The following is a 288358-nucleotide window of genomic DNA, read 5'->3' as shown; positions in this document are numbered from 1 at the left end:
CTTGGTTCCTGCCCTTTACAGGTTGCTTCAAGCAGAGTCATGGAGGGGCAGGTGTAAGCTGCAGCCTCCCTGTGCTGGCTGCTACCCACAGCACTGCCTGTACCCATATTCTCATCTCATCTGGGTGGCAGACAGGATGAGATAGGCTGGCCACAGGGTGGTTTGAGTGGCTGAGAGTGAGTGGCTGCTTCACTGCCTGAAACGTACAAAGAACAACCAATAGTACACGTTCAGTTTTATCTAAAAAGACATCCGCCAGGAAATGCCTGTGAAGGGTGAGAAAGTCACTGGCAATGCAGAGCCTAGCTGGCCGATTGTCTAAGCCCAACCTGAGGAAAGGACTCCCAGTGTAGGGTTGTGGGCTTTAAACTGAAAAGCCTTGCTTCTTCTGTGATGGGCTTTGGGGTCCTAGCCTGGCAGCTGGTGATCCTTTCCTCTGCCTCCTGACTTGTGCTTGTCAGTCTGGGACTAGTACCTCTCCACTTTTTCTTGGCCCCACTGCATGTCACCCCTGCTATGCAGCCACCTCCTAAGGTTTCTGCCATGGGGAAACTGTGCTGGTGTCCACTCCTCATCCTGGCTGTCAACTGAAAGGCCACTGTGAGTTCACTTCCTGAGGGCCCTGCTGGAGCTGAGATAACCAACACAGTGGCCAGAGTCCCACACTTTAGTTTCTGCAAGGCCGGACAGGGAAATGCAGGCTTTCTTATTTGTTACGTCTGCTCTGGCCCTTTGTCAAACTGATATTTTTGTCACCCCTGTGACCCTGGAACAAATCATAAGAAACACAGCAGGAAAAGTAAAAAGTTTTGACTGCAGAGATTGGGGGTTGGGGTGTATGTAGTAATATTTTCACACATTAGCTTTTCAAGTATTGTTTAAAAGACAGCTTGGCTTATAAAACAGATTTAAAAGCCTGAATGTGTGGAGTGCTCTTAAGAGGAAAAGGTGGAATAAAATTATATTTTACATATGATTTACCTTTATAATATTTTTAAACATATAACTGGAAGGAAATAAACTAAAAGATTAGGGGAGTCATTTGGGGCCCAGAGAGTCCCTATCCCCTCTTTTCTCTTTCCTTATCCCTTCCATCCTGCATCAGTCTCTTCCTCCCTCCCACCTCACATCCCTCCATCACTCTCTAACTCCCTCCCACCTCACATCCCTCCCTTCCATCTTGAATCCCTCCATCACTTTCCTCCTTCTTTCTTTCATTCTGGATAGTGTCTATTATTTTGTCATGAGAAAAAAATATAAAATTTACAAATAAATTAGGCATGGTGTCTCATGCCTGTATTGCTAGCACTTGGAAGACTGAGGTGGAAGCCTGGCCATACCAAGACCCTATCTCAGATGATCAAACGATAAGTAACACATTGAAGTTTAGTTACTACGTTAGGTGCTTTTAGACTTCAGAACTCTTAGGTAGTTTATTCATTCAGTTTCAGGAGCCAAGCATAAGATTCCATGATATGGTGCTTTGTTATCACTTTATTATTTCAAACTCTTATAAATAACCCCAGCATTGGAGAATGACAAAACATGGTGGCCTTTCCTCTCTTGAAACCAGCTTGAAGCACCTGGAGCAGGTGCCTCACAAAGACAGGAACCATTTGCACGAGTGAAATTGCCTCTCTCCTGACCCAGGGCTGCATGGGGTTGTTCTTGAGTCTGGTGCTAATGCTAATTATACAGAGAGTTGTGCAAGAAGCAGTACTTGGAGAAGGGCTGTGATGGCAGCCTGCACACTGTGATCCCAATAAGATATGGCCCACTCACTGGGGAGCCTGCACCCCTGCCATGTGCCTCAGCTGCACTTCTGTGGCCAGGGCTTATGGAGACTCCAGAGAACAGGGAGTAGATGGGACATCACACATCTAGATTCAGTACACTGGGATCAAAACACTCAGGATGGATATCAAACCGCACACTCACAGACATGCTATTCTGGCACAGCTGAGCCCCATTGCATCCCAGTCTATCAGCATAGGCTGTCACTAAAATGCTGGGGCTTTTCAGCTGTGGGCTAACTCAGAAGAGGTAGGAATTAACAAACAGATCTTTCATTCACATATGGAAGAGGGTGGGGTCACCTGTCCTGACTACCATCCTTCTCTTTCACTCTTCAAGAAACCTAGAATATATTCACCCACCCAACAGCTTCCCAGGGCATCGTGTGTCATGGCAGACTGCTTGCCTAGCATGCACACAGCTCTGGGTTCAATTCCAGCAAAAACTATGACAAATTTGCAGTATGGTAAATCATGCCATGTGACTACTATAATGAAAGCATTTTCTTTTCTCTTTTCTAAAAACAATTATTGTGTATGTTTTGTGTGTGTGTGTGTGTGTGTGTGTGTGTGTGTGTGTGTGTGTGTGTACAAATGTCATGGCACATGTGTACAGGTCAGAGGACAATTTGTAGGACTTGTTTCTTTATTCCATCATGTAGGTCCCAGGGATTGAACTAGGGTCAGTCAAGGAAAGTAGTAAATGCTTTTAACCACTGGGCCATCTAATAGCCTGAATGCATTCTCTTAGAAATACGATCCCAGCCAGGTGTGGTGGCACACATCTTTAATCTCAGCACTCAAGGAGGCAAAGGCAGGTGGATTTCTGTGAGTTTGAGGCCAGCCTTGTCTACAAGGCAAGTCCAGGATAGCCAAGGCTACACAAAGACACCTTATCGTGAAAAAAATACAATCTCAAATTCAGAATCTTAATCATCACCATTGTAGTTTGATGAGGAATCATTTTGTTCTTTAAAGAAAATTATAGAAGTCTCCCTCACTTTAGCAGAAGGCCTAATCTCCAAAGGCTGTGGCCAGAGGCCCAGCCCATTTCAAACACCTCTGTTTGGGCTAATGGAAGCTCTGAATTGTGTGGTATGACGGAGGCTTTTGCTCTTACTGTCATCTGCTGGAAGGGTCTTCCACCAATCTCTGTACATCTCCCTCTTACATCTCCACTCTTGGTTCTGACAGTTCCTCATTGTGAGGACTTCAGTGAGTGTCATCCTTTCCCTGACACCCTCCCTCCCTCCATCTCTCACCCAGATTCACTTCTGTCCAGTGCTTCCTGCTGCTTGAAATTATAGGACAGCTGTTTACTGTCTTGAGCAGTGGAGTGGATGTGAGTGCATACAGGCGTGCGCGCGCATACACACACACACACACACACACACACACACACACACAGGGTTGGTGGTAGAGAATATTAAATAAGGCATAGGGACATGAAAGTTTCTACGATGCTGGTGATGTAGGGCCCAAAATCCATAATTTCTAAATCCATGGACCTTCTGAGTTCCACTCTCTTGCTGGAGGGACCCTGGGAGGCCGGGAGATAGCATGCAGGGGCTCTGTCTACCTAGCGATGGTCAGGCTATCCCCTGCTGTTGTTAGGGCCCGATTCTCATGGCTGGACTGTGTGGCATTATCTAGGGCTGGGATCTAAACTACAGGGGGACAGAAACACAGAGAGATGTGCCTGCTCTTTAGAAAGACTTTGTGTGGGGTGTGTGTGTGTGTGTGTGTGTGTGTGTGTGTGTGTGTGTGTGTGTGTGTGTGTGTGTGTTACTGACTCACTCACTCTCTGTTGTGCATGGTTTGGCACAAATCTTTTATGTTCTCAGGTAATTTTTCCAAGTGGTCAAAGGGCAACCACTGGCCAATTAGGAACCTCCCTTTTCTCCATAGAAAGCTCAAAAGACTGAGTAAACCAGATTCTCCCATAAAAACTTATGTGAATTGCATTCATTTATTCTACTTTGTCAAGGAAATAAGGCTGACCCTTAAAGGTTTGCAACAACTGAACTGTGCATGCCACTAAACACTACAATAATACTAGTGTGTACTTGGTGAATAGCCACTACCCACCAGGGTCACCTGTGGTTTCTTTCCCACAGTAGCTTTAACAGGGAGCTGGACAAATGACTCATCTGGAAAAGCACAGGCCGGAAAGCACAAAGACACGAGTTTATTGTCCAGATAAAAAGCCAGGCAGAGCTGTATGTTTGCAAGTCCAGCTTTGGTGGCCAAAATGGGAGGAGCCCTGGACCTTGCTGGCCAATCATTCAGACCAATCCTTTAGCTCCAGGATCAGCAAAAGACCTTGTCTCAAAACCTGAAGTGGAGTGTGATTGAAGAAAACACCAACATCAACTTTTGGCCTACACATGCACACACATAGACACACATGCACATAGACAAGTACACACACACACACACACACACACATACACACACACACACACACACACACACACCACTAAACATCTCCCACGAAAGCTTTGCTGGTGCAGCAGGAGTACTCAGGAACAACTTCTGAAAGCAGCTGGGCCATTCTGAAAAGCAGGGCCACTACCTTGTTAAAGAAGATATTTGAATACCCCAAGCCTGAGACTGTTACAGCAATGATGCTTCTATTTAAAACAGTGCTATCCATTATAATCTAAGAAATCTGAGACTAACTTAACAGATATGGAAGCCACATTGCCTGAAGATATTAAAATCTTCCAAAACACACTAAGGAAGCAGGCTCTCAGGGTCTAATTCTGCTGCCTTACCTGCCAAAGTAATCATCTGATCTGAGATCCACTCATCTGATTTAAGTTCCACTCAGCTGACCTGAGATTCACTCATCTGATCTGAGATCCACTCAGCTGACCTGAGATCCACTCATATAATCTGATAGCCTTCCCAGATCAAAAACCTTCTAGTTTCTCAGGTCCACCCGCAGTGTACAGGGATCCTGGTATCTGGGTCCTGTGCCCCAGCATAGTTGGGATACATCAGTCCACTGAGTCACATTCCTGGGATCCACACCATGCTCTGAGTAATCACATAGGCAGCAACACTTGGCCCACTGTGTGTTCTCTGGAACTTAGTCCTTGGAAGTTCCCATGGAATTACTTGGACTCCAGAGATGTGGCCACAGTTATTTGATCTAATGCAAGCAATTTCTGAGAAATAAATTAAGAAGAGCCCTACTGTGGAGACAGCCACATGCTTGCAGTATGCCAAAGGGCCACAATCGGCTTCACGGAGACCACTGTGTGAGGGGACTTCAGCCTTGAACTACAGGATTGAGCACAAAAAGCGAGACAGCACTTGGGACACATGTCATTGACATTAACCTGCAGCCAAACACTGACATGCTTCACAGGAAAAGAGGGGTTGTGGTGCCTGGCCAGGGCCTGGGCTGGTGCCAGGGCATCCCGGAGGATCATGGAAGGGAATGAGGTGACTTCATGTTTCTCTACTTTACTTCTCTCTGGGCTTCAGTGATTTCCCTTCCTTTAGGGAACACCCCCAGTGAGCTGCCTTCGCCTTGATGGTACAGAAGTGGTTTCCCAGATGCCTGAGTGGGTGCGAGACTGAAGCACACTCCCACTGAGACCTACTTCTGGTCAAACTTCAAGTCTGTCCTTTCCTTTGCAGATGATAAGCTGCCCTGCCAAGTCCAGGCTGTGTAGTGGGAAAACCAGAAGTTCTCCTGTTTTGAGTTTTCCATCTGCTTTCATTTCTCAGGAAGCCTGGATATTTGAATCAACCTGTGAGTCTAAGTAAAACAAAGCATTGGTTAGTGGGTGGGAAAGATTGCTTGGTGGCTGAAGGCCCTTGCCGTACAGGCCCACAAGTAATGAGTTTCATTACTGGAGCTCACATGATAAAAGACGATAGCTTTTACCTGCAGGTTATCCTTTGACCTGTATGGCATACTTTGTGTGTGCCCAACCCATGTAAAAAAATCTTTTAAATAAAAATACAGAAAAGAAAAAAGAAGCATTGCTTAGAGGGTAAAAGAGGGATCTGGGGAGATACCCCAGCTGATAAAAAAAAAAAAAAAAAGCATGTGCTCTGCAAGTGTGTGGACTACAGTTCAGATCCCCAGAACCCTTGAGCTGTGAGGTAGGTGTGTTGGCCTCCTGGAATCCCAGAAGCTGGGAGTAAGATATAGGAGATCCTGAAGCAAGCTGGTGAGCTAGGCGAGCCATGCCAGCGTGTTCTGGGGTCACCTCAGAGACCCTGCCTCTGTGAATACTGTGGAGAGCCAATGATAAAGTGTTAGTCTCAAGCTTCCATATACATTCTTCTGTCCACGCGTATGAAAACACAAACACATATGCCAAAAGCCCTCTTTTAGAATGAAGAGACAGCTTCTGTGGGTTTTCCACAAATGTCTGCAGAGCAGGAGAGAAGCAGCCTTCTTGCATGTGCCTCTATCTTAAATATTTCCATCATGTTTCTAGGGTAGCCGATTTTGTATCTTGCATTAGGGTCTTTGATTCCCTTTGAACTGACTTTTTTTTTTGTCCAGGATGAGAGAGGTGGATCTAGATTCAGTCTTCTGTGTGGGTGTCTGGTTTCCCTGGAACAAATGGTTTCAGGGGCAAACAAGAAATTCTAGAAGGAAGGCCTGTCTGGGGAAGGAGGAAGATAGAATGGGCCAGAGCCTAGCTAGGAATTCTGGGGAGGAATTATCTTTGAGGAAATTATCTACAGAGCTTAGAGCAAATCAAATGCCAGCAAATGATGGTGAAGAATCAAGCCTATGGATTTCATTGCTGGGCATATGAGGGGGACAGAATCATTGCCATTTCACCACAGGATCATCACCTGTCACCTCTTCTGCTGATGTTTCTCTGGTGTGTCACAAGTGCTGGCCTGTGAGCTAGTAGGCCTTGCATTGCCTTGCCATCTGTTCATATCCGACAGAGAATAATCTGAATGCTACACTTTGCCCCTGTGAGTCCTTCCATGGGGACAGAGAAAGAGCAGAGACTGCATCCCTCAGAGCAGAGGTTCCAGTCCTTTTATTACCCGAATTTGCACTGGACCATCTAAGATATGGGGCATGAAGCAGGCCTTGAAAGCCCATCTGTAAGAAAATTACAGACATAAGAGGATATCTGTAACACCTGCAGACAGACACAAAAGCTTCTGATGTCACCAAGGGCATCCTCAATCTGTGCGGAACTTAACAGCATCACCAGTGTCTACAGATTTCAGAGACAGCCTAGAACAGCAGTTCTCAACCTGTTGGCCATTAACCCTTTTAGGGGTCACATATGAGATATGCTGCATATGGAATATTTATATTACAATTCATCACAGTGGCAAAATTACAGTTCTGAAGTAGCAACAAAATAATTTTATGGTCAGGAGTCACCACAACATGAGAAACTGTATTAAGAGTTACAGTGCTATGAAAGTTGAGACCCTCTGTCCTAGAACATGTTCAACAGCCAGTAAAGAGGAGTATAGCACCTCTGTTAACTCTAGGTGAAACTGCTTTTTGCAGAAAGCCCTATAGGAAGTTATTTTTTTAAGTTCTTTGAATTTGGTGATGGCTTAAGAACTTCCCAGGGAAGGCACTGCCATGGCAGGTGAGCATGCTTCTGTCCTTGGGGTGACAGTGTCCTCTTCACCTCTCGGTTCTTCAAGTTGGCAGTTCTCTCCTAGGGAAAGTATGCTTGCCTGGTGTGTTTTTAAGTGTTTATACCTGGATTTGATTCTCTCATCTGGAAGGAGCATTCTCCTGGCATGAGTGAGCAGAGGCCATGGCTTCTGAACTCCACACAGCAAGACAGACATGATACAGACATTGCAGTTCGGGTATGGGACTGTTCCGCACATGCTTGTGGCTTTGAACATATAGCCTCCAGGTTAAAGTGCTCTGTAGGGAGGTTGTGGATCTCTTGAGGCTAGGGAAATGGCTGATGAGGGTGTGGCACTGTGCCAGGCCTTTAAGAGTTACATCCCAGTTCCACTGCCAGCCTGAATCCTCTGTTTCCTGATCCACCAAGACGTGAGCAAGCTAAACAGCAACCTTCTACCACCACGGACAGGAAGTGGATAAGCCTGTATTTCCTTCCCTCGTCACCCTGGACAGGGCTGTCTGACCTTCTATACCTTCTCTCACCACAATAGGCAAATCCCCCTGAGCCTCTGCGAATTCCCTTCATGAAGTCCCCTGGAACTCTAAGCCAAAATAAATTCTTTCCTTAGGATGTTTCTGCAAGGTAGTCTGTCATAGTAGTGATGGAAGTAACGCATACATGCACAGACACACACACACACACACACACACACACACACACGTACACACAGACATACATATGCATGAGCACACACACATGTACACACAGACACATATGTACACACAGATTTACAGACATACAAAGCACACCACAAACACACACACACACACACAAACACACAGAGGGAGAGACAGAGAGAGAGAGAGAGAGACAGAGACAGAGACAAAGACAGAGAGGAAGAAGCTTCTTACCCAGGCTGTCAAAAGTACTTAAATGTAGAAATCATGGTTCCAGTGAATTGAGGGGAAGCTTTATCCAAAACCTCAAGATGACGCTGGCCCTTACTTTGTATGAGTCACCACAGAATGTGCCATAATTACGAGGAAACACACCCTGTTCACCTCACCACAGAAACCAAACCCCATAGAAGAAACCATGTGTACTTCACCCAGAACTCCATCCCTGCACTGCTGTGGGACTGGCATACAATGGACCCTCAATAAATATGTACTGAGTGCGTGAATCAAGAAGTTCACATACAGACCCTCAGCTGTTACAGAGTTCTAGTTGCAAGAATCTCTGACGCCTGCTGGGTGGTCTTGGGTTTCTTGAATATTTCAAGTCAAGAATATGATTGTTTATGAAAGGGCAGCAGAGCTGATACTAAACTCCTCTCTTTATACACTTCTAGTACATGGTCTGGCTGTAATATTTCTGCATTTGTGCTCTTACTCCCTGAGGGAACTTGGCCATCGTGCAGCGTGCTTTATGTACGTGCTGTGTGTGTGAGCCCAGAACCATCATCATTAATCAGTTCCTGGTAGAATTATCTTTGCCCAGCTCCTCTGATGGCATTTCCTCTGTGATGTCACAGGTGATGAAATCTGTCCTGACTTTGCAAACAGTACATAGGTTCCAGTCATGACTCATGTCCCTAATCTAAGGTGAAGCTTTTGGTCAAGACTTGATCAATGTCTGTGACTCGCAATTGGGCTTCCTGTCTGTTGTGATTTGAAGATGAAATGTCACCTATAGCCTCATGTGTTTGGACACATGGTCCCTAGCTGGTGATGCTGTTTGGGAAGGTTGGGGAGCCTTTAGAAGATAGAGTCTCACGGAAGAAAATGGCTCACTGGGGGCAGGCTTCAAGCCTCTTGAGCCCACTCCTATTTCTAGTTCACTCTAATTCCTGAGTGCTGCTATAATGTGACCAACCAGCATCCTGCTTGTGATGGACTCTCCTGGTCCTGAAAGTGAAATAGATAGATAGACATATATAGATGGATAGATAGATAGATAGATAGATAGATAGATAGATAGATAGATAGATGATAGATGATGTATACTCGCTCCCTTAAGTTAATTTTATCACAATATTTTATCATAGGAACATTTTTCCAGAGCTGCTTGACACTAACTATCCTAGTGAAGGCTATAAAAAGATCTGCTGGGATGGTTCAGGGAAACCCTCTACTTTCTAAGGAGATGAAGAGGCAAAGAAGTACCAAGCACCTTCTTTCTCCTGTTTAGAAACAAGTCAGCTAACTGCCTGCTCAGGACAAACTTGGAACAGAGAGAGGTAGACATATTTCTCCACCTGCAGCTGGGTGTAGGCGTGTCAGCTGGTCTACACTTCTGTCTTAGCAGCTAGCCTTTCTCCATGCTAGCCCAACCCAGCATGACCTGGGCTCACTGGCCCCAGAAATACAGAGGAAACAAAAGAACCTATATCAGCAAAGCCCATGGCCTTGGTAGATACACTGTGGAATCCAGTTTTACTCTGGGGGGCGAGGGGTGGGGAGAACAACACAGAGAGATGCCAGTACTCACAATTTAATGGGGGAAAAAACAGTCAACCCTCTACGACGCAGTGTGTTCCTGGCTCCTTTCCACTCACATTTTGCAGGCATGTGTTTTCTTTTGGGTAGTAAAGTGTGGGATACAAAATGAGTGCTCCAGATGTGGTTTTCAAAGGCCCCATATGTAAGGGCAGCCATATGGCTAATGTGCACGCCTGTGTGGACACGTGTTGCATGACTTCTACCAGTTGCTCCTCTTTCCTCTGTGTGGGTCAGAAGTGGGCCATGTGGCATTGCTCTGAGTTTGTCCAGTCCAGCAGAACACCCTTCCTATTTACTATTCTTTTTCTTTTAATTTTGAGACAGAGTTTTTCTGTGTGTAGCCCTGGCTGTCTTGGAACTCACATTATAGACCAGGCTGGCCTCAAACTCACAGAGATCCACCTGCCTCTGCCTCCCAAGTGCTGGGATTAAAGGTGTGCACCACCATGCCCACCTCTATTCTTGATCAATGTTTCCCCCATTGGAACATTTGTCATTTTCTCCCTGTTGCCTTTATAATGCATTGCTATGAAGGTCAAGGTGATAGAACCAGGAAGAGTAGACCAATGTCATTTCCTCCCCTGACTTTGCCTCTTTACCTCCAACAGTTACCTCTATACTTCATATAGCAGAGAGTGTCATCCACAGAGGATTTAAAGGGTTTCATGCCCGCTGTCAAAAACAACACTGCTCTGGATGTAATCAAGGACAGGTTTTTACAGTTCACAATCTCAGGGATCACATTGGGATCAGGTATCCTGCAAAAGAGTGTGGAGTTAGGAAACATCCTTATGGAGTATTTTAATTCAAGAAAAGTGTATTCTGAAGAGGAATTTTTCCAAATTATTTTCCTCAGAATGTAGTTACTTTCGCCATGTAAGTTCTTCCAGTGTAGCTGTTGGCACATCTCTGATACAGGTATGCATAGCATCTTCCCAGGAAGTGCGCCACTTGCTTCCCATCAGGCAGCCAATGAAAGGGCCTGGACAAAAAAAGGACCACAGACTAATGACTGAAAGTCATTGCAAACCTGTGGCCAAGTTTGAAAACTTTTATTTGGAACACACACACACACACACACACACACACACACACACACACACACACACTCATGCACGCACAAGCAGCTGAAAGAAAAGGCAAGTGAGTCTCAGAAAAATGAATAGTGTGAACAAGGCTGAGACAGAAGCGTGGCAGGAAGTCGAGAGTGGCAGTCCTGCCATGGTCATCTCTAAACGCATGGCATGTGCACCAAAGAAAGGTTGCTGGAAGCCCTTTGCAGTCAGATTTAGGAATATGGCAGCTTACCTCAGAACCTCCTTCTAACCACTTTGGGTCACCTTTCAGAACTGAGGGCCTAAAGGGCACAGAAGTGATTAGGCCATTTATTTCTCATTTTTCACAATTCTGTTTGAAATAAGGTAAAAATAAAACTAATGAAGAATTTTTAAAACTATTTCCAGAATAGTCAAAGACCGTGAATGAAAAGATTTGGATATACTCTACATATGCGTGCGTGCGTGCGTGCGTGTGTGTGTGTGTGTGTGTGTGTGTGTGTGTGTGTGTGTGTGTAGTATGGTGTATTATACAGTTGTCTTAGGGTTTCTATTGCTGTGATGAGACACCATGACCACAGCAACTCTCATAAAGGATGTTTAATTGGGCTGGCTTACAGTTGCAGAGGTTTAGCCAATTATCATCATGGCAAGAAGCATGGGGACATGCAGGCAGACATGGTGCTGGAGGATGAGATGAGAGGTCTACATCTTGATCCGTAGGCAGCAAAGAGACACTGTGTGCCACACTGGGCATAGATTGAGCATAGGAGACCTCCACAGTGACACACTTCCTCCCACAAGGCCATACCTATTCCAACAAGGCCAAACCTCCTAATCGTGCCACTTCCTATGGATCAAGCATTCAAACACATGAGTCTATGGGAGCCATGCCTATTCAAACCACCATAGTAATATCTACATCACATATAAATATTCTAAGAATAACTAGTTGCTAAGTGATGTTTATATCTGTGAGATCTTGAATTGATTGGTCAGTTAAAATCAAGTGACATCAAAATGTATCTGGCACACTCAGTGATGTAGCAGAAGCCAGGGGCTTTCTTTGGAAACTGCAGTCAGAGATGGTGCACTTGGGTGCTTTCTCAGTTTTATATCAGGTGATGACTTTTCCAGTTCAAATAACAATTCAAATTCCAGTTTAAATAAACAATTTGGAAACTTTGACAATTTGAAAACTGGGGAAGTGGTCCCCCTCAGTCACAGACATAGGGGAGGGGAGTAGGGTGAAAGCAGGAGGGAAGGAGGAACGGGAGGATACAGGGATGGGATAACAATTGAGATGTAACATGAATAAATTAATAAAAAAATAATTAAATTAAATTAAAAAAAAAAAAGATTGGAAGCGTAAAGACCAGGTTGGCCAGCTCCACACTGCATGGATTCTTTTATAAACAGCCTTGGTCTGCAAAGTTTTACTGCTAGTAGATTGAAAAAAAAATAGTCATGGGTTTTTGTTTGTTTGCTTGTTTGCCATTTCTTTTGAAGCTCATGTAAGCCTAAACCACTCTATATGACAAGAAAAGCTTTGGGGAATCGAATCCTAATCCCAGCATGTTTTTCTTGTTCATTTCAACCTTTCATATGCGTGTGGGAGCCGAGCAGAGGGGAAAGCTGGTAGGGCTCAAGCTCCACTTGTCACGCACACCCTCTGAGAAGGCCGTGGCATGTTTGTGCTCGTAAGCTAAAGCATGCATTTCTGCTTAAGCATCTTCTTTCTTTTCTCCTTTACGCGTGTGTGTTTGGTTTACAGGCTCTGTTTTATGATGGGCACCCAGCTGTGCTGAAGCACCTGTGTGTTCTGGCGTCTTAGGTTAGCCCTGACTCACCCTTTTTAAGCCCCAACGCAATAGCATGAACACCAGTGCCTAAGTAACAAAACTTACCGAAGCTATTTACTCAGGGCCGTAGGAACCAAATTTAACTTAATGGGGGTGGAGGCGTTGTATGGTGAGGGTTTTTTTTTCTGGTGGGGTGGGGGAGAGTTGTCCAGAATCATCAACAGGTGAGCCTGCTAAGTGGCAATCATAGTACCTTATATTTCCCCTATGGCCATCACCCAATAAGCATTATATCAGCAAATACAGATATATTGCAAAGAGGTCAACAGAAGACTAAATTTGAATGGACTTACAATGGTTTTTTCCATCTCTGAAGCTGAAGAGAGGTATGTGTTTGTTTCTCTGAAGGTGACAGTTTGTGGAGTGAAATGTACCTTATTCGGCTTTTGCTGAATAAGAAGCACTTTAATTACTCGTTCATTAAAAACCCCTGCGTGGCCTATACTTCTCCAAGCCTGTGGTTGGACTTAATGGCCTGGAGAGTTAAGTTAGGCCTGATTGACTGGGCTCAGTGGGGCCTACAAAGCCATTCAGTTCAGCTATGGGAAAGCTGGGTAGACCAGGGCCAGCAGCTGAGAATTCTCCCGTGGGCTCTGTGGCTGTTCCTCCTTCAAACGCAGTTCTACTCTTTTCTGTTTACTTTCTCTGTCTCCTCTACATTCCTCTCAGGGAATTTCTTAATCTGGATCACATTAGAGCATCCTAAGGTCAGGGTCTTTAACGAGATCGCCTGGATTTTCTTGTGACCAGTAGTAAAGAAAGCCCACATTTCTTCTGAAAGGGGTTTAGCAGTCTTGAAGGTTGTTGTATTTGTTCCTTTACGGCCATTAGTCCCAAATGCCTTCAGGAAGGAGCTACTGTCCAAACAGACTAATTTATTAATTAATTAGATAGTCCGATGATTAAATATTGATAGCTAAATGCATTAGCATTTTTATTGAATTCACTGCTTTTGATTTCTATTCTGTTTCCTGTATGCCTCTGATGAGCTAATCCCCAACAATGCTGTCCTTGGAAACTTCCTTCTGTGGCTGATGTGGGACGCCACTCATAACTCTGTCCCTGCAGGGCGCACCCTGGGTGTTCCTCCCCTGTTCATCAGGAAGCTCAGAGTGACTGATGGCTGCTTTCATCCACACAGGATGTTTTGACCCAGTTGTTCAGATAAGGCTGCAAAGTGAAGTATGCTGGCATTGTGAAGGGGACATGGCCCAGGGGTCTAGGTCCGCGAGCATCATTCTTCTCTCGCCAAGCAATAAATGCTACAATCTGAGTTAAGCATCCAGAAGGAACCTGTGGAGAGCAAGGCTGAGGCCAACGCCTGCCCCCACGGAGCTATCTTTAAGTCTGTCAAAGAGCTGTTGAAACAAGCCAAGGTCCCTGCTCTCCTAGTTTTCTGAGGAGACAGCATTGGATGCATGGGTTTAGGGGAAGGGAGAAGTTTAACACTGCCATGGCTGAGGAAAGAACAGGTTGATGAGGATTTGGGGTGCACACATTGGATAACCAGATGGTGAAATTGCTACCAGGGGGCTACCCTGGGACTTCCCCCCAGGAAATCAAAGCTGCTGATATATAGAGCTTACATGAACAATTAGATATGTCCAGGGATGGAGTGGTCTCTGTTGAGCGTGATGAGATCACCAATGTGGATCCCATTGGAAGCATGGGCAAGAGGTTCTGAACGGAGAGCAGGATGCAAGTCCAGAGACCTAAGTGAAGAGGTGGTGCCACTCCATGCCTCCCATGGCACATTTGGCCAGCAACCTTGAACATGAATAGGGGTGGGTGTTCTCGTGGTCTTATGTCCCATCTCAGTGCCACACAATGAAAGACACCTCATGACAATGTCCTAGGAAAGTCGCCCCCTGACACTCCTGGTTCTCCCCTACCTAATTTATTACTGTTCCCTACGAACTCTACTTTTTTTTTTTTTTTCATGCTAAACCTTTCCAAGTGGGACAAAGATGTCCATGTTAACAGGCAAAGCTCAGTGGGAAGGTACTATGATGACCTAAACTTCAGGGTTGCATATTTTATAAAGCCAGATAAAGACGGGAAGCTCATGATCTCTGAAACTATGCCCTTTGCTTTTTATGAAGAAAAGAATCCACACAATCCAGAGAAGAGTTAACTCCTCCACATTCACACATGGTCACTGGAAGCCTGTAAGACCCATGAGAAAGCCCCGGCCTGGGATTCTTCCATCACTGGAAAGTCAGGGAAGGCTCACACATGTTCACGCTCTTCAGCCTGAACCACTGTCAACTATTCCCAATCTCTTCCCAGGGTCATGGCAAACCCTCTGAATGAAAAGCACCAGCTGCATTCTAATCCACACAGCCAGTCTATAGCCCCATCATAATTGCCCGGGGCTCAGGGGCTAAGGACCTAGTCACACACCTGACACAGTGGGGTGAGTTCCTAATAAAGTTCCAAAGTTCAAATCTCACCCCAGGATTTTGAAATGTTACCCTATGTGACATCTCTGAGACTGAGTTTCCCCCTAGGAGAAATGAGATTGGAGAGCAGCTTTGATACAGGTAAAAGCTAAGTATATCTCTGATGATGAGTAAGATTTTCAAACCCTAAATAGCTGAGCACATTTCTAAGACAGCGAATTCCCCTGATTCTACTGCAGACTTCTGTCTAAACTACATTTGGTATTTCCTAAGTGTGTGTGTGTGTGTGTGTGTGTGTGTGTGTGTGTGTGTGTGTGTGTGTGTGTGTGTACCCATATATACAGCGTAGATACACTATGAATATTTAGTCTATTTCTGAAAGTTCTATTGCATATCCTACAAATCAGGTGATTTAGTGTACAGTCTCTAGAACTTGTGCCTTCCCAGGAACCTGGTACATAGAAGTGCAGTTTAGGACTTTCTCATCATATCCTGTCAATAGAAAGTGCTTGAAGCTATGTTGCCAAAATGTGAACAGTGTGCCCAAAAATGCATCCCCATCCTGACGCTTCTTTGTATTAGCAATAGAAATAGATGTTTAAATTGTAAGATTAGTAGAAATGACTAAAACTATAAATATTTTGACCTTCTTTCTACTAAATAAAATTTTGAGTATTTTCTGAAATCTTATTTTCTGTAAGAATTATGGAGTGGGTAAAAAGAATTATGGTGAGAATTGTGTGTTTGGAAGGAGGCTATTGAAGAGCCAGTTCTGCTCATTTCGCTATTTGCTTCACTTAGTGGCTTCTTTCAAGAATCCTTTAAGCTGTGTGGGCCTTTGAGCAGCTTTAAGCAGAACTCTAGCTCTACAGTAATTGGTGAGCCTGCCTGCAGGAGCAGGAGTGAACCTTGCTGTAGTCAAAGAGCCAAGGAAGAAACAAGAAACGAATCCTTTGCCTTGGGTAAACTGCATATAGCTTATGATACCACTTAGAAACCAAAGTAGAACAGCAAAGTCAGTGTCAATGACTGTGAATATACTCAGAAGATGCTCCACCATACCACAAGGACATTTGCTCACCTATGTTCATAGCAGCCTTATTCATGATAACCAGAATCTGGAAACAACGTAGATGTCCGTCACTTGAAGAATAGATAAAAAATACTGTGGTACATTTACACAATGGAATACTACTCAGCTATTAACAACAAGGAAATCTTGAAATTTGCATGTAAATGGTTAGAGTTAGAAATGATCATCTTGAGTGAGGTAACACAGACCCAGAAAGATATGCATGGTTTATACTCACTTATAAGTAGATATTGGACATATAATACAGGATAACCATACTATAATCTATAGACCTAAAGAGGTTAAGTAACAAGCAGGACCCTTATTCAGACGGGCAAATAGAACAGACACCAGAAGTGTTTGAAGAGAGGGAATAGGATGAGAGCTGACTATAAAGGTCCTCTGAAAGACTCCACCCAGCAGGGGATTGAAGCAGATGCTGAGACTCACAGCCAAACTTTGGGGCAGAGTGCAGGGTGACATAGGCAAAAGTTGGGGGATAGAAGGACCTGAAGGGGACAGGCACTCCACAAGAAGAACAACAGAGCCAACAAATATGGGCCCAGGGAGCCCTGCAGAGACTCATGCACCAACCATGGACCATGCAGGGAGAGGACCTAGACCTCCCTGCTCAGATGTAGTCCATAGGCAGCACAGTCTCCTTGTGGTTACCGTAATATGTACAGTAGGGACTACCTCTGGCATGGATGCTGGTGCCTGCTCATTGATCAATTCCCACTGGCGAGGAGGCCTTGCCAGCCCACAGAGGAAAGGGATGCAGGCAGTCCTGATGAGACTTGATAGGCTGGGGTCAGATGATAGGGGAGGAAGGCTCCCCCTTTTTGAGGACTAGGGGAGAAGAAGAAGGAATAAGGGTGGGACTGGGAGGAGACAAGGGAGGAGGCTATAATCAGGCTGTAAAGTGAATGAAATACAAATAAAAAAGTAAAAACAAAAATATAACCCAGTAACGTTGACTGTTAGCAAAGGTTAATCCTTTTCCCTAGACTGAAAATACTCAAGACCCTTCAATTATTTTCTTCTTCTTGAGTTTGTACACATCAGTGGTTCCTCAACTTACTCCTGCATCAAGGCCAATTGGAGGGCTGCTCAAAGTGCAGCAGGTTGCTTTCCCATCCCAGGGCTCCCAAAGGGGTCAGTCTGAGAGGGGACTCAAGAACTTGCATTCCTGGCAGGTTCCCAGGGTGACACTCAGGCTGCTGTTCTTGGGGACAACATGTGGGGGGACTGCTACTGAAGACTCCTTGGGTTACATCTTCTTCTAGATCTCTGGCTTATATAACACAGACCTTGTTAATGTTTGTGTCACCAAGAACTGACATTCCCTTTTTTCCACCGTCACGGTGTCTTTTCACATCCCACACCTTCCCCGATCCACTGCCCTTTCATTCCAGAAGTGGAAGCGGACAAGGCCAAGAAGACAAGGAAGGATGGAACAGGCTCTTGGTGACTCCAGCTGACAATCTGCCCTACCTGGTAATTCCTGTCCTCAGCACATTCCCGGGGTGAATTAGCTGTCTCCCTTTTCCTTTCCTTTGTGTGAAGCCATGCAGAACTGTCCCTCCTGATTGAGCAAGGCCTCGTTGGCAGACTGTCTGAGGCCTGCCAGCAGATGACTGCTGTGTGAGTTGATAGTATAGCCACAATCCAGGGTGGAGCATTGTCACTCGAGTCGGAAAATTCTGAAGTCAGCCTCAGTTCAGCCTCCTACCTACAGAGTTATGCCCAGGACGTAAGTATGCTTGGCGCATGTGAGTTAAGTAGCTCGACAGGCAGGCTTACCTTTGAGGCTCTAAGTTAGAACATGTTTCCTCCCTCCTATCTGAGATCCAGTAATCAATGTCCTCACATGGGATATTTTCAAATCAAAAGCCTCAATTTTTCTACAAAGGAAAAACAAAATCCAGACCAAGGCTTTAAAAGAACAAGTTACTCGTGTTTATATCTGCAACTGGAGGTTGGTGTTGTCGTTAAGTAATAAAACTCAAACGCAGCGGCTTAAACTACCAGCCTATGATTGGTTGGCTTGTGTCTGTGATTTGCTTGGTTCTTGGTAGGGCTTTTCTGTGTGCAGGGTCCATGCCGTGGCTCAGCAGTGAGGGGAGTCTAGTTCAGAACTGACTCCATTAACTTTGGAGCTGTCGGTGCTGCAGTTGTTTGTGGCCTCGGTCTCGCTCCACGTGGTCTCTCCTCATGGTGATGCTGGGCTTCTGAGGGCAGCTTGAGCCTGATACCCGCCTTTACCCAGCTTGTAACAGCAGACAGTACAGAAGCCCCCTAAGGTTTGAGGGTGGCACTTCCCAGCCTTGGTTCCATCACACTCTGTGATTAGGTAAGTTAAGGGAGGGGCTATACTCAACAGGAGATAACCACACTTAGGAGACAGCCTGAGTGAGGGCTGGTTCAGCATGTATGAGCATTTACTTCAGAAGTATAATGACCCCAGCTTCCACCTGAAAGCCATGCAGGTGTCAGGGGCTGCCAGATCTCCTAGTACTTAGGAAGCAGAGGCAGGGACTCACTGACAAACTGGCTAGCTAGAGTAATAGATTCAACAAGTTTCAGGTTCAGTGTGAGACCCTGTCTCAGTAAATACACAGCAACCAAGAAAGACACTGGCATCGACATCTGGCTTTCAGATGTGTGTGTGTTCACACATGCAAGCATACATACAACCTACATACATATACACGCAAAGAGAGAGAGAACGTAGCCTGGGGGTTTGTGTGGGCCTGTGATCCTGGTGCTGGGAAAGCTAAGGCAGGAGGATCAGCAGTTCAGTCTGGCTACACTGTAAAACATTTCTCAGAAAAACAACAACTGCACACTGGGCCCATGCTCACTGCTCTTCAAGGCTGAAGCATGATCCCTTCCCTCTATGATGATGGAATCCCAGAAGTGGGAAAAGTCAGCATCTGGAGCACCTTTTCCTCCATTTTTCCTAGCATGGCAGCCATGAACGTGTGCTCTGTCTTGTTCTGCATTTCTTGAGTTTTATGGTGTTGGGGAAGAGGTCTGGGACACCCTTTTGTCTCTATAGAAATGAGATACAGAGATATGACACTCTGGCTGTGGAGTATACAGAAACTTAATGCAGCTGGCACTGGGTCGCACCTGCAATAGTGTCTGGCATGCGTGAACAGCACCCTGTGCGTTGCTGTCTATAGGCCTGGTGGAAGAGGGACTGTTGGAGGAATCCATAGACATTGTTGCATGGTCAAGCAGGAGAAATCTGCCTCCCAGTGTTGGGCCCCCTGTCACCATGTTGATGATTTTTCCTTTGTTCTGTCCCAAGGCCCTTCATGTCTGAGGTAATCTGATGCACTGCTCCACGTCTTCACCACTTTATCACAGTGCGACACTTGAAGGAAAGCCACTTAGGGGTTTAACAGGAATTCCTTTGGTTGGAGGGCATGCTTGGCCCTCCCTACCTGTGTTTGACCACCACTCTTAGCCACTCATCCTCCACCCATCAGATGATAAGTCCCAGTCAGGAGGGCCACTTGGGAGCCAGCATGACATTTATAATGAAACATGACCAGCCCTTGTCAGACCTCAAGATAACACAGCTCTTCTTGGAACTTTTAAGCGGCGAAATGGTTTTGATCTGAGTCACAGTTATGTCTTTTCTGGTCACACTTAACATAGATGAGAGGGAAGGGACCTCTCCAGCATTCTCTATGATTGACAGGTACATTCTGAGGCTGTCAAAAGAAGAATTTTTGGAAAATTCAGAATCTTCTAGACCAGTCTCTTCATTTCTTTAAAAAACAAAACAAAACAAAACAACACTTTAAAGCCATGCATCTAAAGAACTTAGCCAAGGAAAAGAAGAGAACAAAAGCTAATATTCAAGAAAACTATAAAAGGGGGACATTCAAACATTGCCTTTTAACATGATTATATATTTTTAATATTTTATTAATTTATTCATATTACATCTCAATTGTTAGCTCATCCCTTGTATCCTCCTATTCCTCCCTCCTTCCTGCTTTCCCCCCTACTCCCCTCCTCTATGTCTGTGACTGAGGGGGATCTCCTCCCCCTGTATATGTTCATAGGATATCAAGTCTCTTCTTGGTAGCCTGTTGTCCTTCCTCTGAGTGCCACAGGCCTCCCCATCAAGGAGACTTGGTCAAAAATGGGGCACCAGAGTTCGTGTGAAAGTCAGTCATTACTCTCCACGCAACTATGGAGAATGTCCTGTCCACTGGCTATATCTGGGTAGGGGTTCGAAGTTTACTGAACATATTGTCCTTGACTGGTGCCATAGTTTGAACAGGACCCCTGGGCCCAGATCCGCCCATTATAATGTTCTTGTAGGTTTCTAGGACCCTCTGGATCCTTCTATTTCCCTGTTCTCCCATGCTTCTCTCACCTAATGTCCCAATAGGATGTCCTCCCCTCTGTCACACTTTCCTGCTAAGTGAAGACTTTCGTGGGACATGCCCCTTGGGCTAGTGTTTCGATATAAGTGAGTATATACCATTTGACTCTTTTTGCTTCTGGGTGAACTCACTCATTATGATAATTTCTAGTAACATGATTATATTTTATTCTCACTGTTTTATTTGGTTGAATGCATGCTGTTCTCAGCTGTATTTTTATTGTACATGTTTGCAGGCTGCAGAGAGACATCTCAGTACAAGTGCACAGCACATGCATGGATGATATCAGGTAGTTGCCATGTCTGTGGTCGGACACGTTGCATTTATTTGTCCCAACAGCATGCAGACTCTTCTCCGTTCATCATTTACAGATGGTCTTAGATCATTTGACCTTTTTATTGTCGAGCAGAGTTGCTTATATAATTGAGAAGCAAACTGCTTCTCATGTCACTAATCAAAAACACTTCTACCATTCTCTCTCTTAACCTCTTCGCTGTGTTCTTTCCTTTGCTTCCTTTGCTTTCCATCCTGGCCTACTCCCATTTGTCAGTTATTTGAGCTTGTTGCTTGTACTCTTGGGGTTATAGCCCAAAATTCTTTTAAAAAAACATCAATGTTAACTATTGGGCATCAGGTGGACATCTGTATCACACACCCCCACAAGAGTCAGAGATCATCTCAGAAGAAAGAGTAGACAGACTGTAAGAAGGAGAATGTGAGGTGAACTGGAGCTAAACAGCATTCTCTGGGCATCACAGTGCCATGCATGCCGGAGCTCACAGCAGTCATGGCTGCCTGTGCTAGACCTGCAGAAGATTAAGCCAGTCAGCCTTCTAGCATGGAGTTAGAAGAGGTTCACAAACCCCTGACTGAGGGGCTGTGTAAAATTGAGTGCTTCTCAGTGGGGGAGAGTGTATGAGATAGTCTTGTGTCAACTTGACACAAGCTGAAGTCATCTGAGAGGAGGGACCCTCAATGAAGAAAATGCCTCCATAAGACCAGGCTGTAGGCAAATCTGTAGGACAATGTTTTAAATAGTGTTTGATGAGGGAGAGCCCAGTGCATTGTGGGTGGTGCTACTCCTGGGCTGCTGCTCCTGGGGTCTATAAAAAACCAGGCTGAACAAGCCAATGGGCAGCACCCCTCATGGGCCCAGCATCAGCTTCAGGTTCCTGGTTCCTGGCCTGCTTGAGTTCCTGTCCTAGCTATCTTCAAAGATGAACTACAATGTGGAAGTGTTACGGGGGGGAATGTGGAGTAAGGGGGGCTGAGAGGGAGGGAGAGAGAGCAAGAGAAAGGTAGTAAAGGGGGCATGAAGTTGGAAGGCAATGAGAAAATAGAAGTAGATCCAGAAGTTGGGAGGAGGAATAGAAAGTGAATATGATCAAAATACATTTTATGAATTTCTGAAATTATATACACTTATATACAATATCATGTCTATATGTATAAAGGCCAGTGTCCTCAAATTATGATGAAGGATATATACACATTTATATTATATCACACAGACACACACGCGCACGCACACAGACACACACACACACACACACACACACACACACACACACACACACACACACACATCAATATGTCCTCAAGCCTTTCCCTATGTCAGGGTTTCAGGTTTTGATTTAGATCTTTGACTCAGTTTGAGATGATTTTTACATATGAAGAGATAGAGGCCTAGTTTTCATTTTCTTGTGCATATGGACTTAGTTTCCCCCTAGTCATTTATTGATGAGGCTGCCATTTCTCCAGTGTGTAACCTTGCTGCCTTTATAAAAAAAAAAAATCCATTGGCCATAGTTACATGGAGTTTTTTACTGGGTTCTCTGCTGTGTTCTGTTTTTCTGCCAACACCATGCTGTTTTAGTTGTTATAACTTAATAGTATGTTTTGAGAGCAGGAACTGTAAATTATCCAGATATTTTGCTTCTGCTTGGGGTTGCTGAGATCACTCTGTTTCTTTGTAGTTTCATTTAAACTTGGACATTGTTTTCTATTTCTGAGGAATGCAACTGATATTTTGTTAGAAAGTACACTGACTCAATACATTGTTTTGATTGTTATAGGCGTTTTAACAATGTTGATTCTTTCTAGCCATTAACTTGTATGCTCTTTTATTTCTTTTCATGATTTATTACAATTTTTATTATAGAAATAATTTAATTTCTTGGTTAAATTGATTTCTAGGCTTTATTTTTGAAACCACTGTAAAAATTATGGCTTTCTTGACTTGTCTCTTAAATGTTTTGTTATTCACATGTCAAAGAAAAACTAGTGATTTTCATAGTTGGGTTTACATGTTATAACCAGAATTTAATCAGTCTCAATAATTTCTAGTGGCAATTTTAGGCATCTGTCTAGAAGCAGGTATAGTTTGACCTTTTCCTTTCTCATTCCAGCAACTTCTGCATTTTTCTTGCCTTCCTGTGTGGTCTCAGGCTTCCCTTAGTCGGCTAGGTGAGGATGGGAACAGCGGTGGTGGTCCTTTGTTGCTAATCTTAGAGGCACTGACTGTTTTCCCTCTGCAGCATGATGGAGGCTGTTTCTGTTGCACACAGCCATGCTGTGCTCAGATTTTCTTTCTATAGCACTCTTTGATGTTGTTTATGGGACACTGGACTTTATCAACTTCTGTATCTACTGAGGTGATTTTATTGTTTTACCTCTCACTTCTTATTTACCAATCTGTACATACTGACCTATCATTGCACACCTGAGTAAATGACACTTGATTATGTGTGTTCATCTTATGTGTTATTAAAGACAATTTTCTAATACTGTGTTGAGAGCATTTATACCCATATTACTCAGGGACATAGGCATGGATGTTCCATGCGTTCGTGTGTGTGTGTGTGTGTGTGTGTGTGTGTGTGTGTGTGTGTGTGTGTGTGTGTGTGTGTGATTCTAGACTGACAGAATGAATTTAGAAGGACTCTACTTTGCCCAATGCTTGGAAATAGAGAAGAATTTGCATTACAATTGGTAAGATTTGTCAATGAAGCCACCTGATTTCTGCTTTTTCCTATTTGGAGACTTTGTTTCCAGTTGAGTCTATTTAGATTTTCTTTTTCCCTGCCCCTTCCTGCCGCCGCCCCTCCCTGCTGCACACCCCCCACCTGCCCCCAGCTTCAATTTGGTAGCTGTGTCCATCTAGAAATTAGCCCAATTCTTCTAGCGTTTCTGGTATGTTAGCTCATGCTGTTGGTTTAATCCCTTGTGATCCTGCCTATGTTATACATGATCCTGCATCTCTCCTCTCTGTGTTTCTGGTATCAGTTGTGACATCTCCATTTTAATCTGATTTTATTAGTTTCTTTTTCTCTTATGTCATCTAGTTAGTTAAAAGTTTGACAATTGTATCTCTTACAAAAATTCATTTCTTGGGGAATTTTTTTTAAATTATTATTTCCTTTATTTATGCTCTGGTCTTTTTTCCCTTCTACTAACTTTGGACTTGGCTTATTCTTGCTTTCTTGTCCCATGGGTTTACCATTAATATGTTGACGTTCAATGTCTATGAATAACTGAGCTGAATCTGTAGATGGCTGTTGAAGAATGGCCATTTCTACAACGTTAGTCTTGCCAGTACATAAGTGTGGGGCATCTTTCCACCTTCTGGTGTCTTCACTTTGGTGGTTTGTTTTGTTTTGTTTTGTTTTTCAGTGCCTCACAGTTTTCACTCCATGAATCTTCACTTTTTTTTTTTTATTACTAGATTTAGTTTGTGTTTGAGTCTACTGTGAATGCCATTGTTTCCCTGATTTCTTTCTCAGTTTGTCTTGTAATTTGTAAAAGGGAAGATACTGATTTTGTGTGTTCATTTTATATTCTGCTAGTTTGTTTAATGTGTTTATCAGTTGTAGAAGTTTCCTGGTGGAGTTTTATTTTCCATATAGAATCACATCATCTGCAAGTAAAGATGCTTTAATTTCTTCCTTACCTGTGTGTATTTCCTTTATCTTCTTTACTTTTCTTCCTGTTCTAGGTAAGGCTTGACATATTCTGCTGAATATGGGAGGGGGGGGCGGGAGAGGATGGACGCTCTTGTCTGTTCTTAGTAGAAACACTTTGAGTTTTTCTTCCTCTAGGATGATGTTGGATGTGGGCTTTCTATATGTTGATTGCTTTGCTATGTTGAGGTATGTCCTTGGAAGCCGGTTTGTCCAGGACTTTTTATCATGAATGGATGTTGGATTTTTGTCAAGATCTTTTCAGAATCTAGTTTAGTTTAATGATGTGGTCTGATTGTCTTTATTAATTTATATATTCTGAGCCATTCCGCTATCTCTGCCATGAAGTTGACTCGACTGCAGTGCATGATCTTCTTGAAGTATTCTTGACTTGGCTTTGTAAGTGTTTCACTGAGACAGCATATATGTTCATCAGAGACCTTTTTTTTTTTTTTTTTTTTTGGTTGACCATTGCCTGGCTTGGGTATCAGGGTAATATTGAGTTCATAAAGGGAATTCAGAAATGTTCCTTTCTTTATATTTTGCAGAATAGTTTGAGGAATATTGGTTTTAGTTCTTTGAAGGTCTGGTACAACTTTGCACTGAGTGCATAAGGTTCTGGCTTTAGTTGGGAGATGTTACTTACTACTTCTATCGTACTAAGCTTTATGGATCTATGTAAATTAATTACTTCATCTTGACTTAACATTAGTAGGTTGCATATGTATTACATATTTTTTTCTTTTAGAATTTCCAATTTAGTAGAATATACATTTTATATGTGTTTGTTATTATGTCTCTGAATTTCTTCAGTGTCTCTTGTAATCCTTTTTCTTTCTTTCTTTCTTTCTTTCTTTCTTTGTTTCTTTCTTTCTTTCCTTTTTGTTGTTTATTGTTTTCTGTTTGTTTGCTTGGTGTGTGTGTGTGTGTGTTTCCCTGTGTAGCCATTGAACTCAGAAATCTACTTGCCTCTGCCTCCCAAGTGCTGGGATTAAAGCCCTGAGCCTCACTTTTAATTTCTAATTGTATTCATTTTAGTCACATCTCCTTCTTTCTTTTGGTTAGTTTGGGTAAGATTTTTCACCTTGTCAATCTTTTGGAAGTAGCAACTCTGTTTCATTGATTAAGGAAGGGAGTGTTTTTTGCTTATTTGTTTGCTTTTTATTAATTTTGGCCCTGGTTTTGATTATTTTTTCCATTTACTTTTTGGGGTATTGATTTCTCTTGCTTTTCTGAGGCCTTGTCAAGTTATTAATTTAATATTTCTTCAAATTTCTGACATATATAATAATAATTTTTCCATTCATATCTGCTTGCCCACATATTTGGACACATTGTTATTTTATTTTCATTCAATTCTAGGGATTTGTAATTTTGTTCTTTATTTCCTCCTTCACCCAGCTTTGATTGAGCACTGTGTGTTGAACATCTATGAAGTTATATGCACTCTTGGTCTGCTGCTGCTGCTGAGCTTTAACCCATGCTGGTCAGAGACAATCAGGACTGGATTTCAGTTTTCCATTTTTCTTTCCTTCTTTCCATTCTCTCTCTCCTTCTTTCCCTCTTTTTCCTTCTCTTGTCTTTTTGATACAGGATCTGGATATACAGCCTGCGTTGATCTTGAACTCACAACCCTGCTCCCCTCACCTCTATGTTTTTAGTTTTTCAATGTTTGCATCTATCAATAAGTACTCCTTTTAGGGCTACCTTTGCAAAATCCCAGAAGTTATGATGTTATATTTTCACTTTTGTTTGTTTTAATTTCTTGCAATATTGTTATTGAGTGCTTGCTCACCAAAGAGAATCATTTGATTTCTAGTTGTTTGTATAATTTCTGAGGTTCCTCCTATTGTCCTTTAGTGGCCTTTAGGTTGTATCTGTACCAGGTACATGTTGTGATTTCAGTTTTAATTTGATGAGACTCACTCTGTAGAGTTCTGTCCACTCTGTCCAATACAGTGTTCCACAACCTAATGTCTGTTGGATGAAGATTTTCTAACTGTGTGTGAGGCCCACTTGACCTCTTGGAATGTTTAGACTGATTTGGTGTGGGTTAGATGGATGATCGGTTTCTCTGTGTAGCCTTGGCTGTCCCAAACTTGCTTTGTAGACCAGGCTGGCACCAAACTCACCTCTCTGCCTCCTCAAATTCTGTGATTACATGTGTGTGCCACAGTGCCTGACAATCTCTTTATTTTTAAAAGTGGGCCATTTTAAGTTCCAAGCTACGGTCATATAAAAGTCTACCTGTTAGATCAAATAAGATGTTTATATAGCTTGGTGCTCCAACATTAAAAGTAGATGTATTTAAATTGTCCTTCTTGTTGGACCAATCCCATTAGTAGTAGTAGCAGCAGTAGTAGTAGTAGTAGTAACCTTTATGTCTTTTTATCTAACACTTCTTTTGGTATGGTTTTGTTTTCCTTGTTTTGAGACTGGGTCTCATTTAGGGAATTCTGGCCATGGACCACTAATCCTCCCATCTCACGCTCTCGAGTTCTGGGATGACAGGTGTATGCCCCCAAACCCAGTGTTCATTCTTTTCACAGTTTCCAAGTCTGCCTTTTCTAGTGAACGTGCAGCTGCTCCTGTACACTTGGCTTTAACTTGTATAGTGCATGTATCCTCCTCTGTCCCTGCATGCCCAGCCTTTATAAGAGTATTTCATATGGTGGTCTATCTGATTTTTTTTTCCTCTTTCTCCTCCTCCTCTTCTTCCTCATCATTTTCTCTTTGGAGATAGTCTCTCTACATGGCCCAAGAGAGCCTTAAACTCTCAGTTCTTCCAGCTCAGCTTCTCAAGAGTGGGCTTTGCTGATGGACAGAAACATGGCTGCCTTCCACCGCTCCTCTTATAAGCCAGGCAGACACTCCCCTGACAGTTCTTGCACTGCTTTTCATGTAGATACCAGGAAGACCACTCCCCAACTTCCTTTACCTTGTTACTCAAATGCTGCCTTTATTTGGAGCCTTTGATTAGTTTTCTTTTCCTGTCATAAAATACCTGACAAACCATCTTAAGAAAGAAAGGATTTGTTTGGGCTTACCATTGGAGGAGAAGTCCATCGAGGCAGGGAAGGTGCATCTGCAGCAGCTCAAGGCAGATGGCCCTATTGTATCTTCAGCCAGGAAGCAGACGGTCATAAGTCCTGATTCTCAGCTTATTTTTTCCTTTTCCTGTGATCTTGAACTCCAGCCCGTGGAAGGGTAATGTTTCCCTGCTCTTTAGTAACATCCTTTGGGGACACCTTTAAGACACACACACACACACACACACACACACACACACACACACACACACACGGCTGCTTTTATAGCTATTCTAAATCCAGTCAATGTGACAGACAGGATTAATCATCACAGTCTAGAATTGCCAGTTCTGTTTAAAAGTGCAGTTCTCATTGGGAAAGATGGAGCAGAAAGAATGTAAGAACTGGGGGAGCTGAGAGTTTGCTGTGAGACTGCGTCTCCTAGAAGCTACATCCATACATGACTATGTAATCATGAACAAGGACAACACAGGCCTCAACCCTACAGAAAGAACTTCGGGCAACTAAGAAACTAAGTGAGTGGAATAGTCTTCCCCACAGAAGGGCCCATTAACTGGCTATCCAATTCCAAAGGTCAGCCCTGAAAACATACTTGTATGTAACAGTATACAGACTGAGCAGGGTGTGTGTGTGTGTGTGTGTGTGTGTGTGTGTGTGTGTATGAAATAACAATTAGTGGAAAAGAGGTTATGAATTTGAAAGAGAGCAAAGAGGGGTAAATGAGAGGGTTCGGACAGAGGAAAGGGAAGGACAAAATGATGTAATTATGTTACAATCTCAAAATAAAAAGAAATGAAATTATGGTTCTCCCATAGGAATACTGTGGATTTGGTTGTTTCATGTTGCTCGCTGTCTTTTAGCATCTTTCATAATTTATCTACTGTTTTTGTGTTGATGGCTTTTTTATTGGAATTTGTTATTGAAACTATTCTGTGAGAATATAAAATCTAAAAGGGAAATTTCCTGCTTGTTTTACTTACTGCTATGTCCTAAGTGGCCAGGATAGTATCTAGTGTCTACTGGTCACTCAAAAAATACTTGTTAGTATGTGACTAAGTGAACAGATGGGGAAATCAAGGTCACTTCAAAGTCAAGAGGCAGGAAGTAGTTTCTAGCAGTCTCGGCTCACAGCTTCCAAGGAAGTCCATGATACACACGTACAAATTAGAGCAAAATGTTGCTCTCACTCTCTGGAGGCTTAACTGCACCCTAAAACCCATCCCAGAATCCAAAAACAAGGACCTGTGCCCTATGCACATAGAGCAACGAGAGGCATGGGTGGGGCCCGATTGTGTTTCCTTCTGGCGTGGAAGGTGATAGAAAGCTTGAGGAGCCATGCCAGCTCAGATGCCTGCATTTAGCTCTCGTTCAGTGTGAAACTTAGCCATCAATTCACCTCTGTCTTCATTCATTCTCTAATAAGTAAAACTAATAAATTTCTCTATGAAGCCCCTTTTCCTTTAAATGATATAAATATTTAATCACCGTGACAATTAAAGTGCACATATGCTCCTGGTAAAACTTCAGGTTTGCCAAGCTCCATGCTACGTTTCAGAACGGGTATCAGCTGCTGTTCTGCGGTGTTGGAATTGTGCTCCTGTTTGATTCTGTGTACTCTACGTTTCCGGTTTGAAAGTGTCCACCCATCCCTCACCTTGTTTCAGCAATTATTAGTTACTCTTATAGAAGACCGTTTCCACCACTCTGAGGCCCTCCAATTTCTTCTATCTGTTACAGCACAGAAAGTAAAACGATCTTGGCTTCTTGTGCCTTGCCCAGAATATCCCGTGCACCATAAAATGGAAATAAATTCTCCATCTCTCCCACCCCCGCCCTGAGTATAAGCAGTATCTTTAGTCACACTTGCTGGCAGTGACCCACTCTGAAGCCTAAGGGAAGGGAACCAAAGGGAGGACTCTGGACACAGCAGAGTTGGGACAGTTTACCTCTGTTCCACAATGTCATGTTGTAGCCACAGCTGACAATGCCCAAAGACCACCGTGGACTTGACAGCAGAACAAAACCACGTGGAGGATTCTTGGCTTTCATGTCTGAGTACACAGCACACCAGGGTGATGCAGAGGCGGGGGCTGTGGACAGGGCCTCACTCTCCATCCACTTTGCCCTTCCTTAGAGCATGGATGTCTCAAGTAGTCAGACTTTGTATTTGTTTTAATTGCATTTTTATGTACTCATTTCATGTAGATGTGTGTATGTGTCTGTGTGTGTGCGTGTCTGTGTGTGTCTGTGTGTGAAAGAGAAGGTAAAATATACAACGGGTGGAACTCACCAGGCTTGAACTCAGGTATGGCAGCAAGACACTGAGCCATCTCAACCAGCCCCTTATATGGTAGCGTCGGTACACCTGTCCCAGAGAACAAGGTGGAGGCAGCCATGGCTCTTCATGACTTAACTTAAGAAATGGTGTGGCATTATGTCTGCTATGCCCAAACACCTGAGCTGTGCTACATTCAAGGGAGGAGAGAGGCCTCCCACCTCGCTCCAGAAGGAAATCTAAGAACAGTCTGGGCTGTTGCTCTTGTTAATACTTCAACCTACCTGAAGAGCAAGCAGCTGAGTTCCTCCAAGGATATGGCCTCCCCACATTGTAAACAGCTATTTCTACAAGAGCTACAGGAGTTGCATGAGAGGCCATTGAGCCTGATTTTAGTAAGAAAGAGGGGCAGGACATACGGAAACCAAGCTTGCTGCCATCCTTCCTCCCCAGCTCCAGGCAGCTGGAGGAGGGATGCATTAACACCCTCCTGAGCATGTAGGATGGATTATTTACCACAGACTTCCTCCCCACAGGTGTGAGAAACAACTCGACTCACATTTATTTGATGTATGAAGGACTAGGCTAGGACTTCACATCCATTTTCTTTAATACTTGCTACAGCCTTGTAATACGGATGTTGTTATTTCTGTTTTACAAATGAAAAGTGTAGCTCAAAGCCATTAAGCACCATGACACATTTGCAAGGCTAATAAATACTAGGAACAAGATTTGAGCCTACTGCTGATTATCTCGCAGCACCATGGTCCCCCTCTACAAAGTGGCTCTCTGCCCTCTAGCTCTCGATATTACTATTTTCTTAGAAAAATGGGAGCTAAGGAAACTAGATCAAATGGTAGCTGCATAAAAATTGCAATTAAGTGTTAATTGCTTGGAAACGATGATCGGGTTAATGGAGGCCGGCTCTGTTTAGAATAACCTCAGCATCTCCGGATGTAGCGCCATGATTCTCAGAAAACTGAGAGAACTAGAACTTTGAAAATGGGAGTGGGAGGGGCCTTTAAGTTGGGCAACTAACAATAAAGAAATAACTTGCAGGGTACAGTTTACATGCAGCTTAAATGCCCCTTCCCACACATTCCCTTTGAGAAGTGATGGTCCAAATTAACTTATTTTTCCAGCTGCCTCTGCTGGGTCTCTGTGAGTGTAGATAAACTTACTCTTGGATGGAGATTATAGGTTCTTCCAGTAGGCTTGAGGGACATCATTTCCTATGCACCAACCTTGCATTTTATCTTCCTACGTGAGCCAAAAAATAATAAGGAGGATAGTATTAGCTCAAACTTAGCGACGATTATAGAGACAGGCAGAAGGTCAGAAAGAAATGTAGGTGATAAGCTCCCCACAAAGATGAGCTTGCCCTGGAAGCTGCACCCCAGAAGATGACTTATCGCAGAAAATGAGTTCATGAAGATGGGCCCCTTCTAACAGAAGATCGCCCCTAGATGAGGTGCCATTGAGGAAGAGCTGCTTGTAGGAGCTTCCCTGGAAGAAGGGCTCCTCTCCCAATGGGACTGGATAGCCAGGTGTGCTTCCTGCAATTAAAATGACGTTTGCCAGTGTTTTCCCTGGGCTGAATGCTGTGTGAGTGCCCACTGCCCTTCTTCTGGAAGGAATGGGCTGTTAGGAAGAGAGAACTTGCTGTCCCCTCAGCAGCACTGATCCTCCTCAAAACTGTGTACCTGACTGTGAGACAACATAGTGGTAACAGAGGTGCAGACCGTCATGGTTCTGCAGATACAGCCTTAAAGCCCAGAAGCCAATAGCCACCTCCCACAGCACAGGTGGAAATGTGTATCTATGTCAATGACTTCTTTGCATCAGTTGTCACACTGGGTTGTACTGCTGTATGCATGCCGGTGCAGGATGCTCACATCCACCTCCAGTGTCATCTTACTAAGTTGTAAACAGCCTAGATGGTCAATTTTTAGAGGAGGGATCATTAAAAAGGCCCCCAGGGAGAATAGAGCACTCACTGTGCTCTGTTTTGTGTATATGATGTCCCTTGACAGCCCTCATGTTGAAGGCTTGGTCCTCAGACCTGACATCCCTAAGAGCTGGGATCTAGTGAGGTATGTTGGGTCACTAAGGGTGCCCTTGGGAGTTGTGGTAAGTGGGGCTCTGATCCCTTGCTTATATGTGTCTTGGACATGATGTGATGCTTTTGCCATACAAGACTGCTGAGATGTGTTATCTCTGCCACAGCCCAAACACAGCAGAGCCATTCATTATTAACTGGCAGTTCCAAAACTGTGAGCCAAAATAACCTTTGTCCCCTTACAAGGCACATACGTCTTTTTATAATGATAATTGTATGTATAAGTTAGAGTGAGTAAAAATCTAGCACATATTATACATACATGTAGAGTATATCCATATGTGTGCTTATGTACTTATTTATATACATGGATATGTACATATATATAAGCACACATAAAAACTATGTTTTCCAAGATTTACTTTTTTACCCTTTTCTATTAATATCTTTTATTTTTACATATATATTTATATTATTATACATACATAAAATAAACTAAATAGAGCAAGAAGAACCACGAAACAACCAGGAATTATATTGATGTTACATTCATAGTGTTTTAGCTGCTTATATTTGGCAACCCTAAGGAAAACATTTTTCCTACCTTGGTGAATCTAAAATTCTGAATGTAAATCAATGTCTGTCATATCTCATCTTTAACTATCTATATCTTTCTTTTATGAAGACCAGATAGTTTAGTCTTACAATTAAGCTTAGTAGGTTAGGATGTTTTTAGATCAAGATAGATGTTTTAAGTTAGTAAAGATGAGATATGATAGATATTGATCTTCATTCAGAAATTTAGACCCAACAAGATAGGAAAGTTGTTTACTTCAAGTTTGCCAAATACAAATAGCCAAATCACTCTGAATATAACAATTATGTAATTCCTGATTGTCTCATGGTTCTTCCTGCTGTATGTGGTTTATTTTATTCATGTGTAATAATATAAATCTAAGACTTACTTTTATAGATAAGATATGTCTTGAAAAATACAAGTCAAGCCTGTGAGATGGGGAACAGGATAGAAGTATTAAAATGTCACTTTAGAAGATTTAGAGGATTATTATCTATAATCTTTTCAAATAAGACTATTGCATTTGTGAAATGCTTTATAATTAATAGAAATTATCAAAGTGTAGGGAATTATAAAGCATCAAGAGTGTAAGAAAAGCTTTATTTTAAGAAGCAGCTATAACTACAAGCTGTGGGAGGGAAGGGAACACAGTGGCCCTGACAGGGCCTTAAGGCAGACCTAGAAAACAGAAAGGTCAGTGAGGTCTTCAAATGGCATGTGACACTACTCCCGGGGAGGTGGCATATGACACTATTCCTGGAGAGGCATAAACTGACTTACCTCAGGGAACTGATGACAGGCCAAAGTATGTATATCCTCAAAGCACAGCTTTGTGAACCATGCATTTTATTGGGGTTGGTTAGAGGAATATGGGTAAGAGGTTACTTACAGGAGCAGAATAAAGACAGCTGCATGGGTGACAGTTCACAGAGCTGGGAACTTGAAACACACTGCATAGCCTGCAGGCAGCACAGCTGTGCCTTTGCCAGGTAGTGGTGTTGCTCTAACCTCCCCTGGGCAGCTAGTCTCCAGATGCTTCCTCCAGGCTATTTGACTGCTCTCCCAGGGCCTCTTCCAGGCAGCTCACCTGGTATGTATGAGAGGGACGCTAAGCAATCTCTGTTGCTTTTACGTGGCTGATCAGTTTCAGTGACTTCTGATGGCTATTTTGAACTGCTTACTTCCTGTCTTAATGAGCTTGCATGCAGAATGCAGTCTCAGAGAAAAATTCATACATAACAAATGGGAGGAGGAGACCCCCTGCCCTAAAGAGATTAAAAGGGATAGAGGCTAGAGCCAACAAAAACCTCCTGAGATGTCCAGACAGGGCACATGGAAAGCACAAGCAATCCAGTATGGTCCAGCTAAGCTTGCTGGTGGCAAATCTGGCCAGAGAGTAGGAGGACGAAGCTATTGCAGACTGAAGAACAGGGAGAAAGGAGAGACCGTGGCCAACGGAAGCGTGAGGCATGAATCTGGGAGGTCATGTTAGCTTTCTGTGGTTGGCATGACAAGTTACCCCTGAGTCAGTGTTCTGAAGCAACAGGATGGCACCCTCTCACAGTTCTGGGGAAAGAAAGCCCCAAATCTAGATCCTCTATCTAGATCCTCTAGGACAGAGTCTGCCTTCTTCCACTTGTGGTACTAGAATACCACAAGCTATGTCCTTTATGAAGAACAACTTGCTTTTCCTGTTTCTGGAAGTTGGGAAGCCCAAATTGAAGGCTACTGGCAGTTCGCACAGTCTAGGGAGGGCAGTTCTGTGCTTCTACCATGGTGTCTTGAAGTTGTCACTGCCTATGGAAGTGGATGCCGTGTCCTCATGAGAGGGTCAAGGGCAAGCTGGCCTCTTTCACCAGGGCTCTAATCCCATCCAGAAGACACCCTGATGTTTAATCTCTTGGTAAAGTCCTGTATGAAAGCTACATCTTCAAAGGGACGCACTGAACCATAGCACTCTCTTTGCTTTACAGCTTTTGGAGTCACCAGGGTGCAAGTGTTACAGCTCTGGGGGGAAAGGTTTTCCCTGTGCAAATGTTGCCATTCTGAAAGGGAAAGGTTCTTGACAGTCACACGGCACACCAAACCTCGCACAAGAGATTTATTGGGAAAGACACAAAAAGGTGTCTGCCTCTGGCTAAGAGAGAAGCAGTAAAAAAACTGAGTGGAAGGCTGGCTTCTATAGAGTTTCTTGGCAGGGGAGGTGTTTTCCAGGGTGGGGATTGGTGAGATTTCAAGTCTTGAGATTGGAGCGAGCATAGGGATTGGTAGGGATTTGAGTTCAAGGACTGGTACATTTTCAGACCCCAAAAGTGAGCTTTCACTTTTTACTTTACACAGGAACCTCTGTAATCGTTTTTCCTGCACAAGGGTATCTTGGCAACTGGGAGCCAAGGTATACCACAAAGTCACACCATGCAAAAAATCCACACACAAGAGATTTATTGGGGAGAAACACAGAGTAGTAGCTGGCTCTGACTGGGAAGAGAGACAGTAGGCAGGCTGGAGAGAGTGGTCTAGCTTTTATAGGGTCTTTGGAGCAAGCCCAGTCAGCGAATGAAAAAGTACTGCATTTTCCATTTGATTGGCTGTTAACCCTGAAACATTGTTTGGCCCTTAACACTGAGTCACAGGATTTCCAAGTCTCAGAGCTCAGGGTAGGCCAGGAGCAGGTGATTTTTGCATGACCTGTTACCCTATACCCTGTTTTCTTCCTCTCTCTCTCTCTCTCTCTCTCTCTCTCTCTCTCTCTCTCTCTCTCTCTCTCTCTCTCTCTCCCTCCCTCCCTCCCTTCCTCCCTCCCTCCCATGAATCTCACCAGGTATCTTCCCATTCAGGATTAATTCTGAATTGATAATCTCATCTAAATTCTGGGTTCTAGATTAACTTAATCAGAAAAGACCACAGATCCACAGAATCTAGAATTTAGCATGTAGAATCTGGGGTTGAGGACACTGCTCAATCTAACACAGCACTGATAGAATCAATCATACGCAAAGAAATACTAACAGATTTAATTTCTTGGAGATAGTTCTAGCAAGTTAGTTAAATAAGCCTGAGAGCCTCTCAAGAACTCAGGAGCAAAGCACTTTTCATAATTGGTTACTTATTGAATTAATAAACATGAATGAATTTGCAGGCCAGGAAAAAGACCATAACCATTGAGAGAGGAGATGAAGTCTGACCCCGTGGAAGATGTTCAGTGAAATTTGAACAATTTGGACAGAGCTGTTCTTGTATACAGGAATTCTTTATTAGGCTACTCAAAAGCACACAAAGCCAGCCAAGCCTAACTGGACAAACATAAACAACTCATTCCCCAAATATTTATAGAGCATTTGTGAGTAAAGTTTGAAATGGTCCCCAGCTCCCACAAGTTAACAATCAGCATGTCAATGCTGCAAAAACATGAAAGAAAATAGAGTAGTAAATGCAAAAAGGAAAGAAAACCCAGCAAGTGAAAGAAATCAGAGTAGGGATGATGTGCTCTGGTTGAGAGGCCAGGGAAGGTGGCAGTAACAGGATGCACTGGCTCTGTGACTTAGCACAGTCCGGCCATGGCACTGCTGGTCTCTTGGAAAAACTTCCCCTTCTGGAGGGCAGTGAAAACAGAGAAGAAGAATATGCAATAAAGACCCAGGAGTCTTCACTTATGGCCAAATGGACAATGGTAGAAAGTTTGGGGCTTAAATGCAGATGATGCGGGAGGATCCCAAAGGAGAGCAGAACATGACTCAATTTCTATTTAACTTATATTTATCACTTCTGATACTGTTGATATATTCCTTGTTTTGGGAACTATCCTATGTGTGAAACGATGTTTGTGCTGTCCCTGACCTCTACCTGTTTGATGACAGTGGTACCAGTTCTCCACAATTGTGTCACCTGGTGATGCCTTGGGTACAAAATCACCTGAGATGTGAACCATAGGTGTGGATCTGCCAGCAAGGTTGATCAAGCAAGTTATAAAGGAAGGGAAGGGGAAAGCTATGGTCTATGCCAGGCAAGAAAAGGAGGCAATTTTCTGTCCCAGAGTGGCTGGACTGGGGAGATGTGGAATGTGTTGGGACTAGACTCACAGGATGGAGTCGTGGCTAAGAAAGATGGGAATCAAATGTGGTGAGCAGTGGAGAAAACTTAGAGAGGCGCAAGGCAGGGTGGGTGGAGGCCAGAATAAAAAAGGAAAGCCATGTGAACTACCCTGGAGGTGTGTGTCTGAAAACCAATCAGAATTCAAAGGAAGATACTCTGCCACATAAGGAAGTTAGACTTAAGGAGGGTAGTCAGGACTAAGGATAGAAGTTTTGGAGTGTTTGTTGTTTAAGTAGCATTTAAAGTTGTAGTTCAGGTGAGATTTCAGACTAACAAGCCAACAGACAGACAGACAGACAATAAATGGATAAAGAGGATCTGGAAGTCAATGGGGGACATTGTGCTGTTTATAGCAGACCTCAGAGGACATGGAAAGTCCAGAAGAGTGAGTACTGAGAAATAAGAGATAGGACACAGTTCAGATCAGACCCCTGAACTTCTGAGGTGATTTTATTGAGCCAGAAAACAAGAAATGACTCCAATGAGGCAGGAAGAAGGAAGCCTTGAGGCCAGGTTTGGCTAAGGAAAGACAGTTCATTTTTAAAAGGAGGGCGATGATGAATTGTTGAGATTATTTTTATAAAATTGTGTTTGTTTCTCTTGGTTTCACTCTTAACCCAACTATCCACAAATAACTGAGACTCTTATATAATACACTCTTCACAACACAGTCTTGAGCAGTTAAGTCTACTCCTAGCCCTCTGTTTTATTTTGTCTTTACTCCCAGAAATACTTGCACTATGTAGTTTTCCCCAGATCTAGCTCCTTCCTCCTGATCTTTCTTGGACCTCTACCCATGGCTGAATCCCCTGATTCATCTCCTAACTTCTCCTCCCCTGACTGGCAGGAAGTCCAGCCTTATTCTCTCCCTTGCTCATTGATAGACTGTAAGCTGCTTTATTGACATATCAGGGGGCACAATTGGGGAGGAAAATTTACACAATATTTAGACAGGAAATCAGAAGTTAAACTATGCAATAACTTTATGCCCACAATGTATGATGATAAACAATATGTTCTTTCTGAGAGATCCTGAATGCCTTCTACTCAGCTGGTTGTTTTATGTATGAAGTTCAGTGTGCAGGTCATGCACCCAACACTCTACAGAACTTAGAGAATTAATTGCTTCATAATTTGGTATCTCCATTTGGGGTGTTCTTCTCCTTTGATAATGGAAAGAAAGCTATAAACTGGCCTCCTATATGTCAGGGAATTAACTACTTCTGGTCCCTTCCAACCTTGTAAGCCAGTGATTGGTAGGACACCCATCAGCAACTTCTACTGTTTCCAGAGAAAGAAGCTTTTGTCCTGAAATGACATTCAGCCTTTGATGATGAACAACTAGTAGGCAGGAACACCACACACACACACACACACACACACACACACGGCTTCAGATGAGAAGCCAGAGCCATCCCCTCCAAGAGAGTCCATGTGCGAGCCACTCTGTGATGAATTACCCAAAGGGAACAAAGTGAGGGGCTCATGGCATCCCATGAAAACTTTATACTTTGAGCCACCACCAGCCAAAGTCTCAGTTAAGCTGGAATCCTCCTTATTCTCCAAGAGGAGTCATAAGGAGGGTGAGTAGGCAAGGTAGAAGGATTGGGGTTCACTGCTGCATGCAGCAGCCAGGGAAATGGTCAGGTATTAACAGCTTTTCTCATTACTATGATAAGATATCTGACAGGAAGCACTTTAGGAAAGGGAAGAGTTAGTTTGGCTCATAGCTTGAGCCACCATGGTGGGGAAGTCAGGATGATAAAAGGTACAAGGCCACTGATGTGTAGTCCAGGATCAGAGTGGGGACTGGCTTTGATGGCTCATAGGGGAAAGGGGAATGACTCAGAAGCCTGACACCTGACTTCAACGCTGGAAGTCCTATAAAGATAGAAGGAGAGAACAAAGTCGGCAGTGTTGTCCTCTGACTTCCACACATAATCTGTGACAGACATGCACCTGCCTGTGTGTGCATGCACAGGTGCACACTCACAAATAAAAAAAATGACTATTTTTCAAAAGAAACAGAGAGTAAGCGAAGCTTGTGCTCAGGTCTTTCTCCCATTGCTTAGCTGCTTAGTCTGGGTACCCAGCCTGTAGACCAGGGTGGCTCTTCCTGTCTCGGCTAACCTAATCTAGATAATCCGTCTCAGACAAGCCCAGAGTTCCGCTCCTGATGTGGTTCTAAGTCCTATAAAGTTGGCAGTCATGGTTAGTCATCACAGTCAGCTCCAGGGAGCAGAACCCTGCTCAGAGACCATGCCCAGCAAAGGACAGAGCATGAAGACCAGACAGTCTCAGGGGAGGGTGTTGTACCATGTAAGTTCCCAGTGGGGAAAAGGGAAATGTTGAAGGAAGGCGAAAAGTGGTTATACGGCATTTGCTCAACCAATCTGGAAACAACCTAGATGTCCCTCAACTGAAGAATGGATAAAGAAACTGTGGTACATTTACACAATGGAATACTACTCAGCTATTAAAAACAAGGAAATCTTGAAATTTGCAGGAAAACAGATGGAACTGATCTCCTGACCCAGACCCAGAAAGGCATGCATGGTATATACTCACTTACGAGTGGATTTTAGCCCAACATAGAAGTCCTCTGAAAGACTCCACCCAGCAGGGGTTAGGGACAGATACTTTGACTCACAGCCAGACTCTGGGCAGAGCACTGAAAGTTGTGTGGAAGTTGTGGGAGGGAATGGAAGGACCCAGAAAGGTCAGGAGCTCCACAGGGAGACCATCAGGGCTGGCAGATCTGGACTCAAGGGAGTCTGCACAAACTGATGCACCAGCCATGGACAATGCATGCAGAGAACCTAGACCCCCTGTTCAGATCCAACCAATGAACAGCTCATTCTCCAAGGTTCGGGGGAGCAGGGACTGCCTCTGACGTGAACTCTTGTGCCTGCAATTTGATCACTGCCCCTTGGTGGAGTGGCTTTGAGGGCACACAGAGGAAGGGGATGCAGGCTATCTGAGACCTGAGACCTGATAGGCTGTGATCAGATCATGGGGGAGGAGCCCCACCCCCATCAGAGGTCTAGGGGAGGGGAATAGGGCGGAAGAGGGAGGGAAGGTGGGAATGGGGAAGATAAGAGCTAGAGGTTAACAATTGTGATGTAATGTGAATAAATTAAGAGAGAGAGAGAGAGAGAGAGAGAGAGAGAGAGAGAGAGAGAGGAAAGGAGGGAGGGAGGAGAAAGAAACTAGGGGGGAAAGTGGTTATAGAGTTCTGCAAGATTAAGAGATTGAGAAGCCATTCTGGTACTAGGAACAACAGACCTTCACTGACATGCCTAGACCCCAAAGCTCAAAGGAAGTTAGTGCATGCAGAGTGTTTCAGGGAGAGGAATCCCCAACGGAAACTGTGGCCTTCCGTGGCTTAACACTATCCGCCAGCTGCCCAAACCTGGAAAAGGACTGAGAGAATAAACAGCTCCCCACTTCAGCCTCTCTCTCTCCTGAGCTCTAAGGTTAAATGTTAGCCCCTGGGACAGATGAAGAGCACAAACTAGGCCCGGGGGTTGGAGGGGCACCGGTAACAACAGATGTGGAGTTCTCCACAGGCCCCTAGTGGGATGGATTCTGCTCCACAGAGTGCATAGCATTCTGCCCAAGTATTCAGAACAGTAGCTACACCGAGTTTCGGGTCTAATCTAAACATTGCCTACAGGAGAGCTACAGGATCATATCCAGAAAAACATGGAGGGTTCTGACATCATTTTATGCATCTTTGGTTTTACCTGGTGTTTTCTCTGAAGCCCACAACTTTTTATATAATGTAGGATGCTTATCTGATTATCTGTCAAGCTGATAATGGCCTTCATTGAAAACTCAGCAGAGAGAAGTAAACCATATTGCCAGAAAAGAGTAGATATAAATCACTACCCTTTGCTGGCCACAAAGACTATATATAGTATAGGAGATCTGCTGGGTAGAAAATAGAACCTAAGGGGTTACACTCCATCAATGTTCCCTCTTGTGAAGACTCATAACCTTCAAAGAAGGTCAGAAACAGAGGACCCCACATGTATGAAGTAGCCAATGCTATCTCATTTCTATCACTCTGTCACTGCAGACAAATTACCACATGATGATAGTCCATTTGTGACTTAAAGTAGAGGGTTCTGGAGATATTATCACAGCCATGGATTCTTACCTGTGTAGAATCCCTGTGCTGGGTGTGATTGCTTTAAGATTCATCTGCTCCAGTCACTGTTTTTGCTATAAAGAGAAACCATGACCAAGGCAACTCTTACAAGAGAAACGAGTTAATTAGGGCTTGCTTACTGTCTTAGTTAGGGTTTCTGTGCTGCAATGAAACACTGTGACCAAAATGGAAGTTGAAGAGAAAGGGGTTTATTTGGTTTACACTTCCAAATTGCTGTTCATCACTGAATAAAGTCAGATCAGGAACTCAAGCAGATCAGAATCCTGGAGGCAGAAGCTGATGCAGAGGCTATGGAGGAGTGTTGCTTACTGGCTTGCTCACCATGGTTTGCTTAGCCTGCTTTCTTATAGAACCCAGGACCATCAGCCCAGGGATGGCACCAACCACAATGGGCTGAGCCCCCCCCCCCCCCCCCGCCTCTCATTCATCAATAGTTGAGAAAATGCCCTACAGCTGGATCTCATGGAAGCATTTCCTCAACTGAGGCTCCTTCCTTTCTGATGACTCTGTCTTGGGTCAAGTTGACATAAAAGCAGCCAGTACACTTACAGTTTAGAGGTTAGCCCCTTATCATCAAGGCAAGGAGCATAGTGGGAGGCATGGGAGGCATGGTGCGAGAGTAGCTGACAGCTATATCTTAATCTGCAGGCAGAGATCATGAATGGGTCTGGCAAGGGGTTTTAAAACCTCAAAAGCAGTGACACATTTCCTTCAGCAAGGCCACACCTTCTAATCCTTCTAATTCAACCAAACTGTTCCATTTCCTGATGACTAAGAATTCAAAATAAAAGCCTACAAGGGCCATTCTTAATCAAACCACCACACCATCTTACTAAGAGATAACACAGGAACATGGGGATGGACTGTGTCAAGCAGGGAGCCCTTGCTCTGAGGACTGTTTGTGGAGTGAATCGCCCTGTTACCACTCTGATGGATAAATAAACTAAATATGACTCATGCATATGACATAAATAATGCATGTGAAATAAATAATTGGCTTGAGACTAGCTTGGACCCTTCCTGGGCCTGGATTTCTTGTCTCTTCACTAACAGTTGCTCATGTATTGAGGGAATCCATGTATCGCCTCTTCCGAACCCTCCTTTGAATACATGCAGGTATTTCCTGAGAGCTGTGAACCATGAACAGAGAATGAGCTGTAGTTGGCTGCAATCAACCTAGTCATTTTTTTTTTTTTTTTATGAAAAGGAATGATTAAAAGCTAGACTTCTGAAGCCAGCCTCCCAGGATCCCAGTCTTCCCTTATCCTTTTTGAGTTACACAGCCTTGAAGGCTGGTGAGCCTCCCAATGGTTTAATTTTCCCAGCTATGAAGTGAGGATAATGTTACATATAGCCCTTCAGGATTAATGAGGAATAAATGAGCTAATCTGTGTAGAGCTCTTACAGCCACACCTGGCCCACAGGGAGAGCTCTGTAAACCTTAGCTCATAGAGGATTGGTTTGCTGCAGGTGTAATGTCGTATTGTGTCTGTTAAGCAAATCCCCCAGTGGAGCTATGGATTGCTAGTGTAGAACTAGCTACACAACTTGGGACTTTGCCCTCTCCTTCTTGGGTATCCTATTATTTTGCTCCCTCCTCAGAGCTCATTACCAACTTCCCAGGGAAATGCCTAATGCCTGATACATGGTAGGGACCCCATTAGTGTTTGTGGAGTTGGTCTAATCGATCACACTCTACCAGTTTCTCTCACAGTGCCATCTGGTATGAACGTGTGGCTCAGTAAAACAAGACTTTCTGTAATTACCAGGCTTTAAGGCCAGGAACATCCCCACTTGGTGTGGTTTTAGAATCTGCTCCAGGCCACAGAAACTGAGTTCCTCCTATGGGAGCCAACAGTGATCTATCTGTTTCCAGCACTTGATTTGATGTAGAAGCATACTTTTACAGACAGATGTATTAAATGTACCTCTCCATAAATTTCCCTGTCTCTGTGACTGCTGTGGAGGGCAGGAAACCAACACACCCTCTCTTTCCACCTGACTTAATGGACTGGACCCTTGCACTTTTCTCCCACAAACACACGCATGCATACAATATACATGGACACTTAGACACATACATAATACATGCACATTTATATACACATAGCCCCGTCCCTCATACACATCATGTAGTACATTGACTAAAAAAAGAAAATAAGAAAAAAAACAACCAAAGCAATTGTTATCATGGTGATAAGACTCCTGATCTAAGCAAGCTGTGTTTCCTTATGGTATACTGGGAAGGGTCTAGGTGCCTGGAGGTCTGAGGTTGGTGTTGGACGTCTCCTCTATCGCTCTCCACTATGTGTGTCTAGAAACGAGCTCTCACCGAACTTGGAGCTGGCCATTTTGGTTAGTCTGGCTAGCCAGATTATTCCAAAGAGTCTTCATCTTCACTTCCTGCTTGCCCACCTGTAGTCTCAGACCTCCAGCAACACACATACGCATGCCTGTGCACCCTCAAATATATTGCATCCATACATATGCAACATGTACACACACACACACACACACACACACACACACACACACACACACACAAAGTTTTAGAATCTAAACTTAACCCAGAATACCTATTTTCAAAGAGCAAATGCTTAGGCCCGGCCAAGCAGCTTATCATCAGCCAAGGAGCACCCACAAGTATTTCATATCTAGGAATCTTAGATTTTTTTTCCACATTGCTGCCCACAACTTTTTCAGTCACAGGTTTTTTTTTTTTTTTTTTTTTTAATCCAAAAACTTTGTTGAGCACAAATACATGAGTGCTGGAGTGTGGCAGTATAGGTTTAAGAAGAACGCAAGCTCTAATCCTATCAGGCACCAGTGTGACATGTGCCCATCCACAGAAGACACTACTGCAAAGCTCTGGATCTTAGCAATGACAATTAAATCAAGTTTTATCTGAAGTTGCAAACTCATTCTGCTGCCGTAGCACGAGGTTTCAGCACGAAGGCATGAGAGCCTGTGCAGATGGCTGGCAGAGAGGCCATTTACAGAAGCACTTTAGGGAACAGATGGAGCTCTCAGCGGCCTGTGGGTGGATTTATCACACCGTAGCCATGAGGGGGAGTGGCTCCCTTCTACCTGGTGGGCAGTTCAAGTGGATGACACTCTGCTTATGAATCACAAGACCTTTTTTTCTCAATGAAATTGTTGCCTTCGCCCAGTGCCCATGTGCCAGATCATTAATTTATCGTGGTTTGGTACAGAGAAGAAATCTGTTTTACTTAAGCTTTGTAACAGGCACTTGGCAATAAGAAGGGGCAAAGCTTGAAAAAGAACTTACATCAAATATTCATGGCTCTCTCTCTCTCTCTCTCTCTCTCTCTCTCTCTCTCACTCACTCTCTCTCTCTCTCTCTCTCTCTCTCTCTCTCTCTCTCTCTCTGTCTCTCTCTCACACACACACACACACACACACACACACACACACACACGATTTTCGCTTTTGATCTCCAACTTTGGATCTTAGTATATGTTGATGTCTGCCCCTCTCCCAGCATACCTGTCCCCAAATGCTTCAAGGGCAGGCCATGAGAGAACTCAAGGAAAATACATAAAGACCATAGCTTCAGTAAGCCTGGCCTCATGGAGAATGTCAAGGTCTCTCGTCTGTAAAATACTGATAAGGATGCGTCGCTCAGTTCCTCATAAAGCAAGGCTTCAGTAGTTCCTAAAGAAGCTCTCAGACAAGAGAGCAGCTCAAGGAAAAAGCCCACATGGAATATCAACAAAAGAAATCAATGAGAGAGATGCTGAAGCCGATGCACTGACTGGACACTATCTCTGGGTGGTGGTGACCTCCCTAATTATTTAAGATCACTTGTAAAATTGATTTTATGTAAACTCAGCGACACCGCAGCAGCCAGCTTCGTGCAGGAGATGTAAGTTCTTGGAGATTTATTGGCCTGTCATTCACTGGTGTTGCTTTACTACCACTTAATGGTCTGTTTAGATTGTCGTGGTGTGTTTAAACGCCCCACTGTCAGCACCAAGCACCACCCGGTGACAGGTAGCAGCCAACACGATAAGAAAAAAAAAAAAAGCGGGGACCCCATGCCAGGGCAGATGGGGCAAGGGCTCATTCATTACTTTCCAGTCAGGTGCCTCGCTTCCTTGGGAGCTAGAGTGGGACGTGAGGAGCCTGATTCTGTCCTAACGGTTCCTGAGCACAGGAATATTAAAAGCAGCTAAACTGAAGCCTATGCTTACCTTCCAGTGGTATGACCCTGCTGATGTGACCATGGGCCTTCAGATGATGACGTACGAACACAGTTGCACACCTGCCCGCTTGCTGAATTTCCTGGAAAAGATAAAGGGCAAAATGTGCTGTCCCAGGAACTGAATGACCCAGCAGCCTCTGCAGCCCCCCGTGTGCTAGGTTTTCAGCATGCTGCCTCAGAAAGCACAAAGGGAGGGCTATTTGAATCGGAGTGGCTTCAGAGGGGAGGGGAAGGGACATAGTCACAGTCACTCCTCTCTAGGAGCTGATACCCTGAAAGAGGAGGTAGCATGTTTCATGGTCCAAGATAATGCTATGACCATTATAAAATCCCCTGAATCAAGATTGGTCTCCTTGCTAATGGCCTGTCTAATTTAGCAGCGCTGCTTGCTTGCTTTATGGAGACAAGATTTCACCTTAACTCAGAATGGCCTGAAACTTGCTGTGTGGCTCAGGCTGGCCTCAGACTTGCAGTGATCCTCCTGTTTCAGCTTTCTGAAAACTGGGGTTAACTAACGACCGTGACTACCTTAAATTCCACAGTATTGTGATATGGCCTCAAACATAGCTGCCCCCCCCCCCCCGCCGGACTGAAGGACAGATTCCCAAAGGACACAGGGAAAGGCACTTTTTTGGTTAGATGAACAGAAAATTAACAACGAGCCAGGTGAGAACTACCTTAAGGCTGTTAATGGTCATGAGTGTCCTCAGTCTCAATACTAGGACACTGATTTTGAGGCCAGCCCAGGCTCCAGAAAAAGACCCTTTCTCAAAAACAAAGACCTGTGTACTATGCGGAAAGAGAACACGTTTTTGAAAGCATATCACTATTCAGCCCTTCCTTTCTTATCCCAGAACAGCAGCAATATAAAGAAAGGCCTCTAAGTACTGAGATGGGGGTGAGGGGGAGGTGGGTGCCTCTACCCACCACCTGCATACACACACCATTCGTGCCCCCTTCAGTGAACAGACCACTTCCAGCAAGGTCGCACGAGAGCCGACACGTCCCTGCTCCTCCCAACACTGTACCCCTTTGGTGAACCCAGTTCTTAATCTAAAACAGAACACTCGGAGTCCCAGGCCCCATGGCTGGCCTCCAGGATGACCCCGACTCAGTCCCAGGGCAAAGCAAGCAGCCTCTGCCAGGCTGAGTTCCTTGCAGGCCGGCGAGCTCAGGAATGCTGCTATGTGGCGATTTCCCTGACCTTGCTGCTGTCACAATGAATCCTTCCTTCCTCCCAAGCTGCTCCCCTGTCGTTTCTCTCCAAGATTTATCCCACATGCCAACCTTTAGTGGAACTTCTTTTCCTTAAGAAAAAATAAACAACCAAGCTGGAGCTGAGTGGCCAGCCCTGGGACAAAACCAAATGGCATTTCCTGTATTTTGGAAGATCGCAAAGTTTCCTGAAGACAAAGAACAATATGAACATAGCTCACAAGTAGTAATAAGAAAATCCGTGCCCTAAATTCAATTAAGAACATCTTATGGTGCCTCCTCTTAGCGAGTTTTATCTTAGATTTCGCGTTCCTGTTTTCTTAGTATATATACTAGAGTTTGCCTTTTTTCTCATCCCTGTTCAGTATATAGGATTTTTCCTCCTTATAATCTTCATTTTTCTTGTTTGCTACCTGGACCTTTTCATTTTTTTGTTTTTCCTTCTTCCTACTGCTTTATTATTTTCTGTTTCCTGTTTATTTATCTTCCTTTTCTCAGGGTTCCTTCTCTCGCTGTTTTTCTATGCGTTATGTCTTTCCACCTCCCTTGTAAAATTATAATTATTGACCCATTAAAACCTCCCAGGAGGGCAAGGTCCAGGCAGATGGGAAGCTGTATGCACTGTCACTATGCTGGGCCAGCTGACCCAAGACTAGTGTCCAGCAGCCTACCGGCGTCACACTTAGGGGAGGACACTCCACCTTAAAGGAGTGTAGTCACGCTCCCGGAGTGAGGCTAAGACTGGAATGAAAAGGGCTGTGTATAGAGGCAGTGTGGTTTGGTGGCACTGTCCACTATGCCTAGACCTTCAGAAGGTTGCTTCCTGAGCTCTGTAACAGTTGTGATGATAACATACTCCAACTCTCAAATGGTGGTTGTGAGGATTCCGAGAGTTAGAGTGTGTAAATCCGAGTTCTTAGAACAGTGCAAGCTATGTGTCTTGCAACTGTTTCTTCACATGTATGAGGTACTTAAGCTGGTACCAGGCTTGATAGAGTAGGAACTTTGAGATGTGCCTTCCCCTCACACATGTTCACTTAGGGTCAGGGCATGGAGAAGTCCTGAAACAGGAACCCTCAATGGTTCATTCTGGGGCCAGAAATACAGGCATCTTCTAAGAACCATTTAGCAGCACATGCTGTCAAGCCTACCCTAACACACCTCATCCCTCAGTGCCCACCCTAACACACCTCATCCCTCAGTGCCCACCCTAACATACCTCATCCCTCAGTGCCCACCCCTAACACACCTCATCCCTCAGTGCCCACCCTAATATCCATCTCACTATGGGATTAGAAACTCAGAAGTGGGACTGGGGAGTGTTGACTTTTAACAAGCCCTTCATCTTATTCTGTCAACGCCAAAGTTTGAGAACTGCCCTCGCATAGTAGATGTTCTATCTACTCAATCTACTATGCAGTGTCATATGTAGCCAAGGCTAGCCTCAAACTTACTATGAAGCTATGGAGGGCCTTAAACCATCACTCCTTCCTCCCCCTTCTGGGTTCTGGGTTCTGACATCTCCTACATAATAGCAAGTGGGGCTGCTTCCCCTCATGTGTGTCTTCCCAATAACACACAGGGGCTTTGTGTGCTGCAAGTCCCTTGAAATAAGCTGTTGGGAAAAAATTGGTACTATGCCAATAAGGATTGTTAGAGTTATCACTTTTCTTTCCTATGGTGGCAAGTCACTTCTTGGAGACCAAAAGGTGTAACTCCAAAGTGATGCAGTAGATGAGTGCAAATCACATCAGAGCTGAGAGAGAGGTGGGGGAGGGGAGGGGTGGAGGGAGGGAGGTGGGGAGAGAGATCATGAGGTCATTTTCACGACACAAGCACGTGATTAAAGGGTCCAGGTACAGAGATAAGTATTAGTGCTTTTTACCTCTCAGAATAATCAAGCCACAGCATGCTAAGAAGAGACTAACAACTCAGCCCTGAATGAGGCATTTTTATAAACTCATTACCACCTTCACCAAAGCTGAGTTAGCTTCCAAGAAGAGGAGGCAAGCAGAATGGAAGAGCTGCAGGGTTGGGGTACTGTGACCACTGTCATCTGGACATGGCATGACCACTGCACTCAAGAACTCACAGTAGCTGTGTTACCCACAACACCTACACAAATCAAGTTAGCCAAAGTCCTCACGGCTTGCGGAGGTGACTCCAGGCCTCAAGCATAACTTAAGAGCTATCGGCAGGTTTTAGCTGTTGGGGAAGAAAAAAATATCTTTCTTCTTTGAGGGTATAGGTACTGGAAGGTTTCTATGTTTCACTGGCTGCCACGCACCGGTTCAGCTGTAGGCAACAGTAATTGGACTTAGAAAGTTATCAAAAGGTGATAGCATCTGGAGCCTAGCAGTTAAGAACATATGTTGCTTTTTCAGAAGACCCAAGTGCAGAACCCATGTGTTGGGTGGCTCACAACTGCCTAGAACTCCAGTTTCAGGGGATTCAATACACATATACATATAATTATAAATAAAAATATTGAAATAACAAACTATCTTCAATGGGCTGAAGGGATGGGTCAGCATTAAGAACACTTGCAGCTCTTGCATAGGACCCGGGTTCAATTCCCAGCACCCACATGGTGGCCCACAACTGTCTGTTCTAGGGGATCTGATCCCCTCTCCTGGCTTCTGTGGGAACCAAGGGATCACATATAAACACTCGTATACATAAAATAAAAATGCAATAAAAATTTAAAATAAGAAGTTAGTAAACGGAGGTATTGGGGAGAGTTGAAGGAGAAAATGAGGGCGGTGAATATGACCATATTTTATTGTATATATGTATGAAATTCTCAAAGAGAAAAAAGATCAAGAAAAAAAGTATTCGAAAAATAGCCAGTCCACATAGCAATCAATACATGTACAACACTAAATGACCTAGCTTTAGTACACAGATACTACATCAGAAGTATATTCACAGAACAGTAGTTGCAAACAATTGCTGTTGTGTCCTCTTGCCTGTGTGCCCCTGGTGCCCTCGTATGAGGCTTTTCATGGGGCCCACCTATAGGTTCTCTGATTGCTGTCTCTTTGGGGACTCTCTGATCCATGTCAACAGCAATGTGGACTGAGTTTCCTCAATGCATTTAACAAGCAACGTCTGTGTGATATGTGTCCATATGCCATAGGCTTGCCGACCTTGTGGCTCTCCTGGAGTTACTTCGGACATAGACATGACTGCACAGATCATACCCATGATCCTCCTGAAAGGGGAGCTTCTCCACCCACCAGAAATTCTAAAGCGCCTTGTCATATCACCTGCATAAAAAAAAAAACAAAACAAACAAACAAAAAAAAAAAAAACAAACTCTGAGACTCATGTATTACAAAAAGTTCCTTCAGAGCCTGGAGGGTACAGTTCATGGTGGAGTGGCCTCATGGCCTTGGGATGCTGGCAAGAGAGCACACCATGGTGAGAATACACAGTAGAGCCAGACCACTTACCTTATGGCTGGGAAGCAAAAAAGGAAGGGGAAGGTACCCTCTAAGCCCCTTCAAGGATGCACTCCCTAGCCCAAGTCTTTACCTAGGCTCCACCTTCTTAAAGTTCCCTCAAGTCTTGACTGGGGGTGAAGCCCCTGGTACAGGGGCCTTTGAGGGAAACCTAAGGTGCCACAACATCTGGAAACTCCAAAAGTGCTGGGACATAGCCTCCCATAGCTGCACAGCCAACATAATAGGTTCTCTGGTTATCCCACAAAAAGCCAGTCCAGTTGTGAACACTCTGTTGTGGGATCCCCACCTCTCTGTCTCTCTCTATCACTTTATCTCTGTCTCCACCTCTGTCTGTCTCTCATATATGTATATACACACACACATATATATGTGTATATATGCATATATATCATAGTCACACATAATGGTGTATATTGTGTGTGTGTGTGTGTGTGTGTGTAAAGAAAGAGAGACAGAGACAGAGACAGACAGGCAGGCAGAGAGAGAGAGAGAGAGAGAGAGAGAGAGAGAGAGAGAGAGAGAGAGAAGACAGACAGACAGAAAGACAGAGAGACAGAGACAGAGAGAAAGAGACAGAGAGAGACAGATAAAGACAGAGACAGAAAAACACCAGCAGCCCTACAAGTGGGTGAGCAAACAAACTTTAGCCCCTGTCATTCCTGTTGCCCTCCAGAGTGAGGTAGGGACTAATTTACAGACTAACAAAAACGTCCCTTATGGCAAGAGGGCCATATGTTAAGAATGTACACACTGGACTCTCAGCTTCTGTCTTTAAACACGAAGAGTGTGAATGGTGCAGGCCTTCATTGTCTGACAGGCTGTTGGGCCTGCCCCGTAGCTACCTCATCCTCTAAAGCTGCAGAAGGCCAACTCTCTCTATAATCACGCCCACGTGACAACTGGCAGCCTTTTCTGTAGCATAAAGCTGACATGCCTCCTCTCTCTAGCATGTTCTTTGTTGCGAGCCCGCCGTGGCAGGAGGTGGGCTGACATGAGATATATTTGGCGCTATTGACTTGTAGCTTCTTCACCTGTCTCTGTTCGCTCCAGAAAAGAACCATTTGGAATGGCTTAGCCTTTTTTTTTTTCAGGACACAGAACAGCTAGCCAAATTCTGCTCACCCATAAAATTTAAAGTACAAAAGTCAGTCGGTGTGTCCAGCTATGTCTGCGTCTTTGCTACACTTGCAGCCTGTTGATAAATCCTGCTAGGGAAGTCAGGAGGTATCATGGAGGCAGGAGGAAGGAAGCTAGAAACGGAAGTTTGGCCAGAAAAGTGAAATTGGGGGTGGGGTGGAGGGGTGGGGAACAGCTGCTCACCAGTGAGAGACCAAGAATATCAGGCAGGAAGTGAGAGGGGGCAGTGGTGTAGATCATCTTGGAGAGAGACCATCCTGGCGGCAAACAAGGACACCAGGCAGTTTTAAGACGCACATAGTAGCCCTTAGAGGGCTGTTTCCTGGCTGTGTGGCAGAGGCTGGGCCCTTGAGGGCTGTGCAAGCCCTACCTGGCATACAGTGAAGACATCCTGGGCAGAGCCCTTCCACCAAGGCCCTCCTTGAGTCAGCCTGCAAATTTGTCTACTGGATTTAGAATTCAAAAATGGAAGCCATTTCCCAAGGGTCCTTTGGAGAGGAGCAGCCATGCTTTGAGCTCTTTCTGTAACTATCTTCCTGGGAGCCTTCAGAACTCTCCCCTGGGCTGTCGTCATATCCCTGGGCTAATGAGTCCTCACTGCACACAATGTGCAAGGTGCTGCATTTGTCTGAGATAAAAGGGCTGTAAAATGGCTGCCATTCACTGGCTTTGTGGCTGTCAGGTCTGGGCTCTCACTCTATGTGCAAGCAATTCTTCCTCTAGGTGCGGCTTCCTGTTGACGTTACTACCAGCAGCAGGCAACAGGGTTGCTGTGATTGCTCTTTCCTTCTCCTGCTAGCAACAACTAAAGGCCAAGTGGCCCTGGGCCTTGTACGCTCAGGAGTATGACAGGCGTTCTGCAAGTCCTTTAGATAAAGGACCAGCTGACATTCAAGGAAGACCTGAGTGGAGGAAACAGGATGACTCACGAGCAAGGAGGAATTCTGCTTCCTGTACAGTTTTAGAAACTGGCCTCATTTCAAGATCACCTGGGTGCACAGCGCCCGTCTGCTGAGTTTCAATTACAAAACAGTGGAGCTCGAGCAAGGAGACTACTTCTACTTCCACTCTGTTTGCAACATCTCGGTCTGGTCCCAAGAGTGGTCCTCTTCTCATCTGGAGCATCTGAAACATCTCCCCAGAGCAGACAGGAACAGGTACACCTCAGGTGGCTACCCATCACTCCTCCGCTACAGGAGCACCTAGGATTTGAAGGCTGCCCACCCTCCGAGGGCCTGATAGGGTCCCAGCGGCTTGCCCTCAGCCTGCCCCTGTCTCTGGGTCTTTTGATCACCCACAGGATGAAATCTTACTTCAGCAACATCTTTATTCACCGCCCTCCAAATGATGCCCCCTTCCTTCCTGGCAAAGGAGTCTTTGTGTGTTGTATGTCAAAATAATTAAGGCGACTCCCAGGAGCCACACCCTGCCCTGCATGGCCTTTCAGGAATGGAAAATGGGTGCTAAATGTGCAACCTAGATTGGTGAAACGAAAATCTATAGGGAAATACCCTAAAGACTCCCATCCCCGGGGACTCGTCCATTGCCCATTTAGTTTTGGATTCCATCCTGTTGCTAGTTCCATCAGGAACGGGTAAGGGTGAAAGTTAGAGAACTGGAAAGGCCATATTAGCTTCTTAAGTTTTACATATATGTTGGTTTTTGACAGTGAAATACTATAATTAACCCAGACTATTTTCCTTAGATTTAACTTTTTGCTGATGTTCAATAATATTACAGAAAAGCTGATTCCTAATTATTACATAGGGCATTGCATAAATTTCTTCCTAATTAAAAAGCCTCTAAATTCTAAATAATCAATTTACAAAGACATATGGTTTTGAAAAATTAGGCATTTAATTTCTAAAGATTTATTAGTAATTTGTACCACAGCTAATTAATTATGGTTATAATACTATTGCAGTCACAGTAGAGCTTGATGTAATGATATGATTGTAAATTCATTTTGATATGTCTTCTTTAATGTCACAGCATTACAATATACTTAGCTCTCCAGCCTATTCCTAATTATCCTTGAAAGCATTAGTTTAATGAGAGATAAGAGAGCTTGATAAGTATACCTTCAGAATTTATTTGAAAAACTACTTTCAACATGAAACAAACAAATTGATTTTTCCCTGGCAAAATGAAATTTGTAGTTGGTAATAAATTAGACAGAAAAACCTTAAAATTAAATAGTGTGCAGTATAGGAATTCCCATTAGCTCTGGTGACAATTCAGAAAGCTTCTCATGAGAAAGTAATTTAACTACATGAAGGAAAGCTGATGAAACCGACTGAGACTCAGACAACAGTGGCTTCTGCATGTTCACAGTATATGGGAAAGGGGTGTGTGTGTGTGTGTGTGTGTGTGTGTGTGTGTGTGTGTGTGTGTGTGTTTATCCCTTTTGTTGGTGAATTTGCAGTCGTTTTTTAAATCTAGAATTCTTTTAGACCATAACCAGATTTTTGTTTGAAGTTGAAGGGAGGACTTTTTTTTATAAACTTAGGAACAGATGTTTTTCATTGACTAGAGACACATGGTCCTTCTGAAATTTCTAGGGACAGAAAACTATTTTAAGAAGGTTAAATAATATCCTAGGACCTTATGTCACTCAGAGTTCAGCCTGCCTCCCGTACACACATCTCCACACTCAGACACTCCAGAATGGGACATGGCTATGTCCTGATGGAATCCAGGCATCTGAGGCACTGGGTAGCCTATCAGGTCACTAGCTACCCTGCATTTGCAGTTCTAGGTGGGGCTTTGGGAGATGGTTCAAGTCATGAGGGTAAGGCCCTCACTAATGGGATTAGCATCTTGTTAAAGAGGTCTCTAAGAAGAAATTCTCAGTCAGGAAAAACCCTGCCACCAAGCATGAGGACCAGAGATTAAATCTCCAGAACCCATGTAAAGGCCAAGGACAACAGCATATGTCAAAAAATCCACACTAACAAAGAACAGCATCTCTGGAGGTCATTGGCCTCAAAGCCTGGATGAGTCAATAAGATCCATGTTCCGTGGGAGAGCTTGTCTCAAAAGTGTAAAGTGGAAAACAATTGAGGAAGACACCTGAAATAGACCTTTGGCCTACACACACACACACACACACACACACACACACACACACACACACACGCACACGCACTCACAAAACATGTTATTTGTACAACTTAGTAGACTCTTGTGCTGAAAAGCTTTCCTTTAATATATACATCTTAAAATGTTGGGTTTTTATAAAACCCTGAAGTGTTAAAATACTTATCCTCATTGACAAAAATTAAGCTGAAGACACACACTAAAACTGTGGATTTGAAAATTGTAGACTCTTAGGAGAAATTTGTTTGCATTTGTGTGCCCATGTGCTGTTCCTGGCACAGGCTCACTCCAGGCCACAGCTTCTAGACTGGTCCATCACCGTTAAGTACACGAGCCACATCACTACCACATAACTCCCATTATTATTGACAAAAGTTACACTACTACACCAAGGGGAAAGGAAGGCCACAATCGGGCTTTTAAAAAGCTATTTCATAGATAAGCCTTCACAAAGACAGACGGGGTCACTAAGGCAGAACAAGGAAAGATGTGCCCAACTTTACAAGCTATTGGCACTGTTAATCATATTTTGAAATATTGCTGGCATATATCTTGGAAAATACAACACCGCTGCCATATTTCCGGTGGGAGAGGTGATGGTTTTAATGCTGAGATGCACTGATAATTTCAATCCCTTTCCTCCCCCATATGGGAAGTAGATCGCACAGTCATGTGGCCTCCAGAAGCTCAAATCCTAAAGTACAGCACTGTAAATTCCATGACAGAGGCATCAAAGAGTCTCATAAGTAAGCAGCCACCCAATGTCTGCGCACATGTGCACATATGAGCGTGCATATTCGTCTAACACTATCTATAGTTGTATGCATTGACTTTGCATGAAATGTTATAAGCTTGCTTTAAGTAAAAGTTTAAATAACAGGGAAGGGCTGTCAAATAATCAGGCTTCTGTTTATACTTCTCAGTTAACAATTTACAGTTGTTTATTTAATGAGTTGGATCCCTCAGCTGGAACTTGAGTTACAGGTGATTATGAGCCACCCAACATCGGGGCTGGAAACTGGAGTCGGGTCCCCTGCAAATGCAGCAAGTGATCTTAACTACTTAACTATCTTTCCAGGCCCTTCAACTATTGTTGTTGTTGTTGTTGTTGTTATTATTATTATTATTATTATTATTATTATTATTATTATTATCTTTTTAATTTTAGTGCAAGCTTCATGCTGTCTCCCAGCCCATCTTTGAATTCTCTAGATATCCTGGGTTGATCTTAAGATCACCATCCTCCAGGCTTAGCCTCCCAGGTACTAGGTTACAGACATGCTCCACTACACCCAGGCAATTCCAGTTTTTAAACATGGCATAGCAAATTTCAGAGCTATACAGATTGCTAGATTAGAGGGTATTTCCACACTTCTTTGCTGTAACCCCCCCCCCCCCACTTCTCTGACATGGCCAGGACTCCAGCATGTCTTTGCATCTTACAGGAAGGAGTGTAAATCTGGTATCCTGTCCACTGTGCCCTTAGCTACGTGTGGCCACAACAAAATGTGGCCTTGATCTACTTCCCAGTGGACAATTCCTTACATCATATCCCTTTGGCCTTGCAGCACGAGGGCTTTATAGGTAGGTATAAACACAGACCTGATCCAGAAGGACAGACTTTCTCATTGTAACCCAAGCTTCACTGTGAGATTTTTACCAAGACCTGCCTGCCTGGCCCCTGGGAATAATTATTTTTCCCTTGACTTCAGTTAAAGCTTTGGCAACTGTGAAAAAATATGTTGAATACTCTCCACTTACACATTACTAAAAATAGTTTTGTTTTCTTCCATATAGAAATGTACCTACTTATAACGTCCTGTCTCCTAGACTCCCTTGCAGCTAGGGGCAGCCAGATGTACAGTATGAGCTACATTGGTGTGAAGAAAGTCACTGGATAGCTTCTGGGAGAACTGCTTAAGTTGAAAGGATGGAAATGGGAAAGAAGAAAGGAGATGACAGAGAATGATAAGAGAAGGGGAGGGGTTCTAGAACATGCCCAAAAGTCATCCATAACCTATACTTACCTAAAACAACATGATTAACGTACTCAAGATATAAATTGTTAGTTGGAAAACATTACCAGAAAATGAAACACTGTTTTTAAAAACAGAAGTCAAAATCCTAGAACTTTAATGTTCTCCCAAGATCCAAGATGTAAGTTTGATAGCAGGAAAGACCCAGATAAAGAATAAATTAAAGAACTCTAAGAGAGGCCAGGTCAACAGATCGGGCTCAGAAAGGCAAGAAAGTAAGGAGTTAAGAAGAGTAAAGAAACTCAAGGAGAAAAACATCAGCATTCATATTTGGATTTCCACAGGAGGATCATCAAAGAGGAGATGCCATAAACCATGAGGTTGATGCCCCAGTAAAGTCATAGCACAGAACTGGACCTCCAAGCCCAGTGATAGGGGCGTGGCTCCAGGCCAGTTCCTCCAGCACTGATGGTTGGCTCTGCTCTGGCCTGCGACCCTTGCCTCTGTGAGTGAGGGTGGACAGTGTGGCTGGTGCTGAACTTCACCTCACCTTCCTGTTTAGACCAGGGTAATCCCAGCAGATGAGGCCAGGGCCGTGACCCTGGCTTAATGTCAGAACCAGAACCGAAATGAAAATTTCAGTCCTGTGATTTAATGTTTTTAATTTGTTCTGAAATGAGAAGAGACTGTGTCCCAAACCATGTGACCATCCTAATGACTTTTTCAGCCTTCTTATAAGTCCGAAAGGTGCCTGGGAAGTCGTGCAGGCTGCTTTGAATGCTGGGAGCAGCCTTGGTGCTTCCATTTCTTTTTCTGAGAAGTCAAGCATGGTCTGTCTCTATTAAAACAGAAAGACGGACTTTTTACAGACTGCGTGTTGTTTTGAGAAAGAAAGGAAAGGGAGAGGGAGGGAAAGAAAGAGGTGAACTTCTCTTTTCCAGGAGCTTATGCCTGGAAGAAGCAGCTCACAGATTTTACTGCATATTTCAGGATTTCTTTTTCCTGGACACGCTCCACCTGGCCTCACAGAGGCTGCTGAGAAGTGGGAGGGGCCCAGGGTCAGAATGTGGAGATTCTGCTGCAAATTGCTAGCACCTCAACAGCTCGATTTAGATCTGAAGAAAGAGGGAGGCGTGGTATTTGTCAACATGTCATTGGTGTCTTGGATTGCTGGCTCTGTTTCCAGTGGTTTCTATTAGCTCACACTTTCCAAGGCCCCCCTCTCCTGATGAGATGTCCTGGAGCTTTCTTTCCACACTTTGGAGGGGCTGCCCTGCGGCTTACATTCCAGGAAGGCTGAAAACAGCTATGCACTCAGGGTAGAAAGCTGCCCACGGGGACTCGTCTCCTCTAGTCCGTGCACCCACCCAGGCTCTCAAGAGTCTGTGCGCATTAGAGAGATCACAGCTGACCCAACTGCCTGCGTTTTTATTAAAGGAGCATGGCTGTTCTGGGGGAGGGGCATACGGACTTAGATCAGGGTAGAATTTAAAATCCTGCAAGCTCTCTCCTGTTTATTTTTCTCTGGAAAGTGAAGAGGAACCTGAGTGGGTGCTTAAGCTTTTGAGCACCTGCCACTTCCAAGTTCCCCAGGATGCAGAATGGGAGAGGGTGGCAGGCAGACCCAAGAATAGCTGCTTTGATTTTCAAATGTCACTAACAGAGAAAAGCTCACACCCTAGTCCCGTAGCAGTGTGAACAGCTTCAGTTTGCCCTTCCAAGGTGGACTTCCATGTCCTTTTTCCACACCCACTCCAGTTGGTGCCAGCGTCTCAGCGAACGTATTTGCTTACTGCATTCTTTTCAGGAATCCAGATGGTTCTATGCCCAGCCAGCACTTACTCTACATTTCTCCTATCTATGGAAAAGAAAATTGATTCTCTGGGTATCTGAGGAAGTGGGGGATACCAAGAACACAGGCCTTGGTCCCTGCAGGCCAACTGGAGGGCAATTAGCATTGTTTAAATCTGCAATGTTGACTAAGGGCCATTTATCTGAGATCAGGCCTCTAACATTTTAGCTGTCCAAGCCAAACCTGCAACCTGCATCCAGTGAAACCCACAAAGGTCACTGAAAACTTTTCTCTTTTGAGGTACAAGACCATCAGTGGATCTCCCGTGTCAGACATTTAAGATAATTCTGTAGCCACATAAGCCTAGTTGGTCAGGGGTGGTGATGCGTAAGAAGGCTATTATCCCAAAGATCCCCTGCCCTCTTCAGACCTCTCTGTGGGTTCTGAAGAGGTTCACATCCTCCCACGTGGGCCAGACCTGCCACAGTAGACACTTCCATGTGCCAGTGCCATACGAAGGTGCTGTGAGCCACCAGTTGTGTGTGACTGCTGAAAGGTTCCATTCCTTCCCATTACTGTGCGCATCCCATTACTCAGCTATGACATGTGACTGATGCTGTGGACATGTTTCTGTCTTTGTAGAAAGTTACTGCAGACTGTGCTGTTAGCCAAGACATCCAGAGAATTCAGAAGCATTGCTAGTGATGGCTCACTCGGCAGCATGCTAGCTGACTTGGCTAAGGAGGGAGCTTTGGAGAGGCTAGAAGCTGAGGAGAAAGGCAAGTAGTCTCCGAGGGGTGTCCTGAGCCACCGGTGGCCACAGCTGAGGATGCCTGGTATTGCTGGTAGGGGTGCTCATGACTCTTCCTGGGTCCAGTCAGAAGCAAATCCTCTTCTGAGTGCGAAGGGCACTCACTCTGAGGCAGTAGCCTGATCTCACCTGGGAGCTCATGAGTCAGTGGAGCTGCACGACAAAGAATCACACTGTGCCTTCAACCACAGAAGTGTATCACCGCCCTCCAGAGACCAGAGGTCCTAGGAGCCAGAGGGTTGTTTCCTCTGAGCTCTCTCTGCATGGCTTTGCAGCAGTCTATCATCGTCAGGGCTCTCCTCATATGACTGGGCCCCCAGACGTGAATAAGCACCCTCTTCTTGTGAGACCTAGTGTCTCCCCCTTTAACTTACTCTCCTATTGGAAGATCTTGTGACCAAATTCAGGTTATTTGGAGACAGGAGCTCAGAACTCTGACCTGGGAATGCCTCAGAGTTCAAGCCACACAACACTGAACAGGGGGACTGTGGCACCCTGTCCACTGCTGCCAGGTGCCTTGTTCAGTGCCTGGACTGAGCATAGTGATCACGGCTTATTGACTCCTCTGCTTCCTGGCTTCTGGAGTAGGGCCATGTTTCACAGCTGTATCTACAGTGCTACCTGGGGTAGGCCCATGTTTCACATCTGTATACTGAATTTCTACCTGAACTAGCTGTATCTGCATTTCTACCTGGAGTGGGGCCGCGTTTCACAGCTGTATGCTTCATTTCTACCTGGGGTGGGGCCGCGTTTCACAGCTGTATGCTTCATTTCTACGTCACATGGTGGTTTGTGAATTACTGACTTGCCATACCACAGTTTCCAGGCTATTCCATGAGAGTTACTGTGTGCTTCTCTACTTCCTGTGGTGGTTCTATGCCTGTGGCCCCATTTTTGAGGTGAACTTCAACAGACCCTAGTTTCCCATCACCTGCTCCAGGCCTTGCTGACCAATGTGCAGATCAAAAGAATTTATAGCCAGACAGGTTTGAATGTAGATTCTGTGTGGCCACTCCTCACTGGGGCTTTTGGCTTGTTAACTGCAGCTTGGTTTCTTCATCTATACTATGGGAGCACTAACAATTGCCTTGAATAGTGCAGGGGAGAGATTTCATAATATATAAAAGGACACAAGATTCTGTGGAATATGGATTCTCAGTCAAAAGCACGGTCAGTGTTCTCACCCCCACCTTTACGTTGGAGACCCTTTATATACCGTTGAGGACACTGACCTACACTCTGGCTGTGGTCGCTTGCCTTTTGTGGTGTAACTCAGTTCCATTTATACAACATCTCTTTTATATTGTTATGTGTACACACACACACGCGCGCACACACACACACACACACACACACACACACACACACACACACACACACACTGATATAGAGAGTGTCAGAGTCCCACTCCTTTCCTTCCACCTTCTCATGCCAAAGAGTACTTGCTGTGAGATTGCAGTTCTCCACCTGAAGTATTTAACCCCTGAACAATTAATTGCATATCCTTGGTCCTGATGCAATAGAGGTTGGAAGCATCAGAAAAATGAGCAGCCCCCTACAATGATAGATAGAAAGTAGGTATGTTGTTTCTTTAAGAGAATGACTGTTAAGAGCATTCTGCACTGTCTCCTCTAATCTGCCCAGGAGTGAGTCCAACTGCTCGTGGCAGTGACTTTCCATAGCATGTCCTGTGTCGACTTCTAGCCCTATTACCTCATCCTTCACTCCCCTACTACAGCTTCCTGGGATCTCCACACAGCTCTCATTCCAAACCTCATTTCAGCATCTGCCTCTGGGAACTCAACCCTAGACACAAATGTGTGTTGCCTTTCTTCAGCTACATGGAACTGGCTGTTTCTCCCATGGTTTCCCATTGAGCCTAGTCGTAGGCTGTGAACACCAGGACACAGGACACAGTGGCCACAAGGAAGCTTTTGTTCTGCTTCATTGTTGTCTCCCGTGCCACCAAAGGCTTGTTCCAGGAAGACCTGCCAGGCTCCACAGAGATGGTAAATCAAGCTACAACAGAAGAAATGCCACCATAGCATTTAGGAAAGGACAGCAACTGATATTGCTAAGTGCTCAGGTAGGAAAAGTGTCGGCAAAGCAGGTTCTTTCTGGTTCCATCTGGCGACCTGAGACCCCGTGGTCACAGCAGCCTATGTCCATTGCTATGGGTTCTTTACTCAATACCACAGGAAAAAAATGTGTAACTCAGAAATATCTTCCACTGACATTACAAAAAAAAAATGATTTCACCTAGGTCTCCCCACTCTCCCGGGAGAGCATCCAACTGACTTTGCTCTGTCGCTGAGCATCTGTCATTGAGGCTTGTGCTCGGTGTCCATGCTCAGCCCCGACTCCATATGCATCATCTGCTGGGGCTGCACATTTTCCTGGCTGCTGGCCACTGCAAACTTTCTGTATATCTGACCACATTCATCACAGACTCAAACCTTCAGTCAAAAGGGTGTTAGCGCTGCAGCACTGGAGAGTTAGTCTTCTCTGAGCAGCTGGAGATTTAGAATTAATGGAGAATATGAAACACTACAGCGCCATCCCTGCTAACACTAGCTGGTGGCACCTCTAATTTAGAGCTGTATTTAAAACGTATAAAGACTCGGCAGCAATAGAGAGGCGTGAAGCCCGTAAACTGTGCGAGATCTTGTTTCCTAACGGAAACCAGTGCTAGTGAGAGCCTCACCTTGGTTCCTTTCTCTAACAACTCAAAGGACTGATTTTAGTCACTGAGCAAACAAACTGGGTGGTTCTCCCATATCCACTGTCAGGAAGTCCCACCGTCCATCTCGCCACAAGCACAGAAGGTCCTTTCCTACAGCTTAGTTCAGAAACACTGGACATATGCCCCTTTTAGTCCTAGACATATACACCCTCAGACAGTTTTCCCACCATGTACATCTTGGCCCCTTTTAAGTTTGATTGACTAGTGCTTACGCTTTCCAGACTTGCTTTCATTCATTCTCTGCACATAGGTTGGCAACGGCCTATTCACCATTCTGTCTCTTTATCACTAAAGATGTGTTTATTTTTATTTTATGTGTATGGTCTTTTTTTTTTTTTTTTTTCTGTACCTATATCTGGGTACCATAGAGGCTAGAATGGGACTTCAGATCTCCTTGAGAAAAATGAATTCAAAATCATTTCTGAAATCATATGGTTACATATGGTTGTGAGCCATGTGGACACTGAGAACCGAATCTAGATCCTCTGGAAGAGCAGTCGAGTGCCTGACACTAAGTCATCTCTCCTGGCCCTTGCTATTCCCTCTTGATGAGATCTTGTACTATGGCCAAAGCATACCATATGGGCTTTAGACCCAAAAATGGCTGATAAATAGTGTCAGTCACAGTGATGTCCCTTTCTTTGAATAATAAACACAAGGTGGCTGCTAGCTTGAGTTTCCCCTGTGGGACTCAAATGGCAGAGGACAGCTTTCCTCAGTGACACACATCTGGCAGGGGCTGTCCTTCCTTGGTATCACACATCTGTCTGCAATGTTCTCTCTCAAGCTGGTGGTGGAGTGAATGCTACAAATGGCTTGTGGCTCCCATGTGAAAATGACAGCTCTTTTACCCAAACACTGCACCTGATGTCAACAGGCCCTGTAAAGCATTATTTGATTTATTTCTTGTCTTTATTCTCTTTTTAATCTTGGAAGAGAGAACTATCTGAGCCTAGTGGTGTCAATTTCCTTGCCAGATGAGTTTGGAATTTGTTTGTTTGTTCTAGCTTTATCTGTTTATAGTTCCTTGAAACCTTTTGGAGTCACCTGAAAATACCAGGCTGTGTAAGAAGAAATCTGGGAACCTCACTTATGTAGGTTCATTCCAGTTAATTTTGGGTATCCCCTCTCAACACCAGAGCCATGATATCTCGCTGTTGCATTCTTGAAACTGGCCTCAGCCAGAATATTGACACCCTTGGCATCTGGAGCAGCACAGCCAGCACTTTTCTCTCCCCACCACCATTGGTAAATATTTGTTGCACAGTAAGCAAAGGTCAGGCCTGGGTTTGGCACAAGAGTTAAGACCTTACTGAGGCATCTGAACAATTTTGAGAGGAGTCAGTGCTGTTTCTCCAAGTCAGTGAGCCCAGCTCTTTGTTTAGTGATGACAGCCCAGAACATCCCAGAGCTGCAGTAGAGCTTCCAGCATCTTCCAGAGACTGCTGTGGCAGAGTTTGCAGGGAGCAAACTCTACCCATGCAAACATGAAAGTGGGATAGCTCAGAGCTAACTTGGAGGAAGACGACACAAAGGAAGGCCGAGTGCTCGCTGTATGTACAAACAATCTGTGAGCCACCTATCCCTCCACTCTTTATTAACTAAATGCTTTTATTGGAATGATATATATGGGAGAACGTGCACATATCATTAGGACAGACAGATTTTTTTTTTTACAACAAATGAACACAAACATCTAACCAGATCGAGAAACTGAACATGTCAGAGCCTGTCCATCCTTTGGTCCTGACCCGCTCCTGACCAGCGTCCTAAGTTCTAATCGCAGAGATCAATTGGACTTTCTTCTTGACCTTGTATGAGTGGAGTTGTGTGTTTTTGTGTACTTTGGCTTCCTGCACACAACATTATTCCTGAAACTTATTAGTACAGAATTTAGGCTTACTTATTCCAAGTGCTATGTGACAGTACTCTGTGTGTCTACACGCACACATGTGTGTACATGTAGGGATCCAGAGGACAATCTGGATGATATTCCTTAGGAATTGTCTGTTATGTGTTTTGAGACAACTTCTCTTTTTGGCCTAGGGCTCACAGATTAGTGGGCCAGGAAGCCTCAGCAAGTGTCTTGTCTCACCTGAATCCTAGGCACTGGGATTACAAACTCACACTACCATACTTAGCTTTCTAATGGCATCTAGGGTTGGACCTCAGATCCTCTGTGGAGTGGCAAGCATTGTGTCTGTGGAACCATGTTTCTAGCCCTCATTAATTCTAACTTCTGTTTCTCTAGTGATTAGTTATATATGACATCTTTTCATGGGTTTGTTGCCTTTTGTGACACTTCCATTTCAAACCAATTACCATTCAGGGGTGGAAGAAAGATGTGTATTTATTTGTGAATTTTTAATATTTTTGTATTATCTTATGGTTTATATACAAGATAGCTTTTCTGTATTTTCCTCTAAAAGTTCCCCATCTTGGATATGATCTATTCTATTGAAATTTGTATAGTCTTGTGCTATAAGTTGATTTGTTTCTATTGTTTCATTTTCTTGCAAAGGGTATCTTGTTGTTCCAGAACCTTCATTTAGAAAATGTGACTTAAACTTTTCTATCAATGCCTTAGAAATACAGGCTTGTGACACACATGTCACTTATTATTGACGTCATCTAATAGCTGTCTCTAATCTCATCTTACTTATAATGGGCTCGTTATGGTTGCTTTGAGGCAGTAAACCATGGTTTTTCAATTAATTTTTATTTTCTACTAAAGTATGCATAGCTCTGATAACCAATGTCTTCAAAGAGACCCCTTGCCATTCATTCATTCTTTTAGTCAGCCAGGCTTTACTGAGATAGATAACAGAGACCTGAGCTGAGTCTCTGTACTCAAGCGGGCTTCTTTCCACTATCAGAGACACACAGTAAGAAGTAGCAAGGACACAGCAGAAAGGACTAAAAACTAAGCCATGCCTAGCCAAAGGCTTGCTGACTAGGCAGGGTTAGGGTCTTATTGTAATTAGAATCATTGTCTCTAGGTTAACATTCAAAGAGAGGTGTTAAAAAGTAATAGAGTGGGGACTTTTCTGAGAAGGGAAAGGGGGAAGGGAGAAGAGAGTGGGAAGGTCAGGCCAGGAGAAAAGAGAGGGAGGGGGCTGCAATCGGGATGTAAAGTGAATAAATAAATACATTTTTAAAATATGCAAAAAGATAATAGAGTAATTACGTTCACATCTATGCAAAGAGAATGGTAAAACAAAAAGAAAGAGTTTGTGAAGAACTGTGTTCTGCATGTTTGAAGATCACTGCAAACACTTTCTGTGTCACTGCAATTGAGAATTTCAGGCAAAAGAAAGCCTGGGTATGACATGGAAAGTGGACTCCTTACAAATAAGTTCAGTGGATGGTAGCCAATGCATATAGCCCACAACCTCTTTGATATAAAGGCACAGATTATAAATCTGCAAAGCTTCGTGGACCCATTGTCTCTGCTACAATTGCTCACCTTTGCTGTATAACAGAAGCCACAGAAAATCTACATACAAATGAAAGCTCCAGTAAAACTTTATTCTATGGAGTCTGCCAGCCCCAAGCAAGGGAATGGTGTCAGGCAGCCCTCTTTGGATCTTTCAGAGGCTGTATTGTTATTGACTTTTGTGTCACTGTGACCAAGCACCTGACAAAACAACATAAGGGAGGGTTTATTTGGACCCATGGTTTCCAGTGTAGTGGGGAAGGCATGCCGAGTGGTCCTGTTCATGATGGTGGGAGCTTGAGATGGAGGCTGTTCATTTGGCATGGACCAGGAAGCAGAGGAGAGCAGGCTGGAAACAAGGGTGGTGTCGCTGCCAAAGCTACAATCCTAGAGACCTTCTTCCTCAGCCAAGAGCCTCCGAGAGGCTCTACAACCTTCAAACAAGCGGCACAAACTGGACACTGAACTTTCAAACCCCCGCATCTGGGGGAACACTCCAGATTCAAACTGCCAGACACACTGGCAGTTCAGTTCGGCATGGACTTACTTCTCAGGCTCTCAACGGTGTAGCAGGGCCCAGCCCACTGTGGGTGATGCCGTTCTTAGGCAGGCGGGCTTGGGCTGTACAAGAAAAACAGCTGACCTTAAGCCTGGGAGCAAGCCAGTATGCAGCATCCCTCAATGGCCTCTGCTTCATGCCCCTGCCTTAAGTTCCTGGCTTTGTGGCACTCCATGATAGACTATAACGTGTAGGCTAAAATGAATTGCTTCCCCTTCAAGTTGCTTTTGGCTACACAGTGCTATTTCCAGGAACAGAAAGCAAACTAGGGCGGCATCCAAACTCAGCTTTGTTGGGCAAACCCATTCCTCTCCTTGTTGACCGGTTACAAAACATAGCACTCAAAACATGGCAACACAATGGTGCCATATTTAGCTTGGAGCATGGAGAGAAGGAGAGGGAGACTTGGCCACTTTTCTCTGGGCAGGACAATCTCTACAGGATTAAGAGACATAAGAATGCAGGTCACAGGGCACGTGAAGAGGTGGTCTATGCAAGGAGATGCTCACGGTGTTTTGACAGCATCATGGAAAATAGCAAAGACATCTTTTTTTTTCTCTCTCTCTCTCTTTGAAATTCTTGGAACACATGAAGGGAGTTCTGATGAGATTATAGACTAACCATGATTTTTAAAAGGACCTCCCAAACTATGATGCATGAATGTGGTCCTTCACTGCTTTCTCGTGTCATCATGTAAATCTAGCAGTAAGTGGCCCAGGGCTTGAGGACAGCTGTTTCACAGAGATGGGCTAGGACTCAGGTTGTTGCCACCTGTAGCTTGGCCTCTCCTGGCCACTGTTCCCTTCAATGGGATCCATGCATAGACTTGCATGCATGGCTAAAGACTTCCCAATAGCAGTTCGCTGTAAAAAGGTGTACTCATAAATTCCGTGTGGTATGAGCGTCTGGGAAAAAAAAAAAAAAAAAAAAAACGAGAGGATGGAAAGAGGCTAAGGAGCCTTTGTGTCTTCTCGCTGGCAGAAGCAAGCTGGCTGAGGGTGAAGTGGTCCATTGAGCCTGATCTGCTAGGGCTGGCCTAGGAAGAACTCTGTACAGCCTGTCGGCTCAGATTCTTCTCTTTATCCCTGTATCTTCAGGTCCCTTCCTCTGGGTATGGAGAAGGCATCTCTCAAATGATGGTCTTACACCCTGTTTCTGGGAGAAAAGGGAAAGGAAAGTGAGATGGGACTTCTTGTTTCCTCTGATCTATGGATGCCAAGACACTGCCCTGGGCAGTGTGCCCCGAACTATCAATACTCTGGCCGAGGGCTGTTTCCTTCCATGGAATTGTTGCTGCATTCTGAAAGAACACGGGGAAACACAAAGTCAAACCTGCTCATGCACAGGACTTGAAGGACCTGCCTGAATCTGGCCCTAGTCATGTCCACCTAACTCACTACGTCCTCGTGGAGCTAACCAAGTGGTACAGCCCCAAATCAAAGGGCTGACCGTGCAGTGTGCAGGGCAAATGCCTGCGATCCTTTGATCAATACCTCTGGACTTTGGCGCTGGAAATTGCATTAGACAGCCCTGAGTGTGAACTCCAGCACTGGATTTCTAGGCTGCTGACAATGGCTCTGACATTGCGTCACCACATTCTGCTTAAATAGAAGTGAGTGGTTCGTATTACCCCTTGTTCTTTCTTTTTCTTGCTCCTCCTATATTTGTTTGCCTGTACATATCAGAGCTTTTACCTTCTGAAGTAACTTTGAAAATCGTTATTGAAGTTTCACTGGTTCAAAAACAAGCAACAAAGGCTGGAGAGATGGTCATTAGGAGCAATTTTTGTTCTTGCAGAGGACTCGGTTCTGTTCCTCGCTCCCACACGGCCGCTTACAACAACCTGTAAGCGCAGCTCTAGGGATCTGACACCCTCTTCTGACCTCTCCAGGTTTGTTCACACTTGTGCTTATGCGCAGAGAGACACACACAGACACACACGCACAATGGGGAAAGGCCCTGTCTTGGTGTTAAATTGCCGTGAAGAAACCCCATCACCATGGAAACTCTTACAAAAGAAAGCATTTAATTGGACCTGCGTACATGCACGTATCGTCATGGCGAGGTACATGAGCACATTCCAGCAGGCAAGCACAGTGCTAGAGGAGTAGCTAAGAGCTCCATATCTAGATCCACAGGCAGTAGGAAGAGAAATAGCCACTGGGCCTGCCTTGGGCTTTTGAAACCACCACAACAATGACACACTTCTTCCGACAAGGCCACACCTCCTATTCCTTTTCAAGTAGTGCTATTCCCTGATGATTAAGTATTCAAATATATGACCCTCGGAGGCATTCTTACTCACTGCAGGCCCCAAGCTAACTTTAGAAGCCATAGCACTGTCTTCCCAAAAAGTCTCTAAGCTCTAGCCTGAGGTGGATAAGGGAGGTTGCTTTTATACCATCCGAACAAAGAGAGAAAATGGTTTTTCATCAGAAAAGTGTACTCGGTGCTAATGCTCCAGGTGCATACGACCTTAACGCGACTCTACATGCATCGTCATCTGCCTAACAGAACTTCCTCGGGGATTCAACCTGACTTTCACTGCTCTCTCACAGTTCTCACTCAGTCACCTTGGGATTTTTATTTGCCTTTTTCTTTGTCAGACGCTAGAATGAATTTATGCTTCATTCCCTCTATACCCCTTCTCTGAAGTATTTGCACTTTTTACACCCCTGTTCCCAGTAGAGTCTGAAGGAAAGCCTTGGTGTCTTCAGCTTCCCTCTAGTCAGAATCTTGGGTGTTGTCATTAGCACAGATCCTGGAGCACTCTGTTAGGTCTGTGGGCCCTCCCTATCCTGGATTGACTTGTCAATCTTGTTTAACTAAATCCATGGGACCAATGCCTTCAGCCTTGCTTCTGCCTTCATATCTCTGTCAGAAAGTCCTTTTGAAGGATGCTAGACAGGGCTCAGAGTGTGATCTGAGAAGTCTTGTATGATGATGTTCTTCTAGAAGCCACTCTGCCTCATTCCTGGTGGTTAGATCATGGGAAAAGGATGGATGGATGGATGGATGGATGGATGGATGGATGGATGGATGAGTAGGTGGGTAAATGGACCACAAGTTGGTCTGTGAATCTCATATGTATTAGTCAGGGTTCTCTAGAGGAACAAAACTGATATGTATGTATGTGCCTATGTATGTGTCTATATGTATATATTTATTAAAGATAGATAGAGATTAAATGTACATTTTTCCACCTCAAAAGATCCATATTGAAAATGCTTCTTTTCATTTTAAATAATTTAATTAATAAAAAATTTCTTTTGGGGGGTATTTTAGTTAATTTCAGGTGTCTTCAGGTTGACAACCAAGTAACAGGCTATGCTCCAAGTAGTCCAAGAATCAACAGAAAGTTCAAGAATCCAGTAGTTGTTCAGTTCATGAGACTGGATACCTCAGCTGGTTGTCAGTATGTGCTGGAACCCTGAGGAAGTAGGCTCTAATGCCAGTGAAGGAATGGACTTGCCAGAGAGAGTGAGAGCCACCAGGCAAAGGGAGCAAGCTTCCTTCTCCCATGGCCTTCATATAGGCTTCTGGAAGAAGGTATAGCCCACATTAAAGGTATATCTTCCCACCTCAAAAATCTGGATTAAAAATGACTCTTCCCATTTCAAATGATTTAATTTAGAGAAAAAGTCCTTTTTTTGGATTTTTGTTAATTCCATATGAGGTCAAGTTGACAACCAAGAACAGCCATCACAATCAGGCTAATGACTGAAAAGATGAATGAGATAGTCAGATCGGTGAGTAAGTGGACTGGATGGATAATGAATGAATGGATAGAAAAATAATGTCAATATTCTATTCTTTGTAATATCATTGTCATTTAATTTACTATGACTAGTGTTTAGTTCCTGAGACTGAACACACCTTCTGAAGAAAACAGCAAGTTGTGTAATCTATTTTCTGCCTCCTACAGGGGTATAGGGGACTCTAAAAATAAATAGCCATTCTGACTCAGGGTCCATGCTGTAAATAAAAGGAGCTGTATACTGTAGGCATTCCTTGATGTCAGTGGGGATATCTCTTTTCAGCAAACCTGCCATCGATTGAAAAGACAATGTATCAGGAATACCGTTCATGCAGATCACCTCTGGTCATCATAGCTTAGCAACGTAGCACAAGGCAGAGGGTCCTTTGTTTCTCTCTTGATCTGTAGTGACTGAAAAGCTGTGGCATGCCACTGCTGCCCTGCAGAGGAAGAGAGCGGGTTGCCAAGCCAACCTAGGTCATGCACCTGTCATCCCAGCTCTGGAAGGTAGAGGCAGAAGGATCATGATCTCGGGTCAGCCTGGATTACATAGCAAACACCTGTCTCAGAAAAGTATCTTAGTTCACACTGCTAATCCATAGGGGAAAGGTCAAAATCGCAAATATAGCTTCTTCTGAGTGCTTCTGGCTTGCACCATAATAAAACTGGCTAAGACGAGACATCCTAAGTTAGAGACTCCATTCACAAAGCCTGCCTCAGCACAGTATGCTGATCCTAACCAGGCATGTACAAAAACTGTGGAAAATGCTCTCACATGTCTAAGAACCTCGTTGAAATGCCTACATCTCACAAGCTGGGTAGGAGTAGGCAATGTGCTCCTGGCCATACTTTCTCCTGGAAGATCCCACACTGGCATTTTCAAAGTTGTACTATGTCTCAGACAACATTCTAAGTTATAGTCTATCATTTGTTCATGTGCCACCACCCTTGCCTGAGGTGTATCACTTTAGTCTGCATTGTCTCGGTGAGAGAGTTAAGCTTGCAGAAAAAGTGGCTTGGCTGACTTGGGGTCAGACAGAGAGGAAAAAGCAAAGCTAAGGTTCACCCAGTGTCTAAATTCAGTGCCTGCCTCCCAACACTGCCCCTCTAACTGTTAGCCTGACGCTGGCAGAACTTTGAACAGTGGTGTCTAATGTCTGCACAGTTCTGTTCACATGACAGCCACTAGCTATGACATTCCAGGGCATTAAATGCCTCTAAGTGACCGAGGAACTGATTTTGTAAGTGTTTCACTTGAATCTAGCAGCAGTTTAAGGACCAAGGACTCTCGATCGTGTACATGATCTCTGGAGAGGCTGTGCTGAGCAAGGCATGTAGGCAGCCACTGAAAGGTTGCCTCTATTACTACTGTGATCCTGAAATGTCACACTTCATCCCATCCTCTGAAAGAGTCTGGCTGTGCTGGTGATCATTCACCCATCTAGGTGGCTTGGCTCCTTTTAGTTCATTGGAAAACTTTAAAATGAGACACACCCCAGAGCGGGGAGGGGGAATCAAGCATAGTATCTTAGGGTTTTATGGCTTGTGAAGAGACACCATGGCCACAGCAACTCTTATAAAGGAAATCATTTTATTGGGGCTGGGTTACAGTTTCTGAGATTTAGTCCATTATCATTATGGCAGAAAGCATGGGGCCACGCAGACGGACATGGTGCTGGAGAACGGAGCTGAGAGTTCTACGTCTGGGTCTGCAGGCAGCAGCCAGGGACTCTCCCACTGGGCTTGAGCATATGGAGACTTCAGAGCCCACCTCCACAGTGACACACTCCCTTCACCAAGGCCACACCTCCCAATAGTGCAACTTTCTATGGCCAAGCATTCCAACACATGAGTCTATGGGAGCCATTCCCAGAGTAGTGCTAAGGAACTGTAAACAAACTAGAGCCAGGTAAGACAATTTGGAGGCAGTATTGGCACTAACTGACCCATTCTTCATCTCCCCGATTCTGTTGTTCCGTGGGGTGTTAGTGAAAATGCTGGGGTAGAAAGCAGGATTGCTGGACAGGAGAGAACAAGGCCTCTGGGTTCTGTTGTTGTTGTTGTTGTTGTTGTTGTTGTTGTTGTTGTTGTTGTATTTTTCTTTGGTTGCTTGGTTGGCTGGTTTTGAAGGCAAGGTCTTGTATTGTAGCCCAGGGGAGCCTCAACCTCCTAACCCTTCCTGCCTCAGCTTTCAGGGTGCTGGTTTTGAAGGCAGTGCCAGTGTGCTCAGCTGGAGGATGTGTTTCAAAGGTGGAGAAGCGGTGAGCATTCCTCACAGACAGAACTGAGAGCAAAGGAGAAGTGAGACACTGAGAACCAAGCAAGAACGATGATTCTGGGTGACACATTATGAAACACTCTGGATGACGGGCATAATAAATGCCACATGATTCACGGTGTGAACAAGTTGAAACTGGAAAGTGCTTTCAAAGAAAAGGGAAAATGAGGATGTTAACAAAAACCGGTGTGCAGGGCTGGGGTGCAGGGCTGGGGTGCAGGGCTGGGGTGCAGGGCTGGGGTGCAGGGCTGGGGTGCAGGGCTGGGGTAGATGCTTGCCTAGCATGCATGAGCTGCTGTGGGTTTAGGATATGACTCTGTAGTGTTTTACCAATGTGTCAGGCCTTGGGATACATTCCTCCACTGCAAAAGACAAAGTAAACCATACAAAAGGCTCCTTTGTATATTTCTCTACCTGATACCAATAGAGACAAGGTGACGTAGAGTATAGTAAAGTTCTGAAATACTGAGAACACAGGGCACAGACAAGTCATGGGCCAATCCTAGTCCTCCACCAGTTTGTGGAAATAAATTTCCATTTAGCACCCTTGCAACCACATTATTCATTTGCACGCGCTTTGATGCATCAGCAGGTGTTCAGAGGGCAGGCCAGCCAGAGAGGCTTCAGTAAGCCGCCAGGCAAAGCCGATGAAGACTAGCATTGGCTGGTAGGACAGTGCTGGGAAGGCCTTAGAGTTAGCCTTAGGCTGTCCACACTCCCTGGAAAGGAACATGGATCGTTCAATATTTGCCTGTTCTCCTTTCTTGCTAGGCCAGCCTGTACCACTGAGCTACAACACAGCCCAGTGTATTCTCTCCCCCACAGAAGAGCATTGAAAAGAGAGGAATCCGAGAGGGTTGATGGCCTAACAGGAAAACACCTTTCTGCCTTTGTGTGTTTCAGGGAGAGGGTCCCATGTATCCCAACCTGGCCACAACTCAATTTGAAGCTGAGGCTAATTATGAATTCCTGATCTCTTGCCTCTACTTTCCAAGGCCTGAGGTTACAGGTGTGTGGTACTAAGCCCTATTTATGTGGCACTGGGGATCAAACCCCAGGGCTTCACACTAGGCAAATACTCCCCCAACAGTGCCATGGCTCCAATGCCCTAACGGGACAAAATTCAATAAAAATGAAAGTCTTTTTAAAAAGCTAGATTTGTCTTTCTAAGACAAAGTGCTCTGCTCCAGTCTGGATGGGAATTTTCATGCTGCAGCAGCCCATGTGACTGTGGTCCATGTAGCTGTATGGCTGTGGCCCAGGTGGCTGTGTGGCTGTGGCCCAGGTGGCTGTGTGGCTGTGGCCCAGGTGGTGCATTTGAAGCTGGAGGAGGTTAGATTTCCTGTGGGCCTGGAGTGAGTAGCTGCGAGCAAGGCTAGCTGTGCACACTCAGACAAGCTTTTCTCTTCAGGAAACTCTCTGGCTCCGACATGTTTGCCAAGTGTGATTCATGGCATTTCGCTCACGATTGTCCAGTGGGTAATTGCTGCTTCAAAACCGGAGAAACAGATGTAGACCCTGAACCCTGGCTATAAATTCCTGTTTTATGATTATGGTTTTCAAATGTGCTGTGTCACACCAACAAACACACAGTGATTCTCAAACAAAATGAATTCTGCTCTCAAACTTTTGCGGGTGTTCCCCCCCCCCCTTTTGTTGTTTTTGCTTGTTGTCTGGTTGTTGATTGGAAAGACTTTTATTACATCATTGATCAAACACAAAGAAAATAGAAGAGGTCGTCCATGATAAAATAGGTGTCCCCACAAAGGGATCCTGAGAAGTTTCCTGCTAGCTATTTAAGTCAGATTTAAAGTGGTGTCAATCATTTACACGTCACTGTGAACAAGTTAGCTAGTTTTCACTTTCCATCCTATTCATTAATCATTACCATACGTGAATATAGTTAAGGAATTGTTACTTACCTTTGGCACTTCCCTCAGTTCTGTTTTCAAGAAAGACTTCAGAGGACGAGTTGTGTTTTCAAAAAGTATACGAAGTAGATGTACTGACAAAGAGATGGCAGGAAATGCAGCAAACTTGGAACTGGCTTTTGAATGAGCACTTACTAATAGCCTCGATCCCTGCTCCCAGTGTAATTAATCCATGAGGAGAAATGACTAATTGACTAGTGAGTCCCATTGCATTATAAGGAACCCATAATATCCCATCCACACAGATTTAAATACTGATCAAGTTCATTTCCCTACAATTAAAAGAATCTCAAGGTGATTATAAATTTAAATTATCCTTGTGCAAAGAAAAAAAATCCCCCAGTCACAGGCACACATTACACCACATCACACCACCAAAGAGTGACTGTCTGCTCTCAGCCTAGCAAATGCCATCTTGGGGAGTTCAGCTGTGCCCCGCCCCTTGCAAAAGGATAATCCTAGCTGTGCATGGAGGGATGGGGAGGCTCATGACACTCTCCCTGCCACCTGTTGTGTGCAACTCTTCCTTAATAGCACATGGCCTGGGCTAAAGTTATATAAAGGACGTAGCCTCGGCAATGCAGCTATGGAGAAGCCCTCATCCGGCTGACTACCGGCTGTCTAGGAGTGGGTACTAGGGGGGAGGAGCACACATGCCCCTCTAAGTAACTTCTCACCTCTGCTGTCTAAGGAAGCCTAGTGAACTCCGAGTTCCCAGAGTGGCCTCTGGCAGAACTGTGCCTCTCTTTGCTTGTCCTTGGAACCTTAGTTTTAGGAGACGTGTTAGACACTGCTTAGTTCTCCCAATTCACACACACACACACACATGCACACACACACATGCACACATGAACACACAAAGACACACACACCTGCACACACTTGCACACACACACATGCACACATGAACACACACACACACACACGGGGGGGGGGGTGCAGAACAACAGACAGAGAGGGAGAGAGAGAGAGAGAAAGACAGAGACAGAGAGACAGAGAAGGACAGAGGGTAGGATTCAGAGACACAGAGACAGAAGGGGCATGGGAAAGGAATTGTGCAGTAGGGAATTTGTGGAAGTCATTTGGGAGTGCTACCTCCTCTCCTAGATGGGGCTGGCAATGAACAGAATTTGGGATTCATCTCCCGGTGCCTCCCTGCACTTTGGGACCAGGATCAGCAAGGAAGTGAAGCAGCTCCTGAAGACAGGGCACCCAAGCTTTCTCACACTGAACGACATTATACTGCAGTCCAGCTGCTTCCCCTGTCCTGTGTCCATACCTTTCCCTCCACCTCCAGTCCTGGGTGCGAGTGACTCTGTTTCCAGGGAACCGAGGACCCTAAGGAAACATTCAGGACAGTGAGTCTCTCTCGGGCCAAGCGCAGAAAAGTCACACCTAGCCCAGGGTTTTGTATCTTTACATTTGCTCAATGGCAGTGGGTTACAAGATCTTGTTTTGTAAATCCCTGTGTGCTTCCTCACTTGGCATGTGGGTTTTCTTTGCAGTTCAACGGTTTCTGACAATAAGTCCCCCTTACAAAATGGACGGCTGCGGAAAGGAGAGAGCAGCATCCCATATTTGAGTGAGATCTTGCCCTTTGGGCACTTTGAACTTTTCAATGGCACCAACTGAGCCTCCCCGAGCTGCAGGTTCCCCTTCTTAAGGGGCGCTCTGCCTCCATGATGGGGTGTAGCACAGGCTCCCATCCTGTGCCAGGACAAGGGTGGGTGCCCCTGACCAGTTCCCTCTCCCAGCGCTGCCCAGAAAGGAGGACTGAAGCCTGGGCTACTCTGCCAATCTCCTTGCCAGCCTTCTGTGGGAGATTTACTAGGGAGGCAGAGAAGGAAGCAGGGCTGACTCCTCCCAGCATCTTCTTTCTTGCATCCAGCAGAAGCTGGAAACCAGCTGCAGGTACCTTCCCCTTTGAGAACCCTGGCTGCCTGGCTGCGTCTGTACCAGTTGCCTATGGGTTTTGAGAACTAAAAATCAGCTCCTTCCTCTGGGCTCAGTCAGCGTAAACAGGTTAAAATAAGAAAAAGAGAAATCCTCTTAGTTGAAAATTGGTTTAAAAAAAAAAAAAGCAAAAAACAAACAGGGATGATTGGGCAGGGTTGGCCTGAGCAAAGCCTAGCTTTCCGAAACATAAAACCCTCATCCTTACCTAGTTTTCAAAATATGCATTTAATTATGTGTGGGAACAGGTGCTTGGTGGAGAAGCTATCAACAGGGGTTCAGAGAGAGCTCATGTCTCTGAGCCCTGCAGTCTCAGGCAACTTTGGGTGTCCATCGCATAAGTCCCACAGCTAGAAACAGGAGGCTAGACAAAGTTGATGCTCCTTTTGTGTATTTATTGATAATTTACAGGTAGTTGTTTTTGTCCTCTGGATGGTATTGCACAGGTCCATTACACGGATGAGAAAAGTGAGTCCTAGAGAAAATCGGTATTTTCTTAGACACACAGATGCAGATGGCCAGAGGCCGAGCTACTGTGTTTTCGCCGGCCAGTAAGCCAGAATCTAAAAGCTATTCTCATAATTGCACACACACACACACACACACACACACACACACACACACCACCCTCAGGGATCAGGGGAACGCTAGGAGGAAAGGAGAGAAAAAGAGGAGAAATGAGAGGGGAGAAAACACTGTCTGGTGCTGTAATGAATCTGTAACTGCTCCAGGTGTTTCAGCCTGCGAGAGATTTTTAAATCTAAGAAGATCCCCAAAGGTGTTCCCCCTCCCCCCTCCGGAGCCAGGGCAACCCCTTCTGCTAGAGCCTGCAAGAAGGAGAAAGAAGGAGGAAAGATAAAAAGCAAAAACAAACAAACAAAAAACCAAAAAGAAGAAATATAACGACTGCGGACAATGGAAAGTTTCCCAGCCTAAGAGGCTTCCTTCAGCGAGTGGTGGCGCGGCCCCTGATCGGGCTTGCCCGGTGCTTTTTACAGGAGTGGAAAGATACCTAAGTTGCAAGGTTTTGCCAGGCACAGCGGAGCTGGGAGGAATTTCAGATGTGGATTGGGGGCGAGGGTCTCCCCGCAAGGGCCAGACAGATGAAAAGGCGCAAACCGCAGCCGCGCTCCCCGCTCCTCCCTGCGCTCCTGGCATTGTTTGCACGCTGAGCCATGGGGAGCACCGCGCGGCTGGCCGCGGCCTCGCTGGCTGCCGGCTCTTGCAGGGCTGCTGGGAGTTTTTAAGCGCTGTGAGAATCCTGGGAGTTGGTGATGTCAGACTGGTTGGGTCATTTGAAGGTTAGCAGCCCGGGAAGGGTTCACCGAAAGTTCACTCGCATATATTAGGCAATTCAATCTTTCATTCCGTGTGACAGAAGTGGTAGGAAGTGAGCTGCTCGGAGGCAGGAGGGTCTATTCTTTGCCAAAGGGGGGACCAGAGTTCCCCTGCTCCGCGGCCGCAGGACTGGGATGCCGAGGACGCAAGCCACCCGAGCTGGGCGCGTCTGGGCACCGGCGGGGTAGGACCCGAGCGCTCCCGGAGGCCTGCGCCGGCGTCGCCTGGAAAGGAGAACTTGGGATCCGTGCGGGAACCCCCGCCCCGGCTGGATCGGCCGAGCGAGCCTGGAAAATGGTAAATGATCATTTGGATCAATTACAGGCTTTTAGCTGGCTTGTCTGTCATAATTCATGATTCGGGGCTGGGAAAAAGACCAACAGCCTACGTGCCAAAAAAGGGGCAGAGTTTGATGGAGTTCGTGGACTTTTCTGTGCCGCTCGCCTCCACACCTAGAGGATAAGCACTTTTGCAGAGCGCGGTGCGGAGAGATCATGTTTGACTGTATGGATGTTCTGTCAGTGAGTCCCGGGCAGATCCTGGATTTCTACACCGCGAGCCCATCCTCCTGCATGCTGCAGGAAAAGGCTCTCAAAGCCTGCCTCAGTGGATTCACCCAGGCCGAATGGCAGCACCGGCACACTGCTCAATGTAGGTTTATTATTTTTTTTTCCTTTCTTCTACCAAGAAAAAAAATGTCTCTCTTGCATGCAATAAAGACACCGGAATAAAGTGCAATGGTGGCAAGACAAAGGGTTTAATGATTTAATGCTGAAGGGGTGTGATAGGCTGGCATGCTTATGGATTCCATCTCATGAAATTCCCTCTTAAAGGTTTGCTTCCCTAGAAACGCCTCCTGGGCCCCTGCTCTCCCTTACCACCGGTCTCTCTTGAAGATAGTTTTTTTTTTTTTTTTTTTTTTTTTTTTTTTTTTTAAACACATCCGTAGAGAAGGGGAAAATAGATGGTGACCACAGACTTTGAAACATTCTTCAAGTACTGCGATCTGACACAGCATGCGATTTGTGTTAGGAGTGTGTGGGGGGGTTCACTTGGCTGGGATTAGCCGCTTCCCCCTGTGTATTTCAACAGTGCGAAGTAATTAAAATGTGACATCGCCCCTTCAAGGAATGCAACCTTGTGAAGGCAGTTGCTCCCAGAGTTCATGAGGCACAGGGCAGGATGGTGCAGGACGCTGCCGCCTTCCTCACTCCCTTCCCTGAGCAAAGGCAATATGTCTTAGCATTGACCCCACTGCCACCTCTGAGGGTCACTTTGTTGGTCTAAGAAGTTGCTGTTTTGCTAAAGAACTCCTGGCCACCAACACCGCGTGGGCCGGCCGTTCATTATTTCCATATCTTACAATTCAGCCAGGAGCCTGGACTTCAGTTTAAAGGAAAAGAAATCTAAACGGAGCGGCCTCATTTTTAAAAACAATATTGACTGTTTGGTTATCTGATGCTGACATAGTGCCTCGGCTCTATCGGTCAACAGTAGCTCAGCTGCAGGCCTGAGAAATGACCCGGAGTCCTGGGAAATCCTACCTAGAGCTGGCTGTGGTGGGAGCCTGCAGGATGCTTCGCCACCCTGACAGTGATTTAGATAAATGGCTCACCCATCTATCAAAATGTTTTTAGTACTTGATTTGACAATTCATTGGAGCATTAGCCTGAAAATGACATTTTAAATCTTTGTTTTCAAAGAGGTCAAAGTTTAACTGGAAGAAATTGAGTTTTCCTAAGAACACGGTGACTTGTCTAAAGAGGCAAACAGCGCGTAGGGGCAGTGGCAGGGTTAGCTCATGAGCTGAAACTTTTTCTTAGGAAAAGGGAGGGAGGAAAAAAAAGACTTGCTTCTTGGGCCAGAAAAATCAACAGGTTTGTAGCTGGAAAATCAATAACCATTTGATGCCAACAGCCTGACTATCCAACTTAAGATCCATAGAGGCACAGGCAGGCAAAGAGAACATAGATCCAGGAAGTCTCTTACTAGTCAGCGGCCCCCAATAATACCCTGTCCTTTTTGTTGCTCATTTTCTTTTTGAAGAAGGCAAAGAAACTTAGTATTAGAAAGTATTTTCCAATCACTAGCAGGCTCTCGGAGCCCTCCCTTCTACAGAGATTAAAACAATGTGAACTTTCTTTTGGGGATTCCTGGGAACTGGGCACTGAATTGTTATGTTAGATTGAGGAGTGTCCTGAAACATTCTTAACAGAAGGAAAACTGTCCTGGAAGAGACTCCTCCATGGAGCAGAGCTACTTGCAGAAAGTCTCCCTTTTGCAATTAGCCTTCCTAATGCCTATTAGGTTGCAAGCTTGGAAGGGAAGAGCTTTGTTTGTTCTTGAACAAGTTAAACAAGGGATTTGCTTTATCTGGGGAGAGCTGGCGCTGAGTGTGTCACTCGCCTAGGGCAAGCCGATAAGCAGAAAGTGTTGATAACAGCGAGGTTTAACTAATCAAAGAAACCTGCATTAGACAGAGTAAATAAAGGCATTTGACAAAAGCGGTCCAGAAATTCCAGTGTCTTGTTTTTGTCAGCAGGGCAATCGGTGCGCATTGCTGTGCGCTTCAGCTAGGGTTTCAGCCCGCACTCCAACTTGGAGCTGAACGAGTCAAGTGTCAATATTGCCCGTGCCCTGCAGACTCTGGCTCTGCTGTCTACAAACCACGGAATCCCAGTGCTTTCCGTTGTTCCAGAGATTAGGGATAACTAAAACATTCTTTCAAAAAAAATTGGTTTATTAAGTATCTGTGTCTTGCAGAGTTGGGGCTTTGAAATGAAAACCCTGTGAGAGCCGAGTTTCATAAGTAACAGCTTAAATCCCCTGGACTTAGTTTTCCATCTTACCTAATGGCTGTTTTGAAAAGGTACAGATCAACTTTGCTCTTAACACAGAGGAAAACAGTGGGGCAGAGAGGAAACGTGGGACTAAATTCAGCAAAACTACCTTCAACCTTGTAAACCTACTTAGGCTTTGTGTGTGTGTGTGTGTGTGTGTGTGTGTGTGTGTGTGTGTCCGCGTTTCTGTCTCTGTGTGTTTAAAACCTTTGAACATAAGAATACCCCCCAGAACCTCACTTTGTAAAGTGTTAGAATACTCCCTTTTTTTTTTCCTTTTAATTTTAAAGATAGAAAACTGATATGCCAGCCAGCTGTTGGTTGTAGCAGGGCCTGTGAACTGTTTGGTATAAACATTGAAAATCAGGATTAGGGACCACTAAGGGAATGTGGTGTAAATAACAGAAAGAGGACACTCCTGGAAGGCTCCATCTGGGGCACTAAGTGTCTATTCAGACGCTTCCTGGAGTCTCTTGGTTTTAGGTAACTCCAGATGTTTTCTGCATTAATTGCTCTGTGGGCACGGGATACATCTTAATATTTTTCGGTCTAAATATAGTTGCTTTTGGTAGAATCACGACAGCATCTTGGCCCATTTCCCTGTGTTCTCCCTTTTTAACACATCAAAGGAGGGGAGAAAAAAAAAAAACCTTTTTGAATAGGGTTTTGCCCATTCAGAAGAAATTATTTTTAAAATGAATAGTAGCAATGTGTGATTAAGGAGGAAGGAAAGTTCCCCTCTTAGAGCCCTGAGACCCGGATTTGAAGCATTAAGCAGGATCTAAGCCTTCTCTCCTACAGAGCTGTAACTTGAGGTCAAAGTGGCAAAATCAAAGTTACCTTCTGAAAGAGAAATTCAATGATGACCGACAGCCGCCATATGAACTGAGAGGCGTTTTGAATAAATATTTCAGTGAAAAGGCCCAATTGTTTTTCTAAAGTAGGACACAATTTTCTGCTGCTCAACCACATGACTCAGTAAGCAACACCATCAGAAAGAAGAGAGGAGAAGGGACTTCTGCTTAAATCTCAGAGAGAGTGCACCACAGGGTCATTATGAAAACAAAAGATGCACAAAGTTTGCTTTCCCAGCCTAAAAAAAAAAGAGAAATAATAGGGCTTTGTCAATTTCCAGATAAATGGGTGAGTTTGCAAATCGGGAAGGGGAAAACAAAAGAGCAGTAATTAAATTTTATTGCCAGAAAACGGTGAATTCCAAAATCCAAGATCAAGTCTTGGGGTGGGGTAGGCACCCTGGAGCTACTTAACCTTAAACTGTATTTTGGACTGGATTCACAGCTCTGGTTTAAATTGCCTGACCAATAGGAGTAGAAAGCCCTGGCATTGGATCTGATCTTTTTTTTTTTCTTAGTAGATAAGTGACCACAATGTCAGTTTCTGTTAGGTTAGCTGACCTGAATGAGAGGTTTTTCTTCTCATTTTAGACGATCCATACATAACCAGCAAGTACCATCCTGGGTTTTTGTTTGATTTTTGTTGGTTTTTGTTTTGTTTTGTCTTTCTTTTCTAATAAATCACAAGAATAAAATATTATTTGGATTTCAGTTTTTTTTTTTAAAGACAGTTAACACATTAAGCACGCAAATGGCTGAAAATAAATCTTACTGTTTTCTCCTTTACACACTAGGCAAGGTTGTTAACTTTACTCCACAAAGGAAATACATGATAAACTATGAAGATTATCAATTGTGCTCTTAGGGGATTTATTCTTCTTTAAATTAAAAAAGTATTTTAAGAAAAAAGGCTGGGGAGTTTTTAACTAGGAAGTTGGTATCGAGGAGAAAAAGGCAGATGGAAACTCAGACACTGTAAGCATGAAGCTCATTTTCAAGTTGTCCAGGTCTGACAGTAAAAACTCTTCATTTAAATAAATAAATAAATAAACTATTCATTCAGAACACAGGTTCTCAACCTACGGGTTGCGACCCACTTGGAAGTCAAATGATCTTTTCACAGGGGTCGCCTAATTCCATTGGAAAACACAGATATTTATTACAACTCATAACAGTAGCAAAATTACAGTTATGAAATAGCAACAAAAATGATTTTACGGCACTGTCGCAGCAATAGGAAGGTTGAAAACCACTGATTTAGAAGCTCTTAAAGAAAATCTTCTTCAGAGTTTGATCTACATGTAAGTGCCAATAAATTCATCTTTAAATGGCATTTTTATACTTTAAATGTTCTAATATAAATTCAGTTAACTATCAATTAAATAGATTATTTCAGATATGGGAGTTTTTGATGAAGGTTAATCAGAAAAATGTTGGCTGGAAACCTTTCCCAAAGATATTGATGTCGAAGCTTGCCTTTCAAATTACAGGGTAGTTACGGCAATTATCCTTCTCTGAGTTTCTAGAAAACCTCCATTTCAAATGTTCTGCCGCAGTTCCCATGTCACTCACTGAAATATGCCAGATATTTGACCATTACAACACCCTCTAGGTTGCCCCTTGAATATACGGGTGGCACAGAAAGCCTTGCGATTCCATGGTCAATATAATTGGGGGAATTTTTGCGTTATGACTGGGGGATTGCCTTGTGTTTCTGGGTCATTCTTCCAAGCACAGATTTCTTTTGTAGCCAGTTGTAGATCCGTGTGGGCCGAGGTGAAATGGGGGAGGGGCGTGGGATTTCGCTAAATGGTTACAAACACAATTGTAGCAACCCTTCACCAGCTTTTTTAAAAGTTGAGGTTGGAGGTGTTGGAGGAAGGAGGGGTGGTCACCTCAGGTTTCAAATAGATCAGGATCCTGTCAGAAAGTGGCTAGTCTAAGTACCCCTTGTTAAATAGAATGTATGATAACCTCCACTCCCACCCCACCGAGAGATCTTGTGACACCATCAGTCAGTCTGCTGCCCTGAATCCTCTTTTCATTCCTGGTTTCCTGCTTCGTTATTAAGATCTGCTGGGCACGGTAGTGCACGCCTTTCATCCTAGCACTTGGGAGATAACAAGCAGGGAGATCTGAGTTTGAAGCCTGCCTGGTCTACATAGCGAGTTGCAGACCAGCCAAGGTCACAGAGTGAGACACTGTCTCAAATGAGAATTAAAGAAAACAAAGAAGACCGTGCACGATCCCATCCTACTCAAGCTTCTTCAAACAAAAAGGCTGCAAGTTCAGACTACCAGGAGCAGGAGGGGTGACATCTGGGGCTTTCTGTTTGTCTTGGGGTTCAGGCAGGCATAGGACTGTGGGTTTGCTTGCTCTCCAGCCTTGCTAGGTGCAGAGCTGCAAGGAAGTGACTTGGATAGGATTCCTGATTGTGCAGAAAAAGGACAGGGTAACAGGAAGTGACGTCAGACCAGAGACCTAACCTGCTGAGCACTTCCGCCACAGTTCTGTGAGGCCTTCAGAGCCTCCAATGGAGAGAATCAGCCCAGAGAAGGAAGAAATCTCAGATTTAAAGGGTCATGGTGGGCAATTATGTCCCTGACACTCCCCAGGAAAACCAAGAATGACTTGGTAGAAAACAGGGATTTTAATGAAAGTCTTCTGAGAGCCTATTTTATAACCCTGCGGTGGCGTTCTTGTCTTCTGTAACAGTCCAGCAATCAGTGGGTACCAACCTCCCACAAACCCTCAAACAGCGTGAGAAAATTCACACTGTTAGGGGAAATCTCTGCAACTCCCATTCACCTTTTTCAGCCCAAAGGTTCCACCCGACTCTGCATCACATGGCCAGACCCCAAGTCACTGCCGTTTCCATTTTCCGGTTATTCATCTGCCTTGAGAGGCAGAGAAAGTTCAAATGAAAGGCCGCGTCATGTTTTCTAAGCTCACACTTGTCCTTAAAAGTCACACTTTTGTAAAATTTAATCTGGCCTTATTGCCCTATTTTGACTTGAACTTGGGGGAAAAAAATAAAAAATCTTGTTTCTCTGGTGGGCTTAGTGGCACCCTTCTGTAATGCAAGTGCTTTAGAGATGAAAGCTGGAGAATCAGAATTCAGGACCAAAGCAGGTGATTGGAGTCAGCTACTTAAGCAGCTTTCTAAAGACAAGACAAAAAACAACAACCAAAAAAAAAAAAGGTGGTTTTTTTTGTTTTTGTTTTTTGTTTTTGTTTTTGTTTTGTTTGGTTTGGTAGGGGGTTGTTCTGTATTAACTACTTTTTTTTTTTTTTTCTCAAATTAAGATGTTACCAAATTCAAAATACTCCAGGTAAGACTAAACAAATACATCAATTAACTGGGGGAAAAGGAGATTTTGGATCTCATTTATCCCAATTTTTTTTCCAATTTTCAGAACAAATGAAGAAGCAATATAATAACTCCCTCTTCTCAAAAATATTAGAGGTTGCCACGGCTACAGCCTGCCGTTGTTATGTCATCAGAGTCCGTGATTATGAAAAGGTTGATGGTTGTCTGAAGGTCTTTGCAGCTTCAAACGAGTTTTTAGACTGTGGCCTCTTCGAAAGCTTGTGGGGATAATTAGCTAAAATGGAAGTGGAGGCTGTGAAGTTTACTTCCCAGTGTTTTCATTTAGCTCAGCACCACCATGTGTTGTTGAAGAGAATTCTTAAAGGCCCACATAATTATTTCATTATGGTCCTCAGAATGATTTCATTGGCTTTAATGACATGAAGTTGGATAAAAAAGGCATACATTTTAATTAGTCCTTCTTATATTTACATCAGATAAGTAACAAATAATTGATGAAAAACAAGTCTTTGGAATGGATGGCTTCACGTAGTACCCTGGTTACAGTTTAGTGATGAGACAGTCACTGTTGCATGTTAATTATCTAGACGTTGCAGGGGTTGCGCATGAGGCTGAAATATCGCTCTTGCCATCTCACAGCAAAACAACCGCAGTGAATGCCTAAAAATTGAAAGCTTTAAAAAGGTCGCTAGCCACACATCTCTGAGGAAGTAAATTACCAGTTCCATTAATTTTACTGTTTGTTAACACTCATTTGATGGAGTTAATCTGCGCTTTGGTCTTTTGGAGTGAGAGCCTGTGTGGTTCCTGTGTGTATAGCGGCCACGTTTTGCCCTGAGCACTCCCCTTTGACTCTAGTTGCCTGACCTGAAGGTTTGAATGAAGGGACTTTGCAAATTTTGCACTGGGAATTCAAAAGGCCTTCGCCAACTTCCAGGCTTGTTTCCTCTTTGATTTTTATATGAAAACCCATTTCACATGATTCATCTGTTTTGGTGTACAGAACACTAATTGTTATTATTGATTTTTAAATTCCATGACCATTACAAGTAGCCCAGATGACTGGCAGATAAAGGGCAACAAGGCATGGAGTTCTGGAGCTGTTTCATGTTTGTCTGGAGTACTTTATGTGGTCAATATTAACTGCCCCATTGAAACTAACTGCTGTATCAAATAACAGTCAATCAAATGAATGTGCTTAGAGATTATTTATTGAAAGCTTTAATTGTTCACTGGGGCCCTGCTTATCAGAGGAAACAATAGGAACTGGAGATGGGAACAAGTGGACTGGCAAGTTGGAGTATGCTGGGGAGCTAGGATCCCTCCACTGCTATGGGTGATCAGCGGTGCCCCTGTTACCTGTGCAGGGAAGGCCTTCTGGAGTGAGAGGATGAGGATTTCCCTTGACCAGGCAGAGGCCAGGAGAGCTGTTCCTCCCTGTACTTCCTCACACGTCTCCAGCACTGCCCGAGATAGCAAAAATAGCTTGACTCAATGCAGAGTCAATTTCTGCAGCTATGAAATGGGGGCAATAACGTCCACCATGCAGGATCCGTGGAAGGACTGGTAAGCATGTAAGATAAGATTCTATTCTTGGGAATGTACACACTATCACTGGGTGTGTCTACCCCACCCCCTTGAAGCAGGCTGGCTAACAGCGGACACTACTTCTGTGACCATTTTCTTTATCACTTCCCTGCTGTCTGCAGCTCCTCATCTAGATGACAGTCCTTCCTGCTTGTCACAGCTTGAGCAGCTCTCTGGACCTGACTTGGGGACAGCCGTTTACCAAACCTCTAGACTTGCCCACGTTACTGACAGTGACAAAGACACTTGTAAAGTTATTGTGGTACTCTTAGCCAGTGTGGCACCTGCATCTTCATCACTTGTCGATGTGTTGGATGCTGCAGAGTTCCATTTGGCAAAGGCACTTGGGTGTCTGTCATCAGGTACCTCTGGGGTTATCAAGAATCTTTAGCCACTGTCTTTGCTCTTTGCAAACTTGGAAGAAACTAGGGTGTGTCATGTGACACACACCTCATTACATAAGCACATCCTTGGGACTTTGAACCAAAGATTGACGGTCAAATCCCTGAGACCCAAAGCTGGGAAAAAAAAGTGTGTGTTCAGATGGCTTAACCATTTTTGTCACAGTAGAGGCCCACAGTTATATTTAAGTGAGATATAGAAAGAAGATTTTAAGTCTACCCTGCATGACAAAAGTAATGTGTGTCTTCCAGGCTCACTTCTTTGTGGATGTTTCTGGAGCATCTAAGGGGTAATTATGTTCCTTGGGGATGGAGTTGATTTACTTAGACTCTTGGAAATACCTCATTCTTTATGTAAGCTCCTATGGCTTACTGCTGTGCAACACACCGTCCCAACCCTTAGTGTCCCAACCCTTTGTGTTATGACCATGCTATGGATGAGCTTAACTGGTCAGACCTTCCACTAAATGAATGTGACATCAGCTGGGCAGTGGCATCCAGTATCACCAATGTTCCCTACAAGGGCTGGAATGCTTGTTAACTACCAGTGCGGAGCTCAGCTGGGGCCATGGCCTGGAGATCCAGAATAGGGGCTATGATGGAGAGGCCTTTCCTAGCTCAGGAGCCAGCCTTCTGAGGAGGGCAAGCTAAAATAACTAAGACTCAGAGGGGGCCTCAGGTTCCCCGCACTGTTCTGGTGTCTAATCAGTGATGGAGTCAGTAAATCTGTCCCCTCCCCCTTGGTGGTGGCGGTGGCGAGAGTGTCCAGTGATCTTTAGTCTGTATAACATCTTAGCATGTGTGCTGCACTGTATTCTGGGTGGGGCCACACAGAAGAATGATCTGAACTGCCAGCAAGTGCCTCTTGGCTTCTTGTGTATTTAATAGCATACTATATGGCTGACCATATATAAATCAAGTCAATTCTCCACAGGCTGTAAGAAGAATGTTGTTATCCACAATTTCTAGATGAGAAACTTGAAGTTCAGAGTAGGCAGCTGACATGACAGAGGATGCACAGCAAACTGTGAGCCTGGGTGGCAACCCCACCAAGTTGATCTTTTTCTTCGACACAGTTTTCACTTTGCAGGTCTTTAGTCTCTGCCATTAGACTGTCATCTCTGTCTACTGAGTGGACGCTTCCCCCTAAATGTTTTATGTTCTAATAATGCCAAGAAAGGCCCTCAGGAGTGTTAGGGGCAGGGTGGGAAGAGTAGAAAGCCACAGAATTGTGCCTCACATGATTTCCTCTGATTGCATTATTTTCTCTAACATAAACGATGGGCTTCTAGACCGTGAAGGAAACTGCCAGAACCATGAGGAGCCTTTACACTTCAGCTTCTTTGTTCTTGCATCCTGTTTGTTGTGGGCTGCGCTCCTAGTTAGTTACTGCCAAGGCTCCTGAGGCCGGGGCAGATTGCTCAGCAATCACGGACGTTCTTGGGGGATATAAGCTCTGGGAAATGCAGCTTTTTATGCCATGCCATGCTAGTTCTGTAAGTATGAGCGAGTGGTTTGTGCAAGGTGGTGCCTTCAGCAGCATCCTCCATTACCAGAAAGAAAAAAAAAAAAGAGGGCAGAAAGAGAGGAGAGGAGAGGAGAGGTGGAGGGAGAGTGGAGAGTAGGGTAGGTGAGAGAGGAGAGACGAGGAGAATTTTTCCTGAGACAGTGAAAGTGGATGGTTCTTTTGACATCTGCTACCTGCTTGAAGTATCTATTCTGTACAGAGGATCCCAGCCATAATTAGCCATCATTTTTGTCAAAATTATAATAATCATAATGATTATTAGTGGTTGTTCAGATACTGTCCTCAATCCACTGAGACTTCAGATACAGTTCGAACACACTATGTTGGAAGTCACATGGTAGCTTCACAGGTAGGTGTCTCATGTGATAGTGGAGAGCCTCATGGCCCATGTGCCACAGCAGCATCAGGAGCAGGCTCTCCATCTACTGCCGTGTTCTGGGACCTTGAGTTCCAAGTTGCCTCACTTTTTCATCTGTGAAACCGATCTGTAATGCTTGCCTTACAAGCTTAAGGTCAAGTCTTAATCGAAGACTTAAGGAAGAGGATATATGCCATGTGTCCTAGTGTGTGTCTCTGTTGGTATGGCAAATGCTGACTGAAAGCAACTGGGGGGTGGAAAGGGTATATTTGGCTTACACATTCTGAGTACAGCCCATCGCTGAGGGAATTCAGGGCAAGAGCAGAGGCAGGAACCAGAGAGTACTGGCTTGTTCAGCTGCTTTTCTAGTGCAACCCAAGCCTATCTGCCTAGAGAGGACACCGCCCACGGTGGGCTGGGCCCTCCCACATCAATCATTAATTAAGAAAATGTTCCACAGACCTATCCACAGGTCAACAAATTAGACGCAGTTCCTCAATCGAGGTTTTGTCTTCCCAGTGACTCTAGTCTGAGACAAGTTGACAAAGAGTAACAGGCGCGACACACACTACTCCTTAAACACACCCTGTTCCCCGAAGTTTTATTGTGGGAAAAAAAATTAAGGGCATAAAATTTGAAATTATTTTCAGTGAACAAACAGATGCTACGGCCGTCTCTGCTGTCAGGTGTGTTTTCTGTGTCTGTTTGCTTGCTTTTGTATGTACGGGTATGTGTATGTGCCCTTGAGCAAGTGTATGTGCATGTGCATACAAGTGTGCATGTGTGTGTGTGTGCATATGCATGCACACATGTGTACTTGTGCACCAGGAGATCCCTGAGGTCAGGCAGTGTATGTTCATCTCTGTGTTATCAGGTATGGCATGGTTCTTCGTCCATGATGACCATTTGGTTAGCTGTATGCCATGGAGCCCCAGGGATGCTCAGGTCCTCATCCTTTTGTACATCCACACCAATGCCCTTTGGTAGGATATTTCAAGTGACAGGAACAATAAGTCGTCACACACATTGTCTGATACAGTCATCAAGAGTCACATATGGCTCTTGAGTTCGTGACATACAGCTAGTATTTATCTGAACGCACTCAACTTTCAATCGCCATGTGGCCTTGTGGGGCAGTGACGGCTCTGTCAACTTCAGCCCTATTTCTTCTGGTTGCCACCCTTTTCCCTTCAGCCTGGCTTCTCTTCCCTTCTATTAGTAAGCTCTAATTATCTCTTTGAGTAGATGGCAAACAGACTGCAGGAGAATGTAAACAGAGTTGCAGGGCTAAGAGCTCAGTCAAATGTTGAATTGCTTTTCTCTCTGAGGGAACTGTTCTCTCAGCCAGGCAAAGGCTTCTTCCTAACTGCGCAGAGAACCCAGTGGTTTCTATTCCAGATTCCTCTGGCAACTGTATCATGGAACAAAATAGTGTGTCCATCCCTGTCCTGGTTTGCAGGGGACACACTATTCTAGCATCTTCAAACTACTTTCAAGTCAGCTTGGACATCCCAACAAACTTGCAGGAAGCAGAGAATGAGTTGTACTCCAAGGAAGCCCCTATTTGTTTCTGGAAAGTTCCAGGCATCTCTTCTACAGGATTCTCCCCCTGAATACATCACCTATGCCTTGCTTGTAACCCAGGGCCTGGCACACAGCGGATACTCAGAAACATGCTGGGTGTAGTAAAGTGGAAATGAGTTTTACAGAACACCTCAGGTGTTGTGGGTGTAATCTAGGAATCTCATATCGTGAAAACAGGGTTTAATGTGGCTTTGGGCACTCTCATTGGTGGCAACATAGATTTTTCTAATGGCCCTTCCTGTTCACTAAGACAGTACCATGTTCTGCTTCCTCTCTTTCATCCATCTCTAAAAAGTGTGAAGAAAGAAAATAGAAATAAAGCTAAAATACAAGTTAGGAGAAACATGACCCAAGTTTACTTCCTGCCTCAGTGTCTTTGTTGTGATTGGTCTTCAGTGAGACAGTCACCATGGTTACAGCCTTTAGAAAGCTCATTGTGAGCCCTCACTTAGAGGTGGCAATGGACTGCAGAGGAAGGCACTGTTGCTCCCTCATCTTACAGAAAAGTGCTTGTGGGCAAGAGGGAAGCAGAGCTGACTCACAGTGGCTGAGAAGCAGCAGGGATGGCGTAGGGCACACACACACACGACATTGTGCTGGCCTTAAGAGACATTCCCAGTGACTGTGGGGGAGGGCAGACAGAGAAGGCTGGGAACCTCAGAACCCACAGTGCAAGTGCTCCCAAGTGAAAGAAAAAAAAAAATACATTTTTAACAAAATGGGCAGTTACTCTAATTACTGTGCCCTACTGTTCAGCTCCCTCTATGTCCTAGTTCATTAAATTATGCTCACACACGGGGTTATTATTTACAGATGTTTTCACTTCTAACTGGCTCATAGAAAACAGATGTTTCACAAAAGGTAATAGGGCAGTGATCTAAGCCCTCCTCTAGTGGATATCAAGTGAGTCTTACAGCCCATTACCCCAGGCCCTCTGCAATGATTGTGAATGCAGTGTCCAGTGTGGGGAGGGCAATTCACTCCCCCAATGGGAGCAAATAAAACACAGCAGCCCCAGAAGCTGACACCTGCACGCCTGAAGAGAGTGCACAGATGACAGGCAGGTAGCCGTCACAGGCAAGTTTACTGGGTGTGCTGGGGAATTTTTCAAGCAATTTGTGAACTAGGAAGGCAGTCCAATGAAGAAATTGCACTACAAGGCATGTGTCCACATGCCACTTGCCACCTTTTCAAAACAATGACCTGATATAAATCATCTTGACCATGCCTAGTGTGGTGGTACACCCCTATAGTCCCAGGACTCAGGAGGCATGAGGGCCGAGGGTTGGTGCGTTTTCTAAGTTGGCTGCATGCTGAGGCTCTGTCTCAGGCATAAAACAAACAAACAAACTAAAAAAAAAAAAAAAAAAAAAAAAAAAAAAAAAAAAAAACCACGTGACTGGTTTGCCACTCGGGGTCATACCGGGGCAGAAGCAGTAGATGTGGGTGGTGATTTCAGATCTCCAGAATATTGGGGAGCAATAATCTCTCCAAGGTGCACAGTGAAATGCACTGTTTATGAATGGTCAAAAGTCTCTACAGTCAAGTGAGAAAGCAACAAGAAGTGTGCTTACATCATACCGTTCTGTACACTGAAACCGGCAAACAGTCACAGCCAGGATAGAAGCTGGGATATGAAATATTAAGGGACATATCAGGTTTATTGCATATTTGACCGTGAAAGTGCATTTTATTTTGTCTTATGGACCTCTAAAAAGTCCATATAATGGATTAAAGGTATTAAAACTCCCACATTCTGCCTGGCTGTAGGCCAGGAAACAGGACATGAAAAATAATCCCAGTAGACAGAAGATGCAGGAAGGAGTTCAAAAAATGTATTTATGGTGAGCATGTTGACCTCTCCAACTAATAAAAGTGTATCCATGAGGTGAGCTTTGTAGAAAATGCCAACCCCTTACAGCACATCGTGATGACAGTACCTTCAAAACATGGCCTAGTCTTGGTGACATACAGCTGTGTTGCTCCCTTTCTCTGTCTCTCTGTCTCTGTCTCTGTCTCTGTCTCCGCCCCCCCACCCCCCCCCCCCCGCCTTTCTCCTAGAAGTGAGGGGATTCATGAATTTTATCCTAACACAAGAGGGTGCCATTAGAAGGAGGAGTTTTACTTTAGTTTATCAGTAAGTACAATCAGCAGATTAGCTTAAAATGGGCTGTGGCCAGGCCACACCTATCAGTCATGTTTTTCGGATGGCTGCACACTCCCTTTGGCAGCAGAGGCCAGCTGTTTGGACAGAAGCTGTGAAGGCCACGGGGTCTGAGATTTTTTTACTCTGTGCCATTTGTTATAGATGACATTGCATTAAAACTTACCAACCAAGCTGGGTGCGGTGGGTCATGCTGATACTCGCTGTATTTGGGAGGCTGAGTCAAAAGAGGCATCTTAAGTTTCACTTCTCCTGGACCATACAGCGTGACCCTGCCTCAGACAGACAGACAAACAAACAAACAAACAAAAAACAAACCCCTGCAAAACTGAGCAGAGCCCCAAGAACAGCAGTGGGGATGTGCCTTTCACAAGACCCACAAGTAGGAATATGAGAAGGTGGGTCCTGCAGCAAGCCAGTTCAGTCTTTGAACTAGGCCACACCACGGAGCCTCTAGGCTGTGACTTTCCTTATATGGATTACAGTTCTTTCTGTGACCTGACCCAGCTTTCCATCACCCTTGTCACCAGAAAGCATCTAGGCCAGTGCAGTGACAACATACCTCCGTTATCTGCCAACGCAGAGAATTACCCTCCTGGGCAGACCCAATCAGCTGAATGCAGGCTAGAGCCGCGTCGTTCCGCTGATGGTCTGCCCACATCTTGGAAAAGCAAGGCAACCATGCTGCTGTGTGGCCTAGTGATGCTCCTGTGTGCACAGACTGGGCCCATCACATCCTCTGCTGCCTGGCTCCAGCTGGCTGTCTGCTATTTTCTAGGGATTTCTCTGTGTAGACAGACTCCCCTAATAATTTGTTTGGTGCATCTGTGTAACACCGGTTAGTCACTCCTGCCCACACTGCCTTGTCCACCCAGATAGTTCATCTATCTCTTTGTTTGTTTGTTTGATTCATTTATTGTTTTTATAGACAGGGTACCACTTTGTATCCCAAGGTGGCCTTGTACTAACAGCAATCCTCCTGCCTCAGCACTCCATCCCAAGTGCCGGGATTATAGCTATGAACTCTAAGAGTGCTGAATGGAGACCTACCTACCAGGGTGAGCCATGAGAAAGGGCAACAGCAGCACAGAGCTTTGGACAAATGTCCATAGGCTTAAAAAGAAAGAAACACACTATAAGAAACCAAGGAACATGGCCTGCTCCACTTATATTCTTCCAAAGACTCTCCAGGTTCTGTTAGGAGAGGAAATCATTATGGGAGAGAAAGTGGAAGAGAAGGTTAACCAATCAAGATAGGACACCAATAGCCCAGAGAAAGCAAGGAAGGTGAACAGCCTGCCTGAGTAGCGGTCCTGAGTGGCACCCCTCCCCCACAGTCACCCCGCCTGAGTGGCACCACCCTGTTCTGTTGAGGCAGGCTCTGTGCCAAGTGCTTTATGGTGATGTGTGTTTTAATCTTATCGCTTTGTGTGTTTTAATCTTATTGCTGATTCAGTGGGGGCCATGCTATTTTATACCCATAGAAATCGAGGCTCCAAAGTTAAGGAGTTTCTCCAGTCACACAGCTAGTAAATAATGCACACAGGCATTGAATCCAGGAAGACTGACTCCAGGGCTTCTATCCTCAACCCCAACTCTCAAACAAGCTGCCCATCTTTAAAGATGGACCAATTTTCAGAATATCCAAGAAGTTCCTGAACCTTGGGAATAGCACACAGCTGGAAATTTTTGATGTTTTCCTTCGCAATCATTTTTTAGAAGGAATAAGATGAGGACACTTTGAAGACTGCTGTTTCTCACACAGGAACCCTGCTAGGAAGTGGGGATCAAGCCACGCAGGTGCCACCAGGTTGTAGGGGAAACTGATGACTGTGTGGAAACTGAGCAGTTTGGAAGGGAGTGTCGCCTGAGGTTGCTGCATTGAACTGGGCTCCATCAGTAACAGAGTCAGCACACTACCTCAAGGCACAGGAGGAATGGACACCACATCCAGTGTCCCATCTCCCGGCTCACCTGCCAGGTCCTGTGTAGGACCCTCCACTCCTGATGACAGCAGCAGTAGAGACCTCAGGCTTTCTGACCTTGCTTTTCTTCCTGTACAAAGTAACTTTGCACAAGTGGTGCCTGTGGGAGTGAGGGGGAGAGCCTGATGTATGAGAGCCTCATGTGAGGCTCTGTGCTGACTGCTCAGGTCCTCAACTCAGATGGAAAAATTGTGTCATCCCTGTCTCCCCGCCTCCCTGCTGCTGTTTTCTTAGTTCTCCTGTTTGTACACTATGCTAACTGGGAGTCTGTCTGTCTGTCTGTGTCTATCTTAACATTCAAGGAAGTCTTAAGAGCATATTATTGTCTTCTCTTGATCCCAGGCTCAGACTTATACTCTTCAACCCAGGCTCAATCAAGCTCCTAGTCTTTTCCAACACTCTCTTTCCTGGCCTCCAGAAAGTTACCTAGCCACCCTGTGCCCCTGGCTTCTTGCTTCTAAAAGGTTCCTCCAACCAGCACTCTCTGGTGTTAACACACTGAGAAAGCTTAGAGCAGAGTATTGTGACAAGCATACTACCTGCTCAAAGGTAGCCTGCCACTATTGCTTGATGCCCTTATTTGACTAAACTTCAGGGGCATCCATCATTCCTCTGGTGACTGTGAGCCATATGACCACATGGATGTTCCCTCTCCTCAGCACTTAATAAGCAAGTGTTAGCTACTGCTCTTGTGTGTTTTCATGCCTCCTCATTGTGGCCAGAGAGGAGTGAAGCCATGCTCACTTCAAGATGCGGTGAGCGCGCATTCCCCCAGCCCCCACTGTGGACATTGAGCATCAGAGCAGAGGTGACACCAATGCCCCTGTCCTCAGGGCTACAGTTGCCATTTGGGAAAGCCACAAGGAAACACCCCTCTGTGATGTCTAGCCAGAGTCTTTTCACAAGGACTCTCCTCGCCTACCTTTCTCATTGAGCATTCTCTTTCATTTGGGCTAGGCCATTTTACATTGAGGGAAAAGGTCTTCGCTGGGTGCTATCAGATGTCTTCTACCGTCTCTAATGACTCTGCCTCGAGGGTACCAGAGTCACTGGCTGGGTTTGTCTCTAATCTCCTTTAGTATAGGAATCAGAGATAGCTCTGACATGAACATGGTTACAGAAAAGAAGCACAGATGGGCACTCAAAAGGCAGAGCTGCCTGCAAGTGCCAGTAGCGCCGGGAAAGGAAGACCCGAGCTCAAACACCACTTTGTACAAGACCAAACTTTCCCTGGCTCAGGGAGAGAGCCTATTGCACTAATACATTACAAAGGAGGCATGGGAAGGTTCAGTCAGCCCTCCATCGAATCCGTGCCATTTTGGTGGTCCCAGGGCTTGTGGCATCGGCGGCTTGCTCTTCTGTTTTCCTGCTTGTGTATTATTCCTACAGCAGAGGCTGCTGGTCCCCAACTCTCGAATAACAGCCCACACTGCAACAGCTCAGAATACTGCAGTGGCCCTACAGGAAACCTTGGTGCTAATTAAGAAGCCCTGCTCTAGAATAAGGACAGTAGAAGAGCAATATTCACTGGAAGGTTTTATTAGTTATCACTTATTGAGCTCTTCCTGTATACTAGGCAAGTTCCAAGTATTCCTTTCCTGTCACCAACAAGCATTTTAGGAATGTCTGAGTTTTCAGAAAAGAAGGCCTGGGGCTCAGAGAGGTGAAGAAAACTTAACAGTTATTATGTTTGTGTGTGGTAGAAGGAGAGGAAGTCCAATTGACCTGGGAGCCAAGCCCACAAATTCCCATCATCTCCACCGCAAAGCCTGCATAGATGTATGCTGTCATTAAGAGGGCCTAGACTTATGAGAATTAAATTAGCTTCACAATAAATATGATATACACCCTTAAGAAATAACACAGAAAACTCAAGGGAACATATATGCAACCAACCAGAGCTTCTTTCTGAGAAGAAAGGTTTGGTTAAATTCTCATATCAGCCCCTCATGTTAGAGCCTCCTCAGAACGTAGCAGTGGGCAAGGAGTATGGCCACAGGGATTTCAGTGTTGCCTCCTGAAAATCATCTCCCCTTTGCTTTCATTTTTCTCCTTTTAACTTTTATTTTTCTGAGATAAGAGTTTGCTATATAAGCCAAGCTAGCCTGGAATTGCTGTGCAGACTGGCCTCAGCCTCCTGAGTGCTGCCGTTACAGATGTGAGGCACCCTACCAGCTTTCTTGTTCCTTTTTTGGTAAGGCTGATGCCAACCTAGCGTCCACAAGCATTTATGTGCTTGCACGATGGATGCTTCGATAGCCATGGTTTAGTCTACTTTCTACTTGGGAAATCTGATCCCGTGAAAATAATGTTAGTGCAATAACCGCATCATGTGGCATTGGGATAAACTCTCTAGGGGACCTTAATAGTGTGGCACAATAAATTCCATGCTGACCCAACTCCTAAGGCCACTCAGCCAGTGTTCTCTCAATGTGGCTCCATCTCCAGTGCCTCCAGCCAGATCATTAATACGCAGTTACAAGTGTCAGCCTTCCGTGCTTCTCAGGGAAAGCTTATTTGAACCCTGTCCTGTGCTGACTTACTACGTTCCAGGAAACAGCTCCACACAGGACACTTTATAAGGTAACCTTCACATATGCTCCTCAGTGTGGGATGCATGTGATGAAGATGCAGTGTAGGTGTCGGGCAAGGGTGGTCTCTTGTGACATCACGAACTATGATAAAAGTCATTCCCAGGAGTGATGTCTCCTACCAGGAGTGAGCTCAGACAGATGGAGTCGTAGGTTGAAGGACAGGTCCCTGAGCTTCACCCTTCTTGAGGCCCAGAGCTTGAATCATGTCAGTGTTGGGAAATCATGCATGTGAATTGAAGAGAGACAGATACACCGCCACACAGCAACTGCTGTGTGTCCCAGCAGATGGAGCCCCGTGAAGTCCCAAGCCTCAGACTAAGCGAGAGAGATAGGCAGTGAGTTTTCATGCAAGTGCTTCTGCTCCAGCAGTGGGAAAAGCCCCTGCTCCTTCGCTCCCTGTGGTTTTGGGGAGGAGTGATAAGATAGCAAGACCAGAAACACACCAAATGCTCAGTAGACAGTAGATACTAATCCCCAAGGCTCCTTCCAAATACCCTGGAGGCCAACGCCGGCTGCAAGCCACAGCTAACCTCAGGAAAGAAAAGAGGGTTTCTGGGATGTCACAAGCTGATTCCACATAGCCTGTGTCTTAAGGCCTGAAACACCCCAGGGTGCACTGGGAAGCTGGCGGCGCTCCCAAGTCAGGTAGACACAGCAAAGTGAAATCCGGAAGGAGGTGGTGAGGACAGTGGATGGCATTTTTATGTAAGCGTACCCTAATTATTAATTAGGTACTCAGGAATTATCTGAATATTTCTTGGGATGCCGGGATGATCCACAGTCTCGGGATGGGTTGGGTTCTGTGACCTAACAAATCACCCTGATGAGGCTCCGGGGCTGTACTCTGAAGAGCAAGGCTTTCTTCAGCGACTCAGAAATCAGTCTTCACCTCAGAGCGTTTTCAACCCCTGCCTGTGTCCAGCACCTGTTGCATGTGTGGTCAGAGTAGGAAAGAGCCTCACACGTCTTCTTCAGCTCCTCTTAGGTCAGTGCTGACCCGGGCAAGCATACACAGCGCTGGGGTCACCCGCAGGTTACTGAGTCAGGATGCCAAGGCTGGGGTGGGGTTTTCCTTCATGGCTCCATCTCCCAGTCCTGTGAAGCATCCTAGGACTCTATCACTGGGGGGCCTGTCCTCCTAGCAAACCACACACTTCCAAACCTCCTTTTGTGAGGCCTGTGAGCCTCCTTCCCAGGCATGTAGGGTGCTGGGTCTTTCACCCACCCCCAGGGCGTCCCCAGGCCTGCAAATGACAAGCTAATAAAAAGGCTCTGGAAGCTCTCTTGCGCGTGCGCACATGCAACAGCCGAATCTGGTTTTAATTACTTGTACTTCAGTTGAACTTTGGCGTTTCCTTTGACTTTCTCCCCGATGTATGTGAGCCGAGCTGTGGGCTTTGCGACCCTGCAGAGAATCCTTAGAAAAAGTGGAGGGGGCGGGGGCGTCCAGATCAGCTCTCTGGTGCCAACAAAAATCAAATCTAACTGGATGTTTTGACCAAATGCATCTTCGCCTTTCGCCCTTAATTAGCTACAGTGAGTCCTACCCGCCGACCCCAGAGCTAGGCTCCAAATTCCCCAGGGGCTGTGCAGGAAATGCCTTTTGCTTTACAGCTCCTTTTTCACATAAGTATCAGCTGTCCAGAGGCTGCATTAAAATACTGTCTTAATCAGAAGGTTCTAGTAAAGAGGCAGGCCTTTCATGATGCCTGATGCCTGCCTGCCTGTCTCTAATCAAGCTGAACATAGGATCCTGTAATCTGTCAACAGGGGCTAGCGGGCTGTAAATTAGCTCTCACAAAGGCCAGAGAGTCTACTGAGCTCTTAAATGTGCTATCTGCTCCTTAATCTAACCTTTAGAAAAATGCCAAGCACGAAAGGAATTGTGGAGCTGCTATTGTTGGAGACAGTCTGTGTGTTTAAACCACACTCAGGTGCTTTGTTGACAGCAGGACATTGATACTATGTTTTTCCAGGTGAGTCCAGTTACTGAGTGCAATGCCCACTTAACAGGCAGCTATGTCTTTAGTTTTTTTTGTTCTCTTTGTTTTAAGGGTTTTCCTTTAGGCTTCACTTTGAGAGCAAGACAAGCCCTAATTATGGCAGCATAGGTTTTACCTGGTGTAGTATGCAGGTAGGATCCCTGAACCTCAGCAGTCTGCTGCCGGTCCCAGTGGGAGATGGGCAGAACTGATAGCCGGGGTTTGAACCTTTTAAGCAACTTGAGAGCGTGCTTTTGGCTTTTAGAGTTATTTTCTAGCTGGTGCTTTGGGGTGGTCTTTGCTTCCTTCGGTCCCTATTGTAGAGATTCTTTTTGGGTTTGGCTTCGTTCAGTCAGTTATAAAAGGTGGGCTTGGGAAATGGCCCTTTGCCACAGACCACCTGAGAAGTCAGAAGTTGAAGGTCAATGCCAGCTCTCCTGGCTGTGATGTGCTACTGCTGGGGGGGGGGGCATACTGTGAGGGATATTATGGGATGGAAGGAGGCTATGATAAGAGGAACAAGAGTTCAAAGTTAGCAGCATGGTGAATTTGAGGCTAGCCTGAGCTACATATAGGATTCTGTCTCAAATCAAATACAAAAACAAACAAACAAATAACCATACAGGAAGGAAGGAGGGATGGAAAGGAGGGTAAAGGATGGAAAAGAAAATGATAAGGCAAACAGATCACTACATTTTCCCCAAGGACCAGCCCGTGAGCACTATGTGTGTTACTCTCTGTGTAAGTTTGGCTCCACCTTAGTTTTCAAAGGTCCCCAGTCTCCAAGATACAGGTATTGCCAAGCAGGGCTGCTAGCATCTCTGCTGTTGACACGGATCCTGCCCAGGCATCCCTTGGCTATACAACCAGGCACAGCCAGGCTCCCCTCCTCTTCCTGTACCTGAATAAGGAAGCCAGCACCTCATCTGGTTCACAATTGGGATGATTCTGTGGGTTGAAGAGGCAGCATGAAGACCTGATGGAGCAAACAGTCAGTGTGTAACCAACTAAGCAAACGTGTAAGAGCAGGAGTCAAGGGGCAAATGGGACCCATTCCTCAAAGACTGACTCCCCAGCCTGCAGCCCAGCAGGATGGCTGCGGTGCCATTGCTTTATTGAACTGCACAAGCTGCATTCCCCCTGGGAAGTCTCCAAGCTGCCTTTTTGGCCTGTTTTGAGATTGCTGAATGAGCTAATACAGAACGCATTGTCTGCTGAGCCGGCAGAGTTTTCTAGCAAAATTTTTATCATTCTGTAGACTGATTGTGCTTGGCTGGAATAAGGAAGAAAATGTTTGAGGCCTCTCAAGGGCATTTGATGAATCCAACTCTAATTTAAAGGGACTAATAGATTATTGATTTAAGCAGGGTGATGGTGAGCGGATCAATGGCTAAGCCATCTGTATCCACCTTAAATACCAAAACTGTCCCTAGAAGGAGAGCCACCTTTGTCCCCCACTGATCCCCACCTCTTTGTGGGGAGGCAAGTAGACAAGCAGGCAGGAAGAGGAGCTCTGATAAACTTAGACAGAGTGTATTTATGCTATGTTAGTAGAGAGCAAACGAAGCCATTCAAGTCCTCCTCTTCCTTTATCTTGGTGCCACACCCTGGTTTCTATTCTAGAACATGTCTTTAAGTGTTCGCCTACAGCCAACTCTGGTGCTACTGAAATCTGAAGCTTTCATTCTATTCCCTTTGGTTTTGTGGCACTTTAAGCACTAGAGGTCACATAGAGGAAATATAAGACCACAGACTACATACATAAATACAGTTTTTTGGGGGGGGTACTGGGAATTCAACCCATGTATGCTGGGCAAATACCCTGCCATAAATTCAGTGTGTGTGTGTGTGTGTGTGTGTGTGTGTGTGTGTGTTATATTTTTAAAACTTTTGAGATGGGGTCTCATTGACCTACCTAGTCTGGGCTTTGAACTCATTTTATATCCCAGGCCAACCTTGAATTTACTACCTTCCTCTCTGGCCTCAACCTTCTAAGTAGCTAAGAAAAAAGCCCTACCACACCAGGCCTGTCTCATCTGGAGCTTTGTATGGCTTGTGACACAGCCTGGCATGAACCAGTCCATCTGGCTGTAAGCAAGTGGGCACATGGGGTGAAGGGGTGAGAGCCCCTGTGCCCATGGCCGTGCTGTGTGGCCATGCTGGGCTCATTGCTTGGAGTAGGTTTTCACTTCTGAGGAGTTTCAGGAGAGTCTCAGCATTTATCCACTGTTATAAATGCGCTCATCCACAGAAGGCTCTCCCTGGCATCGTTAACACCTTTGGGGATTTTGTACATCTCCAGGCCCCTCCTTATGCTTCTGTGTGTCTCACACTTCTTAGGAATAGCTCACTCTCTGTTTCCTCACCAGGAAGATGAAATGCTGGGCTTGCTTCAGGACAGGTAGTGAAGTGGCATATTTATGGAAATTACTGCCCACCTTTGAGGTTCAGGGCATGGCTGTAACGGCTGAGTCCAGCCCTGACAGAACTGTATTTATGACTCTCTGAGACAAGCCAGAGCAGCTGCTCTACCGGAAGCTTGTGCCTCGATCATGTGAAGAACAGGGTGCTCACTGGTGATGCTTCTGCAGAGATGCTGACGTGAAAACAGATGCACACACACACACACACACACACACACACACACACACACACACACACACACACACCAACCCAGCCTGGAAGATGAGCATGGGAGCAAGGGCCATGAGTGTGGGCAGCCTTCCTAGAAGTCAGTTTATTACCATGAATTAAACACTAACAAAATCATTTTGAAATATCGTCTCTATTGAACTTAATAGTCACAATTCTGAGAATTTATCTTAAAGCAATAGATGGAAATACACTGAGATTATCTGTGAAGATGTTCATTCCTGCGAGATGTTTTGGAGGAAAAATACTAACAAGGAACTAGGGTCATGACGTCATAAACTAAACAGAGCCCCAGTCTCAGTACAATTCCACTTTAATAAGCAAACAAAGGTATGTAAGTGCATGGAAGAAAGTCTGCCCAGGATGCCCCGAGATCGCAGGGCTGTCTAAATGAAGAGGTCGTGAGAGATGTGTGTGTGAGCACAAGCACTCATGCCCTAACTTCCCTGCAGTTTTACGGAGATGGATGTATTAACTTCATCAAGGATTGTTTTGCTGTGGATGCCGTGATTCCCGATCTGATTTTGGAGGGACACTGAGCAGATGTAAGGATGCCTTCCCATTAGGCCTTGATCTTGGCAAGCCTCAGCAGCTTCCCAAGCCAGTCCCTCCCAGTCTGCTGGACACTTGGCACCACTGTACCACAATCCCCAAAGCCCTCTGTGCCAGAAGAAGTAGGCACATGAGATAGATGGCTTCATCACTGTTTTCAGATCTAACCTGTAAAGACCATAATGGATTTATCTACTAGGACTCATACTATCCCAGTGAATCCATTCCAAGATTCTTATGAATTATGAAAATACTATAATTGTAGTTGATTCTGTTCCAAAGGGCTAATTACATTTTTAAGGAAGCAAATGAGTGTAAGAGTGCTTTTTTATTTCAAATTTTATCATGTAGCTACTTAGAAGAGCACTTAGTGTTTGAAAAGAAGGGGGGAAAGGGAAAAGTTCATGAATTAGTTCAGCCAGGGTTTATTAATCATCTGCCCTATAGGACGAGCCCTAGCCATGGCACATAGTTGTAAGCACTACAGGTAGGGACCCTGGCTTCACAAGACTGTCAGTGGGGTAGGGGGACAGTTGTAAAATATAAAGTTGAAAACAAGGAAACTTTCTAAACTTCGGACCTTTATAGAAAACTTTATAGAAAATAAGATAAAATAATATGACACAGTGACCAGGGAGAGCAAGGGGCCTTTTTTGTTTTTCTTTCATCCTTTGGTTTGGTGCTGGGGATTGGTTCCATCATGTCACACATGCTAAGCACAAGCTCTACCACTGAGCAACACTGCCTTCCACAGCCCAGACACTCCAATTAGAGAAGTCCCCTCTCAGAGTGACACTCTGATATCTAAGAGACTAGCAGCAGCTAAACATGATGGCTTGGACTTTGTGGGTGAGGGAAATGGATAGCATAGTTACTTGCTCACCTGTCTGGGGCAGGATCTGGCAGTGCTCCTAGAGCCCCTGGGAACAAGCCCGTGCCTACCCCCTATGGCTGGATTTAGAGGCCCAGCCTCTAAATGCTGTCTCACATTGCTATGTAAGCTTGTCCTATTCAAAGAATGGAGAGCAATTATTTAGAACTCAACCAGTGAGGGAATCCTGGAAGGTGAGCATTGCCCAGGGAATGCCAAGAAAGCCCTGTGGAGAATGGGAAGGACTCTGACCTCATCCATTACTGTCATAGGGCTCCCTGTAGGCAGAAGATAGACACTTTAATCTTGCCTGCACCAATGCAGGGGTGGAGAGTGTGGACTGGGAAGGCTGGGGAAAGGGCTACTGCAGCTGAGCCCACTGTGTACAGTGTGGGAGCTCCTCACCGAGGCAGCCTTGGTTAGCATCAGGCTCAGCCAGTGGAGGGACCTGGGTGCTCCGGGTTCCTCTCACCAGCTCAGTAATGAGCAACAACTAGCAACTTGATGATCTTTGAAGCACTCTTTATTTGGAGTGGTGTGGAGCGGTGTGGAAAGCTGAAGATTCTAGAATGGTGTTGCCCTCCTTCCAATCACACTCTTCACAGTTTAGGGACTCTGTGTGTCTGCAGAAAGCCAAGGGCCAGTTCCTGCTCTGACTCTGGTGGAAGAGCACTCTGGTCCAAGCTCTACAAACTTCCATTTCAGTGGAGTTGGAGTGGTTGGATAATGAAAATAGGGACCACGTGGTTTATAGTCTGGGAGAAAATGCCAGGCGTGGTGGCATATGTCTATGTCATAGCATCAGAGAGGCAGTGGCAGAAGAACTGGGAGTTTAAGGCTAGTCTGGCCTGTCATAGCAATCCCCTTTCCTCCGATATATAATCAAATGCCCAGAATACAGATGTACACAAGTTAGAAGTCAGCTGCGACCTGCTCCACCTCCAACAGGAGCTGCATGCTATTCTGGGGCTTTATGCCTGAGGCTACACTTTCTAAGCTTAGGGTTCTTGCTGTTTCAGGCCCAAGGCCAGCTCAAAGCAGTGCGGGGCTTCCCAAAATCATGATTTTTTTAGTCCTTATGGCCACAGGACAAAAGCTTAGCCATATAACAGCACAACACTGAAACTTCAACATTTCTTTATTTTGTTATTAAAAAAATAATAAATGACTTTTGGTTAAGTGAGCAATAGCATCAAACAATACACCCATGACTCTAGGTTAAAGAAAGCCAGAGGAAACAGAAGGGACAGCCAGGCCTTGGACAAAGGCCTGACTTTGGACTTTGGTTCCACCTGCTCCCTGCTGGTCTTAGACAAGGCTCTGCCTGAAGGACTTGAGTTGAATTTCTGCTTCTCGTGGGTAGCTTGGGAATCCGTCGTGCTCATGGTGCCTGTGAACTTCAAATTAGATACATGTGAGGTTGCTTTTGCTGGGGTCTTTTAGCATCACCGCTGTCAGGGTCACAGGGACAACTGCTTCTATGGGTTTAGTCCAACTAGGGTTATTGCTTGAGTGTGGAGCAGACATGTTGGAGCTGACTGGGGAGAACCTAACTGAGCTCAAATGTGTTTTCTTTTGTTTCCTCACCCTCCCTTCTCTACCTTAGCGATCGAGACACAGAGTACCAGCTCTGAGGAGCTCGTCCCAAGCCCACCATCTCCACTTCCTCCTCCTCGGGTGTACAAGCCCTGCTTCGTCTGCCAGGACAAATCATCAGGGTACCACTATGGTGTCAGTGCCTGCGAAGGGTGCAAGGTGAGTACCCTCATGAGGTGACCTCCCCTACTCCAGAAACAAGCTCGTTTGACGGCTGCAGCATCACCTCCAGCTGGGGTTGTAGCTTGGCTCTGTCTCATAGTTTGTCATCTGCTTGCATTTCTTTAGTTTAAAGTTCAGAGAGGCCTGTAAATGAGTGACCAAAGGCAAACATTACCAGGCCTTTAAAACACATAGCTCCCACCCACACAGATACATACAAGTTCTGTCTTGCTAAGAACCTTTTGAAGGAGTCCTAAGCGTCATGGTCCTGTTTCTCTCGGGACATGACATCTGGTGTCTTTGTAGTTCTATTTTATTTTTAAATATGACTGACACGCCACTGAAACAACTTGCAGTCGAGCCAAGGGGTTGAAATTGGGATTTATCTCCTGGCTGCCTCCTCAGCCCTGTGGCCATTGAATTACACTTTGATTTTCAGCTTGCACGGACTTGCTACCGTAGATGTGCTGTAAATTCAGTAGTTGGATCAAAGCCCCTGCCCACAGAACACAGGAGGCTGAACACATGTCAGAGACGAGATGGCTGCTCTGAATCAAGCTAGACAACCCTTATCAAGCCCAAGAGGCATAACTGAGTGGAAACGGCCATGTAATCTTAAGGAAGAAACCAAAAGTGACTCATGGGCAGATGCGACTCGTCTGCGGAAATGTCTCCAAGGAGCTATGTTGTCTTGCACCAGCCCTTCCCTACATAAGCTGTTGCTTTCTAGTTCTTTCTATCTGGCTGTTGAGGTCTGCTGTTTGCTATCCAGACTGCGTGATTGGTTTACATGGTTGGGGGCTACGATAGCTTCATAGGCTCTGGGGCACTGGGCTTATCAGCATGAGAAATTTCTGTACATGTTAGCCAGGCACTATTGTATAGCATGCCATTGGCAGCTCCATGTCTTCACACCATAGCCCTTTATTCAGCTCACAGGTATCTGGGCCTCTGTGTAGCTGCCCTGGTCTTGGTCATGTTCTTCTATGTGTCTCTGGGTCAACTATGGGTTGGCTCAGCTGGGCTTCCAGAAGTGTTGACTGTTGGCTAGAAAGACTCCTCTCTGTTCCATGTGGGCTGAGACAGGGTTCCAGAAGAGAGAGAAGAAAGATGCACATGAGGTGTTCAGAGCAGCATGCCACTAGCCAAACCATTCATCTGCTCAGCATAGCTTCGATAGGTCTGAACAGCCTTGAAGGGTTCAAGTAGCTATGCTTGATATGGGATGGGGACCGTCGGCTTGTGGTCAGCCTCGCCATGTAAATAAGATACTATTTCCTATGAGTGGAAGCGGTACAGGCCCTATTATCTGCCCCAGTTCTCCCAGTGTGGGTGCTTAGTGACAGAATGAACAAATGTGTCAGTGTCACTCAGTCCCACAAAGCAATGACAATAGTTACCCACGTTTATCAGCCATCTAAGAAACAGACTATGTTACAGTGTAAGAGCAGCTTAGGAAATCCACTGAAGACCTAAGAATCTGTTCTCCTTGGGACTGTGGGAGATGCTTTGAGGAACTGCCTTCCCTTCTGTCTCTGCCTAGGTGGCAGTTAGCGCTGGCTAAAGGCACATATTCATGCAACTGAATTCATGCAGCTCACGTGAGCTGGATACTTAAGTATGTCCTAACATGTGAGAGGGCTTCGTGGAATGCTGGTGCAGTTTTGTCTGCTTCTTATATAACATGAAGGCAAATGAGTTCCTAACGTTCATTTGGAAAATAAATGAAAAAATATCTTTAAATCTACTTATTCATCTATTGAGATAAGGCCTACTGTGTTGCCCAAGATAGCCTGGAATTCACAGCAATCCAACTGTCTCAGTCTTCTGAGTGCGGGGATTGCAGGCATGAGCTAGCTACCCCAGCGTCAAAAACATGCTTCCTGATTTCCAAAACAATTCCAGTTATCTCAAACTCAGAAATCTGAAGAAGGTGTGGCAGCTTCCTGCTTGCATGATGGCCGGGAGGGACAACACCAGACTTGCCCTCCCTCAGGCAGATGCCTGACCTGCAGAGTAAGCTGTTTCCCCATCTCTGTAGCACAGCCTGTTCTTATCAGCTCCTGCTCGGCTCATTCTCTGACCTTCTGTTCTACTTTGCGATTCTGACTCCCTTTAGGAAAAACCCCCAAGAAAAATAAACCCACCGCATTACAAACGGCTGACGAACTCTGTTAAGCGCTCTTGAGTCTCAGGATGGGAAGTCCTTCTGTCAGAGCCATAAACTAGGTCAGGTCATAGAGTTCCTGGCACAGGTGAAACATGAACACTGGGTGCTAGGGGTGGCAGGCCACTGGCTGCCTTTCCCCATTGGTAGGGAAAAACTTACTCTGCATTTGAGCTGGCTGAGAAAATAATGTAGAAATCTTTTATAAGTGAAAATAATGAAAAGGTAAAACAGTAATGTACCCAGAAGAAACTGTTTAAATAGAAAATATAATCTTATTGGTCATTTAAACCATCAATATAGTCAATGTCTAGAAAATAAGAAAGCAACATGGCCCCTCCCCCAGAGAAAAATCTGTTAAAACCCAGCATTTACATGGACTTACAGACTTTGACTTTATAAAATAAGATGGTATATTGTTTACCCGATTTTAATCTGTCTTTATATTTAATTATATTGCATGGTCAAAATTTAGTGTCTGGGGTTATACAATCAACATACTGGCTGGTGGCTGTATTTTAACTTACTAATTAAGCCCTTTATATAATAAGGTGTTTCTGATTTGTATCATTTATAAGCAATACTTCATAATCTTTGCCATATCTGTGAATTAGTAAAAATGGACTGCAGGGCAGTGGCTTGGAAAGTGTGTGGGTGAATGTGTGAAGCTGCTAGAGATTGAAGCTGGGGCCTCATGCATACTGGACAAGCACTCCAGCAACTGGCACCCCCCACTGCGGGCGCCCTTCCTTTTCACTGCCAAGGCTTTTGATTCAGATAGCCAATACTAGCTTCCGCTGTTAAGTGTTGAATTATGGTATTATCAGGGACCTTTCCTTGTACCCGCCCCCCCCCAAATTCCAAATGCTTGACGCAGAGACCCATTAGATTTATTCAACAAGCTTCAAAGCACTATAACTGGGCAGATGTTCATCTATTCTAACCCGATTATGCTGGCCTGGCCACCTCCTAGCCACATGCCCTTTGACTTGCCACCTCAGTCTTGCCTTGGCCTTCTCCTGCGTCTCTCTGTCCTCATGGAAAACTCCTCCTGGTCCTCCTCATGGTCCTTCTCCCTCTCTGGTCCCTTCCTGAGACCCATGAGTAGGAACAGAAGTCCCACCTTCTGTCTCCTCTGGCCAGTTATTGGCTAATCAGCTTCTTTCATTAACCAGTCAAAGATAATTGGGTAGTGATTTCTACACAGTGTTGATACAGGATATTCTTCAATGATTATGACAATGCCCAAGTCTGGACTGTGTCTCAGGACACAGAAATTAGCATCTGGGTACACGGTACACAAGACCAACCCCCAACTGTTAGGTCTATAACAAGTTGACCATGCTAGAGGCTCTCCCTATCGACCGTAAGGTGATGCTCTTGTTGCAACTTTCCTTTGGAGTTCCTCTGTTTAATTAGAAGTTTACACAAAGTCATGTGCATGTACTACTTTGGCTACTGGTTAAGGCACTATTGGCCCCTTGTTCACCTAGCTCTTCTCTGGGGGGATATGCAGGGGCACTATTCCAGCGAGGAGCCTCTGTTTTGAAGTAGAAGTCCCAAATAGAACCCAGAACATGCTCTCAAGAACGTGTGTGTGTGTGTGTGTGTGTGTGTGTGTGTGTGTGTGTGTTGGATCAGTTTAGGGAAGTGCTGTCCTAACATGTGTAAAGCCCTAGGTCTCATCTCTAGCACTGTTTAACCTTGGCATAGAGGATCCTACCTATTATCTTAGCATTCAGGAGGAAGAGGCAAGAGGATCAAACTTCAAAGGCACCTTGGGCTACATAGCAAGTTCAAGTACAGTTTGAGATACTTGACACCCTGCTTCAAAAATAAATACATTAAATAAATAAATGTAGTACTTGCCCTGGCTTCTGCCTATCCTGACATTGATGACCTTATCATTATTGGGGGAAAAGCCCCTCCATCTTCCAGGGGACCAGGTGGCACAGCCAGCCACCATGGCAGGCATATGATGACGGTCAGAACTTAATGAATGGGTGTGGATCACCTTTAGGGACAGTCAGTGGCTGCTATGTTGACACAACATCACCATGGCAACAAAGCCACTAGACACACCCTTGGGATGTCCCGTTTAGGGGACTTCCAGTTGAGTGACATGTTTTCCAGGGCACAAAGAGAACAAACTGTGAAAGTGTGGTTAGTCAAGGATTTGGCAATATAAAATCATAACATACGACTGAAAAAAAATGATAATCCAAGTGCACTGATGACTTCCTAGACTTAGCATTTGGACGCTGAAGCAAGGGGATCGTGATTGTGAGAACAGCTCTGGACGCCTAGTGATATCCTGTGTCATATCTAGCATATATGTTACATATATGGTTTATGCACAGTTTTGGCCTGAGTCATGTATTATATTCCATCATTGGTTTTCTGAGAGTACAGAATCAACAGTGTGATTTCCAGGAATTACATCCCAGCTAGGCTACCCCCAGCTTAACAACCAGCGACAAAGACGTTGATCACACTGCCTGCTGTTTTCACACCTGAGAATGGGGATGGATTAATTATTTTTCTAGACTTTGTGATTGAAAATCTGACAGAAGGGGACCTTTAATGGGGGAGAGGCTTATCTGTCTACCATCTGAGGGAGCAGTACATCTTTGGGTGGTGGCAGGAGGCTGTCTGTTCACATCTCTGTGGCTCTGGAAGCACCGAGAGGCAGAGAAGGTGCATGCTGGTACTGGACTGGCTCTCTCCTTTCTCCTTATCGCTGAGTCTCAATCCACAGCAGGTGGAGTTGTGCCTTCAGGCAGGATTTTCCCCCCTGGCTGATCCTCCCTGGAAACACAATCAAGAAAGGTGTGCCTCATCAATGCCTTAGGTGTCTCTTAATCTAATCAAAACTATCTATCAAAATTGTCTATCACAAAGAGATATCACAGTATTATTGGGAATGTGAAATAAGTTCACATATACTCAGCATGTGGACTAGTACCTGGCACCTTCTAGGCACCTCACACACTTAGTTCCCATGTAAATAGCATATTGAATAATACCTGGTATCTATTAAGCATCATTGCACACTTAATTCCTAGGTTCACACCATATATTATGGGATAGTGCCTGATATTGATGAAGCAGCATACATACATACATACATATATACATACATACACATATACAAACATACATACTTCCAACATACTCAGAAGACTGTAGAGTACCTGGAACCTGCTAGGCCCAGACATGTTTAATTCCTGATCATCATTAATTTCAGTAGAGCTACTACACAGGGTGAGGTGACATCAGTTCCAGTATTAGCACTCCACTGATAACGCCCTGTCAGCATTTCCTCATTCCTTTATACAAAATAACTCGGCCTGTTTCCTTTAACACTCACGCAAAGGCCCAACCCAAGGCCACCTGTCTTGCTGTAGACCAGGGGTGGTAAATTGGTCCTGTGGAGAGCCAGATGGTAAGTATTTTAGGCCTTGAAGGTATAAGGCTTCTGTCAGGATGACTCAGCCCTGCTTGTCCAGCCAGCCACAGTAAGCTGTGGCATAGAATGCAGATGGCACTGCACCAGCAACTTTACTTGTAGAAAACAGGCGATGGCCCAGGTATGGCTACTGACCCCTGCCCACAGTACATGGTGACATGTTCCTTCTCACAGCCTAAACCTCGGAAGCTGGTGGCTCCAGGGGCTTGCTCTGGAGAGAGCAGGCCAAAGTGTCCCTACTGCATAAAGGGCTGACATCTACCTGGCCAGAGCTCTAGCCACTCACCTCACAGTGCCTACAGCCTCATTGTCATAGTCAGGTGAGCCTGTGATTTCCTTCTTATTGAGTTCCTTCTAACACTACCTAGCAATCAGGTTGAAAGGTCATGAGAAAACATACTGTATGCTGCCCTTGGCAGTGCAGGAAACATGCTGTGCATGTCACTGGATGCTTTGTGCCTCGCTGGACAGATATTGCTGGTGCAGTTCTGGGAAGGTCTTTGCTCCCATGGCCAGGCTAAGAGCAGCTGTTCTAAGATAGCCTCACTTGCATGACCCAGATCCTACTGGGATTCATGCACTTTTCCTGTTGCCATGTTGCCCTGCCCATTAGGCTTACCTGTGCTGCTCACACAGTGCTGAGTTCGAACTAGAGAGAAGGCAGCCAGCCGCACATAGGCATATGCTTTTCTTAGTTTATTTTGTTTTTGCAGTGCTAGGAGAGCGTTCTATTGCTGAACAACTTCCTGGAATTTCTAACCTATCCTGACAGTGGTTAACACTGTACCCTTTAAACTAACCAATTACTTAACTAAGCCTAAATCCAATGGGTGAAGAACTGACAGGGCCACCTTGCAGGAGGGCCAGACTCTAGGTGCCTGCCGGTGCCTGCATGCTGCGTCCTGCCTTCTCTGGTTTCCTGGGCACATCTCTTCTAGGAAGGAGCTCACCATTCATACCTACCCAGACTTTTCTGACCCATTTCAGGGCCTGTGGCAGGTAAGAGAAGCACATGGTGACCAGCCCAGTGTGGCCAAGGATACAGTTGTATAAGCGGGAGAAAACTCTCCACTGTCTGGGTCCTTGTTCAGTAGCCCACTCGGCCCCACAGCAGCTCTGCACACTACAGACGACGAAGCTGAGAGGTTAAGGATCTTGGTCAAGGCTGTACCACTGCTTTAGCTGCACCAACACAAGAAAGTGGGAAGCGGAAGTGTGTCACACTCAAGAGCCCCACTCCCTAGGCGACTATGTGATAAATATTTCTTAACATGATGACTTGTTAAAAAACAAAACAAGAAGCTGGGCGTGGTGGCGCACGCCTTTAATCCCAGCACTCGGGAGGCAGAGGCAGGCAGATTGCTGTGAGTTTGAGGCCAGCCTGGTCTACAAAGCGAGTCCAGGACAGCCAAGGCTACACAGAGAAACCCTGTCTCGAAAAACCAAAAAAATAAATAAAATAAAATAAAATAAAATAAAATAAACAAAACAAAACAAAACAACAACAACAACAAACAATTAGCCTGACACACACCTAGAATCTTAGTAGTCAGCAGGTTGATGCAGGAAGATCACCATGAAGCCCAGGTCAGCCAGGGCCAGACAAAGTTGCAGGCCAGCCAGGAATACAAAGTAAGACTTTGTATCAAAAAGGAGGAGGAGGACGAGGAGGACGAGGAGGACGAGGAGGAGCAGGAGGAACCTCCCCCTAGAAATGGCACTTACAGACAGACCCTTGTAGGCTTGGCACCCAGAGCTATTCTATCCTGTGTTCTTTCTCCATTTTGTTCTAGTTACTGTACCTAATAGCTTCCCACAGGCACGCCAGCCTCAGGACCAGTAGCAGCCAACACTGCAGAAACCATGGGCCTTCCTCGGTGGGATCTTTTCCAAGAGTCCTGAAGGTTGCTCTGGTGGCCCTCTATTTAAAGCAGTCTGTAAGCCTTTTGCCCTCACCACCACCCTCACCATTCCTCTCAGCTGGTTCCGTCCCTCCTCTTCTTTGCTGTCCCTTCCCTTGCCTCGCCAGAAGGGAGCCTGCGTGTTCTTAGCAGAACACTCAGCCACAGAAAGTTTTGCAATCAGGAGAGGAGAGTGTGTGTTCACCACTGGAGAGCTTCTCTGGAGGCCTACCTGGGCTTTGTGGTGCCATGCGGACACGCTCTTTTAAAACTGGGTTCTTAATTGGCACTGATCAACTGTAAATTCCGTCCAGAGAATATTTTTAGAATGCCTCATGCTGATAGTTGCTTGTGTGTGTGTGGGTTTGCTTCAGTATGCAGGACAGAGTCTGTGTGCTGTGCTATGTTGAGAAGCTTGCCTTTATAAATTTAACTAATTAGATAACAAACTGAACCTAATTATATAGGGTGCTTGATGATACATTCAGGCAAACTTTTATAAAAATTTATAAACATCCTGAGAGACTTTAGTGGCCAAAGTCCAGCTAATTTTTTTTAGGAAGTTCTTTGTTCTATATCAAAGACTTAAATCATCACCACAAGAAATATCTTCTCTGCCAAATCTGTAAAAACAAACACAGCCAGGTGCTGTGGCACAGGAGGCAGAGGCAGGCAGATCGCTGTGTGTTTGAGGCCAGCCTGGTCTACAAAGTGAGTCTAGGACAGCCAAGGCTACACAGAGAGATCCTGTCTCAAAAACCCAAAGATAAAATAAAAACAAACACATTTTTAAGAACTGGAGACTAGAATAGTGTACTTGCAAGCACTGTAGGCTCTCAGTGTGGAAAGAGAAATCTCAGCAGAGACTCCACTCCAAATCGAGGAACATGAGACTCTGCAGGCAACAGCCTCCATCTCCAGCAATACTGACAGCAAAGGAACAGCTCTTTCCACGTGTGGCTGCTCAGATCTTTCTAATCTGAGAAACTGGCTTGGGCTGGAAGGGCAGAAGAACCTTTCTTCACCCCTCCCCTTTGCTGACATACGAGCAGGATCTGGAGGAGGAGTTCTCAGTTAGCCTGACACTCTGTGTTTCTTTCTTGTGTTGGTCAAGTGGAAATAGCTTGATTTGGTGGTCCTAAAGGGATTTACAATTTTTTGAATGGTTTGAAATTTGAGACCAGTAATTTAAATGTTTACTTCACCTGTTATTCAAAAATAGCTGGGACATTGTCATTGCTGTTGTTATGGTAAACCAACTAAAGATGACTGGTAAAAATGGCTGCCACTGTCACCAGTAGATGAATTCCCAGTGCGTGTGCTTATCCCCTCAGTCTTAACTTCCCAGGGATGTCTTAAAAATCTGCTTCAGCAAGACCTAGACCCATCTTTTTAGTGACCAAATATGGAGTCTTGATTTTCTGATTTAAAGCAAAAGAGTCAGATATTCAACAAAATCAGTTCCTTTCTTAAGATTCATACAGGACATCGTTGTGGAAGACACAGTGACTCTGTGTAGATCAGCCAAATTACCCAAGAAACGCTGTGTACTGTGGGGGCTGGAGGGATGGCTCAGCAGTTACGAACACTCGCTGCAGAAGGCCAGAATCCAATTCCTAGCATCCATGTTGGGTGGCTTTCAGCTGTCTGTAACTCTAGATCTAGAGGATCTGACACCCTCTTCTGGTCTCTGTGGACACACACACACACACACACACATACACACACACACACACACAAATAAATAAATAAATAAATAAATAAATAAATAAATAAAAATATTTTTAAGAACGCTGTTTTACTCAGGAATGACAACAATACAGTTCCAAGCCCTCCTTCAAGAGACCTAGATCAGGATAGAACGGGTTTCTGCCTAAGATCCTTAACCATGTAGATGATGCTCTGGCTGCTTTTGGAAAGTGGGTCTTCTGGCCCTTTTCTTTCTAGCCTTTTTACTGACTCCTCCATTCCTGTTCACTGCCCATCAAGGACTTCTATAGACAGGTGTAAGGGGCCCATTCCTCTGGGAAGTTCTCCTCTTTCTTTAGTACCCTCCCCTTCTCGCCTCGGGGCAGGGCTGAGAACCTTTTTTTCTTGTTGTTCACGGTTGCCCCCTTTCCAGCAGCTGCAACAGAAACAATAAGCAAAGCCCTGTATTTTCTTAGCCTCTGTGTTTCAGGAAACTCCTGAGCATTCACTCATTTGGTTTAACTGACAAAAAAAAAAAATATATATATATATATATATATATATATATCCGAAGAATTTGTCTGTGCCACACAACAGTATGGCTCCTGATGGGAAACCTCTCTATTCCACCCACTGAGGAGAAATTCAGGCTCAGTGTTCATTGAGCTTGACTTGAGCTGGTCCATCAGCAACACGGGGTCCCACCACTAGGGTGGTGGAGAGAGCCAACGTGAGAAATTTGCTTTTTAACCACTGGACTAGAAATGCCACCCATCATTGGCTAGAACGGGTCACATGACCGAAGGAACTACAAGAGAATGAGAGGGGTAATTTATACTCATGTGTCTGGGTATAGACTTCTTACTATGGGAAAGAAATGAATGGATATCCCGAGAGGCAACAGGTCTTTTGGTTTTGCTTTGCTTAATTTTTATAATATTAAAGAAATAAATAGAATGAGGGTTTCTGTCTGTTTTATAGAGGAGGGAATGAAAATCTGACCAGACCATGCTCTGCCATGTGTGACCTTGACTTATCTGAATCTCTTCTGAAGTGGGTATTGTGGAAACCTACTTGGATAGATTTCTGCCCTTCACCCTTTCTCTGAAACACATTAAACTATGTTCTCAAAGCCAGAGACTGCAAACATCCTCCTATGCCCAGTATAATGCTTAGACATTCCATCAGCCAGGGAAAGCCTTGCTCAGTGGAGCTGAACGTTTATCGGGAGTTAGATTCTAGTCTTAGCCTACAGGGTGGAAGTCACACCTAGGCAGTGTGACCCCATAGAATTTTATTTAGGCCACAGAAGCCAGGGCTCCTTCTGGCTAAGGTAGCGGAACAGCAGATGACGTAGTTGCTTTCTGTTTTCAGATTGCAGCAAAAGCCCATGTCCTCGACTAAGCATAAAGGCCATGCTGTCCCAGCATAATAATCCATAATGGATATTGTACACCCCTCTAGATGGGTTTTGTCATTGAATGCCTCTTATCACAGTCATGACTGTGGGGTTGGTGTGTGGCCTATGCATCCTATGAATTATGCCGTTTGGCTTTCATGCTATATTTTTTTTCTGCCCCAGGAAGAAGACTGTGTGCATTAGCAACTCTGGAATGGGGAAGCGTTTACTCTGAGAGCTCTAGAATGTGCCTTTGGATCCAGGCTGAATGATGTGTGTGCTCCTCCTGCACACAATGCTAGCATTGTCTAAGGCAAGGAGGGAAGCTGGGGTCTGGCAGGCCTGCCCTATCAGAGCCTTGTTCACACTGAAAAGATTCCATTCCTCTGCTAGCAGCATCCTGCCAGGCTTCTGGCACCAGTTCTGTGGCCAGCACTGTTGTCTGAGGCTTTTTTTTTTTTTTTTTTTTTTTTTTTTTTTTTTTGGTCTGAATGGTCTTATTTTATTTCAAAAGAGGGCTACATTGGTATATAAGGTAAAAGTGTTTGTGGGAAGCTTGTCCACGCCCCCATCAATAGAGGCAAGGTGGCCCTCTACCAGGGTGTTGCTGTTTGTACATTCATGTCCAATTGCAAGAAAGCATGTGGTCAAGTCTACTTCTTGAGTTATGTTCTCAGGCCCCCAAAGCAGTCTGTCTCTTATGGCAGAGTATCACGCAATGGTTCCTCTGACTTCCTAGACCTGTGCTTGTTCCTTCTCAGCCTATCAGGCTACACCTCACTCTTTATGACTGTGTGCCAAAGACCTGTTCTTCAGATGGAAATAAGTATAGCAAAATATATTCCTTTAATCTTTTCAGACATTTTAACAAGTAACTTCGGAAGGCACCAAAATCACATATGCAGCTACTGTGAAGGCAGCTAGCCACGGATCCTTTCTTGAGAAGTCTGTGCCCACCCTACCATCCCCATACCCCCAGGCTTAAATCTACATTAAAATCTGCCTTGAAAAAACATCAGTGGCGATCTTAGTGGTTAAAGCTCTTGACATACCAGTGTGAGGGCCAGAGTTTATATTCCAGAACTCACATAAATTCTGGATACACTGGTGTGGTTGACACCTAGAATTACAGTCTTCGGCTTGGGTTCTACAGGGATTTCCATGGTGGGACAAGTGTAGAGAGGCCATACTGACCACATGATGTTGATTATTCTCCATGTATTCAGACTAAGTTCACCCAGGCCTGGAAAGTTCCTCAGATCATGTTGCCCAAAGCCAGTAGGCTTCTCTGCTGTCCCAGGAGAAGTAAGAGCAGCCATTTGGATCTCTCTGTCTCATGTCTGCTGGAGTCTCAGGTGATCTATGTCTAGAGACCCCGGGAGTACATTTCCTGCCAAGGAATTCTTTGAAAGCTATTGTTCCAACTTCTACCACGTCTCAGAAACACAAAGGACTAGTTTTAGCACAGCAGCATTTGGAGAAGAGACCTGGTCTTTGACATTTACGAATTCCACAGGCATGTCTCAACACTCAAAAGGCTCCTTCAACTGGTTGCAACCCTGTTAGCCAGTTTATTAGGCCACACAGACTCTGCACAAGATTAATCAATGACATAACACAGCCAGTGCAAGTCCCTCTTTCATCAGAGAATATAATTGGCTTAAAATATAAACCAATTTCTTTCCTTATATCCACATGCAGTGTGTTGAGGGTTGGGGAGTCCTCAGTGGTACATAACCAGAGTCTGGTGATTTAAGGAAGAGGAGAAGTATGTTGTTTGTTTGGTTGTTGGTTTTAGCATATCTAGGGAATTCCTTCCCTGTTGTGATCTTAAACCACAGATCTCCTGATTCTACAGTACTTAGTGTATTGGAAACAGGAGCTGCGTGTGGGATGGGGGCAGGGGTAGAGACCTCTAAAGAGTGCTTCCCTGCTAAGTACATGGCACAGATAAACAACTAACCATGAAAAACACTTGGAATAATTATGTTTAGGTAGGCTATTTAACATTTTGGTAACTTACTGAATAATAAAGCAGAGCTTCTCCTAAGGACAAATTAAAAGCTTTCAATAAAAATGAAAAAAATTATTTAGCTGGATTTTTTTTTAAAGCTTCATATCTTTGTTACTGTTGCTTCCTTCCCTTCAAGTCATCTGGGAAGCAATTACATAGGTGTGGCTGTCTTGACTCTGAGCCCTGGCAGACACAGGCCTGTGTTTGAGACCCAGTTAGATCTAAAGCAGCTTCAAGGTCACTGGCTTTCTGCAACATCCTGTGCAGAGTCATAGGCTCCCCCTCCGGTGGGAACTATGCCCATGATTGGTTATTTCCAGGCAGAAGTAAGGCCTGTGATTGGTTATTGTCTTAGTCACAGCTTTCCTCCATTACAGTCAAGGATCTCACTCCCATTGTGAGCGTGAGACTTAAGCTGCAGAAACAAGGACATGTGAAACCCCCATGTCCTGAAGCAGCCATTATTTGCCATTGCCTGTGCCCCATTGCATCTTGGATAGACTCCTTCTCCACATCACCTTCCCTCCAGGACCAGCCATGGCATTGTGAGCCACTGTCCCTGGCAACGTGGTCTGAGATGCTTGCTGTTGGGGCTTGCTCACCTCCGTGTGCTTCTGACACTGCTATTGCCGCTCATCAGCTGGAGCCATTCTCTAGGCCCCACATAGCCAGATGGAGAAGAGGAAGGGGACTGCCACTGTACACGTCCAGCAAGCTGTGGGTGCTGATCCTTCTGTAAGGCTAAACTCTCTGTGTCCTCTTGCTGTTGCTTCAGACTCTAGGAGGTGCTATGTACAACCTCTAAGGGGCAGGAGAGATGCTCAGACAGCAGTGAAGAGCACCAGGTGCTTCCAGAGCATCTGACTTCAATTCCCAGCACCCACATGGTGGTTCACAGCTGTCTATAGTCCCAATACCAGAGGTTTCAACATCCTCTCCTGGTACTGGTCATGCAAGTGGTGCACAGACATGCGTGCAGGCAGAACACCCATACCCATAAAATAAAAGTACATGTGAAAAGCCTTTGCGACATTTCCCCTTACTATGTCCTCTTTCATACCTTTCTTCTCTACAAACGTCTTCACAGGTTCCCTGAGCATAACCCATGAGACAATTTTAGGAAAATCCATTGTGCTGCACCCAATATGATGATCGTAACAGATCTCTGTTTTTCAACAATTTCTTTGGCCTCTCTGGGGCATGCCTGGAGAATCCAAAGAGAATCAGTTCTCCCAGCGTTCATGTGAGAACCCAGTCCCAGGGTCTGTTGTGCTCATCCATGTGACTGCTGGGGAGTCCTCATGGGATGGATGTGCTGTGTTGGCCATCTTCCTGACATGGAGCTTCTGGTGTGGCACTTCCTGTTAAGTATCTTGTTGACTCATTATTCACCGTCTTTCTCTAAAGTAGCAATGCTAGGAACACCAGAACTTTCTTAGCCTTCTTCATCCCTAGTACCGCCTAAGTACCTGCACCAAAGTTTGGCAGGATGTGTCCATATATGTTTGTTGAACTATTTAATAGTAAGTAATATGCATAAGAGGTAGAGGAAAAATGTCAGGAGTGTATCATATTTGTGCAAGGTCCAAGTTATATGGGACAAAGGCTTAGTAAGGGGCAGATAAGGGCCACACTTATCTCAGTGGCAAAGACAGGAAGAGTGACGATTTTTCTGGGTGTTCCTCACCTTCACCATTCGCTGTTGGGCTTAGGGAGACTTCTCTGAATTCTTCATCCACCTCATGGTCTCCCCATGGCCCCCCACATGTCCACACTGCTCTGTAGTTGGGGAAGACAGTCTGGCCAGGATTGGGGTTCAGTGTGCCACTTGATGAGATGGTGCTCTGATGGTTTCCAAAGGTGATAATTTAAATTTTGTGTTACTTGAGGTTTTTTTGATTATTAAAATCACTTCTTATGGCCAAGTTGAACTGACCTGGAACATCTTTCCCCATTCCTCATATATTCCAATGAAATAACAAGTGGGAGGGCTCACTGAGGTGGGCAGAGGGTTTACAAGGCAGAGAGTTGCTTTTTATAAGTCTTCTGTAATGAGAGTAAAACAGATACCTTCTCAGAGTTTATTTCTAAAATAAGAACATGAAGTAAAATTGTATATGATTAAATGACTTTTAAGTCCTCCAGAGTGTCTGTTACCAGTGCTGTGTAACAAACTGCCTAACCTGAAGGTATATAGCAATCCTTTCCCTTGTACACTCTGTGTATCACGAAGTTAGATGGCTGTTTCTGCCTCCTGGTGTCTTGGGCTGCTGTTACTGTGCCAAAAAAGCTGGAGTGACTTGTCATCTGACAAGGCGGATCATACAAAGATGCTTTTATTTAGAGCTAGTAGTTGATGTTTCCTGTGGAAGAGGTCCTCAGCTATGACTAGAATGGCCAACAAGTATCATCATAGGTATGGCATGGACCTGCTTACAAGATGGCAGCTCCGTGGTCAAATGTTACAGGTAACCGAAGGGGCCAAAGCTGGGCTGCTGAGGAGCACTTCCGTGGAAGCCATGTGTCCTTTTCTTTCTTAATGTTTCTTTTGTCCACTTGATTTGGTTGAAGTCTCACTAAATCATCCAGACTCCAGGACATGAGGCTCAGAGTCTCCTTGGACTTGGGTGACACCATGGATATTTTAGTTTGTCAGTTTTATTTGGTTTTTACACTAGTGGATACTGAGTCCAGGGCTTCTCACATGCTGGGAAAGCACTGTATTACTGAGCCACCCCACCAGCCCTCTTTTCACTTATTTTGAAGCAGGTTATTGCCACCTTGTACCCGCTGGTCTTGGATGTACTCTATAGCCCAAGAAGGCCTTGAGCTTGGCATGCTTAGCAGCGTGTGTTTACCAGAGTGCCTGGCATGGGAAAGCTCATCATGGCCATGTTAAGAACCCGCAGCTTACTGCAAACTGGGAATTTATCCTAAATTTCATGCCAAATAAAGTGGATAGCTGGTCCTTACAAAACTACTCTAAGGCCAATATGCACCTTTGCTCAGTTGGAATGTAGGTGGGACCTGATGCAGCCTGAGACACAGGGGTCCTCCACCACTCACCTGAAAGGTCCTGGATTTTGAACACAGGGTGGACAGTGCGTCTGATTTTCCACTTAGGTAGCTCTTGTTTCTTAGAAGCGTTATCAGCTCTGAACATAGACAGGTGCATGGCAGGCACTTCAAACAGAGTTCAGGGGATGGGACATCTTCCTAGGGGTTTGCTGGAAGAGGAAGTTCTATGCCACATGGCTGGTGAGTAATCGATGCTACATGTTTATTTTCAGGCAGAAGAGGGTTTGGAATTTTAGGGAAGGAAGGTGTAACTTTGAAAATGTGGGGGGAATGGGGATCAGGGGCCCATTTGGTTACTATACCCATTAGCAGCCCCTGATAGCTCGGAGTCTGTTATGCTGGGGCTTCTGCAAAGAATTAGAGATTAGAAAGAGAGTGATCCAGCTGCAGATGGGTGTGACCTAAGCGGCCTCTCTTCTGGGCTCACACAGCACCCACCCCACCTCTCTCCTCACTGAGTCAAGCGGAAGATAGGAATTTGACTGCTCAGAATGGATGGGCTTGCAGGTAATGCAGAGACAGAGTGCACTGAGGGTGTGCAGTCTGCGGCAACAGAGGGAAAGTTGGGGAAACCCTTGTGCTCCCACTGCCTCTACACCGCGATTGGCTTGTTCATTTTAGGCAGTTGATACATTTCTGCTCTGAGTGACCTAGACCCTCTGGTCCCTGTGTTTCCATACTGTTCCCCATGCAGAGTGCTGCTCAGCTCCCTGCTATGCTTGGCACAGTGGGAGCCCCCTGTCTTCAACACAAACTCTCTTTGGCTTCAGATTGGAATTTGTCTGTGGGCTTTTAATTACACTGAGGAAGGGCACCGAAAGCATGCATAAGTTGTTCTGTACACATCCCCAAGGTGGGGCTGTTTTGGAGGTACTATCTTCTTATTTGTTTTTTGTTTGTTTTTTTTTTTTCCTCTTTGAACGTCACTGTGAATTTTTGAGAAGTGCATCGCGTCAAGGTAAGGGCAGTGAGAAACATAGAAAGTATTGACCTTGGAACCTCACTGAGACCAGCGAGCCAGTCATGCTCTCTGGGTCTTCTCTGGTATGTCAGGTTATGGAACAAGAGGCAATGCTGTCACTGCTCTAAAACCTTGCTGTTTATGGGGTGGTGTGACCCATGCTGCCTCTGAACACAAGCTGTTTCTCTTTTCTGTGTTTCAAACCAGATTAAAGACCTGAATGACATTTAGTAATTTGTTCCTATTTAAAAGTGTAACCCCCAAACCAGACATGTATTTTAAGCATGCTGGAGTTTGTGCCAGCCCTGATGTATACGTAGCACTGAACTTCTTAAGGCATTGCATTTCACTGATTTTTCAGGAGATTCACAGGATGATGGAGATGGTTTTGCTGGCCCTCAACTTTCACTTGTTCCAACAGAGCTGTGGGGTCCTGGTACCCCTCACATCTCCTCCCTGGTACAAGCATCTCACGCAACTTCCACCTGACAGTCTCTGTTACACCTGAGCACCAAGCATGAACACCCCGAGTCTCATCAGTGCTGACCACTGAGCATGAGAGCCACAGTTACATTAGCCCTGCTCTGTGTTCACCCCTCCCCTGGGATGCTTTCTAATCACAGCCCCATGGGAGTGACATAGACTGACTTACTCCTGCTTCTCCAGGTCCACGTGTATCCATTACCAGAACCTGGGTGACCAGCTAGCTGGAAATGAACCTCCTAAGTGACCCATGAGCCACAAAAGCTTCATCACATTTGTTTTCTGTACTTCACACCAGCTCTGTTTTGTGAGACAGAAGGTTCTGGATATGAGAGTCTTGCTTTCCAAGGTCTCTGGGATGTGTCTCTCTAAGAAGTGCCCCCCCCCATGGTGAGAAGCCCCAGTGTTTGTTCCCTGCAGTGCTAGTGATGGAACCCAGAGCCTTGAGCATGCTGGGCCAGTGCTCTGCTACTGAGCCACATCCAGAGACCTAGGGACCGCCATTACAGGGCTGCTCCCCTGTGGGAATAAGAGGTCAGCACTGGCAGGTTTGCCAACATGTTGTCTGGTCCTCCAATCCTCTCAATACCCCAAACGCGGAGCTTATACAGCAAGTGGATGAGAAATACTTCGAAAGAATATCATGCTCGTCTCTTCATTGCCAAAGACTCCTGCTTTTATAAGGTTGGCACCAGATTTGGAAGCTTGTCCAAGATTGTATGCCCCAGCTCTGTGTGAGCCTGCAGTTCAGTCTGTTACTCCACTCAGCAGTCAGTACTTTGTGGCCTCTGTGCAGATGCTGGGAAGGTGAGTGAGTGTGAGTCGAAGGTCTCCATCTGCAGCTTCTTTTGGGCCATGTAAAGCATTGTGAGAGTCGCTGGCAGGACTAAAGGCTAGCAAGGCCCTGCAGTGTGTGTAGCATGGCCCCTGCTCTCCATTGCTAACCTGGAAAGGGAATCCCACAGCACTAGGCTCAGTGGACAGCTCCCATTGTCCACCTTGGGTGAGGAGCAGGTACTATGTCTTCCAGTCTTTTTTTTTTTTTTTTTTTTTTTTTTTTTTCCTTTTTCTCTACACCTGCATCCAGACTGATTGCAGTCTTGGTGTCACCTGGCCCTCGTTCCCATTTCATCTACCTCTTTTGCAGGTTCCTCTGCCCTGGAGAAGCTTCTGTCTAATGATTTTTATTGAAGCTAATACCTTTCTTTAATGAACTTTTTTGTGTGCAAGGTTCTGTTTTAGGCTCATCTAACATTTATAACTATGAAGAAAGAGACAATAGTACTGATTTTAAATGTTATTTTATCTGAAAATAAAATTTGAGCAAGACATTGGAGAAACGGTGTGACTTGTCAGAAATCCGCAGCACGCAGGCGACGCAGCCACAAAATCCAAGCCTGTAGCCCCCGGATTGTCTTGCCTGCGCACCTCCCAAACTTCTCTTTTCCTCTGTGAGCTGGAGGGACTGTGAGCTGAGCACACAGCAACCCATGACGTCCTCTCCACTTCTTTCTTCTTTCTTCCTGTGGCTGCACCTCAAATCTACTTATCGATAAGCTGCTGGACAGAGGCTGAGACCGGAAGTCCACACTCTGAAACCTTTGGGGACTTCCTTCATCAACAGCGCCACAGCTTTCCTTGATTTGGCCTCTTAATCACTTTTGGTCGATAGAAGAACATATTCTCCAAGAGAATTGGTGAGGCCACTGTGTCAGTTTTCAGCTTTTTTTTTTTTTTTTTTTTTTTTTTTTTTTTTTTTTTTGCATTAAACTTTTCCATGCTTATTTCTCAAACAGGAACTTACCTTTCACTTTGACAGCACGTCTCAGTTTGGATGCCACATGCCATATGCTGCCTGGCCACATGTGGCCAGTGGCTCCTGTATTAGGAAGCAGACTAGAACTGTGAGGTGTCCGGTGTATATGAGGAAGCAAAAATTTCTGGATACAGGCTTGGGTATGTGCTGGTTTTCTTTTTGAGGAAAGGTCTTATTACATAGCCCAGGAGAGCCTAGAATCATGATCCTCCTTCCTTGGCTTCCCAAGTGCTAGTGGGATAGTTTTGGAGGATTTGTTTGGGTTTTGTTTGTTTATTTGTTTTGCTTTTGTTTTTTTAAGGCAGAATTTCCCTGTGTAGCCCTGGCTATCATGGACTCCCACTTTGTAGTCCAGGCTGACCTCAAACTCACAGAGATTGCCTGCCTCTGCCTCCTGAGTTCTGGGATTACAGGTGTGCGCTACCATATTAGGCTGGGATAGTTTTTTTTTTTTTTTAAGAAACTATTTTTGGAGGAAAATAATAGGATGTTTGCTCAATGGTAGAAAAACTAGGTGAGACATGTGTGCCTCTCCTCTCTCTCTCTCTCTCTCTCTCTCTCTCTCTCTCTCTCTCTCTGTGTGTGTGTGTGTGTGTGTGTGTGTGCGCATGTATACCTGTGCATTCTTCATTCATTTGTGCAGTTGAATTGCTTGTTCTTTGAGGTGGATAAAGACTGACTCATGCTTTCACCAAAGGCATCAGGGCATGGTAAGAGCAAGCTTCTGGGCGATTCATTTGAGGAAAGGGTGTGTTCCATTGAGTGACATCAGCTGATTGGCTTCTCTGCCCCTGTTCAGTCTTTTGGAGCAAAAGAGTAGTATCCTAAGTATGGTTACTGTTGCTGTGAAGACACCGTGACCAAAACACCTTGGGAGGAAAGAGTCTGTTTGGCTTATACTTTCACACCATAGTTCCAGCATTAAAGGAAGTCAGGACAGGAATCTAGAAACAGAGCTGATACAGAGGCCATGGAGGGATGCTGCTTACTGGCTTGCTCCCCATGGCTTGCTCAGCCTGCTTTCTTACAGAGCCCAGGACCAGCAGCCCAGGGATTGTACAGCCCACGATGGGCTGTTACACCCATTACTAATTATGAAAATGCCCCACAGGCATGCCTGCTAACAACCAAATCTTCTGTAGTCATTTTCCCAATTGAGGTTTTCTCCTCTCAGATGATTATAGGTTGTGTCAAGTTGACATAAAACTAGCCAGCACATCTTAAAATGGTAAGCTACATCTTAAAGTGGTAATTTTTTTCATCTTTGTTGTATGGCATTTTGGGGTGAAACATAAGCAAATGTCTTCTGAATCCAAGAAGGTAACTGATGACAGACCAAATTAACAAAATTTCTATTGGTCTATTTTACCAATAAAAACTCAGGAGCCAGATGCTGGGATGAAAGCTTGCTAGCTCAGAGAGGCAGAGAAATCACCCAGCTGACCTTCCTCCTCAGCTAAAGTCCTAAAAGGAAAAAGGACTCTCCTTTCCCATGCCATTTCCCCCAAAGGAAATAAAACAAAAAACAAGCCCAAAAAACAAAACACGTCAAAGCGAATGTCCCTCCCTTCGACTTCCTGGTCATCCCTCTATCCATCCTCTTGACTTCCTCTTACTCTCTATGGTTTTTCCCTATGTTCACTCCTGACAACTGGTTGCTTGCTTTGCCTCTTGACCTTGGGTTAACTTTATTTAATCCTGTTTACAATGCTCAAGCAGAAAGCTCTTGGATTAAAGTTGTATGCTAGGGCTGAGCCACACCACAACTAGAAACAGGTTTTTCCAGTAAACAACACACTCTCAGGGTTCACAGTGTGATCAAATATCCTGCCACATGGTTACTTTGACAAGCATAGATGACTCAAAGGCAACCGCATCACTGAAAACCAACCAGGCATGAATTATAACTCACAATCCCTGGAGTGCTGGAGCATGCTACAGGCTTGAAGACAGCTTAATAGATCAGGAGGGTTCTACCAGACAGCCTGACTAGTCTGTGTGTCTTCAGACTTTGTGTGTGTGTGGGGGGGAGACTTTGTGAATCTGCTTTCAGGGACTTCCTGAGAATTTTTAGTTGATTACTTCCTGAGTCTTAACAAGCCTCATTTTAGAACCTTCAAAGAATAAGCATGACTCTAGAGTGGAATGTCTTCTGCTCACAGGCGGACACAGGGCAAGCGCAAAGAGCTACAGGCTTAGAAGACATGAATCAGGCATCAACTTTCTGGACATCTAGGTAGCAAAGCAAACCAGGACACAAAACCTGGAGATAAGCCAGGCCAAGACTGGGAGGCAAATTCTGCGCAAGTGAGCAGCGGCCTTTCTCCTTCTCCGCGTTAGTTAATGGCTAATCTAGAGACTGTGCGGCTTCAGATAGAGCACAGTTTAAAATATTTTATCATTAATGTGACAGGAAGTTGGATAAAGAAAATGAAGCGTGATTATAAAATGCTAATTATCATTCTCAAGTGCATATTGGGCACTTGCGAATATTTGCAGCATAATTTGCTTTATTTATTATTTCAGTTTGGTTATAAATGTTAATTCAATTGCAGATGGTATGTTGGCAATTTACAGAGCTATAAAATTATTTGGAAATCCTAATATTTTCTACCAAAATGTCCTGTTGGTGATGGATGAGGTAAATTAAACAGCGCCCGCTCCTTAGAGTTAAATACATTAATTGGCAAGTAGGCTGTGGGGATTTGCAGACCGGGGCTGGCTTTGTTCACTCCTTAAAGGAAAGAGGATGAGGTTTCTAACTCAAAGTGGAAATGTTCTGGGTGCGACAGGCAGGGAAGGTCTCTTTCCCATTCAGCCATGGCAGTGTTTCCAGGCAGAGGGCTGAGAGCTTTCTTCACTCCCGACTGAGAGTCCTGAGAAGACAAGTGTCAGATTTCCCTGTGTCCTACCAAGAGACTCAGAGAGCGGGCTGCTGACAGTCAGTGTGCAGCCTGAGTGGCTGTGTGTGGGGATGCGCTCAAGGGGCAGGCCCCTCTCATCTTCACTGGTGGTTTCATATACGTGTTTTATACTATGGCATCAGACAAGGGGACACGGGATGGCTCTTGCCTCCCACCACGTTTTAAACAGGCGAGATAGAAGTTTTGTTTGTTTGTTCTTAACATTTTTTTTAGTGCTTAAATTTTTATTAAGTCATAATATGCATTTAAAAAGTTATCTTCAGTGCACACTTGAGTATAAGCCAGGGTTTCCCCGGGCTGGAGAGATGGCTCAGTGCTTAAGAGTGAGTAATATTGTTCTAGAGGGTGACAGTTTGGTTACTAGAATTTGTGGGTAGCTTACAAACACCTGACCCTCTGGCCTCTGTGGGGCAACCACATACACCTACCTGTCTCTCCTTCCACCACTCCCTCCCACACACACATTCACACACATGCCTCTTCATCCATGTGTGTCAGATGTGGATACTCCCTCACCACAGAGTGTATATTTAAGAAGGAGATTATGATTTTTTTTTTTTAAAGAAAAAGAAACCTGCCACAACCTGGATTAGACAGCCTATCATTGTGTAATGAACAAAACAGAAACTTCAGCCTGTTTTAGCTTTGTGTTCACCTGAATTATGTAATTTATGGGACCATAAGAATCTGGGGTAAGAAGTATCGTTCTAGCCAACTCTTCGGTTTTGTAAGCTGGGCAGGTGGTAAATGTGAGTCCCAGCTTCCTTCCTTTGTGTTGTTAATAAGTAGAAGTAGTGATATGCTATTGCTAATGTGCGGAATTCTGTGCCTCCCACGTTATATACTCTCAAAACATCCTCTTTACCCCCAAAATAAAAATAAAAGTAAAACTTGTTTTCCTTTATTGTCAAATTAAAAGCATAAACTAGCCTGCGTCCTCGGAGTATTCTACTTGCTTTCACAATTAGGAGTTCTGCATTTAACAGCCATGTCAGCAGCACAGATACCTTGGCTAACTCATTTGGGGAAATGTCATTCCTTGCTAAGAAATACTGTGCTTAATTAATTCTTGCTCCTAGGAGGTCAACCTGGGGCACTTGTTATGGCCTTAATTGGTGGCATAAATCCTGAGACCCAGGAGGAGAAGTAGGGTGAGCAGTTAGTGGTCTCTGCCTTTTGGGGAGCGTGCAGTGGTGCCAGCCCATCATGGCAGTGACAGCTTCTGGGTCTGATGGCTTGAGGTCTGGCCACATTGATATTATGATTAAAGGCCAATGTGCAATGAAAAGAGAAGTGCAGCAGCAGGTACCAGTGGTCTACATTAAACAACATATGCCAGCCTGCTTACTACCTTCTGACTGGGAGAAATGTGTTTCTGTGAACTCCAGGGCCTACATATTAAGTTATATTCATTACAGGACCCATCTGGTGTCCCTGCCAAGCCAAAAAAAGAATCATCTTATGGCCATTAGCAAAAAGAAGTAAAATGTAATTTTTAATTGTATATTTTTCATTTCCATTTATTTTTCCCTCTTATTGAAGAAACCAGGTGGGTGGGAAAGCAGCACCCTCTCACTTGCTCTCAGCCCAGTCAGCATGCAGGCAGGAATGCTTCGGCTTCACTTCTCAGGTGACTGTGAGCCTGTCTTGAGGCAGAAGGCAATGGCTAGAGAGGTCACTAGTGCAGTAATTTGAGGCTCACACTAGTTGGGAGGTGGGCTCAGAGGGGAGAGGATACAATGGCTGGTGCCAGGTTGCTCTGAAGTGAGCTTCCGCAAATTACATTTGACAGAGTGGAAATGAAACTCATAAATATCACAGAAGATGTAGCTTATTTTTGTGTCTTCTTATCAATGTCGGTTGGCTGGGTTTGGACTCAACACCAAAAATCTCCAGTATTTGACACAGTTGGTGCTCTCTGCAGCTCTTTGCTTACTTGGTTGACCAGCCCCCACAGAATGTACAGAAATGAGGTTCCTCCCATTAGGCGTGTGTCGATCTCAGAGATTGGTCCTAGGAGGTAGTTTGAGAGGTTCAGACTAGAACTAAGAGAGCAGCTGAGCACTTTATATGGGGGTTTGAAGGCAGAGAATGATGTATTACCCCAGCCTTGTGGACTCTGTTGAGTGTTTTCACTCCTCAGCTGCTGGAGGGCGTGTGGCAGATGGACATATGCACCCAGCTTCATGGGCAATATCTACTGGAAGCCAAGTGTGGTCTAGGATCTGACCTGGGACAAATTCTATATACTGAATGACATGTAGGCCGAGGTCCCAGCATTGTCTGTACACGCCTGCCACTCACCATAGGCTCACCTGTGCAAAATCCTGGGTTGCTAGATTCTGAAGTCTTACTTCAAATTCAATAACAGAGAAGTGCTTTGGGGCTGCCCACAGACACATCCAGTGCACTTGTGCCTTTCTGGGTGACAATCATAAAGGATTACAGAGGAGAAGAAACTTGACTAAATCTCGAGTTTCTAATGGTGAACCCTGTCTTCTGTGATTGGCCTTATTTCACCAAACCTCTAGTACAGGTTAGGGATTGTATTATATGTGTGTTGTTATAAATGTGTGGCCATAATTATAAGTGTGTACGTATATATTTAATTGCTCCCCTATGATTATTTCTCTATGACATGGCCCCGTTTTGGAGGAAAGCGGGGATTGAGTAAGGCCCTTCTTGTCCACATGCAGTGGTCCCTTTGCATGGAAAGCATCATGTCATTTGTTGATCTAGTAGGGCTTAGAATTCACAGGGTTTCTGCTGCCCATTCTCCCGAGTTACAGATTACAGCTGGAAGCCATCCTGCCAGGCTTCTGTCTACCTCTATAAGGAGACAGGCAATCCTGCTCTCATCCATGAAGATGCAGTGACAGGCACACGGCAAGAATAAATGGCAGCTCTGGGCTTCTTCGTGCTGGTGTGTTGCTGTTCCTTCTCCTAAGTGGCTTACCCCAGCTCTTCCTGCCTCAGCCTCCCCCGTTTCTTTGTTCAGGAAAACAAACAAGATACCAACACAATTAAAAGTGGAAAATAGCCCGTGTTCCTGCTTGACAGTTGTGAGTGAATGCAGAATGCAGAATACACGTAGATACAATGGGCTGTAAATAATTTACGTCTGCACTTTTATGTTTTCAGTCCGTAAATGAGAACGCCTAAGGTGGAATGACCGGCAGGACATTTTTCCCTTCCCCCATTAAGATAACAAGATGGGAGGAGAGAACTCACATTGGGGCATTTGTGGTGCACTGTGCAGATAAAAATTAAAAATTAAAGGAAATGCTTTGAGCATGCAAGCTCATAAAAAGCCATTTGGAAATTTAAAATTACAAATTAGTTCAAGCCTCTTTTAGAAGGATTCATGCATGTGAGTTTCTTTTGCCTGGGAAAATGGGGACCTACCTTTTGTGTGACTGCCTGACACTGTCTTGAGGTCTGTGGTGCTGGCCAGGGCGTCCTGTGCAGTCCTCTTCTGGCCCCAGAAGCCATCTCTTGTCCTCGCCATGTTAGCCTTAGTGGATACTGAAAACAAACAGGAATCCACGTGAGACGCATGCTCTCCCAGAGCAGCTCAAGGGCAACTCAGAACACCTGCTTCTTTCCCTTGGGAATGCACTTGCCCAGCCTGCAGGGATCTATCCAGCTTCAAAACTCCCACCCGTGGCAGGAGAATGGTCCCCTCGAAATTCCTCAAGTCTGGAAACAGTGCTGCCTGGCTAAGCTGTGTGCAGAGGCTGTGTGGCTCTTTGCTGGAAACAGTGCTGCCTGGCTAAGCTGTGTGCAGAGGCTGGGTGGCTCTTTGCTGGAAACAGTGCTGCCTGGCTAAGCTATGTGCAGAGGCTGGGGGGCTCTTTGCTGGAAACAGTGCTGCCTGGCTAAGCCATGTGCAGAGGCCGCGTCGTGGCCCTTTGCTGGTTCACGTGATTCGTTTGTGATTTATGGAGCCTAGCTATTTTTTTTCCCTACACCTGCTTGTGAACATCTCCTAATTACTCATTGGAGAAAACTGGATAGGAATATCCTTGCTGAGAATGTGTGTGTTCCAAGGAAGAAAGCCAACCATGTCCAAAGAAACGTTCAGTCTTGTTTGATCTAAGGAAAAATAATCCCCAAGGTCCAGAATAGGCATATGGTTTAGACACCCTGATGTGTTTGGATCCAGGGTTCAAAAGAAACCCATCCTTCCATGTTATCTCCTTTGCCCTTCTGGAAACCATTAGAAGGATGAATATGGTTCCCTGGGCCTATTATCTCTAGAGGACAAACTGAGGATGAGGCACCCAAAACTCCAGGTGAGCCTTCCCACCCAGGGGCCCTGACACCAGGGACTACCATCCTTTAATAAGCCCACCATGGACCACAGGAAGCTCTGCGCAGCCAGACTGTGGAGGAAATGCAGTTTTGATTTGGGAGATGAAGGAATGTGCAGCTTTTCGCAAAAGATAGATGTTCCTTCTGTGTAAAGGCAGCAATTTTTGAAAATGAAGCTGAGAGTTTAAAACTAAGGGCTCTGTCAGGGAAAATAAAACAGCTCCCCCTACGTCCATTAGGTGGCCTTTAATTGAAAGCTGGAGAGCCATCTGACTCACTGGCAGGTGCCTCTTTCATGGCCAGGGCTGTTCCGCTGCCCCTGGCCTCTGCTGTGGTGAGAGGCAGCCATTCTCTATCCGCAAGAATTGGACAGAGCAGCAAGCAGAAAAACACCACTTAAAAATTAATTCTGTGTATTCTGCTAAATTCTCTCTCACCAGACTCGGATCCACACAAATTGAAGGTCTCGGGAACAACAGTAGCTCCATGAGTGCATCTTCCATTGCTGGTGCTTAGCGGGGCTCTGAATGTGCTAATTGCAGGCAAGTTCACGGTGTTTAAAAGAACTCTCCCTTTGCATTGGGGGCCCATTTGATCTCCAATCTTGGCCTCGCGCTGACATAATGTAGCTACTTTAATGTTAAAGATCAAGAAAGGGGAGCCTGCGGGTGATATTCCAGCCCATCTCTTTGCTAATTTGATGAGAGACAAGGGGAGTTGGAATAAATCACTAAATTAGCATTTCTTCCTGAATTTATGATATTGGAGCCTTGCTGCTGAAAATATCACTTCCTTTTCCTTTTCCTTAATGCTAAGAATGTTCTAGGGGAGAGGAAATGGGCGAGGGGACCAATCAAGAGCACTGTATGATGACACGGCTATATAAAGCTGCCATAATGAGGCCCAGGGCTTTCTGTGCTAACCTTAAAAATTAATTTAAAAAAAGAAGAAGGAAGGAAGGAATTTTGGTAACTACTCACTGGTTAGGTTTAGGTTCTGTGCTGGTCTCGCCTTTCCTATGGTAATGCTAGGGTTGCTCAGGCTCTCTCCCCAAAGTGAGAGGAATCAGCCCTGCCTGCAAAGGTCAACTGTCCTGGGGAAAGTTATACACGGGGCAGAGTCCTGTTGTGTTGATAGCTGGGAACAGGGTCACGTTTTCCTGAGAGTCTGTCTCTCCTCTCTGCTGGAGCAGGAGCACGTGGGGAAAGAAGGAACTGAGTCCACGGATCACAAAGATGCAGTAAAGACAGAACCCGCTGGGTGTGTCTGGCTTGGGCCCTAGCCGCTGCCAGGGACAGGAAATAGCACCCCCTCACCGACCACTTCCGCGTTTGTGGCTATGACTTGACATGATGCCTTTTCATGTCAGACTGTCTCCTGGTGTCAACATGGCTATTCCGTATGAGGACGGGTCCTACTTCGGAAGCTGGCTAGGTCTCCTCGGGCACTGTTTTCTAGGTCAATGTGGTAAGATTCTGCTCCCTGAGAGCGGTGTTTGCTGGCAGCAAGCAGAGGTCTCTCCCCGTGTTATTTTCCACTTGCTGGGCTTTTGAAAGCACAAGGGCAAATGCCTAAGTTTCCTCCCTTTTCTGGCCCTCACACTGCCTCAGACTTTTCCCTTTCCTCTTCAGCTGTAGCATGGAACAATGTATAAAGTCAGGGAGAAAAATTCTACCAGGAAGACTCCAAACTGACCTTGAAAGTTCAATCCAATTGAGATGAGAGGGGAAAGGCCTATCAAATTGCGGATAGTCATTTTCTCTACTAATTTAGGCCTTTAATGTCTTAAAACATTGTAAGTCCATCATAATTATTGGTATCCGTGAAAGAGCTTTGAATGATGTGCTGTGTGTGGTTGCCATGGCAATGTTCAGTATCATTGATAGTGTTATGATAGAGCTGAGCCTGCCTGTGTTGATGATGAACACTGCACACCAGACGTACGGGCTTTAAAAGTCACTGTCTTTGGCCAGGAGTTCTGGAGTGTCCTGCAGTGCTTTCTGCCTCCACTTCCTTCTGCCAACATTCTTTCCCCTCCCTCCCAGGCCAGATGGGAATATTTCATTTACATTTATGTGCAGATAATCTTCATGACCGATGCTCAGAGCGGTGGGGGCCGCTCGCTGCTGGGGTGTAGCTCAAAAGCTATTGCGGTACATATTCTCAGTTAAAATAACTGAGAAGTGAAAAGCTTCCATTCGTTGGCTTCTGGCACTGTGCTATCTAATGTAACCCTGATGATAAATTGCTAACTATGGGATGCACTGTTGGAAGAGTATCAGAGAAATGACCCCCAGAATCTAGAAAGCTGCGGCCCAGAGTTAAAGAGTGCCCTTGTTGATGCCGATTTTCTTCTACAACTTTAAACTCTCAAGAAGTATTAAGTGTGTTTCCCAGGTATCCTCTTTAGGACATGGACCCTCCTCCATTAGTGTTCTTGGAATAACCCATCTGCTGCCCCGCCCTGTGTTCTTGACTTTCTTTTAAATTTGCTCTGAATTAGGGTGGGTCTCAAGTACAGTCAGGGACATCTAGAGGTCACCAAATAATCTTCTGGGCCCTCCTGGAGTTTCACCTCATCATTTCCCCCAGTCTTGGGGGGAAAAAATTATATGCAACTCTGGAAAAGTTCTTAGTGTGCCTGTCCTTCTCCCCTCCCCCACCCTGGCCTCCCAGAGTCCCCCTAGGTAGGAAATAAAGCCCACAATAAAACGTTATCAAACAACCTCTGCAAGCTTTGCCTTTCTGGCTCTCACTAAGGTAGTGGAATTTCTCAGAGGCATCTCAAGGGAATTCAAGAGAGTCAGATGTGATAGTGGGGACTACCTAGCTCTGTCTGATCTATAGCCATAAGGTCAAGCAGAGGAGCCCTACAACTCCCAGGCCCCATGAGCTCAGGAAAGAGAAAGGCCAAGAACATACTGGAAATGCTTGGCTTTCTAAAGGCACCCTGTAGCATGAGCCTGTGCAGACCCTGAGGGACCACACGCTCACAGCTCACCTACCTTTAAAGAATGGCATTTTCATTAGCAGGCTGGGGCTTTTGAGGAGTCTGAAACTGAGAGGATGACTCCCTGCCCACTAGAACAGGGCTGTGATAATTAAACTTCCATGCGGCTTCGGCTTCTATAAGCTATATTTTATCCAACGTCATATTAGAGGGAAAAAAAACCACTTTTCACCTAAATTAAAATATTTGATCCAATGGGCTCATCTCTCCTTTTGTCTGAATTACCCAGCAGCATTTCCTCACAGGCTCCTGAGCCTAGGCTTTAGTCTACACCCTTCCTGGGAAGCTTAGACTCTGTGAGTGTGGGCCTCGACTGCCCTTGACCAAGAGCACAAGCCACCTCCTCATAGCCAATTGCAGTGAGTTTCAGTTAACTGGGGATTAAAGGGACTGAGAGCAACGGGAGCCTGAGGAAGCTGATTCTTCTGGTCTTCCGGAAAGAGTGGTCTACATGTAGAAAACAGAATTCTGCCTGAGTTGGCCTTGGAGCTTTTCCACTCATCTTATATTGCTGCCCATTTGTGTTTACCCAAATCCCAGACCCACAGGGAGCTATTTACTCATTTAAAACCAGAACAAAACAGACAAACATTCCTGAGCCCCTCCCTCGGGTCCCACTTCGGGCTGCACAACACTGACTGGCTTGGAGTGCTCCTCGCCTTAGGTCTCGTGCCCACCGCCTCAGGAAGAAATGCTCTATCATCACGACAGTAGCTGTTTCCGCTTTCTGCCTCCCTCTCTCCCATTGTCTTTTCTGCTGGGTGGATAGATCTTCACTTGTCTGCCCGCCCCAAGCCTGCTATTAATAACGTCCCAGATGCTGTCACGAACAGGCTTCCACCCACTGAGGGTGTTTTCTGTTTGTTTAAGGCAACATGTTTCCTGGTCTTGAAACTTTGCTTCCCAGAGTGACCAGGGAGATTGTTCCACAATCCCCCTGACCCCTGCTGGGAATATGTGCTGTTGCCTGCTGCCCTCAGCAGCCCATGACCTGAGTGGTCACCTGACTACTCTTGGATTGAGATGGGCTTGGAATCTTTTCCTTTTAATGACAGGATAAAATACCGGATCTCTTTTCCTTTTCCTTTCAGCTTCGCATGGTACCAAAACTCACTCATATGTTTTGTTCTCCTTCATTTTTGGTGCTGTGATAAAATATTGTGGGGGGGGGGGGCCCGGTGGAAAGGAACTTAGGGGAATAAATGGTTTATTTCAGCTAACATTTTCCGGTTACAGTTCATCGTTTTAGGGAGGTCAAGGCAGCAGGAACATAAAACAGCTAGTCACATCACATCCATAGCCAAGAACAGAGAAACGATTGCACGCATGTTTAGTGCAAAGTACACTGTCCACACTTAGTTCCGGACCCTTTGGCTAGGAAATGGTGTTACCTACCATAATGGCCTGAATCTTCCCACGTTCGTTCACAATTGGAAAAACACCCCCACTGATGTGCCTGAGCTAAACAATCTTTTTGAGGCTCTCTTCCCAGGAGATCCTAGGGTATCCTGAGTTAACAATTAAAACTAACCAGCCCAGCGTCCCACGCTGCTTTTGGGGGTGATCCTCCTGATCAACTTCTTTTTGTGACTAAGAATGATGCCAAACTGCTTTTCTGAAAAATAAAGATTTTGCTTAGTGCCTACCCTTAAACCATTGTAGTATATACGAAACATCTAAGCCTGATTACAGCAGTAAAGCTAGACACAGCTCACTGTCAGGTTAGCATAGTGTTACTCCTTACAGCAACTATGTGTGATAATTAAACTCATGGCAGTGATGGCAACACTACCTCAGAGTAAGGATTTTCTGGCTATGGTCTTGCCCAGCAAAGACCAGCTCAAGTTTAAATTGGTGTCCAGATCCCAACAGCTACTTTAATAATAACAAGAGGAAGAAGAAGAAGAAGAAGAAGAAGAAGAAGAAGAAGAAGAAGAAGAAGAAGAAGAAGAAGAGAAGAAGAAGAAGAAGAAGAAGAAGAAGAAGAAGAAGAAGAAGAAGAAGAAGAAGAAGAAGAAGAAGAAGAAGAAGAAGAAGAAGAAGAAGAAGGGTAAAGTCAGGAACTCCCATCTCCCTCTGCAGTTTTAGCCAGCCGTAATGCTGACCCTGGCCTCTGAGCATAGAAGAGTACAGTGTCTCTCTAGTACATACTTAGCATTCCTTCAAGACCTTTTGAAGCCTGGACATCCAGCCCTTTTCCCGTTGCCCCCTATGTACTCCCATCATTGTACCCCTCATCCTGTGCTGATGAACAAGAGAGCCCTCTGGGAAATGCCTGCTACTTACATTCTGCCCCTTCTCTGGAGCACAGATCAAATGGTGAGTACCTTGAACTCATCTGAAGTCGTATTGCTTTCATCTACTCAACCAGAATTATATTAAGACCTACTATGCTCTAAATACCACGCCAGTCTTTTCCATGGCTTGCTTCCACTAAAATCCCCACCGCATTGCTTCTCAGTCTTTTAGCTGAGGTCAAGCGTGATGTTCGTACCACACTGCTCTCTGGTGACTTTAGCAGCGCTCACCTGTCCTAATTTCTTATAGATTATCTTAGTTTCTTTTCTGTTACTGTGACAAGGTACCAGACAAAAAACAAGAAAGAATAGGATTGTTATGGTTTATAGCTCCAAAGAGATTTAATCCATCATGGTGTGGAAGACACAACTATAGGCAAGGAAACCATGGCAACAGAAGCAGAAGGCTGCTCACACCGCATCTATGATAGAGATAGAGATAGAGATAGCTATAATCATACAGGAGTCAGTCTGTAAAACCACAAAGCCTGCCTCCAGTGACTACTTCTTCCACCAAGGCTCTGCTAACTAAAGGTTCCAGGACCTTTCCAAATAGCATGGCCAGATGGGGGCCCAAGTGTTCATATATACAAATTCATAGGGAACATCTCACAGACTGAGGAAGAACCGTGGCAAAGCCTTGCCATCCACACCAGCCAATTGCCATTAGATTACTGAATCAGTGAGTAAGTGGATGAGTGAACACCAACAGCTCATGGAACTGTCAGCACTTTGCCCATAAGAATGCATTTTGCCCATAAGATCAGGACTGCTGTTCTTTCCAACTAAAGACTCTTAATTTTAATGACAGAATGTGTGCAGGAATTCTCCCATAATGAAACTTTAAGGCAACTGGTTTTTCTAATAACAAGAATGACCACTCCCCAAGCTCTTGCTACATGGAAGCCTTCTCCTGCGGCTGATACTTACACTATTCACCCAATGGGTAGGAACTTGCCCACTCCTTTTTGTAGATGAGAGAACTGAGGCCTTAGCATAAGACCACAGAGGCAGTTAACTCATGGAGTCAAAAATAACATCAGAAGTAAAACCTAGCTCACAACTATAGACTGGTTTCTCAGTTTTGAAAAAATCAGCCTCTATGGAAGACAGTAAGTACTGTTACACATGACACTATCCAGAAGCTAAGAGGAGACACAGGCCATGGATGGGTGGCTCTAGAGCCATGATTTGGAAGTGCTAGAGAAGAGAAGGAGGTCCAACTTTATCATGTGACAAAATATGATGGGGAAGAGCTGGACTGCTTCTTTCTATGTACTTTATGACTGAGCAGGCTCAAGCTTATTAGTCCACTGAAGGAATGTGGAATTTTATCTATTTTGGGAGAGGAGGATATTTGAAGATCTTTTGTTGTAAGATAGTTTCTGCACTGATGATAATAGGGAATGACTCAGAGTACCGATCTCTCAGAGCCCCCATGTGGGACAGAAATAGTCTGATCAGGTAGAGAACAGTCCCCAGTGTGGGTAATAAAGAAGCCATGTGCCTCTACCATATGTCTTCTCCACCATATGTGGGGATCCTGACATGATGTGAGGGATATGAGGTAAGAGAAGTTGGGAACTCCAGATAGAAAACACTAGAGTCTTGTCAGAAATGCTGGAATGTCTTCTTGAGCTGAAAGTGAGTGTTCTTTATATTGCAAGCTTTGACTCTCCAGACAACAGAACCTACAGTGTGTAAAACCATGGCTAGTCAATAGGAGTTGTAATTATCCATTAAAAGTGGTAAGCATTCAACTGAAGTCATGATTGATTTAAAAACAATGGAAGGGGCATCAAGAATCATGGTTGACACCAGTCAGTTGGTCCACAGAAGTCAGGCTCATCAATAGAAATGCCCATTGACAAAGCTGATGCCCACTCACTAATCAGTAATCTTTCATTGAGAGAAATGTCATGATTCACCTTCATAAGTTCAACTAATGCCATCCTAAGGAATATACTTAATGTTAATGAATACATTAAATGAACTGACTATAAATTTTGATGTGTCCTGGCCTGCAGTACAAATCAAACCAGGGTTCACCTGAAAGAGGGAGTGGGGATTGAAAGTGAGGGATAGAGATGCAAGAGATATTGAGTCAAGTCTGGAAATCTGATCAAGACTCTCTTTAATGTGGACTAGTAAGAATATATATAGAGCAAGGTCAATAGGATCTATTTTAATCCCACTCTCCCTAGCCCCCAGGCAAGAATACAATGGCCTGAATAGCTCCCTGTAAGAACTTCCTAGTTCTCTGACTAGTTCCTTGTAAGAACTTCCTTGATCCTCTGGGTGGTTCCCAGTAGGTACTTCCCACTTCTTTCAAAGGTAAATAGTCCAAGGATAGCCTAGAACACAAGACCTCCTCCGGCAAAGGTCAGCAACTCGAAGGTCACAGCCTGCAGGCTAAACATGGGATTTCTAACACGGCAGAATTTGGCATAGTTCCCCCACAAAATTTAAAATTATCCTACAGGCCCTGGTTATGACTTGAATGTCATCATTCATTCAATCAAACTATTTATTGAACATCTACTATGTGTCAGATTCTGCCCTAGCCGTAGTATGTGCTATCCTTTCAGGTGTTGAATAGTTGTTTCCTTGACTTTATCTCTCACCTCATTCAGCCCATTGTCACCATTCCAGGAAGCTCTAGTGGACACTGTGATGACACCAGTGTGTTTGCTGGAGTTACAGGAGCCAGCCTCCCTGCCTGTCTTTTGCCAATGCCAGAGAGACATGGGTACTGGAAAGGATGGTGGTCCTACAACTCCATAATGGAAAAATTCATTATGTCTGTGGGCTCCATAGGCTATGACCATGGCCTCAGTCTGGCAATGCTTGTGTTATCCATGTAACCATGAAAACAGGCAGTACTATTGCTTACTAGTTTAACTGTCCTTGAATGAATGACACATACATGAAGGAATACCAAAGCTGCCAAGAGAGGAAACATCCTTGTGTCTATCAGTTACAAAAGGCTTTGTTGATGAGGAATACTCATGGATGCTCCCTGGGATAACTGCAGAAAGTATGTTTACAACTATGAGACTTAGGATCAAAAACATGAGTCCTACAGCCTCAGCCATCAGCCCTGGAGCCGCACAAAGGGGTTACAACTTTAAGGCAGCCATAGATATTGACCCGGGAGCTTTTCCTAGAAGCATTGTCATGACCCCGCGATGATCATACATGCCACTGGAGTACTTGGTGTGCTTTAAACTTCTAGCTAGTATAGAAAACTACCACTCCTGCTCAGGTGGAAGACTCCTCTTTCTTCAGTCTTCTGACACTCCCTCTTTCTTGGCCATCCCTGGTCTCTGCTCTCTGGTACAGAGCTACATTTGTAACCCAGGACTGGACAGCTGCAGAAGACCATGCCAGTACATCCTGCTGTCCCTGATAGAGGAGCTGAGAGCTCAGCTATAGTTGCTTAGGGCACAGGGACAGTGGGAAGGCTAGTGGCAGGGGCTTGATTTCCAGGGCAGGGCACCCTCTATGCTATGTCTGACATCTCCTCTGTAGTGAGAATTCTGAAGTTTTGGTTTCTTTAAAAACACAGAAATATTACAAGAATATGTTTTCATTTTAATCCCAGGTGTGGGGATATGAGGCTGCCACAGACTGTCCGAAGCAGCAGCAATGTTATGATTTGCCTCATGCTCTAACAGAGGCTGGTTTTGCCAGCTGCAGATAGTTTCTGTGATTGTATGACATTTGGAATTCTGGGTACTTTTCAGAGGGTATATGAATACTGGGACGCAAGAAAGGCAGGTCAGTAGTTGGTGGTGGCATAGGGAGATTGGTTGCAGTTTGCTAGTAGCTGTGGTCAAAGAAAAAAACAAAAGAAAAGAAATTAAATTCAGGCATTTTCCTATGTCTTTGTTTCTCTCCTATCTAGTGTTAGGGGGTGAAACTATTGGGGGGACAGGGGCAGGGAGGAATAAAGGGTGGGAAGAAGAAGAAAATTCCTCCCTTTCACCGGATACATCCAGCTCTTCATCTTCTCGTATTCAACCTTTTGGTCCTTGCTCTGTAGATGTCTACCACCTACTTGCTTCAAGAACTATTACGTGTGGATTTTAACGCCCATTTTTTATATCCAAGCCCAATAATATGAGGCCTTTTCACTTTGAGTCAGACATGGCTTTAAATCACATTGAATCATTTTGATAAGAAACATGAGTTTCCTCAGAATTCCAAAACACAAAAACAAAACAAAACAAAAATAAACACACACACACACACACACACACACACACACACACACACACACACACACACACAAAATCTTCGTTAAATGCTGCTGCACCCCTGATATTCAGTTAGATCCCATTTCAGCATAGACTTACTATCTGTGGGGCATGAGATTCCATGTGAACACTCACTCACTGTCACTGTGGGTATGGTGCAGGCTTCCCAAGCAAGCCAGAGATTTAAAAAAAAAAAAAAAAAAAAAGCTCCATCTTAAATAGTGTTAAAGCAAGTGGAAGTAATCCTATATGAAAATGTTAAAGCCTCTGTGGCCTGGGGCTCATCCCCCTCCTCAGCCAAGTGAAGTCCTAGAAGCTGAGGTCTCTAGCAGGGTTGAGGTTTATGCCACAACTTAGGACGTCAGTGAAGGAAGGCAAAGATGTGGGTGACACAGAACTCCGTATGAATCACAGACAGTCTCTGTTTACCCAACACAGAGATCAAAATCCCTCCCAGCATGATCCTAGTCAGCGGAGGGTTCTGCCATGCTGAGAATGATTTCCTGAAACAGAGACTTGCTGACACCCAGCCAAGGTCTGATCTTGAAAACCGAGCTGCCCTATTTAGTTTCTGTCGTTGTTACTGAGCCCTGCTGACGGGTAATCAGTGATGTATAAAGTTCTTTAGTTCTCTCTTATTTCCCTTGAAGATCACAGTGTTGTTTTTCTGTGCTCCACAGCCGCTGAAACTTTGCTAAGCTGAGTATTTGGGTTTTAATAAATAAAAGGGCGCTTGTGTCTTCCTCCTTCCTTTGTTCCTCTCACACACAAAGTCTATCTCCTTCCACCATGTTCTTGGCCAAGGATTTTTTTTTTTTTTTAATGTTGAATTGGTCCCTCTAAGAACCAATGGTGCCATGCGGTGTTTTGAGAATGGTGTTTTCTGACAAAGAAGCACACACTTCTCAGGTGCTAGGACACTTGCAACCTGTTTAGAGTCTGAGCATTCTTATAGCACCAAAGGTAGAGACATAATTGATGTTTTCTTGGAAAATATGTGTCTGGACTACTGAGAGCATGGCAGACTTAAATCAGACTCAAAGGATGACAGGAAGGAATGTAGATAATAGACAGACAGATGATAGATAGATAGATAGATAGATGATAGATAATAAGTAGATAGACATGCAAAAAACAAAAAAACAAAAAAACGAATGATTGCCAAATTATGTGCAGAGTTCATTGGTGGCCCCTACAAGGCAACACAACAATATTCCTAAGGATTTTTCCCCCCCCTCGGGCAGAAGTTCTCTGTGCTGAAACCGAACTCTTTTCTTTTTCACTCAAATATTATGCTGTCTTCTATAGTCTTTCTAGAGAAAAGGATGTCTGCTGTGCTAAACAGGACCGTGGTGCTTTGATGTTAATGAGCAGTTACCCATTTTTCTGCCTTGTTTTCAGTTTGGGATATTAAACATTCACTTTGTAGATTAAGGCATTATATTTTTTTTCTAAAGATTTTACTTTATTTTATTGGTATATACATTTAAATTGTTACACATAAATTAAAAAGTTGCATGCAGCAAGAAGAACCATGAAACAATCGGGGATTATATGAATGTTACAGTCATGGTGTTTTGACTAACTATATTTGGCAACCTTGTAGAAAACATCTACAAGGAGCTAAATGCAAAATCAGTCTTCCAGAAAACTCCTCAGAAGTTCCCAACTCTTGTGTGATGGGTACAGTGTTTTTGGCAATGTTATGCCTTCCTTAGTGGTGGGTTCCCTAGGCTGATCTGACTGGCCAAAGAACCAGTTAAGCTAAGCTGGCATGGCTTCTAGCTCTGTCTGGTGTTTTCCAAGCAAATCAACTTGGTCTTCATCTTAGTAAGACACTAACAGTCATCTCTAGTTTTGAATAAAATGGTCTTTGGGGCTAAAAAAGGAAGTAAGAAGAGGGTGTCAGAGTCCTTTTGGATCTACAGGCAGTTGTGAGCTGCTGGTATGAGTGCTGGGCACAGAACCTGTGTCCCCTGCAGGGACAAAAGCTGGTCTTAAGCATGGAACCATTTCTCCAGAACTGAGGCTTGGGGCTTTAAGTTCAGTGTTTGCAGCCATCCCTTTTCAGTAGGCTGAGCCCAAGCTGCATCCCAAGGTGGGTTTTGGTCTCTCACGAAGCCAGCTGTTTATTGCCTCATCTTCTTGCTTGCAGGGCTTTTTCCGCCGAAGTATTCAAAAGAACATGATCTACACTTGCCACCGAGATAAGAACTGTGTCATTAACAAGGTCACCAGGAACCGATGCCAGTACTGCCGGCTGCAGAAGTGCTTTGAAGTGGGAATGTCCAAAGAGTGTAAGTGGAATCTCAGACACAAGTGTTTCCCCTGTTTAACCTTATCTATAAATGTGTTTGCTCAGCTTCTGAGATCAAATCGAATGTTAACGTGGGACATTCAGATGGCATGCTGCCGTGCCCTGATATAAACAGAGATGACATGAAAATGAAATAACAGTGGAGATAAACCTGAAGGATAGTTGGTGAAACCCAGGTCCCCAGGTGTTGTGGATGCAGATTTCAGTGGGCCTCCAGAGCTGACAGTCAGTGCATCTTTGCACTTCCTCTATATCTTCATCCTGACAGTGGGATGAATGAGATGAAAAGTTATAATACTTGTGGAAGTACAAATTGCTTATTTGTAGATGAGAAACATGGTATATACTTGTTTTAGAAGAAACATTTGGGCACCAGGGACACTGGCATTTGTCTCAAGTTGAACTGGCTTTTCTTTCTAATCCGTTCCTTACTGACAAGAATAAAAAATACTTAAATAGATTAAAAATTGCTTATTGGGTCATAAACATCTGACCTGTGTGTGCAGAGTTGATTGTCGATGCATTAATGTAGACAGATGTTATAGATACAGGTTTTTTTTTTTTTCATTATATTTTCTCCATGATACCCCTACATGAGAAAAATGTGATGGTAAATGGTGCATCCATCAGGCTCATTCATCATAGGGATATGTTTCAGGTGAATGGCTTGGGTAGTAGGCCGGGGAAATGCCTCAGGAAGCAGGCCTAAGATGTCTCAGAGATGTGTCCCAGGTGAGATGTGGATGGCATTGATACTTTTTCTTTTATTCCATCACCTCAGGGTATGTTGAAGACTCAGTATAGATGAGTAACTAGGCAAGGTGCTGTCCAGGGAACCTGGAGATGCCTTTGCCCTCCAAGAGCTTAGGACAAGAAGCCAGATAGCAATCCATGCTTTTACTGTGTATTAGAAGAGCTATGCTGTGAACTAAGGACTTTTGTTGGCGATTAGATCTGGGAAGTGTAGCCTTAAGGAGAAACCCAAGATAAGGAAAGAGAGCCCCAGTGGCTAGTGGCCTGGCTTCTTCTGCTACCAATGCCCCAGGACTGCAGTAGCTGTTCCTCAAGAGACACGCGTGCCCTTGCTAGCATTGTGCCTTTACCTTTCCTTTACCTCATTGCTTGGCTTTCTACTCTTCAGGAATGGGCTTAACACAGTTAATCTTATGCCAGCTGGCTATTCATTTCAGCTACATTGCTCAGCTCACTGAGGGTACCTAGGACAGTCTCAAGAGAGACAATTCAAAACTCATCCCTAGAACGTTGGGACAGATTTGCTCGCCTTTCCAATGCACATGAACAAGAAGCCAAGTGGGCATATGGGAAATCATCTATATGACAAACTGGGCCTTCTAATGGAAAAGCAAGTGACAGAAAGCAAGCTTTTGAACTACAGTGCCAGCCAACCCTATGACCTCGGCCTCCACATTATTCAATTATGTTTATCAAGATGTACCCATTATGGTCTTTGGAACCAAAGTCCTTTTAAGCATAGAGTCCCCAGGAAGAAACCTAAGCCAGACAGCCAATCAGAAGGGCTGTGTGTGGACCATCTCTTTGTGCAGCTCAGTCTGCAGAGGACAGATCATGTGGCCACTTATCCAGCTACCTGAGCTCTCCAAACTCCATAGCGACTGTTACTAGAGAGCAAGAACCATGGAGCTGGGAAGTTGATGCTCAGTTATCTTAGGGCTGACCTTTCACCCCTGCCGGGAAAAGCCTTCTGACCTGAAATGACAATGTTATTTACACAAATGACACCAGGAGGGTCACCTGATATTCTGGTTTTTGGTCTGACACCTATGCTGTATTATTTACCTGGGTGACACTTTGACAGGTCACTTGATGCTCTTGTTTTGGCCCTGTTGACATGGAGGTCGCATGCATTTTTTTTAAAAAAAGCCAATCATTTTAATTTCCTTTAAATATGAGAAAATTAAATCTGTACTTTACACATGTCAGGAAAGTAAATTTTCTTTTTTTTTAATTTTTATTTTTTAAATAATTTATTCAGATCACATCCTGGTTGTTATCCACTCACTTGTATCTTCTCATTCCCCCACCTCCCTCTTTCACCCTGTTCCCCTCCCCTAGACCTGTGACAGAAGGGGACCTCCTCCCACACTATATGATCACAGTCTATCAGGTCTCAACCAGATAGCCTGTTTCCCCTTCCTCTGAGTGCCACCAGGCCTCTCCATGAAGGGGAAATGGTCCAATAAGGAGTACCAGAGTTCATGTCAGAGGCAGTCTCTGCTCTCCCCACAACCATGGAGAATGCACTGTCCACTGGCTAGATCTGAATAGCAGGTCTAAATTTACTGCATGCATTGTCCTTGGTTGATGCAACAGTTCATGCAGGACCCCCTGGGTCCATATCCACCAGTCTTGATGGTCTTTTTGTGGGGTTCCTAGACTTTCTTATTTCCTTCTATCTCCCATTCTTCTATACCACTCTCACCTGGAGTTCAATAGCAAGTCCCAGCATCTGTCCCTATCCCTTGTCAGCACAACATCCATGTTGGGCTAATATCCAATTATAAGTGAGTATATACCATGTGTGTCTTTCTGGGTCTGGGTTATCTTACTCAGGATGATCATTTCTAGTTCCATCCATCTGCCTGCAAATTTCAAGATTTCCTTTTTTAAATAGCTGAGTAGTATTCCATTGTGTAAATGTACTATAGTTTCTTTATCCATTCTTCAGTTGAGGGACATCTAGGTTGTTTCCAGATTCTGGCTATTATGAATAAAGCTGCTATGAACATAGTTGAGCAAATGTCTTTGTTGTATGGTAAAGCCTCTTTCAGGTATATGCCGAAGAGTAGAATACCTGGGTCATGAGGTAGCCCTATTCCCAGTTTTCTGAGAAAGCACCAGATTGATTTCCAAAGTGGTTGTACAAGTTTGCACTGCCACCAGCAATGAAGGAGTTTTCTCCTTTCTCCACATCCTTGCCAGCATGTGCTGTCACTTGACTTTTTTATCTTAGCCATTCTGATGGGTATAAGATGGAATCTCAGAGTCATTTTGATTTGCATTTCTCTGACGACTAAGCACGTTGAACATTTCTTTAAGTGTTTCTCAGCCATTTGATATTCCTCTGTTAAGAATTCTCTGTTTAGCCCTGAACCCCATTTCTTAATTGGGTATTTGGTTTGGTGCTGTTTAATTTCTTGAGTTCTATATTTCAGATATTTGTCAGATGTAGGGTTGGTGAAGATATTTTCCAAGTCTGTAGACTGTCACTTTGTTCTGTTGATAGTGTCCTTTGCCTTACAGAAACTTTTCAGTTTCATGAGGTCCCTATTATTAATTATTGACCTTAGAGCCTGGGCTGTTGATATTCTATTCAGGAATCTGTCTTCTGTGCTAATGAGTTCAAGATTCTTCCCCACTTTTTCTTCTAGCAGATTTTGATCTGGTTTTATGTTGAGGTCTTTAATCCATTTGGACTTGAATTTTGTGCATGGTGATAAATATTGATCTACTTGCATTTTTCTATGTGTAGACATCCAGTTAGACTAGCACCATTTGTTGAAGATTCTATCCTTTTTCCATTGTATAAATATGGTTTCTTTGTCAAAAATCAAGTGACCATAGGTGTATAGATTTATTTCTGGGTCTTTGATTTGATTCCATTGATCAACCAGCTTATTGCTATGCCAGTACCATGCTATTTTAATTACTATGGCTTTATAGTACACCTTGAGGTCAGGGATGGAGATTCCTACAGAGGATCTTTTATTATACAGGATTGTTTTAACTATTCTGGTTTTTTTGGATTTCCATATGTAGTTGAGACTTTATATTTCAAGGTCTTTTAAAAATTATGTTGGTATTTTGATAGGAATTGCATTGAATCTGTAAATTGCTTTTGGTAAGATGGCCATTTTTACCATGTTAATTCTCCTGATACACGAACATGGGAGATCTTTCCATCTTCTGATATCATCTTCAATTTCTTTCTTCAGAGACTTGAAGTTTCTTTCATACAAGTCTTTTACTTGCTTGGTTAGAGTTATACCTAGATACTTTATATTATTTGTGGCTATCGTGAAGGCTGTAGTTTCTCTAATTTCATTCTCAGCAAGATTGTCATTTGTATATAGGAGGGCTATTGACTTTTTTGAGTTGATTTTGTGTCCAGCCACTTGCTGAAGGTGTTTATCAGCTGTAGGAGTTCTCTGGTGGAATTTTGAGGGTCACTTATGTACACTATCATATCATCTGCAAATAGGGATAATTTGACTTTCTCCTTTCTCATGTGGATCCCCTTGATCTTCTTTTGTTGTCTTATTGCTCTAGCTAGAACTTCAAGTACTATATTGAAGAGATATGGAGATAGTGAACAGCCTTGTCTAGTCCCTGAGTTTAGTGGAATTTCCTTGAGTTTCTCTTCATTTAATTTAATGTTGGCTATTGGCTTGCTGTATATAGCCTTTATTATGTTTATGTATATACCTTGTATCCCTGATCTCTCCAAGACTTTAAACATGAATGGGTGTTGGCTTTTGTCACATGCTTTTTTTGGCATCTAATGAGATGATCATATTTTTTTCTTTCAGTTTGTTTATATGGTGGATTACATTAATGGATTTCCATATATTGAACCATCCTTGCATGCCTAGGATGAAACCTACTTGGTCATGGTGAATGATATCTTTGATGTGTTCTTGGATTCAGTTTGCAAGTGTTATACTGCAGTTGGGTCTTTGTGAGGTTACGCATCAAGGTGACTATGGCCTCATAGAATGAGTTTAGCAAAGTTCCATCCACTTCTACTTTGTGGAGTAGTTTGAAGAGTTTTGGTATTAGTTCTTCTTTGAAGGTCTGGTAGAATTCTGCACTGAAATCGTCTGGCCCTGGGCTTTGTTGTTGTGGTTGTTGTTTTTGTTGGGATACTTTGATGACTGCCTCTATTCCTATAGGAGAAATAGGACTATTTAATTTGTTTATCTTATCTTGATTCAACTTTGGCAAATGGAATATATCAAGAAAATTTTCCATTTCCTTTAGATTTTCAAATTTTGTGGTGTATAGGCTTTTGAAGAAAGAACTAATGATTCTTTGTATTTCTTCAGTGCCTGTTTTTATGTCTTCCTTTTCAGTTATGATTTTGCTGATTTGGATAGTGTCTCTCTGCCTTTTGGTTAGTTTGACTATTGGTTTGTCTATCTTTTAGTTTTGTAAAAGAACCAGCTCTTGGTTTTGTTGATTCTTTGAATTGTTCTCTTTGTTTCTAATTTGTTGACATATATATATATATATATATATAGAGCCCTGAGTTTGATTATTTCCAGCCATCTACTCCTCTTGGGTGTTTCTGCTTCTTCTTTTTTCCCTAGGGCTTCCAGATGTGTCATTAAGTTGCCTATATGAGATGTTTCCATTCTCTTTATGAAGGCACTTAGTGCTATGAACTTTCCTCTTAGCACTGCTTTCAATGTGTCCCATAACTTTGAGTATGTTATACCTTTATTTTCATTAAATTTTAGCAAGTCCCCACTTTATTTCTTTATTTCCTCCCTGACCCAGTTGTCAGTGAGTACAGAGTTGTTCAGTTTCCATGTGTGTGTAGGCTTTTTGTTAGTTCTGTTGTTGTTGAAGTCCAGCTTTAGTCCATGGTCTGATAGGATGCAAGGTATTATCTCAATCTTCTTGTGTCTGTTGAGGCTTTCTTTGTGACTTACTATATGGTCAATTTTGGAGAAGGTTCTGTGAGGAATAATGTTTGTGTTTGGGTAAAAAATTCTGTAGGTATGCATTAGATCCATTTGATTCATAATATCAGTTAGTGTCATTATTTCTCAGTTTAGCTTCTGTTTTGTTGACCTATCTTTTGGTAAAAGTGGGGTGTTGAAGTCTCCGACTATTAATGTGTTGGTATCAGTCACATGCATTTTTGTGAAAGAACTTCAACTCAGACTAAGGTTATAAATGAGTAAGGAAGATATGAACTTAGGGAAAACAGTAGTTTGGATTTGTTTTATGTGGGCTGAAGACCCATTTCCTGCCTGTATTACTTAAAACCCATATCCTGCTTCCCTGTCAAAATTGGCAGCTTATTGGCAATTAAAAAAATTAATGTTTATACCCACAGGAAAACCCCAGCTTCAATTCTTAAGGAACTTATCACCTTAATTAGATTTAAAAATATAGAAATGGTAAGAAAATAGGATTATTATGTCCAACTGTACAAAAATAAATGTTTTTCTTAGAAGGAAATTGGAGGGGAAATAAGTACTTGGAATACAGAAACTGAGAGTCTGATAGAGTATTTTAAAAGCTGAAACAGAAGGAAGCAGACAAATATGAGAATTGTAACCAATTATCCCACACCACAGGTAACGGAGAGGAGCCCTGGAGTAATAGAAGCTTGTGGAATGTCAGAACTGAAAAAGGATCTTAGAGATTGGTGTCACTAGTTGACATGCAAACACTCTAACACCAAGAAAGATGAATGGGTCATGCCAGCAACCCCTTCTTGTGCAAGGAGAACCAAGTCTCCAGCTCAAGCATGCCTCTTCTTCTCCCATGATTGCTTTGCAATATTGATACTCCTCTTCAGTTACAGCCACTGAGCTTGTCCATTTGTTCTGGGCAAGATGCTACCCAGGGGTCATGAAGTGCCTGAGATATGAGCAGTGTTCTTCATATGCATGAAACAGAAAGCTAGACACCCCACCATAATCCTGTGGTGAATTGCAAGAGCTGTTATGAACCAAGAGATCTTGGATTTGGTATGTAGAAAATAGTGCCATGGGAGAAGCCTGGCTGAGGAGGAGACAGCCCCTTGAATGAAAATGACAAACTCTATTCAAAATGACTTAGCTGAAAATTAGCAGCTATCACTGACAGTCCATGTGAGTTACAGGTTTAAAGGACTTTTGCTTCTTTCTCTTCTTCCCATTCTGTATGCTACTTCCTAGGTGACTTTCCTAGTTGGAAAGCTATTCCCTGTGGCTGACAAAGATGGCTGCCAGCAGTTCCAGGCTTGTCTTCCTGGAGGCAGGAGAGAGAGGGAGGAAGCAATGAATGAGTAAATGAGTGAGTGAGACAGATAAAGTCAGAGAAACAGGCTTGGATCATGATCATGCCATCACAGTGTAGGCTGTGGTGCTGTTGGTATGACTTAAGTCATATACCTTCTATGAATATAGGACTGTCTGTCGTCACTGGTATGTGTCCTGTGCCAGCCACTCAAGCCTAGGGCTGAAGGTTACCTAAATAAGAGGGCCAAAAGCATGAAGAATGCATCCCTTAGCATATAATCAAAAAGTTAGGAGTGACTTGTGTGGCTTAGTGGAAAAGTCCTTGTCTGGTATGCCTGGGACAGTGGGTTCTTCACCAGACCTGCCAAAAATATACATGACATAATTTCTCCTATAGATATCAAGTTCCATTGTGCTCAGGCCATACCATCCTTCATTTCTTCATTCTGTTTTTCTATTTTTTGAATGTCCTTCATTCCTTCCTTTCTTTTTTCTTTTCTTTCCTTTTTTGTTTTGTTTTGTGACTGGATCTCATGTAGCCTACACCTGTCTTGAACCCACTATGGAGCTAAGATGGTCTTAAGCTGAAGACCTTCTGCCTGTCAATGTTAACATGTCCACCATGCCTCCTCTTCTTCATTCTTCATATTTAGTGAGGACCAGATAAATCTAAGAATCATGTTACAGGGGTAGCCAACCCACAAGGTGTTTTCTACATGTCAGATATTGTATTAACTGCTTTTTGTCTCCTAGCATAAACTAGTTAATGCAAAATGAGTTTCATAATAACATATTTCTGAATATATTTTATACTTTGCTCATACACACACACACACACACACACACACACACACACACACACACACTGCACTCTCTTGCCGCTATTCTCCTTCTAATTGTTTCCCTTTCTCTTCCTACATAGTCTCCCCCTGAGCTCACTGGTTGACAGTGAAAGTGCTGCTCTTGCTGAAGACCCAAGTTCAGTTCCCAGAACCTATATTATGATGGCTGACAAACACTTAGAACTCCAGCTACTGCGGTCTTGCCTACATAGGCACCTGTACTCATGAGGACAAACATACATACACACACACACACACACATGCACATGCACATGCTTCCCCTTACTTCATATGTCCACTGCATATAGTGGGGGAGGGGGTGCTGCCGCCAATTCTCTGCTGTGTACAGGGAGCATGAAGCAGGGAGGAGCAAGCTGCACACATCTTCCTGTATCTCAAGGAAGAGAACATGAGCATGGATTAGCTCTCCACCAGAACCCGCCAATTCGACTTGGAGGGCTGCATGTCTTCAGTTTGAGTATGGAGAGCGCCTTCAAAGGACACTGTAGGCTGGCATTGGCTGTCTACCATTAATTAATAAAGTGCCTGGCTGTCTGTGCCCTGCCTGCAAATAGACACATTCCTGAGTCTGCTGCTCACAGTGTGTATTGGAAGAGGGGTAGTCTTATAGGCAAGAATATTCCAAACTCTATATTTGAACTGGAAAAGTTTGGGGTCATCTTATATGCTGGAAAATACAGTAATTGTTATGCTCAGTGTAACACAGATATTGATGAATGAATTTTTACATTTTTATTATTTATTAGCATGCATGTTATGACATGATATGTATGTATATATCCATATATAATTTGAGAGGGACATTGGTCCTTATAATATATATATACAGCATATGTATATAAGTATATACACATATATAATATTGAGAATTTCATACCATGTATTTTCATCATATTCACTTTCTATTCCTCCTCCCAACTTCATGTCCTGCCTCCCTTTACTTTTTAAATAAGCCATCAATTCCAATTTATGCAAACACATAGACCTGTCGTGCATAGCTCATGAGTGCAGGTCAGAGGAGGATTAGTAGGGCCAGTTCTCTCCCTTACCATGTGGGTACTAGACATCAGACTCACATTGGCAGGCTTGGCAGCTAGCACCTTTACAACCTGCGCCATCTCACTGACCATAGTAGAAGCAGTTTGATTATAAAGTCTGTATTCAAACTGAAATATGTACCACATGCCATAAAAAGCAGCCTTTAAAACTCTGAATTACTTCTTCTACTCTGTTTTATTGCCAGTGGTTCATAAAACAATCAGCCCACTGCTTGTTCTATATTAGAGATGTATTCCCTAGAACACCATGTGAAAATTTAATTCTGATAGATCAAATTTGATTTTAAATGTGTAAAGGGATTTGCTAGTAAAATGTACTCCTCCATAGCCCACTGAAACACTGGGGTTGTGTCTAACGGCTTCTCGTGGCAAATGCTGCTGGGCCTTGTACATTCTGAGGGCTTTGCAGGCTGAAGGAGGCCTTTTTGCAGCCATCTGCCAGAGCATGGAATTTGAGAGTGCTAATGGCCAGCAAGAAGAATCGATTTTCAACAACTGTTCTAAAAGTGCTACAAAAATTTATGGAGACTCCGAGAAGAAGCCACAGAAGCAGAGAGCCTCCAAGCTGCAGAAAGAGCTTCTCACAGGCTCATGGGGACTCTAATGCCATGCCCTAAACAAAAACAAGAAACATAGAAAAACAGCATACACATACCAGGGTCCCTGATCATCCTCAGCACCACTGTGAGAATTTGCAGCCTGTACTCCTTAGCTATTACAATATAATGACATCTGGGCTAGCCTGGGACACTGTGTGAGACCCTGTCCCAAGAAAGACAAATGGTGAATCAAGGATGATTGTAGAGAGAAGTAGAATAAGCTTTGGGTGTGGATAAGCAGTTACCTGTCCCCCACAGGAGCAGATTCAACAGGATACTGCCCTTACCGTGACTATAGAGCAAGGCTGCCTGACTGGTAGGTTGCTTGCATAAGTTCCAAGTGAATACACTGAGCAGTATCTATAGCCCTCATCTTTCTTTTAAAAATGATTAAATGTTCCACCATATAGAACACTTTTCATTTTGAATGATAGTATGTAGGTGCCGGTCTTCCTTGTTTCTAGGGGTCATTGCCACTGGTCCTCAGGAACAAAGGAGCAGAAGTGATGAACAGGGTAAATAGTTCAGAGCCTTATTTTTTTCAGGTCTGGATCTTTTGAGAACTTACATTTTCAGAAAATGCTTTCAGCTAGGTAGGCCATAACATATAGAAACTATTTTGGCTTTCTTTGTCAAGATGGCACAAGACAACCAAGGGAAAGTCAGCAAGGGATTCTGGTTAAGGTCCACCTGGACCCCCTTGCTGCAATATGTCAGCTACTCTAAGTGGCTGGCCTGTACTCTCTGTGCTATGTGGCTACTCTGTCACCTCAATGCCTCAGGTTGTGTTCTTTCCCACAGACACGGGCGGCAGCCATGCGTCACCTATGCCACATATAAGCTAGCCTCTGTTGACTTTGTTTTTTCTCCCACTGAACTCCACCAGCCTGTGGTTGGTCCTGTCCTCTCAGAAGACCCCATGAGTCCGTTCCATACCTGAGGCAGGACACTCGCTCTTCCCATAGTGCTTTGCACACACCACCACAATCCACATACTTACTATATTTCTGTGCAAGGCCCACATTTTGTTTATAAACTCTGGAAAAATCACTTCTCTGCCTCTCAGCTACAACCAAGTGAAATTCATATACATACAGGGTATAATTTCCCTAATTTTCATCTTATCCCCTTCTCCTACCCACCAAACTTCTTCAACAGAAAGTCCTTTTCCTATTGTCATGCTTTCATGTGTGTGTGTGTGTGTGTGTGTGTGTGTGTGTGTGTGTGTGTGTATTCCACTACACTGTTGCATTTAATTAGGGTTGCTTGCATGAGTTTAGGGGAAGGAGCATCTAGTTGAATAAGGGCAGCTTACCAGGGGATACCCACTGAGGAATATGCCTCTCCTGCCTCCCAACCACCACTAAGGGGCTATAGCTTCTTGGGGAAGGGTATCAATCTTATGAGTCCTTTCCCCTGTATGCTGGAGTGCTGAAGGGCCAGTCTTGTACCGATCTTTTATAGGTAATCACCAATGCTGCTGTTGCACCGTGAGTACCTAAGGGCAACAGCCATGTCCAGTCTAGAAAACAGGCAACTTTTCGCAGCGTTCTCCCCCATCCTCCAGCGCTTACATTCTCTCTGTCCCTCTTCTTCAGTATTTGCTGAGCCCTGGATGGGGTGGTAGAGATGTCTCATTTTGGGCTGTGTACACTGATGAGTCACTTCTTCTCCGTACTTTGACCAGTTTTTAAAGACAACCTTTAGCTCTTCTCTGGCTTTGCTTGCTGTAAAGTTACCCAACACAAAAGAACTCTGGGTATCTGCCCAGTCAGCACTCACGTACCTGTTAGGTCCCAGAGTGGAGCCAGAGTGTTCACACACAGCCCAGGGTGACACCAGAACCGATCTTTTGTGTCCTGCACAAGACAACAGTTTCTACAACTGTCTGCCCTTTCCTACCCCTGCTGCCTCTGCTGTCTCATTAAACAGAGAAAAAAATGTTGAGCGGAGCGAGCCCCTTGCAGAACTTGGCCCTTCCCAACTCAGGCTACTCAGATGGGAAAATGTGGGTTTCGGGATTGCCTGCATCAAGCTTCCACAAAAAGCTCACTGACAGAAGTGAGGACTCTCAACACCAAACTCAGGAAGTCATGAGGAAATGAAGAATCAGGCTATATCTACGTGCTGGAGTTGGGGGTCAGTAGTGGACCCAGATGCTCTATCCCATGGCCAGGCATCCTCTGGTCTTTTCAGTCAGAGACCCCACATACCTCATATCTACAATGCAGACTCACAAATGATCTCCAAATTGTTACAGTTTTGCTTTTCTTATTTAAAACTAGAGGCTGCAGATTGGTGATGGCTACCTCTTTGGATGGCTTTCTTATGTCCTGTTTAGGTGGCTATGTTCTTGAGTACAGGGCAAAACGTCTTTGATTTTATACACACACACACACACACACACACACACTGCTCTTTAGTGTCTATGCCACATATGCCACAGGGTTGTTTGTTGTTGGTACTGTTTTTCCTGTTCTGTGGTAGTTTCATGTGTGAATTTATAGAAAGAGCAATTGACTAATCCTCACGTGTAACAGTCCCTCAACACTCATTGACACCTCCTCATTCGAGGTGCACTGAACTTAAAAACAGCCCCTTCCAGAGTCACGGAGTCTCACATACATGTGCAGTACGCCCATCCCCAGGGCAGGCTGGTGGGGTGAGAATGTTTACCTCAGTCATTGCTTCCTCCAGGAGCTTCTCCAAACATCTCTGTCCAGACTCTGTACTAATAATTCATTAAAATAAACCTTCTGAATCCAGGGCGCCTCACTTTCACTGCTCCACAGATTTCACTGGGGTGCTCACTGGCTCCCCTGCTGGGCCTTACAGGCTTAATAACACGGAGAGTCATATGGTAAGTCTCCCTGTCTACTCAGAAATTTGCATAAAAATCATCATCGGGCTGGGTAACGTCTTCTAATTTTAGTTTATTTCTTTATTCCTCCCTCATTGCCACCCGGCTTGTAACTGCCTTTGTGGACTTGCTGCTCAGCAGAGATGAGCCATTACTAACCCTCGCTATTTTTGTTTTTTCTCCATGCCCTATTTATCCCCATTCATGCCCTAAAAGTAATTGACAAGCTGGGAGGTGAATGCCTGCTTCTAACTGTCCAGGAAGGAAAAATGCACATTCTACCAATCCTATCACCACACAGTAGGGCATGAGTCACGTGACTCTCAGACCAGAGGAAATACCAAAGGTCCTTCAGCTCTTAACTACAGCCCGTTTTTTGTTTTAAAGACAGAGTTTCTCTGGGTAGCCTTGGCTGTCCTGGACTTGCTTTGTAGACCAGGCTGGCCTTGAACTCACAGACACCTTCCTGCCTCTGCCTCCGGACTAGCTACACTTTTCTCACTGCTGCCTGTCCTTCCTGAGAGGGAACAGTTGTTTTAGCCTCAGCTTGGAAGAGTGGGGCTTTCCAATTACATAGCAGGCCAGAGCAGGAGAAAGCAGAAAGGGGTTTGAGTTGTTTAGAGCAAACAGCTCTCCTGCTGTCCTCCTGCCTCAGCCAGTAGTGGAGTGAGCTGCCCCGCTTTGAGGACCCTCCTGCCACCTTTCAGGGCCCTGTGGACCACAGGTGTGAGGATCGTGCATTTAATGCTGTGCTTGGCATGCTGTAGATGTGAAACACAGCCATTTTCTTGCCATTTGTGGGGGCCTGACAGCTTCATGCTGCTGGCTAGCTGACTGGTGCTACAACCACAGTCTAGATGAGGCATACCGAGAGGGAGGCAGGGGACTCTCTTCATAGGAGTTCTTTGTAATGACACCAGGTAGATGAACAGTTCCAAATGTTATGTTCAAGTGCCAAAAACAAGGCTCAAGAGCCTCATTTCTAAAGGAAACGCCTGCCTTCCCTAGTTCCTGCACACTGAGGGACAGAAGGCTCACTTGCCTAGAGTTAGTTAAATGGCACAATATCTGAGGGTTCTAGAACCCAGCTCCAGGGATCTCTTCCTGAGTCAGAATGAAGGGAGGTCATCAGAGTCTCTCAGGTACTGTTGAACCCTACCACCTGACAGTACTGGCTGACCCAGCATCCCTTCCACCATCCTCCCTTCTTGGCTCAATCAGTACCTTCCCTCTCCCTCAACAGGAACTCGTGGTCCACCATTATCTCCCTTCTCCCAGCCACATCCTGTCCACACTTGGTGCTCATGTGCAGTCAGCTGCATGAGACCGCAGCAGGGGAGGGTGTTAACGCAGCTTGCCGCTGAGTAAGGGTACTGGGCACCTTATCTAAAGCACAAGCCTGGGACTGTGGGTCATCCAGGGTACAACAAAGAACAGGAAGATGATGGCCTGTATTACTTTTCTCTTGGCTATGACCAAATACCTGACAAGAAACAACTCAGTGGAGGAGGGTTTATTCCGGCTGTCATTCCAAGACAGCCAGACTTCTTAGCAGGGAAGCCAGTGTGACAGGAATGATTTCCCCTTGGGATGGTGGGAGTTTGAGGCTGACCGCTTACACCCGAGCAGATCAGAAGGGAGGAGTGAGGATGCTGCTCTTCAGCTGGCTTCCTCTTTTGGTTGAGTAAGGCACTTCCGTCGGAGGGTGGAGCTGCCCCCTTGCACGTTAGACAGACCCCTCTCGAAACACTCTCACGCACACCAGGGTGTGCCTCTAAAAGGATTCTACATCCAGTTTCTAATGCCCAAGATTCTTTCAGCCACACTTTGCTTCTTGGGTGAAACAGTTCTGGCATCTTCTTCTCCTGAATCTGGTCTGCTTGTGGGGTTCAGTTCCTCTGCTGCAGTGTTTCCCTAACCATAGTCTCTACACACAGTAGCTGAAGGACACTGGACTTGCAGGTCCCATAGTGACAGTTATTCCCTTGGTGATAGCCATTTAAGTGTTCAGTCTTGATAATGCCAGGGCATCCTAATGCCTCTCTAGTCTCTCCTGATCTCATCAACACACACAGGAGGGCAGCGAAACCTACCTGAGGCTCATTGGATTTACTTCAGAGGCCTGTGCATGCATGCATGTGTGTGCGTGTGTGTGTGTGTGTGTGTGTGTGTGTGTGTGTGTGAGAGAGAGAGAGAGAGAGAGAGAGAGAGAGAGAGAGAGAGAGACAGAGAGAGACAGAGACAGAGACAGAGACAGAGACAGAGAGACAGAGAGAATTTGGGTGTCTCTTGTGAAAAAGTAACCCCTGCCCACAGTTGCCACTGTGTCAGCTCTAAGCCTGGAGGATGGGAACAGAGTCTGAGCCCAGAGTCCTGCACTTAGCAGAAAATAAACTGAGTAAGTGAGAAAGAATGCTTCCAAAGCCAAGACTCTGAGTCAGGAGCTTTCCACTCATCTTCTCAAGAGCTGGGGATTTCAATCACACAGATTTCAAATAAAATGTAAGTTCAGTGTAGGCTTCACTGATACAATAAGCCGAATTTTGTCTTTCCTGTTCCTCCGGAAGCTGCCTTATGAAATAGCGTCTGGGTGCTTATTTCATGGTGGGTAAAAGCAGAAAAAGCTATTAAATAGGTCCCCACAGGTTTTAAAACTGCATGTCAACACACATGAGTGTGTGAAACCACACATGTCTTCAAATCTATAATACGTTTAGGGGCACTATTATTTTGTATCCTTCTGCTATGGAAACAGCACCAAATAAACTTGGACACACCACAGAAAGATGCCAGGCAGTTTCGGAGTAAGAGAAAGGAAGAAAGAGACCAGATACCCACCCTGTAAGAAGGAAGAGGCAGCTCACATTCTTGCCTGGAAATGCTTTGTTTGCATCTTGAGCTGTTTTTCATTCTGCTCTAAATAGACATTGATAAAAAACCCTGGTGCCCAAAACAATCCCCAGCACAGAGAGCTGGCTGGATAAATATGCAAGCGCCTCGAAAATAGCTGGCAGATGGCCTGTGTTTGAAAACAAATGCCCCCATGAAGGTATCAGCGGGAGTTCTCCCGTGGCCCCTGGGTTCTGGCTGGTGAAGGGAGACCCATAAGCACCTTCTCTGATGACAGCCATTCTCTGGAGGGTGGCTACCCTCATTACTTAATCAGTCCATACACAGAGCCCAGGCTAGAGTGTCGCCTCTTGAAGCCGCACCATACTCAGCTCTGGCCCCTCCCCCTCTGCCGATGTAAAATATTGGTTATCCTAGGGTGCCTTTTATCTGAAGAAAGTTTTGTTTTCAAGGTTTTTGCAGGACACAAATGGTATGGTATGGGAATATGCAACCCTTGTTCATTTTTATTTGTGGGGAAGAGACTTATCTCACCACGTGGTCTGACTTCTAGCCATGTTTTGATTCTGCAACATGGCTTAAATATTAAAACGGAGCTATTAGGAGGATGGCTCCTCAGAAGAGACCAAAGTGGCTTCAGTTACCAGCCAAGTCAAGGTTTAATGATGCCAAGAAGAGATTCAAGTGTAAAATGTAAGGGGAGATGGGTTCCCATTTTGTTTTCCATGTGTGGGAGCAATTTTCAACTGAGTAGAAAGTTGGCTGTGGAACCTATGGACTTTGAACTCTCAGAAGGCAGAAACCTCGCTGCCTCCTGACCTCAGTAACTCACCTGCTGTTGGTTAGCACAGGGAGAGGACCGTCAGGGCTCCTGCTGGGCTTCTGGACCAACAGACATTTGGAAACAGCCTTCTGTAGAGTCCTCGGAATGATAACGGTGTCCAGGTCTTTAGAAGGCATTCATAAATAGTGTCTTTCAGGGGGCTGTGTATTCCTCATGATAGCATTATGTCATCAATGTAAACTGCCCTAGAGAGACCTATGAGATGAGAGGTGGGGAGAGGTGACATCAACAGAATTCTCACTCATAGTTGGAGGAACTATAAATCTCACAAAAGGTTGGAAAAATATTTGGCTTTGTTCTCTCAAGCCAAATATGATGGTGTGACCAGGAGTGTTCCTCATAAGTATGTATGCAAAAGATATAAGTGACTAGGTACACACGCACACACAGACACACACACACACACACATGCACACATGCATGGATATTTGTGGCAATTTTTCCATACCAGTCAGATGTTCAAGGACCCATATGTCCCTCAGCTGTAGATGTAAGTAAACTGTGACATGTCAAATATTGCAATGTGCACAGCAGGAGGAAACAACCAACTTCATGGATAAGACAGATATCATACTAAATGCCCGAGTTCAGAAAAGAGAATAAATATTCTCTGGGCACCTGGAAATGCATTTTTATGATGATTAAAAAGCAAAATTAATCTCTGTGATGGAACTGAGAATAGCTATTACCATGAGAAAGAGGGTGTTCCCCTCAAAAAGATCCCTGGGTGCCTTGTGGGGAGCTTAGCACTGTAGACTTCAGCTAAGAGTGTGGGTATCCCACCTTACAACCATGGAGAAAATGGAAGGATGAATGGAAGGAACAGAGAAGTCCAGGTGAGCCATTCTTCCTTGTCCAGCAAGGGATTAGCTTCTTCAGGTGCTGTTTATGGCGTTGGGATGGAACCCAGAGCCTTACAAATGCGAATCAAGTGCTCCATACCTGCCCCCTGTTCTCCTGAGACCTGGACTTGCTTTGTAGCATAGACTAGTGCTAAACTTACTATTGAGCCTGCCCTTGAACTTTCAATTCTCCTGCCTCAGCCCCCCAAGGGCAGGGGTTTTATATTGATGCCCCACACCCTGCCTAGGAGGTGTTTTCATCTCCCTGTCTTTTGTCCTTTTCTGTCATTTGAGGCCCTTTCCACTTGCAGTTTCAAATGCTTCAGAAGCAGCAGGTATGGTCCTTTCTGTGCTCTGTATATGCCCTGAGTACAGGTACCAGTGGAGGTCAGGAGAGGAAGCTGGATGCTGTGGGAGCTGGACTTGCATCCATCCTGTGAGACATCCAACATGAATGTTAGCAAACAAACCCAGGTCCTCTGGGGACCCTTCACCTGGGCAGTGCAGACTTCTGGCCTTGAGTGCTCAGAACAAAAGGGTGGCTAGGGAGGATGAGCCCTGCAATTATTCTTGTTACAGTGGCACTTTTCTTGTCCTTTTCCCTTTCAACCCAGCTCATCTAAAGGCCCGGGCATCTTTCTTAGAGTTCTCTGCAAGGTAGGATTACATGAAACTAGAAGGTGCACCAAATGTGCCCAAACTTACCACCCAGACTCCTGAGTCCATGGCAAGCCAACATGTGAGCTCTGCTACTGCAGGGAGCTGCCTCTGAGCTATGCCCCCCTGCTCCCACAGTACCTAGGATACATGGGTGGGATAAGAAATGAGATTCTACTGAGCTTTAGCTGTGCAGAGCAGCAGTTCACTAGTGAATAGAAGGGATCTACGCACTGGGCGTGGACAGGCCCATATATGTCTAGTGATACCAAGCATTCTACTGCAAGTTCAGAATATGCCACTTAGGGACTTGCTGTGCCGGTACCTGGTGGGGGTGGGTTGTTATTTTGCTCAACACTGTGAGCAAATATGTTACAAGAAGCCAGTTAAGGACAGAAGGAAGGCTCATGTTGGCTCACAGTTCAGGGTAGCGCGGTGGGAACACGTGTGGTAAGAACTCAAGGCAGCTGGCCAGGAAGTACAGAGAGATGAATGCTGCTTCTCAGCTTGTTTCCTCCTTTTTATTCAGTCTTGGATCCCAGGATAGAGCAGAGTCCCACCCTTATTTAGGATAGGTCTTCCCGGATTAGTTAAACCCTTCTAGGAACAGCCAGAGACCCAGACAGGCCCAGAGGTATGTTTCCACAATGATTCTAAGTCCAATGACATTAACAGTGGAGATTATTCATCAGCTGGGGTGACCACTGGTGTCACATCACCATGTCACTGCTGCACAGTTGGGGTGACCACTGGTAATTACATCACCGTTTCACTGTTGCACAGCTGAGGTGACCACTGGTGGTCACATCACTGTATCATGGCTTCACATGTGTACACCAGAGTTGCTGATACGGTGCCTGGGAGATTCCTTCCAGATACTCAAGTCTCAGATAGTAAAATATCACCCTTTTGTTGGAGTCAATAGAGCTTCTTCATGGGAAATTGCATTTGCTTCTTGGAAATAATTACAGTGAGGCCTTACTCATGTACACCCTGCTCCTCTTGGGAGACTAGGGGGCCTCTTTCCCTGAGGTACCCAATACTGCCCGCAATATTATGGCACTGTCTAGAAAGTGCTTGTGGTCAGCAAGGTTCATGTTTCACACACAGAAGCATTTGAGTTTCTCACAACTCCTCTCAGAAGACCAGAACTCAACATACAGTGGAATCAGGACCTGCATTGGCCTAAAGAGGTTGGAAAGTCACTGGTCCCCAGTAGGATATAACAGGATAGCTAAGGAAGGGCATCTGTACCAGTGATTCGCTTTCTGTCCCTGTTTCTGATTAATGCTTAGGTGAATGAAGTCCTTATAAATACATTTTTGTTTTTCAGTCCCAGCATGTGGTCGAGACGTGGGGTGAGCTTTCACAGTGTGGTCCCTTTAAGGCAGGAGCAGCTGCCTTTTGCCAGTAGGTTCTAGTGGGGAAGGCTAAAGGTCCTAACTAACAACTCTGGAATACAGGATCTGAAATGATTTGGCCAGTGCCACCGTCTTGTCCATGGTTAGGGCCTAAGTACAGCCTGTTCATACTAATTTCGGGGAGTTTCTTCATTGCCAGCACCCTGCTCTTCAGAGACCATTTTCAACAGCTAAGCCACAAAATGTGCAATTCAGGGACCTCCAAGAGAGACGTGACTACCCTCTGTGTGCTAAGAGTTCCTCCAGAAAGCGTGTCAGGAACTTTCTGAACATGACAATAAAATGAAACACAGTGACTCTCAGAATCCAGAAAGCACATACGCGCAATGCCTAAGCAGGGTCTTGGTAGCTCCTTCTTTTTAGGACCTGTTAGCATCATCACATGATTTTTTGGTTTTGTTTTTATTTTTTTCATTGTTTGTTTTGTTTATATATTTTGAATGGGCCATTCTTAACAACAGGAGAAGGAAAATCTCTCATTCCCACTGCTATATAAAGCACAATCTGAAAATTGCCAGCCCAGCATTAAGCATCAGGACCTATGGACAATGCCTGGGGCTGGTGAGTGCTGTGTCTCTGGTGCCTCACTGACCTGTCCTCCGTAGAGAATCTGCTGCTTACTTTAAGTCAGAGGGGCATTGCTTAAATGTGAAGGGAATTCTCAAAGTATTTAAGCTGCATTTTTTAACAGGACAGAGTGGAATGGGGCCTCTCCCCTGACACATTGTGTGGCTGACATGAACTAACTTCCAGAGGGTTTGGGTGACAGCTCTAATGGGCTTGGGGAAATGTACAGATGAATCACAGTGACCCACTTCTGTTAGCACAGCACCGAGCATAAATGTCCATTTTTAACCACCTGAAAAATCAGATTGAGGTGCTTCCAAAGTGAAGGTCAAGATTCTGGCCAGAAGAATATAATCTAAAGGATAATTTGATCAGGACCTTTATTTTTCTAAAACAAAACTTTAACTCACATTTATTTATTTATGTGTGTATGTGTCTGTGTGTGTTGGGCAGGGGAGTATGTGTGTCATAGTGTCCATGTGGAGGTCAGAGTACAACCCAGGGGACTTGGTTCTCCTTGCACCATGTGAGTCTGATTGGTTGCAAGTCAGCAGGCTTTTACCTGCAGAGCTATCTCACCAGCCCTGACCTGGAATTTTCTCCAGGAAGAGTCACAATTAGCCTTGAAAAGCACCATCTCCACCTGTAGAAAAAAGTAAACATGGGTCTGACATTATGCTGGACAAATAGGCCTTTCTCACTTTAGCAACTTGCCTGCAGACTAGCAAGCACCTACACCAGAAGTCATCTCTCCCTCCATCCTCCCTGCTCCTCGCCTGTGTCATCTTACATAGGACTTCTTTTATGACTCTGGAGGATAAAATCTGAATTGTACTCTATGTGACATCTTTTCACTTTTAGTTGGTTTCATAATATCATAACACGGTCTGAGAAAGCTCTTCAAAAAAGTTCATGTGTTCATGTGTGTGTATGGTGATAAGTGGCTACAAGTTTAAAAAAAGAGAAAGAGAAAGAAAGAAAGAAAGGAAGGAAGGAAGGAAGAAAGGAAGGAAGGAAGAGGACGCACTGAGATGTTTCTATTAAAGAAAGATAATCTGATAGTCCCCAGGATACAGAGTTGTCTTTCTCTGTCACAGATAAACCAAGACAAACAATGCAAAGGTATGGAGTGGCTCTTAGGGGACAGGCAGAAGTGGAAGGCTGGATCCGTGCCACTGATATGAAGCGATTATGGGAGGAAGGGTGAGGGTGTTTGTAAGAAGATCGTCTTAGTTAGGGTTACTGTTGCTCTGATGAAACACCACCATGACTGAAGCAACTTGGGGAGGAAAGGTTTACTTCGCTCATGGTTCTGTATAGCAGCTCACCATCAAAAGCAGCGAGGGCAGGAGCGCAAGCAAGACAAAGACCTAGAGGCAGGAGCTGATGCAGAGGCCGTGGAGGGATGCTGCCTACTGCTTGCTCCCCATGGTTTGCTCGACCTGCTTTCTTATAGAACCCAGGACCACCAGCCCAGGGATAGATCCACACACTATGTGCTGGGCCCTACACCATCAAAATGCCTTACAGATTTATGTATAGTTTTCTCTTACAGAAGCATTTTCTTAATTGAGGCTCCCTCCTCTCAGGCGAATTTAGCTTGTGTCAAGTTGCATAAAACTATCCATCACAAAGATGTTTACCAGACTTATACCTGCTATCCTCTGGAGTCTGCTAAGAACCCGGATGAGGGCTGATGCTAGAGCTGTGGCAATAGAAGGGAGTAAGAGGCATTAGGGGCTGGCGATGGTGCCGCCCCCTTCAAGGAATCGGCCTTTTATGCTCAGCGTAGTGCGTGCTGTTGATCATGATGGACTCTGAAAGGAATGATCACACTTGCAGCTAGAGAGCATGCCGTGACTATGGCATGGACTGAGGTAGTAGCAGAAGAAATTTAAAAAAAAAAAAAATAGCTTAAACCTCATGAGGGGTATAAAAGGTCCATGACTGTGGACTGTACGGATGGGGATAGATGGGTGCTGGTGGGGTCTCTGCCGTCTTTCAGTGTCTCAATGTCTAATGTCAAGGTCCCAGGATCTCCTGGTACCTCTGTCGCATTCACTGTCCCTGGCTCATGGGAAGAAGCAGAAGCCAGCTTTTGTAGAGAGGCTCAGCAGGACCACACACTTGCTTCAGTTCATGCCCAGGCTTGTCCTGTGGACTAAAGTGCTGTCTGGCTTCTTGTAGAGATAAGAAAGCTAAAGTGTAGTGAAGGCTGCATGCAGCTGGCCAGCACATAAAGAACTCCCTTGTCAACATCAGAGTGCCTCTGAAGGCCTCCGGGGCTTATACTGACTTGCCAGCCCGAGTCTTTGAGGTCTTGCTCTTGTTGGTGTGTTTTGTTTTATCCTTTGAGATAGGGTCTCACCTTATAGCCCAGGCTGGCCCTTCAGATCACTATTTTCCTGCCCCAGCCTCCTGAGTGTTGGGATTACTGGTATACACCGCCACACTTGGCTTCTGTGACATTTTAAGTGACCACTATTCCTGGGTCTACCCTCATTCCTTGCAGAGATTAAATCCAGTGAGGCTCTATGGGGAAGCTCCTTCCTCACAGGGTCGTCTTGAGAAGCCCCAAAGCAGATGGGACAAGATGCTGCCTTTTTTATGTACCTGGCCCCTTTAGAACAAGGAGCATCAAAGCTGTGCATTGAAGTTCAACCTCAAAGTATAAAGAAACTTTCCTCACATATGAGCCACGGCCAAGGTTGAATCCGCTGTGTGTCAAGGGGATTATGTTGTCCTTGAAGGATTTAGCCTAAAGTCTTACAGACACAGAGGGAGTGGCATAGAGAACCGTGGTGCCCCCTGACTTGAGACACATGGGATTTTTTTTTTAATTCATATTGGTAAGTCAATGTTCCAGGCATTCCTCTCTCCGGCCAAGGTTGGCATTCATTTGACAAAGTGAAGGGATGAAAAGTAACAATGGGCCATTATCTCTTCTCCATCGGACGTTAAGAGAAGCCAGTTTAAGGAGAAATGCTTTCCTCCAGTTCCCAGCTGTTCCCATCCTTTGGCCTCTTTTGCTACCAGCTAAGGAGTGCCATTTTTATTCAGCAGCGGGGCCTTCACAAAGCCAGGCAGGAGGCCTTGACAAGGTGTTCTGTCGGCTGTGCCAGAAGCCTGGAACATGCTCGCCAAACACTGATGTTTGACTAATTGGCAGTGTCTGGGGAGCTGGCACAAAGAGAAAAGAGGGAACGGCTGTGGGCATTGAGAAAAAGCCCTGAAAGCCAAGTGCTGAGATCTTAGAGAAGAGCTTGTCCAAAGCCAAGATCATGAAAGTTTGGGGGAAATTTTTAAACTATCAGTTACACCCCCAAAGGACATCATGCCCAGATCCCCAAAGGCCAACATGGTTAGACTGTGGAAGACTGAAGCAAGAGTATGAATGACTGGGGGGGGGGACAGTTGGCCTGACCCCCCTACTTCAGTCTCTTTCTGGAACCTTGCAGAAATACTAGGCAGGCCTGGGGAGAGTGGGGGTGTAGTGGAGATAAGTTGGGCAAAGGAGGGGCACCAGAGCAGGCAGGCCAGCAGCACCAACCATGCTGACAGACCAAGCTGAGGCCACTTCCTCCTAATGGTCCCTTTTCAGGGTCAGCTTCCTCTGGAGAGAAGACTTAGCAGGAAAAGGTGTTCAGGGACCTTGAGGTGTTGTGGACAAGCCCCAATTCCAGTCTCTTGAACGTGGATACAGTGTGACCTGACCAGCCACCTCACATTTCTGTCACCATGCCTTCCCCCACGATGTCAGACAGTTTGCCCAACTCCCAAAAAAAGTCCTGTAAGCCTTCCCTCCTTTAAGTTTCTTCTTTCCAGGTATTTGGTCACAGCAATGAGAAAGGCAACTAAACCAAGAGGGTCCGGTCCTGCGCGGTGATTCATGGGTAGCTCTGCAGTCTACCAGATAGGATCCAATCAGGCTGAGCCTCAAAGTATCCTCCTTCCCCTCACAGAAAGGGCACTGGCTCACAGTCAAGTTCCTTTGTAATGCGCTCACATTACTATCATGTGAAAGGTGGGGGGCTTAAAGGGGAGAATCTCATTTCTGGGCATTTCTATGCTCCCAGTGGCACTCTTCACAGGCCAGCCTATGTCCGTTGCAGAGGTGGGCTGGCCTCAGTTTCAAAGTCACAGATCTTCAAATAGAAGCAGGCCATCATGCTGAGAAATCTGATGCAGTCTTCAAGCTGGTTTTTGCTTGACATCTCCAATTCCCGCTTTGCAAGAAGGATCTCTCAGGAGAAGACATCATAGCTCTCCCCTCAAAACTGGCCAATGGGACAATTCGATGAACAGTAGACATATTATTGGCAGCTGATCAGAATTGATGCAAAGTATGACAGAAAATTTTCCGGCATCACTTGACTAGGTGAAAGATGCTAATGCCTAGTATCTCAGGGGGGAAAGGTGAGAGTGTGTGCCTCCTGGGTGTTTATGTACAGGTGTGTTTTGTGTGTACAAGACTGTATCTAACAATTCTATACAAAACAGAAGCACAGGCAGAAACTCAGATTTCAGTTGCATCAGGCTGTGCAATGAGATACATCAAGGAGACAGTATGGTAGAGAACATGTGAGAAGCTGATAGAACTAGGTCACGCAAAGTACGTAGCTTTGCACTCTCATACACTTCAATCCTAAGCCAACCTTTTCTCTGTGCATAAAAGCATGGTAGTGCTAAAAGGGGAACTGAGGAAATGGCAAGCACATTTAGATGGGGCCATTCCTACAGCAGGGGAGACAGTAGGGGTATCATGAAAGAATGGCACCCAGGAGCATCAAGGTGTGCTGTGTCATGTCTACAGAGAATGCCGGGCACTAGGAGTGACGTTGCCATTGGCATCTAATGACAGCCGAGCTTCTGCTCTCATCAGAACCCACAAACTAAATCTGAAGCACTGACTTTTCTAAAGTATACTGCAATTTTTAAAAAGCCCCCATTAAACAAAAGTGCTTGATAGACCTACTGTTTTTTGTTGTACCATGATCTTTTTCACCTTATGCATAATTTATGTTATTTTATATTTACTTGGGAGTGCTATTTAGAGCCCTCTGTTGTTCATTCACAGTTTACCTTAGGCTATCGTCACCAGCACCCTTCCTGTCCTATACTTGTTTGCCTGTCTCCTTCTTGGCCAAGCCAAGATACCTGTGATACTCCCTTTTTCCTGTTCCAGGTGTGCTCTGGCTATACTGTGCTGGGTTTTTCTGTGTTCCACTGGGCTGAGAAGTCCCAAGAGTGTCACCAACTTCATGTTTTCTAAGATAGCCGGGTGTGTAATCAGGATTCAGCAAAGGCTGTGTGGCTTTGTTGGAACACACAGGCATCTAGGTGATGTGCAGGAGGAGAGATGATGGAGAGAAGTGGGTGGGAGGTGAAGAGTGAGCGTGGTGATAATTATTTCAAACTCGCCACTTTTGCAGTTCATATGGCTTATTAGATACCCATTTCTATGGTAACACATTACCACAATTTAATGATGTCAACCAACACAAGCTGATTACCGTTCAGATCTGGGGGTCTGAAGTTGAAAGCAGGGCTCATGGATCAGAGCAGCAGCTGGCAGGACTGCGCTCCTTCCAGGAGGGCCTAGGGCAGAGTCCATTTCCTTCTCTGTTTCCAGGTTTCCAAGTTCTCTGACTTGTAGTCTCTGTCCATCTGTGAAGTCAGCATGGCTGGTCCAGTCTTCCACTCAGATTCAAACACTCTTTCTTGCCTGCTTCTTCCATATTTCAAGGATGTGTGACTACACTGAACCCACTTGGACAGACCAAGACAACCTGATTTTAGGAGCAATTATTGAGTAACCTTACCTCATCTGCAGCTTTTGTTCTCCCCACCCAAGTGACCTAATGTGTTCACACATCTAGGGACTAGAATGTGACATCCTAGAGAAGAGGTCAATACTCCCCCTATCGGATATGACAAAGGACTAATGAAATCATCCATTTGAGTTGAAGATGCTGAAAACATGTAGCAGAGGGCACTTCCTATTTCAGGATTAAACTGGACAGAAGTCTTAGCTCCAGAAGGAGACTCTCAGGCAAGGGTCTGATGTGCATAATTTTGAGGTTTGTTTCATAAAAATCCCTGGAAATACTGCTGTGGACAGAGAAGGAGACAGGGCGGGAAAGGCTGCCAAGAAGCGGTGGCTTTTCAGGCTGGGCATGGTGACCAGCACTTGAGAGCAAGAGACAGCAAGACCTCATCTCAAAAACAAAACAAGTAAACAAATAAACCTGAACGTGTGTTTGAAAGGTTGGAAGGTGATTTTGTGGGGTTGTTGTAGTCAACCTGACAGAAGCTAGTGTATCTGGTAAGAGGGACTCAACTGAGAAAAGATGATTGGCCTATTGGCAAGCTTGCCAGGCGTTTCCTTGTTTAGTGATTGATGTGGGAGGGTCCAGCCTATACTAAGGGGGGTATTACCCCTAGGGTCTGAGTTGTGTAAAAAAAAAAATCAGGCTTAGCTAGCCAGGGAGCTCAAACCACTCAGCAGCACCAGCACTCCTTCAGCGCCTCTGTGTCAGTTCCTGCCTCGACCTCCCTGGATGACTACAAGCTGTAAGCTGCAATAAATCTTTTCCTCACCAAGTTGGCCAAGTTGCTTTTGGTCAAGCTATAGCATCACAGCACTGGAAGCCCTAGCCAAGACACAGGGCTGCTGTCTTGTACAAGTGGAACAGAATGAACAGAACTCAAGAGCAGCGGAAACCCCACATCAGAATTACTCCCGTTAGCATGCATCTGCTGTTGGTTAGGTGCTGTTCAAAGAAAACTTAATTCCCAGGATCTGAGGAGCACCAGGGCCCCAGGCAGAAAGGGAAACATTCTTGTGCAAAGAGAAAGTACAGTACAAATACACTGGAAACGATCAGGACTCAGGGTGAAGAGAGGCACCAGGACTGGAACAAGGACAGACAAGTGCCAACAACTACATCTGTCCTGACTGTGGGTAGAGTCTGGAATCTGAATGAGACCCTTGAACCAGAGTTCACCCGCCCCCACATTTCCTAAAGGGGTCTTCAAAGACCTGGGACTCCCAGCAGAAAAAGCCACCCTGGGCCAGCCACATGTGCCCTCCTTTTCAGTTTTACATGGTGGTAGATTTTGTTTGATTAAAAGGGGGGGATAGAATTCTTTTTTTCAGGGGGTGAGGGAGAGGAAAGGGGGAGGGAGGAGAGAGAGGGAGGAGGGAGAGACTGAGACAGGGAGAGAGAGACAGAGAGAGAGAGAGAGAGAGAGAGAGAGAGAGAGAGAGAGAGAGAGAGTTAGTGTTGGGTGTTAGGCTCTGCCAGGTGGGAAGGGGAGCATCAGAGAGGTCTCATTTCTATTCCCCTCCAAGAAAAGAACCTGTATTCGGTTCTGTTGGAGAGGGAAAAAATCCATCTTTCCATCAGAAAAATGCAAAGAGCTGCAGTATTGGGGTTCTTGGAACCTCTCCTTTCCACACAGGGTGAAGGAGGTGTAGCAGGGAGGGGAGATTTTGAACTATTTAGTGCTAATGAAAATTTTAAGGGTGAAGTAATGGCGTGGTACAGCCATTGGGGTGATTTGTGCCTGTTGGTGTCAGTTCGGCTGGAGAGTGTGAGGTGGTGGGCATGCGCCGGGAGCAGCCTACACAGGACTCTCACTGAGCCGTGGTTATAATTTATGTCAAGAAGGTCTATACATTCTGTAATTATGGTGTGTTATGAATTAGTAGAGTAATAGTGAATATCCCTAAACCCCTTATTATGGTTTCTCACTTGAAATATGTTTTCAATATGCATTTATTCAGCAATGCTTAAACATAGCAGGTCATAAACACGTGCTTTTTAAATCCTCTGGCCACATTTTCTTTCTGCTTAAATGTAGCATCAGAACTTTTAACAGCAGTTGGGAGGGGGATGGGTGGAGCTATATAAAAACATACAGCATTTTTTTTTATTCGAGAAGTATCTCTTATTCTTGATTCAGTATCCCCAAAGCAAAGGAACACACTTCAAGGGCTTGCTGTAGGTCCCCTGGTGGGAATTTCTCTAGTTGTTGCAACACTTGGCCTGAAGAATATGATACGGTGGCCATGATGTTAGAAATCTGCCATAGTCCTGTGGCAGTGCCTGGTTAGTTTGCTGCAGCAGCACATGGTCTTTGCTGACTCCTGGGAAGAGGAGCTGTAGATCCAGCCTCCTGAGCATGGCCAAAACAGCTGGAGCCCCAGAGCTGTACCCTGTGACCACCCCCTCAAATAAGAATTAGGCTCCATTTTGTGCAGGCAGTGACCCAGATGCATGATGGAATTCCTCCAAGGGAGTGAAATTGAGTGTTTTCCAAAAGAAAGAGTTGTTCTTTGAGACGCTTAAAGTTGATTTTAAAGTCTCACTACTTCCAGTCTGGCACTCCTAAACCTGCTTCAAGTGCCTATGCTTGCAATTTCAGTGCATGGACACTAGGTGGCAAACAAGACCAAATTCATCTAAAACTACATACTGTAGTTGCAGTTCTCAATCATGAAGCTCATAAACGTAACAATATTAAAGACTAAAAAGATATTTCTTCCTATCACACTTGTTTGTTCTTGTTCATTTTGCGCACGTGTGTGTGTGTGTGTGTGTGTGTGTGTGTGTGTGTGTGTGTGTGTGAATAAAATGGGTCCTTCCACCATATGGGTGGAGGAGGGCAAACACAAGGCCATCAGGTTTGTCAGCAAGCCCCTTTACCAGCTGAGCCATCTCACTGGTCCTCAAAAGGCATGCTAAAAATACTCCAGGAGCTGCCTCCACTTTCATATCTAATATATTGTTTGTAAAGACCATGGCTGTGGAGACTAACAAGAATCCTATTTTTATGGATATACAAAATATAGTTATGACGGGACTTTATAGGGGGTACATATTCTTTTCTTTGATAAGCATTGTATATTTTCTACAACAACTCAGTAAGACTTACCAAGTTCCAGACATGTAATTATGTTTTCCTACCACTGAGGGAGAAAATGAGATCCTTTGGAAATGCTGGAGCAGAGAAAGAGTACAACACTACTGAACTAGATCTGAAAGGTTAACTCGGGGAGCAAGAACTGACAGCTGGGAGCTGTGTGGCTTGTATCTTCCATAAGAAGGCAGCATTGCCTGTTAACCTTGCCTCTCGGGCTTGCTGGCTCCCGTTGGTGGTAGCAAGAAAAGAGTTTAGGATCCTTAGGCTTGTTTGATTGATGGGGCCAGAGAAAATGATTCCTACCCTGTGCCAGGAGATGCTCGTGAACAGTGCATCTAGGCTGTGTGTTGTTGCTTCTGGTCTGCCCAGTCATGTGAAGGCCTCATGAAAGGATGTGTTGGAGAGAGCAAAAGCTAACCCACGTAACGATGAGTGGAGAGTCCCGTGTTCCACTTGGGAGCAGGAACAGTTTGTACAACCGGAGACAATGTGTGATAACCAAGAGCATGATTTAAGAAACGGGGGCTCCTGGGCAAAGTTAAATGCCTTTTTCCTGACGGCGTACCTCTGTTGAATTAATTGTCAATTAAACCTTGGCTTTCTCTCTTGTGCTAGTGATGCTGACCCTTTGCACCACGGGAGGCTCATCTGAGGTGTCTCAAATGTCGTTCGTGGAAGCAAGGCCAAGGCCCTGCTCCACATGTTCCACAGATCCCAGTTTAAAAAATGATTTCCTTTTGGTACTGGAAGAGAGCTGAGATTTACACTTCACTTCACCTAGCTCTGCTTTCTTATAAGTTGTGAGTTCAATTTGTGTTTTCATAACCATAGTGGCCTTAGAAGGCAAATGTTTAGCATTTGATAACCAAAGACCTTGAGCAAATAGTCAAGAACATTTGTGAAATTAGAGTGACAGCAATGCCACTTATAGACACAGCTGGACAGAAATCTACACATAGCTTCCGATACCGACTACCTAGTACACACTGAGCGTTCAATTTCAGTTAAAAAAAAAAAAATAGCTGCTGTTGCTCTTATTACTGGATTTCCATTCACTTTACTTGAACCTAAGAAGTGTTCAGGATTGCTCAGCTTTTTTAACCTCCTTATGATGCTATGGATGGAAGCCAGGACCTCCAGCATATGAAGTGAGTACTCTGCCACTGCTGAGCTGGATCCCCTGCCCTGTGGTCTGGTTTTGTTTTGTTTGTTTGTTTGTTGCCTTTTTGTTTTTAATGAAGGATAGGGTAAGGCAGAGAAAGTGTGCAATGTGTTTCTGCACTTTCTCCACCTTGCCTGTTGCCTAACACATCTGGTGTCACTGCATCCCTTCCAGGGATACTTCCTGTTGTTTGGCGGTGTCCACTGAACCCACCTGTTTGGATACAGACTTCATTCTCCACAGAGGTGATATTCATCATCAATGACACTTTACAGAACACATGTAGCCACATCCCAAGCTTTGGGCGTTTTTCAGAGCTCTATATGTTGGGTTTGGGGATAGTACTCAGTGTCCGGTCTTCCCTGAGGAGAGGGGCAGACCAGAGCTGGACCACCACCGCTATGCTGAATGCTGCAAAAGGAGCCTGCATTCCTGCATCTGCTGGTGGGATGCCAGGCACCCCCCAGAGGCTCTTCTGCAACAGGATGCAGAGGTGTTACCCAGAAGCTGAAACCATAGTCTGTGAGCTTGCCAGGAAAGCAAATGAGAGTGATAAGGATATGTGTGTGACTTGGGGAGAAACCATATACAGCAGATTGGATTGACCATGTGAGTGATAGGGAGAAAGAGGGAGCGCTGTCTGGGGTCATTTTTCCCTATGGACAGGCTGGTTTACAGTCCATCTGGCTGTTAGCTGGGCCCGGTGACTCTTGGTTACTCAATTCTCCAGGGCTCTGGGTCTGTCATTCTGGAACCTGTTTCTTCATCAATGGATGTGGAAGAGTTCCAAAGTAGAAATCCCTCAGTTGGGTCAGGTCATTGGCCGGGGCATTGTCTACCTGGATTGTCCCATCTGGTGAAGAGGAACATGGCTTCCCATTAGCTTCTACTCTGCTCTCTGGACAATGCCTGTGAGACTCCAGGCAGGTGGCTTTGCTTGCCCTGGCACCTGGTGCCCTTGCCTCTCTAGTGGAGGGAGTGCAAGTCCTTTCTTCATTTGGTTGATGTGAAGGGAAAACACAGCATCACTAGTTAGAAGACAGCAGGAGCCAGAGCAAACTGACTAGATTTAGGCAAGATGAGGGGGATAACAAGATGAAAGGTGACAGCAGTGTCCCCATCTGTCCTCACCTGTCATTCTGCAACACTTTCACTTGGATCTGTTGTTTCACCACTTAAAGTGTCTTCAATTAGAACCCCCAAACTGAATCTGCAGCACTGTTCACAAAAGTGAAGATATACATACATACATACGTGTGTGTGCACAGTAGTTTGATTCAGCCATAAAGAATTGATTCAGCCAAAAGTTATGCCACTTTTCAGAAAAATTGATAAAGCCAGAGAGTGTTGTATAAAGGATAATAAACTAGACTCAGAAAGACAACTACCCTGTCTTTCCTCTCACATGTGGATTCTAAAAAGGAACACTTTGGAGGACAAGGACCAGCAGGACAGGAGGACAGGACAGACGATGGTGACAGATGCTCATCAGGAACAAGAGTAACAAGTGAGAGAGAAGGGGAGTGAATGTGATTGTAAGTACCTTGTATACTGTCACAACAAAAGCCATCATTCCTTATAAATCTGTGTGAATGGTGGCAAACCAAACAGGCAGACAGATGCATCTGACCTCATTTTAAGGACAAGAGCAGAAGCCAAGAGTGGTTACACGGTTACAAAAGCACAGCTGCTTAAACAGTAAGGTAGGCCTGGAGCCACAGTGTGCAGAGTTCTGACCCTGCACTGGCAGCTCAGCGAGTTTTAAAGTGTAAATGTTGAGAAGACTGAGCAGGTCCAGTTTCCCCAAGGCCTACAGGGAACTTAGATTGCGTTCATCACCACAACCCCCACACAGTCAAGCCACCACCCAGAAAGTCAAGTTCAAAGCTAAGTGAGGCGTTGCTTCAACAAGTGTGTTACAGCTAAAAAAAAAAAAGAGCTAAAATTTAGTTTAAAACAATAAGATGTAGATAGATGTTGCCGCCCTTTTAACTCCCTCAAATGCACTGGATATTTCTAGAAGAAATGGTCCCTCAGAAATACCTTTAGGGGTCTAAAGGTGAGGCTGGTGAGGTGGATGGAGTAACACTGACAGGATACAAGCATGCTTGGGAAATGAGAGTTTTAGGAAGTTGGGGGGCTTTCCAATGACAGTTTGGGCTGAGGAAGAAAGAAAAATTTACATGGTGCTAACCAAGATGGAGACTCAGTTCAGAAAAATTGAGTAAGAGATGAAATTCCCAGAATCGGGAGAAAAATGAGTCAATGGCATTCCCTTGGGTGCAACCATATCAGAAAGCCGACTCTGGTCTCTGGGCAGGATGCCACAGGGGGCTGTCACCCTGAAAGCCAGAGGAGCTGGCTTAGAACTAGGTCTGGAAAAGACCCCAAGCCCATGGGGATAGAGGGAGTTAAAAGGGCGGCTTGGTGCCATGGAAGGGAGGGAGACTGGTCAGAAGAGTGTGAGAGGCATCTGGAGAGGGCCATTTAATGCTTAAACTCATGCCAGGCTAATTGAGTAATGTGAGCTTATGCTGTTGTAAATTATTTCAAGTGTATATAGTTTTCCCCCGAGGTTGCATTACCCTGCAGTTCAATATGCTTGTGTGTTTGAATAGGCCCTGAGTGAGCCATATGGGTGAGTGTGTGTGTGTGTGTGTGTGTGTGTGTGTGTGTGTGTGGTGTGTGCCCATGCATACACTCACTGTACTGTGTGCGCATGTGTGCAGCACTCGCTGAGCAGAATGTACATTCCTGATGCAATGTGCAGGCTCCTTCAGCTTTACCTGGTGGGAGGACAGGGCGGGGGTGGGGGGAACTGCTAGCACAGACAGTATAATTCTCCCTACATGGACCAATCCTCATTTGATGAAGAGGCTTCTGTGGGGCTGCGCAGTCTGACCTCTCAGGTGCTGCCCCACCCATTTCTTGACGATGGGTGTGGAGGAGGCACCCTGTCAAGTGAGCATTTCTATGACTCCTTTTGATGAGGTGGCCCCTTCTCTGCGCCCAATGCTGAATGAACCATACCGCCATTTGTCTAACCAACCCTCTTTTAAATACTTTAAAAAGGACCCTGTTCACAAAGCTGAGGGTGTGTGGTGCAGACCATAACAAAAGAGAGAATCCTGCAGCCTGGCATCCAAGCCTCACACCCCCCACTCCTCCCATACCCTCTAATGCCCTACCTCTGGATACTGTGAATGTTAGGAAATCTAGGTCAGTTTACCCATGTAGAAAGTGTTATTTTATTGAGTTAACTGCACAATCTGCTGCCTTGTTTTATAGAAACAAAACCCCTGTGTCCCTGGCATGGTCTGTGGACGTTTTCATAGGCCTCCAAGAAATCACCTCTATTTAAAGTTAATAATGAAAAGAGTGAATAAGTAAATAAAAAGAAAATAAAATGAGTAGTGGACACCCTCCATTTACATGGGATTTTCCAGGACCAAGTGTCCCACATCTTCCTAGAGAATTTAGCAAGTGTAAGAGCCAAATGTTTGATTGTGCAAGGGCTTCAGGTAAAATCGTCACTGCAGTTTCAACATGCCTATCAGCCCAGAAGACAAGACCTCATCTGACAATTGTGGAGTTGACATTATTCTATAATTTGACTCAGTGAATTTCACTGAATTCATTTTGTTATCAATCGAGGATGGAGACTGTGGGCTACTAGATGACATCGTTTTCAATTCCACGCCATCTCATCAGGCTTTCACTTATACAGCTGTGGCTTTTTAAACGGCTTAACTTTACGACCACGTTGCTTGGGAGTAGAGCTGGTCAGCGAGGCAGAAATAGTGCTGCACACAGAAGATGAGCTGGAGACAGCTGCCGACAGCAGGCACTTCCGAGCGTGTGGCTCTTTATTTTGTTTCAACAGTCAAGAAGCATTTCAGTTGCTACCGTCTGCCTTTACTGTATTTGTGACGGTGTTTGTTCAGGACATACTAGAACGGAACAGAAAAGCCTGGTCCTTCGTTCTCATGGTTGGAGGAATGCCTGCGGTACAGCATCCGTCACTTCTCTTGATGCTACCCAGATTTTTAAGAGAGATAAAGACTGAGCATCCAGCTGTATTGTATTGGGCTCAGAGAGTTCAAAGCAGCTGATAGTATGGTGATAGCTCTTTCTAGAACTTTCCCAAGATGCTGCTCTGCCAATCGTAGAGAGTTAGAGGAAAAATTGCCTGTGACTATTCTAGCCTTAGCTGCCAGCATTGGGGTTGGCGTCTTGAGACAAGGTCTTCCTAATGTATCCCAGGCCAGCCTTGAACCCTTACATTCCTGCCACAACCTCCCAGGCACTGGAATTGAAGGTTTACCACACTGACCAGGGCTTTTTAAAAAGCAGATACCTCTGAATACAGTTGTCATGGCTGACCCTGTCAATCTGTGTGTCTGAGAGCAATGAACAAGGGAGGGAGACCCACGCTGAATGTGGGTAACACTGCCTCATATGCGGTAGGTCCGGATGGAATAGAGGAGGAGGAAACCTGAGAGAACAGGCTGTTTCCCTCTGCTTCCTGGCTCCTGGTGCGTGCTATTCTGCTCCACCACAGCATCAAAGTGCACCTTCCCTTCATGGGTGATTTGTGTGGGACTTTTTGTCGCAGCATCTGTAGCCTACCACAACAAACTTGGCATGCACAACGAACAGGTAGCCTCTGATGACTCCAAGTTCTCCCAGTGCATGAAGACGTTTACGTATCAGGAGCCCATGCAAAAGCAGCTGAAGATTCTGACTGCAGCGAAGCCTAAGGTTCAACCGAGGCCTTGGGTCCCATGCAGCCCTGGTGTAGACCTTTCCAGCAGTGGTCTTGGGGTACCATGCAGCCCCTGGTGTAGACCTTCCAGCAGGGGGCTTGGGGTACCATGAAGCCCCCTGTGTATACCCTTCCAGCAGAGGTCTCGGGGTACCATGCAGCCCCCTGTATAGACACTTCCAGCAGAGGTCTTGGGGTGCCATGTAGTCCCCTGTACAGATCCTTCTAGCAGGCAGCAGGGCAGCTGGGGAAGAATGGCCTATGGTGTTGGCTGAGTGTAGATCAGAAGGTCCCTTCTCACAGCACACTCACCCACCACTGGTCCTGGATCCACCTTATTGAGGTGCTGAAGGTAAGCCCAGGCACCATGCCCCCTGAATCGTCTTCCTTTACCAAATCAAGTATCTCTGTCAGCGTGGTTTCAAAAGTGCCCAGCTTTAATCTCAGCTCCAGGTCACCCCTTTCAGTCAGTGTTGGTTGTAAACCTGAGGAGGGCCTTTCAATGAAGCTGGGGAAGGCAGAAACAGATGCAGGCTCTTGTAGTAGATGTAAACATGTTTTTGTTTTGATCCCAAGTGTGGGATGGGGAACAGACTTGTGAGAGATCAGGTGATGTTTATCCACTAGAAGATGAATCACCTCGTGTAGAGGCTTGGCTTTTACCAGCTGAAACACATCTTAGTACAGACTCTGAGAGGAGATATATATAAATGAGCTGAAAACAGGAGATGGGCCTGTTTGGGTCTTGGTATTGTTTGGTTGCTCATCGCTCCACTTCGAGACGTCTCTACAGAGGCTGCTCCAGAGAACACTTTGGGGCTCCGGGCTCGTGCTGCTGTTCCAGGTTCCAGCAGCAACTCTGGTGGAATTGCTGGTGTGCTGAAATCCTGCCAACTACGCCAGGGGAATTGCTCCCAGGAACTGAGTCTAAAAAGGTCTACTTCTCCTGTTCCTGTTAACCTCTTTTCTCTTCTATCTAAGGTAGGTGGGTTGGAAGGGAGGAATAAGCATTAAAGAACCTCAAATAAAGCAAGTTTGGAAAAGGTCAAAGCCTACAGGCCCTAAAGGCCCAGGCCTTGATGGTATAAAGGGGAGGCCCATGGCTCCAGCCTAAACTTTTTTGTCTGTCAGTGGGACCCACCTTTTTCTAAAACGCCCTAGTAGGAGGGTTTTTGTGTAACTGGTTTTGCGACAAGCTCTTGCCATGCAGTCCCAGATGGTCTCAATTTAATTAATAAGACTTTTATATAAGGGATGTGAAAGGGAGTGTGCTGGTCAGACTTCAGTGGCTGCCTGAGTCGCTCACTGACGCAACACACAGCTAACAGTAGTCCCTAGGCACTGGGGGACAGATGTAAACCAAAGGGACAACAATTTGGGTTCTTGGGTGTATTAGCAGAGGACAAAGTTCAGGACAAATATGGAAAAAGAAAAAAGAGGAGAGAAAGGTCAGAGGTTATGGGCCAGGGCAGGCTCACATGACGGAGGACGCCAAGTGCTAGTGTGTTTAAACCTAGAATAGAAGGGAGGTTGAGGTGGTTACAGCAGCACAGGGCCCAGCTGGAGTCTCTGAAGAGGACAGGTTCCAGAGCGTTCCACTGGCTGCTGTCAGTTAACGGCCTAACTATGCTCTGGTATGGGGATCTAGAGGCTGTAACCCTGGATCAAACTAGCTGCCGTGACTGCTTGTCAAAGTGCCTTAGAGGGTTAGAATCAGGATTGGGTACTTTAGACTTCTTCTGCCCGGTGCTTGTGGGTGAAGTCAACACAGCGCCTAACTAAACAAAGAACTTCCTATCAAATGACACAGTTCCCATCTTCAGACCTCACCTATGGTGGCTGCTGGCTAGATAAGGGGTTTGTGTTCTCTTGCACTGTTTGAAACAGAAAATGTGCGTGGAAGGAATTTTCCCCCCTTTCATTCTGGAAAGACTACCTCGGCAATCTCTCCTTGTGGCAGGCATAACACTTTGACCAACTTTGGCCCACACCATGAACTAGATAAGGCCGGTACCTTGTCCTTTGTGGATAGGGCCACTGATGTCTTTGCCCACACCTGTCAAGTAAAATGCCACCTAAAAGAAGGCTGGGGGCAGGGAGGACACTACGTGTGCATCACCAGCTCTGTAGGGGCCAGCTGGCACATGCGTTGTTAGGTTGCTCTCATGCAGAGGAAGTGATGGAGGCTGCTGGCATCTGCCTGAGTCCTGGGCGGAGCAGTTTTCTAAGTCTGACTCTAGGTCAGGTGAACAGGGGTTGCAGTTATTAAGAAAGGCGGCTGTACTGGAAGCTTCTGTTCTGCCATTCTGTCTGAGGCTCATGAAACACCTCAGTGGGTATGCAGTAGGCAGACTTGAGTTCTGGCCTTTGCTGCCTTTTTGAAGCCTCCTTTCTCTCTTGGAAAGCACTGTCAGGATTTTCATAAAGGCCCAAGATGTGCATTATGTCTATTTACAGGAATTGTGAATGATCAGACCCCATCTCCGGCTGTGGTGGCATAAACTACAAGCTTGGTGGTCCCTGAAACAGAAGGCCAGTGCAGGGAGGGGGGCTTGAAACTGCCTGCCTGTGTTCAGCTTAGTGTGGGCAGAGCTGATGCATGCACCATGAATTCAAACAGGGCTTTGTTGTGTCTCCTTCTGCTTATCCAGGTGAAAACAGAGGACAGCACCATCCGCATTCAGCTGATCTTGTCATTCATTCACTCGCTTGCTCACTCACTCAACTCACTCTCTCACTCCAGAAACACTTCTTGCATGCCCATGTATATGCGGGGCAGTGTTGTAGATCCTGGGAATACAGAAGAGAACAAACCAGACCATAAGCCCTGACACTGTGAAGATGGCATCTGGCGGGGGGGCACCTGTGCAGGGAAATGGAGTATATGGGGGGTGCACCTGTGTAAAGGTTGACAGAGTGGGAGTACACCTGCGTGATGGGAGACAGAGTATGTGGAGGAGGTGCACCTGTGAGGGAGGAAACAGTATATGTGGAGGGTGCATCTGTGTGTGGGGGCACAGAGTACGTGGGGCATGCGCCTGCATGGAGAGGGACCGAGAATGTAGAGACGCTATCACTGAAGCTAAGCAAAGATACTTGCTATAAAGTGCTGGAGGGGGATAACTGTTATTTGGTAGCGTGGGCAGGAAGCCCTACTGGGAAGGAGTATTTGAGTAAAGACCTGGAGGTGAGGGAACAAAGGGTGCCAATGTCTTGGGAATAGTCTCCAAGTGGGAGAAATAGCAATGCAAAACTCCTGAGGGGAGACTTACCTGGTACAGCAAAGGAACAGCAAGGCCACTGGTGCACAGAGGACCATGGAGGGCAGGAAGGGATGAGATCCCGAGGCTACGGAGCCAAGGAATCCTGGTGGCTCTGCTGCTGAGCCTCAGTAACAGTGCACATGGTCTCGGTGAATCTGGGTGCTGGAGGAAAGGCAGACACCAAGCACAGCACCCCAGGTTAATGGAAGAATGACTTGAGACAGCTGGCATTGAGCCGCAGTACCAAACCCGACCTAGCACAGCTCTGTATGCAAGCACCTCGGAAGCAAGCAACCTCTTCTGGGCCTCTGCCCTGGTGCTGTTGGACAAATGAGGGGGCCTGTAATTTTACCCAGTACCAAAACTGACTGTTGTGGTGACCCCACTGGGAACCACAGAGCTTTACACCCACTTCCCCCTTACCTGTCACAACCCAGAAGGATACGCCATTGTAAATGTTCATAGAACAAGTAGGAGGCAATGGGAACAAAAGTTTATACATGCACAGGACAGATGACACCATAAAGGACCAACAGGGAAGAGGGCCTGTATAAATCCGCTCACACCCAATGAAAAGGGTGCCGGGCTGTGATCCTGAAGGCCACTGCATCACCCCCAGCTCCAGCTACTGGCTCCTGGCAGGTTGAGCCAGGAAAACACCAAACATCCTGCTTAAATGGAACATATCCCCCACCCCCAAAACATCAAGAATTGTCTGAATTAAGGCTTCCGCTGGGTTTGGGTCTGAACAGACGCATAACTGACCTCTAAAGAATGATGCTCATGGAGTGTGGGAGTAGGACACTGAGTTCTTATGAGCTAGAAACCCTTTGTAAAGATCACCTGGCTTGGGGGACATGCTCAGGAAGCCTGAGAAACTAATCCTCCACTGGCTGTCAGAAGCCTTGCAGTCTTGGATGTCCAGTCCCGAGTTGGACTCTTTGGGAAGCAGGGCTAAGGTTGGCCAAAGGGGTCATAGATTGCCCTATGGACCCGTCGGCCACCTGTGGCCCAGTGTGGAATTTTTAAGCCAGCGGTGGGACATGGACAGCAGCAGTGTTCACTGGAGTGATGGCATGACCAGAGGGGCACACACTAATGTCCTGTCTGTGTGGGTAGCTGGGGACCTGCTATGGCAGGAGTAAGGCTGCCTGCTACCCTCTAAAGCTTCTTTGCAGAGAATGAGCGCCACCATCTGGAAAGAAAGGTGACCAGCAAGCTGGCGGCGCACAGGCCCTACCTGGCCACTGCAGCCTGTGGAGCTCCATGCCTTTCAGAGGCTTCTGCAGAGCCAGGCGGAGGCCACACCTGTAATCCCAGCACTCAGGAGGCTGAGGCAAGGAGGTTGTTAGGAGTTCGAGGCCAGCCTGAACTACATACAAATCTCCTAGTGCGCAGTAAGAACTATCTGGAAAAGAAAAGACAGATGGGAGGGGAGAGTAAAAAGGGAGAAGAAGGGAGAGGAAACAAAGGAGGAAGGAGGATTGGAGGGAGGAAGTGTGAGAGACTGGGGGTGGGGGCGGGGAGAAGGAAGGAAAGAGAGAAAGAAACCATCAAAAGCATGCCTAATATGGTGTCTAAGATGTCCACTGAAGCACTGTTTATGCATGCACAGGACAGATGACACCGTAAAGGACCGACAGGGAAGAGGGCCTGTATAAATCCGTTCACACCCAATGAAAAGGGTGCCGGGCTGGGTATCAGTGTTTTTCAAAGGCTCTGTAATGACATGTTGAGATGTTCATGATGCTAAATTTGGGGAAAATGAGATCAGAGATCTGGAATACTGTATGACCTATGTTGAAAGGAGAGCATCAAAAGGCTAGGATTACAGGCATGGACCAACTCACCCAGACGCTGCCTCTGTTTGTTAAATGGATACTTTTGTTTCCAAAGGAAACCATATATATTTCCTTGAAGCTGACATGAAGCTGCTTGCTTGCTGTGAGCATAAGGCACATAGAAAACATAGGTGAGTTTCCCATTTTGACCTGAGTTACTTCCCACAGAATCTCATGTTTAGGTGAAGATTTCCAGAATAGAAAACAGAACAAAGCCTGAAGCACCTTTTGCCATAGGCATCTGACATAAGGATCATAGTATCAGGAAGATTACCTAAGCTAGTTCAGCTCATGCTGGGAGTCCCCTATCACACCACACCAATGTTTAGTTGTCCTAAGAGAAGCTTCCTTCTGCTGGTGAATTTCACAAATAACCATCAGGGATGGGGCTGAGGTGAAGTTAGTGTCTAGGCAGTTTGCCAGAGTCTCCATCTTTCCCCAGGAGTTGTCCAGTAAGTCCCATAGCCCACAGCGTCCCAAAGAGGCCACTTAGCTTCCCCCAAGCATCTCCAACTACCTCTACTTTCTCTCACACAGCGATGGGCATATTTTTGTCTACGATTGGCTTTTCAAACAATAGCCTGTGATAGAATCAGTGATTGTCATGGCTGCATTCAGTTCACTTGAATTACTGATGTTATACAGTGTTCTGCCTGCATGTGGACCAGCAGGGTAGAAGAGGGCACGAGATCTTGATATAGATGGCTATGAGCCACCATGTGGTTGTTGGGAATTGAACTCAGGACCTTTGGAAGAACATCCAGTGCTCTTAACCACTGAGCCATCTCTCCAGCCCAAATTGCTGGTCTTAATATGATGGAACAAATATGGGGAGCAGGGCCACTAATGGAGCATTTGCCCAGTTTCCACAGAGCCCTGCATTTAATCCTTGGTGCCTGAGGAGAGGGGAAGGGAGGGAAGGAGGAAGAGGAAAGGGACGAGGAAAAGAAAGTAGAAAATGGTAGGTAAGGCCTGGGGATGAAGTGGTAGAGTATTTGCCTCGTGGGCACAAGGCCGTGAGTTCAGCCCCTGGGACTGGAGGAAAAGGAAGAGGAGACAGAGTAGGAAGGGAAAAGATGAACGAAAGGGAAAAGAAAGGGGCTGGGATGTAGCTCAGTTGTGCAGTGCATGGCAAACGTGTGCAAGACCCTGAGCGCCATTCCAGTGCTTCAAAACAAAGGTCAGCAGTTTGTCTTGTTGTTGTCCCATGTTTGTCCTGTGGTCCCACTTGCCACCACACCTTTGTCCCTTCCTTACAAAGCAAATGGGAATTTCCCAGGAGTAGCGCATTCTCCTTCAGCCTAGCCAGCAAGAAAGGTGCCCACGAGCGTTTCGCCTCCATTCACACCTACTGTGCCCAAAGCTTGCATGTACAGAAGGGAAGCTGGCTGCTTTGGGGGCATGGCTGACCAGACTGAATGCATCCTTTGCAACAACTCTGACATCTTGAAACCATGAGCCCCACCCCCAACCCTACCTACCCCACCCCTCAGCACCCCCCACCCCCGACTCTGTGCATCCTGCCTTCCCATTTCTTCATGTAGCCAAGGCACCTTCTGTACTCCAGCATGCCAGGCACACTTCTAGTGAGAGATAACAGATCAGTGGGTAGAGGGAGAAAGGGAAGTTAAGACAGTCACTGCATCATTTTCCCTGCAAATATGTGAGGACAATGACTGTGTACAAGGTGCTATAAATCCATCCTTTCTCTCAGGAAGTAAAAATGCTATAAAAATTGCCATTTCTGTTTGGAGAATGTATAGACCCACACTGTGATGTAAATAGCATGCTCTCTCCATTGGAGTCTGGCAGAGAAGGAAGGCCGGCCTTCTGGCTGAAGTGATGTGACTCTGCACCCCCATAAGGCATGTTGTTGCTCCCTTGATTCATTGGCTTCTGTGGAGTGGACTAGGGTTTGTGTGCAGTGGCTGAAGTAATCGGAGTGAGTGCTTGTCCCCAGACACAGAATCAATCACTGTTCTAGAAGACGGTGACATTTTAGAGAGAAACTCTGAAGAAAATGTCATGCTTAAAAAATTAGATTTAAACACACTAGCTCCGGATTTATTTTTATTACACTCAAATGGATACTCTGATTGATTATCAGCCTTATAAATGTTTAGCACATTTCTCACTTCTCTAATAATCAGAATAATCTAATTTTCAATGTCATTTAATGTACTCTATTCAAGGTTATAATAGATCATATTTCTAACAAAGCACAGCAATTATGTAATGAATAATACAAGAGAGCCAGTGTTCATATTCCCTTGGTTTTAAGGCCATGCCAAGGGAAGTCTTAGAAAGACCATCCCTTTAAATGTGGCATGCATCCAACACCTGTGCTGACATTGGGAAGGGATTTCTCCTTCCTGCTGATGATTAAGTGAGGCTCTTCCTGAAAGCTTCACCCCACACAAACATTACAAGGATGCTAGAGGGTGGTCTGATATATTTTGATGCTAGTTACTGGCCCCCTAGGTCTGCTTACTGTCTTTTAATGTGCCCCAAGTATTGCTGTGTAACCTTGCCTAAAAACTTAATCCTATTTGACCGATAAAATGCTGACACACCTGGCAGGCAATTAGGATAGGCGTGGCTAAGTTTCCTGGGCCTTTGAGAGCAGAGAGGATCTTGGGAGAGAGGCAGACAGGATGGAGGAGAAAGATAGGGGAGAATTGCCACAGGATAGGAAAAGAGCCACTGGGTCCAGAGGAGGAACTCTGAAGTTCCTCATGGAAAGAGATGGCCAAAATTAATAACCTTAGTGAGTATTTTGGGATTATGGATGGGAGGTAGCCCAGATAGAAATTATTAGAAGCAGATGGAATGGGATGAAGACTGGGGAATAATGGAGGCTAGCTTAGGGGGTAATATCTGCCTTGCCCCAGGTAAAGGCTTATTCTAAAATAATCAGGTGTCTATCTATTGATTGCAAAAGCAGGTTAGATAGTACCCCTGTCATAACTATAGCCTATTAAGTATTAGTAGGCAATACTTTTAAATTAAACACAACAGAGGCAGGAAGCAACAAGACTCAAAACCTCCACTACACATTGGTACACCTGAACAAAGTGACACATTCCTGGGGGTCCTACTGACCTTCTGTAATTGCCATTGCTTTCTTTCTCTTTTGACACAGACTGTCTGGAGAGATGTGGTATTTTGGTTCTGAATATCTCTGATACTCCGCATGGCAGCTGTTGATGTGTGAGTGTTTGAGGATGAGCCGTGGGTATAATCTCACGAGAAGGCTAGCCTCTGTCTTCAGAACCAAACACGCTGGCTTGTGTTTACTGTGTACTTCTCAAGATGTCTGAGTCACTTTGGAGAAGCCAGATGTGCTTTTTATATTTGTGACTTGGAACTGATCTTCCCCTGAGACCAGATCTAGGGTATAATATGAGTTTTATATGATTGCCTTCTTGGTATGATATGGAATCAGATCTTGGCAGTTATAGCAAGAGCCCTGAAGGAAAGTCTTCTTTTATGATTTGCTGCTGGGGAAGGGATTCAGGTGGGATGACATGGTACCAAGCCTGCGGGCATTTAGAGCCCCCTAGGAGGGACCATACAGCAGGTGCACTGTACAGCTGGTGGGGAGATAGTCCTGGCCTGTGAGAACTGCAGGAGCTAGGGAGTTTCCAGAAGGTAGAAGCAGAAGTAAATGGTAGGACAGTGAAAAGGGTGCGTCACAAATCCTGATTCAGATGCAATGAATGCAACAGTGGGGGCAGAGGCTGGGGAGGCTTAAGCATGGCAGCTGACCTACACACTCACCCAACATCAAATAACGTGTCTCCAATTTAAGGTGTTTGACAAGACAGACCTTGAAAGACCACAGACCTCTGTATTTAGAGCTGGCCCAAAAAACCTTAAGGATGGGTCTTTACTTCCAAGTATTATACTTTAAAATGGACATTTTCTAGGACTGAACATTCTCCAGGGTGGTTGACCATGACATGTATTCACAAACTTGGTTTCTTTTCAGTGTAATTGAAATATACGGGCTGAAGAAAGCCAGGCAAGGAAGAGGGTGACTGTTGTAATCTCGAGGGACTGTGAAGAGATGGAAGGGCTACCGTGCCCTTCTGAGGCCATAGTGGATCAGATCCTCTCTGAGGTCATAGCCATGCGTTAAAACTCAAGGTGACCAGCATCGAGCTCAAGCTTAGGCAACCACTCAAGCCACATTCCAGCCCAGCCCTCTCACTCAGCTCTTCTGATCATCCCGGAGCTGAGATCTTAAGTAACCTCGTATGGAATTCTGTAGGCAAAACACCTCGGAATCACACCTAGCACTTGGGGGTATTCTGAGCACATGGAGGACTTTCTCTCGGTGCTCAAAATCAGATAAGGGTCTAGGTTGGTTGGCTTTGCTGGTCTTCTTGTGGTCCTCTTGTCTCCTCTGGGTTCTCCTAATCACTCCCTCCACCCCCACACACATATACACATTCTCTTCTACAGTACTCCCCAAGCTCCAACAAATGTTTGGCTTTGAGTTGTATCATCTGATTCAATTTGCTGCTGGGTGGAGCCTCTCAGAGGATGGTTAAGTTAAGTCTGTAAACATAGCAGAGTATCGATAATGGTGCCAGGACTTGGCTCTTTCCTATGAGTGGGTCTCAGATTGGGCCCAGGCATTGGTTGGACATTCCCTCAGTCTCTGCTCTATCTCTATCTCTGCATATCTTGTAGGCAGGGTAAATTTTGCGTAGAAGGTTTTGTAGATGGATTGGTGTTTCCCCTCCCAGCATTTTTAAGTCCTACCTGGATAGAAGATGGTCTCCTCAGTCTCCAAGTCCCCTACTGCTAGAAGACTCAGCTAGAGACATCACTATATCCTCCCTGTAGCCTACCCTGTTGCAGGTCTCTAGTTTGTCTCAGTGATGTCCCACCCTTGGTTTCCCTTTTTTTCTCCAAAGCCCTGTTTAAAGGCAAGGGAATGAATGATCAAAGTTTCTCATGGTAATTCTTGTAGGTAGCCCTCTTTGCAGCCTCCATGCTGAACACACACATTCTCTCTCTCTCTCTCTCTCTCTCTCTCTCTCTCTCTCTCTCTCTCTCTCTCTCTCTCTCTCTCTCTCTCTCTCTCCTCTCTCTCGTTCCCTGCCAAAGCCCCACTATTTGCATCAGCACTCAACATACAAAAACAATGAAAATGTTAGTTAAAAAAAAAAAAAATCCTAAGAGGTAAAGTGCAGTGAGAAAGCTGAGGAAATTTTCAGTCTACTTGCTGAATATAAACAAGTTTGGAAGACATTGGGAAATGGAAATTTTGCCATTCTAATTTATCTTGATAGTGTTTGATATTTGAAAGCCGTGACTTCGCGTAAAAACTAGAACAATTGCATAGACCGAGAAGTACATGTATATGGACCCATCTATGAGAAGCTTTTCCCTCCCTCCCTCCCTCCTTCCCACCCTCCTTCCTTCCCTCCGAGGCTATTGGAAGACAGCGCATACACTCTCCACAAGGAAATGCAAAAGTGTTCACATGGGCCCATCAGGCAGTTTGCACAGCTCGATAATATAAGTGCACTCATTCCTGATCCTAGGATGACAAGCTTCTCTTAAAAAGGGGGGGGGGGGGAGGAGCTCCACCAGTGAGTGTTTCGACAGGCAGGGCAGCAATAGCTGTGAAGGTCAAGAACCTCGCCCTGGGAATGTGCACTGGGAAGTGGACATTGGACTCTGCTCCCATGTTGGAGTTGTTTTTAAAGCAAGGCAAAAGACTGGATATGGTGGTGCACACCTTTAATCCCAGCACTTGGAAGGCAGAGACAGGTAGACACCTGCAAGTTCCAGGCTAGCCAGTGCTACAGAGGGAGACCCGGTTTCAAAAATAAGTAAATGATAAATTGATAAGTAAACACTATTAAAAAAAAAACCCGAGATGAGTGTTGAGTGAGCCTTTGTTCAGTCTCAGATGGCTAGACCACACTCAGTGTCCTCCAGCTCCATTGTCACCCAAGGCCATGGCTCAGCCCCCATCTACAGAGGGCAACTAGCCTAACAAAACCATCACTGAAGTAGTCCCTTGCTGTCAGGGGGGATGGAGCAAAGAACCACCAACTGAGAGGGAAAGATGGCAGAAACTGTCCAAAATTGCTCATTGCACATGTCCAGTGTCTGCAGTAGAATGTTCTCTGCCCAATGAGCCCGACATGGGTGGGCAGGGTAGTTGTGGGTGGCTGATTGGTGTTTGTTTGCTTTACAGCCCTGAAGGCTAAGCCCAGTGCCCCCATACCACTGTAGCAGCAGGCCTCTTTTTCATTTTTACTGTTGCTCTGAGACTGGGTCTTACTGTACTGTCCAGGCTAGCCTTGGGCTTGTGACAGTCCTGATCAAGCATTAAGCAGTGACTAGGAAGACTAGCCTGTGTGTCTCCAAGCCCAGCTCTTCTGCCCTCTTTTGTAGAGTTCAGCTGAAAATGATTCTTGAAGTTTCTGTCACTTTTAAAAAGCCTACATATACCCTAAACCATTGCCCTGCAAGTATGGCCTGCAGAAAAACACACACAGTCCTGAAAGAGTTGACCACACCTGCTGAGATGGAGGAAGGAAGGGGATTGGCACAGTGTCCATGTGCAAAGATAGGGTCTCTATGCCTAAAAGGCCCCAAGGGGAGGGGCATGGTAGAATTGTTTTGGTGTTCTCATTAGTATAAAATAGTTTGAGGAGCGTTTGGCCTCTGGACCTTCTGGTACGCAGGACTTTGTAGCTTTGGGCTGCTGGTCCAAGCTGTAAGGTCCTTGTTAAACAAACATCCAGATTTTTTTTCCTGTGGATTGACTAATTATCTACAGAATTCTGACCATTCCCCCTGCCTGCTCTCTGGCTCAGTGGACACCTACTGCTACCTCAAAATTTGTCAGTTGTTGGGTTATGGAGTAATCTCCACAAGTCCTTCCACGAGCACAGCCAGGTGGCACGCAGGGGGATGCCTGGAGTTGCTGAAATCAAGGTCCCAAGGAATGAAAGGATTATTCCACTTCACAGACACTCCGGGTGCTCTGGCCTCAGGATGTTTCAGTAGTACCTGCGTACTGAATGGAAGAAAAGCCAACCATCTGCCCCGTCACTGCTCATCTTTCTCTGTGTCTGAATCCCAGCCAGTGTGTGTGGTTTCCTAGGGGAAGGCAGCCTCCACCTTTAGGAACACTGCTCAGTGCAGGAAGTAGTCTGGCATCCCTGCTCAGCCCACCTTCACACCAGGACCGCCTGTGTTATGTGTTTGAGCATCATGCGTTCAGTCCTTAAGTTATGGGGAATGTACTGTCTCAACAATTAGTGATACATCCACGTGCCCTCAGGTCCATAGCAGTTCATTTAGGTAATTAGTTCCCAAAAGTCTTTAAACTCAGATTAAAGCACACTTCTGTGTTCCCCTCTTGATCACCTCAGCACAGTAGCTTCAGTCAGCAACTGGGACCCATCATTTTTGTAGTTGGCAAGGGGCTGAGGAGTTGGAATGTGTGAATTTCAGACTTTAATTTTCGAAAAGGAATAAATAAACCATTGTGCTCCCTTTGCTAAACTAAAGATGAGAAAGTCTTTATGAACCAAAATTTCTTTTTGTTCATTTTCTTCTTGACGACAAGGGATTTTTCAGGAAAGCACTGTTGTCCTCTTCCTGGGTCCATGTGGAGCTCACAGCTTTCTCGTGTTTCCTGCATTAAATTTTTATCGTGTGCATGAAAATCAATATTCCAGATACATGCACAAGTGCACACATTAAAATGAACATGGCTTCATTTATTTCCATGATTAGACATTCAAATAAAAGTGCTTGGGTGTCTGTTTTCATATTCATAGGTCGGGATCTGTACATCAGAGGTATTTGTATAAGTGACACTTTTATTACATTCATTTCATTTGCAATATGATAGTGGATCATAAATATGTTACTTTCATGCCACCAAATCTGATTTGTAGCACTTTGCCCCTCACGAGTAGAATGCCTGATATTTATGAAGCACCTTTACTCCAAGAAACGCTTTGCAAACATGGGGCCAGGTCCTATCACAGGTGCATAAATCACACCCCGCACTCTTAAATCACCCTCCTGGCCACTGCTGAAGGAGCAGGAACAGTCAGTGACTCCTCTGCAGACCGGTAGGTGACATCAAGGCTGTTAATTTTGGGAAGCAACAGCTCAAAAGAGCTCTGGCTGACCACACACATGGTTCCCAAAGGGGTGGAACCCCACTTTTAGTCACCCATCCTCCTTGTCATTCACAGAACAGTCCCTGAAAGCCCAATGTAAGTTGGGCTCTATCAAGCTTTGGGAATATGGAGGAAGTAAAAGCAATCCTTGCCTTTCCTATATTTCCCAGAGCAGTGGGGCAGGGAGCACTGTCTTCTCCAGCGGTGGAAAGCCACTTGTCAAACCCCAGGACCATTGTGGGTAGGTGGCTGCATGCAACAGCCAGGTGCTTTGGGAGAAGCTTGAGGCTACCACAAAGCACAGTTCCATGCCTCAGGCTCCAGGGCTTGCTTCCCACAACCCTCACTGGCCCTCAGCGCATCTTCCTTGTACCCTGCATCACCATCTACAGCGTGCACACCCTCACACAGTGTTGCACGTGCAGAATTCCTGTGACATCCTTCACAGAACTCATTATCGTTTTGTGTGACAGGCATCAGGCAGCACGCAAGAGCCACAGTCTATGTGATGTTCAGAACCATCTTGCAGCCAGGTTACCTGCAAGATGCAGGACCTGCACGGGAGCCTGATCCTCCTCATCCATCAGGGTGCTGTGAGGAGTGGAGTGGAGGATACTGTCATGTGACAAGCAGTCTGAGGTTCAGGTTGTGGTACACATGATATTGGTGCCACTGCTCCTGGGAAGTCTCATTTTTTTTTCTAGTGTGTAGAACAGCTGCATTCATTGATGGAGTCCTTGAGAACACAGCACATAGCTTTCTTGGCCAACTACAACAAGAGAAAGCCCTGGGCCCACATGTTCCTTTTTTCGTCTCTCCCTCCCTCTGCTTTTCTGTATATTCCACCAGAGTTTTCCTCTCCTGCTTTCAGAGAGGAAGTTCTTGAACCCTAGAAAGGAATGATGATCAACTGCTGGCCAACTTCCTGTGGGCTTTCATGAGCTTAAAACACTGGCTGCCCCTCACCAGACCCGCTCTGCTATGAGTGTGAGGGTCAAAGGTGAAATTTGGCCTCTGGCTCTGGTCAGAGGTGTTTAGTAACTTTTGGCCTCAGAGGCATCTGTTCTGAGAAACTCTTTCGAGAAGCCACATAGTGTAGCATTAGTCAAGGTGCACCCGGAAGTGTGCTATGTTCATATTGGCCCTGCGCCATATGAAATGCAGACACCCTCTACTTCTTGAGGAGAAATTGTACAACTGCAGCCTCCTTCCTCCAACCCCACTCCTTCCTGGCTTTGCTGTCTGACCATGGCTGTTGCATACTAACGGGAAGGTATGTTACAAGGTCTTTGACAACTGGCTGCTTCCCTTAGCACAGCTTACAGAGTTCCTCCACAGTGTGGCCTGTGTCGGTATTTTATTTCTTTTGATAACAAGTAACATTCCATTATTTGACAAGCCATCTGGCTTATGTGCTGTCCACAGGTGGGCATGTAGGCTGTTACACGCCAAGGCTGTTCAGAGCAGAGGTAGGAATGGTGAGCTTTGTGGTTACAGTTTTCATGCTGTTGCTGCTAGGCTAGTTCTCTGAGGCATGTAGTGGGACAAGAGTTGCTGGGCCATATGGTAACTGTGAGGAATGTCAGACTTTCCTCAGAGCTGTCTGGAAAACTCTGGTTGCTTAGGTTTGACCTTTGTGTTGGCTAAAGCAGAGACATGTATAAGAGCCTGAGACACCCGTATACAAACCTTCAGGAGACAGCAGAACGCCATCCCCTGGCAGAGCCTAGGGACCACCATTCTGCCTACCTTATTGTGTGCTGCTTATGTTGGGTTACTCTCTCTCTCTCTCTCTCTCTCTCTCTCTCTCTCTCTCTCTCTCTCTCTCTCTCTCTCTCTCTCTCTCTCTCCAACATAAGGCCTTTCACCCAGTCCCCACATCTCCAAGGAAGGTCCATCCAGTCACAGAGCTACAAGGGAAGACCCCGAGGGCCCCGCTGGAGCCTCTATTTCTCTACTGTCTAGAACAGCTCTGTTCCAGGGCCAGAGAAGGGAGGTGAGAGCCTGTGTTCTCCAAAGTGTCTACTTTCTTGGTAGTAAGTGGATCCAGTAAAGAGAGAACTTGGCAGCTCTGCCTCCTTGAAAGGGGATTAGGTGAGTTCTGTGGTCAAACCTCCAGGTTCAGGTATCAAGACACCCAAAAACTGCTCCTCTTCCCAGCAGTGGTCCCTCCTGGCCCAGTGAGCTGCTTACACAGGTACTGACTTCTGTTCTGTGCCATTGGCTTCTCTCACTTCCTTCTACTCCTCCTCCCTCCTCAGCCGTCATCTCTACCCTCATCTCTTGCCCACGCAGGGCCCGAGGACTCTCCTAGTACAGACACTGTGTGTCCCGGTGGCCTCTGTGCCCTTAGGGAGGCAGCTGGGTCAAATCCTCTTAGGTAGATCAGATTATGCCCTGGATCATCTTGCACCACACATGCCCAGGTCATGCTGGCATCATACACATCCAGGCAGCCTGGGTCCTGACACCCCAGTGAACATGGACTCCCTGGAGGGGTCACATGATCTAGTGGATCATTTATCCACCTCCCTGGGTTTCAGGTTCCTGCCAAGAGCTCAGTACTATACTCACAGCCATGCTGAGATCTGGCCCTTAGAGGAGGCTATCCCTTAGCTCTGAGTCCTGACCACTGTGTGCCAGTGTCCTGTTGGTCTGGGATGTGCAGGGCCAGGTGGCATGTATCTGCTGAGATCCAGCCAGCCCCAAGTGACCTGGAATGAAGGGTGTCCATGAATGAAGGGGTGCATGAGTAGATGGTTATCTCAGCTGAAGGTTTTGTACCATTTTAAATAACGTTATAAATAATGGGATATTGTATGGTTAACACAGGAAGTAAAAACACATTAAGACACATAAACCACAGCCCTATCACCCTTTATTGAGTGCAATCTTTTTGGGTAGTAGTCAGTTGATTCTGAAAAGAAAAAACTAAGTAAATGAGAAAGCTCAGGCTACACTTGCTACGAAGCATCCTTGCTGAGGGACCTGGCTCCCAGGGATAACGAGTTGTCTTAATCAGGGACTCTCTGCTGCAGTAAATACCATAACAAAAAGCAACTTGTAGATTAGGTTATTTCATCTTGCATCTTCCATCAATGAGGGAAGTCACGGCAGGAAACTAATCAAGGCAGGAACTTGGAGGCAGGAACCAAAGCAGAAGCCACCGGAGGAGTGCTGCTCACTGGCTTGCTCCTCATGGCTTGATCAGCCTACTTTCTTGTAACATCCAGGACTTCCTGCCAGGGGTGAACTAAGCCCCACCACATCCATCAGTCATTAATCAAGATCTGCCCTATTAGCTTGCCTACAGGCGATCCAATGGAGGCATTTTCTCAGTTGAGTTTCCTCTTCTCAGATAACTCTAGTTTATAGCAAGCTGACAAAAAAACAAAACCCTAGCCAAGACAGGGACCTTGTAGTATAGTCAGTCACTCAGGACACACTTAGGACCCTTCCCACTCAAGGCATGCAGTTTGCATGGGAACTCCTTACAGGTCAAGCTTACGCAGACTGAAGTGTGCATACTGCACACCAAGAAAGGCATGCATGGTTCTGCCAGAGGCCGTGAAGTTCCTTTCCTGGCTTACGAACTGCTTCCTCATTTCTTGCTGCTCTTATCAGGGCTGAGAGAGGGGACATCTTGCTCAGGTGCACAGCCTGGTGCTCCATGACCTCTCACCTCTCTTTTCCAGCTGTCAGGAATGACAGGAACAAGAAGAAGAAGGAGCCTTCGAAGCAGGAATGCACAGAGAGCTACGAGATGACGGCGGAGCTAGACGACCTCACAGAGAAGATCCGAAAAGCCCACCAGGAAACGTTTCCCTCACTCTGCCAGCTGGGTAAATACACCACGGTAAGAGCCGCTGCCCAGGATGCCCGGGGTGTGGCCACAGGCCCTAGTTACATCCACATTGTTCCCATACAGTTTCCTGTGCCTGGCAAAGATGCTCACCCGGTCTAGCCAGCCAGGCAGGACCGCTGGTGCCCTTTTCCTCCACACCGTAGCCTTTAGGACAGGGAGCACCTACTGAATGGTGCAGTGCATGCTGGGCAACAGCCACACAAAGTACTTATGTTTGTGTCTCCTCTTGGGGATTTTGGTCTGCCTAAGCCAGAAATTTATTGCATGGTTTATGGCAGACATCTGACCTGGAGGGCATCTGGGGCCTATCTTTTAAATATCAATGCAGCTAGAGATCCAAGGTGGCATCATGGGGCCATCCATCCTCTGGGTCATGGTCTGGCTTCTAGAAGGAATGTGTACACCCTAAAAAAAAAAAAAAAAAAAGCCTAGAAGGGTACAGGACAGGGCGATCTGAGCTCCATGAATAGGTGGCCCCATGTGTTCCACTATTCAGTGAGAAGGGCCGTTACTATGGATACACATCAAGAAAGGGACAGGGAGAGAGGTTTGCTGGAAGCTTTGTTTGGAGGATGCTCCAGGTGGTCTTACTGGGACCTCCGATTTTCCACGGCAGGTTAGCATGTGCTGTATTCAGCCATGCACTTGTTGAACACACTGAGCACTTAGTAGATACTTGAGGAATGAACAGAGTACAGAACCCCCATTCTGACATTCTTCAGTGATTCACATTGTTGCCGGCCCACATTGCTAGCTAGTAAACGTGCTTCAGTTTCTAAGCATTCACAAGGGTTTTCCATCTCTGGTTGGTAATAGGCATGCTGGTAAAATATAATAGCATGAAAATCCTCAGGATGTCAGGAACGAGTGGGAACAGTGAAGAGAGGGGCTTTGAAACTACACTCTGGGAGTACATGGCATCCTGCGCTTGGATGCTAATGCCTACCAGCAAATGGCAGAGGTGGCTGGGGCAGTCAAGAGGGCTCTGAACAACTTGGTACTAGGACATGCCAGGTGGACGCCCAGGGAGCCCACGGCTCCTATGGGAGCTGAGGCTGCAGTGGTACAAGGCAATGGGTCTGGGTTCCTGGCCAACCAGAGAGTTTTGCATGTGTAGAAACTGAGAATTCCAGACTCATAGGCAGCGGAGGGACTTGCCTATCCCGAGAGGCCACAGACTCCAGCTCCCCGGGGACGGCCAGAAGGTTTGCACAAGGTTCTGGGTGCTGAAGTGACACTCTGCAGACCATAGTGAAAACCCATGGCCCAGAATAACCTCTGGGGGCCTTTTCTATTCTCATTGGGAGAAGCAGAAATGTTGTCCTGCCTGCCAGCCCAAGCCCAGTCTCCACTGTATTGGGGTTCACTTTCCTAGCCCAGAGTAGGACAAAGCTAGATGCCACCAAGAAATTGTCATAGTCATGTAGGAAGGACACAAAGACTGGAAAGCACAGGTGTATCAGGGAACAGTCCAAGAGTCACACCTCACTCAGCTCTCCCCAGCTGGGTGGTATAGGCAAATGACTTCTCTCATCTCACCCATTACCTTACCTGCCCCAGGGTGTGGTCATGGCTAGGAGGGTGAAATGAGATGGTTCCTAGCATTCTTCTGGAATGGGACCTTTCATGTGGCCAGGCCATGACAGAAACACCACCCAGCACACATCCATGTGGGTGGGAACCACATATGTGAGTGGGTGACAGGTGACTTGTGCCCTCTTGGAAATCGTTATCAGCAGCGGTGTTATGGGCTCTGTATCTTTGTGTACTGCTAAGTTGCAAGGTAAGCCTTAAACTAAAAGGTGGAGATATTGGGGAGATGGAGGGAGTATGGGGGGGACTTCCACTCACGGCACAGGTCAGTGTGGTTGAAGTGACCAGGAAGCAGATGTTGTGGCAGGAAACAGTGGCTGGATATGACCTGCAAAGATTAGCCACTAGTGACCCTGTTCCTGCTCCAGCTAGACCTCCACTCAGAATGCTTCTATACTCTCCAGACAGCAGCAGCTGCCTTGGGACCAAGTGCTCAGACACAAGCCTACAGGGAACATTTCAAATATTACCCACAATTGAGCCCACCTGGCTCCTGGTGACCATCATGCCAAGCACTCTGGGGGGGAAACTTTCCAATGGAGTGAGGAAAAAGGCCAGACCCTCCCTGCCATGCCGGGCAGCAGGACAGTCTTCAGGATAATGTGCCCCTGTTCCTTGGCACACTCTGCTACCTCCAGCAGACTGTCTCTTTATTCTTTCCATCTCTCTGCACAGATCTGGCTTTGTTTTCAGTGTGAGGGACTCCAAATCCTTTCTGGAAGTAGGTGGGAACACACACAAACAACGGTGACCACAGCACATCCGCTGCAAGCTCCCAGTTCTGAACTCAGTATTTGTTAAAAGCTTTTTATAGGGAAACAGTTGCTTCAAAGGCAAGAAACTTCCTGCCCCTCTCCCAGGGTGGCACACGTGTCAGGTGCCTGTGGCATAGGTGGGCAGGGAAGAATCAGACAGCAGACAGCCACCTCTGCAGATCTTTCACTGTAGCTTTTATTTCCCAAATTACAGCCAATTAGGGATACATTAGCAGGTCCCCGGAAGATGCAAGAACAGTAAGGACATGGATACACATCTACCCACCTCTACCCCAGACCTGAGCAGGAAGCCCACCACCAGGCTCTTGGCTATGCCTCATGCTGCTTAGTTGACACTTAAGGCATCCCTTGAACCTGGACCCCTCATCTCTATAATGGTCATGGTACAGTCTTCATGTGTAGCCAGATGGTTCAGTGAAGAAAAAGGTCTCAGAGAGTCTTACACAGTTTCTGGCAGAAAAGGTATGTAGAGCAAAAGGTTGATACCCTGAGAGGATCTCAGCATCATTTAGAACCACATGCCTGGCTTCCAGAAAAGTAAGTTGGCGACTATGACCTTAGTTTCCTAGCTGCCCAGGCCACTTTGCTGCATGCTGCTGTTCACGCCGCCCATGGGGCATGATGGGACATGAGCTGCCCTGGAAGAGGTTTGCAAACTTGAACTATGAATAATATTCAAGGAGCTTTAATCCTCAGAACAGTGGCCATAGACAGAGTTATGAACTTGCCAACAGGCTCTGGGAGATAAGCGGTACAACAGCAAGGATGTGTAAGCAATTCTAGGCTCCTGCAGACATGGCTTGCTTTTTAGAGAAATCACACTCGTGTGAATGGCCAGGGAAGAGAAACCTAGAGCCTCAGGAGGACTGACTCCTAGAGGACTTGACACTTGGAGAGTCATGAGTCCAGAGTTCTGAATCCCTCTGTCGCCATGAACCAGCCACTAACTTCCTAAGTCTCAGACCCCTGTAGTGTCCACACCTGTCCGCCATGTTCTTGTTCTATCTCTTATTTTCCAGACATACTTGGTTCTCAGCGTGCTGGCCTCATGGAGCTACCTAAGCAAAGTTCTACTAACTGGGCTACTTGAAGTGGCATTACCTTTGCTTTCCATGCCAGCAGAGTGGAAGTCTACACTCAAGCTGGAAGCAGGGCCATTGCCCTCTGACAGTCCCAGGGTGCCCCATCCATGCCTCCTACCGCTTCTGCCTTTGGTGGCTGGGTTTATGCTTTCTTGGTTTAGAAATCATTACTGCCTCCCTGCAGCTTCCATGAGCATGAGCACCGTCCCCTTCAGCTCTCTTGCTACTTGCCCTTGTTCTCCCTCTGGCATACATGTCCAGCTGGTATGTTCCAAAGGACACCATGGCATATAGTGCCTAGCATCGTGTTTATTGACCAGAAATATGCTAGCCTCACTTATGACTTGCTAAACATGGTGGTACTGGGACTTTGTAGTTATCTCATGAGAGTATCTGACCAGAAAGGAAGTCCCAATCACAGCACGAAGTTTAAAAAACATGAAGTTCTCACCAGGAAATGAGAGACGAAACCAAGAAAAGCATAGCTGCCACAGCCTGTCTGGGTGGGTGACTACTGTCCCCTCTGCTTACCCAGGGATCCTGTAGAGGTCACTGCCCCTCTCTGGGCCTCAGCCTCCCTTTCAGCCAAACAGAACCATAATTGTACTTAGCTCGTGGGCGTAATGTGGAACAAAGAATAAGACATAGAACAGCCACAGGTCTGAGGCAGCCTAGACACCGAGTGGTTACCTTAAGAGCAAAGAGCACACACGTGCATAATGGAGACACAGAATACAGAAGACGTAGAATACTTCACCAGTAGGATTTGGCGGACGTTATTGGGATAAACAAGCCACTCCAGGCCTAAGAAGGGAGGCTTCTCAGGAGAGGCTCACAACACTCCCACAGAACTTCAACTCAGTTCTTCAAAATCCCAGCCCTTGGGATTCGGAGCCAGGATGATCAACAGACCAGGCTGCACTGTGAGCCCTGGACTCCGAGAAGCAAGACAGGCATGTGGCCTGGTGTGGAGTACTTCCCTGGTGTGCACATGGCCCTGGGTTCCATCCACAGCTCCACAAAGAAAAAGGAGGAGGAAGAAGAGGAGGTTTTCACTTAAACCACTGACCTGCCCCAGGAGCTGCCAATCAACCATCAGTGGGCTTCAAGGCGCCATTGAGCTTGCCACCACTGCTGAGACTTTTTCTGAAAGAGATGCGGGCTAGAGAAGCAACAGTGAGTCATGCAACAGAAGGGCTGTGCCACAGCAGAAGAGAGCATTTAGCTTCATTGACAGGGCTGGGCTTTTCCCAAGAAGGGCCTGGGGAGCTGCAGGGCACAGCATTTTGGAAAACTTTTTCCACAGAAGCCCACCCCTCCCCCGCTTCTTCCTGGCACCAAGCAGGCAGCAATCATACCTCCAACAAGGCCTGGCTCAGCTCAAGTCTCCTTCTGGTTGCCCCTTGCCTCCTCTTCCTCTTTACACATCCTCACCTGCTTTGGAGCATCTTCTCCCTCCCACCCCCCTCAGTGCTCGCAGCAGCAGCAGCAGCAGCAGCCACCGCGCCACTTTCATCACCAGCCCTAGCAGGCCACGCTCTCCATCTACCGCAGCTGGAAGATAATATAGGAGCCGTTTCAAGTCTCCTGTCTATGAATCCAGCAGCCAGGATAATAAAACACAGGGTTATTTTGTGTTTTATTAACTGCCTTTTGCCTTCAGTTTGCATAATTGTGAGCTGGATTGACAGGTCATTACTGGGTGGTTCGCTGTTTTAATGGAAGGAGGCACAGGCCTTCCTCCCACTCCCACTCTTGCGTGATGGAGCTGCTCATCCAAAGCTGATGAAGATTTCCTTCACACTGGCTGCATCCACCAATGTCATTTTTTCCAGATGGATACTCCATTGTAAAGTGATTTCCCACCGAGCTCAACTCTGTCCCTCTCGTCTGTGGCATCTTTCTGTGCACTGGATAAACTGCCTATTAAATTTAATTACAGCCTGAATGGCCACATGCTTTGATTCTGCACACGCATACTCCTGAGTGTACTGTGTTCCACAAAGATCCTTGAAGACAAAAAAAAAAAAAAAAAAAAAAAAAAAAAATCTAGAGGATACATGCTTATTTCTGCAGGGACCCTGTGGAAGGCAGGATGCCACCACCACTGTGAGGCTGCCTCCAGACTCCCATCTTCAAACTCTTCCTCTGGTTTCCCACTGATGTGAGAAGCACAGACAGACAGACAGATTTATGGACTTCTGGGGACTGTTCTGACTGAACAGGGTACTGGAGCTATTGGTTTGCAATGCAGAATTGCCTGTACAGAGCTGGGGCATTTGTTCAAAGGGCCACACACTCGGCCTAGGGAATCTAGTCTCTCTGCATGGTTCAGTTTGCCTTGGCATTTCAGAGTTCATGAAGAGGTGTAGGCTACCTCTAGGAGAAACTGCCTCTTTGGTTTCTCTCCCATAGAATGACAGTTGTCCTGTGACATCTCAGACAAAGCAAAGGCTTGCACAACTATCATTTAACTTTACAGGGCTCTACTAACTGCTCGCCGTGTCATCTGTACAGTAGGCAGTAACAGTGGAAGCGAATAAGCCCGGACCAACTGCAGATGAGGAAGTGACCCTCGCCTTCAGAGGCGAGCACTATGATCAGGCACAGGACATGAAGGGGAGAGTGCTGGAAGGTGGGTGGTCTTCACAGAAGATTGAGGAAGATGTAAAAGACGGTCAAGTTGATCAAAGACTCAAGGGAGTACATGATGCAGAGATGAGACAGCTCTCTAGGAGGGGAAACTGACAGTACAAAAGGCCTGAGGCTAGGCCACGGCCGACCTTCAGGTAAAGCAAGGATACCTGAGAGGCTAAAGCTGAGAGTTGAGGGAGAAGAGTGAGCAGGGGCCGGATACCCTCCCATCACCAAAGTGATCTGGGCTTTTTAGTCTCTCAGAGATGAGGGAGATGATTGACAGAGATGAGGGAGGAAATTGTGAGAGATGTACTAAGAGATGAAGGAGGTAGGTAGAGGGATGTGACCTGGGCAGAAGTGCAATCTGGGACACTAGACACATAGAAGCCATACTTAAGACCTCTGTGGCTCTGGGAACCCTGACAGGCCTAAGCTTTCAGTTGTGGCATCATTGGTATCATAAACTGTTCTGTGTCACTTGTTGACCTTTGTTTTTCTTATGAGATATTTCAAAGCAACATGGTAGCTGAACAGTGCCGTATCGTCACTGCATGCCACCTCTTGTTCCATCATATCCCTGTAATGGTGCTGGTGGCCACTGAAGGCCACCTTCTGGTTCCTTGCACCTGACATAGTAGTTGATGTTCTTTTTATTTGGGTGTAGATGTCAGGCTGCCATCCTCCTACCCTGACATCTTTCAATGTATGTTCTAAGTGTGACTAGCAAGCTGCAATGCCACCATTAAATAAAGCAAGCCTCCTGAACAGTTGCCTGCTTAGGCTTTGTACTTTTATTAGTCTCTCCTCTTTGAAATGAAACTCAGAGGTTTACACCTCTGCCAATGAAAGTGTTGTAGATATCTCTCTTTCTTATCTGAGTTAAGCTTCTGGAGTGCAATTTACATGCTATAATGCTTCATCTTTTAAGAAGGTAGAGATTGATGTGTTGCAGGCCATTCCCAACACTGTAGAAAGGCCCCTCCTGCACCCGTGTCACCCTGCTCCACCCACAATCCTCAGAAACCACTACCTCATGCTCCATTAGGGCAGCCTTTTCCATGATGCCCTGGGAAGGCCTAGTCCTGCATCTACCTTCCTCTCTTTAGTACAATGCTATTGGCTGCCACACATGGCTCCTCCCCCTTTTGTTGATGGCACCCTCCCATTCACAACAGAACCATTGTTGAGCATGGGGCATTGGTTCCCTCTAGCTGCTCCTGTGCAACGTCTTGTTGGCTCCTTGGCTTTGCCTGGTATCTGGAGCTCAGGATGCCCTGGGCGGTGCTCTCTCTGCTCCTACATCTCCTGTGGGTGGTCTTGAAAGGCTTCATGTGACTCCACTTTGTCTTAGGCAGACTGAAGCCTGGTGTGGTGTTTTCCCTCTGGACACCCACAAGGCAGTAGTAACCAATGATCAACGCTCACCATATGTACAACAGAAAGCCTGTCATTCCGTCGTTAGGAGCAGATAACTATATAGGGAAACTTGCCCTCATTCGCTCCTTGGCTGTCTCGTGGCTGCTGTAAAAGCTGTGTGGTTTGGAAGTGGAAATCAGAGGTAGCTCAGAGCAAGCAAGTGTGAGCCGGTTCACAGGAAGTGTCCCATTCAAACCTCCTGATGGCTTGTTGTCATTCATTCTCTTCCCCTTCTTCTCCTCCTTCCCTCTCAGAATTCCAGTGCTGACCACCGGGTCCGGCTGGACTTGGGCCTCTGGGACAAATTCAGTGAGCTGGCCACCAAGTGCATTATTAAGATCGTGGAGTTCGCCAAGCGTCTGCCGGGCTTCACCGGCCTGACCATCGCAGACCAGATCACCCTGCTCAAGGCCGCTTGCTTGGACATCTTGGTAAGACCCTTTGTGAACTCTAGGAGTGGGGTGGGAGGCATAGGAGGGAGAGGAGAGGACAAAAAGGAAGGAGGGAGCTGGAGGCTTCCAGGAGCTTCTGAGGAGACCATGTCCCAGTCACTTCTTAGATCTAGAGAGTCCTTTCCATGTGTTGGAATGTCACTGGATTGACAAAAGTTTAGAGGTCTCTGGGGTTTGACAGGACCTTCCTTGTATCTCTTGCCATTGTGACAACCCCAATTCCTCCACCCACAAACCATGTGATCATGGGAGTGACTCCTCACTGGCCTGCAGTGATGGCTCCTTCCTGACATCTGCATACCCTTTTCTACACCAGCCAGGTCCAATCATTACAAATAGCACCTCCCTCCTCACCCTGCACCGGGAGCCCCATGGGATATTTACAACCTACTCATAGCTTAGCCCTGCAGGTGCACAAGACCATTAAGATTCCCTGGCTATGCAAACTGTAGGGGATATAGGAATGCCTGGCCTCGGCCTTGGCATAACTTGGTGAGGCCATCACTTCTGGTCTGGGGCAACTTTTGTCTTAGTGCATCTATTAAATCAGAGATAAAGCAGCTGCCAACTCGGTGCTCACAGGTCTGGAGGCTGGGAGCCTGGGATCTTAGGTTATAGGCTCTCCGGCTGCTTCCTTCCTTCCTTGAGTTCTCTGGTCCCTTCATGTCTAATGGGCACTAATCTCTTCTCATGGCTGCATCCTCATGACCCATCTAGGCTTAATCTAAAAACCTCATACCCTGGAAGTGGGGCCCCAACACCCAGTACGTTGGGTGATAGGGCTGCGGCTAGGGTAATGGGACTTTAAGGCAGTTACTGTGTCCCTCTGGGGATCACTATGCATATAGCCTTATGACTAAGGCAGGACTTTGATACCCATCCTACAGCTCATGACTTGACAGCAGCCTTTCGTGTTTAATCATGTCAGGAAAACTTGTGGGTTCCCTCCACCCCAGGGTAGACACTCTGCTTAGTGAGCAGGGGCACAGGGAATATTCTGTGGAGATCCTGCTCCCTGCAAGCGTACAGAAGATACAGCTCATAGGGACGGACTGGGAAGTGCAGAGAGATCACCAGGCCTGGGCCTTTTGAGTAAAATAGAGAAAGCGGAAGTTCTGCATAGCGATGGTGTGCTTAAGTAGAGTGTGGAGCACAGTGAGGTCTAGGTGTAGCTACAAGCACAAGGAGGAACAAGCTTCTAGAACAGAGAATCTGCCTATGCTCCATGGTGGGCACAAGTGTACTGACCCCTGGAGCACTGCTAACTCTGTTCCTGTGTGCTGCAGGATGACGGCCTGTGTGGCTACAAACACACTGTTTTGTGACAGAGGGCTTTCCTTGAGTTTGAGTCAAATTCGTTTTCAGGCATGATCTTGAGCAAAGCATGTGGCCTGAGCCGTGTGGCCCTCATCTGTAAACAACAGGCCTTTCATCTGAAAGGTTGGACATAGGGGAAGCACACTTGGTGTGTGCTAAGCACCTAAGACTTGTATACGTTACCTGTCTTGTTGCTACCTGAAAGAAGCAACTTAAGAGAGGTTTATATGGGCTCAGAGTTTGAGAACACAAGCCACATTGATTGAAAAAAAAAAAAAAAAAAAAGCATGGCTGCAGGATTGTGAGGCAGCTGGTCACATGTCCAGAACAAAACTAGAGAATGCCAGCTCTCAGATGACTTCCTGTTTCTATTATTATTATTATTATTATTATTATTATTATTATTATTATTGTTATTATTATTATTATTATTATTATTATTATGGAAGCCCCTAGCCTATGGGATGGCTCCACATACATTCAGGGTGCATCTTTGCCAATCAGTAACACCTTTCTAAAATACCATCATATAGACTTGTGTGTTCTCATACCAATTTTAAACCCCATAAAGTTGGCATGAAGATTATCAGAACAGTTGGTAAGGATCATTCTTAACTTATTTTTGGTTGACTAAACTTTTGAAAATAGGATCTTGTTCATCATCTTCTCCCTAGCACCTGCCTTAGTGCCTGAAAGGTAACTACTTAGGAAATAGTTATTTCAAGCAAATGATGATTTACTTTAGTAAAGTTATTTCTCAAAATGTGTGTTCTACATATGATTCCCTGAATAACTTTAGCTCTGTTCTTCAACATCTTTCATCATTTAATGAAAGAAGATATTAGCAGTCAACAGTGGGACATGCTGCCCTTGAGAGGCCCAGGCTCCTCTGGATTTCCTGTTTCTTCTACCATAGATTTTGTTGGTACTGTCAGGGCAGGCTGGCATAGATGATCCAGCAAGTGTACATACATATTTTTTTCTTCCAGATTCTCAGAATTTGTACCAGGTATACCCCAGAGCAAGACACCATGACCTTCTCTGATGGCCTTACCCTAAATCGAACTCAAATGCACAACGCTGGCTTCGGTCCTCTGACTGACCTTGTGTTCACCTTTGCCAACCAGCTCCTGCCTTTGGAAATGGACGACACGGAAACTGGCCTTCTCAGTGCCATCTGCTTAATCTGTGGAGGTACTGGCCTCCTGGAACCTCTACGAGACCCTCATGTGGAGCCGAGCATGTGGCTCCACTGGGGTTCCTGTGCATGGAGAAAGGCATGTGGATACAATCCTCATGCTAGGAGCAGTTGCACCTTTTCCTGTTGTAAATTATGTAGTGGTATCTGAGCTCCTTCTGCTCTGAAAGAAATGCCAAAATGCAGTCTGTCCACTTCCCTTGTAGGAAATAAGTACTTCTGCAAAGGAAGGGTCACACCGCTACACGCTTATGAAAAATTTAATGATGACCTAAGTGAATTGCATGCTATGTTAACATAGAATTCAAAACGTCACCTGGGCTCCCTCACCATGCCGGTGTGTGCTTGATGGGCTGGAATAAAGCATGGCCCCTTCTTTGTAGCCCCTTGCTGGCTAACCAGAAGCTAACCCAAGTTCAAAAGTGATGGTTGTAATTAAGGGGTAGGCTTATCTTCTTCAGTTTCACAGACACCCTGCCCAAGGTTCTTTTGTTCAGTTCAATACTGACACCATCTGGTCACAAGAGGTAATTCTTGCCTCTGGACCTGAGTGGCCACAAAGGGGACAACTACAAGTTCCACTGCTTAAATCAGTTGCATTTATTCAGGGTAGCGTGCAACTGAATCACCAAATAAAGCCACTGTACAGGAGAGATGGGAGACAAGGGAGGGGATGGCCAGCCATCCTTCAGCTATCTGGACACTAAACACTGAATACTTTCTCCTGCTATCCAGACCGCCAGGACCTTGAGGAACCAACAAAAGTAGACAAGCTCCAAGAACCACTGCTGGAAGCACTAAAGATTTACATTAGAAAGCGACGGCCCAGCAAGCCCCACATGTTCCCAAAGATCTTAATGAAAATCACAGATCTCCGCAGCATCAGCGCTAAAGGTAAAACTTCAGGGTGCTGAGAGAGCAGGACTTTGCCAGCTTCTACTTCCTAAACTCCATGTTCTAATCTGAGGAGTCCCATAACTGCTTAAGTTGGGATGTATATCTCATAGAAATCAAAAGGAATTAAGCATTGCCTGAGCATGCATGTCTATGCATTTATGAGTTCCTCAGGTGCCCTTATGAACACATTTTTATGTTGTCTCTGGATTGAGATAGCAAAAGCAGAAAGCAGATACCAGTACCCAGCAATACTAGGAGACTATATAGTTTTAAAATGGGATGGCTGGTTTAGGAGAGCCACTCTTCCAGATCGTGTATTTAAAACTATTGTTGTTGGGGCTCACATGCATGCCCATGGAGGTCAAAGGACAATTATGAGGAGTCTCTTTTCTCCTTCAATCTCTATGTGCTTCCAGGGGCACCAACTCAAGTCAACCATCTTGTACCACAAGCTCCTAGTCCTCTGAGCCATCTCACCACCATCCCTTTTTTTCCAGAGTATATTTAACTTTCTGAATCCATACATTTCATTCCAGCTTTCCAGATACCTTGGGCTTCTATAAATTTGGAGTGTTTTTCCATGGCATCCTAACCCCTAGAAAAATTAGGGTCACTGTGGACACAGCTCTGGTGCGGACAAGTTAACCCCTGCACTTCTTCAGAGTAAATGAATTCTTGCCTGGCTGAGAGATACAAATACTTTCACTTCATGATTCTCAGTCTACCTGGCAACTCAGGCAATTATAGAAATGCCTAAAACCATCTTGTAGCTGAATGCAGAGGGCTTTTCTATGTAGAGATGACTCAGCAATTATTTGTTATGCCAACTCTGCTATTACCTGCCATGTTCCATCCCATTAGCAGACTCCACACCTGAGGATTTTGGCAAGCCACGGCACAAACTACACTTTAGTGCTTAAATGCACACTGAACTTGGACAAGAAATCTCAGTTCCTTTTTTTTTTCCCCAGTGAGACATTCTAAGTTTATCCCCAGCATGGGATTAAGAGAAGCAAAAAGACACCAGTGCTTGAGTAGATGCAATTGAATAAGGTCTTTAATTTAAATAAGTAAATAAATAAGTAAATAAAGCCATTAATATCTCTGTCTATAGAGACCTGAGGACTAACAGCCACATATAGAAATGTCCCAAGTCCCATATTAGCAGAGTCCAGTAGCCCTAGCCACATGTTCTAAGGTAGTTTTCCTGTTATTCAGAGTTCCATCTTAACAGCTGCATGTAGGGGCTGTGGGATGTGTATGGCATGAAACCATCCAGCACTGAATGGACTGGGTTGCAGAAAAACTACCACATACTGACTCAAGTCAATGTTTCCATTGTGGAAACTGCCCATCCCTTCATCTGTATTTTTCTAATCTGTCTTCAGTGACTTCTCTTTGTAATTTCCTGACTCTGACTGAAGCACTACAACCGTCAAATATGCACATCACATCTCCACTGCTTCTCCTTACAGTGAAAAACATAACTGAGCTCAGAGAGCTAGGTGCCCTGTTAGTACATACTCTGTATTCACAGGGAACGGTGGCTCAGCCTGTGCCAGAGAACCAGTCTAGTTGGGATTGCCCAGCACATATGACGCTGACATTCCCAATGTAAATACCTTTATGCTTTTCCTTCCAGTAAACTTGCGTCAGCAAAGACACCAGTCACTTGATACCTGTTTGTCACAACTCTTTCACACACCTGAGCGTGAATGGTGGTTCCTTAGCTGAGCCCTTATCTAACAGGTGTATATTATCTCTCGAAAAAGGTGCAGAACGTGTAATTACCTTGAAAATGGAAATTCCTGGATCAATGCCACCTCTCATTCAGGAAATGCTGGAGAATTCTGAAGGACATGAACCCCTGACCCCAAGTTCAAGTGGGAACCCAGCCGAGCACAGCCCCAGCGTCTCACCCAGCTCAGTGGACAACAGTGGAGTCAGTCAGTCTCCTCTGCTGCAGTGAGGCAGGACCTTCAGTTCCACATGGAAAATGCAAGGAAAACATTTTTACTGCTGCTTAGTTTTTGGACTGAAAAATGTTAAACTCAAAAAGGACCAAGACATTTTCATATGTATCAATATATATTCCTTACTGTGTAACTTGCCTAGAAATTCAAACTTTTCAAACTCTGAAAATCAGCCATTTCATGCCACCAGAAACTAGTTTAAAGCTTCTACTTTCCTCTCTGAACAGTCAAGATGCATGGCAAAGACCCAGTTGAGATGATTTAGCCCTGGTTAAGTTTCTGAAGACTTTGTACATACAGAAGTATGGCTCTGTTCTTTCTATACTGTATGTTGGTGCTTTCTTTTGTCTTGCATACTCAATAACCAAGACACCAAGGTTATGGAGCAGATCACTGTACGTCCACTGTATGTCTTGCTTTCGTGGATAACAAGGCCTCACAGTAAGGAACCAGGACCTCTGTACAATACAGGATAAGACTAAAGACACTCTGGTTAAGTAGTGTGGAAGCTTCGCCTTGCTTTTGATGCTCTCAAGCTACACCCTTTCTTTTATGTTGCCCAGATAGTTACCACTTCACTGCACTAGCAGAAAAGAATTCTCAGTGTAACTGCCAGTTCAGTTAATCCAATGTCGTTTGTTCAATTGTTAATGTCACTTTAAATTAAAAGTGGTTTATTCCTAAATGACACAATTACCGAATGAAAATGATGCATTTTTACAGTCATGATAGCCTCCAAGGCAAAAACACTGTCCAGTGTTAGTTTGTTTACCTGTTCACAAGCCATTGGAGAAATATCACAGGATAATCAGCAGGCTAGTCTGCCATCTGGACTCTAGTAGCCCAGTGTCCTTCCTGACTCATGCCTGATCCTGGGATTTCCCCCAGTCTTGATGCTTGAAGGTATGGGCAAGTGGCCTACTCTGACCTTATTCAATCACTATGATGCAGACTGACAGCTGTGGTAGAGTGGTTGACAGACTTGAGTGTCAGGTTCTGAGTTCTCATGGAAGCACTAGTGGAATTTTTTGGTTTTGATATATTAGCAAAAGTCTGTGATGTACCTTCACTGGCTCTGTTTGTACATTGAGATGGTTTAACAGTGCTTTCTATGTTCATATACTGTTTACCTTTTTCCATGGAGTCTCCTGGCAAAGAATAAATATATTTATTTTAAAGGTGTGTGGGAGCTTTTACTTCAATTTCACCTTCAGTAAAGAGTCTGATAACACAGTTCCATTTTTAATGTTTAAATTTCATTTCAAAAAGCAGGTCTGTAGTCTGCAATCATGACAGTTAAAATCTGTGCTAATGCACGGTAATCTATAACAATTCTACAAGCCAATCAGACAACACATGACATTTCAATGAGTAAAAAAGAGCATAAAACTATGTGTAAGAACAAAATGTTAAAAGGCCTACCACAATAATAAAAAACCATCAATTACATCATCACATTAAAATAAGCCAGATGTACAAAATTCTGAGACAGAAAAGACAAAGGACAACACAAGGTATTTTTGAAAAATGTTCGTGCTCTTTGGGCACTTAATTAAACATTGCAAAATCAACATCTTCTTCTTCATCAGACTCTGCAAAATATTTTACTTCTTTCCTAGCCCGACCAGTCCGTGGGACAGCAGGTGGTTCAGAAGTGAAGTCTGAGGGGAAGATGTCTACATCGGAATCCTGATCAAAAGACGGTTTTTTCGGTTTCTAGACCCCCCCACCAAAAAAAAAAAAAGTTTAAAACTCCCAAAGTTAAGGAAAGTCTAGTGTTAACTATTATTCCTTATACTTACATTTATGGCATATTACCAATAGTCATTCCTAAGACTAAAATGAATTATGGAAGGAAAAAACAGATATAGTAATAGCTACCTTGGGCTCTTATGTTTACCAAGTTAGAGACTCATCAATGCAACATCACTATTCCAAAATTGCTTATTACTAAATAAGTATGCACAATGTCCACATCAGAAAGTATTCAAGTTGCCCTATTTTTAAGAACATAGTCAGAGCCAGGCATGGTGGTGCACACCTTTAATCCTAGCACGCAGAAGGCAGAGGCAGGCAGATCTCTGTGAGTTTGAGGCCAGCCTGTTCTACAAAGCAAGTTCAGGACAGCCAAGGCTACACAAAGAATGAACAAACAAAAGTCAGAATTCATGGGAACAGAACAAGGCAATATTCAGTATGTAACACACACTGTCACAAGTATTGACAAAATACTTTAAAAAGTTAAAGAGTAGACAAGAGAGATGGTAATTGATGGAAATTGTGAGGCTATGCACATTTATATGTATATTTTTAAATTTTAATAGGAAGAAGTGGCAAGGCCATTTATTTACCCCCCCCCCCAAAAAAAGGGTTTCTAAAGAGTCATATTAATTAGAAATATTAGGCACAAACTCAATTTTAAAAAAATCAATCCAAGTTCATAAGAGTATTCTAATATTGGAGTAGGATGTGCCTACAGTAGTTCAATAGATAGAACAGAAGATTCTAAGTTAAGCTGATTTATAGTGTTCTCTTTACATAAGAAATAGACTGGTTGCACAGATCAATGTCTCTCATTGATGAGAAGTTAATGTAGAGCTCTTACAGGCATTACAACATGGAGACATGCAGAACAGATCATGAGCATGTTCTTGCTTACCTTGCTGGCTGTTTTTGCTGGTTTCCTTCCAGGGTTATAATCACCTTCATTTTCTGAGCCTGATGCTTTCCTTTTTTTTGCCCCTCGACCTTTACCTTAAAACACATGAAAAGATTTTTTTCCTCCCAAAGGTTAAATAAGATATATGACCAAATGTTACAATTATTTCTTTGGCATGCCCAATAGTAGGGCATGCAATCATACCCTCTTGCTATAAATGACATATACTTTGACAGCACAATTTTAATTCTGGAGTTTAAATGACTAAAGAGTATTTTTAAAAATACATTTAAAACAAGTGAGAAAATCCTGGAAATAAGTTTCAATGATTGAGACCTGATCAAAGGCCTCCAAAACATTTTGGAAATATAGCTCTTAGGAACAAAACTTCTTACAAGGGTGCTTAAGTTATGTCTGAAAAGTGATAAACTTACAAGGCTTCAAACCACATATGGGTATATATTGACCTCTATAGGATATATGATAGTTATTTTTAGCTTTCCTCTTTATTCTATTTCTTTGACCTATATAACAAGACCCTGCCTCAAATAAACCTAGCGAAGGAAATGAGAGACAGGTGAGAGAAGCCCATAGGAGTTCACTGTGGCATCTTTAAGCTTTATTTCAGTGTATTTAGTTAAGCTTGCCTACCACTTTAACTGGTGAGTAACTGTTCTAAGCTGTTTTGTGTCTTTGCTCTAATGCATCACAATGCTGCTTGCATGTAACCCAATTTAAAATAAAACAGGGACTCCCTCATCAAACTCAATAAAACTGAAGAAAGAAAAATAGTTTCCTATTTATAGCCTGTGTTTAAGGGTTATAGAGAGACAATCCTCACCTTTTGGTGTCATAGTCTTCTTTGGAATGCCAAATTCAGAATCTGAGTCCGAGTTTACAGTCTCTACTACTTTCTTCTGTTTAGGGGCTCTCTTGGCCTTAGGTGCTGTATCTGAAGGTGGTTTACCTATTAAGCAAACATACTTTTAGTTGGCAAGTGTAAAGTACTTATTAACAAACCAAGCTTAAGTTCTATAACAGTGGATTTTTTAAAATAAGAAATTTAGTAGCCATTATACCAAGAAATGGTTTCTTTCTGTTTGATGCTAGTTTAAAGGTAAGTATCATTCCATGGATGATAAAATGAGTATTATTCAATTGGGCATAATTTGATTTTTAGGTAATTAAATTGGGATATTTTAAGCAATGAGTATTAAAGGAAATTAAACAGTATCTTTTACATATATTCATGACAAAAATATCTCTGAAACAATAATTATAGCCCATGTACAACCACACACTTAAGTTAAATCTTATAAAAATAATTTAGTGGTGGAAAGCATTTTTATGGGGTCCTCAAATAGAACAAATGCAAAGCAACTCATTTTCCTCCAATAGTTGAAATCCAGACTTGGCATTTTTTATGTGAAAAGAAACATGCAAACCCTAGGTCATTATAGATACAAGGCCTCACTTTGCCGTATTATGCCTTAAAAACAAATCTTGTATTTATGTTTCATATAAACACTATAATCACACTTGTGAAAATGAGTCTGGAAGACAAATGTACCAGATAGAATGAAATAAACTAGAAAGTTTCCTATTAAAAACTGAAAAGTGCTGCTCACTTGACTGAAAAATAGAACTGATCTCAAGCTGAGATGCTCGACATAATACCCTCAGTGGCTGACAGCAGGAGGAAGCAGACCTGGAAGAGGTAGGCAAAGACTGTGACTTTTACTCCTTTTGAACCCTCATAACTAAATCTACTACAGGAACCAAGGAATGCAGATTCATCCAACAGGGTGATAGAGACCACAGCTTTTTCTTTGGCAATGTTTTCAAACTTGCAGAAGTTATATGACACTTTCAACACCTCTACCAACTATAAGTCAGTTATCTAAATATTATAGGTTGCTTTTTGCTACAAAATATTGGAACTACAGAATATAATGTGAATAATAATATATGTAAGTCAGATTTAACAGAGTTCCTAGGAAGGAGGGACCTGGTACGGCCTTTCTGTTAATTATCTGTTAACTATCTGTTGATTGAATTTCAGGGAAGTAGACAAAGGAACTCTTGCTGGCGGTTTCCTAGGTCAACTTAAGTAAGATCCATCCAGCTAGTGGAGAAAGAGCTAAAAAGTCTAGATGGAAAATGCCTAGCCTTTTAGTTCATGTTGAACTTGAACTCATTAGCTTAATGAAGGAAACATGGTGACAGATTTCAAGAAGGGATACAGATCCCACAATATTTTGTAATATAAAAATTATTTCATATTTTAAATGAAGACTTAAAGAAAGAGGCCTTTTAAAACTCTTTTTTCTGTCCCCGCCCCACCCCCACCCCCTGAGACAGGGTTTCTCTGCAAAGCCTTGGTTGTCCTGGACTCACTCTATAGACCAGGCTGGCCTAGAACTCACAGAGATCCACCTGCCTCTTCCTCCCTGAGTGCTGGGATTACAGGCGTGCACCACCATGCCCGGCTTTTAAAACATTTAAAAAATGTTTTTGGTTGCTTTAAAACAAATTACATGTATCTACTCATATGCCTGTTTCTCTTTCTGTGTTCCCTGTGTGTGCAGTGTCCACATGACCAGAACAGTGTGCCAGATCCCTGGAACTAGAATTAAAAATGGTTGTAAATCACTTGATACAGTTACTGGGAACTGAACACAGGTCCTCTACAAGAACAGCAAGTGTTCCTAGCCACTGAGCCATCTCTCCAAAATGATCTCTTGAAAAGAAATTATAGTCTGTCTTGGTTTGAGTTCTTCAGAAGTACAACCTAACTGACCCCAAGATGTGTATTCAGGGGTAAATATTTACCTAGTAGGTTATGATAGAAAGTATATAATTAAGATACTGAAGAGCAAAGCTGGGTGTGGTGGCACACACCTTTAATCCAAGCACTTGGGAGGCAGAGGCAGGTGGATCACTGTGAGTTTGAGGCCAGCCTGGTCTACAAAGCAAGTACAGCAAAGCCAAGGCTACACAGAGAAATCCTGTCTCAAAAAACAAAAAACAAAAAACAAAAAACAAAAAAAAAATTTTTTTTTAAAGATACTGAAGAGCAAACAGCTAGTCATAAGTAAATTATCAAACCAGTCATTACTCTTGGAGCTTAATTAATCTCTTAGAGAACTCTGAAAGCCAATACAACCCCAGACCAGAAACCTGAAAGGTAAGGGTACTGAGCTGCTTCTATACCAGCTTCCCTCAATCACTGGTGGAAGGAGCTAGGGGAGGTATAGAGAGTTCATGTCCAGCACAACTGCAAAGTCAGAGTCCTCAGATAAAGAACTGTAGACATTGGGAGGACGACTGGGAAGTGAAGCATTATGTGAAATTCCCAAATAATAACAACATATGTTGCATTAAAAAAATAAAGAAATGCAGACACAGGCCAACATGTCCTGAAGAAATGACGGGAGCCTGTTATACCTAGAATGTTGACTAGAAACACTCCTCTGAGCAGTCTCTCCACAATTCAGTGTTTTTGGAAAAAACAGTCCGGATTATAGTATTATCATTTTGCTACATTCAACACGCACATGACTCTAATGCTGTGTACTATACATTTTCTTTTCTTTTAGGGATTGGTCCACATAGTTTAATATCTCATTTTTTTATTATATGAAGAAGTTTATTATACAAGTATGGGGAGAGAAGGAGGGGAGGCAAGAGAGAGAAAGAGAGAGAGAGGGGGGTGGGGGTGGACAGAGACAGAGAGACAGAGGCAGAGACAGGGAAGAGAAGAAGAGAGGAAGAGAGGAAGAGGGAGAGGGAGAGAGTGCAGGAGGGACAGCAAGAGAGCTAGATGTGTATTTTTTTAAGTACATATTATTTTCAAATGTAAAGTACTAATACCGGCTTTCAAAAAGACCAAAATACATGATTTGCATGTTGTATAACATTATTGAATCAACTCAGCATTTCATGAACAATCTAACACTATGGCAGGGTACGTGGAAGCTAAATTCAGAAAGAAAAGATGCTAACTGCACTGACCATTCCTCTATGTAAGGACTAAAAGGAAGCAGAACTAACATTTTATAGAATCAAGATAAAATGTGTATTCTTTACCCAATCTACCAAAGGAACTTTATAGAAAAACAACCTTTTGTTACCATTATTTCTTCCTTAAAAATGCATATATTTATACAATGAAACATGATGATATCCTCCCTATTTACCTTCTCTAGTTTCTCAAATATTCCCCTCTACATGTCCATCTTCCAACTTAATTTTTTCTTATTACCCACTAAGTCCAATTAATGCCACTATAAGCACAGGAAACCTACTAGTGGGAATACCCTCAAAGAATGAATCCTCTTCTCTATGAAGTTACCAACTGTCAAGAGCTCTTGGTGGGCCTAGAGAGTGCCCAAAGTATTAATTAAAATATGATGGGATTATTTTATAATTACAGAAGCTTTAAACTGAATAATTCTTCTTCTTCCTCCTTCTTCATTGTTGTCTTCATCTTCTTCTTTTCTTCTTCTCCTCCTCCTCCTCTTTCTTCTCCTCCTTCTCCTTTCTTTCTGGTTGATTGAGACAGGGGTTCCCTATATAGCTTGGCTGTCCTGGAACTCACATTGTAGACAACTCTGACCTCAAACTCACAGAGATCCACCTGCCTCTGCCTCCTCAGTACTGGGGGATTAAAGGCATGTGCTCTCCCCCTCCAGGGGAAATGGTCAAATGTGAGGCACCAGAGTACGTGAGAAACTCATACCCCACTCTGCACTCAACTGTGGAGAATGTTCTGACCATTGGCTAGATCTGGGTATGGGTTTAAAGTTTACCGCCTGTATTGTCCTTGGCTGGTGCCATAGTTTGAGCAGGACCCCTGGGCCCAAATCTGTTATCATAATGTTCTACTTGTAGGTTTCTATGACCCTCTGGATCCTTCTACTTTGCTATTCTCCCATGCTTCTCTCATCTAGAGTCCCAGTAGGATGTCCTCCCCTCTGTCCCAGTTTCCTGGTAAGTGAAGGAACTCAGAGGAAGGACAGCAGGTTACCAAGAAGAAACTTGATAACCTATGAGCATATACAGGGGAGAGGAAATCCTCCTCAGGAACAGTCATAGGGGAGGGGAATAAGGGGAAAATGGGAGGGAGGGAAGAATGGGAGGATACAAGGGATGGGATAACCATTGAGATGTAACAAGAATAAATTAGTTTAAAAAATTTTTTTAAAAAGGCATGTGCTCTTTAACACTCTGCTAAACTGCAATCTTAGCACGTTTTACCTCTTATACAGAATACAGACATAAAAACAAACACTTGAAAGTGGTGGGGGGACTATATATTTAAAATATGGTCTAAAATATTTTACCAATTCCTTCACATTATTAGAAAGCAAAAGAGATTTTCCTAATAATATTATTGTAAGTCTCATAGTGAAGTATTCATACAAATAGTTTAAAATTGTATTAAATTCCCTTTCATATCAATCATCTCTATATAGCTTACACAGTAACACAAACAGGTATAAAGCTCCTACCCTTTTTAGCAGCGACTGTTTTACTTGAAACTTTATCCATTTGCTTTAGACCAAACGATGGTGCAAATACAGAAGTGGTATCTTCTTCATTACTGTCAAATCTAGCTGAATCTAAAAATTCAAAACTTTTTTTAGTAAAGAGACTCTATAAAGACCTCTGAGTAAACTGGTTCTTTGATGACTTCTCTTTAGCTAATAAATTGATTTAGTTTCTATTTTGACCATATAATCCACAAATACAAACAGTTGAAAATAAAAAATATACCAATGTTATACCTCAAAAATATTAACGCTGTTGTGAAACAATATATAAATGCACATGGCAGTGAAAATTAATAGTATCAAAAGTTAATTATTTAAAAGATAAATGTCAAGTTCAGAAGTTTATATTAGTGATTTGTTTTCAGATAAAAAGGCTCCACTGTGTTATTATACAAACACTATTAATCCTGCCAGACAATCAGTACTAATGCCCAAATCTAAAAGAGCAGTAAGCATTCTCTTTTTAAATCAACAAGTCATTGACTACTAATTTTAAAGGCAAGATTCCCTTCAGCTTACTTATTTTTGAGGGAGGAGACAGAAGCTTGCAAAGCAGCTCAGATTGGCTTCAATTTGCAATCCTTCTGCCTCAGCCTCCCAAGTGCTAGGATTATAGGCATGAACAAAAAGATATACGCACTAAAAAGATATACCCTGATTATATTTGCTTCTATGAAAATTTTATTCCCTCAGCTATAGGAATTTGGTAAGACAAATCTGCATCTATGCCAGTACCTTTATAGTCGCATCACCATGAAGATCAAATTCCAATTTTTAAAAATATTTTTCTCATTATTAAATCTTATACACAGACACTATACCCAGCGGGGTAGGATAGTACTGCCTATTCTAACCAGTCAATATGTAAGTCTCATGAAAAGTTCTGCAGTTAAATCCTAGCCTCTTGGTTTTTCTAGTTTTCTCTCTACAAGTACAGCAATAATATAATAATTAACTAATGAAAAGATTAAAAGAACATACCATCTTCTGACTTCTGAGAATATGAAGGAAATGAAAAGAGATTCCCAAAATCCTGACTTTTTTTGTCATGTGAAGATTTTCTATTAGAAAGAAAATATCACAAAGAGGATATAATTAAAATATCCATATAACATATACTGCAGGATTATAATCATCAAAACTTTAGTTCTATTTTTTTTCTTTCTCTATTAAAGATAGGGTAACACCCATACCCTGCCCCTTTACTTATGGTCTTATATAAGCCAATATATGAACACAGATATAAGATTAAAAAAATACTTAACATATAATAAGAATGAAATCTGGGCAATGGTTTAAATTATTCAAAGTGACACTAGCTCAATCCTAATTATTAAAAAAGCTCCAAAGAGAGAGGTGAAGTCCCTATTATAGCAGGTAGTAATACCATTCTGACTGCCGACCACAGGTGGGTAGTTACTTTAGAAGCTAGTCAAGGCTGCTTATATTGGGTTATAATGTCTTTTAAAACTATGTATTTAGTTCACAAATCTCACACCCTCCATGTTAATGCTGGCAGTCATCAAAAGCAATAAAAGTAATCAAAGACAAATCTACTGGAAAAACAAGTTTCCTAATTCTAAAGATACAAACATTTTACTGGAACAAACTACATTCATTTATTTACATGTTGTTTGAGGTTACTTTCCTGCTACAAGTGCAACAATAAATAGTTGTTACAAAGCCATATGACAGGGACATACAAGATATTTATTCTCAAGCCCTTCCAGAAAACAACTTGCTAATCTTTCAGTTAACCTGCAGCAATAGCATGGAAGAGCTAAAGTATTAACAAACTAATTATTTCATAAAGAAACATTTAGCTAGAAGCGATCATGTCTTGGAGCTCATGGTAAGAGTTACTGGATACTCACTGCTGCAATACTTACTCTGGAGCAGCTTTTGGTTTGCCTGGTGAAAAGGCATACTCATCTCTATCTAAGCCATCTGAAGGGACAAATCCATCTTCCCCATCATTTGTTATGGGAGATGCTTTAACCTTCAGTTCTCCTAAATCATTATTGTCATCATCAGCATCAGCATCTTCATCCTCCTCTTCTGAGAAATCAAAGGTGTACTTAGGTCTTTCAGCTAGGAGGAAAACGGAAATGAATGTCAACAGGACACAGGGATATGTTACTAAAGTTCCAGATAATCAGGAGACTAAGAAAGAATCACTTGTGCCCAGGAGCTTGATGCCACCATGGGTCACATAGGGAGGTACTGGCTCAAATGCAGCAAAAGAATAGGAAACTCAAAATTCAAGATTCAACACTTAAAATATTTTTATAACATATCAAGGAAAAGATTGAACATTTAGAGAATAAAAACCTGTAACTTTGGCCTCAAAGTGTGATATCTACCTCACACTTTCCAGGAGGCAAGGGTACTCCTACATAGATGGATGGAACTACTTATTTAGGGTGTTGCTCATTATACTTAAATATTATTCAAACACAGAAAAAGTGATTGGTATGGTCTTATGTCCTAAGTCTTCATGTCATGTGTCCTGTATACAAAGGATTATTAATATAAGATTTCCCATTTCTTTAATTATAAATGAAAACATTTACATTATATTAAAAATGATAAACTTTCTTTTAACTTGCCTAGGTGTTTATTTCCCTTTAGAGTTAGTTGAACTATAAAATAACAATCATAAGGACCAACTCAGTTGGCAAGTGCTGCCTAGTATGCAAAAAGCTCTGGATTCCAGTCACAGTAATACCTACACTGGGCATGCTGGCACATACCTATAATCCTAGCACTGGCAGGAAGAGTTGGGAGGATAAGAAGATCAAGGTCATCCTCAGCCATATAGCAAGTCTGAGGCTAGCCTGAGTTATATAAGATGCTTTCTCTTTCTCTCTCTCTGTCTGTCCCTCCCTCCCTCCCTCTCTCTCTCTCTCTCTCTCTCTCTCTCTCTCACACACACACACACACACACACACACACACACAAGACAGAAAGAAAGAAAGAAAGAAGAAAGGAAAAGGAAGGAAAAAAGAAAGGAAAAAATGTCACACCAGCAAGATAAGAGACAACTGTAGGGAAGAACATACTGGCATAATGCAAGTTAGTTTTATTTTAATCTCTAACATGCATTAAAGACACTTAATAATTTCGTAATTCACTTTTCATGTATAGAAAAAACCTATGCATAATTTTTGAAGCTTTAACAAATTAATTTTCATGTAACTTAATCCAACCACAGTAATTATTCATCCATATCATTTATACCTATACCTATTAAGAAAAGAAACGTACTCACTTGATGAGAGAATCAAAGAATTTAAAGCCTGGCATGCAATTAAAAATGTATTTGCCAGAGTTAACAACCATAAAATTGTAACACTCATTTTAATGAACTGAATCTTAAGAAAATGTAAGGGAATTTATAAAATAATCAGATTTTAATTATCTGAGTACTTGCAATTAATGATATTTAAAGAAGATCAAATCATATGTTTAACAGAAATATGCTAGCATGACAAGATGCTGTAGTCCAACTTTAGCATTATATTTTTAAAAATATGAGTACAAAGAAGCAGATAGTTATAGCCAGGAGACCTCTCAGGATATATGTGGAAGAATATTAACACAGAGTACTTTCAACAGAGCCATCATAGTTGCCAATAATACAATTTGTAGATTTTTTTGGTTTGGGTTTTTTTTTTGTTGTTGTTGTTTGGTTTTTTCTGTTTGTTTGTTTGTTTTACAAATATCCCAAAGCTGTGGGGGGAACATTATCTAACCTTTAATAATAAAACTCAGAAAGAACGCATGATTTGGGGCTAGAGAGATTGCTCAATCATAAAGAATACTTGTTTTTAAAGAAGATCCAGGCCGCTCACAGATCCATAACTCTAGATCCAGAGGATCTCGCACCCTCTTCTGACCTCAGCAGTGAGCACACACTGCACAGACATACATATAAGTAAAACATTTATATATGTAAATAAATCTTTTTTAAAAAACATAATTCACTTTGTCTTCAGAGTAATGATAAAATACTTTAGTGATACTGGTAATACTACTGAAGCCAATTTATAGGTCAATGATAATATACAATAAAATAAATATAAAATGTATCACAATACCAGCTGCTCTTCTAAGCAAGGAATCTCTTGGAATAACCACAGGTTCTGCTTCTTCCAAGTCACTCTCTGACTTGGACTCATCATCTGACCAAGGATTCCGTTTCTTCACTTTCTTTGCATTAGGTTTACCAGAGGATGTGGGTGTTTTTCTAACTCTGGTACCTAAAAGCAAGACAATGGTAATATGCATATAAATATTTATTCAAAATTACTAACTAGTGAAGCTTTTCTATAAAAGGTTCATTATAAAATACAAATGTATATGAAAACTAAAGGTATTATTTGAATTACTAAAAATAAATGAACAAATCAAAGTCAGTAGACTCTAGAAATACCCTATAGTCCTTTTTTTCTTACAAACACATGTACAAAAGCATTCTAACACCTTACCAGGCTCCTTTTTCTCTCTTTTTGGTTTTGGACCTTTATTTACAGGAGCAGATGGGGTCAATGTCTCTTCTCCTGTGCCTTCAACTGGTGTTCCACTAAATTCTTCATCAAATTCTACTTTCACTACGGTAGTATCAGGATCACCCTTTATGTTAAAAACCAAATCCAATCATGAGTAAAAGTAAAAAGCAAATTAACAATGCCTACTTTAGAGCTACAGTTTCACTCAACAGTTTCTTCTTATCAGGCAAGCTTTTATTTAATGTATTCCACTTGAGATATGTTTTACTTTATTTTATTTACCTATTTCCAACGACACTGCTTATGATCCTAATATTTGATATACTCAATGAGATGGCAGCCACTCAGAAAAATCAGAATAAGCCAGGCTCCTGGTTATCAAAGGAACTATGAGACCAATAGCTAAGTACTCCAAAAAACAAAACAAAACAAACAACAAAGAAAATCCCACAAAATTAGTGCCTATACCTAGTGATCCTACATAGTAGGAAAACACTTTCAAATTGCTGAAAGAAAATAAACAACAGATTTATTTTATGAGGCACTATAACGCTGACTCTAACCCAAAATTATTGGTAAGGGCAGGACAGTTGGTAGGTAGGAGTCCTGGTCAATACCACACAAGTCAAAATAAGAGTGAATGACAGCAGCAGCTCAAGGGAATGTGAACAGTTTGGCTTGAGGAGGACCAGAGAAAACACCCCAAGGGAGTCTTTCTGAGTTCTGAAGGAACCATCTAAGTTTGCCAGATGGGTAGAAAAGTAGTGAAAGCAACAAGATGAGAAACAAAGCAGGTCCACAAAGCCGGGTAATGGGCCCAGTTTCAGCCATGCTAAGATTGAGGGGCTTTGGTCCTTCTGGTGACTACATGGGCACAGCAGCCTGGGACATTCAGAGACATACATTTAAGAGTTATTGTTTTAAGTGGGCAAACTCAGGGCAGGCAAGGATAAACTTATTGACACTACATAAAGTAGAAAAAAAGAATGATAAGAAATAAACCTAACAGACACCAACAGAAAAGGACAGAGGCCACTGAGCTAAGGTGAAAGCCGAGTGAGGTGAAGGCACAGGCTAGAAGAAGGTCGTATACACTTCAGTCATCAGACAGAAAGACCTGCTCTAGTGTCAAAATGTTCCTATGCTTCAAATATTAGCTCTACATGAAAAAATAAAAATTAAAAAAATTATCAGATGCGTAATTCCAATTTAGGCTTATTTCACTAATCATAAAGAACCTTGATTCTTAGTTTTGTATTGGATATATCTGCATACATATGTCTAGGGCTGTAAAACAAACCTTCCTAGGGCTTTTGCTTCTATATATCCATCATACATTCTTCTTCCTGGGCTCTGAAGTTCATCCTAGTCTTTACATCTAGATAATCCTGACCTAGACTGCTCAAGAGCAAATTTCATATATATTAAAGTTCTTGATATTAGCTGCCACTGACAACAATGCAAGATGTGCTTAATAGTGTTTAACAAGAAACAAACAAGGAGATCATAAGTGTAAGTTACTTCAAAAACCAATTAGACCTTAATTTTTCTTCTAATTAGTCATAATAACATAGAATTTAAATGTAAAAAGTTGATAGTTTTCAGTAGTTTTTGGTTGGGTTTTGTTAAGATTTTAATTTAGAGAGATGTTCAGCACAGTGTTTCTCATTCTAAAAACTGAATTTAGACCAGGCCCCTGTAGTCCCAGGCTGAAGGAAATCAGTTAAGCCCATGTGTTTGAGGCCAAACAGAAGGGATGAGGATGTGGGAACAAAACTGAATTAAATAAGGAGCTCTAAACATATATGTGTGTGATCCTTGACCAATAGGATGTTCTTCCTCAGCTCAATTGCTCTCATGTAAAAAATATTTCCTATATATCAAAATACATTCAAATCATAAAGCATGGTTAAGCACAAGCATAAATTAGAGTCTCCCAATGAGCAGGCACAAAGAGCGTGTAATACCTTCTTCTTCTTCAGTAATTTCCTGCTGGCATCTGCCTTCATAGCAGTAATTTCAGGAACGATTCTTCTCCCGTAAGGTGAGGGCATCGTCTCCTCCAGCTGAAGTTTCTTTACCTTAGGTTTGCCAACTTTACCTTTTATTGCTTTTCCAGACATTCCTGCCAGAATATCTTCTCGTTCTTGTGCTTCTACTTTCTGAAATATGGTTAAAGGGGAAGGGGATACATAAACAGTTTTAAAAAAACAATCACTATTGCATAAGAACCTGAAATAAATTATTCACATGTTAAGAAACAAAATTTTCTTTTTAGCTGATCTAATCTGAGATGAAATAACAGGGAAAAAAAAAAAAAACCAAGAAAAAACTTTTAGGTCAGAAGACCTGAGTTTTAATCCCAATTCATATATGTAGCTTCTTACTCATAGTAATGGTAATTAGTGACCTAGGTGGTTCTTTATAGTCCTATGAGACTATGGTGTGGGACCACTGCTGACCTCGCATCATTAGAAACCTGGCAAATCACAGACAAAGACAGTTGTGTTAAAAAGTATGAAGTGGGGCTGGAGAGAGTGTTCATCTATAAATAACATTTGTTGCTCCTACAGAGGACATGGGCTCAGTTCTCAGCACTCACATGGTAGCTCATGCCCGTATTTAACTCAAATTTCAGGGAACTCCAGACCCTCTCATGACCTCTTCAGGCACCAGGCACACATATGGTACACAGACATACATGCAGAAAAAACCCATATGCATACTAAAGTAAAAATAAATAAATCTTTAAAAATTAAATATGAAGTTATTCTTTTCAATTACATTAATCATTATATGATTCACAATTTTAAAGTAAGAAAGTAAGGGGGGAAAGTCCCAATACAGTGTGGAGAGATGGCTCAGAAGTTAGGAGCACTGGCTGTTCTTCTAGAGTTCCTGAGTTCAATTCCCAGCAACCACATGGTGGCTCACAACCATCTATAATGAATCTGATTCCCTCTTCTGGTGTATAGGAAAACAGAACACTCATATACATAATATAACTAAATAAAGAAATCCTTTTTTAAAATCCCAATACATTGAATTTATTTATCAAAATAAATGCACATTATCCACAATATGACAGATTCTAACTTTTACAAAATTATTCTAATACTTAACACATTGGGATAGATGCAAGGGAAAGTGATATTTATTGAAATTTAAATAGATTTTGTTTAATAAAAGTTTATAGATATGATAGGCTTTGAAATCAAATACATTGGAATCCACTGTTGATACTTCTACTTACTAGTTATATATTCCTAGTAAGTAACAGACAGTTGGCAGGGCACCTGCCATGTGGCAGGCTTTAGAAAAATCCTATCATATCTATTTTAAGGAAGATGAAAAAGGCCAAGGTGGATAACTATTTTTAATCATACCAATAGAACTCCTTTCTAAGCAAGTCCCTCCACTCTCTAGGCTCTGAGTCCTTATCTGTTTTATAGTAAGGGTGACTTCTCTTATTTGAGAAGTACATGCAATGCAGTGCCAGCATACAAGGATTGTAGGGTTATGAAATTTAAGTCTAAATATTTTTAGTTATAAAAAAAAAAACTGCATCATGGGGATGGAAAGATGGTTCAATGGCTAAGAGCACTTGTAGCTCTTGCGGAGGGCCCACCCGTAGCTCCAGTTCCAGGGGACCTAACACCCTCTTCTGAACCAAGTATGCATACAGTGCATATACATGCATGCAGCTAAAACACTCAAGACACATAAAATAAATAAATCTAAAAAAATTTAAACTTTAAAATTTAAGAATTTATTTTTGTTCATGTGTATGTGTCTGTGTGATACTTCATTGTATATGGGAGCCTATGGAGGCCAGAGATGGTGATAGGGGACATATGAGAACTGTCTAACATGAATCAAAAGAATTGATTTTGGAATCCTCTGAAAAAGAAGTGAGTGCTCTTAATTGCTGAGCCGTTTCTCTAAGTCCCCATATCTAGAATTTCATTTGTTTAAATATTGCTAATTATCAAAGAGTAAAGTGACAAATTAAAAGCAAAACACAACACTTGGGGGACCTGAGATTGCTTTGAATGGTAACTTTTCATCTCTAGAATCTGTACTACACCAAAGTAAGCACAAAATGAGGATGTTTTACTTTTCTAGTCAGTGATCAAATTTAAAGCAATATCAGAACTGCAATAGTAGTAATCAGAAACAATTGTTTTCTTTTTAGTATATGTTTGTTCATATCTCATGTTAAAGCCAAGTGCTATACCACTGAGCATATCCACAACATAATATTACTTTTTTAACATATAAGTTAGCAGAAATAAAATATCCCTCTATTTTTAAAATATCTATTTTATGAATTAAGTCACTATATACTACGGTACTTAAAAGATCAAAAAAGGTACCTGAAGCAACAGCACAAAAAAGTTTTAAAAATTCTATCAAGCAAGTAATATAACACACTTGTTCACACTTATTCCTACAGATTCTAATTATAACACAAGTCATGGGCAGGAAAATTAAATAATGAAACAATAATACTAACATAATTAAGAATCTGAAATAATGAAGTAACTAAAAAGTAGGATCATGCAATAGTAGTGGCTGTTTACCTTTGGTACTCAAAAACCAGACATTCACTCTGCTGTCATTAATTTAATTTTAGTACCTTAAGAGACAATTTTTAAAAGGTTTCATTTTAAATATTTTCTCCACTTTTTCTTTTTAAATTAGAATTCCACTAACATAAAACATTGAAATTTCTTACAATCTAAAGGAAGTCAAAATACCATATTAAATCATATCTATATATTGGCCTTACCTCTTTTCAGAAAAAAAAATCAATAGCATAGTCAGAAGTCAGATAAGAAACTTGAGCCAATAGAAAGCATTATAATATAATTTATTAAAAAATGAACTCCATAGTATTTATATCCATCTACACTAGAGAGAGCTTTTCCTTATAACTTGATCACAACTTGAATTATAAATACACTAATATAAAGTTAAAGAAAAATTCTGATCTCTTCTTCACCTTTTACCTAAGATCAAGTGTAGGAAAATTCTGATGTAATTAAAATAAAAAAAGAATTTCATTATTATTTCAAAAACATTATTCTTCCAAATATATCTTATTCATTTTAAAAATTGTTTATTTATTTAGCAGGACTGGGGACTGAACTTAAGCCTTGCATATTCTAGGCCAATGCACTGAGCTATATCCCCAGCCTGAAATATATATTGAATAGAAATTTAACATACATCCAATTCTTCAACAAATGCTGCTAAATCTTCTTTCCACAGATCTGAAGGAGATTTCCTTTTGAGATCATTAACCTCTCGCCCCTACAATTAAAAAAAAAAAGTAGTACAGTTTAACATTTAATAGTTTTTAAATGTGTAAAGGATAAATCAAAATACTTAGTTTTGGAAAAAAGAAAATCAAAGATATGGATAATACTGAAATAGTTCCAAATTATTTAACCCACAAAAGTTCATACTTTTGTATCTCTCTGTTTAATGAGTTCTTCAACTTTTTCTTTAGTAAGAGACCATAGAGACATATTTAAAATATAATTAAAATCAGGGCCTGAAGGAGTTCCTGAGTCAGAGGAACTATCATCATGTTGGTTTTGTGTGTCTTCCTCTTCTGTTGCCTGTTAAAAATAATAAATTTTATATTAAAGTCCATTATAATACCAAGTCAGCATTTTTAATTTCACTGAATATCAGGCTTAAATGCTATACTGTTAGTGCAACACCTTCAGGGTCATAGGAGTTATTTAACAATACCATCAAGATGGTCTATAAACCCTATTTCCTATGTTTTAAAAGCACTTAAGATTTTAAAATATATAATAAAATTTTCAGAAGGAATGATATATTCTATCCTTATTTACTCCGAATTTAATGTAAAGTTAATTGCTTTCCTAAGTCCCAAAGTGAAAAGATTTGTCACTTTTATACTGGTCAGTAAATGAACATGAAACCATTAAATAAATCTCTCACAAAAATGTTTTAATAGTTATAAAAAGATACATAATAAGCTATATTTGCTCACTGAAGATTAATTTTAATAAAAATCCCCTATTACCATAGGGATTATTCAAATGGGAACTCAGAAAATAAGCTGATTAAAGACTAAGGTGATGATTTAACATAGAGAGATTTTTCTGAAGTTTCACTCAGGAAAACAATTGCAATTTAGGAAAGCTTCTTAGGCTAATACTATGTTTCAAATTACAATAAACTCAATAAAAATAATTTTAGGTGGCATTATCTTCAATGTTTTTAAGACAAAGACATTAAAAAAATTAAACTAAAGATGTCATTAAAAATGACAAAGATACTCTAACAAACAAAAGCTTAAAAACAAAACAGGTTTACAATTAAAACCATGGAAGGAAAATAATGTATACCTACAAAGATAGGTCTGAGTGTACTTTAGAAATAAAATTATAAAATTTGGAAGTACAAATCAAGATACCTCATGACAAATGAAACTATAAACTCAATTAACAGTTTATAGATGAACAGCTGATAGATGATTAAGTCCTAGAAAACGTATAATAGACTGTTCTACAATTTTTTTTAAAAATCCTCACTAAACAGTGTATTGCTGTGGAACTACGGGGCTCCTGGGTAATTTGCCCACAATAACCAGATATTAGAGCACAGTCCAGTTCGGCCTAAAACTCATACTTCAGAAGTTCATTTCATCTAGGTTTTCATGATACCAGAAGCATTATTAGGGAGCAGTCTAAGAGTGTGTGTGTGTGTGTGTGTGTGTGTGTGTGTGTGTGTGTGTGTGTGTGTGTGTGTGTGTGTGTGTGTCTGTGTGCGCGCGCGCGCGCGCGCACCTACTAACAATATATAACTGAGGGCACTTTTAGAAATCGAGAAAAAGTGAACTTTCCCATGTTGAATGATAGATTTTGCAGTATAAGAAATAATCTTTTATGTAGCTGTTTTTTAAATTCTATTTCTCTTTACCAAAACTCTAGAGGCTCTGGTAAGAACCACTCCTTTTGGTACCTGAACTCCTTATTCCCTTCCAGTGTACACTTAGCAACAATGTTGCAAAACCTTCCTTAGTGTTAATGCAAGTACTGAAAGCAAGCTAGCTTTTATGCGTGAATTCTGCTTCTACTAGAAGGGCATTCTGAAACCAAGACACCCTTATATTTTAAAACTGAGTGAGCACTGAATTCACTAACTTATTAGGCAGTTTTTAAAAATATAATTTAAACCAACAATAACATAGAAGTTCAAGAAGGATATAAAGCACAATTTGGAGTTCAGCAATACAATAAATCACAGCTAGATGAAAAGAATGTGCTCCATTCATATTGTAAAAACTGTTCATCTTGTCCTGTCCTGCTTCATTAAAAAAAAGTAAATAAGCCTATTGTCTTGATATTACATAATTTGTTTTAATTTTACTCACTTTAACATAGTGACTTCAAAATTGAGAAGAGCTTAATGTGAATAAAAGCAGTATTTTGATACAGATTGATAAAAAATATAAAAACCTACGGTTGAGAACTCTAAACTGCAAGGAAATTTAACATATCAGTTCACAGAATATCACACAATTTTAACTCTTTTAAACACTGTTCACATTACTATCTTATATACACAAATTTATTTCAGAGTCTAAAAATATCAATCATTGCTTTTTTTTCTAACTTTTTAACATTTCTGTTCTCAGTCACAATGTTGTTCTGCCTTTTTTAAAAATGCCTTTTATCATTATAATATTAAGAAATTAACACTTGAGGGGACTCTTAAGGTTTAAATGCTTCATTCATTGAATTAATACAACTATTATCTGAAATGGACAACTTAATTATAATGTTACAATTTTGGACCAAAAGTCTCAACACAGACAAAGCACATGCTTAGTGTTAGTGACTACAACAAAGACCTGTTGTCTCTCATCTTTCCAGCCCCAACCACAATTAGACCACGCAAATGGTGACAAGATGCCACACTGTCATCACAGACTGGACAATGGAATGATTTTAAGGGCTACCAGTCTGGATCTCAGATAGTATGGATGTACCTCATAGAAACCACCATGACAAATTAAACTTCTTAATGGCAGACTCAAAGAAAAGATCAAGGAGACTGAGCTGCCTTCTCCACCACGAAGTCATTGCTAAAGGCCCTGGGGGAGAGGTGTGCATGGTGGTGGATGTGCACTGTAAATCCCTGGGCTGTGCCTGCTCTGTGGGTTAGCAGAAGCCTTCAGTCTCCAAAGAGCCAGCTTAGCGCCTTTATCAGTTCTAAACTGAAGCTTCGAGTGTTGGGGATTTTGTTTGTTTTGGAAGTTGCTTTCAGAGCTTCTCTGAGTGTCTTTTTCTGCAAGTGATTACCTTTTCTTGTGCTTCTTTCCACGCTTTCACTGGGTCAGATTCATAACCTCTCTGGACTAACATTTGAATCAAATCTTTCTTTGACCTATTCTCTATGTGAGGGAAAAATAAAATTAGGATCAAGAAAAGAGATCAATTTGTATTTGCTTATATTCTACTGATAAAAATGTCTTCTATTAATAAAGACTTTCCATTTAACTACTGCTCAAATATTTAAAGGTTATGCCTTACCTATAGTAATTTTCCCTTGTATTTTCTCTAAAATGAAACGGGCTTGATTATTAAGCTTGGTAGACTCTGCTCCCAACATTCCTACAAGCCATTCCTTCCGTAAACCATAATAACTTAATCGTAAATCAAAGAATTCTTTCAGAATATCTTGCACAGTTTCATATTTCTTCAGACATCCCATATGATCAAAGAGTACCTATGTAAATACAAAGTTTTTTCTTTAAATTCAATAAATTTGTACTGACATTTTAACTTATATATTATATACAGTACTGAAAATAACTCTAAGGTGAATATACACTACCCCTGAAGCCCACTGAAACAAATCAAAATTATTAAAAACATTTCTATAAATATTTCTTTAGTGACATGAATTTGATTAATACAATTATCAAAAACAGTAAAGTTTAAAAATAGTAAAAATTTTGGGAGTAAAAAAATTTTAAACATTTCTTAGTGGGCTAGAGTAATGGTTCAGTGGTTAAAAGTGTATACGCTCTTGCAGAAGACCTGAGTTGGATGCCCATCACCCAGAAGAACAAAATTTAATCCCTGGATTTTTTAGCATTCAAGTTTGTTGCTGTCAGTCTTGTTATGATTATTCAATGCATGACCATTTAAGAAAGATTAACTAATATATTACCATGGAATTGCAAGTAAGAGTAGTTTGAAGTTTGAAAACTTTATGTAGTCCAGCAGCTTCTGCTTGTGCAAGTTTCTCTTCTGTCATTTTCACCACAAATTTCACAGTTGTATCTGTATGATATTCTTTGTAATCAGAAATTAGTGCTGGTGTTTTATCTGTTCCATTAAGCATAGGTTCTAGGACCTGCTCCTTGTACACCTACAAAACAGTAAGTGTTTTTACAATACATTATCATGCTCTCATCAGTCACATAACCTTAAAAAAACCCTCAATTTCTATAAGGGCAAAAAGGAAAATTTTATCTTTGTTGTTTCTGTTCATCACAACAAAGGTATTACATGAGGATATGCTTGATGGTGAGGAAAGATCTCCAAGGTCATGGCTCTCGTTCTGATCTACTTAGACTCCAAAGGGTACCACAAATCTACAGGCATTAGGAAAATGACATTTGCAAGACCTAGTAGAGAGGCATGCCATGTAGATTTATAGCAACTAACACTGATGTGAATTTACTGAACATATTTTTATATAGGCCTACAATATTTCTCTTTCTATACCTTTTGTTTTCATAACAAACACAAAGATACAATCTCATCTTTTAAAACAAATAAAAAGAAGCATCACTTAATGCAGTGGTTCTCAATCTTCCTAATGCTGGGGTAATCCCACCTATAAAATTATTTTGTTTCTACTTCATAACTCTAATTTTGCTACTATTATGAATTATAATATAAATATGTGTTTTCTGATGGTCTTAGTCAAGCCCTATGAAAGGATCATTCAAGCCCCAAAGGAGCCATGACCCACAGGTTGAAAACCACTGACCTAAAGTAAAACATACTACTTTTTTACATATATTTAAAAACTTGAAAATTCACAACAAAAACTCAAATACAAGGATAAAAAGTAAATACAAAATCAAACCCTATACATACATAGAACAAACAATTAGGTGGATTACTTGTTCCACAAAGAATAAAGCAAATGCCCTGCTCACTCAGTTTTACTAACCTGTGTCCAAGTTCTAACTGGAAGTTCTGTAATCTCCACTGTATTTCTGTCAACCACAAAAATCTCACCACTGACAGCATACTGGTTCTGACCAAGTTCCTGGATGGTGCCTTTGAAGTTTTTATAGTTCGGAAGCTGCAGGGGAAACAGAATTAACCTGAGTTTGCCTTTGCTCTTGAGTGATAGTATCCCTCTAAATAGCCCTCAGCACATGGTCTTCTGATGTAGTAGGTTAATATGTCTGAAACTAAACTACTCATCCTCACTTGTTACTCACTGAGCACCTTGATCTTGAACTCATAGTTAATATAATCTAAACACCTAATTGTCTCAACATTTTTCAGTCTTCCTAGACTCTCTTTTTCAGTCTATTGCCCCAAATTGCTTCCATGTTGGCTTAATATCCTTTAAATTCAAACTCCTTTTGATTCTCATGGAATGTCTTGTAGAGTTTGTCTGATTCCAACTGAACTTTCTAATTTTTTCTAATGATTTTTTTCCTGTAAAACCACTATTTTTCTCCCATGTTGCCTGATGATTCTGAATCTTACACTATCTGCTATCATCTAATTAGTTTGAATGTTCCCCAAGGTTTCATATGAACATGTAATTACCACTGTCAGAAATCTGAGTGTGGTTTTTACAATTAAGGCTTTTGGTGAAAGGTTAGGATTAGGGAAAGGTGGAGACCCATGACTGAATCCTAGTATCTATGTAAGAAGAGAGGCCAGAAAGGTAGTTGTACACACACACACACACACACACACACACACACACACACACACACACACACATACACACATACACACATACACACACTTCTTGTTTCTCACCTAAGCCTGTGCTGCCAGAGGGCTCTGCCAGCATGAAAAGCCAACACTAGATGAAGCCTCCAGAATTATGAAGTAAAATGAGCCTCTTTCCCTCAAAAAAGGAGCCTGCCTCAGGTATTTCATTGTAATAACAGAAAAGACTATCTATGATCTCTGACACATACTCAGCTCCCCACTTTATTTAACAATATGAACTTACTCATCCTCAAATCACAACAGGGTATTTCCTCTTCTAAAATCTGTATGTACTCTTGCCACTAAGAAGTTCAATATATATCACAGGACATTCTGTGCATACTGAATACCTTTGATCACTGTAAATTTCAAGCCCTAATATCTTCTCCTGACAAGACATTAACTTTGGAAAACAAAGGCATAACTCTTCAAGTCACTTCTTCATACAGGGCCATGTGATAGTAGGCATATAGGAAGCATATACTAATACAATACACTAGCTCATTATTCTCAAATGTATCTAAAACTGTTTAAATAAAATACTATCACAGAAATTATTTCGAGCTTGGAAACTTAGTAAGTAAGACTGTTTGCTGCATATGCATGTAGGACCTAAGTTCAAATCCCCAGTATTCATATAAAAAGCAAGGCATAGCTGCATATACCAGTTATTCCAGCAAAGGGAGGAAGAAGCAGGCAGATACCAGGATCTCACTGGCTGGCCATCTTAGCTCAAATAACCAGCTTCCAGTTTTGTGAGACACCTGGTCCCAAAGCAGTAAGACAGTGAAAAGGTAAGGCACTCAATACCCTCTTCTGGCTTCTACAGTATACAGGTAAGTATATATCATATATGCCATGATACAGACATTTTTCACAGCTTGATACTTTAGTACAAAAACAAAGCTACATATGAGTGTAACAAGACTATAGTTCAGAGATTTTGAAGCCTGAAGTATAAGGTATTATAAAATTTCAATAAACAGTTTCTCCCCATAAAAACTTATCCCCAGACTTATTTATATCTCTCAGGTAAGCAAATATGAATTTATATCCTAATAGGATGCTGTCTATAACAGCTTTAAAATAAAAAAACTGTTATTTTTCTAAGTGGAATAAACCTTGTTCTTTATTCATTATTAGTTAAGTAAACAACATAAGCCATAAAAACTCACCATGGGATGAGGGTCCAAACCATCTAGCATCCTCCTGACATTGTTCACAATTTCTCTAGCATCATAGTTGGGCAGTTTACAAGCCCATCCAGTCCCAATGCCCTCAGCACCATTAATCAAAACCATGGGGATTATGGGAATATACCACTCAGGCTCTACACGTTGATTATCATCATAAAGGAACTTAAGCAAGTTATCATCTACAGCTGGGAAAAGTAGTCTTGCCAGAGAGCTAACAAAAGGAAACAGAAGAATATTTCTCTGAGAAATGAAATAAGAACTGATTTTGACCACATATAATAAAATTCACCTAACAGTACAAAAGACATATTTTTCTCAAGCACAAGTCATAATATAAAGAGTTCTTATTAACTTAGATATTTACTTACTTTAAGTGCTTTAATATTGTTAAATAACTTTGTAAGAAGTGCCAATTTTCTGAGTAAAATATCTAACCCATTTTCAGCCAAAAGAATAAAATTAAGTGCAAAAATGTGTATATTTATTAGTACTGATTTTTATCAGGAATATATAAAAATTAAGGCTAAAAGACTTTATGTTGCTTATGATCAAATAATTTAAAATACTCACCCTGAGTATAATAACTAAACGATCATCTCTAGAGCTCCACTATTACAATTCTACTAAACTTTCATTTGATATAAGAAACTTCGAATTGAACTTTATGTCAGTAAGTTAGAAAATTATTTACCTTAACATTGTGAAAATATAACGAGGGCTTGCAGCATCTTTGCCACCATGAAGCCGAGTTCCAAACTGGCCAATGGGCTGAAGCAAGTTAATGTTGTTACTGCCCACAAAATTTTGAGCCAAATTCACAATAGTCATCATCAACGCTTGCTACAGAATGGGAAAAACATCAGAATAGAATATTAATAACGTAAGTTTTTTTTTTTTTTTTTTGGAACAATGCCTCAATATGTATTATAATCTAAACTCTAAATTCTATTGCATTTTCAAAGACCTCATAAAAACTATTATAAATAATTATCATTTGACATGCCAATAATTACAATTCTTAGTTGACTCCATTCTTTTTTTTAATTAATTATTTATTTATTCACTCTACATCTTCATTGTAGCCCCCTTCCTTCCTCTCCTCCTGGTCCCACCCTCCCTCTCTCTCTTCCCCCATCCTCCCTCCAGTTCCAAGCCACCCCAGAATATCAGGACTGAGTATCCTTTCCCTCTTTGGCCTGGAGAGGCACTCTTGCCAGGGGGAAGTGATCAAATAGGCAACAGAGTCCATGTCAAAAAAACAGCCCTGCTCCTCTTACTAGGGAATCCATATGAAGCCTAAGCTGCCCATTGGCTACATCTGTGTAGGGAGCCTAGGTCCAGTCCATGCATGGTCCTTGGTTGGTGTTTCAGTCTCCACAGGGCTCTCTGGGCCCTAGTTAGTTGGCATTCTTGGTCTTCTTGTGGAGCTACTGTCATCTACAGGTCCTTCTATCCTTCCCCTGACTCTTCCACAAGACTCCCTGCTATGGACACTTTGCTTGTTCTCTCCTGAAATCATGGCATCTTTTCCTTTAGTTGTTATTGATGTGTGTATTTGTGTTTGTGCATGTGCGTGTGTGGGCGCCTAAATACATAAATGCAGCCTACTCAGACTGTGTAATGTATAGTGTTCCTTATATGTATATGATTTCGGGGCTAGCCATATAGTGCTGGATAACAACTAAGAGTCATATAGTTAGAAAAATTATGATACCCTATGAGAATATATAGGGGGAGGTAATCCCCCTCAGGAACAGTCATAGGGGAGGGGAATAATGGGAAAATGGGGGGGGGGGGAGGAATGGGAGGATACAAGGGATGGGATAAACATTGAGATGTAACAAGAATAAATTAATAAAAAAAATAAAATAAAATAAAATAAAAAAAAAAAAAGAAAAATTATTTCTCATTCTCTCAACATTCACAAGGTTTTGTTTGTTTGTTTGTTTTGTTTTGGGGGGGTTGATGGTTATTCTTTGTTTTCAACTGAAATTACTCTGAAATTAACTAAATCCCAAGTGGCTGGGTATACCTATAAGGGGGGCTTGAGAGAATAAATGGAGATGGGAAATATATAATTATATTTAAGCTATATAGCTATATAATATATATATTAACTCAAAGCCCACTGTCCCATCTCTCATGCTGCAGTATCCACATGTGCATATACTTATATTCATTTTATATTTTGAAAATTTTATAAAAACGAAGAGATACTGTATTTTTATATTATGTGCAACATAATGCACTACAATACATGTATTTATGGAATGAAAAGGCTCCATGTGCTCCGCCCAATGTTTGGAGGAAGGAAAACACCAATCCACCCACAAAAACATCTACCCAAAATTTACCCTGCCTACAAGACAGGAAGAGATAAAGTTAAAGACGAGATTGAGGGAATGTCCAGCCAATGCCTGGCCCAACCTGAGAACCACCTTGTGGGAGAGAGCTAGCCCCAGACATTATTAACAATATTCTGCTAGGCTTGCAGATGGGAGCCTAGCATAGCTGGCCTCTGAAAGGCTCTACCCAGCAATGATCAAAAAAGTTGACTCCGTTCTTAATGCTTACTTCTCCATGATGATAAGCAGACATTTCAGCAACAGATCCAGCCAGCTGTGCAACTTTTACTTCACGCTTATCATTCCTCTTGAAACAGGTAAATAAAACTTTCCGTTGGCCTGGTTTGAAGCCTATTTTTAAAAAGAGCAACCTCCTTTTAAAATACTTTTAAAGCCACTTTTAAAATATTGTTATTGCATGAATCTTAAGTCTCGCTTTCTTTCTCCATATCACCTTCATGACTAAGCTCTGATAGGTCATGTAACCTACACTGATCTTCCATAAAGTGTGTTAACCTATCTTCTCTGTCATTTATATATTTTATAAATAAGATACTTCATAATATCAGCTCTCTTAGTGGCAACACTACATGTTTGGGAGAGGGAAAAAAAAGACATTTATAGTTCCAAAAGAATACCAATTAAAGATCTTCTAGACTTAAAGAACTGTCCAGAAGTGGTATACTTTTTCCACTAGAGTCTCTATTTTATGTGACTTATGCCAGCAGTAACATAAGTATTAGCAAGCAAACAGCTTGATAGTTTCTATTATTGGATCTGTAGTCAGGCAACTGCTTACAAACGTTTACTGTAGTAGTTAAGAACCTATGGTAATCTGGATACTCATGCCATGTGAATAATCAAATTACTAAGCCAGTTTCAATGTCCTAGAAGTAATTAATATAACTTTTCTAATAACCTCAGTCCTAAGATTATATGAGATTATGTGCTGCCTTGACCTCCTTGTTTGAGACCAATGCACACAGCAATAACCTTATGCTGACTGTTGCATCTGTCATTGTGAAGCCAGGGCATGAAAGAAATAAGATAATAATATATGGCTACTTCTTTGAAATTTCCATAATGTAACCAAGGAATCAAAATTAGCACAGATAACAAGAAGTAGATAAGAAGTAGCATAGACGTTCAGGCATCTGAGACCAACTTTACTGAAGGAGTACTTCACAGAAGGAAGACAATCTCAGGCTAGACATGACGGGTGGACAAAGCTGCTATTATATGAAAAGCCAAGCAACACAAAGGTGAGCAAATTTGCCATGACTTATATAATTGGGGGTAAGGTAGTTCTAAATAGGAAAATCAGTTCTAATATAAAGTTTCTAAATGTTTCAAGTTAAACTATTTATTAATTATAAATTATTTAAATTAGGTGTTAATGAGACATAAAGCCAATTTATATATATTTTCTTAATTTGTTCACTTTACATCTCAATTGTCATAAAGACATTTTTAAAACTTATTCTCTGATAAATATTTAGACAAAATTCTACTTTACTTCATTTTCAATTTTTCAATTTTAGAAATTACTTGAACAACAACCAAAGAAAAGCTTTAAAGATTGGCCTTAATATTCCTGGGGGGAGGGGGGGACGCAAAGGAATAGAAAAGACTTTAGCCTCCCCCTACCCAACCCCCAACATATCTGCCTCAAAAACTTTAAGCTCTTTTGAATCAATTTTCTATGTTTTGTAAGATTTCAAGTAAGAGTTTTAAATGGAGCATAGATTTTGATACTATAATTAAGAATTTAAAGTAGGCCATAAGGGTGGCCTGGAGTAGACACAGTTAAGCCACACAGAACATGCAAGGGTTCCAAAGACTTTTCCACAGGTTACTCACCATCCACCAGAGATGGTATAGACCGCTCATTGTCCGAGTTGGAGAAAAGAATCAGTTCCTTGTTGATGAAATCATTGTATGTCAAATGCTTTGTTGCTGTACCATATAAAAATTGCTAGGAGAAAGGTCACATAGCAACACTGTCACTCTTACTGCAGGAGCCTTAGTCTCACCTCCTTTCCCCAGATCACCTTCATGACTAACCTCTGGTAAGCCATGTAACCTTCGCTGTCTCCGATCCTCCATAAAGTTTGTTAACCATTCTTTTCTGTCATCAATCTTCTTCTTACTAAATGCCTGAAGAAGTCCAAGTAATAATGCTATACATTAAAATTAGTTTTATTATAAAACTTAAATTTATAAATGGTAAATAACTCTGGAAAACTAAAGTGGTTCTCCTAATTTTTAATCAAAATTATATTTGAGCTGAGTCTATTAAAGAAACAATAAAGCCAAGAAGAAAACAAAATTCAATACTTTAAGTACTATACTTTCAAAAAAGGCATCACACAAAACTAGCTCTAGAAGGAAATGTATAGCTAGAAGGGAGTAGCTAAACAAATTTTTCTTTCATTAGCATACTTACCAAAGTAATGGCAGCATCATCTTCAGGGCCAGCATATCGAAACAAAATGCGATGCCTTTCCATATCAGCAAAATATTCCTTTGCTTCTTTAGCTGTACTGGTACCCAATCCTGTATAATTTAATATAAAACAGGGTCACAAATAACAATGACTATTCAAACCATCAAATGAAAAACTTATAGGGAAAGTCATTAAACTATTACTAATTGATCAAGTTTATCTCAAACCAAGTACATGCCTCCTGACTTAAATACACAATATTACATATTAAAAATTGTTTCTGTCAAACAACTCTAACTCAAATGTGATCACATTCTGATTTAAGTATCAAGTAATGAAAAATAAGCAGAAAATAACTTGCTACATATTAAATGAAACTAAAGGAGTACAATGGGGAAAATAAATTTATACAGAACAACTTCCTTAATGAATTAAAATGAGAAAATATGAAAAGGGAAACATTCATAAAATATGAAAAAGTTACACTCAGAGATTTAAGAGACCCAGATATCTTGACTTAAAATATTAAATATACAATATATTGAAGTAATCATGAAAAATTTTAACATTGGTTGGATTTTTAATTATATTAAAGAATATAGATATTTGTTTAGATGCATATTAAAGTACTGACAGTTGAAATACTATAATGTCTAGAAGTAATTTCAAATTAACATGAGCTGTACGAAAGACTAAATGAGATGAAAATAGTGATTATTAAAATACATAAGTAGTTCCAATCTTACAAAATATTTGTGTGCATACTTGTGCACGTGATAAAGCAAAGCGCTAAAAAGAAATTCTGTAACTTTATTATTATTTATTGAAGTTTACATTTTTCTTACAGAATCTTCTATGAAAAAAAATTTCAGTCAGCATCAAACTGCTGGTTTTAAAATCTAAAATACAAACTTTCAAGGAATTTGTATTACTCTCATAAAATAGATTACATAAGCAGATATTTCATAAAACTTAGACATTAAAGTACAAACCTTTGTAGTACTTTATTTTCCAGGCTTTCTGGTTTTCTATGTGTTTTTTCCACTCATCAAATTCAGGAATACTATAAAAGGAAAGTTCCTGCTTATTTTTGCTTGCCTTAAATTAATTAAAAAAGAAAAATAAATTAGTTCTGCTGCTAACACTTAAGAAAAGTGCAAAATTAAAACAATGCAAGCAGTACCTTTACAATGGGAGTAATGAATTCTTCAAGAAAACCATGCTTTAAAAGTGATGGCCAATTGTGATGAATAAAATTGATTAGCAAGCCTTTGATGTGAGAACCATCTTGATCCTAGATAAATGCAAAGTAAAAAGTGCCATAATTTTATAAAAATACCTTTAAGCAAATTTTAAAATGTATAAATGAAGCCAAGGCAAAATTCCATTCAAATTGTAGATAAGTATTTTATGAAATAGTATAGATTAGATGACTGTCACTTAAAATACGGGAATAGTTAACAATACACTGAATATACTTGTCCTTACATAATGAACATTATCGTTATACATGTTGTACGGTGTACCATATTACAAAACACTTAAAGGTAGAAAACTCAAAACATGGCCATAACCTCACTTCACTGGGTAATGGAAGAGGAAGTCCATTGAGTAAAGGTACTTATATGTCTTCTTATGACATGAAAGCTGCAAAAACTCTGTTTAAAACTATATAGCGACATTTTCTGCTGAATTTCTCACAAATGCTTTTACATTTTAAGAGATAATGTTGGTTACATATAAAGTTCTCCCTTTTCGGTATTCTGGTTCTCTCTTGATTACTGCTGCTTTAAAGTCCTCCTTGGTTTTGTGCATCCCAACTTAAGCCAAGATGTGCCAATAGTAACTACCAACCCTACTAGGTCACTGTTTCTCACTTAGAGATGCCACCATTTCATTCCTCTTTCTACACAGGCTTAGTCGCTATGATACAACACTGTGTCCTATTCTTTTCATACTTGTTGCATTTCAAGAACATTCTTAAATTACCAATAAGATTAGTATCTCCCCCAAAATTAAGTAATATAAAATGAGCTTCATGTGCAGATTTCCATATAACAATGTGTCCTCTAGAAGCACATAATAACTTTCCCCTTTGCTATTTCCTGAAACAATTACCAAAAGTCAATCTAAAGGTTAAAGTGGTAGCTCAGTGGTAAAATATTTGTCCTTGGTCCAGCATGCATTCATACATTCATACAGACAGACAGACATCCCTATATACATATATGAATAAGATAATTTGAAGATATGAACTGTAAATATGTAATAACGTTTAAGCCAACCTGATCAGTCATAATCATGATCTTTCCATAACGTAAGGTTTTCAGAGATTCTGCATCATCATAACTCTTCTTGTATTGCAAACCAACAATTTTAATAATATTGTTTATTTCTGCATTTTCCATAATCTATACAAAAAGAAAAACATTAAAAGTATTTTTAAGTTGCTGATATATGAAAAGTGAGTCTGAACCTACATTTGAAATCTTAGCAAAATGTTATGAGTACCTATGGGAATGAACACTAACCTGCTTATGAGATGCTTCTCGTACATTGAGAATTTTACCCCTGAGTGGGAAGACTCCATATCTGTCCCTCCCAATCACACCTAATCCAGATACAGCTAGAGATTTGGCAGAATCCCCCTCTGTTAATATCAATGTACACTCCAGGGAATGTTTACCACCTGAAAAATATTATAAATTATATATATTTTAAGATCCTTACTTTACTGATGAGAAAAATATAGCCAGAATAATTAATTATCATAACAATAATAACGGAAGACTAACAACAGTCACCTTATATCATGCTTTGTGAAGTTTACATTATAAACTGTAAATTGTAAATTCACTATATTGAATTTTCAACCTCTTAAAATAGTAATAAATAGTCCATGAAGAAGTTTCTCCCTTCTTCCCTTCCTTTTTTTCTCTATGTATTATGGTGCATACGCCCTCATGTGGAGACCACAGCAGGACATGAGCTGCTGTCCTCTATTCCCCTTCATCTTTTGATACCCTTGAGACAGAAAACTTTCACTGAACCAGAAGCTCACAGGGTCAGCTAGGCTGAGCAGTCAGCAAGCTCTTGGGATCAACTTGCATCCATACCCAAGCTCTGTCCCACAGAGCTGGGCTTATAGACACACACAGCCATACCCAGCTTTGTCCATGGGTGCTGGGGATTCAAACTTAGGTCCTCATACTAGCACTGCCTGCACGTTTACCCACTGAGCCATTTCCCTAGCCCCACATGAAGCAATTTCAATTTTACTCTAAACAGAAAAACATGGTATAAATTAAATTTTTCTGTAACGGAATAAAGGTTAAACTTAAAATCTTTAAAACTTGATTTGACTCTTACCAGCATCATTGGCATCATCCAGTTTGGGAATGCCTTTGATTTTACTGTACTTTACTGATGAACACTTCTTATTCAGCTGAGTCTGGGCCTTAAATTTTACCCAGTTCAATATGCTTTCTACAATGCCACAATTAGAGGCCTTTAAAAAAATTAAACGAAGGTCAGTGGTAGATAATAGTTCATAAATTCACGTAAAATTTATAGAAATGTCTACAACAGCCAGAATGCAAGCAGTTTGAAGACAAAATTATGATGATTATAAGATATTCTAGCAAATTTTACTCAATGGCAGTAAAATTGGATTATAATTAGTAAAACTAACTCAGGCAACCATACAATGATCTAAAATACTGAAAGACAAACACGGGGGAAATCCTGTTATCGTAAACTTCATGAATATGGATGGCTCGAATAAGGCTCTTACTACAAGTTAACATAGTAAAAGCTTAATGACCTCATTAATTTACTAATTGACAAATTCAGACACTGACATCTCTAATATCCTTCAATAAAATGCAAATCCTAAAACCTTATAAGGAAAAAAATACTGATGTGAAAATCACATTAGGATAACTTGAAAACTCATGCAAACAAAGACTTCACCTAACACACTGTTTATAATTTGCAATGAATTGGTATGTGATAAGATGACAAGCCGTTTCCCTAAAAGACCTAAGTAGTTGAATTCCAAGTCCCCTTGTCCCCACACCACCCCACCATCCCAGAAAAAAAAAAGATTGATTGATTTATTGTAGATGAGTGCTCTATCTGCATGTACACCTGCATGCCAGAAGAGGACAGTATTGGATAATGTTATAGATGGTCATGAGCCACCATGTGGTTGCTAGAAATTGAACGCAGGACCTCTGGAAGAGCAGACAGTGCTCCTAACCACTGAGCCATCTCTCCAGCCCCAATTCCAAGTCTTAAAACCTTTTTAAAAATCATCTTTATTGCTGTGGTTTCAGGCATATAAAATAGTTTTTAGCCATTTTAATAATAACAAAAAAGGGACTTATGCTAAATCTAGACTTGACTCATCTAAATGAAACAATATAATATCTACAACCAAATCACTCTGTAGGAGCAATTGTTAAGATGGCAGAAGGCTATAATATACTTTGAGCTCAGAAGTCATTATAAGTATTCAGTAAGTTCCAAAGCTAGAACTGAAAAAGCCAATTTCACTTTTATTTCTTGACCCTCTCTTTGAAAACCTAATGAGGATTAAAAAACCACATTCTCCATGGCAACTATACTCTATTCCCCCTCCACACTATAAACTTCCAAAGAATGGGGAGAAGAAAAGGGGCAACATTACACATAGACACACACACACACACACACACACACACACACACACACAGATGGACAGACAAATATGATAAAGATGATTTTTGGTAGTTGATTACATGATTACTGTCAAACAACTTTAAAGGCATCACATAGATATTTAGTAAATGTTTATGTGGTGGTAGTACTAACGTGGGAACTGAATGAAATCCTGAGTAGTGTACAACATGTTACAAGAAGCCAATAGTGGCTATAAAATTCAGTTGGAAATCCAAGATTTATTATTTACTTGTACCCTCATTTTAGAAAAAATTTGAATAGTCAAAATAAATATTTGCAATTTCAAGTGCAATTTGTAATCATCTGAAAATATATTTTGTATATATGTAGGATATACATCAATAGGTTAATTTGAACAAAAGAGTAGATAGATGAAAACAGAAGACTGTGAGGCTCCACATGTCTGGCAGTGGAAAGCTGGACTGTTGCCACAGCCAACACAAAGCTAACCCATTTTCCAATATAATTCCCTACCTTCGTGCTTGACAGAACAATAATTTAGTGAATCAATGTGATCAACACTTTAAAATTAACAGAGTGAAGCATATTAGCTCATAATATAAGCATGTCTATACCCATAGTTACTATAATAAAAGAGAGACTTTAGTCACAATAAAATTTAAAAATTAAACCTATTTACTCTGTTCTCAATAATTCAGGGGGAAAAAGTTTAACTTACTGCTTTAAAAAATTTTTCTGATAGTTGACATTTGGACCCAAAACTTTTGGGCTGCAGAGTCATGTTCTCCTTAGTTTGAGAATCAAAGGTTGGATTTTCAATAAGACAATTAATAAAAACCCATATGTGGTTTTTAACCTGTGAAAAACACAACAAAAACTGTCAACACCAAAGCAGGCATGATGTGGTAACTCAGTGGAATATATAAAAGTATCACCTACTTGAAATGGCTTCACTGACACACCAGCTTTGTTCTTTTTCTTAACTACTTCAATCAGCTTACCAACAACTTGATCTACTACATAATCCACATGCCGTCCACCCTGCAGAGGAAAAAGCACAGAATAGAAAATCTTCTATAGCCAGAGGATCTAACAACTTGGTAGCCTCAGTATACCTATTTCCTATAGGAGCATGTATCTGAAAATGATAGTGAGGATTTAAAAAGATATTTTAGGCCATAGTGTCAATAAACTATCTTTTGTAATTTTTCCTCATTCCACATCTAACGTCAGGTCTATGGAGTTTCCTAATACTCAAAGCAATTCCTCTGATTATCTGAACACCAAATGCGTGTTCAAGAACGTAAATGATATGACTCAGTTTGCACAGATCCTACACGTTACCTAGTGGCTCAGTCCCTCAGGATTGCCTTCAACTTTCAAGCTCCCCTGAGCTTCTATCCTGCAGAAGAATCACATGTCCCACTCAGATTTGACAATTTGATAAAATGGTTCATAGAACTCAGAAACACATTTCACTTTCCTTTAAGAGTTTATCATTAATGAAAAATTAATTTTCCCCAAGAGTGCCTCATTAGGGACATAAACCATTCTTAGGGCAGGCCCCATGCCCAGCCAGATGGCCAACACAAAACAAACTCAATGGCACTTTTAGAGGTTCTTTTTTATTTTTACTTTAAATGTCTTTTGCATATATATTATGGTTTCCAATTTTGTATTTTTCTGGGATTTCTCTGTGTATGAATGTGTGTCTCTGCATCTAAATGTATTTCTTGTGGTTTTTCATTGGCTCTTTTCTTCTATTTGCTTTGTCCTATTCCAATTTGTTGGTTTTTTAAAAGATTTATTTATTTATTATATATACAGTGTTATGCCTGCATGTAAACCTGTCTGCCAGAAGAGGGCACCAGATCTCATTATAGACGGCTGAGAGCCACCATATGGTTGCTGGGAATTGAACTCAGGACCTTTGGAAGAGAAGCCATGCTCTTAACCTCTGAGCCATCTCTCCAGCTCTGTTTTTATTTTGTCATATTTTATCATTATTTTTAGAGTGAGAGAAAGAAAGGGATGTAGATTAGGGTAGAAGGAGGAATGGGAGAATGTAGGAGGAGTTGAGGGAAGAAAAACTGTAATTAGAATATATTGTAAGAAAAAAATCTATTTTAAGCCCCGCGGTGGTAGCATATGCTTTTAATCCAGCACTTGAGAGGCATAGGCAGGTGGATCCCTGTGAGTTGAAGGCCAGCCTGGTCTACAAAGCAAGTCTAGGACAGCCAAGGATACACGGAAAAACCCTGTCTCGAAAAACCAAAGATAGGAGAAAGAGAGAGAGAGAGAGAGAGAGAGAGAGAGAGAGAGAGAGAGAGAGAGAGAGAGAGAGAATATGGAAAAAGTCCATTTCAATTTTTAAAAATTAACAACAAAAATAGAACTCATGAAAAAGCCATGATATGTATAGGATAAGGTACAGGGAAGAAGTCCACATAGCTTCTTTGTTTCGTTTTGTTTTATTATATGTATACAATGCTCTGTCTGCATTTACACCTGCAGGCCAGAAGAGGGCATCAGATCACATTATAGATGGTTGTGAGCCACCATGTTGTTGCTGGGAATTGAACTCAGGACCTCTAGAAGAGCAGTCAGTGCTCTTAACCTCTGAGCCATCTCTCCAGGCCCCTCCATGTAGCTTCTTAATCTCCAGCAATATCACCCCCTCTTCTGTAGTATATTTTACTTGGGATATCACTGAACACTACTGCTTATGGTTTTTTGTTTGGCTGGTTTTTGTTATATGCAAGAGTGTGCTACATCCTCCAAGATTTTTTTTAAAAGGACACACAAGCCACTTAACTCAGTTCCAACCAATGATATTTTAGCAAAAGATGGCAATTTAGCTTAATACCATTTTCCTCTCTCTAGAACTTGGAACTGGGGTTAGAAATTCAATAGTGTTTGAGGACAGGAAACAAAGCTACATGCCATAGGTGATAGAAAAGACAGACAGGAAAAACAAGAGGCCCCAATGATATTATGGCACAACATAGTAGCAATTTAAAAGTGTCTGTCGCCAGTTCCTGTGAGAAATGAGAGGGAAAAAAAATAAAACCTTTAAATAAAGTTTTAAATCACTGTCTAATTAACAGAATACAATCATTATTAGATTAAATTTTTGTTGAAAAAAGGTTCTTTATTATTTTTTTTTAAAAAAGAATGAAACAAGAGTCACACACCACTGCTTTAAGTTAGTCTACAGTATATGTTTGCATCACTCACTTCTTTATATATCTTCAGTGAATAATCCTTTAATTTATTTATTTATTCGTTCATATACTTTGCAGAGCTCTGGATTAAAGTCAGAGCCTAAGACATGCTAAGTGAACATTCTACTACATGGCTACACACACAGCCAATCAGTGCCCTTAGGTAAGAAGAATTCTGTTTCACTTTGAAATCCAAAGCCTGCAGAAGAGGCTTCAAGCTCCTTAAAATAGCAAATAACATGTTCTACAGCCTGACTCCTCAAAAAGCTCCCTTATTATTCTCTACCGTACTCTAAACTCTGAATACAAAGTAACAAGTCTTATTAATTTAAACTTCATAAGATATGTTCAATAATAAGCACTAAGCATAGTGACTTATAAATGTACATTTAAACACTTTTAACACAGCTATTTAATAAAATAACTTCCATTTTCATGAGTCAATTTTAACATACCTAAGCCAGATACTTTTGTTGTTTTTGTTTATTTCATTGTTTAAAGTGCTGTTTTACCAATGACTTGGAAACCAAGAATCTGGACACTTACCTTTGTAGTGGCAATACTATTCACAAAGCTGATTTGCTGGAAACCCTTTTCACTCAAGGTGAGACAAACATCCCATCTTTCATTTGCAAGTTCATGAATAACTTTGAGGGCTACCCCAGTCTCATCCAATTTGTCTTTTACATAAAGGTCTACATAGCTACGAAATCCATTTACCTATTAATTTATAAAACAAAGAACAATCACTCATAGGTCAATAGGATAAAATATAGTCATTAGATATTTCCCTTACTCCTATTCTCATTTATAGCAGCTTTTACCCAATATGCAAGCCATCAAGCATTCTCTTCTTGAGGCCTGTTCTTAGAGCATTCATTTGTGTATGTACTTTATGAAGATGAGAAAAGATGGCTAATTAGGTAAATTATTATAAAGTCTTTCATAAAACTAATATTTTGCAAATAGCAAACATGACCTTCTAGCATGAGTTCAGACATGAGAAAAATTAAAACAAAAGACATCTGTATCCTTATGGAAAACAGCTAACCAAATAAATTAACAATTTTCACAAGCCCAGCTAAGAATTGAGTCTGAAATAAGTGCCATTTTGATGTCTGGAGAGAGAGACACATACTGAAGAAAATCACAGAATCTCAGAATTAACTAGAGCAGAAGTTTAATAAAATGCCAAAAACCTTGAACTGTTTTAACTAATCAATACTGGAACAATGCAAGCATGAGAAGCTCCTAAGGGCTGGGCTGGGAGGGGCTCCTATCCCAGCAAGTTTTCTCTCCAGGATCCGCATCAAGTCTCCACATGGAAAACACAGAAAGGATCAAGACGTGCATAAACACCCTGAAACCAACCTGTAGGGAATAAGCTCAATGTGCAAAGACTAAGATTTACTCAGACAGGAAAGAGCTCTTCTCTTACATGCTTCCCTCAGACTAATAAGCCTCTAACAGAAGCAGTGACACCGAACACAGACCATCTCTGCCAGGCAGCTGGAAGACATGAACAATGAAGAACGGAAAGAACACAGTCTAACTCTTGAATAGATTAAAACAAGTCCAAAAAATAAAAATAAAAATAGCCTATTTACCTCACTATCTACTGCTTTACACAACACAAAGCCTTCCATAAATACTTTCAGGAATATAAAAAATAATTTTTTAATTGAAAATAAAGTAGTCATCAGAAACAGTTCAGATGGAGCTACACAGATGGTTAGGAGCACTTCTGCTCTGGAAGAGGACAAAGAATGTAGGTTCAATTCCCAGCACCATATAAAAGGTCACCATCATCAGTAATTCCAGTTTCAGGTGATCTTCTGGCTTCCACAGGCAACACACACACACACACACGCACACACACACACACAGAGTGAACAAGCATACACACAGACATAGCACTTATACATGTAAAATAAGAATAAATCCAAATTAAAAATGAAACATCTCAGGTGTTGCAACACTACATTTAGAATCACTACTGTCATTGTGGTACAGTCTCTAGTGGAAAAGGCATGCCACTTCAGTAGAGAGATGGCATTCAAAAGATAAAAAATAAAATGGAAATGCTAAAATTAAAAAGCACAGAAGACATAAGAAATGTCCCTGGCAGGGCTCATAAGTAGAAGGAAAAAGTGATAAAGCTGAAGGCAAGAAGCAGAAACTAAACAAACTGAAACAACAAAATAGCCCAAGCCTGGAGGAGTATGTTCAAGACAGCATATCCTATATACCAGAGAGAAAAGAATGGGTCATGAAGTTCACAAAATCATGCCTAAAAGCTTTCAAAATTTGGGACAGAATCCAAACAACAGAGTCCAGATGCTCAAAGAACATCTCATAAGATAAGTGAAATCATAAACAAAACCACCACATAAACTAAGTACATATTCAGTACATAAATCCTTATGACATAGGGAAAAGAAATGTGTTAACCTTGCCAAGAAAAAAACACAGAGAAAGACATCACAGCAGACTTCTCCTCATAATCCATGACAAGTAAGAATTGAATGGCATCTTTACATGCTGAACAAAAACCATGGTCAACCCACAATTCTATTGAAAATATCCTTTGATAGGTAAGGGAAAAAATCAGGACTTTCTCATACAATAATAGGGAATAAATTGCCAGTTGTTCCACAACAGAGGTTAAAGAAAATTCTTGTGCAAAAGTCTAAGATTAAGTAAAAAATTAAACAGCAAAATGGCACATGTGTGTAATTGCAAGTTCTCAGGAGGTTGAGGCAGAAGGATTGCTTGAGCCTAGGAGTCACAGGATAGCCTACCAACATGCCTACATCACCAAAACAAGAAAGCAACAAACACCAACAAAAATATGTATGTGCAAACACACATGTGTGTATATATCTCAGAAACTGAGAGCTATGATAATATATTTCTTCTGCCTCCTTTTCTTCTCCATATGGTGTTTATAACCTATATAAATAGAGCAAAATGTCATGGGCTTGGGAGATAATTCAGTGAGTAAAACACTTACAGTAAAGGCCTGAAGCCCTGAGTCAAAGTCCCCAGAACCAATATAAAGCTAGGCACAGCAGAACACACTTGCAACCCTCTACAGAAAAATTAGGGCAAGAGGCAGGACAGTCCCTAGAAACTGAGAGTGAGCATTCCTGGCATATGCTGCACAATGCAGCAGTGGAAACGACAACTAAAAAAAACCAAAAACTGAAAAACAAAAAAAAAACCTGTCTCAAGCTGGAAGGTGATGACCAACAGCTTGGATTATCCTCTGACCTTCAAATTCAAGCATGGCACATGCACAAACACACACACACACACACACACACATACACAAAGGAACTGTCTAATGACAATAACACAAGGAATGGAAGAGAAAGCCTAGGGTTACAGACTTACACAGATATGTGTAATATGTGAAATATTAAATAAAAGCTTATTGCAAACCCTATGGAAATTACTAAAAAGATTTTCAAAGGATAATAATATGAAATAGATTCCCTTTTTAATTCAGAAGACAGATAGGAAATATACAAAAAATAAAAATTAGCTAACAGGATGACAACTAATAGATCAAATACATCAATAATCACTTTAAAATAACACCAGTTAAATAAGATCTGACAAGATTTTAAAAGCAAGATACAACTATCTGCAGTCTACAAAAATAACACTATTAAACTACTTTACAAAAGACACTTACAGGCAACTTCTTCCCATTAAACATGACCTTGACCCCTTTACATGACCCAGCCAAATCATATGCTCTTCTGGTCATGAGGGCCACAATGTCCTTGTCAAGTTTTTCCATCTTAAACTTGGATAGATCTGGTTGGAATGTTATACATGTATAATCTTCACCATCAAAATGTTTAATTTTGGCTTCAGAAGTCTTCATCATATTATTCATCCATGTCTTTAAAAGAAAATACATGCAAATGTTTCCTTAATGCTGCTAGCTTTCATTAACACATAGATTCAACTCACAAAAAAAAAAAAAAATCATTTACCACAACATTTATATTTTCCAACCTCGCAACAACAAAATACCTTGAAACTGATTAACATTAAAGTCAAAAATTATAAATAATATAATTATACCAGGTTGGCCATGAAAATAAACTGTATAGCTTTTATTAAAAGACAATGAAGTAACTCTCACATTCAATATACCATGGATTTCCACAAAAGTAAGCAGACATGTTTATCTGAAATTATGTTAGCATATGTAAATCCAAAATAATTTTTCAAAGGCCTGCCAACATTTCTTACATTCCTCAACAAGGCATTTTTCAAGTATGCTTACATGGATGCACCTACTAAATAAAGCACCTGCTTAAGAGGATGATAAAGAGGCTAATACAAATCTCCTAGGCACTCTGGCTTCTCTTTGGTGACTTGCTTAATAGTAAAAAAAAAAATTTTTTAATTTAAAAATTTGAAAAAAAACAGAAAAAGTTACACTTATACTTCTATTATCTAAGCAAAACAATAAAACAACTTTTTAAAAATTTTAAATAGACATGTCTTTTTCATACCTGTTTAAAACTATGTTTGTACTCTTTGCAAGCCGTTTCTACTGTAAACTTTGTACTAAAAATATTACAAAGTTTTGCACCATAACCATTACGGCCCCCTGTAAAACAAGTTAAATATGAAAAGTTTAGTTAGAGTTATTTTAAAGTAAGTTTATTAACTTACCTATCATAGGGAAAGTCTGACATAAAACAGTTTATTTGTTCTATCAATTTATCAATTACTGGCTGAATAGTCCTATGTTTAACATTTTTATAATAAAAATTATTAGGATTCAGTAATATAATCAGCACTATATAACATACAACAGAGTATCAATAAAGCATTTGTGATTCATTACTTTCATAATTTAAGAAAAATAAGTTAGGTTAGGTTAGGTATCCTATGACACAGTAAGTCTAAGTGAATATTAAATCTAAACTTTGTATCAAAGTCATCCATTTATCTCAGCTTCTCAGAGCCCTGGACTTAAAAGAAGTTATCAACCTATTGAGGTAAAATATATTTCCAAAGTACCTTATATACAAAGTCTTTTTTCACCCTTGACATTCTTAAAGAAAAGAGCTAAAATATTTTATTATCAAAAGACTAGGTGCAGGAGTTACACAGATGGCTCAGTGGTTTAAAGACATTCGAGTTCAATTCCCAACAGCCATACAGACTCACACCCTTCTCTAATTAAAGTTCTAGGAGAGCTAACAAGCTCTTCTGGCCTCAGCGGGAGGCAGGCACACACAGGGTGCACAAACATAGATATAGGCAAAATACCCATAGAATAAAATCACAAAAACTAAAAGAACATGTGGGTATAGAACAACAGACAGGTAATAGAGTATTGTTACATAAATCAAAATTCCAACTATCAATTAGGTCAGAATTCCAGCAATTTTATTCTAAAAGTCTGTATTTTTCAAGCATGCTTAAGTGGTCTTTTTAAGCATGCTTTTAAGATGATACAATTAAAACTATATAATCAAAACAGATGACTTTAAAAAAAATACTAACTTTAAAGAGGATTTTCTCACAATGAAATATCACAGGTTTCCTTAAGAAATGAGAACATAGAAATTTTATGTTAAGAAAAATGTTACTTATTAATCAAAATTCCATTCAGACTTTACCTGTAACTTTTTTCTCATCATCATCATAATTACTTGATGTTAAAAGCTGTCCAAAAATTAAAGCAGGAACATAAACTTTCTCTACTTTGTGTTCTACTACTGGAATGCCTTTCCCATTATTCCAAATGCTTATAATATTAGATTCACTGCAAATACATAAGCAAAATTTAGAACTTAAAATATGTTAATTTCCACAAAACAATATTAAACTGTAAGATAAACTTGAATGGTTACAAGCAAAACATAAGTCATTGTCAGCCAGAAAACAATAGCTTAGCTTGATGAAGACATGTGCTTAGGTATTAGTGATATAACTCATTTTTGGATCAGTAAGATCTACAAGATATGACCACAACATTTCTTAAGAAACTTTTCTCTATCTCCAAGGTAAGAGTAAAAAGAAGGCACACTTTTACAAGAAGCCATTAGGGATGATTCTCTCTGCTACATTTTGGCAGAGTATATATAACCAGTGGCAACTACCAATTTAATATTCCAACTATCTGTTAGAGCCAGATACTATACACAGAAAAGACACAGCAGCCTAAAATGTGTCCCTTTTTCAACTTATATCTTGTATGTTGCAAATCACTGCCATAAATTAACTTTAAAGATTCTTAAGTATATAAAACTTTCCTATTCTAAATCTTTTAAATTTTCTATCATAAAACCATTAGTTTTTAACATGAATGGTACCCTTGGTGTAGGCAGTAGTTGAGATAAAAAGTTTTCCCTACTATCTTGCTTTGGGAAGTATAATAAACATTCATTTGTGTCTGAGTAAGATTTTCAGAGACATTTCAGAGTATTCAAACTGAATACTAAAAATCTCCTTAAAAAGCTAACAATTGCCAAATCACATAGTTTCCCAATTACTCTTAGACATAATGTCTTACTAATGCATATCTTAATATTTCAAATGCTCTAGTAGTTACTATACTTTTAAAAAAGATTATAAGAGCCAAAAATGAGGGCGAGTCAGATGGTTCACCAGATAAAGGCACTTGCCACCAAGACTGGTGACCCCGCAGGACCTACATGGTGAAAAGATGGTACCCCGCAAGTTGTCCTCTGCCCTCTACAAGTGTACACTGGCATGTATGTATAATACACACACACACACGTAAACAAACTGTAATAAAAATTTTAACAGTAAAATCAATGTAAGATCTATGGAATAATTAATAACTCAAAAAGGTAAAGAAACTTCCCCAAAATCAGTAACTGAAGGTCTTTTTTCTTACTGTCCAATCGCATTTCATGTCTCCCAAATATATCCTATTTTGATGACTTTTTTACTTAGTTTTCCTGATCACTTTCTAAAATGAAATCATTAAGTCTTACTACATTAATTTCATATCAGTGTCAATCCATTTTTCAGTCTAAATGTCAGTCACAGCCAGGTGAAACTAGTAACACTAGTGTAGTGATATTGCACAGTGATCACTGCAGTAGTCTCCTCTGTATAACTGACAGGCTTACACAGCTTTCTCAAGAGCAATACAGTTCCACATTTGCAGTAAGTCAAACTCAAAAGTCCTCAGTTAAAGTCACAGGCCTATCGGCCATATTCCTGTGAACAGCTACCACCACTTGGTAGGACTCAACCTAATTTTCATTGGGTTCAATTTTCTTATTTAACATTTCCATTTACAATTCTTTTTTCTTTGTTCATTTTTTTCTCTTAATTATAACACTTTTACCTCTTTCCTTTGTTTAGTCAAAGTTTGCCCAAACTTCAAGGGTCAGTTTATGTTGCAGGATATTTGATTCCATTTTGAACCCCAAGATTGTGAACTATAAAAGCCTGTTTCTTGTTTGGAATAGCTCAGCCCTAACACACACCTTTAATCCAAAAGCTTTCTGTTTACTGTCACCAGTGTACTTGTGGAAAGTTTCACCCCAGCACACACCTTTAATCCACGAGCTTTCTGTAAATAGGATTAAAGTTAACCCTAGGTCAACAGGCATAGCAAGCAACCAGTTAACAAGGATTAACAGAAAGGAGCAACATTGAGAGAAGGGTATTTAAGACAGCTTGGAGAAGAAGAAAGGGCTTTTGGCTTTTTCTTTCTGGGATGTTGGCTGAGTAGGAAGGTCAGCTGGGTGTTTCCTCTGCCTTTCTAAGCTAGCAGGTTTTCAACCCAGCATCTGGCTCCTGAATCTTCATTGATAAAATCAAACAATTTAGATTTTCTTTCTTTGGTCTCCATTAACTTTTTAATATTTTTCTCCTCATTGTAAAACTAGGAGGAAAATTAAAAAAAAAAATCCTAAATTATTTATTAGGGCCTTCATGAGATGAGGTAATTGTTTTCTCCCTTGCAGATAACAATCCTTCTGGAAACACAACTAAACATTAAAGTACATAGCCCTTCACTGTCTGTTAGTGTTTCACTTGTGTGTCTTAACTCCAAAGGTAAATATGATAGACCTGGGACAAATGCCATGTATTGCACTACTTTTGTGTTTGTTTTTAGACTTCCAAACAGTACTAGCTTGGGCTTAAAACCTACAGTCTGTTAAGTACCAATTCTATAAGAAACTTCATTATTAAATATTCTCACTCCACTCCTTCCATATACATCTTCCCAAATAAAATCATCACAGTGAAATCTAACTAGCCAAACATGTGGTAGGCATTCTATAATACCCAGCAGTATTGAATTTATTAAATAAGGCATAGATAATGAAAAGAGCCAAATTCTAGTCATGAAAAATATATTATCTCAGAATATACCCAAAATAGCACTCACAGTCTCAACCTTATATCCTGAAGAAAGAAAAATAAGAAGAAAAGATGGATAACTTCTCTAACAACTAAAATGGTCAAGGAAATAGACACAAAAGACAGAAAAGAAAAAATTACAAAGTCCGACACAACAGGAAAACAACAGAGCCATAGAGCCATATATAATACACATTTGATCATAAATTGGGGATTATCTGAATAAGACAACTTAGCATAAAAGAAATTAAGCTTGAAATATACTTACGGATCAATAGAAACCTTAATACAGGTCATGTTCTTATCCCTCTGCTTATTGTCAGCAGCATTAACTACAAGATTAAACATCCCAATGAGTAATAAAGCATACAGAATTATATCAACTTATAACTATATGTGCATCACAACTTAGTGACATCTGCACTATTAACTTTAATCACTATTAACTTCAACTATAAAAATATTGTTTTCTAAATAAAACTAAGTTTTACTCAGTAATTCCAAATTACTATTATATTAGAGCAAACACATGAAATCATACACATACACACAATTGCACATACACACACAGACATACACACATACATAAGGCAGGGGGTATTCATTGATCTACAGATATAAAAAAGAAGAAAAATATCGAAATCTAATCCCCAATCCAGTTTAAAAGAAAACCATATGGCTTACATTGTATCTTGGTGACAAATAGTTATCTTGTCTTAATCTCCTTCAATAAACTAATAATTTTATATGTAGATTAAACTAATTATTTTTTAACTTAAGTCTTAATGCCCTTATTTTAAATGTTATTTTTAATTTTTTAAATCTTGAACTGATTATAAAATATTTTCCTTTGTAAAATTAGTATCACAAGAAATTACAAGCACAGGCATCCAATTTCCAGATTAAAAATTCATGTAATAAGCCTAAAATAGCAGCATCCTGTCAGAGGCCAACATGTGAATTCAAAGCATAACCATGGACACTCCATCACTTTTCCCAAGAACGTACAGGAAGAGGCTCAGAGACATACACAGTCACAGTGTAAGAAACCTCCAACCACACTAATGAGGTGATCAGAGAATGTCTAGAAAGTCTAGGGTTAAAGACATTAACAGAGTATAAGCACTGCCTGAGTCTATAAGATATACCACTTCGTTGTAATTGTACCAACCATAGGATTTGGAAAGGAGCAGAGCTTTCTAAACTAAGCTGCCCAACAGAAACACCTAATTAGTGGGTAAGAAAAACTAAATTTATATGTCCAACCTCCAACTCACACAATCTGCCAAGTTAAGGCCTTGTTTTCTCCCCATGTAACATGCTCCACAAATAATCACGATGCTAATAAACCCCAAATGAGAGCATGCATGAGAGGATAGGTTCTCTATGGGATTACAAACACAACACACTAGCTTCACACATGAGCAAACATAAGTAAAATACTAGGAAGCAAAGAAATATAAAACTATTACAGCTGGATATAAATTTTCTGAAGAACATATTTAATATGTGTTATATATAATATATTATATAGTTAATATAACATTTATATGTTATTTATATTTAATACAAAATATTAATATATACATATGTATAAATATTAAATAACAAAACCCAGCAAAATACTTTTTAAAATTATACTGCAAAGTTTGCTTGATATGTGCCAGGCCAATGCTCCGAAATTAATAGAAACACATGCATTACATCCTAAGTTAATACTCACCCAAAATTTCATCAAAGATCTTGTATAAGCCTGGAACAAAGGTAACCTCTCTGCAGTTCATTCCCACATCTTCATCATACACCCACATCACCTGTTGTAAAAGAATGAGTCGAAAACACATTTTACAACATAAATCCCTAACTCCAGTTTACTTAGCATGAATCCACACTGTCAACAAGATATAGCTGTTCACATCTGTAACCTCAACACTCAGAGGAAGCTGAGAAAAGAGAACTGCCACAATTTGAGGTCAGCCTGGGCTACATGTGAGTTCAATGCCAGCCAGAACTACAAAGTGAAACCCTGTCCCCCAAAAAGAAAAGAATAAACACCCATATTGGCATTTACTCTATTTAAAAGAAGCATTCAAATTAAAGCTAGAGTCAAGTTCAGTAGTCACAATGAACTTAAATAACTAAAGTAAAAGTTGTTCAATTTGTATTGCTTATATTTTGATCACACAAAAGGTCTGCTTTAATATAAGGCTGTAACTCAGTAATAACTTATGCTTAGCCATGTGTAAGACCCTGCCCAACAAAACACCTCTGATTTCAGTTTCTCTGCCAGTTTCATAAAGCAGAAGTTAGCAGTCCTAATTCTAACCATTCTACAGCAGATGGGGATCCCAAATCAAATCCCTAAGGCCTAGAGATTTCTGTTTTCTGTCCATAACTAAGAATCAGGAGAAACAGTACCTACACAATATTTAAAACTATGAAAAACATCTATTTACTTTATACTTTCATTTTATTCTAAAGAATAAGTAGCACAGAGTAAAACAATAAGAGCCTGACTTTGGGCTTCCCAAAATTGTTAGAATCAACCAAGATAATATATTAAGCCAAGTCCACAGTAAACATAAATAAGTTAATTCTAGAATGTACCACTGTTAAAGTAAACCACAGCATGCACTGTGTTGAACTTTAAAAAGAAAATTCTTATGGCACCATTATATTCTACATGTCTATATTTTATGTACTTAGCTCCATAAAGTAATGAACAGGTTCCACTTCTCCTTGGTCTTTCTCAGGGTTCATTTCATTTTGTTTTGTTTGTCTTTTCATACAAGTTTCAGGCCCACAGCCCCATGCATTGTGAGCTACATCCTTAGCTCCCCTCTCTCTCTTCTTAATCATGATCACAGACATGAAATCTGAGACTTACCAACTACATGCCTATAATTTTATTAAAATATTTTAAAATAAGATATATATATTCCCTAATCTGAACCAATTTTAGCAAGCAATTACCTGTGTCAATGGTTCCACTGATCCAATGTATGTATCAGGACGAAGGAGAATATGTTCAAGTTGGGTCTTCTTCTGGTACACTCTCTCAACAGACAACTTCTTTGAAGAATCATTTTTGTTTGCTGTTTCCAACTCTTCCTTTTTTGCAGCATTGTTCTGATCAAAAAGAGTCTAAATTAACCAAAAAATCAAATTTAAATATCCTACACCAAGGGTATAGCCACATGGCAAGGGACCCACCTAGAGCTGGGCGTGGTTGGCACACGCCTTTAATCCCAATACTTAGAAAGCAGAGGCAGGTGGATCACCTCTGAGTTCGAGGCAAGCCTGGTCTCCAATGTGAGTCCAGGACAGCCAAGGCTACACGGAGAAACCTTGTCTCGAAAAAACAAAAAACAAAACAACAACAACAACAAAAAGTTCAAGTCTTAAAGACCTACCTCTAGCAGTTGGGCTGCCTTAATCAGAATTAGTACAACAGACCCTGTCTTTCTAAGATATCAAGTTAACAGGTTGTGTTCAAGATTTTCCAAAGGATTCAGGTTACAAACAGGTTACAGAATCAGAATAAAAACTGAGTGGCTTTGAGGGTCACACAAAACAGCCTGTGTAGTTAATAAATACAGTATGTCAAGACTAGTATGGTTAGAAAGTCCTCAAGTTGCTCATCTTAGTAGAACATGCCAGTTTCATTTCATGGTGACCCAATACTAAAGCACCTTCTGATTCTTTCCTCTGCCAGTTCTAAGGAATAGAGCTAGGTAATGATGATGGTTACCATTCCTACAACAGCTGAGAACCAAATCAAACTTCCAAGATTGCCCTGTCTTCCTCATAGCAACAGAGCATTTCCTTCTAGATTCCCTAATGCTGACTAATATGGCAACTCACTAATAAAGGGATTATGATGGCCTATCTTCAGTTTCTTAACATAAGCATAACACCGTATTTTACTCCTTTAAAATGTCATTATATATGCTAAAAAATGAAAATGCATGCCTTTTGAGTAATCTAAACAAAAATAAGACTTCTAACAGGAAAACGTATGGAAATTCAAATATTAACTGTAATTTCTCAAGATCATAATTTTATATAATATTAAAGGTATTTAATAATGTTTCAAGTACTAATTTTACTGATTTTTGTTATGGTCATATTTTATTTCATTTATATACTTACTAATAATGCTAATTCACTTAAAAATAGCTTTGTACAAAAGAAAATAATTCCATAAGGTTTTCATATTCTATTTCTGCCAAGAGTTTGATGACGAACTAACTAGCCAGAAGATAAACTGTGTTTTTAAAATACCAGTTCTCAAATTACTAATAATGTTCTCTGCCATTATGATGCTTATAGAAATAAAATATTATTAAAATGGGGACTGTGATAGTTAACCTTGTCAATCTTAGGGGACACAGAATAACTTAGAAGACAAGACTTGTGGTTATATCTGTACGGCTATTTCAAGAACAGGTTAACGTTCATCCCTCTGCTTCCTGACCACACATGTAATACGATCAGCTCACCAATATGCCCTGCTAGCTCACTTAGAGGCACTCTCATGCCATGTCTTCCCCCCCTCTGAACTACTCAAAGTTACCCCATTTTGTCCTAGTTTAAACTAAAGTTCCCCTAACCATAAACATTCTCATGCAGCTGCACCTGCTGTTTCTGATGGTCCATTGTTTTACCACATAAAACAAACTGCTTTAAATCAGCTGAACTGAACCTTCCAACTGTAAGCAAAAAATAATTCCTTTCTTCACATTGCTTTCTCAGGTATTTTATCACAGCATTGAGAGAAGTAATAACTAATACAGGTTCTCAAAATACTTAGGGCAAAGATCATAATTACTAAAATGATTGTCTACGTACTTTAAAAGGACAGGCTTACTGAATCAAAAGGAGGTGATTTTCTACCAGTAACTTAGAAAGGCACCTCAAAGTACGTGATTACTGGCATAAAGGTTGCAAACATCTAATAAGCACATAAGAAAAAAGCTTCCTCACCAAGTTCACTTCTCTAAAACAAACATCACAAACTATATACACATTTTTTTCAAGATTAACTCAACCTTAACTTAGTGTCTACCTAATTTGGTTTCAAAATTAGCCTTAGGAGTTTCTGCTAAGCTGAATTGGCATCTGGAGATGGACAGTAGGGATTTAAAAAAAAAAAAAAAAGCCCTGCCTCACACCATTTCCAACAACTTAACTACGCTCCTGCACTTTCCTAACAAACGGTTGCCACTTCCCTCTCCCCTTCTACCTACTCTCAAATGGCTATAAGAGAAAATAAAGAAATGGCCTGAATCTACCATATCCCTAGATCAAGTTCAAAGATTTGTCAAAAATCAGAACACATAATGTCAACAAGACTGAAGATTAGGAAACTCTAAACCCTTCCCCACAGACACACAGATTAAACTGTAAGAAATCCAGAAACTGCTTAAGAGGTCTTGTCCCTCTGATGAAGAAAACGAAACCTTATCCAAGTCCATGACCCTTCTCAATAAGACAGAATAGGGAGAAAATATAACTTCTTTCCCTGAGTGGATCTCAAAATGGAAGAGACAGAAGAAGTGCTACCAGAGGGACTGTTTGCTGTTGTCCTTGAATCTAAGCAAGCAATGGCAAGCGGAGCAGCTAAACTGGGAACCACTGAGAACAAAGGCAATCAAAATAAATTGGTCCAGCACCCAGTCTGTAGTTCTAGCGATAGACATTAGGTGGAGCTCTAGTACCATGGCTTATTAACAGTATGTGAGCATAGACACTGTAGGGCAGAGCAGACACCAGACAGTCCCCTAGTGTAGATCTACACACAGCTCTTCAGTGAACAAGACCAGTGATGTCACATCCCTGGAAAACATTTGCAAAGTCTCCTGATTGTCTAGATGGACTAACCAGCTGATGAAAGTACCCAGAACGGAACCAGGCTGTTAAGAAGAGGTACCTAAGTGAACTCTGAGAGAAAGAAAAAAAATGAAGAAAAGGGGAAACACAAAAACATTCAAAGGGACAAATTATCTCCATGGATTGCCCCTAAGGAAATGAGGTGCTCACATATGTAATCCCAGCACTTAAGACGTTAAGGCAGGAGGACTGCTATAAATGACATTCAGACTAGGCTAGAGATCCTGTTTTGGTGAAGGAAGAGGAGAAAAGGAAGGGAAACGGGGAAGAATGGAAAAGAAAAAAGAATGAATAAATGAAAGGGAGATAAGAGGAAGCTCAACCTTTACAAATGCACAACTAAACAAGAAAATCAGTAAGATATTAATTTTAAAATGAGATAAATAGATAACAAATAAAAAGACCCAAGATTAGTTCTGAAACAACTAAAGAATACAATAACTAAAAATATACAGACTCAACAATAGACATTGCCAACCACAGGAAAAAACAGAATATATGAAGACAGAAATATCAAATGGAAGAGAAGCAAAAAAAGATATAATGAAGAAAAATTAAAAGAATTTGGCTCACTTGGGCTACCATTAATTAAACAAAATATATGGTAGAAAATGACTCAAAGGAGAAGATAAAAATGGGAAGAACTTTCTAAATATGAGAAGAGAAATGACAAATCTAAGAAGCTCACAGAATTCACACAAGTACAAACTGAAAGAACCTCAATTAAGATATATGATTAAACAAAGTCATGGATAGGGCCACTGGCCCAAGCAAGATGCCATGAGTTCAATTCCCAACATCATAGAAAACTAAAAGTCACAATGGAGATAATCTTGACAGCAATACAAGGAAAACAAATTATCATATGGTAGAGAGTGGTACTAGGTTACAACAGATAGAGTCTAAAATATAAGTAGGACAAAGCATTAAAGCCTACCAAGCAAAATATCTGGCAAAAGTGCCCTACAAACATTTTAACGATTAAAAAATAGGTTTGTAAAGAAAAATAAGCAAAAGCTGAGCACAGTTACTGATGAAAACCCACCAAACTGAAGCAAAAGCCATATGAAAACAAGACTTCCTGGGAAAAGCGAATATAGAACTTCCTCCTCTTTTTCTTTCTTTGTTTTTGTTTTTGTTTTGTTTTTGTTTTGTTCCTTTTCTCTTTTTTAGAGTTTAGAGACAGAGTTTCTCTGTGTAGCCTTGGCTATCCTGGACTCAGTTTGTAGTTCAGGCTGGCCTCAAGCTCACAGCTTCTGCCTCCCTGAGTGCTGGGATTAAAGGCATGAACCAACAGGACCAGCTCTAGAACTTTCAACATTCATATAGAAACATACTTTACTTTAGAATGTGGTGGAAAGGTTGAAAAGTAAAACTATACAATTATAAATCTATATTAAATAATATGCAACACTAAAAAAAGCTGTAATTTTATTACAGTTTTGCCTTTTTTTGTAGTAATTGCTGATAACCTAATAAAACTCTCTAATTTAATCACCTGTGGGTAGCAGAAGAATGGATACAGCTTTTATATGCAATTGGTGAAATTAAAATTAATTTAAATTTGAATGTGGCCAACCTGATCTAGAAAGAATCCAGGACAGCCAAGGCTACAGAGAAACCTTGTCTTGAAAAACAAATAAGCAAACAAATAAATAAAATGTTATCTCATTAAGCTGTTTTATGAAATTGCAGTGATAACCACAAAGAAAATATTGACAAAACATAAGATGAGAAATAAGTGAAAGAACGCAGTGGGAGAAAAGATAAAAGAGCTACAAGATATAAATCAAAATTAAATTCCAACAGTAAATTCTTTCACTGCCTTAAATATTAATGGATTTAATGTATGTTTAAGCATGTATTAGCCAATTTGATTTTTTTTTAATCCAACTACATGGTGCCCACAGAGACACACTTTAAATCTAAGAACACATGGGCTGTGGGAGAGATGGTGGGGAAGCATACTTCATACAAGCAGGAGCCAAAGAAAGTGGGGTACTATAGTTACATTACACAAACAGACTGTTTGAACAAAAGCTGTGACAAAAGACAAAGATAATTTACCAGGAAGATACCATGTTCAACTCTGGACAGGACAACCAGACCAAGGACCAATATGAAAACAAAGGACTTAAAGTCAAACTCAATACATACATACAGCCGACCCCACTCAAGCACAGCTGAATACACATTCTTCCTAAGTGCATACGAAGCGTTCTCTGACACAAACCACATGTTAGCCCATAAAATTAGTCTCAACAAACTGAAGATTAAAGACATACATCCTCTCTGTCTATAACAGAATGAAACTAGAAATAAATAGAAGGGAAACAGAAAACCCACAAATAGTGGAAATTAAACAATATACTTGTAAGCTAAGACTCAAAGAAGAAATAACTAGATAATTTTTTAAATATATGGGGATACATAAAAGCAAAAGAGGTACAAAAACTTATAGGATCGATATAAAGATGTTAAAAATAAATAAATAAATAAATAAAGATGTTGAACCAATAGTATACATTAAGAAATTATCCATAGAATTAAATCTAAAATTGACAGATTCCAGTCCCTCAGTCTTAGTGTCTTCTTCCTTCCAGAAGTGCCATAAGAATGAAGTGGAAAAAGTGACTGCTTGCTAAGAAATGTCATCAAATGAATACATATTACATACAATGAATCCACCACCTAAAGCTCCAGAGAAGAAAGATCAGCCAAAGGCCAAGTAAACTAGCCATGTACCCATGGTGGTGACAGGAGCAGAAATAAGTAATGCCAGTGCCTGAGGTGCTGATACAAGTAGCTGGACTACGTGTTACTACTAACAACATGTCTCATTCTATCTGGAACTTCACTGCCATCTAATCTCCAAGTTCACTTAGGAGACCTGCCTCATTTATAACCAAAAATGTTCTCTGCTAGACCTCCTAGACCTGAGGCAACCTAGACTAGTTCTCTCAGTTGTAGCCAAGTGTAATGTATCTACAATAAATCATATCATTTTGCTGTCTCAGGAATGTTTTTTTTTTTTAAGTTCTTAAAGTCAATGAAAGGGAGAGCTATTTTGTGTTTTAAGGTCAACAAAATACACAAATGCTTGTTAGGGTTTAAATGTGCAATGTCCTCCACAGGCTCATATTTCAAATGATTGTTCTCAAGCTACTGGTATTATTTTGGGAGGATGCAGGACTTCGAGGAAGTGGTACGAGCCTGCATAAACACGTCAGTAGAAGCAGGCCACTGAAGGCTACACTTAGTTTGGTACTGAGCCGGATGTGTGAATGACTCTGCCACACACTCTGTAATCTTTCCTGCTACAAGAGACTGAAACACCTTCAAACCATGACCCAAAATAAATCTCCTTGTGAATTTGTTCCTGTCAGGTATTTTAGTCACAGCAATACAAAAGCAACTAACTCCGAAACTGGTACCAAAAAAGCAGTCATTGCTGTACCTAAACCTGAACTTGCGTTATTCTTTTCGAACTAGTTTGTGGGAACAAATTGTGAGAGGCTTGATGTGTGAACTAGAGAAATCCCAAAATGCTACGAGCAAGGTTTAATGGGTAACTTCCAGGGGAGCCCTAAAAGATCAGAATGTAACAGAAAGGTAGACAGTGAAACATAGCACCAACATTTCAGGTATGAGCAGGGATTTTATTGAGAATTGGCCTACAGACCACTCCTGGTACAAATGGCAAAGAATTTCTGCATACTTTGCAGTGTCTTAGAAATCTGAATGCAGCTGAATTTAACAGACTAATAATTTAGCAGAGGAAATTTCAAGAAAGCAGAAAAACTTGGGATGTAGCACAGTTGCTGCTAGCTAATATTAGCAAGCTTTGCAGAGAGAGGATGGGAGAAAGGTGATTTGGCCAGAAAAACAACATTAGCAGACCAAGAGGCCATAGCAGTTAAACAGAGAGATTAGAACTGTTCCAATGTAGCTAAGCACTTTACACACTAGGACAAGGACAATAACAACCGGACTTTAAAAGCATTCAAGAACTGCTGGCAAGACTCCATCCAACATAGGCTCCAAACTATAAAGTCATTTAAAAGAATTCCCTTAAAAGAGTGCTCCAGGAGTGCTCTGACTATTTAGGACTCTCTAGGAAGTGTTTCCCAGACTTAACTGTCCAGAAATTCAGTGGCCACAAAAGTTGTGATCCAAAAGGGCCAGGATGCAGCTGAAACTGTGATTCTGTTTTTGCAGATATTCACAGTGTAGGAATTACAGAATCATAGACTATTCCATCAAAAATTTGAAAAAAGCCTATGAGACCAGGTAGTGTCTAACAAGGTTGGTAACTGCAGAAGGTAACCTATAAGAGGATTATCAAACTATGAGAATAATGCTTTGCTTGAAATGGAGACCCCCATGAAAAACTACAAGCATTAAGTAGACCCAGACCAAGAGGGCACATATGGGTTTCAAATGGCTAGGACATAAGGGTGGCTCTGCTCTAGACTGTTGAAGCTCACATCATTGCAACTATATGCCCTTGGTACTACATGGTAGGGCTGCAGGACTCAAGGGTTTGTCCTGATGAGTAGTGTTCTTTGGTTTGGTCTTTCCTTGGTGATCTTTTGTTCTTCTTTTTGGAACAGTAATATCAACTGCATGCTATCATACATTGATATTTATAACATTTTCATCTTATAAAGGGTCAAAAAGAGATTAGTTTGTGTGTAAGAAGAGAGCAATGTTAAAAGTTTGATGGAGTAGTCTGTGTACTGTGAGATGGCCGTGAATATAAGAAAAGCAGGGGTTTTGCCATGGTTTGAATCTGAAATGCCCCCACAGGCTCAAGTTTGAATGCTTGGTAGTGTTACTTTGGAAGACTGTGGAGCTTTAATGTGATGAGGTCTAGCTACAAAAAAAATTGGTCACTAAGGTTGGTTCTTTGAAAGATACCTTGGCCGAAGTGCTACAACACTCTTCTTCCTGATCTACCTGATGTGAACAGTTACCACCACATGCTGCTGTCACTGCACCTCCTCCACCAGGACATTTTGCTGAGCCAAAATAAATCCATTCTCCCTGTTTCCATCAGGTATTTCAGCACAGCATCACAAAAGTAACAAACGGACTTTAGCTAGACTAAGTTCTTTCAAAAGAGATGCAGCTGAATTTGAAACAAAAACACATTACAACTTCTGTCACAAAAAGACAGCTTTTCTAAGACACAGCTAAAATTATATGCCAACAATTAGATAACCTAGAAGAAATTGATGAATTTCAGGATAAATAAATTTACCCATGCTTGATTATACAGAAATAAAAAAAACAAAAAACTAAACATGTCTACAAGAGGGGAGATATGACTAAGCAGTTAAGAATGTGTGCTATGGTGAACATGGCTACCAATCAACTCAGCAGGGCACATGTGGACTCACAGAGACTGAAGCAGCAAGCACAGTGCCTGCATGGGTCTGCACTAAGTCCTCCTGTGTATGTTATGGTTGTGAATTTGGTGTTCTTGTGGAACTCCTAACAGCAAGAGCAGGTGTATCTCTGACTCTTTTGCCTGCTCTTGGGATTCTTTTCTTCATATTGGGTTGCCTTGTCTAGCCTTGAGATGAGGGCTTTGGCCTTGATTTATTGTATCTTGTTTTGTCCCTTATGACTGTAATCTCTTGAAGGTCTGCTCTTTTCTGAAGAGGAAATGAAAAGGACTGACTCTGAGGAAGAGGGAAGAGAGGGAATGTGGAGCTGGGAAGACTGACGGGAGGGGAAACTGTATTCAGGATATATTGTGATAGATAGATAGATAGGTAGATAGATAGATAGACAGACAGACAGACAGACAAAGAGGGGGAAGAAAGAATGTATATGCTGCTCTTTAAAGGGCCCTGAGTTGAGATACCATGTCAGGTGGCTCACAACCACCTGAAACTCTAGCTCTAAAGGATCTGACATTGTCCTCTTCTAGCCTCTAGCAGCAGTTTTCAGCCTGTGGGCTATGACCTCTTTGGGGGCGAATGACGCTTTCATAGAGACCACATATCTGATATTATACAAGTCAGATATTTCCATTACAATTCATAACAATAGGATAACAATTTTATAGTTGGGGCCACACCATGAGGAACTGTATTAAAGGGTTGTAGCATTAAGAAGGCTGAGAAGCACTGCTCTCACTACAGACAGCCACAAGTAGATAATCACTAAGACATAATGGCATACATGTAAATAAAACAAAATAATAAATCTTAAAAAAAGAAACTTCTATCACGATAGATTCAACATAAATATAACTATTTTAAAATTGTTTTGTAGCTCATCAGACTACAGTATTAAGCTGAGCATGGTGGAATATACTTGAATTCCCAGCACTTGGGAAGCAGAAGCAGAAGAGCTGCCACAAATTTGAGGCCAGCTGGGATACAAAGCAAACTCCAAGGCTAGATGGCTCAATGGTGAAAAGGAATTGCTGCTCTTAAAAAGAACCTAGGTTCAGTTCCTGGCACCCACATCACAACCACCTGTATCTCTAGTCCCTGAAAGTCTGATGCCTTCTTCTAGTCTCCCGGGCACTGCACCCATATGTGTACATAAAGGCACAGACACATTCACATAAGAAACAAATAACTATGTTTGTTGAGGAAAGTTACAAAAGAACGAAGAGTCCACTTTATCAGAAAAATTATATAAATATACACATGCACAGCAGAGAATATAAACATATATATATACACCCAAGCGAATGCCAATAAAACTTATCTATAGAAAGCATAAATGTGGGTTGTTTTATTTTTATTTTTGATACATTTTTAATTTTCTATACTGAATTCACAAAGGGGTATTAAAAGCTTATTAATTCATGCATGTGAAAATGTAATTAAACTAAAATAAAACTGAATGTTTGTCTAGAGGCACTGTTTATATCTAGCTATTACTTCTGCAGCCCAAACTTTCTCATTTCTCTCTGGGTAAACCAAAATACAGGCAACCTTGGCAAAGCAGAAATTAACATTTCAGCCAACTTGTCTATTATGTTCCTGTTCTCAACAAATGTCTGAGAACTACTCACTGGCTCACTAGCCCCAACACAAGAGGTTCCCACAAAACATCTACAAGCTTTTCTAGCAGAAAGGCCTCATTCAGTTTCTGGAGATTAGCAGAAATTTAACTCTAGAGATTACTCTGGGCAGGGCACTGAAAATCAAAATCTGGAGGTATGGGGAGAGAAAGAAATTGCCCCTTATTTAGTTGATGGGATGGCCGGCCCTCTGCCCAGAAAAAGATGTTAAGTACAAACTCCCCTGCCTGAGGGGAGAACAGCTAAAGAAGAAACAAGAAGGCCTTCTCCTGGGTTATCAACACTACCTTTATCTCTAAAAGAGGTGCCAAGAAGCTTAGCCAGTTTTAACAATGTTGCTGAAGACATTAGGAACATCAGAAATCAGCTTCAATACACAAGGACTGCAAACTCCTATCTACACATTTCCTTCAGAAATACCCTCCCAAACCAAAGGACAAACCAAGCTTTCTTCAAGATAAAAGCAGGTTAGAGATGTGTGTACACTCATCTGACAGCTGCTATGAGCCAACATGATAGGAAGTATCTGGAGCATCCCAGTACTTATGTAAGAGCTCCACCAAGAAGATGCCTCCATCATGATTCCCTAGTGCATGTAGTCTGAAGAAAAATATCATTTAATGTAGCCAGATTATGAAACCACGGGATCTGAGTTCACAGTTCATACTTTTCCGTTATGCTATTATACTACCGAGGTACATACACCCTGAAAGGGAGATAATCATCATCATTATTTGGAGGAATTTATTAAATGAGCATGGAGAGAGAAGTGAGAGGGGTACCTCCAGAGACAGAGGAAGAGAAACAAGAAAGAGAGGGAAGAAAGAAGAAGGAAGAGAAGGGTGACTTTTTTGTTTTTGTTTTCCAAGACAGATCTCTCTGTCTGTCTGTCTGTCTGTCTGTCTGTCTGTCTGTCTGTCTGTCTGTCTCTCTCTCTCTCTCTCTCTCTCTCTCTCTCTCTCTCTCTCTCTGTGTGTGTGTGTGTGTGTGTGTGTGTGTTCAATCAAAGTAAAAAGATCAGTAGACAGAAGGAGACAGGCTTATCTCATAGTCTCTGTCCTGTTGTTTTGCTTTTTAATGTTTTAGAGGAAGGCTGTAGTGAATGATGGCTGAGAACTAGCCCAGGTCACAACTACCTCCTGATCTATTCTCTACGTCCTGTTTCCCTCTTGACAACTCGGAATAATAATAGCTTTTCTTTAAAACAGGGGTCCTATTTGTAGTAAGGTCTTAGAAATACACAAAAGGCTTGCTTTTAAAAGTGTACTTAGTAGAATGGAACTCTCACCATCTCAGTGTTTAACAGACCATAGATTACAGGTGACAGAGCTTACTTCTACTCAGTTTACAAAAAGTACTTCTAAATACTGTGAGATTACGTTTACTGGAGAATGTAGTGAAGAGAGTTTTGCTATCTACAAGTGTTTAACTAATGATAGCTTCAGGAAGGTAGCATATGAATACTCATTTCATCAACAGTGACTGAGGATGGATTATATATCCAGACTTTTGCTAAACATTACAAAGAATATAAAGACGAAAAATATATGGTCTTGGAATTCATACGTTTACTTTATTGTTAAGATAAAACTATCATACATGAACATCCTCTAAAAAGACATGTTTTATGATAAAGTATCAAAGGTTTGACTTAAAAAGAGCATAAACGAAAGAATAAATAGCAAGAACATAAGCTGAAAAATAAGTTTGGTAAGACTCTTAAGCTAGCTTTAAAGAACAGTTCAGACGTACACCGCTAGCCAGGTAATGGTAGTGCATTCTTTTGATCTGCAGGGGCAGGTGGATCTCTGTGAGCTTGTGGCCAGCCTCAACTACAGAGCTAGTTCTAAGACAGCCAAGGCTACACAAAGAAACCTTGTCTCAAATAAATAAATAAAATAAAAATAATAATTAAACTGCTAGAGGGAAGAAGGAAGCATTCTGGATGAAATGTAAATATGTAAGGGAAATAGTAAGAGGTCATTTCAGTATGGCAACTATAAGAAACTAGCCTCAATGGAGAGGAGACAGATTATAAACACTGACTTGCATTAATCACCCAGTAAAGTTCTTAAAACAAAAGTTTAAACAATGTTTAAAAATAGTGATGTTTCTTTAATGAGTAATATCTGTAATATGGGCCAACAAGACAGACCAGTAATTTAAAGGACTTCCCATCAAAGCAGTTTTGTTTGATCCTTAGGACCCGCATGAAAGAACCAACTCCAAAGGCTGACCTCTGACTTCTACATATGCATTGTGGTATGTGCACCCACACACATGTACAAATAAACATACACACTCAATCAATAAATGTAATAATTTTTAAAATGCACATGCAGAAAATCACAACTAATCAGAGTGAAGGATGTGGCACTCAATCCCACCTGATTCACCTACATCAGAGCCCCTGAACCCAAAGCCCAGGGACCATGAAGAAGGACTGAAGGAGGCAGAAAGACTGCTAAGAGCCAGAAAGACAGGAAGCTTGCTGTGATACTGTGTCTCCAAGGACTCTCAGGAGCTATCTCAGTCTCACCAAGCAAGCTGCCTAAGCATGACCTGAACAAGGCTGGCATGAATAGACATGTTAACTAAGAGGAAAGGGAGCAAGATCAGGAGGCCACAACCCCAGACAAAGAACTACACACAACTAAAGAGTGCTGAGCATGGTAGACATAATCTTCCCAAGGGAAGAGAACACCAACTGGTTACCCAATACCAAACAGCCCCGAAAACATATACATACAAGTAACAATATATGGATTGAGCAGATTGTATTTATTTATTTAGTAGTATACACACATATATACACACATATATATGTAACAATAATTAAAGAAAAAAGGCTATGAATTTGAAATTGAGCAAGGGTGTACATGAGAAACTTTGGTGGGAAGAAATGGAAAGGAACAATGATGTAATTATAATCTAAATAAATTATAAATGTATTTTTAAAAATATCCACAGTAAAAAAGTATGTAATATATTTTAAAGAAACTATAATACTGTGATTATATTTTTAAAGACAAACAACTTTCAGAGATAAAAAATTATAGTATTTACAGATAAAGTATCAGATTCTAGGATCTGCATCATTTCAAAGTAATGTGGAGAAAGGTAGGTGATCCTGAAAAGAGTTCTACTGAAGCCTGATAACAGATACATAGTATACTATTCTGGCTACCACATTTTTAGTTACTTTGACAGTCTGGCTATAAGATAATTATTTTATTTTATTTTTAATTAAAATAGAATTACATTTTTCCTCCATTTCACGGCCCCCTTCCTACCCCTTCCATGTTCCCCTACTATACTATTTAATCTCCCAAGCTTGAGTATTCATTGAAAAAAAACATAACAATCATAAATGTATATTCTAGTATTACCACAAGCATTTGCTACAACCTGATAATAAAGATTAGCAGAATGAAAGAATATCATGTTGTACTAATCAAGTTTTACAAGCTAAAAATTCAAGAAACTTGACTAATTGCTTTAAATTTAATATATATGTACATGTTAAAACAAAGATTCACGGTTGTGTCGATTTTAATTGTAAAAAGTTATACCATATTCTTTTTAAATTATTAAAATTTTAGTTAAGATACCGAAAACCAAAATCAAATCAATCATAAGTAAAAATGAACGGCAGTGTTGAAAGCCACTCTGTTGTGTTGTTTGACACTAAAAGGTAGTCTTGTATCACAAGACAGTATCAACACACACTCATCGAAGGGAGTACAGCAACTCCTTGCCCACAATCTGGTCCCAATGTAAGATTAGCTTTACTGATTTGAACACAAGCCACTGAAATAAGCCCCCAAGCTTATTTAATTTTTCACCTAGCTAAAACTTTGTTGTTGTTTGTTTGTTTGCTTGCTTGCTTGTTTTTTTGATAGGGTTTCTCTGGGTACCCTTGGCTATCCTGGACTCGATTTGTAAACTAGGCTGGCTTCGAACTCACAGAGATTCTCCTACATCTGCCTCTGCCTCCCAAGTGCAGGGACTAAGGCGAGCACCACCACCACCTAGCTAAAACAGTTTATGTAAAATCAAAAGCAAACAATTATTCCAGACTATGGCTTTCTTAAACTTTGCCAGTAACAAACATTAATTCAGCAGTGATGCATGCAAACTCAATTCTCAATACCCTGCTTACCAAAAATAATACAAAGGTTTAAGTTCCCTGAAAAAAGTCTCACCTACAATATGCACTGCAGACAGGATATGAACCTGTATCACAAAGCCCGTATCAACTCACTTATCATTTTCCAGGAAAGAAAGCCAGTCAGCCCTGCGTAATGACTCATACGAATAATCTGGGCACTTATGAAGCTAAGCATTGAGGATCACAAGTTCAAAGCCATCTGGGCTCATAGGTGGGCTTTCACACACACACACACACATACACACACACACACACACACACACACACACACACACACATATGCACTTGAACACTCTCCTCTCTTATACACACACAAGAAATTAAAGCAGCCTATGAGGTTTACTACAGATATAAAGATGCTCATATGACTAATATAAAGCATGTAGCAAATCTGAAAGAGGATTTCTAATAAGATTGTTTTTTTCAGAAAATTAATCCAACAAGATATACTTCATAAGATCAAATTTTTATTTTACTGAAATTCCCATAATCTACTTTATAGTAAATTTAACCAATAAGTCTATTTTAGTTTCAAATAGATTTTTTACAATTTTGAATGAAATTCTACAAGTTTTGCTCAATTTCGTATGTAAATTATTTTCCAATTTTCTTAAAAGACAAAGTGTCCATTAAATTGTTTATAAAGTTAATAACAGCGAACTATTGCTACCATGAGTTAAAAACAATCCAACTGTGACACAAAGTGTTTGCCATGGTGACAGAATCTGAGAGGTGGCTCACCAGTTGAGAGCACTGGCTGCTCTTCTAGAGAAAGGAAGTGGCTTACAATCATCTGTAGCTGTAGTTCCAGCACATTGATGCCCTCTTCTGGCTTCCCTAGACACCAAGCACTCAAGTGGTACACAAGCACGCAAGTAGACAAAACACCCATACATATAAAATAATAAATACAAATTTCGCTCTTGTGGAACCAAGTCACAAACAAGCTGCTAGGATCTCAATGCTTCCATAATTATGAGTAACACTAGCACATCATCACACTGCATCTTCAGATGCTTAGTCTTAGTAACAGAGGTAACGGACAGGAATTTCAATCATTCTTTCCAAGGACACATGTGCCCACTAACTTTTCTTTTCCACACACACTCTCATACCGCATTGTCTAGTAATACTCGTAATTTTGGAGATTTGAAGATAAGAACCGGGCAAGTTAGTCTGCAAAGTACCTTGGCACAGTAATGCAAATGCTTAAATTACCTTCCTGGTGTTGAGAATCCCCTTTTTATAAGCAACACTTGTCAACAGGAACGACTGCTGCTCAAGACTCCTCTAAACCTCAACGAAACAAAGAAAATAAGGAACACACACACACACACACACAAAAGCCAACCAATACGGAAGTTCCTTAGTGTGTTTAAAAGGCGGGGAATTGAGATCGTCAGGAAGGGGGTGTGTTAAAGTCCCTAAAATGAGTAAATGTTCCGTCCTGGCTACAACTCCCGCCCCACCCCCATCCCCAATTTGGCTAAGTCTAGTGTTTTGTTTGGGAAATGACCCAGGTCTGAACTCAGCGTTGAGTAAGTGAAATGCTGGAGTTATCGATCTGTCGTGGGAATCCTCCTCCAACAGCTGCTGCTGCTGCTGCGCTTCCCTCCTCCACTTCCCACCGAGAACTGAGCTCCTCAATCCTCCAAGTTCAGGCTTAAGCACCCCCTCACCTCCTGGGGACACCCTTCGGGCCCCCACACGACCTACTCGCGAGGCTGACGTAAGTAAGCTCTTTCAATAATCCCACCGGCAGATGGACCAACTGCGGTCTCTAACCTGCTGTCAAAGTCATCCCAGATACCCTCTCGGCGGAACAGAGCCTTCCAGGGGAGGCGCGAACCGCAGTGGCCATTCAAGTTCACGTTCCTTTGGGGCAGGCCGCCGGAAGCGGTAGCATTTTGGCACAAGTACAGGGCCCAGGTTCTGCACTATTTTCTGGCGCTGCGCTTTGGAGCGCCGGCCCAGAGGCACGCGTAATCGCGGTCCCCCCGCGCCCCCCGCTCCCCACGCTCCCCACGTCTTGATGTGCACCCTCAAGTTTCAGGCGAGCATCCTCCAGCGGCCTGAGCCTAGAGGAGGCGAAGAGCCGAGAGAAAATGCGCGCAGGGGTAGGCCCTGCCTGCAGCCCGACAGGGCGCCCGCCGCGCTCTCGGCCCCCGCCCGCATCTCCCACGGCCCACGAACAATGCGCCCGCCCGCGCCGCACTCACCGCCCAGGTCAGCGCCCCGTCAGCGCCCGCGAGGCTGGACTTGGCCATGGCAGCAGCGCCTCCCGCGCAGGCCAGGGGCTGCTCGCGCTCCGGGGCTGCCGGGCCCGCCGCTCGCACTGACCGCTGCTGCGCGCCGCGCTCCTAGCCGCGCCCCATCGCGGGCCCCGAGCCGCTGAGGAGGCCGCGCCGCCCGCCGCCCTCAAACTCGAGCGCGGCGCCCGGGCCTAAGCGCGGCCGACGGCTGGCAGGGTGAGGGGACGGCTGGCCGAGCGGCGCGGCCTCCTGCGGCCCACACGGCCCACGCGGGCGTGCGACAGGAGACCGGGGAAGAGGCGGCGCGGGGCGACAGGGGCCGCAGCGGGCCGGCTACGAGCCGCGAGCCCGGGCCGCGACACGGACGAAGCGCCGCTTCTCCTCCCGCCGCCGAAGCCGCGGGGTGCCCGCCGCGATTGCCGCCGCCTTGGAGGCCGCCACCGCCTCAAAGGCCGTCCGAGCAGCGTGTGACCCGGTCCTCGGGAGCACAGGCCGAGAGGGACAATAAACAGAGCCGCCGTGGTCGCCTCCCTTCAGTCCGGCATAACACAGCACACACAGGCGCGCTCCAGGAAGGGGAGGGCGCGGTGGCCACCCGGCTGTCAGTCAGCCGTGGATCGCCCAATCAGGGCCTTGTCACCGCAGCCCTTCGACCAATCCCAAAATTTCAGGCCCCCAGAGGGGCGGGACCCGAGGGGAAAACGTCATTGCGGGTAGCAACGGAGAGGCAGACTTGGGTTTTTTTGTTTGCGTGTGTGTGAGAAGAGAGAGACAGTGTGAGAGAGAGACAGAGAGTGAATGGGGTTTCCATCAGTTGGGAGAGCGGGCGGCTGTCAAGGGTCATTCCGGGGCGGCGACAGGAGCCGGGCGCCCTGGGCCGAGGGCAGTGGAAACCTCCCGGCAGTGTTCTGCAGACCTGCGGGGAAGCGGGGGAGGCGGGGGAAGCGGGGGAGGGTGGGGGAAGGAGCCAGGAAGCCCTAGGCGTCCCCGGGGACCGGACCCGAGAGTAAGCAAGCAAACTGCAGATGGGACTGTGCACCGCTTACTAGCAGCCCGACCAGGCACTCAAACAAGCCCCAGGTCGCTGCTGCAACAGAGCATCCACCAGGCAGTGCCCTGTCCTTCATCTGCCCGTCCCCAAACACAGCAGCCAGTCTTCAGCGCCACCATTTAGAGAACTTGAGAGATAAGGGTGCTCAGAGAACGTTCCCGGGAAGGAACGTGAGCAGGTCAGGATTCCCTTTCGGGGCTACTGACCTTTCCTCTGAACAAGGCGAACTGTCACTTCTCAAGAACCACACTATTCCTGAAAGGGCACGCATAGCCTTTTGAACTTCCAGAGTCACTTCTTTCAGATACACTGTGTGTGTGTGTGTGTGTGTGTGTGTGTGTGTGAGAGAGAGAGAGAGAGAGAGAGAGAGAGAGAGAGAGAGAGAGAGAGAGAGAGAGAGAGAGAGAGAGAGAGAGAGATGGCTTTCTAAGAACAAAATTAGCAACATCTGCCTTTGGCAGATGGAAGAGCTCTTGACTTCACCCAGCCTGTAAATGAAATTGCATTCAACAAGTTTTCCTTGGGCATAACTCCCCGCCATGCTGTGCCAGGCGTGGCAATGGGTTTAAAGTGTTAGCAGCCTCAAATGTCAATCTTCCATGAGTGACTAACAGGACAGCGAAGAACTTTATCCAGATGGAGCATACAACTTTGTACGGAGGTGTTTCTGTGAGTCTTTCTGGCAGTTGAGTATTTCCCTTGAGGGAAAACAAAACCGTCTGGGGTCACACCTCTCAACCGCATTCTGAATCCAAAGAGGGGGAACTCTGAAACATGGAAATAATTTAAACATAGTTCTTAATTAGCTCTCTGGAGACCATGGAATTTCAGCTTATTTGGGGACTGTGACTCAGAACACTAAAGCCTTTCTTTACCTTGAATTTGCTGTTCTAGCTTAGAAATCGCTGGCCAGGGTCTCTGTTAGGCTGTGAGGCTGACATAAAAGCATCATCATGTTATCAACTTTCCCAAGACCAACTTCATACTTTCTTACCTGGAGATTTCTACTCTTTTACATACTGTGAGTTTACATCCCTAAGTACTCAAACATTTCATGTTTGAAAACATGGTTTTAAAGGTTGAGTGTTTTAAATGTAAATTTATGTATGCTTTATGTAGACACCAAGCTATATATGGTCTTGCTGATTTTGAGTGGTCTCTCTGCAGCTTAGGCTGATCTTCAACTGTCGATCCTCTCAGGTGCTGGGGATGGCATGTACTACCACCATATCCTGCCCTCTAGCTCTTGTCTCCTTTTAAAAAACATCACTATTAAAATTCTGTGTGTGTGTGTGTGTGTGTGTGTGTGTGTGTGTGTGTGTTTGCTTGCTTGTTTTTTCTCAAGACAGGGTTTCTCTGTGTAGCCTTGGCTGTCCTGGAACTCACTTTGTAGGCCAGGCTGGCTTCAAACTCAGAGATCTACCTGCCTCTGCCTCCCAAGTTCTGGGATTAAACGAATCTGCCACCACCTCCTGGCTACTTTAAAAACTCTTAAGCTTCAGTATTTGAACCCAAGATCCAAATAGTTAATTAGTAAAATTCATGTCTATCTTCCAATTTCCTTGACGTAAGACACTACTAAACCCATTGAGTCTCTTACTATGCATAAACTTTTCTAATGTTTGTTTACCTTTAAAAGCACTAACCTAGCGAGGCGCTGGAGAGATGGCTCAGAGGCTAAAAGCTCTTGACTTCCTCCCTGGTTCAGTTCTGAGTACCCATGTAATAGTTCAAGACTGTCTTGTATCTCCAGTTCAAGGGATCCAATGCCCTCTCTGGCCTTCTTGGGCACCAGGCACCCACATGGTGCACAGATATATATGCAGGCAAAGTTGTCATATACATAATTTTAAAAATTTACTACACAATATTAAATGAGCAAATGAACATTTTAATTTTTCATTTTTATTGAATGATTGATTGATTGGGGTTTTTTTTTGTTTTGTTTTGTTTTTGTTTTTTGTTTTGTTTTGTTTTTTGAGACAGGGTTTCACTGTGTAGTCTTGGCTGTCCTAGACTCACTTTGTAGACAAGACTGGCCTCGAACTCACAGCAATCTGCCTGCCTCTGCCTCCCGAGTGCTGGGATTAAAGGCATGCGCCACCAAGCCCGGCCCTGTAAATGAACATTTTAAAGTAGAGATTTATGAGAAATCGTAAAACCCCAACTGCTGAAAGACTCTGTGCCTAACAGACATGTTTTTATAATAAAACCCAATGCTTACAACTTGGCCAGAAATTTCTTTTCAAGAATAATGTGAAGTAACTTTAACATACACAGAAGTCCTGGGTCAGACGCACGCAGGCTCCCTGATTGTGACTTCAGTCTCTATGAGCCCTTGTGGGCCAAAGTTAGTTGATTTTTGTAGGTTTTGTTTTGTTTGGTAATGTCCTTGACCCCTCTGGCTCCTACAATCCTTAGCTTGGTCTTCTTGTGGGACTCCTAGCAGTGGGAGTCGGGGTGTCTCTGACTCTTTTGCCTGCTTTTGGAATGCTTTTCCTCCTACTAGGCTGCCCCTGGCAACCTTAATATGAGCAGAGGTACCTAGTCTCATTGCAGCCTGATATGCCATGCTTCCTTGCTCTCCCTGGGAGCACTACCCTTTTCTGAAGGGAAATGGGAAAGGAGTGGATTAGAGGGAGAAGGGAAGTGGAAGAGAGGGACTAGGAGGAAAAGAGAGAGAGGAGAATAAAAAGAAAAAAGAAGCTTTCTCTCACCTGAGAAACAAAATTGATGTAAAGATCTAAAGCATGAAAGCTGAGTTAATTTGTAATTTGTTTTTCTAAATGTTGAAAATGAATTTTTTTTATAGTTTACATTTGAGAAATAGGCATATGTATTTTCAAGTGTGTTTGTCTTTCCATTGATAGGCTCTTGTGTCATTTAAAATTATTTCTACTTATAAATAATACATGTTTTTCCAAAGTTTAAAAAGAGAAATAATATCAGGTAATTTTAATTTACAGAGTATTCTAACAATAGCTATTTCGTTGAAAAGCTCCTGTGTCAGCATTGGGGCCTGGCAGTGCATGCCTGTACCCCGCATTCTGGGCTGGAGCATGGAGGGTTCCAAACAGTAACAGCCTGCTGCATGGTGATGGTGACGATGTACGTGTGCATGCTAAGTAAGTGTACCTACCCCATGAGTTGCCCTACTCTTTTCTTTTGCTTTTGCTTCATTATTTTTACTTTTTACTTTGAGGCAGTCTCCCTAAGTTGCCCAAGCTGTAAACTTTCTACCCTCCTACCTCAGATTCCCACAGTAAGTGGAGTTACAGACCTGTGCTCCCAGGCCTGGCTTGATTTGTCCTTTTGTTGTTTTGTTGTTATTGTTGTTGTTGTTTTGTTTTGTTGTTGTTTTTCACTACTATGTAATCCGTGCATATGTAAACATGCTACATGTAAAGACAACTTAAATTCAGTGATGAGCATGGATTATCATTGAAAAACTTTCGAAATCAAAGTCATGCCCATAACTAAAATAAAAGATCTTTGTTCTATGACCTTTCTCAGTAGCAGCCTTGGAAGCTCAGCATCGGTTGTTGCTTTTGGTTTATGTGCCTTTTGTTTTGGGACAGTGAGACCAGCCCAAGCTGGCCTTCCACTTGGATCCTCCTGCCTCAGCCTGCAGAGAGCTGAGTTTACAGGCATGCCCTGCTCTGCTAAACCTATTAAGTGCCTGCTGGATAAAGTACTCAGGACATGGAAAGCTGAAGACACAAGGAAAATAGTTTCCACATTGAGTTCATATAATTTTGTTAGATGTTTTTGAAATGCATTATATAATTTTGACCCAATGTTTTATGTCCAAAGGCAACATTGTACTTGCTTATTTGCTGCTCAATAGCTGGACTACTCCATAAAGTCACACCTATCACTGAACTTTATACACAGTAGTTAATTGAGTCAATCAGTAAAATAAATATAGAAAATATCTACTGAAACCTGCAATGCCATGTAGGGCAGAGTTCTAGTGAAACCATGATTGCCCCAGGACTGAGGTTCAAAGAAAGGCCTGATGTTTCAGCCAGCAAGCACTTGGAGCGGTTACTGCTGCTCCAGACTCCATGGTGTTCCATTGTGTTAGCTGTGGATACTAAGTATATACAAAGTTGCTGGAGTTTACTGAGCAAGAAGAAAAGTTACAATGTCTGGCATGAACTATATTTAGTAGACACTTATCCAGATTATAGCTCAACCTTTAACTGTAACTTACTTTGTTTCCATTTAGTTTTCTTCAGAAGCAGGATTAAGAGAGGGAAGAAAGGGTCTCTTAATGTAGCATTTTATTTTTGTAGTATCTCCACAAGTAACTATTGTGATCTAATGCTTGTTTGTCAGACTTCATCTCTCTCTCTCTCTCTCTCTCTCTCTCTCTCTCTCTCTCTCTCTCTCTCTCTCTCTCTCTCTCTCTCTGTGTGTGTGTGTGTGTGTGTGTGTGTGTGTGTGTGTGTGTGTGTGTAAACACAAGCATTTTGGACAATGGAAAACAATAATGATGATCACATTCCTGTGTGTTCGCATCATTAGAAAGTAAAACAAAACAAACAAAACTGAACATCTTTAGTTCCTACCTGGAATGCAGGAATTTGGTTTTATTGGTTTGAGCCAGTAAACTGTTCTGATCCTAGTTTTAATTGCTTGTGTAGACAGAAGGAACATCTTCATTTAATTTTCCTTGATATAAATCAATAAGGATTTGGGGCTCTTAACTGCTCTCCTGAATTTAATAATGTAGAAAATGCAATTAGCACATGCCTGACTTAAAGCTGTTCTTGCCCTGCGCAATGGAGCCTAATAGACTGGACTTTCTCAGAGCAACTGTTTTGTTCTGAAAAGCATAGAACACAAGGTGCTGCCATCACCTGCCCTTCCTAGACTGCTGCCCAACACTGACATACATTTGAAGTCTTGTTTATCCATGGTTCTCTAAGAGTCATTCCTGAAAAAAAAAAAAAGATAGCCATAACTTTCTGCTTGTCTGGTCCCATTTCTGGAATATAGAACTCTGTAGCTGGAGCTGCCACATTGTTTTCTTTCCACAATCAGTTAAAATATTTTAATTGATATGTGAAGCCCAGGATGGGTTAGAAACATCTACCCTAGAAAAATCTCCAGTGAAAGGCTTCAAAGTCAGAGAACTTCTTAAATAAAGCAGCAAAGGAACTTGAAAGTCACTGAAGGTGTTAATTGGTTAACAAAGCACTAAGGCACATCATCTTTTAGTGCACCAATTAGCAACAACTCAAGTTATTTCTTCTTGTCAGACTGTTAGATTAGGCTTGGACTTGGCATTTTACATAACTATTACCTATCTAGCAGCTGGCTTCTTTCCTTGAGATTGTCAGAAAGCAAGAAGATGCAGAAGTCTAAAGAAGGTTGGTTCTTTAAGGAACACATTTCTGTTTTAAGTGTTTGGGGAGAATAGAAAAATAAAGTCAGCCAGCTTAATTAAACCCCACCCTGTATAGTGTTGCAGAACTGCATCAAATATCTGGCACATAATCGATGGTCATTAAGTATCTGATCAAGCCATGCAGTGAAACATTGATACCCTTCATTCATATGCTCAGACTCAGCCATTTGATACCTACTCTACAGCATCTTAAGCCTGTGGTATTTTTCAGGTGTTCTTCACTGAATACTAGCGAGAGTAACAGTACCTTAAACTGGCTTAATATGCTATCAAGAATTGATTAAATGAGCCATGCCTATAATACCAGCACTCAATAGACAGAGAAGACCACTGCAGTTTTGAGGCCAGACTGGTCTACATAACAAATCCCGCAGAGGCCAACTATAGTGGGTTTGCGGAGAGAACTGGTTGCTCTTTGGTAATAAGCAACAAGATTGTATGAGCTATGAAAGACAAAGATAGATCGCGGTGCCAAGAGAAAGAATGGAGGGCAGGAAGGGAAGACCCTGGCCATGGCAATCAACCGCGGCCCCATAGTGCTTACCCTTCTTCACTCTGTAAGGAGATGCTCATCCCCCTGCCGGTGCAATATGGGCCAAACATCAGCCCAAGATACAGGTGATGTAATCCTTGCTGAGGTCAAGAAATGAGACGTCAAATTCAAAACCAAGTGTCTCCTACTCCAAGTCATACCCTTCTGCAACAAAGCCAAGTTGGCCAGCGTACTTGGCACTAGAGAAAATTTGGTAGCATGCTGGGAATTTGGACTGCTGGTTAAATAATCCTTAATCCTCTTCAGCAACTCCCACGCCACCTGTGCCCCGCCCCTGCCTCTGTACCGCCACCCCCCCCCCGCCCTCCCCCACATTGTTTATTGCTGAACTCTGTTGACAAGTCACTGAGGATTGTCTTCAAAGCTAAACTGCATCAGCTTTGTTTTGCCTTATTATTACAAAGCCAATTGTTTCTTGGAGTCCAAAATATGAAAGAGAATCTGAGGTTCATGGCTCCCTGTGTCTTATAATGGACTATCTGTACAATTTAAATTTTATCATTCAAACCCTGTGTCCTTATTCTAAAAATACAGCTAGGTTTCTTCAGCAGTTGCTTTCAAATGCTGAGGAGGAAAGGCAGACAAATGCTGGGACAGTGCTTATGTGCACATTTTGGATAGCTTCCAATGCTAAAGAGCTATTTAAAGCAGCACAGAATATTTTTCAAGGTGTTTAGTCACATGGAGACGACTGGGCTGTGGGTATCCCACATCATGGCTTACATTTTTGCTTCTTTCTTTTCAGCATTTTGCAAATGATGTTTCAATTCACTGGATCTCTGAGCTATAACCGTGCATTTTGAAAACGTTGCTGCAGACACATACGCACTGTTGCATAGTTCTTGTGTGTAAGGATTATGAAGCCAGGCTGTATTTTCAGTTTCTTAGAAAGCCTGCAAGGAACAAGTTCTTGAACATAGTCAGTGTTCAGTAGCTGCATTAACTTCACAGTAAAGCTCTTTCCAGAAGTCTCTATTGACATCCTGAGAATATGTGTCTTAAAGAAAAGACTGATGGAACCAATGCCACTGTGCGTGGTATCTGTTATCAGAACATGCTTATTTTACAAGTTTAGAACATTCACACATGCTGGAGACCAGTAGGTCCACTCTTACGCATATGCAAACAAAAACACCTCCTTACATGTATCAGAAGATACACTCTAGATTGCACATGTCTCACAATTCACAGAAGCCCCAGCCTAGAAACAACCCAACTAGCCATTGCTGACTGAATAGACTTACTGTCTGTGCATGCAGTGGAGTCTTGCCCAGTGCTAGCAATGATTGATGGCTAAACACTCTGTGAATCTCAGACAACATGCTAGAAAAGACAAACCGAAAGGAATACACACTATAGGGTGCTACTTACACAAACTTTTAAGGCATGTAAAAATAATCTACTAGTGGAAACCAAGATATGGGCACCTGTGGATGTGAGCTTGAGTACAATCATTTCTATTTGCTTGACTGGGTGGTGGTGTGTGTGTGTGCACACTTCTGTATTCTATGCCTCTTCATGTAACCACTACATTGAAAAAAAGTCTTAAGGGCTGGAGAAGCAGCTTGACTGCTTTTCCAGAGGTCCTGGGTTTGATCTCCAGAACATACATGGCAGCTCAGAACTGTACCTCTAGCTCCAAGGGATCCAATGCCTTCTTCTGGCCTATCTGGGCACCAGGCATACATATAGTGTGCAGGCATACATGCAGACAAAACATCCATTCACCTAAAATAATTAAAGAATAATTTTTTAAAGGAAAAAATGTTTACTTTTAAAATGTTGCTTCATGCCAGGCAGTGGTGATGACCAGCACCAGCAAGGCAAAGGCAGGTGGATCTTTGCCCACATAAGCACCACAGAGCCATAATAAAATTCCTTATCTGCCATCTTTAGCTGCACAACTTTACTTCCTAAACCTCAATTTTCAAGGTGAAAAAATATGAAACATATGGAATTCCTTGGTATCAATAGTCATAACTATTATTATTTATTGGTGTGGTGCTGGCACATTTCCTGCTTGTTGACTTTGATCCTATTTGAGTAGGAGTCTGGGGTTTAGGTGATTTTTTTGGGTTGGGGTTTGTTCAGTGGTGGTGGTGTTATTGTGACAGCATCTCACTATAAGGACCAGGCTGATCTGAGACTCACTATGTAGTACAGACTGTCATAGAAGTTATAACCCTCCCCTGTCTCAGCATCCCAGGTGCTAGGATTATAGGCATGTGTCACTATGGCCAGCGTAAGTTAGGAATTTGGTTCTCAAAGTTCTCAAAATTACATCATGACTACTGGTCAGAAAATTCCTACAGAAGAGGATTATATCAGGTAAGAAGACTTATCAAGGGGCTGGAGAGGTGGCTCAGTGGATAAGAGCACTGTCTGCTCTTCCAAAGGACCCGGGTTCAATTCCCAGCACCTACATGGCAGCTCACGACTGTCTGTAACTCCCGTTCCAGGGATTCTGATATCTTCATACCAATGCAAATAGAATAAAATTATGTGTTATTTTAAAAAAAGACTTGCTAATGGTCCTTAGCATGACTTTCCCCACTGCTTCAGGCCACAGGGCTTATGTCTTTCCAGGGTATTCTGTGTGTGGAAGCACGTGCGCGCACGTACACACACACACACACACACACACACACACACACACACACACACACACAAACACACAGCAGGAGCCCGCTGTCTGTCAGTGGAATCTTATGTTCCATTCAGATTCCTCCACTTGTTTTTAACAGCACTCCTGTAGTCTTGCTGGCGAGGCATCTGCACATCTGTGCCTATGAGGTTGTATAATAACCAGTTTGCTCAGAGCCCGCTTCTCAGTCCATGAGCAGGCTCTCAGACAGGAGGACCACTGGGCTCAGAGGTGGATGCTTCAGTGCACAGTGTGTGCGCATTTCAAGATGCTACTGGCATTCCTGCTCTTTACCTGCCAGAAGCCAGTATCATAGCAACAGCCACCACCAGCACTATCCTCAGTGAAGACTCTGTGCAAACAGTGTCTTCAGACCTGCTGCTCCTGAAAAGACAGAGTGTCTTCCCTCCCACTGCCAGAGAGAGTTGCTGTTATTTCCACACTGTAATAGGGTTCAGTGAATAACTTACCGTCATTATAAACCATGTTATAGACAAGAGCCTGACGCTGGAAGGTTGACTGCCCAGTGTTCTGGCAAGGTGAGCAGTAGAGTTACAGTTTCATCAGATATATGTCTCTTTTTAATCTCCTTTTCAATGTTTTCCCAAATTACTCTGAAGGGGCATTAAAGACCGGTGTAAGGAGACCAGACAGGACAGTGCACATCAGTACTTGCTAAGAATAAAAGCAAACACGGAAACTACTCTACCCAGCATTCTTCAATTGCTTCCAACATAGTTAAGACTTAAGCTCTTCAGGTTTCCATAAGGGCCAAAACCAAAGCAAGCATTTAGGCCAAATAGAAAACTTTAAGGAGTTGTTCAAGCAGCAATCCGCAGATGATGCTTAAGCACACTGAAGTGCTCTGAGAGGGAGCCTAGGTTAGAGGGCTAAGAGCTCCAAGGTCACTGCACTAAGAGCTTTACTGACAAGGTTGCTTCAGCCTTATCCTCATGAGTGGATATACAACTCCACTGAATTGCGGGGCTCACTGCTGGCCCCTCGTGCTCTGTGTTTCACAGACATTTGAAAGGCTAAAGAGACAAAGCACCAGAAGAGGGTGCAGAAGATGCATGATTATATAGCTGCTTCTGTTATTTACTGCATGTCAGATATTTAACATAAATTCTTTAGCGTCTGTTGTATGTAACTCATTCTGCCAGTATTTATTAAACATTTTCTGTGTCAGGTGGCTTAGCAGGTGCTTCAGAAGAATAACTAGCGACAGAGCTCACCTCTTACGAAGCACATGCAAGAAAAGACAGGTAATAACCAGCTGCTTAAATATGTAATTACATCTGGGGAAAACAGTGGGAGCGGCAAAAGAGGGTGCTGCTGGAAAAGATGCTGGGCTCTGAGGATGGAGTGAGTTACTGCACCGATGCTACCCAACAGAATATGTGAGGCTGAGGCAGGAGGGAACACTTAGAATTGAGAAAGAACAGTCACAGCTGAAGGAGAGATCTGATCCAGGTAAACAGGCTTGGGCCACATCAAGCAATCTTTTCTTTGAGCATTAGAAATAGAGCCCAGTTTGGTGGTGCACGCCTGTAATCCCAGCACTCAGGGAGGCAGAGGCAGGCAGATCTCTCTGAGTTCAAGGCCAGCCTGGTCTACAAAGGAGTCCAGAACAAAGAAACCCTGTCTCAGAAAACAAACAAACAAAAACCACACACACACACACACAAAAAAAAAAAAACCGAAGGTGGGCATGGGGTGGGTTTGAGGGGTAGTGGGAGAACAAACAAAAAATTAAACCACTGAAGAATTTGTAAGCAGGGCATGTCTCAACTACATTTGGATTTTATTTGTTCTAATATATATCATATGTTATTTTATCTGATATATAATATATATTATTCCTTTTTTACTGCCAAAAGGCCAGGTACCAATTCTTAGAAAGTAAGCTAGGCTGGCTACTATGTTCCTTTCCTTTTACTATTGAAAAAAATGAGACATTCTGGTGTATTACTGTCTTCCTCTTGCTAGCAGCAATGAGTCTTAAACAAACTTTGTTCCTCATCATTTGACAAAGGATTAGTGTTTAGAATTTATAAAGAACCCAAAAATTGCACGTAGAAAAAGAACTGGAAAGATGGACATGGTAGCACATGTCTTTTTTTTGGGGGGGGGAGTGGTTTGAGACAGGGTTTCTCTGTATAGCCCTGTCTCGAGCGGGGAAAAAAGCAGAAAAAGAACTAGAAGGCTAGGTCATTTGTATCGGGGGTTTCTCTATTCTTGTATCCTCCGTGCATTTGTTTTCTATCAAGCGGCCGTTTGGAGTGGAGTGGAATGGAATTCCAATGTGGTTTTGATTTGCGTTTTCCTGTAGCCCAAGCTGCATAGTGCATACCTGCAATTTCAACACAAGAGTAAGACCCTGTCTCAAAATTTTGAAAAAAAAAAAAAAAAAAAAAAGAGGTGGAGAATGAGGAGCACTATGTGGAAGAGGATGAGGAGGAAAGACAAATATTACGGTTTGTCTCTCACACGTGGAATCTGGACTGCGAAATTTTAAGTATGTAACATAAAATTAGAAGGGATTATGTGGAGACAGAAAGATTGAAAGGGAGGTGGAACCAGAGAGGACAGTGGGGAGGGAGAGACAGATATTATTGCATGTTTTCTCTCAACAGGGAAAAATCTAGATTTTATGTATGTGTACATACACATACTCACACTGAAAGTCAAACAGTTTGGGAACAAGAAGACCAGTAGGAAGCTGGGCGGGGAGTGGAGGTGGGGGGGCGCGGGGGAGGGAATGGGAGATCACAGACTCTGTAGTAGCTGAGCTACCCCTTTCAAAGGTCTCTAAGAGCCCTAGCAAGTGGCAGACACCTAGGTCCTAAGCTCCCTAGCACATGACTTTCACTAGGGAATTCTTATCACAAGAATCTCACTTTTCAATGCATCTGTCTCCCACTTTTACTCATTCATGTGGCACTTTGCGGTTAACCAATCTCCCCTGCCCCCTGTTTTTGTTTGTTTGTTTGTTTGAAACAAGGTCTTACTATGTAGCCCCAGCTGACCTGGAACTCATTATGCAGATCAGGCTGGCCTCAAATTCACTGAGTTCTGCCTATCTGTTTCCCAAGTGCTGGGGTTAACTGAAAATTTTCACGGATATCTTCATTTTTCAGCCCCAACAAGTATGTTAATTAATCCTTTCAAAATAAAATTTTTTTCAATGATGTTTTTACTTTTACCATTATCCAAACATCAGACTGACAATTCGAGAAATATGTATGACCAGTGGGTGTGTGACCTGCCTCTCCATAAACTATTCTGAGAACCTTTTCTGTAATTTTATAACAAACATTTCATGTTTTACTCACATTGTTGGCTTTTGGCTTACAGAAGTAATGAGTGCAGCTACTGTTTCCCAGCAGGCTGCAGGACTGAACACTAACAATCTGGAGGGGGAGGGTGGGGGGTTGGGGGTCTAGGGGGTATGGGGGTGGGGGGTAGAGGGAGGAGTGGGGAAGAGGCTAGGGATGACTAGCCCCCTCCTGTTCAGATTCAAAGGCATTTGGCTACTTAAAAAGTCATCTTGGTACTAGGCCGTCTTGTTACGAGTGTCCTCATGAGAGGTCATGGGACAAAAGTCAAACTCCTGGGGAACTACTGTTTCCCCCGAGCTCAGCCATCCAGTATGCCCCCCTCTTTTGAAAGAACCCTGAGCTGAGCTACTCTTGTGCAGGAGGAGCCAGGGGAACATCCCCCCCACCCCACCCCCCGAGACTGTGTAGATTTGGATTAAATTGAATTGCTTTTCTGCTGCTCTCTCTTTCTACCCATTGGCATTTGTTTTTTTTTTTTTTTTTTATGTATTAAATTTTCATGAGTTTAAAATAGATCATCCAGTCATTGGCTGATACTCAAATCGTGAGACAGTCAAGAATTTTAAAAAAAGAAAATAGCAATGTCACAACTCACAGTACATTGCTAAGAATTCTATTTTCATATAAACAGATACTGGAAATTTATCTCTAATCAAAAAGACCTGAGGAAAGTCTAATAACAAAGACAAACATCCCTGAGTTGGCCCAGAATGTGCTGGTATTCTCTGGGTGCCCCCTTTCCTTTTCTACCCCCTTCCTGTACTTCCTACCACCAAAGCAAAGAACACAGCAAAATAAACAAGAAGAAAAAAGCAAAGCTGGCACTGTGCACTTCTTGAAAGTGGCACTTCAGGATCCTGTGTAGGCAGTAAAATAGAGGGGCAAAAGCCAGTAACCATAGGGAAAGGTACCCAGTCTCAAATTAATTCCACCCCTTCTCACAGCATCACCACAAAGTTCCAAACTTTCTGCAACTACAGTGAAAAAAAAAATTGCAAATATCCTCACAAGTACTGTTGGGTCAATGTTCATATACATTAGGCCTCAAACTTGGGACAAATAGTTAACTGAGGTTCCCCTTAACATGTCAAAGCAGACCTGCCCTCCAGGCTCTCCCAATATTCTCCAGCCAGGGCCTGTGTTTCCCTTCCCCCCAACTTCTCTGGCCTTTATATAATTCAGCCATTTTGGCTATGCCAGCCTCTTGGCCCAGGCTGCCCCTTTTGGTCGGAGGTTCCTCTGCCCTCTCCGTCCTCCCTTTCTTCCCATGGCCCAGCTCAGGGTCATGCTCACTCTGCACTCTGCCATGCCTGTGTCTCTATGCTTTCTCTCCCTTTTATCTACCTTCTCCTTTAGCATACCTAGGAGCAGTCATGTGCTTTCCTTTTTTATTTCCTTTTTTTTCCCTCATTCAATATACTACTTCCAGGAAGGTGGTTTTGTCAGCTATGCCCTGTGCTTGAAACAGGATTGAGGGGTGAGTTCTGTGGCAAGCAGACATGACATGGTACAGGGAGAAACTTGTTTGATTGTGAGAGTCAGTTTGAGGGATAGCTTGGGTTGGCAAGACCATGGTCTCCAGTCCTTTCTATGCTGTAAACTGGCCTAGGAGTTGAGCATCTGTAGTTACTTTACATGCGAACTCAGCTCTCAGGGAGACGAAGACTGCTTTGCAAAAAACGAATTGTAGGCACCATGCTCCCTCCTTATATCTGAGTTATGTATATCCTGTGTTCTGTGGTTTATAAAGTGGTGATGCAACAAAGATCATCAGATACATCTAGTCTCAGTTAGCTAAGAGTACCCCCTCCCTCCCTCTCTGTTGTGTCTGTCTCCCACTGTCTCTGTGTCTTTCTGTCTCTTCTCTCTCTCTCTCTCTCTCTCTCTCTCTCTCTCTCTCTCTCTCTCTCTCTCTCTCTCTCTCTCTCTCTCTCTCTCCCTGTCTCGGTTTGTTTTCTTTAAGACAAGTTTCTCTGTGTAACAGCCCTGACTGTCCTAAAACTTACTGTGTAGACTGAGTTGGCCTGGAACTCAGTGATCCCCCTGTCTCTGCCTCCCAAATGCTGGGATTAAAGGTGTGGGGGCATCACCACCTGCCTACAGTACCATTTTCAATAGATGTGTGCCCACTCTCATGGGTGATATTTTTCAACCTTAACTTACTGTGTGCACTTAGTCTTCTAATAGCTCCCCTAAGCCCATTTTCTCTACTCCTAAATATTTAGCATTTAATATTATACACTGCTGGTAAAAATATTTAGTTAGGAAACACCCATTTAAGACAGGAATTTTATGGAAAAACTTCAATAAAAAGCAGTGTTTGACTGGGTCAACTTAAATGTTGTTTTATTTAAAAACAAAAGAAGCTTGTTTTAGCAGCATTTAGTGCACATTTTATGACAGATGTCATGGCGGGCCATAAGTATCTAGTCCAAGAAGAATCACACAGAGCCCTCAGCCTCATAAGCTCTGTATCTTGTCATATCTTAAGAAGGATCTGGAGCCCATTTGCGTTCAGGACTGACCATTCAGAAACACTCAGAGACTTTGATTTGAACAGGATTCCACCCTTCAGGGTCCTGTTTGCCATCTCAGCCCCTTCTGTATGTTTATGTGCATCAAACACATACACAGCATTTCCAAAATTATTCAACCACAGAACATTCTTCTCTACGTAGAATCGTATATTCCACCAAGAAATATATTGGTGGAAATGCAGGCTTACACGCTACTATGTAGTGGCTGAACTCTTTGTTTTGTTTTGTTTGTTTGTTTTCTGAGACAGGGGTTCTCTGTGTAGCCTTGGCTGTCCTAGACTCTCTTTGTAGACCAGGCTGGTCTCGAATTCATTGAGATCCACCTGCCTCTGCCTTCCCAAGTGCTGGAATTACAGACCTGCACCACTGTGTCCAGCCTGCAGCTGAGCTCTTTATTTACTGGAAAATAAAAATAAAAACTCTGAATGATACAAAGTGAAATGAAGACAAAGCCAGCATCCAAAAGAATAAAATACCTAAGAATAAATGTAACAAAAGAAATGTAAAATTTGCACACTGAAAACTAAAAAAGGATGTGCAGTGAAATATTTAAAAGATCTAAGTAGATGGGGTGATTTGCCATGCTCCTGGGCTGGAAGGCAGACCTGACAAAATGGCCCTACTCCCCACACTGACTAAATGCAACCCAATCTTTGGTGGCATGCTGGCTGTCATCTTGTAGAAAATAGCAAATGGATCCTAAAACTCATATATAATCAAGTGACTCTAGCTCCAACAATCCTGAAATAAAGATGGAGTCATACTTTCTACTTCTAAACTCACTACAAAGAGGAGTAATGAAGGCACTG

The 288358-nt window shown here is 43.1% G+C and overlaps 2 protein-coding genes across 4 annotated transcripts; one reads left to right on the top strand and one right to left on the bottom strand.

Moving 5' to 3' along the window:
• Positions 1–76531: 76531 nt before the first annotated feature.
• Positions 76532–207796, top strand: Rarb (retinoic acid receptor beta). Of its 2 annotated transcripts, none has more exons than XM_051140104.1 (8): positions 76532–77242; positions 103481–103629; positions 141569–141710; positions 193109–193269; positions 201037–201213; positions 203541–203745; positions 204485–204643; positions 206419–207796. In XM_051140104.1, exons 1-8 carry the CDS (start codon positions 77086–77088, stop codon positions 206613–206615), a joined length of 1347 nt encoding a protein of 448 aa, XP_050996061.1. In that variant the 5' UTR covers positions 76532–77085; the 3' UTR covers positions 206616–207796. The 2 variants fall into 2 exon arrangements, with proteins under 2 accessions (XP_050996061.1, XP_050996069.1); XM_051140112.1 differs by lacking the exon at positions 76532–77242 and adding an exon at positions 103169–103288.
• A 52-nt stretch (positions 207797–207848) lies between these two features.
• Positions 207849–272118, bottom strand: Top2b (DNA topoisomerase II beta). Of its 2 annotated transcripts, none has more exons than XM_051140089.1 (36): positions 271975–272118; positions 255618–255773; positions 254368–254458; positions 252913–252976; positions 249917–250062; positions 248798–248895; positions 247963–248175; positions 244809–244982; positions 241978–242079; positions 241757–241894; positions 239725–239863; positions 238887–239044; positions 238641–238766; positions 237539–237649; positions 237348–237453; positions 236356–236465; positions 235974–236066; positions 235770–235884; positions 234139–234260; positions 232256–232404; positions 231544–231775; positions 229581–229715; positions 228567–228767; positions 227924–228119; positions 227693–227784; positions 224816–224971; positions 224577–224660; positions 221312–221506; positions 219324–219468; positions 218934–219095; positions 216723–216924; positions 215815–215894; positions 214792–214902; positions 210120–210245; positions 209279–209373; positions 207849–208335 (listed from the first exon to the last, which is right to left on the bottom strand). In XM_051140089.1, the coding sequence occupies exons 1-36, from the start codon at positions 272020–272022 to the stop codon at positions 208168–208170; spliced, it is 4839 nt and encodes a 1612-aa protein (XP_050996046.1). In that variant the 5' UTR covers positions 272023–272118; the 3' UTR covers positions 207849–208167. The 2 variants fall into 2 exon arrangements, with proteins under 2 accessions (XP_050996046.1, XP_050996035.1); XM_051140078.1 differs by having other exon boundaries at positions 255618–255788; positions 271975–272069.
• Positions 272119–288358: the final 16240 nt, after the last annotated feature.

The sequence above is a fragment of the Acomys russatus genome, chromosome 3 (assembly GCF_903995435.1).
Source record: "Acomys russatus chromosome 3, mAcoRus1.1, whole genome shotgun sequence".
NCBI classification, from domain to species: Eukaryota; Metazoa; Chordata; class Mammalia; order Rodentia; family Muridae; genus Acomys; species Acomys russatus.
The sequence above is the reverse complement of the archived record's forward strand: the minus strand, read 5'-3'. Positions and strand labels throughout refer to the sequence as shown.

Bases quoted from the DNA above. Each gene is read 5' to 3' on its own strand.
- Rarb (XM_051140104.1), top strand. From the start codon at position 77,086: ATGTTTGACTGTATGGATGTTCTGTCAGTGAGTCCCGGGCAGATCCTG. The intron at 141,711-193,108 runs GTAAGTGGAATC...TCTCTTTTCCAG, and splicing joins AGTGGGAATGTCCAAAGAGT to CTGTCAGGAATGACAGGAAC. The intron at 204,644-206,418 runs GTAAAACTTCAG...CTCTCGAAAAAG, and splicing joins CCGCAGCATCAGCGCTAAAG to GTGCAGAACGTGTAATTACC.
- Top2b (XM_051140078.1), bottom strand. From the start codon at position 272,022: ATGGCCAAGTCCAGCCTCGCGGGCGCTGACGGGGCGCTGACCTGGGCG. The intron at 237,454-237,538 runs GTACTGCTTGCA...AATTAATTTAAG, and splicing joins TCATTACTCCCATTGTAAAG to GCAAGCAAAAATAAGCAGGA. The intron at 229,716-231,543 runs GTGAGTTTTTAT...TTTCCCCTGCAG, and splicing joins GTTTGGACCCTCATCCCATG to CTTCCGAACTATAAAAACTT.